The following is a 279,695-nucleotide window of genomic DNA, read 5'->3' as shown; positions in this document are numbered from 1 at the left end:
CAGAAGGAATGGATTTGGCAGCTCGCTTCTTCCACGTTCGGGTTTTTTTTTAGTATGGTTTCTTATGACCACTTTTAATAAAGCATTTTGATTTATTGTTAGCAACAGATATAACACATGATTGGAGGCCATCGTATTTAAATATATATATATATTATATAATACAGCGAATAATCAATATAATCAAGATTTTTCAAGAGTCAGGACATTCCACACAAACATTGTTATCTAATTACTTGGCAGACCCACAGTGATTGAAGCAATTTGATTTGTAAAAGGAATTTTGAAAGGAAGCAAGTTGCATGTTACTCTGATTTATTACTCTTCTCATACTAGAGACATTTGAATGTTTATCCTGCGCGCCTTATTCCCGCACAGCTCCAGACTTTATTGAATTAAGTAAGCAAAACTCAAATGTCAGATTTCTGCTCTGTAGGATTTCATCATGTCGTCTGTCCAGGTTTCCAGATGTCACCCCAGAACGATGCAGCGACGACTTCCCAACGGAAAACATCTGGAGAGACGTACACCATCCGTAACGTAGAAAGATAAAAATACTTTATTCCTCTCCATCTCGTCCTTTCTCCTCCTCTTCTGTGTACTAGAGCAAGCGCAGGGCTGACCACTTGCTATTTGGGTAGCACAGGAAGTGAAACTGTAACACAAAGTTCAGCCATAATTGGTTACGGTCACGCTAGCCAAACAGGAAGAAATCTGCAACTGATTAGAATTCTTCCTTCTGCAATAATAGTCCCCAAAATTAATTATGTTCGGGGTTCTATTCCCACTATTGGTTTTTCCTGTTCTGAAGCTGTTTTATGGAGGACAAATCCCCTAGACAACAAAGCCCACTTTTCAATTACAGGGGAGTCGCACAGGGCCGCTGAGCACACAGACGCACATCCATCACCTTCCCAGGCGAAGGGCGCATCAACGTCCAGGCAACGTTCAGGCAACTTCCACGGGATGCTGAATAGTGTGGCTGCGACTCACTCTCCCAGTACAGTATCCTCCCATTTTAATTCCTTTGTTGTGAGCGTATATCTACAGCATCTGTCTGAGGAAAACACACACACACCCCCACACACACACCCATGTGAACAGACCACAAAACACTTTAGTCTTAGGAGTATCAAAAGGTTTTTACACTGAGTCAATAATTGCATTTCGCCTTTTGAACATCAGAATGTCAGGATTTTTATCGGTTGAAGTGAAATCTTTTCTTTTATTTTAGCTTTGCTTTTTATCACTGTTTAGAAGGACCCTGCTACCCTGAGAAGGCAGCTAATGGCTTATGGTCCTGGTTAAAGGATTACTCAGCCCAGCGCAGCGTCGCGACATCCTGGACACATTCTCCACAGATTAAAGGTTAATCAACAGCAAATTCTGCAAACATTCTTTAAAAAAATGCCAGGCTTTGAAAAACACAAAACAGGAGACAGAAACACATCACAGCCATCGCGGTGAGATGCATTTTCAGACAGAGCACCACAGTTATGGATAATTAACATAACACGCCTAAAAACAAAGAAGAAAATTCTACATGCTCCAGATGAACCCATTTAGGCTACAGCAGCATTACACTACAGTACTAATGTGCTCCAGAATGAAAAATAGTTTAAAAACTATTTTCTCCACGCTGTGTTTATTAGCCAGAGGACATACGGTACATATAAAGGGAGCTCCAGAGCGCTGCTTGAGACTTAAATATTAAAATACATATTTGTAAAAAAAAAAATGTGTTCATAAGTGAAATAGTAATAAATATAATCTCTGGGGTGCATGTTATAAGTTCATCCTTGAATTTACAGAGCATCCTATGTGAAGCGGTGTAATGTAATTATCACATCTTATAAAGCTTTTTTTTTTAAATGCAACAGATTACACCACCTGCACAATACAGCATGTTTTTTTTTGTAAGTTTTGTTATTACATATTTGTAAAAAACTAAAAACCATAAAACCCCAAGGCATGCAAACATATACTTTATTACAACAATTATGGAATATTTTGTTTACACCTTGTAAGTAAACAGCAATTTGAAAGATATATGCTAATCTTGCAATAAAAACACAAAGTAAATATGTTTCAAATTCTTCTTGTTATTTGCAATGCTGCCACGTGTGCCTTTCAAAAATCTACAATTGCATGAAGTCATAAAGAGAATTTCAAACTTACCAAAGCTGTACTTTACCTAAACGGCCATTGCAGTGTGCGCTGTCTCTCATTGGAGTCGAAAATTGGGGAATGGCTTGAAAATTGGAAACATGTCGCATGCGGTCCAGGAGAAAGGAAATCAAAGATAAATGAGATCATGCATGCCAAGAAATGTTTCACCAAAGGGCAAAAAGGAAGCTGGAGATAACCAAGAGGAATAAAGCACTTAATGTTGTGTTACTTGAATCTGTTAAGAGGGTGTTTATGGTGAATGTGTGTGTGTGTGTGTGTGTGTTGTGTAACAGACACCTAAACAAGTCTAAAGACACATTAGCCGACGTTGCGAAAAACAATGACATGCTGAACTGTTTAAAAAGTCACCAGTTCAACCTTTTGTCATTTTCTTTTAACAAAGCTGGTCGCCCTTAACAGTGCGTGGACATTTCGTTTTTTTATGAAAACACATCCTTTTCGCGTGCATGTCTTCACCACAGTGACTATGGGTTTGGTTACGGGTCGAGCTTTAAAACCGTTTGGCAGGTAATCTGTGCTAAATGTGGTGCACCACAAACACTTCAGCACAGGGACTCTTAATTGTGTGAAATTCCGGTGACATGTACATGCAGATCCTCCAGAAGAAACAGGACCTTGTTTCAAACCTTTTTTATTTATATATTTATATATATGACGACGAAGCCAGGAAACTGTGGACAGGTTCGAACGGAAGGCGTCTGGCTTATGTTTATTCAGTTTAACCTCACATTTACCCTCGCAGGTATTCCTCCCCACGCACCGTGTGTCTATATGAAAGTCGGAGAGGAGAGTGATCAAGAGGCGCGTTGACATACCAAAGGATCCAGAACACAGGTGAGGTGAGGGTGCAGGTGAAGGAATCAGAGCGCCAGCACATGTCAAGGCAGCGGCATTCCCCCCGCAGGTCTGGGGAGAGAGAAGACAGGCGGCGGGCCAGCCGTCCCCCCGTCCCCCCCCCCCACACACACACACACACACACTCACTCACTCACTCACTCACAGGTCCTGCTCCCACATCCCAGCTGCACTCTAACACCGTTCACCAAACCAGCTTTCTGGGATGGGTGCTCTGGTTTCAATAACAGCAAGCAGCTATGAGCCTTTTGTGGTTCAAAGTGTATTTTAATTTCCATTAATTACCTGCAAAAAATGTGGGCACGTGCTGCATGAATGTTTCAGATTAGCCAATTTTCATACAAGCAATAGTCCCAGCATGGCCTTAAGACTGCATTATAAAGGTACCAATATTATATAATTTCTCCTCTGAAAAAAAGCATGTGTGATAATGAGCCCACTCCCCCACTGCAAAGTGACTCATCTTGCCGGTTGACACCCCCCCCCCCCCCACACACACACACACACACACACACACACACACACACACCAGGTCTGAAATTTGAACCTTATCCATGTGTGTGTGTATCCTTTTTTAACGCGGTCAATCTTGACCAGATGTGCGCGCTTAATAGACAGGCTTACAGGTAATAATTTAATAGTGTCAGATTAGGTGTGTCATCTTCAGCCTGTGTCTTTTACAATTTCACGCTGCCATAAAATACTGCAGATAAAGCCTTTCTCCCAGGAGGTAGATTTTCCACAAGCAGGAACTAGTTCAAAGACATAGTTTTGTACAAAAAGAAAAAATATATATATTTTTCACCCCATAATTAAACCTGCTGTACTGGCATGGGTTCAGTAACCTTTTTTTTTGTGGCGCTGACAATGTTAACATGTCCTAAGGCCAGCTGGGCATAATGATAATGTACAAAAACGATAAGCACATTGGTGTGAAAATGAGGTTTAATGTTTCCGCCCCTGTGCATGCATCAGATCCCGGTATCCCGTCCTCTGCATACACGTTGACATGGCCGACTACGTGCACAGGGTGCCAAGCCTATTTCTGGACGCGCAAAGACTCCCTGCTAATGTTGTTGGTTTTTATGTGAGTGTCTCTCTCTCTCTATCGCTCTCTGTGTCTGTTTCGCATATCTCCATATTCTAGATTCTTCATAACACGAACAGAGGCATTGGCAGAATGCGAAGAATTTGTCTGCGCAGAACGAGGGGCGCAGAAGAACAAATGTGTCAAGTGGGCCGATTGGCATTTTTTTCTTTATATGCCCCCCCCCACGGCTCATGTTTACTGTTCCAGTCAATTTGACACGAATTATGAGAAATGACTTTTGTCAGTATGACTAAAACATTTTATCCTTGCTCATGTGCGGGGTCGACACTTGGCTTCCTGAGTGAAGTCATTTGCAGCAACTTTTAGGAAACGCTGACATGAGCTACACCTTTCTATTAGAAGTAGCCCAAAGGGCTTATATGTGTCACCACCAATGCCAAAAGAAAGCGCGGAAAAGTTAACAGTGAACCAACAGTTTGTTTATATCGAGGGACCCCTGCTCCAGTCATGATGGGGGTGGGCTCAGACTTCATTTGCTGGACATGATGATGATATTTTGAATCTCATCCTTAATGTGCTCCGGTGTGACGGAGTGGAAGCGCCTCTCTCTGAAATTCCACCATGCTGTGGAGAGGCTTTAAAATACTGTCTGTGAGAAATGCAAAATTTATGAACCCCCCCCCCCCCCCCCCTCCAGCTTGATTTATGTGAAATAATAATACACTATTTAATGCTTAAACATGGCTGGGAGCGATCTTTGGCTATCAAGATGTACAATGGAGTAATGGGTGGGGAAGACGAATCGCCTCCCAGACTGGTGATGCTTGTTTAAAGGTGTTCCGCGGATATATTAAACTATATGTAATTGTACACTAACTCCACGCTGTAGGCACAGCGGGTGCGGACGGGAAATGGCCCTCGCCGATGCAGATGGAGTGGGGTAATCAATTTGGCTCAGCATCAGTGAGAAGGGGAGCGGCGGCCCACTGGATCACTCAGTCACCACGTCAGTTACACCTTCCTTCCTCCACTGGAGCTACTCTCAGCATTAAGTAGCTCGATTTATGTATTTATTTATTTTAAAGTAACTCCAAAAAAAAACTTTTTAAAAAGAAGTTGCAGCCAGGTCTGTTTTCACGATCTAATTATTAAGTTATAGGGTACAGTACCATTTATACTGCCGCTACAGTGTACTATATAGAGAAAACCAGAATCTGTGTGTATGGTGTGCGTTCATTGTATGGCATAAATTTCATAGCAAACCTCGACCCCTTGCAGTGCCCAACGTAACATGATATTATTTATTTGTTTAGTGGTGGTTTTCAAGCGATAGAAATCTTAAAGCAATCGTGTACTGCTATTATGATTTTATGCACATTGTTTTAAGTTACGCACTTTGTGTACACTGCATTCGCATCATATTTGATTGAGTTTGATTGATAGATGTATTGATGAAATAACTGCCAGTTGATACCAGTTCAGTTGGATTAATTACTAAAATGGCAGAATCAACCAAGACAAGGGGAAATAAACTAATTACACGGGACAATTGAAGGTAGGGGTTTCAGAGACCCTCAACCACCCCGTGGGTGGTTTACTGAGGTTCTGTCAGTGGGCGTTCCTGTCCCCCCTCCCTATCATTTTCTTTCTTTTTACCCTTCTTTCCCTCACTCTAAACCTGCCCGTGCCAAGAAAAACATCTCAGATAAATCTGGTGATTCACATGCAATTATAGGAACAGTCAGCCACAGGTGCTGAATTCTTTTGGCAAGCCATAAAACATGATATGCACCTTTTTCTTTTTTTGCAGTCAGTGAGCTCTGTAATTTCATTTTCTTCTTACATTTTCCTTCCTGACCACAATGATCCGTTTTTTTTTTTGTTTTGTTTTTTTTTCGTTTTTGACACCAAGGAAGGCTTTCATGACCACTGCTCTCACCCCTTCCTTAGGGAGGTCTGTAGTGTCATGTGAAGCCTATACACTCCGCCTCCACCCACATGCCACACCTCTTAAGAGCAGATGCCAATCACACAGAAAATTAACAAGCAATGACGTCAGGCGCATGAGAGTTCCCACTGTCACAGCACCGGACCAAATGAACTTTCCTCCTGCCACTAAGCCCTGTTCTTACATGTGCCATTATGACTGATAATCAATGGGACACAGTACCAGTCATGATTAAGTGTGCCAAGAGGCGGGGTTTAGATTCTGATGCTTGACAACATTGTAAGCATACCTTCACATTTCAGTCATTCAAACCTCAAAACTCTTAAATCAGAAAATAATGTAATGATAATGGTGATTTTATTATTACTATGTCTTATGCAATTATGATATCTGTTACTATTACATATTATACAGCATCATTTAGCTAACAGTGTTAACATAATAAAACATGATGAGATGGACTATATGATACATTGGTTTACACTGTGACATTTAATGTCTATGAAAATGCTTAAAATAATTAAAAGAAAAATCTAGAGCGCAAATAGCTTTTCAAATCCATTAGTTAGTTAAAGGTTATGTAAAAGAGAAACATATTATTGCTCAAAGCAAAAGTCTTAATTAAATGACACCACATCATTTGTTTTCCTATCCTTTCACCAGTGCAGAACTCATTTTAATTTAAAGCACACCAAACATGGAGGTCATTTCTTAAAGACAAATTTACATACTGACATTGTGACATATTTTTTCCTCTGGATATTTGACAGTTTTCATATCAGGAAAACACTTTCTTATTTCTCACAAAAGTGCATGCTTAATCACTTTTATCTTTGACTGTTCACGTTCGGCTTGCAAAGAGGTATGCTTCCCCCTCCTGGTTCCATGCACGAAAGTCTGTTCTGTGTCAGAGTCCGTGTGTGTGTATGTGTGTGTGCCAGTTAATTTGTTAAAATCACTCTGAATCATTTTTTTTAATCTGAAAGAAAATTGGTAACCAAAGTTAACCAGTAATGAAAAAAAAAAACAAGCATTTGATATTGTCTAAAATACACATTCAGCCCTTTGATCTGAAAAACATGAAGTATAAATAAGGCCAGTTCCGACCCTCTCTGAGCTAGCAGCATGAACATGGCCATGGCGTTCCTTTGGTGAGAAGCGTAGGCTCCAAACAGCGAAAGGAAAATGGGCAAGGAGGAAAAAAGTGAGAGAGGCTAGCCCAGCAGATCAAAGAAAATAACATGAGAGAGGATATGAGTGCTTTGAGAAGTAATATAGCCGAGATACCATCTGTTTTCCGTAGCATGCAGCAGGCTTCAGACAAGCGCAGGAAAAGAGACAACAGGCAGGCCACTTTAGCCATGGATAAGAGGGAGCACAAATGGGTTATTAAGGAACCGACAATTTAATATAAGATTGGGCGACATTAAAGTGTTCCTCCCTGAAAAGGTCCCTTCCCCCATTGTCGGAAAAGATAAGCATTATATGACAAATAAATCTGCAGGATTATTGTATAAGAAGGGCGCCTGTGTAATTTTCCTCTGGTATTTTCAATTTTGAAGGTGGCACTTTGGGTTTGAGAGTGGGCGACAATGTATGGGTTGATTTTCTTTTTTATAATTTGAAGGAAAATGGGTTAGCGAGGGGTCATCCAGGCAGAATGAAAAATGAGCGCTGACCATGTGCTTTAAAAAAATATATACTGTTTTCCAGAAGACTCTGTACTGGGGACATCTTACCAAATTTACAGCGAGATCCTACAGTGAAAATAAAGTTGCAAGTAGAATTGTGAGTTGTGCATATTTGCTGCTTTTCAAAACAATGCTTACTTCTTATAACTGAATGATGATAGTGAAGATATGTAATGGAATGGAAATTACTTTGCATTCATTTACATCTATTTCCTTGTAAAGCTGCATTTTAATCATGATCATTAGGTACCTTTGTAGCTAATGTAGGCTCATAAATGCACAAAATCAAAGTCATCAGTCTTAATGCAGCCCCAGACCCCTATAATGTTCTTTTCCTTTGTTCCAGTTTTGCAGGCACTAAATGGTACTGAATGCTAATGGAGAACATGCACGGGTCATTCAGTGGCTCGTCTCTCCTGAAAGATCTGCAATGCAACAGGCCAGAGCAGGTGATTCCACCGCTCTTCACTGTATTCTAGATGTTTTATGTTTTATTTATTATGCTTCTGTAAGAGGTTATTTCCAAGGTATGCACCTCTCTCAATAATCAGTAAATCAGTAATCATTGTCAAGGAATGAGCATATTTATTAAAAAAGCGGTTCCACCACATAGGCAGTTGAATACAATTGACAGGTTGTAAATAATCTCATTATATCCCATTTGGATCATTGTACCACAGCAAATGCTGTAAATTGACAGCAATATATATTAACGCATTATTAGTCTCTGGAGCTGAGGTGGCTGGAAATGCTCGTCCTGTGACCTGTAAACATGGCAGCAGCGGCCAGGCCACAGCGTCCCTGAAGAAGACTGAGAGCTCTCATCCTCAATGAGTTATTAAGAGTATTTTTTGAATAGATGGAAAAATTGTAGCCTGGCTATTTAGTGTCATAAAGTGCAGCCAGGCGGCTGGAGGCCTCCTAGGGACAAAAGGCAATACCATTACAATCAAATCTGAGATGGAAGAGGGATGGAACTGTCCACACGGAATTTTATATTGTCAAAGAGCTGTGAGGAAATAATGCCATCCTGGAGTGAATTAACCTCTTGTGCAGATGGAGAGGCCGATGTCATCCACTCAGAGAGGGGCAGAATTGGACAGGCTTAGGAGGAGGGGTTAGTGAAAATGGAGGCGGGGAGAAGCACACTTTGTGAGCTACAGAAAAAAAAGTCAGTATTAAGCCATAGGCCAAGATGTCTGGGCAGATAAAAGATTTGCAATAATGAATTGAATTTAGCAATATACATTTTTACAGTTAAAAGCATCAGTCTGGGCAGGACACTGCAGCCCAAAGACCACATGTGTCCAACTACTAATCATTCCTGGTTTCCATTAGATGTTAGAACTGTTGCCGCTTCAGTCAAGCAGCTCACTCCACTAACATGAATATTTGATTTTTGAAGATCTATGATGTATTTTTGATGTACTGTAATTTAATTTCAGATTTTGTAATAAAATGTAATATTATATGTGTGCGCAGAACACATTTTACCAAGTGAAGTAGAAAGTCTAAATTCAATTCCTTTGACCTGTCTAATTCACAAAGGTTTTATTTTAGTTCATGCACGGCATTTGCTCAAGTATAATACAAAATTATTAACTTAAGCATGAAGACACAGCTCTGGAACAAATAAGAGACCACTTCAAAAAAATACCATTTCAGTTTCCATGGCAGCCAATTCTTGTCCATATTTTGTGGAATTTTGACACCAAACACATCTTCTTCAACATGGTGATTGCCTGATTCAATTGCCACATCTCACCAAACAAGGAAATGTTTGAGAACCTGTGGACTTAACCCTTCTGTTTCATGTTGTTTTGGCTGTTAAAGCCTTCCTAAATGTTATTATAAGGGTACATTCATTAATAGTGTCTACGAGCTTGTTCTGTAAGAATTTTAACATTACAGTAACGTTACTGTATTATATTACAGATATAATAACGTTTTTAATTCAAATGTGACCTGTAGTTCTCTGAAGAAGATAAAGAATACGTTTAACTTTGCACAGAGACAAGACCATCAATTGAGTAACAATTAGAAAGAAAAAGTAGTGGTGGTAGTATCCTGGTGGGTAACACACTCGCCTATGAACCAGAAGACCCAGGTTCAAATCCTCTGGGGGGGGGGGGGGGGGGGGGGACTGTCCCTGTAACTACTGATTGTAAGTCGCTCTGGATAAGGACGTCTGATAAATGCTGTAAATGTAAAAAAAACTTGTAGGAATAAGCATGCACTAAACATACAAAATAAAAAATATCCTCAGTATGTCGTTAAAGGCTCTTCGCAGCCGGTAAAAATGACCAACAGTCACTTGCAACACCAACATCGTAAAGGTGATAAAAGCGGCGCTTTGTTCGTCGCCAGCTGGACGCCACGCAGCGGTAATCCGGCCGCGACTCCTCTGCCCGGGTCCGACCCGTGTCCGGGTCCCTGGCCCTGCGCGGCTCCGACGCCCCTCGGCCAATCACAGCCGCTGTTGCTGGCGGGTCGTAGGTCGCCCGAGCAGGAAGTTTGTCGGCTGCAGCCGGGAGACGGCGGGCAGGGACGGCGTCCGCGGCTTTTTATTCCTCCGGCGTTGAGCTTCTTCGACGTCGTTATGTAAATTTGCGCGTCGGGGGGAGACGCGGCGCCCTGTCGTGCGCGTTGTAAACACGGGGCGGAGAGTAGCGGCCCCCCCCCCTCACCATCCAGGAAGTGATGCTAGGCTAGCTAGCCTGGCCGGCTACTCCGTGTTAGTTTATCGTTGTCGTTCTTCATGGTCGGGTTCTTATCGAGGATCGGGACGTGAAATCCATGCCATCATCCCGGCTGATAAACGGGCCGCTGATAACCCGCGAGATGCTCGTCGGGGGTCTTTAATTAGCTGTAGTTGGGTTGAAGGGTTATGGTGGGTGAAACCAGGTGAACGTTGTGTTCCAGGTCTCTGATTTCGTTCAGCACTCCCTCCATCAGGTAGGGGGGGGGGGGAATAGGCACATTAATCTAGATAATCTAGATTAAAACAGACAGTTGATGGAAACTGGCAAAGTGTTATTTAAAATAAATAGAAATGTTGTAAATCTGATCATGAGCTTTGTACACATTCCCTCGTTTAAATACTTGTCACTGCTCTCCGCTACACGCATGATGCATCTAAAGAGCCGCTTTGTTCCGCAGCCTTCAGACACCATGAGCGCCAAATTCGGACTGAGCTACAACTCACGCAAGCACATCTCCATCTCGGTACCCTCGTCGGCGGAGGTGATGTCCCCACACATAAAGTCGGTGGAGGAACTCCGAGTGCTGGGCATCAACCTGCACAGCTTCAGCCCTCCAACCCAGTTCTTCATCTGTGTAGCAGGCGTCTTTGTGTTTTACCTGATCTACGGCTATTTGCAGGTAAAAATATCTTGCTGGCTGTGCTTGGCAGTGTGTTTTTCTACAGGATGGTAGTAGCCTAGTGGGTAACACGTGTCTATGAAGACCCAGGTTCATATCCCATTTACTACCATTGTGTCCCTGAGCAAGGCGCTTAATGCTTAAGTTGCTCCAGGACTGTCCCTGTAACTACTGATCTTTTTCACAGGAACTTATATTCTCTGTGGAGGGATTCAAGCCATTCGGATGGTACCTCACGTTAGTACAGTTTGGGTTTTACTCTGTGTTTGGCCTGGTGGAGCTGCAGCTGACGCAGGATAAACGTAGAAGGTATGTTTGTAGCTTTATTTTAGTACTTCTGTACCATTTTTAATGCTGTTATTCTTTGAAGGAACCAATTTTACAGTTCATGTGGACCACTGTGTTTTTGACCTGCTAGGAACGACGGCCTGTCAGTTTTTGAGAAAATATCACCACCCCCTTGAGTATGTTATGGGTGTGGCAGGATTTGAATGGTTAACTCCAACATGGGATTAAATGTGAAATGCGCAAAATCACATTTCACTGCATTTCTAAACTAGACCATTAACCTAAAAAACATCCCAATCACATTTGTAAAGAAAGAATGCTTTCCTGAAGAATTGACATTAGACATTGTTACTATTGTATTTCAAGTCTTAGGTGTTTCAGTATCAGAAAGTGGTAGTTCTTAGTCATGATTACCTACTTTTGGCATTTCCTTTAAGCTGTGAACTACCAGGAACGCCATTTGCATGCAGATCATATCTTATTATGAGATTCTGCAAATTCAGTTTGTTTCTCCTTACAGAATACCCTTCAAAACCTACATGATAATTGCATTTTTGACTGTTGGAACTATGGGCCTTTCAAACACCACATTGGGATACCTGAACTACCCGACACAGGTCATCTTCAAGTGCTGCAAGCTTATCCCTGTCATGATAGGGGGAGTTTTCATACAAGGTAAATTGCATTTTAAAAATCTGAAAAGCGCACATAAGTGACTCAGGCTGCCTGCTTTGTTCTGTGTTCAATTTTTTAGATTTTTCCTACTGTCATATACAGTACAGGCCAAAAGTTTGGACACACCTTCTCATTCAGTGTGTTTTCTTTATTTTCATGACCATTTACATTGGTAGATTCTCACTGAAGGCATCAAAACTATGAATGACCACATGTGGAGTTATGTACTTAACAAAAAAAGGTGAAATAACTGAAAACATGTTTTATATTCTAGTTTCTTCAAAATAGCCACCCTTTGCTCTGATTACTGCTTTACACACTCTTGGCATTCTCTCGATGAGCTTCAAGAGGTCGTCACCTGAAATGCTTTTCCAACAGTCTTGAAGGAGTTCCCAGAGGTTTTTAGCACTTGTTGGCCCCTTTGCCTTCACTCTGCGGTCCAGCTCACCCCAAACCATCTCGACTGGGTTCAGGTCTGGTGACTGTGGAGGCCAGGTCTCCACTTTTTGTTAAGTACATAACTCCACATGTGTTTATTCATAGTTTTGATGCCTTCAGTGAGAATCTACCAATGTAAATGGTCATGAAAATAAAGAAAACACATTGAATGAGAAGGTGTGTCAACTTTTGGCCTGTAGTGTAGGATCAAATGTATTTATTTTTTTTTTTACCAAAAATGATAATTTCAACATTAAAATAGCCAATGTTGATTCTTATATTGTGAAATGTGCAGTTTTTCACCAGTCCGATTCAGCCCCTTCCTTAAATGCGCCCTCACCGTGTCCTCCTCTTATGCTTCAGCTTAGTTTACAACATACAGCCTGATGCAAGCCTCGAGTTTCACACAGACTTTTGAGCGCTGAGTCTTTTATCTTTGCAACGTATTCTCAAGGTTCCTTCACCTAGCAATCAGAAATAGAAGAAACACCCCCTCCCCCCTCCATTTCCCCCCATCAGCGTGGACCACAGGTCCCCTGAGGGCCGAGTGGAAAGTACTGTGTTCGCTCAGGATGCACTGGGGATCTGATGCACACCCTTCAAAGGAGAACAGAATCAAAGCACAACCAGACCAACCTGCTGCGTCACCTTGTCATCCCCAAGGCACCAGCTTGTTTTTTTTTTTTTTTTTTGGCATTGTTACATGTGTCCAACCTCAGAACCTTTTGTTTGGATGTGATTGGGTTGAAGAGTCCAGTGAAAGTTATTTCTTTCTTTTATTCATTTCTTGTTCTTTCTTCATGCCTCAGTCTCCTGCCTGATAAAGGCATGTGCTTCAGCGGCAGAACTTTTTCAAAGAGCCGCATGTACAGCCCAACCTCCAGCCAGTGTCACAAGCACCCCTCTCAACTCAACTGATCTGAGGTGTAATGACCACCATTAGCCTCTTGTGATTGAGTTCAGCTTTTTCTACTCACCTGACCAGAAATGCTTCTTGCAGAATTTCATCTTCAATACAAAGGTTTTGGGAAGAGTTGGGTGCCAGAATGTAAAAGAATAAACTGATTAATTCCATTCATCTTGCTCAGTTTATATAGTTTTATATACTGTATTTTCCAGGAAAACGATACAACATGGCTGATGTGTCTGCTGCTTTCTGCATGAGTTTGGGCCTGATCTGGTTCACCCTGACGGACAGTAAAGTTGCCCCCAGTTTTAATGTGACAGGTAAAGCATGCAAACAACTTTCCCTTACGTTTTAGGTTGACTGTTTATCCAGGTTGCTGGTGACTAGGAAATCACTGTTAAGAACAATGCATGTTACTATTTTGCATTTATATAAAAATAGAAAAATGCTGTTTGTCACGTGTGAAGTTAGGCCTTGTGACTGAGACTGAATATCTTTATTGTAAAACACTGAGAAGACTATGGGGCAGATTTGCAGGCATAGATTAAACATTATCTAAGGAACATCAGCCTCTTAAAAGGAAAGTCTTGAGGATAAAAAAAAATTAGATCTGAGATCAACTGGTATTTAATAAAATTCTTTGTAACATCATCCTGAAACTACAAACAGCAGAACATGAAATAATTTCCACAACTCAATGTAGATTTTTGCATGTTGCCAGATCAATGCTTTAAGCCCCTACACTTGTTGTCCAAAACTGCCCTTATATCTAACATGCCAGTCCTATTCCATGTATTTATTCCATGAAGTTGTTGCATTAATGGAATGTAGGTGGTGAACAACTTAGGGGAGCTCTGTCTGTGGTGCTCATTTCAGGGGTGTACTGAGGTTCACTTCATTTACATTTATAGCATTTATCAGACTCCCTTCTCCAGAGTGACATTACTATCAGCAGTTACAGGGACAGTATCCTTGGAGACACTTAGGGTTAAGTGTCTTGCTCAGGGACACAGTGGTAGTAAGTGGGGTTTGAACTTTGCTACTCTACTCTGGTACTTTTCAGGTGTCATCCTTATCTCCATGGCCTTATGTGCTGATGCTGCTATTGGAAATGTTCAAGAAAAAGCTATGAAACTACACAGTGGCTCCAACTCAGAAATGGTGAGGAATTTTGTAGTAATATATTGTTCCCGGTTCAAATCAAAGGGTGATGGGTTAAATTGAGAGGACACATTTCGTTGTGTCACGGTGTACTGTGCTGCAGTGTTTCACAATGACAATCACTTCATTTTCACTTCGTTAACACATGAGACAGTCAATTTTTTTGTGTCTTGTAGGTTTTATACTCTTATTCCATTGGATTTGCGTACATACTTTTTGGTCTGATTGGTATGGGAGGACTTGGATCAGCAGTAGCCTTTTGCTCTCAGGTTTGCATTATTCTTTGTAAGCTTGTAAGCTTTTCAGACACATAATTAGAGGCATTGAAATCTAGATTGTTTTTTTTTTTTTTTTTGTATGTGCCATGACAAAGTATTTCTTATTTTATTCTCTATTTTTACATTGCTTATCACAGCACCCTGTGAAGACTTATGGTTATGCCTTCTTCTTTTCACTTACGGGATATTTTGGGATCTCTTTTGTTCTGGCTTTGATCAAGCTCTTTGGAGCACTTGTTGCAGTTACAGGTAAGTCATATGCAGGAAAATGACTAATTGCCATTACAGTCTTTAACATGCTGTGCATTTTATTTTACATGCAGTTCCAGTGAATTTTCAATTTTGTATTTTCTGTACCTCTCCCTCCTTGATTATTTATCATTCTAAAATAGTTTTTCTGATTCTGTCCATATTTTGCAACATATTGTTTGAAACAGCATTGATGCCTTTTTGTTTTCATATTTGTACTTCAAACTGTATTTTTGGGTTTTCTTTCAGTGACAACAGGACGAAAAGCCATGACGATTGTGTTGTCGTTTATATTCTTCTCGAAACCTTTCACTTTTCAGTATGGATACATTTAATTGTTTACATTTCATGGTATGAAATGTACAAAGTGACTATTAGATACTCACAATCATATCCTTGTTTCAGGTATGTCTGGGGAGGTCTTCTGGTTGTTTTTGGCATATTCCTGAATGTTTACAGCAAAAACAGTGACAAAATAAAGCTGCCCACTTGGTTAGACCTCAGGAGTCTACTGCGAAATGGGAGGAAGGTTAGGATGCTGTCTCAGGACGTGTAGCACGGTTTCCAGCCACCAAAATATCAGACCATGGATCTCTTCTCAACCACAGTCGTTTTCGTACTTGCAGCCTTTTTCCACAAGATCTTCTTTTCTTTTTTCTTTTCTTGTTGCTTTGCATCAAGCATGGATTTTCAGTGAAAACAATCTCACTGAAGAGGCCAGTCAGACACATTCCTGTCATGGGCATCATGGAGACCGAAGTGCTGCAGGACTCAAGGGAAACAGTTGATGGAGCCAAATATTGCAAATATTTGCACTGTAGAAGTGACCTAATGTGCAGGTTTGGAAAGAAAGCGAGACGAGTTGCTTGAAACTCCACAGACTTTATTAATGTTTACCAAAAGGAATCATTCTAATGATGTGTTTGCACCCGTATGTGCCAGAAGAAACTATATCATTGTAAAGAAAAGAAGGGCGGAAACAATGAATGTGTCGGAAACCTAGCTCTCCATAATCTATTTTTTAATTTATATTTGAAGGTGCGACCGGGAAATGTATCGACGCGTCAGCTGCCGCCCTCGCGCACCATTTGTTTGGTGGACGGGCGGGGGGGGGGTGGCTCTTTTTACATTAAAAACAAACTGGGAAGTTTATTCAAACGGTCTGATGTGTTTTCATAAATTACGGTGTAAGTAGCTGCCAGACGTCTCTTATCCATTGGCTGCAGAGGGGGGAGTTGAAATGCTGCCAAGGAGCTCCTCAGATGTTTACCCATCAGATAGCCCAGGGCTTGTTTGATTAGTAATCCTGGAATAAGATAGCACTAGAAAGAAAACAAACATTGTTCAGAGGGCTTGGCTTTGGACCTAATTTAGATGAGTAGAACGTCAAGTGTGTGTGTGTGTGTGTGTGTGTGTGTGTGTGTTTGGGTGGGGGATATTGTACCACTTGTTTAACAGGTCTGACATCCTAGAGGATGTCGTGCAGCAACACCCTACTTAATTGGCCGTCTTTTATTTCTCCGTGAGGAGACAACGGAGGAAGATACGCGACTATGCTGTTGGATGTTAAATCTTTAGTGGCTGAGGAGAGCATCTGGTCTTGATCTTCGGAAACGGGTGTGCCTGTGTTTCTCAAGAGAAGAGTCCCGGAAAAGAAGGAAGTTTAAGGAGAGCAGGACCTTCTGTGCACTCCCCCCCCCCCCAACAGATGTTTGAAAGATACATAAACATAAGTATTCTTTAAATATATTCTAAAAATGTTTTTTCCTATGTAGGGTTTCAAATGTTTCCTTTCCCCAGGCAGCCTAAGGTTCCCGATGTTGCAAAATCATTTAATATTCAAGTAAAAGCTCCTAAGTATTCCTAATAATCTCTGTAACCAGCATTGTCTGTGCATCATATGCCGTCTGTAGGTGGGCTGTATTTCAAAACTCTTTTGTCCTTCACGATGTTTCTTCCTGGCACCAAAAGCTCCAAAGGTTGGTATGAAATTACAATATTTGCCAGCGCAGTATGGGGCAGAGCAGTGCTCCATCAGTGGTCTAATGGAAGTGCTGATATTACAAGCTGACACCCAGGCAGGAAACTGAACACGGGGCAATTAGTAATTCAGTATTTCATAAAAGCTGGCACCTTCTCTGCAATGACACACTGGCAGCTCCTCCTCATGGGTCTCCTGGCTTGCAGCGAAAAAGCACATAAACGGTATCCAAATACCCATCACAAGTCTGGCAAGTCCCTTCCCTTTTGTGTGATGAATAAATCAGGCCGTGGACAGGGTCATTGTGTAATGGCTTTTGTCAATCCAGGAGTGCAATATTCTGGTTTTAAACAAAACAAACACTGCTTAAAAAAGTGGGCACATCTGAGACTCTTCTCATTGTTAAAAGCTGCCGGTTTAGTGCATTGGAACAGTGTGTATGCTGTTTTTTTTTTTTTTTTTTTTTTTTGGAGCATGTTTAGGTGCGAGCCAGCCCCCTAATTAGGAAGGTAATTAGGGATTTGCAGTGCAAAACTGCCAGCCCTTTCTGCACAAGATTGAACATTACCATCACTTGACTGTTGGAATGGAACTGGATAATGGAGTTTGAAAACTATGAAACGTTTCAGAACCAAATATGAAATAGAATATGTGAGATGTAGGTCATGAGGCTATTGCCTGCTTCTGTACATTATATTTCACCTTCATCTGAATTGCAGACTCTTCACTCTTAGTTGAGAACGCAGTAATAGCCACTAAAATGAAGCAGCGAGGCCAATAAATTAACACAAAAATGCTCCGTATTAGTCATATATAATGTTTATACCCTCATGCGGTTGTCACACAAGTCAACGTGATTTCCAGATTTTTCTCTGTCTCTCATTTTCTGCCTCACTGTCACACACACTCTCTTCTCTTATTAATGTGGCCTGTTTACCCAGGTTCAGTGACCTCTGTGCAGTTCCACTGGCCTTCTGTAATAAATAATGGGAGGTGTCTGGGGCTCATCACAACAGCAAATAGGGTGGTATATAACATGTCGTCCCCTTCAAATTGCCCCAGCAGGGAGGTCTGGCAGCCCATTCATTATGGCCGTTAGTTCAGGAGGAGGAAGGCTTTTTTCGTCCTTGGGCCAGACTAGGTATGACTCGTAGGATGGGCAGGAGTGCAGGTCCGAGACTGGGCAAAGTGGGTCAAGAAATGCTTTTAGGACCCTGAAGCACATTGTGCACCAGGACTGTATTTCATATGACTGCTCCTATTGAAAGTGTTGTTTCCTTGATATGACCATTCAAATTAGCATCCATGTGAATTTAGCATCATAATTGTCATTTATATAAATTTTCGATACCGTAATGAGATTGTATTCATGTTGTGCCAAGCAGGCATATGGGTAATTGGCATAGAAAAAGGATGGAGGACCAGTTACACTTTTTTTTTTCTGTGACACTTAACATGAATCTGTTGGACTTGATCACTGACCATGACCTGTGGCAAGTATATAATAATAAAATAATAAGATAGCTTTGATACTCATTTTAGATCTACACAGTATTCAGATGAACATATTTGCTTTTAAAACAATGTGTAAAATGAGAGCTGTGAGGGTGAAAATTGGAACTTGCACTCCTTGCGCCCCGTTATGTAAATATTGTTTTAGGAAATACAGACTACTGCAGAAAAAAAAATGGGTGTTCTTTTTCTGAGCAATGTCCAAGCTTGGATCATGGCTCACTTCATGTTTGACAATTGGAATATGGAACTCCTCTCAGTAGACCCTTCTTTACCACACAGACCTGTAAACACTGCTTACTGAAGCCGGAATAAGCAGCATGTGGGTCCTGCTGTGGGATTTTCCCTTTTTTCCTGGGCTTCTCTCTGTGCAATATGTCATGTATATGACACGTGGCCGAGAGGACCTCACCCCAAACCACGTCTGAACACCACTGAGACTTCTTTAACAAGGTTTTTTAAACTTCTGCCAAGTGCTCGACACAAAAAAAAATCAGTAGTTACAAGTGCTTGCCGGCCTCTCTTACTGTTGCTAAAAAACCTACAAGTGTTGAATTTCATGGCTTCATAGTTTCCCATTTATTATATGTCCCAGAGAGAATGAGAGTGTTTTCCTGGACATGAAATGCATGCAGCTCCTCTATCGGAAAACAATTCTCCTTCAGTGATGAGGAAAATGAATGTGTGAATCATGCATTTTTTCCCCCAAATAATATGATTCAAGCCACTGGTTGCCACGACAACCTGAGTAAATATTCATCTCATGATACATCGGAGTTATGTAAACTGCTTTCTCTTGCATGAAAATGTGCCCTTCTATCTCACTCGCTGTGTGTGTGTGTGTGTGTGTGTGTGTAATAATAATGTGTGTGATGAATCTTTCCATACAGATTTGCCTTGTCAGCAGCCGACAACAAGGAGAGAAATGAGGTCCGCACACTTCATTCCTGTCAGGACTTAACAGCTTGAGCAGACCGAATATTCCGCAGTCGCTCATGAAGAGAAATTCTTAATAAGAAATATCACACTAATAATGAATGGGCTGGCGGCTGCAGTTGTCTTCGGGGCATAATATCTAATTTCCTCCCAATGTTTCATATCCTTACACCGCCGTGCCGGCCACGGTTCATCATTAAACCCGAATGCAGGTTTCTATCACTTTTATTTATTTTTCAAATCAATGTATAAATCAGTGCCGCGGCTTGTTACAGATGAGTTCCAATAAATTACGACTGCTGGACAAACCCGGAATGTTAAGCGCCGCCTCCGATTGCTCGGTGGCGCGGGGCGGCAGCCCCTCTGGGTGCGTGTGCACACCAGCTTTGGCAGAAAATCCCCTCCTCAAAGCCACATATTATATAGCATTTAAATAATGCACGCCCGCATCCTTTAACACCCAATAAAAACAAGGCGCTTTAGAGTTGTGCAGTGTACCAGTGGCTTATTGGTGGGGGGATGCAGCCATTCATGGCGTGTGTGTGTGTTTAGGCCTAGTGAGGGTGCAGCCTATATAAATTAGGTCTATTTGAACTGAGGACATAAGACTCAGTTTTACAAAAACTGGCTATGATAAACCATCTCAATTGAAGGATGAAGTCTCACATTGAATCTTTTGTAAATCGGTCCACAAAATATCCAACCGGTTGGGTCTGCAGATGGACCAGATCCTTCATTTAGAGAATTGTACAAGTTTCTCCCACAATCTTTTGAATTTGAACAAAGCTTGGACCTTTACAATGATGTGCTCGCTAGTCTTGGTGGTATTAGCCTAGTGGGTAACACACTCGCCTATGAATCAGAAGACCCAGGTTCAAATCCCACTTACTACCATTGTGTCCCTGAGCAAGACACTTAACCTTAAGTTGCTCCAGGGGGGACTGTCCCTGTAAATACTGATTGTAAGTCACTCTGGATAAGGGCGTCTGAAAAATGCTGTAAATGTAAATGTAAATGTCTTGGAGAGGAGCACAGAGTCTGGTCTCTTCTGAAGGGCCCAAATTTGAAATGACCTAAGAAGTACACCTTTCTGAAAAGGAATGCAGCCTTGGAAGGATGTAGCTTCATATTGAGATACATGCTTTAATTTCTTCAAACTGACAATAATATCAGATGTTGCCAAAGTGTCTGATAACAAGTGCAAGAATAGATAAGACACATGAGGAACTTTGACATCTGCTTTATTGAATTTTGGGGATGTTTAAGATAAGCTGAGCAGGTGAATTTATAAAAATGCATGGAGAAAATGTGTAATAATAAACGTATTTCATCAAAATGAACAGGCAAATTGTTATGTATATTTATGTAATGTACTCTGTTTTAAAATGTGAATGCATTCCATTTACCTAGACTTAATAGCAACTGAAACTGGTATGTGTAAATATGGTAAAATGGCTGCACAAACCCCAACAGGCCTCCTGTTACCTAACTAAATTTTTTTTTTGCTTGGCTTAACTAAGGCAAGAGCACAGCAGCCAGGGAGAGATGCGGGGTGACTAAGGCGCGACCAGATAAACAACCTGCCATATTGCATTGTGACTCACCCAGCAACGATGAGGAGGCGCATGCCACTGACCTGGATAGAGTCCTCCTTGGTTTGATACCTGGGCCACTCCAATCGTCACCATCAGCAGGGAATATGCTGCTTTCAGGGCGGATAACGTCAGGGCCCACCTTGGCGCTGACACTGGACGACATGCATATGGCAAGGGGCAGCCGCAGCACCGCGCTGAGGCTGCCTTGAGGGAGATCGCCTCTGACAACGGTCAGACGGAGGGACTCTTCCACCGCAAGGTGAACCTGATGGAGGAAGTGGAGGAGAGTATAAAGGAAAGAGGTGGAGGTGGTGCTTCTTGAAGGGTGGTTTGGCTGCTGGAGGACGACGGGTTATGACGGTTGGTAAGCGGAATGTGAGAACGCAGCTGGTGAGCCTCGGCTCCTGCCTGCGTGTGGAGATTTGTCCTGACAATAAACATAAAAACAGAACAGGGTTGTGGTGGGTGACTGTGCTGTTTGGAAGCAGTGGCATAATTTTATGTGGCAAAGGGAAGTAGGCCTCAGACCAGTTTTCTCTATTTATTACTGTCTAAAAATGAATATAAATGCTCTTGTATTTTATATGCTCACAGTAATCAGTACAGCACTTCAAGGCAGAAGAGCAGCATTGGACTGTACTGCATACATCAAGCCCAATGTTTGCATGATATGAATCTTGCTTGTCGTGAATATTATCTGTATGTTATATGTTTGAAAATTGAATCCTACCCGTATTTCTATAGATTGTGCAGCATCAGATGGAACCAAATTCCTCATGTGTTATAATTATCATATAATCCTTGGCCATTAAACATGGTTGAAGTGGCTGATGTTGGTTTAGCTTAAGTCCTCCTATGCCTACCTCTCCGTGATTGGCTCTGATCTACAGCTTAACAAACTGAACATTCCTGCTTATCTTAACAAATGAAACTAAGGCATAATCCAGGGGATTTTTACTTTATCTACGTGCAGAAACATTTTTGTAGCCCTTCACAAGGTGAACGGAAAAACAATTGGCATTTTTTATGGAAAACTGCAATCTATGCAGTGTTGCCATCTTTCCTCAATTCTAATATCCATTACATGAAACCTGGAATAGGGACTACAAGTGTAAAAAGGCCTACAGGAGTGGTCAGAGACCTACTTCTCCAAACTAATGAAACCAGTTTGAAATTTTCTGCAAAACATACCCCTTTTCTTTAATAAAATGTACTTTCATTGTGTCATAACTCATATTAATGCTCATTATGTAGTTTGTAGCAGTATTGCAAAGGTTTTCTGCCTCTCAGACCTTCACAAACCAGTTTATTATAATTTAACAAACACACAGCTATCATATCACAGCTTTGCCAATCACAGAGCTGCGAGGAACCCATTTAAAAACAGAAGCGGGACAGAGGGCTTCTTGCTGAATAAAAAATAATAAATAATCCAGTTGTCGGCAGTGGCAAACGCAAAGCAATTTAACGCATCAGTGGTGGTTGCCTATTAATTTGCGTAGAAGGAGAGGGGAGCCTGGGAGCACAGATTTGAGGGACAACATGGCTGCATTATGTATCGCATCGGAAGCTAACAAGCAGCACACACACACACACACACATGCACGCTCACACTCACACTCATTTTTTTTTTAATTATAAAGCTAGTTTCCCTCAATATAAACGCTAGCATGGGAGAAGTATATTATGGTGAATTAATAAAAACGGCTCGGAGACGGAGGCCCATATGTGCCTGTCCTTGGGGTGTAGCATCAATAACGCTAGCCCTGAGGCATGCTTCAGTCCTGCTCTTATGCATGCATCTGAGATCCGTGTACGCTGTAATTGGGTACAAAACGTCTGACCCTCCTTCTAAAATGGATGCGTCAGGACACCGGAGCAGCGTGCTTTTCTCTGGAGCGGATCCAGGACTGCTACGTCCAGTGGCATTTGAACGGGAACCAGGCCGCGTCCCAGGTCACTGCAGTGATGATGTAGACACAGAAAATCATCAGCACTCCTTTATTTTAAAGATTTAGTCGAAATATGTTTTTCAATGTGTGTGACTAAGGTATGTGTCAATGGTTTTATATGTTAAAGATAGATAGATAGATAGATAGATAGATAGATAGATAGATAGATAGATAGATAGATAGATAGATAGATAGTTTAATCTGTACAAATACGGCCATTAAAAATCTCAGGCAGATGCCTTTGTTTCTTGGGGCTTCGAGGCTGCAGAAGGAGACACATGACATGCCAGGCCTTTCTCACTCCTCCTCCATCATGCGTGAATGTCACATGTAATTAGTGCGGTTACGTGATGCATTGTTTTCATTATCACTGGGCACTCATTTCTGTCTGCACACAAAGCCTTTGCTGGATTTCTTCCTCCTTTTCCCCTCACCCTCCCGCTCTCTCACTTTTCTTTCTTTCAGGGAAAAAAAAATCTGCCCTATAGACATAATATGTCTGTGTTTTCCCGCAATTAATTAATGGATCCCCAGCTAGTTAGCGTTAGCACTTGTTTCACAATTGCAACTGAGGAAGGGCAAAGGGTTGGAGCACGGCTCGCCTCCATGGCTGCAGGCTTTCAGTTGCGAGCCACTGCATTTGCACTATTTTTAAAACCCTTTTAAGGATAGATAAATCTGATTTTATGCAAGAAAAGTCTCAAGGGTTTCAATTAACTGGAGGTCAAGCTATAGATCTATCACAAAAGTGGAGGAGAGGAGTAGAACGAACTGGAAAATTAATACGGTCTAATTAAACGTTTAAAACTGTGTTCTTGTGAAAAGAACTTCTCTAATTGTTTATTGCTCAAAACTGAAGCTAATAATGACTCGGTTTGGGGTTTATTAATGGTTACAATTTTTAAATGAGCTAAGATAAACTTTACTGATGCCCACAGGGAAAGTTCAGGTTGTTGAGCAGCCCAAAATCATATAAAAATGAAAATGCATACATACATATATACTAATACAAAAAAAAAACATACACAGTATATATATCAGTATAAACAAAGGCATAATATTTTGTGATTGGTGGCATTGAACTAAGCGTATACAGCTAAATATATAGCCAGTGGAATATTTAATTATTGCACAGAGGCTAAGCATATGGTATGGTGAAAGATAAATTATAAAGAGGAAATGTCACAGATACAAAAACTAAAATATTGTAGGTGGTGGAATATGGAAGTGTAGAAGGTCAGACAGTCAAGAACAATGACCAAAAGCAGATGTTATTTGAGGACACTTCTGTTACATGCAAATGATTTCAGAACATTGGAGAAGTCCAGAAGAGAAAGTAACTGAGGCATTCGTAATAGCAAAAAAAATCACAATTTAATCATGGGCCACCGAGCATGACTGGCAATAGACCTGAGCCATATGTCAGTCAGAGCGTGGAGCTCTGGGAAATTTAAAAGCGATTAAGGAATGTTTGGTCAAAATGCACAGCATGATGTGTGGCTTTCTTTCATGTGCACTGCATATATTGCGCCAGGTCCCTCATTGTAATGCTGCCCACAGGGCAGCTCTAATGTGAAGTTGAACTCAGGTTAGAGTCGCTTTTACACGGCCTTACGAGAGAGAGAAAAGCCGACATTTTTCATGTTCAGTCCCTTGAGGTGCTCGGTTCCCAGATTTCCCCGTGGTTTGCTGGAGAATAAAGAGTAGCTGGTAATGGGCGGCAGGGAAATGACCAGTAAAGTAAAGTGAAGTGAACTAACACCCTTTCCAGCAGCCTCAGCCAGCCAAACATAGGAGCGTGGACGCCAGGCCATGAGAGCTCTGATTAATTGAACAGGTTGAGCAGTGTGAGCGATGGTTATTTCATTACCTTTCATTACCTTCCACCACCCGCCCCACCCCAACTGGATAGATGGCACAGGCAGGAAGATGTGTTTTGGTGGGAGGTGTGTGTGTGTGTGTGTGTGTGGAAGGGGGGGGGCGTACCCAGACAGGAGGAACGACCTTGGCTGCACCTCGCTTTCCGAACGGCGACAATGTGACCCCCCGCCTCCCAGCCTCCCCCCACCTGCTTATCGAGGCAGAGATCGCCGGTAATCTGTTACACTGCTTCTAATCTCTTTCGCTCTTGCACTCGTTTATTTTTTTTTTTCCCCTCCTCAGTCATTCCGTGCCCACCCGTTCACCCCAACCACCTCCACCCAAACCCCTCCATTGGGTGCCCTTCCCTCCTCCTCACGGAAAGGTTGTCATCTCCAGCTCCTAGGTGCTCTAAGCCGACCAAGGCAGCCGAGCGCCTCGCAACACACTAATTAGATCAGTCCTCTCTTCAATGGCATAATCATGTGCATCTGGGCCTCGCAATTACTTAATATGATATATTAACATATTCCTGGCAGGAGCGGCAGGAGGAGGGCGCTCGTAGGAGACAAATTATCCAAATTAATTTCTAATTTAAAATCCTATGCCTTTTATTATAAGCTGTGGGCGCCCCTCGGTATAAAAATGAAGGGAGCGAGGCAGAAGAAAAGAAAGAGGGGGAGAGAGAGAGTGGTTGGAAGTCAAGGATATTCAGGATCCTTTAATGATTCAGGCTGGTTTCTGCCCACAAACCAAATGAATAAACAGGAGGATAAAGACCCAGGAAGGAATTAACTGTACATGGCTGGCTGAACAGTGGGGTTTAATGCGGCCATGCCGAATGTTGGAGGGGAAGAAAATTACATATTCTAAGTCAATGAAGGGGATTTCACCCCAATTAGAGCTCACAGAATTGTTTAATATAATGTGCATGTTATCCTTTTTATTTTGGCACAAGTGAAAAGGCTAAGAGCCCAATCTATAGGTTAGACATTGAAGGAAGTTTCACTTATGATGAGCATGAAATGTCTGTCAAAGATTTTAGTGATGAAAGATTTGTACTTTGTGGGTATGTCCATACCCACAAAATCATGGAGATCTGGTGATAATTTACATCAACTATCCTGAGGCACTCACATCTTCATAAGCACAGAAGGCACAGAAGGCAATCCTCCAGGATGTTTCAATATATGATAAAAGTTATCCCTCACAATCACTCTGTATTGATCGGAAGTGACCCTTTTCTCTAACTGTACAGGCTGACCTAAAACATGCCATCTTAAGGTCTCCCACTCATTTATTCAGGTTTTTTGAGATATATGTAGTAAAGTGGGTATAAAAATGTGCCCACCCCTGTTCCCTGTTCACACCCATATACTATAATTAAATAAAAAATAAAACAAAGTATTTGTTTAAAAGTGTGCACACTTATGCAACCAACTTAGTGTTTGACTTTATTATTGGTACATTTCTCCAAATAGATTTGTTTGTTTTTCAACTGAATTGTACAGGTTATAGATCATATTCAAAGTTGGGGAATATATATATAATTTTATATCTAATTTTTATATCATCTGTCTATATTACACCTGTTCGTTTTTTGTTTCGGAGTGTTAAACAAATAGCAACTTTAGTTCTATTATCACTGCTGTATTAATATTCAGATATACAGGGATACTGGTAGAAACCGAAAATGCTACCATGTGATCTTGAATTCATTTACCAAATAATAGTATTTAGTGATTAATGCTTTGTGTATACCAAAAATTCTCTTATGTACACACACTGATGTGCATTGAGTGTTATGCCATAGCATTTACACTGGGATTTTTTAATTCAATTAAAACATGCAAGAGACACACGCAAGTCCCTGCTGTGTCTGAAGGTCTGGCATAAATAACTGCCTTAATGGGATCACTCCCCTCTCCCTGTACAGTCACCTCAATCTGCACTCCTTATCTCGCAAAGGGGCCCTATGAAACACAGTGGCAAATTATCGCTGCCAATTTCATTCTCTTTGAGCCTAATTACTACAAAATAACCATATACTGCAAAATAAATATATCATACTTGAAGTAATTTATGTGTAATTAACAAATACGTATGGGCTAATGGCTGGCTATAAAAAAATCCAATAAACCTGAAAATGCCATGGCGGTATTGCATTGAAACCAGTCATGTTGAAGTGTGCAATATGTAACTGCAAGGTATCGAAAATCTCCAAACAAGATCAAATGCATTTTTATTGGACTTGACTTTAGCTAATAGCTAAAGTGGCAAAGAGCTAAAATGAAAAAAAAAATTTAGATGTCAGGTAATCCTGCCTTAAAATGTGTTAATGTCCCCGGCAATGTCTTCATTTTTATAAATTAAGCTCAAGGTGTTGTCTGTGTGCCATGCGGCTGTCGCGGGGCTAGCTGGGTTTATTGTTTGTTTTGAGCGGTTAGACGCTCCTGGCCGACTTTTGGAGCTGTGCGGTGTGTTTTGCGAGCAGGCAGCTCAGTAATTAACAGCGGAGGATATTCTATAGATGTGCCGGCCTCATTAGAGGCTCTCTAGCCGGAGGTGCTGAGCACAGGCGCCTAATGAGATGCATATTGTAACGGGGAGGACTGTGACCGCCTTGGTTTTAGCTCAGACTGGGGCATGCGGCGAATTGTTGCATGAGCGAGTGCAAATGCTGTCGGAGGCAAAAAACTAAAAATCAAATGAAACTTCCAATGGATATTCATCTTATGTTTCAACCTAAAGCAATATGGATGGCAACTTTTCACTGTGGGTTCTGGATAGACATTGGCGAGTGAGGCCAACATTCAGAGATAATTAGTTCTTTTATCTTCCTCCTGTTTTCTTCTTAATAAAGAATAGAAAAACAAAGAAGTAATAAAAGAAAAAGGAAGAAAGGGCTTAATGCAATTCCAGAAGAAGGAAACAGACTAATGCTGAAACAATGTGGATTAAAGACAAAGCGCAGAGGGAAATGGGCAGATTGGAAGGATGAAACATAGGGAAAAGAGGCTATGGCCAGGGTGATGTATGTGGGCAGACGGAGGGAGAGATATGTAGAGAGTAGGAAGGAAAGAGAGGTAGAGGGGGCACGAGCTCGCCCAGTGACACAGGTAATATCATATTCATCACAGACAGGGCTCATATCTCACCATGGCTGGAAGAGTTTCCCCCGAGGGCAACAGGAGCGGCAGGGCCTGGCTGTCACGCAGAGTCACACAGGTATATTGTGAAATGATTTAATGCGATAATAACCTCCACTTTGCCAGATAGATGATGTTTCCTTGTGCTGGCTGATGCTTAATGAATGATACATTAGTAAACACCGCTACAAACGTTATTAGAGACCAAGTCGCTACCAACAGGAACATTCCGGAAAAAAGATGAGTACGCAAATATGTCTTTTGTGCCCCTTTACTCCCTCCTCCCTCGCTCAGTAGAACTCAATAAAAGATGAAAGAATAGAAAAAGGAATGGCGGGAGGAAAAAAGACGTGCGGTATTTCACACTCTGAAATGATATGTGGACAGTGCAGAGTGAGGCCATTTGCACATTACTTTCAGAGTGGTTTTAAACGGCCCCGGCGATATCTCCGCCCGAATCAGAAGCGAATGCCGATGATCTCCCGCTAAACAAATCGGCGTGGCCTGTCACCTCCCAAACAAAGTAGGTCTGTGCTCCGCTGATTTATCAGACTGATTTAACCAGAAGCACAGGGCGAGGGGAGCTCCAGTGCCATTATGCTAATCGATATATCATTTAATCTGTGTAAATGTAATTGTTGTCTTCACAAGAGATATATGAAACTAATATCAAGCAAACTTTGACACATCACAATGTTCTACTCATTGTTCCGTTAATATAATTGTCATTATGTAACATGTATTATGTAAACCGGCATTTCCACATAACCACTTGTTTTCTATATGTTCTTTTATTATACATTTTACATGCTACACAATTCTAATATATATGACATGAAAGCATTATGAACTATGTAAGAATTAATCACATGTTGTTGCATTGTTTGACATGATATGATAAATGCATAATTCAATTAACTTTTCCTTTAAAATGTGTTCTGTTCATCAATACTGGCTGCACATATAGTCCTTTCCGGGATGATACATAAGGGGTTTACATCCCTTGTTGAAACAGAAACGTGTTCTGACCACACCAAGAAGCCCCATTTTGTGCTGTGAAATGTAGATTTAATTAAACATATTGTCTTCTGGAGGTGTAATTCTGTAGTGGCTGCTTTTTAAAAGCAGGCTGCCTCGTCCATATATACATTTACCACAATACAGCAGTACAGCACAGCCTCGGTCAGGCATCCAAGGTCAGATAGCAGAATTACTTTGACCAAGGAAAAAAAACGACTCCTGACACTGCACACACACACACACACATAAACACACACTCGCCGGCGAACAGCATCATTAACAACCATCAAGTCAGCAAGAGAACGTGACAGTCAGCAGTGAGGTAATTCGCACCATGCAGGCAATCAGGCCAACTCGCAGCCAGCGCGGGCATGCGCTCACCTTTACCCACCTGCAACACTGACACTGACAAAGAGGCGGGACGAGACAAGGGCGTTTCTGGAAGGGCGGATTAGACCGGCCCGTCGCTGTCTAATTTAAGCACGGGCAGTGGGTGCAATGGAGAACGCCGCACACAGTTTGGCCCGTGCAAGGTCATCTTCTGTGCAAGGCAAATGCACATTGTAAAACCAGGGCTTCACTTGGCTTTCGTTTATTCATGCGTGATGTTTATGAATTTAATTAATTTTAAAAATAATAGGAGAAAGTGTCTAACTACTACCAGTGTGTGTGCAACATGAGGTGCCGTTTCACTCATGTTGCACGCAGCTCATCTGCAAGAGAACGACAGGAACAAGTAACACGTGTCGTCGCCGACACTTTGAAGTCAAATGAAGTTCACAGGCAAATTTGCATTTCTGCCGTGCAGGAGTCCATTCCTTCATTTCTATGGCTCGTTTTTATGGCTAATTCTGAGCCACTACGCTAATCAAACCATATTAGAGGGGTTTCTATGGCTTTGGATTTGATTGGGTTCAATTTACATAATGGCGCAATACACGACTGCGCGGCCTGCTAGTGGGTTTGTCTCTGTGAAATAAGACAGGTTTATGGATTCATCTCTATATTTGCCTGATTTATATATTTATTTCATTACTGAAATGCATGGGGCTTTGCAAACAATTACAAAATTTATGAACATGCGTAGGGACCAAATGATGCAACTGTCAAAATCCAATTTGTTAGGACATCAAGAAAAAAAATGATTTATTGCTCACTGCGATGTCTCAGAACACTTCCTGCCTTATTAAAAAGTGGCTTTTAACATGACTAATATATGAAAAGGGATCAGAAATTGCAGGATAAAAAGAACACCTTTGACTTTGCATGAATATTTATTGAATAATGAAAATGTGACGGACTGACACACGCAAGCTTATTATTTGGGGGTTTGTTGTTGTGTGGTTTTATACGTTCTGCTCACAGTCTGGGGCGTCAGTGTGAAACAGTATAAAATCCAAGCTCATTTTTTCTGTGTGGGGAAAGATAGCTTTTTTGCCCGGATCAGAGTGACATTATGTCCTTAATGGTGAGTGCCCTCTGTTTGGTATTTGGTCAGTATCGCCGTTCGGAGAGCCTGTCATTTGGTGGCAGAATGAGCTGGGCTAAAGAGATAATATTTCAATAACATACTGGCCTGATCATAAAGTAACTCAATGGAAATGTGTAAGTGCCTGAGGGCACCCAGCAGGACAGTCAGCAGTCAAATGATTTCACATTCCCTTTTCTCCTTGGCTGCCTCCACTGCCATTTCCAAAGAGCACCAACACACACACACACACACACACACACACACATTATATATCTACACACAGTCACATATTTATTGTGCCTGCATAATCTCCAACACTATGTGCACCCTTGCACATTATTTACATGCGTTTACTGTACACACACAAACGCTCAGACAATTCTTACACAGAGGAGCAAACCGTATGGAAATTCATGGGCAGCGATTTCAAATATTTTTATTAGATTCCCTGGAAGCCGCAGAAATGACGTTAAGGCCTGTTTAATAAATGCCAAGTTCTGGAGAAAAACTATTTCTGCATGCTGTAGGGGTGATGGGGCCTTTCCGTGACAGGGCCGAGAAGCGCGTGTTGGATGAGTAACGGGCCTGTAAAGGTGATGTTGTTCCACTAAAGGGGAAAAGCAGTAAGGCTTGGCAGCGTCCTCTTATCCCGGCTGCTGGGGGAAATCCTCTCCGCCGCTAACTAAGCAAATTGCTGATCTCGATAAGCAAAAAAACAGGGAGGCAGTAATCAGTCAATCTCAGCACCTAATGAGGTGCGGCTCTCAGACAGGGAGGGAACGAGGCCTTCTGTCTAAAACGTCACAGCCTCACATCTTCTTATGCAGTTTCTCTCCTTTGGTCTCCCCCCCCCCCCCCCAAAAAAAATTCTTCTGTCCCTTTTTTCTTTTTTTCACTCCTTTGGAGTTGCTTAAAGTCAAAGAGCAGGTGCCATTTTGAAGAGGCGAAGGAGATCAAATTGCGTGGCGCGGAGGAGCTGCGGGCTCTGAGCCTCGCCGTTCCTCGCGCCCCTGCCACGCTAAGCCACGCTGTGAGCCTTGCCCAGGTAGCTGCTCTGCTAATGGCAGAATTTGCCTAATGCCTACCCGCGCTTGTCAATCAGCCACTATCTGAGCGTTCTGCTCCAAAGCCCTCGCCCCGGAACACCGGCGCGCCTCCTGTTTGTGCCTCCCCTCTTTAATTGGTGCAAGGGAGAGATGACGGCAAAATGTAAACCAGGAAAACAAGAGGGTAGGAGGGAGAAACTCAAAGGGCATGATGGGCATGTCTTTTCATCCCCTTTTCCCTCTCCTTTAGCTCCTGTTTTGCTGATCTGGACAGTTAGAGGGGGGGGGGCGCAAATTGGGACGACGAGGAGAGACGCGTCTCTTTTTCTCTTTCTCTTTGTCTCTCTTTCTCACTCATTTAATTTTTACCTGACAAAACTTTTGATGTGGCAAGAAATGCTCTTAGCATACTTCTCAGGGAGATGGAGTTCGTCTGACTTCAATGAGCAGTGTGATGTAATCACAGCAAAAACAAACGAGGATGGATGTCACATGACTACAGGCCCACAAGCCTATAGGCCCATAGGTCTATGAATGTGAAATTGGATTTTGCCAGTGGTTACACAAGTACAGAGCAAGTATAAAGTAACATGACATTCTGAAGAGTTCACAGTTTCATGGTATACTGTTTTTTTTTTTTAGCACCAAATTTCCTGGTGCTATGACAGATGCATAGGGATCATTTTCTCCAGGATCTACAGAAATAAACTGACTATAACAAAAAATGACTGCTTGCTTTTTATCAGACTGAAACACCCTCCTTTCAACGTCATTCTCCTCGCGTCACCCTCCATTCACATGCTCCATCAGTGGACATCACAAACGTGATCTCTGGTGTAGAAAGACAGACATGCAGAGGAATTATCTGTGCTTCGATTCAAGCATTTTGACTGGTGAACTTGTACATCCAGCATCAGAAATCATTGGTTACAGTTATTAAGCAGAACGGGCCACATGGTTCTACGCACGGAACATTCTCCAGTTCTGGTGTGTTCACCCACAGTGTTACGACATGCCCAAAATGTGATTGCGATGCACCTCTGCATTGGTCCTCTGCTGTATGCGTTTTAAACGGAGGGCTGAGCCAATCCACAGATACACCCCAATGTGTGTGTTTTTATATATAATAAACATAATATATTATTATGTCCTCTGCTGCACACATTCCAGGGTGTTGGTCTGAAACCACCCCAAAATGCCGTCTAGCCTCCCTGTCCTCCCTCCCTGTCATGACATCAAACAAAAGTAGGACCCAGGCGCAGGTGCTTGAACAAAAAACAGTTTATTGAAGTATGGGAAAAAACATAGAGGTATCTACTTTCGGGAAGAGAAAGTGGAAACGTGAAAAGGAAAGGCTCACTAACACAGGGGACACTTCACAGATGCACAACACCTGAAAACACAACGCACACAACCTTCACTAAAAACATGTAACCACGACAAGGACCTGACCTGGTGACACGAACCGCTTGGGGTCTGCCCTGAGGCCAAGCTCGCACACATGCAGACTCATACTCACTCAAACCACATATACACAGTGATGGTGACAGCCCATTCCTCTTTGGAGCACCATCAGGTTGGATGGGAACCGAATGGGGAAAGGGTGGTAGTAGCCTAGTGGGTAACACACTCACCTATTAACCAGAAGACCCAGGTTCAAATCCCACTTACTACCATTGTGTCCCTGAGCAAGACACTTAACCCTGAATGTCTCCAGGGGGACTGTGCCTGTAACTACTGACTGTAAGTTGCGCTGGATAAGGGCGTCTGGTAAATGCTGTAAATGTAATGTAATGTAACCGTCAGTCCACAGCCATTTTAATATCTCTCCAGAGATGTTCAATTGGATTGAGGTCTGGGCTCTGGCTCATTCGATATCTTGTCTGTGTGCATCTGTGGGTGTTGTCCTGCTGAAAGATGACCCATCACCCCAGTTCAAGAGCACTCTGGAGCAGACTTTCATCCAGGATCCCTTCCACACTCACCACCAAGCTGGAGCACCTGGGACTCAGCTCATCTCTCTGTCAGTGGATCTCCAACTTCCTAACTGGGAGACCACAGGCAGTAAGGATGGGCGGACATGTCTCAGCCTCCATCACTCTCAGCACTGGAGCCCCCCAGGGCTGTGTTCTGAGCCCCCTGCTGTACTCTCTGTACACCCACGACTGTGCAGCCACCACAAACTCTCCCACCAACATCAAGTTCGCTGACGACTCCGTCGTGGTGGGCCTGATCTCTGACAACGATGAGACAGCCTACCTGGAAGAGATTGGAAATCGAGAGAACCTGCCAGAGGAACAAGTTAATAGGAGTTAATAGTGGACTTTTGTACCAAGCAGGAGAGGAACTATCAGACCCCTGTCATCAACAGAAGCCCAGTGGAGATTGTGGACAGCTTCCGATACCTCTGTGTTCACATCACGCAGGACCTGTCATGGTCCTGTCACATCAACACCGTGGCGAAAATGGCCCGGCAGCATCTCTACCACCTCAGACGCCTGAGAGACTTTAGACTGCCCTCCAAGGTGCTCAGGAACTTCTACTCCTGCACTATGTGTTCTCCATTCTGGGCAGTGGTGGCCTAGCGGTTAAGGAAGCGGACCCGTAATCAGAAGGTTGCTGGTTTGAATCCCAATCGTGCCAAGGTGCCACTGAGCAAAGCACCATCCCCACACACTGCTCCCCAGGTGCCTGTCATGGCTGCCCACTGCTCACTCAGGGTGATGGGTTAAATGCAGAGGACAAATTTCACTGTGTGCATCGTGTGCTGTGCTGCTGTGTATCACATCACTTCACTTTAACTTTAACTTTTAACTTTAGAGAGCATCCTGACAAGAAACATCACAACCTGGTTGGGGAACAGCACCATGCAGGACAGGCGAGCCCTACAGAGGGTGGTTCAATCAGCTGAACGCATCATCTGTACCAAGCTCCCTGACCTCCAATCAAGCTACAGCAAGCGGTGCTGGAACAGGACCAGGAAGATTGTGAAGGACCTCAGCCACCCTAACAATGGACTGTTCTCTCTGCAGCGATCAGGAAAGCGCTTCCGCTCCCTCAAGTCCAACACAGAGAGGATGAGGAGGAGCTTCTTCCTGCAGGCTATTCCAGCTCTCAACAATATTTAATTTACATTTAAGGCATTTGGCAGACACCCTTATCCAGAGCGACTTACAACGTGCTTTCATGTTACCATCAAAGAAGTGATCAATTCTAGTTCACTAGGACCCCCAACTATGAATATAATATTTTTATATTGTAGTTCTGACCTCAAGGGGAAGTTCATTCCACCATCGAAGGGCCAGGACTGAGAAGAGTCTAGATGAATGTCTTCCTTTTTCCTTCAGAGATGGAGGCGAACCAGGCGAGCAGTACTGGAGGTTCAGAGTATACGAGGTGGAGTGCGAGGTGTAATAAGGGCTGTGAGGTAGGATGGTGCTACTCCATGTTTGGCTTTGTAGGCCAGCATCAGTATTTAGAATCTGATGCGTGCAGCTACTGGGAGCCAGTGGAGGGAACGTAGCAGAGGGGTGGTGTGGGAGAATTTGGGAAGGTTGAAGATCAGTCGTGCTGCTGCATTTTGTATGAGTTGTAGAGGTCGGATGGTGTATAGAGGTAGACCAGCTAGAAGGGAATATCAACAATAACAACACTTCATAGAACTCCAATGCACTCCAGCACTTTCAATGACTTTGTACTCAATCCCCCCCAGAAGTTTTGCACAAACTCTTTGCTCAATTTTTTTTTACTTTATCACTTTATACTGTGACTTCACTCATTTGCACACCTTCACCCTACCTGTTACACATATTTTGGTTTTATGTTAAAGCCATAAAAATTTAATATTTTGTTATGTTTGCAATATTTACATATTGATTCATTGTTACTTGCAATATTTGCAATACTGTGTTCAGTAGCAGTCGCTAAAGCATTTCACTGCATATCATACCGTGTATTACTATGTATGTGACAAATAAAATTTGAATTTGATTTGAATTTGAGGATGTGTCTGTACATTGCTGCTGTATCTTTCCCTCTATCCTGACTAGTCTCCCAGTTCCTGCAGATGAAAAACATCCCCACAGCATGATGCTGCCTCCAACATGCTTCACTGTAGGGGTGCATTGTCCTGGTGATGAACAGTGCCTGGTTTCCTTCAAACATGATGCATGGCAGTTTAATCTTTGTTTCATCAGACCATGAGAAACAAAATGATCTGGTCTTCAGGGCCTTCGGGTGCCTTTTGGCCAACCTCAGGTGGGCTGCCATGTGCCTTTAACTAAGGAGTGGCTTCCGTCTGGCTACTCTATCATACAGGGCTGATTGGTGGATTGCTGCAGAGATGGTGGTCTTTCTAGAAGGTTCTCCTCTATCCACAGAGGACCACTGGGGTAACCACTGGGTTCTTGGTCACCTCCCTGACTAAGGCCCTTCTTTCCTCATTGCCCAGTGTAGGTGGCCAGCCAGCTCTAGGAAAAGTCCTGGTGGTCCACTTATGGATGATTGAGGTCACTGTGCTCATTGGGACCTTCAACGCAGCAGAATTCTTTTCTACATTCTTCCCCAGATTTTTTCCTTGAGACAATCCTCTCTCTGAGGTCTACATTTACATTTACATTTACAGCATTTATCAGACGCCCTTATCCAGAGCGACTTACAATCAGTAGTTACCGGGACAGTCCCCCTGGAGCAATTTAGGGTTAAGTGTCTTGCTCAGGGACACAATGGTAGTAAGTGGGATTCGAACCCGGGTCTTCTGGTTCATAGGCGAGTGTGTTACCCACTAGGCTACTACCACCCTGTTCTACAGACAGGACATGAACTGTCAACTCTGGGACCTTATGTAGAAGGTGTGTACCTTTCCAAATCACATCCAATCAACTGTCTTTTTGCACAGGGTGACTCCAGTTAAGCTGCAGAAACATTTCAAGGGTGAGGACAGGAGGCACCTGAGCTCAATTTTGAGGTTCATGGCAAAAGCTGTGAATACTTATATACATGTGATTTCTCAGTTTTGTATTTTTAATTTGCCAAAATCTCAAGTAAACATTTGTTTGTGAATTCTGAACATTTTTTATCCATTTTGGAATAAGGCTGTAACATAACAAAATGTGAAAAAAGTGGCCATGAATACTTTCCGGACGCACTATACATGCTGGAAAAAAACAGTTGAGATGCTGTGATAGAACAAAGAACTGCAACTTTGCACAAATCACATGCGTTAGACAACATGCAGAAATGAAACGTAAAGCACCTGTACCTGTAATGGCTGTGTGTGTAGGGGTGGTCCCTTGTGTATAGTCCCCCTGTGGACCTTTAACCCCACATTAAGAGTGGAGGATTGTTTTAGTTCCGACTCATTACTCTCTCGTAAACCAAATGACTCTCAGGTGGTGAAGATTAATACGCACCATAACAGAAATTTAGTGTATGTCTGCACACACAGTATAAGGGTTGAATAATAAACATGCTCTAAAATGATTTGGGGGTCAGCTCGGACTCCAATAAATGCGATCAACGCCAGATACCCTATTTATCTGTAGTAGCATGCAACTCGTTGGTGGTACATGCCAAAATAAGGACTATGATATGGAAACAAAATGGAGATTATGCGTCATCAGGCATTATGCTTGCAATTGTTAAGCCCAGAATGCATCTTTAAGTGTTTGTTGGATCAAATGTTGTACAATAACAGATACTGTAAACTGACAAAATGGTCATACTTTCAAACGCAGTGTGATGCAAATGAACTGAGTCCCAAAACTGTGGTTGAAGCAATTACACACTAAATGAGTCTCGTTAGGAGGGGGCAGAGCACAGTGTTTGTGGGCAATTAAGCCTGCTCTTCGAATGCAGGGAAATGCAGGTGTACAGCATATCGTCCCACATTTGTGATACAGCAGTGGGGCCCTGTCAATGTTTGCCTATTTATTAAGTGTTCAATGAGTTTCACTTCCCCGCCAGAAGTGCTATTAGGGAACTCCCCAAACAGTGGCAGCCACAGATAAACTTCACAGTAAATTAAGTACAATTAACACGGCAGACATTGGCTCCGCTGCCCCGATAATGCCATTATGGGCCCACCCAATCATAACTTACGGTCTACTGGATAATTTCTCAAATCAATGATCTTGGTAAGTACTTGTAAAATGGCCCGATTGCAAGATCAGCTGGATACGTCCAATTAAAAGCGAATGTCGGGGACAGCGTTGATTAGCGCTTCGCTCGGGGGCAAAAGCGTTATTATGCAGCAGCGATGTTGCTCTGCGGTAGTCAGGTTAAATGCTTTTAATTCACAAACCTCCCCCAGTTGGCTTTTAGAGATGGCATAGGGGGGATTCAGTTGAAGATTGATGTTTACGATCATTGAATTCCTCCCATGTCAAAAAAATTTGTTTTGTGTTGATTTATTTCTATGTCTGTACAGTGAGGGACGAATTCATTCAATATTCAATTTAATTGTCTGGTTGTACTCGTAATCACTACAGATTTTTCTAAAACAGACAATAGATTTTTGGTATTTTCTGGTGGTAATTTGTGACATTTTGAATTTGAACAGACAGTCTGATTGGTCAAGACTTAAAGGCTGAAATCTGGTAGGCGGTGAATAAAAAAAAAAGTGGTACACATCATTTTATGATGCATTTTCTATGACACTATTGAAACTAGTGTCAAAATATTAGGTATAGAAGGTCTATAAAGAAATACGTTTTCTGATTATCAGTTTGCAAAATTTGTATTGTTCTTTTTTCGTCCTGCACACAACCTGATTCAAATAATCAGTGAATGCAGATGATACTGAGGAATAAGGACACTCCATATGTCAGGGAACAGCTCCCTCTCCCCAGGCGCTCTTAGCCCATGGCTTGGTCGGCGCCGCGGCGTACGCTCCACCACCCAGCCTCAGCACCAGGTATCCGGTCCGCACCTCCATGAAATTAAGCAGAAAACATTGGTGGAGGCAGATTAGCTCTTAAAATCTACCTAATGTAGCATGAAATTTGATGGCCATGCTCTAGCGATCAGAGGCTGTGGGGTCTGACCTATTTTACACCGTTCCCTATGCCGTTCCTGCCGCTTTTATCCCCCACAGATCGCACTCGTCACCAACATCTGGCATCAAACAAGGAAGTTGATAATTAGCCGCTTTTATTATTCAGTGTCTATGGCATCTCTCGGAGAGAGAGGGTGAGCGAGGGAGGCAGATAGCGAAGGGGAGCGATAGAGAGAGCTTAAAGCCAGTCGGAAGTGCAGGATAAGACGAAGAGCCGACAAGGAGAAGCTGGAGATATACTGCGCTGGCTCCAAGTTGCCCTTAGGTGCAGATCCAGGATCAGGCTGCCTCTGCCCAATCCGAGCCTTAACTGTAGTGCTCAAGGCCAAAACAGACTCAAGATCTGCAGCACAGAGCCTGCGTCCAACAACTCCGGACTCTGGACGGAAGCAGTAGGCAGCAACCTAATGAGCCTCCATTTTCCCATACACGAGTAAGGCTGCATGTTGGAGCACCAGAACCCAGTTAAAGAGCAACAAAGAGCTGTAGTTATGACACCAAATGCCAGTGGGAGCTGACAGCAGAACTTCCATTGGGTTGTGTCAGGACCCTAGCCATTCAGGAAAGGACAGGGGAAAACTGAACTGAACAATGACAGAACTGAACGTTTGGACCGGAGCTTCTACAGACACTCCCGCTTACTCTCCCCCCTCCAGCCGACAGACAAGCACTGTCTCCGATCAGAGCTGAGCACGGCTCAGCCATGTTGTGAGGGCAAATGATAAGAGGCATATGTCATCTTCTTCTGGACTCAAAACAAAGCACTGTCACCACAGCAGGCGGCGGGGCTTGGCACGCTCCCTCAAGTTGAAGGGACGATAGCCATCCCTTCCGATTGGGCCCTGCAGACTGCAGGCCGAGTTCCCGTCTGAAAGGTGCAGCGTGTTTTTTGCCTGCGAGCAAGAGAAGGGCGCAGCGTCTCAGAGACTGAGTCCGTTCGCATTATCCAGTGGTGCAGACGCCGCGCAGACACTGCAGCAGACCGGCAAAGACCGAGACAGCAGGCGCTTCTCCACAGCGGCAAAGACACACATCACACACAGACATACACGCAACAACGGAGACACAAACGGCTGACAAATATATTACACTCACTGTGCACACATCCAAACATGGCCATACCAACATCTGTCACCCAGACAAGCAAGACAGTGGACATGCACACTGAGAAAAAAATTACAGAAAAAATAAATATTAACAGTCACTCACTCACAAAGAAGCGTAATATGTGCACACCACCAACACACAGACACAGTAAGCACAGATGCATGCATGATCAAGAAAATAACAATACTGTTCCATATTGTGCAACTATGTCAATATCTTTATGTGCATACAGCACCTTATAATAACTGATCTGATTCAGACCAAAGTATTAGATGAGATTTTTCCCTCCATTTGTTCCATTATAAATTCACAGCTCTACAACACTGTCCATGTCGGATCTGGAGCACCGGAGGTGGCATTCTCATTTTGGCCTGAGTAATTTTCAGTCATAATAAATTAATTACAACTAAATGGGAATAATAAGTCTTATTTTCATTCCAGTTGCATACATGAACAATTTGTTTCTCCAGCTAAATTATCTTGCAATAGATTATGGTTTTACCCTGTTATGTTTTGTGACTCTGTCCCCAATTCAATTACACATAAAAGTAGTGGTATAAAGAACTTCTTATTCAGAGTACAATGCCATGTCTAATAAATTTCCCCATTATTAAGAGTCAGATACATATCTGCTCTGTCTTTGTGACAAACAAAATAGCGAAATAAGCCTCCATTGCTCCAGGGCAGTGTTCAGCTGTGGGGTTTGCCATGTATGTAGTTGGCTAACCTCAATAATCATAATCCAATATTGCAAATACAAGGCATCAGCATTGTATGCAAGGGATATTAGCCTATATTATTTCCCATATGTATAAATAAATGTCTGAGAGTGCGTTTGTCTGATAAAGTGAATCCAGCAGATTATCCTTCTTCACTAAACTTCTTATAGGGGATCTTTCACAGGCAAAACTCATATGAATATGAATGTCCAGCATGCCTGTTTCTGAGAAAATTATATTATACTTTAAGGATAGTGAATGAACATTTCAGTAATGACAAATCATAATTTATTAAACTTGCAAGAAATGACCAAACTGGCACCACCAATGATCAAATACCTCCAATAGTATAAAGTCTGAGAAACTCATTTGGAGTGAATTTTGCTATCAAGTGTTGGATGCACTTCTTTGAGTCCCTGCAGATAGGTGCAAAGACATTGTGAGAGAGTTCATTTATCTTAATATGAATCATTTCACCCCTAATGGGAGTACAGTCTTGTAGGATGATGATGCCCCCATCCACAGGACATGAGCATCGCTGAATGAACATTGATGAGTATGAAAATTATTTAAATCACCGGATCTCAACTCAACCCGGCACGCCTGGAAGATTTTGGTGATCATCCTCAAAACATCAAAGGAAGGAATAACTCTCTAGACTGAACACCTTTATCGGCCCAACACCTTTCTAACACAATTAAAATTGATTCTAAATTTGTCACCATCTCTTTTTTAATACATGCGTCCCTCATGCCTTGTAAAGTCGTAGATTTACCACATCAAATAGCATTTCTCTCTCTCTAGCTTTAGATCCTCTCTCAAGTCACATCGAAACCAGGAGGTGACAAGAAATCAACACCCGCAAGCAAATCCATATTAATAGTGGCAATGAGGACTACGGCATACTGTATAGCAGCCTTTTTTTCCCTGCTCCCCAACAGAAAAATATGAAATTAATGACGTTCCTCTCCAGCAGGCAGTTTGTAAAATTCGAATGATGGATGGGCTGAGTTGGACGGAGTGGCTCCGCTGCGCAAACTCCACTGTGGGTCGGCGACAGAAAGGGCTGTCTGAGTTCGCCTCGGACGACCTAATGACTCTACGGCGAATAATGATGATAAACATTTTATTTTCCTCTACCAGAGACTGCGTATTACCTAATGATGTTCAATGGCAATAGTAAGTGGTAAAGACAACACATGCATTATGCCAATGCATCTTAAATGGGAATCCCTAAGGAAACCCATCTGAATTGTAAATTTTGTCTTGCCGCTCATTTTTCATGGGAAAAAGCCACGCAGAGCGGCAGATTCCAAACAACTGTGTACTTAATGTGCAGTGTTTTACATTCCGTATGTATTTCACTTAGGTATATGTGTATTTATTTATATAAAATGTTCAGCATTTACAACTCTCATCATGCGAAGAACAGGGTAAGATGGATAACGCAGAACCCAGCTGTGTGTCAAGTTGGGTTAAATATCTGTCTAGGAAGCGTCGGCACCACATAGTAATAAGTAGGTATGCTGATACCAATATATGCAGTTTCACTTGGATTTGAGGGTAAACTCGTCCATTTAGATGGCCACAAAGGTCCTTTCTTCTTGTAGAATGCTGGTGATTAAAAGTAAAGCACAAGTCTTTTTCTGATCCCGTCCTTATGAAAGAAAGGCTGGCAACGGCTCCCTTGTTATTTGGGATCATGGCTAGTCTTCAGAGACACACATGGCAGCCACTGCCACCAAGGAAAACTGGACAGCCATTGTGCGGGAGGGACCAGGGGAATGGTTCCTGGCAGCTGGAGGAGGTATTGGGCCAGGAGAGTCGGAGGGGGGCGACTTTAAAACAAGAGCGCTGAGAGTGGAACATGATCTGATAACCTGGAAATGACTGCGCTCATACATTGCGTCTCAGTGACATTTCAGCCAGCCACCTTTCAGCACCTTTGATTTAAGTGCTAGGATCCAGGACTCCCTTGGGACACAGGGCCGAGCAAGTGAGGACATATCACTGCTCTCAGAAGCGCAAGTGAAGGTAGACCAACAAGTGCTAATGCACACTGATGCACTGCAGATTCATTTTAGCTTTGTCAAGACATATCATACAAACCAAATTGTAAATGAATACATTTTTAATTCATTCATTTTTTTTATTAATTCAATAAAAGACCTGTGATTTTCCGCAGTATTGTAATACACACACACAGGCTACATTAATAAGTGAAGAGCATGTTTCACCTTCTGAAAATAGATATTTTGCACAATTTTTAGAGGTCTGAAATCTGAAATACATGACAAATGTATCTAAACTGGATTGGCCAAAGATTGTTGTAAAACTGAAGTGACATTTTGTCTGAGATGAAAATTTATACTATGGCAAACCCTGGCATCAAATCATATATTTTTGTTTCATTAAATATATGCATAATAATATGCATTATAATGGGATCTTTGGTTTAAAAAATACATGAATTAAAATCACAAAGTGCCACAGACTGGTCCTCTGTGGTTCAAGTTAATCTTGTGGTCTGTCATCATACAGCAGGAGTAGCCCACCTATTAGAAAGCTATTAGAAAATTGTGCATGCAGAGCATCGGTACCTAATACAAACCAGACTGAAGTGCCAGGAAAATCTGGCCACTATTTTTAAACTATTCGCAAGTGTATGATCAAATGTGTCCTTCACAGTGATGGGAATAATGGTCTTACAATAATGCCGTTACTGAAAAAGTGGTTTTTCATTAACAGGTAATCAAACCCATTAATGTTGCCATCGTTACAACGACGTTACCGCTACTGATATTAACATGCGGGCATTTACTGTAATTAAGATCTTTTCATCCGACCAGCCACATGAGCCAGGAAAGCTTTTTTATTTTCTTGAGTGAGAGGCCAGACAACTGCATAGGTGATGATGATGAATGGCTATGGTTGAGTTCAACTTCATGATAAACCAACCAGAGGAAACAAAAATACATGCACTGGAGAGACACAGCAATGGCGAGTTCTAAAGCGGCATTTATACAGTGGAGATGCAAACGTGATTCTTTAAGGTAAGACTATACAGGTTAAATTTACAACTTAATCTTTATCCACGTCTCTAATGAGTAATTCATATCTGATGAAGCTCCTCGCATTGTCTCATGCTCCATCAAAACTAGGACCAAACACTGGTCCTTAGATACACAGACAAATTGCTTTTTATTAATCAATCCTTTCATGGCTTTATAATATTTCTGTTATCCAAAACCATTGTCTTTAATAGTGTTTTTTATAACGTCCCCAATGATTGACAGCTTTCGCATATCCTACTACCTCACTGTGGCTGATTTAAACTCAAGGGGTCACATGCAAACATAATTAAAGAAAGCGTTTCTTGTTTTATCTAATTACAGTGCATCCAGAAAGTGTTCACTGTGCATCACATTTCCCACATCTTGTTACCGCCTTATTAATTGCTGCCAAAGGTGCATCGACAAGGTATTGAGCAGAGGTTGTCTCAGATTTTTTTTATTTTTAATACATTTTCTAAAATCTCCCATTAAACTTTTTTTCACATTGTCAGTGTGAGTGGTTGTGTGGAGAATGTGTGGGGGGAGTTTTAAATTTGAAGGGGGAGTTCTAGAAGCAAAATTTTACACTGGAAACTGAGCAGCCTTCGCTGTAGTCTAATGAACAACAATTGACCCCATACATCCGAACAATTCACAAGGCAAATTAGCCAAGGCTGATTACATACGTGTCTGTGGGGAGGGCCGCTTTATTTTAGTGGCAAATTCCTTCCAATGTGCATTCAAAATTAAAGATCTGATTAAGACATAGACACAAAGTAAAGGTCCTGAGAGAATGTCCCAATTATCCGAGCCAGCCACAAAATGGAGCATGCAGCGTGGTACAGGCCAGATCTTGCCAATGACCTTATGTAAGGAGCTGTGTCTGAGGAGCCAGTCTGCTTGCATTTCCTCTGGGTCTGCTTCAAAATACTCACACGAGAGAGCATTTGTTCCCCATGGTAAGACAAAACATATTAAATTCCATATTTTTGGTTGAATGCCCCTTGAATTGTCCTTGATACTGAAAGTGTGTCATAACGATACTGGGGGAATAGCCTTTTATATGTCACTGGGGAAGACCAATGAATCTAAAAACAGTCATCTGCAATCAACACAGCATTCAACCAAATGCCCGATCACAGGCATCCTCTCACATGTAGTCACGCGGTGACGTCGCGTCACGCTGAACTCAGTAATCCAGCAAGATCTCTGCACCTCGATAAATGTTGCACTTCTAAAGCACATTCTACAGCAGTACACCAGACTTCTCCATGGCCGAGCTAGTGGTTCCTGCTAATTTCTTGTCTTCATGTCAACACACACACATTTTCAATATTATATCTTATACTTATTCTTATTAATGTCTTATTCCAAATCGAAATGTAAAAACCAAGCTCAAAGCTATAAGGTGATATATTGCCTTCGTTCTTCTAAGAGTTGCCATAATTCTGACTTACCCAGTGGTAGTAGCCTACTCGGTAAGACACTCGCCTATGAACCAGAAGACCCAGGTTCAAACCCCACTTACTACCACTGTGTCCCTGAGCAAGACACTTATCCCTGAGTGTCTCCAGGGGGGGACTGTCCCTGTAACTACTGATTGTAAGTCGCTCTGGATAAGGGCGTCTGATAAATGCCGTAAATGTAAATGTTTAGAGAAAACAAAGCAATGTCAAACCACTGATGTAGCCCCATTGTTGGCACGGCTTTGACCCCATTCTTATGGACACGGTACCTCATTCCTGTCTGCCAGGTATGGTGCTCACTCATCACACATCACCAGGCCATCTGTCTCCCCCTCCATTGCTATGCTTCTCATTTCGTTGCCCAGTAGGACTATGTAGATTTCCCCAGAACCGCCGTACTTGAGTTCTAAGGCTCATGTGGAGGACCTAATTAATCCACGTGCTCCTGGCACTGCCTTGTGTGTCCCTGAGCATCTGACATGAGCTGTCTGCCTTTCTTTGGTGGAGCCGCAGAGAGAAGCTTCATCACGCTGCTGAGATTTGTCATTTAATGTGACAACAAAAACCCATTACAACTGCAAGTTTGTTTGTTCACAGTGTAATAATGGCCATGCTGTTTATGGTGCTGAATAAACTACTGGGCTGATTAATGGCTTCATATAAAGATACAATACAACCTTTGTTCATTTATTTAGATTAATTGTTTATGATTATGATTATTGATAGTTCATTTGTGTTCCCATGTCTCATCTTGAAGGTCATGTTGTGGTTCTAGTTTGTTAATAGCATTTTTTTTATATTAATGTGTTTATGAATTGTTTTAAAATTCATTGTCATGAAAATATTTTTTAATGAATTCAAATCATCATACTAATAACATAAAATGTTGATGTCTTTATGTCTAACCTCTTTATATTATTCATATTGCTTATTATTAATGCTTAGCGTCCATCAACCTCTTTTAATTGGCTGAATTTTTAATTGCATTTAAAGCAGAACTTGCATTCTTGCTGCAGATTGGCTATTAGTCGTTGCAGGGCTCTCACCGGCTTTCCTCTCTCATGGCCAATTAACTGTGGCTCAGGCCCAGTCTTGTGCTCCTGTGCATACAGGTATGCTAGTGTTATGACAGGTATGTCTGGTCAGGTGGACGAGTTGACTTGGCCTGAGGTGGGCTTCAGGAAACAAAGGTGAGTGTAATCAAGGGTTAGGACCACCCCCAGTGGGCCCAGACTGGCCCCTGCTTCCTCCCCAGTCGTAACCCGAGATCAGCTGTCCTCAGCGAGGTCAGCAATGTCATCCTAACAGGGCGAGGACAGGAGGCGAGACGCTCATCAAGGACCAACTAGGGAAAAGAGACCCCAAACAATTGGGTCACTTGGAGACTGATGCAGGGGACAAAACGAGGAGTGAGGAGGGGGTACGGGTTGGTTGACAGGGACCTGGCCTCTGCCTTGTGAATGACGAGGCGCTGGGGGAGGAGTGGGCAGGGTCTGTCGAGTGGAGAGGGTTAATTGCTGTGATGTTTTTGGAGGAAGGGAGCTGGTGAAGATGGGGAGAATGGGGGTAATGATGCATGGCCACAGGTCAAGGATGAAATCATGACGAGTCCTTCAATGGAGTTCTCTCCTGTGTGTCCAACCAAATGTTACTTGACAGACAGCTCTGCTTTTAAACAGCCATGCCAAAGGTCACACAGTTCACTCATCTGGTGCAAAATTTTTTATATTGCAAGACTCCTTTTTTATGGAATGGAAAAAATTCATATATTCAGATATTTTACTCCCCCAGAACCTTTCATTATATGCTGCTGTATGTTAACAATCATCAAGGCATTTTGCAAAACAGAGGCTCACCAGGTAGGATCTCATAAGTGGCACTCGCTGTTGTTTGTCTTGTAGGCCTCTAAGGCTAGTAATCAGTCAGCTAACTGCTGGGCAGGGTTACAGGCTGGTAAACAGCTTGGCCTGAGACAGTAACATTTTAGGATAAAAAAACATTCAATGCTGTGGTAAATGAAAGAGGTGAGCGTGGCTCCTCCTCACACCCACTCTAATTTGCTTTAGCTTCTGTGGGACCTGTGGGCAGGTCATTATCAGCAATGAAATTCAACAGGATGGGGCTGTCCTTCATCTGAGGACAGGACCATTGCACTTTTTGGTCTTATTTCAACATCTTTACTCTAATGTAGTGTTTCTCTCCATCATTCTCCCTCCACCTGTTACTCCATTGTAAAACTCACTAGTGGTGTGTATTTGCAACACCGCAAACTTCTTATGCCAGACCTGCAGGTGAGGGCAGGGTAGTGTTAAATATAAAGATTGAAAGACAAATATATGATCAACAATTACATGGCTGCGATAGCACTTCTATTGCTTCACAAAACGCATTTGAACTTTGAAACCTCACATATGAGGTAGCAGTGATAAAGTAATAAAGTAATAGAGTAAATTGTGCTTATGGTGCAAATTGCTAAACTAGGCAAGTGTATAATGTACATAAATATAGATGAAATATGTGTAATTTGAACATAAATGTAATAATTGCAGCACAGTGTGTTTTAAGGCACTGTCTTCAGTGGAAACAGTATTCAGCAGTAAACCTGTCCTTATTTCACATGGATATGAGATATGTTTTGATTTCAATGAAAGCGAGTCTTCTTATTTTATAGACACACACACACACAGTCACACATACAGAGATAGGAAGAGACATTGAGGCCACAGACTGGTGGCCCACCAAAAAGGAAAGTCAAAACCGTCACACAAATGAGGGCGAATGACCTCTGCCGTAGATATGACTGTTGGCTCTGACAGCCACTCGGATGGCAGCCACTTTGACTAATTGGGCTAATTTGCAGGAAAGTGAAGGAAGCGGTCTCAGAGGAGAGTGACTGAGTTTTCTCTTTTCATCTCCCCATACCTCCTCCACATCTCATTCATCCGTCCATCCATCACCCTTTCATCGACTCTCACTATTCCATCCTCTCTGTCCCTTGCTGAGATTCTAGTTCACCCATTCCAGTGTGGAACATACATCATCCGAGGCCTGCATTTAGCAGGTGTATGGGAAGATCATTTTTGTTGGATCGAAATGCGTTGAGTGAATTTTAGTGTAAACATAAAATATGAATCACGCATCTAATGGCTGATCTGATTAGCACAGCTATGTCAGTAAGTCTCGTTGCATATTGCTTTATGCTTTTTTCCTGCTCAGAGTGCGACATGCCCATATTTCCAGCCTTCTGTCTCCACAACTAGGCCAGAAGTTTCATGGCCTGTTTGCCTGGAGTCATGTAAGACATTAACATGGCGAGCCAGCTAGCACAAATTATATTGCTGGACATTTTTTTGCTTGTTCTGAAAAGCATCTCATCCCAGGGACTTTGCAGCAGGGAAGATAATCTGCTTTGAGAATGTTCTGGGGCGCTGCGGAATCAGTTTTACTCAAATATCAATAAAACTTATGTACAATGTAATTTAAGCAATGTTAGCAGTGCCTCGGATCTAAAATCTAATGTGCTTTTCGGTTCTCTTGATAGGTTTTCATTGGACTGATATGTATTTGCTCCTTTCAAAACAAATGAGCGTTTCTCTGACATGCATACAGTGCAATCCTCCAGGTCTGCAGCCCTTGGCACTGGCAAGTTCACTGGTCATCTGCACTTGTGGGATAAAGCGAAGGGATGTGTTTGAGACACAACATATGTTATTCGCTTTTCCAATAGTTGGAATGCCTCCCAGGGAAATTTTTGCTATCGCATTATGACACAGAAAATGAAAGAGCCTCCATTGTGCCCCAAGATGGACTACAGCCGGCCAAAAATAATATCGAGGATGCAGACATCTCCAGCTGGTGACAGCAAGGCTGGAGACATCACAAACAATATATCTGAGTTTAACTTCGGAAAATAATATGAAGACATATATTTATATATACCTATGAGAAATTGCTATTGTGTTCACAGAGTTCAGCTGCCGTTCTCTCCGCTGCTTTTATTCGTCTGTCATTTTGAATTTATAAATGAATAAAAAATATACATCAGTGCAACAAAGGGATCACACATGATGAGAGGGTTTTAGAAATTGCCCCAGGCAATGTACATGCCAGTTGGTCTTGCAAGCATATTGTCACAAATCACTATTTTTAGTGAACATATTCAAAAGAAATGTGGATTAGCTTACTTAACAAGCTTTTTAAGGCGAAGGATATATATATATATATGAAACGCATTCTGCCAAATGTAATTATATCAGCCCATTTACTTGCACAGATTGTGACATGCATCATATAACAGGTCACATAAAGCTTATTTTTCATTAAAAATTAGATTTGCTTTTCATTTGTAAAAAACATGGACGGCTCAGAGCATTTGCACAGATTTCCTGGATGCTGCATGAGCGATTCTAGTATCTGGAAATCCACTGGGGAAACCTTTCCAGCAAATAATCACAGGGTGCCAAAAACTATTATCTGGCTTCGTCACCATGCTCAGTACTATCACACAAGTGTGGGGAGGGCAAGAAAGCAAGAGGGGACAAAAACCTAGGAGATGGTAGTAACACCCCTGTCAGCAGAAAAAAAACTCACATTAGAGAAGATAACAACAAATGAGGTGCAGAGGTGATGGAGGGAAGACAGAGAGACATGAGTGGGATGAAATCATGGGGCAGCCACTTTGATGGATGCGTGTAAAGGGCGGGCACAAACAATGGCAGGAGGTCTTTCGTGTGCTAAGCCAACTGCGTAAGGACCCCCGTGAAGGGTGGGTCCCAGAGAGATCATTACTGGATAATGACTCCCGCCATGGAAAGGGATCTAGTGCATGGGCAGACCGGGTTCCACAGCAGCCCTGGCGGTGGTAGTGGCAGGGAAGTGACTGTAACTTCCTCTAATATCCCTGGCTGAGGCAGGTCTGGGTCACCCCTCGCCTGCCAACTGCTGCCTGAGACAGATTTGATTGGCCCTGACAGAGGCTTGACAAGTAATTGCTCTAATCACTGGCGAGTTCGGCTCCGCTCAGCTCCCAGGGTCCTGCCATGGTTGGCGTGGTAACATGGAGTAGGTAGGGCGGGGCCCTTCAATGATCCTACCTCCCCCTTGACGTGACAACTCAGGCGGAGGTGATCTGTGTCTAATAGATGAAACCCCCGCCCACCCACCACTTCATTCCTACTACTAGGGGGGCTTCCTACTCCCTCCCTCTCTATCATTGTCTCATACTTGACTCCCACCGACCCACAGAAGATATGATGCGTCTCCAGAGCAGCCCAACTCTGCCATCCAGATACAACATCCCTCCACCAACCATCTCTTAGGTAAAATTGAGGTAATATAATTAGAAATATGAGACAGGGGTTGGGAGGTGATACGGGGAGCGCAGGATGTGGGGACATGGTGTCATATAATGACCCCCCCCCCTTCTTCCAGCAAACTGGGCCCAATCAATTAAGAGACAGTGGGTCTTCGATTCCATCGCTCCACTGAGTCCTTGGGCCGGTGTGTGGATAACAGGGGTGGATAGGTATGGCCCTCTGTCAGCTCGACTCATAGGTAGCCTGGGACTCATGCCGTTTAATTATATGTGGGTTGTCAGTGCTGGTGCAGGCTGTGGTGTTCGGTGGAAGAAGGGCTGGGAGAGTAGTTAGCGAGATTGCAGCAGTGAAAAGACAACCCTGACAGGCCTGTGTCCTGCACGTCTCTCCGTGGATGGTATTGGCTTGTTGTCTGTGGAGGTGCACATTTTCTGCTGCATGGAGGGTTTCCTTTAGGTGAGCCTGAGAGCAGTGAGGAAACTAAATATTTTTTTTAAATGAATTAAATATTTTCAAAATTATAAGAAATTTTACATTTCCTGCAAAAGTGCAACACCTACAAAGCTACACTGACACAAATTAGCATAACTTATTTATTGAAAAATGTAATACTTTGAGACTGCGTTTTTGAACTGGAAGGTTCCATTCAAGTTTTATTTTGTATGCCCACAGCAGTGCAATACCACACTGCTATACGATATTAAAATATGAGTCCAGACCATTTCTCAGACAAAAAATATATACATATATTTAAAACTAAAAACCTTTATTTTTATGTATTGTTATTATATAAAAACATTTGCTGAAAATTTTAACTTCTCTTGAAAATTGATCTATTTTTTTCCCTTTATAAAGAGCAAGCAGACATCCATAAATTCTGTCAAAGCTCAGTTTTCCTTATGGTAGGGACCCCCAGCAAGGGCTTTAAAGTATGGTAATAACATGTTTTTATGTATTGTTGTGGGAAATGAAAAAAAGATCTCATCTCATTTTGTTTCCAACAGACTGTAAGTGCCAAGTCACCAATGGCATGTCAGAGTCTGTTCTTCAGACAATCAGCGGCACTTAATTTCTTTCAGTGACTGACAGGTCTAATGCTCCACCAGAGTACGTCTTTAGCAACTATTTTCCAGGAAGTGAGCATCCAAGAGATAGACATCGGTTGTGTTCCTGGGCCTAAGTGGATAATGCAGATCGGAAATTAATAGATGGAGACTACCTAAATGCACATGGGTTTGTTTTTAAGATCGCCTTCTTTCTTGCCCCGAGGCTAAGTGGGGATAGCCAGGGAGCTCCAGAGTTATTCAAAACCTATGTTCTATTTTCTCCACCCCCCTCGTCTTCGCTTGCTCATGCTCCGTTTACATGGGCTGAAATGTAATTTTTTTTTCTCATGGTATCAGTGGCCCTTGCTCCTCTATCAAAGGAAGCAGCATCTAATTGAGTTAACTAACTCCTGAGCCTGGCCTCCGTTCTGAAGCACTATGATTCACAGCTGCGGCCGGACACCGGGAACAGAATAACTTCCAGCCGGATGGGAGAAATCTGACTTTCATTCCACTGACACAGCTCCACACGCCCACATTCTTGGCATTTTTATCGGAGATCCACTCACCCTCCTCTGCAGAATTCAGCACTTGAAATTGAAATTGGAGCACCGTTCATAATGAGATTTTTTTACCCCCCCTCTCTTAAACCATCACCATACTTTTCTCAACCTTTTTCTTTTCCTGTTTCAAAAGGAATTCCCCGGAGGTCTGAGATCCAGCTTCTCCCTAACTCCCTTAGTATGCCTAAATCAGCATGCTAGTGAGCTATGTCCTTCAGGGGTCTGGGTTCACAGAGCACCTGAGCACCTGAGTCTGGCCTTGCTTCTGTCAGTGCCACCATGTGGAGCTAATAAGACCTGGACATCCTGCTGAAGGCTGCTTCACTTACACTAGGCCAAGAAAACCCCATTTTCCTGCATTCCTGCCAACGAACAACAGAAAAAGACATTGATCCCATGGTCTCCGTACATGACGTTGACTTTGATGGGTTCAAATGGACGTGGGGTAATTAGTGACGGGTCATTACCCTCTTAAACTGGGGTGTCACAGAGAGGGGTAGGGAGAGATGATGTGGGTGGCCTTCCCCCACTGAAGGAACTCTGGGGTTCCTTCAGTCATCCTTCTGACTGCTGACTGACTTTACACTGTGAGCTTGAGTTGAGGGATAATTGTCGGTGCTGTACGTCTGGATCCGAGCAATCTTCACGGAACTGAAATACAAACGAGTATTATTAATAACTATATCAGCACGTGATATGTCAGCGGAGTCTGTTACGGGTGTCTAGCCACTTGCCAGCTTGGACCCGTCCCCTCGGTCGGCTTTTATTGCTGCTGTTTGTCTCAGAGGTTCTGTCTCCCCTCCTTACAGAGCCCTCAGCGCGCTGGGCTTCAGAGGACGGCCAGAATAAATCAGGACCACTCAAGATTAACAGTGGCAAATTATTCATGAACGTCCTAGGTCTCTGGCCTGAAAAAGTGCAGCACCGGTCGGCGTGGGGCTCCACGAGCCCAAGTGTCACCGAGCGGCGCGGGCCGCTCTGGACCCTCTCTCCGGATTTAAATATTCATTTGTTTCCTCCACGGCCAGTTTGTGCCAAAGCACCCAACACAATTACAGCTGTATTTTACAAGCGTTACAGCTGGTCAGGGGAAAGCCGATCCCGGTTTATATAATCAATGGAACAAGGCTGTCGGTTGTGTGCGGGGGGGAAACGCGATTAAGGGCCGCCGTCTCCGGCGGCAGAAACAGGAGCCCCGGTTAATGTAGTCACGGCGACGCTCAGGGGGGGAGTATTGGCTGTCGGTGACCAGTGCAGCCGGAGTTTATTCCTTTTTAATAGGCTTTGGGCCTAGCTCCCATTGGAGAGTTTGGTTGACAATCTGACAAAGTTATCTGAGATAAATGGGTTATGGAGCAACCGGGAAAAAACGAGGAAAGGAAAGAAAGACCTGACTTCCCTGTCTCGCTTTTTTGACGGAGGATGTGCCTGCAGGCAAAACACTCGTCCAGTGGTCCCTGCAGCGAGATACACACACAGGATCTATTAAATGGGAGCCTCAAAAGACACTAGTACATTGGCTCCTGCTGGCTTCGCTTGCAGCTTCGGCACAAAATCCAAATTCTTGCTCCAGGACCGTGCCACCAGACCATCGAGAGCCTGTTATTGTGCCCATTTAGGAGACCACAGGAGACCACACCTAGCACACAGGGCCTGTTGTCCATTGAGTAATTCCTCAAATAAATACACTTTGGTGGGATCCTGTCAAATCGCCTTATCAGGGCTGCCGGTTCCGCCGCTCTCCACGGCGAATTAGGCCCTTATATGTCAAAATTGCTGCACTTTATTATCTTAATTAGGCCCTATATGACGAGATCACGAGAGGATGAGTGAGGCTGAACCATCACAAACAATGAGGAGTGCTGACAGGCGGTGGATCTGAACACACACACATACACACACATGTTCCCCACCCACACACAAAACTACACAGACCAGAGAAACAGACTGAGACACGGGGAAACACACTCTGCACACTTTACATAGACGTCCACACACACAAATTCGGATCATCTTTGCATCTTTGATTAAGACTCATGAAATGCATTTCAGTGCAGAATAAATGTATTTCAAGACACCAGATCACTTGGTTTTATAATATTGCACGAGAACCCCTTTTTTCTGCTTCTGTTTTTTTTTTTTTTAAATGGCAGAGCCGGGGAAAAGGCTGAAGTGCTAAGATAATTGAATTGTTGTCATGTTTGAGATTGGATATGCTAAGCACTGAGCGCATAACAGGGAACAAGAGCAACAACAACAGGAGGCTGTGCAACGTTGATGTGATCTGTAGAAATTGATTTAGTTACAAGAGACAGGGACTGGTCTAATAGTGGCCCAGCTTGACTGCAACTTATATGAAACCAATTATTCATTACAGGGCTATTTCATGCTATTCATCACCACGCAAGCCTCTGTCTTTCAAACTCGGGGTGTTGGAATTGCCCCGGGAAACGTTCTCAAAGTCTGCTGTTATGCCAATTCAGAGTGATTTCCCCTTCTCTCTCTCTCTCTCTCTCTCTGTGTGTGTGTGTGTGTGTGTGTGTGCAAAGACTTTGAAAAATGGAAAATATGTTTGGAAGCCTGTCCATGTGTGCTGGGAGATATAACGAATAACTGACCATCCATCCTTCGCTTGCCACAATTCTCCTCAATTAATAACATGTAAAAATAATATTGTGAACGAGGTATAAAGGTGTAATTTACGGCCTGTGCGAACAGCTGTATAAATATTTTCAAATGATTCATGATTCAGATTTATTTCTTTCTTATTTCTTTGGAATTGACATCTTCCTTTCTTTTTGCTTTGCAGTTATCATGCAAGGTTATTTAAATTTCATTTAGGCTCCCTAGACCAAAATGGATGAAAAATATACATTTGTGACCTTTCACAGTGCTTGGTCGGTAATGTGTTAAAGTTGAGTTTTTATTCCAAACCCCATGAGAAACTTGTGTGTGTGTGTGTGTGTGTGTGTGATGTGGGCCTGTAGCTCCACCAGATACTCCCCAGATACTGTAAACATGTTTCTGACAAATTTAGTCAAACACACATCACAATTTGACACGCTTTCCCAATCAGAGTATGGAAATATTTATTCTAGTGGCTTTGACCTCGACACTGGTCCTTGCGTGGCTGATTCTGCTTTATTTTCACTCGTCAGTTTGTTTTGAGAAGTTTTTTCTCCAAAAAAGCAGCGGCCATGTGCAATGATTTGCATAATATTCGTAACCTTCTGGTGATTTTGTTAGTACACGTGCACTGTAGTGCAGAGTAGCCTTTTGGTTCATACAAAAGTTTGGAAACAATTAGAATTTTGGTTTGAAAAAAAAATGTGTATATTTGATTTGAAATTCAAAATACTGGAGACATGCAGCATACACCTTGCAAAGTCGTCTGGCTGTATTCTCATTCGTTCTTGTGTGTGTGCGTGTGTGTGTGTGTGTGTGTCACAGGTGAGTGCTAGTGGATTTTATCATGGCTAGAGCCCCAGCTGTCCCTGAGCTGAAATTGCCAATAAAGAGGGGCTCATATAGACCTTTTGCAGTGGGGGCTGGGGGACACGTCGTCTGGCCTATTCCATTCTCTTATGCTGCAGACAGACAGCAAAGTAGCGGAAAGCAACAGAAACACTTTCGATCATAACGCTACTGACAGGGGTTTCAGTGGGAAAGGGCCGTCATGGAATTTTCTGCTTCCATGGTATCAGTGGATCTCAAGAATTTAAAGACAATTGACCGTTCATGCTCAGTCTTCTAACAGTTTTGTAAATGCATCATTAGTCTGACACACATTAGCGTGTAAGACCCAGCACATGTGTTTATGAAGATAAAGCCCCACATGACTCTTAACACACTTTCCTCTATGTCACTTATCATTTTTTGTTGTTTTTATTGTCCTAAAATAAAATCTTTAAAAATGTGTAATGATACCACAGGCAAGTCTTTGACAAGATATATTAATTGAACTTCATTTTTAGGTCATCTCCACACAAAATAAATGATGGTCATTTTTCACATTCTGTCTATTGGTGTTACGTTTCCGTTAAAAGGGCCATGCGAATCCTCACACACTCAGATGCACAGCGCTGTCTTTTACTAAAAGTTTTTTTTGCATGTGGAAAAGGTGCAGAGTATGTACTGATGGGGGTGACAACCCTGTGTCTGGGTGGAATTGAAAGAGCCACAGTGCTCCCTGCTGGTCATATTATGCACGGCGGAATTAAAACCAAAATACTTGCCACTCAGAAAATGGTACATTAAATGTTTTTTTTTTTTTTGTTTACCTCATTAACTAGTCTGTGTGTGTGGGTACACGTGTTTGAATTTACTGATTATGGGTCATGTGCCCGGGTTCATTAGGAGCAAAGCAGGAGCACAACTGTATCATTTCTTCTCTAAGAATCTCAAGACCCTGCGTGGCCAATGGGCATCTACAATAAAGACAACCTAAGTTTTCAGAAGCTATAATGATCAACCTTCCCCCCTCGGAGGGGACTTAGATATGGGAAAAGGAATTCAAAGCGGTAATTAAGATTCTTAAGTGACTGTTGTTGTGGGGGAAATGCACCATGGGATTGCTGAGCTGGTATTGTCCTCCAGCGCCTCCTTTGGCTTTTAGCTGGCATGCGGCAGGAAATGGAGGATCTAGCCCGTTTTACCGCAGTTCACGTCCGGGTTTGGGCTCTCTCGTATGTACGAATGTCATAGTACCTGCGGGAAACAATGTTCATACCATTACCTAAACCCCCTCGGTCCACCCACTCTACCAAATCGGCATGATTTGTCTGCTATTCACCACAGGCAGTTCTCATTGATCAGGAGAATAGGAGAGAGATTAGGCCTTGTTTTATTAATGGGAAGTTTATTAATGGAAAGTCATTCAGGCCAAAAGCTTATCCAGCATCTTAAATGTCCTGTGGGTCTAAGGCTTTTCCAAATTTTTCATGGTCATATCCTCACAGCATCAGTGGCAATTTTGAATAGGAACAATGTATAGGTCCTGCTCTCAAAATCGGCAACAGGAAGTGAAGGAAGCGCCTCAAAAATCTTGGTTATCAGCGTACGGTGCAATCTCAAAGACACGGTGCAGAGTCGAAGTGAACTAAGAAACGGGCTGAGACAAGCCGAGACTTCGCATGACGTCTGTCTCCCTGAGTGTCTCACAGCCGTACTGCGTCCCTCCATGTGAACCATCTGAGGCGCCGAGATGCAATTTTGCCGATCCGTGCTGACAGCATGCAGGCCTCCTCTCGCAGCCGACCCTCCTCTCTCGCTTGCGCCTGTAGATTTAAATATTCGGCCCATACGTTTACAGGTTATGAAAGTTAGCAGGGCGGACAGCTAGGCACAGACAAATCAGCATAACAGGGAGGGATATCACAAGTAGCGTTTGTGGACGCTCAAGGCCCCCCACGGCACTATCCGTGACCCCGTGGAATATTTTTTTACTAATGTGACCCCATATTATGTATGGCAATCAGGGCTGGAGTATTCCCACGGGCTATGGATGGTTCCTGGGAGTGGAGATCGTTGTCCTCAGCACATATTCATGCACACAGGACGTGGCAGCTCCAAGGCATTTGTTTGGAGAAGCTCACTTTAGCGCTGTAGGCTCATATTTATGCATTCGGTGCTGGGCTGAAAGTGTGTTATGTGCTGTGGCACACAAAAAAAAGATGAGACAACAAAAGGAGGGTAAAACAGAGCACAATCCTTACCTTGTTCTCTGGGATTTAATCCTTTGTGATAGCCGGTGTATTCATTCCTATAATTCATTTGCAGTCTGGGACAGGATTTGCAGTCTTTTGTCCTGTGAATTGTTTCTAAATAGAATATTTGTGATAGAGACAACCCAGCACAGTGTGTTCTTGATGGTGTGCAAAAACACTGTCCTTGAAAAATCGGAATGCAAAACTTCAGCCACACCTAAAGGAAAATAATGAGAACAACAGTCATAGCACAGCTTTCATAGTGTAGCTTTTGGCAAATCTCTGAGAGTCAGGGAGGTAAAGAGAATGATGAGTCCTGAGCAGCTTGACTCTCCAGCACTTCAGTCTCCTCTTGAGAAGAACAAGGACAGTGTGATGTGAATGACGCACCATGAATTGACTGTTGTGGGGGAAAGACATGCAGCACCACCATTCCACGTCACTTTCCATGATGTCATCCACACCTGCCCCTTATAGAGTTAATAAGCTCACACTGAGTGGCATCTGACATTTCATCATTACTCAGGAGACATGCGATGGTTCCATAAATCCAAGCAGACATGCAGGGAGGGACTGGCAGACAGACAGGCCAGGAGACACAATTGATGTCACGCTGATTTTATTTTCTATATTCCGATCAGAAATATTAGGAGACATATTTGAATACAGATTTACAATGGTTCAAAAATGCAAAACGGCCATTTGGTAAATTCATTTAAAGATAATAAAAATCAAGCTATATGTATACAGTATCCGGATTTTTAAAACAAACCAAAGATCCTAAAATTTCCTAGTTTATATACAGATGGGCGAATCAAGAAAGCCTGTCCGTAAATTCCATAAAGCTCCAATTATGCGCAGGTTTGAAATGTACTCGGAAACACGTTCTGTGATGCAATCCGGGGAAAGCGCAGAGAACGTTGCCCCTTTGTGATTGGTTGGTCGCGTCCCACTGGCTGTCAATTTACATCCAGGAGGCGGGACGTCTGAGCCGCGAACCAATCACAGCTCAGCATGCCCGTCACGCACGTCCGCAAACATGGCGCTGAGAGAGCTGTCCTCGCTGGAGAAATTTCTAGGATTAAAAAAGCCCCATAAGTACAGCACACAAGGAGTCAAAAAGGTGAACTTGGTATTGCGCTTATATACGCCGCTTGTGTTCGTGTATTCTTGGTTTATTTAATATTGAGGATATAAACGTTGCGGTTAAAACGCGGGGTCCTGCACATGGTGCCTAATGGTGGGTTTGGCATGTCCATTGATACAGAGCAAGCAATCCCTGTATGAATTATGGCAATACATAGACTTATTATAAACAGAAAGATATGTTGCAAATAAAGCTTTTGATACGTCTGGTTAAGCTATTAATAATTCGCACTTAATCAAATATATATTTTTTTGCTTTATTTGGGTTCATTCATTAAATAGGATATTGAATCATCAGATAATCTTAAACCAACCATTATGTTTTTAAATAGTGTTATAGTTGTGCAGTAGTATGTGATTGTATTTGCCATAACCAAATGAATATTCTTTGTATTGCAGGTCCCGCTTCTCCAAAGCAACAATGGACCAGCCCTGGTTGGACTGGCGACCATAGCGTCGCACCTGGCGAAGGAAGCCAAGAAGCCAGAGTTGCTCGGCACGACTCCGGAACAGAGAGCCGTGGTGCAGCAGTGGCTGGAGTTCAGAGTGACGAGGATAGACGAGTGCCCCAGGGAAGAAATTAGGACCGTACTGAAGGTGTGACCGTGTTGCATGAAATCACGATCTTGAGTTTATCTCCCGTGTATTTTGAACGCCAGGAGTTCAATTTGCGCTTTAATCCTTTTAATCTCATTGTACATGCATATAGCGAAAATACAAAAGGCATTCCATTCTATTCCACATTCTGAATTCATTGGAAAGCAGTTCATTTCTGGTCCGGGGCTTTGGAGAGGTCTAGCACAAGCCTGAAGATTTGCAACTTGTGGGAGCCACGAGACCCCAGTAATCATTTGTTGTTTATGCCATGCTATAAAAGACCTATTTTAAGCTGATTGACCTCATAATGGACGAGAATTAGAAGAGAGTAGCCACGAAACAGCAGGGCTGCTCCATGCATGGGCTAACAAGGAGATGGATGAGGCTGGACACTTATTTGACAGCTGGATGTGAGTTTGCGTACAGGCTCCTATAGGATCTAGTTATGATTCAAATCTTGAGCAGGGCATGTGTCTCCATGTCACTCGCAGGACATCGCACGGCCAGACGGGCGCCTCTTGGCCAGTGTGTGTCAGTGTGACTTGTTGGGAGCAGTGACATCCTCCGGAGGAAAGAAACCTCGCAGAGCCTGGTAATGGTGGCACTTAAAGAAGTAATGAGCGTCCAGCTCCGTGCCTACGGGGCTGCTGTCCAAACGGCTCACCAGAGCTTTGGGAAGCAGCTACAAAGCAGGGAAAGCAAGGGAAATAGACGGTTTGCCAGCAGGTTTTGACTTACAGAGCCATGGCGATGGCCGCCTATTAACAGATCTTTTGTATTTAGACAAATTCTTTTGTTCAGATGTAGGGGTTGAGAGATTTCGTTTCATAAGACTTAGTGCTTGGGTTGCCACTTAATGAATATCACAAAGTTCACAGGTCAGAATTCCTGAGTAAAAGCACTGATAATCTTTTGCGTGTCTGGTTTAGTAGTGAACATGGTCTCGAAATAACGCGAAAAGTGAAAGAAACGGAGGAATCTGCAGTCAGTGTTTCCAGATTGGGCACTTTTAAAATGTAAAAATCCTTGCCAAGAACAGGTATTGATGAACCCAGCTCTCATTTAAGTGTGTTAAGTAGGTTCAACACAGGACTGTAGTTTCAGCTTGAAACAGCTCATCCAAAATGACACAAAGTACAATGATTTTACCTTGTTTAATAGCACCAATCTTTTTCATTTTGAGAATGTCAGAAGTGGGTAGTTAGTTTCTCCATTCCAAGTTATGGATATCTATCAAGCAGTCCGTTTGTGATCGTTTCTGTTTATTCTCTCGAAGACTTGCTTGATGTGACATTACTGAACACTCTTGGCACTGGGAATCTGGCCCGTTCTGATACCTTTGATGGTTGGGGGAAGCGGGGGAGGTCAGGAGGAAAATCACTCTGTGCACCTTGTAGGAGGTGCTAAGCCACGCTTGCACACCGGGCTCGGGAATTTTCCCACTGGTCTCTGGCTTCGCTGTAGCGCCGGGTGAGCGCACCGAGGAGTGGAATTGGCAGCGTGGTGGACTGCAGCATTCCCGGGGAAGCGTGGCGGTAGGATGTGGAGACGAGGGGGCGAGCGAGTTTGAGGGAGTTGGAGGAGATGAGCCCGGGTTCGTCTCCGCTCTGGAGTGTTTTAAGTGGGTGGGTGGCTTGGTGAGAGCTGGAAGAGGCGGGGTGGGCGGGCTGGAGTTGGACTCCCGTCCGCCGGGGCCCAGTCCGCGGCTGTGCCATAGCTGTAGGGAAGGAAGGCAGGGAGCGGATTGCGAGGCGGAGGAGTCTGCTTCATGCCTTGCTTGGCAGCACTCGTCTTCCTGCCGCACAGTGACTCCATTAGCCCTCAAGATCCTGTACGGTGCAAGTGCTAAAGATGGTCCCGTCCCATGGGACCCGCACAACTGCACACATACACATGGAAAAAAGGCAAAATGCACGTACCGCCCCCTCACCACTGCGCATTTCAGACTTTCTGGAAGGTTCATTAGATAGGTGGATTCACCGGAGCCTGTTGGCAGCGAGGTGGGGGCCGCTCTGGAGAGACATCTGCGCTGAGCCGCAGTGGCCGGAATTCAGAGATTTTCCCCCTCGGGTCACGAATCGCTCGCATTCGGATCCGCCACTCACATGTCAAACGCGCACCGATATGTAGGTTACAAAGCTCAGGCCTGGATATATTTAATAATTTACTGAAAACCGCTAGATCAAATAGAGTTGGAAGTGTTTTGTTTTTAAATCCCATGAGAAATCGAAGCAGCAGAAAGCATTGTGATTTCTTTCAGAATGCATATGAATATTTGGTAATGTGTGGTGGTTTTAGTGTCTGTCTGTACTCTTCGCCAAATCATCACAGAGCCTCCACCGTGTTTTATATGTGGCTGTAGAAACTCACTTGCTCCCGACCACCTACCCACAAACTGATCACAGCCGGATCTCGCCGCTGATTTTGAGCCCGTTCCTTCTGGGACTTGATGGACGTCAAGTCTCGTCCCTGTTACCGTACAGCATGGAAGGATGCTTTTTGTTGTTTTTTCCTTTATTGCAGGACCTTAACCAGTACCTTGAAGACAAGGTCTACCTGGCCGGGAACAGCCTCTCCATCGCTGACCCCCTGCTGTACTACGCCATCCACCACATTGTTGTAAGTTGTTGTTAAACGGTTGCCGGGGCTTCTTGCGGAACAGACATGAATGGCAGTTTGTCAGCGCCGCGCTGGCGATTAAAGAGTCATATGGTTAAAGGGCTTTAGAGGAACTTGACACAAGATCAAAACGATGAAAGTGCTAAAGTGATGCCTTCCGCCTGAGGCGCTGGCCAGAAAAGTTTGTCAGCCCTGCGGGCTCATCATTAGACACGTGTGTGTGTGTGTGTGTGTGTGTGTGTGTGTGTGTGTGTGTGTGTGTGTGTGTGTGTGTCCTCATAAAGAGGGGATCACATGTTCATGAATGTCAGCTGGTGTGGCGGCCTGGAATGTTACCACCAGGCTGGAGGCACAAGACAGTCAGATAAAAAAAAAAAAAAATTATCACTGCCGTTAACCACAGAGTGGGCAAGCTCATCATCATCATCACCAGCCCTCTCTCATCCCCAGGTGGACCTGGCCGTCCAGGAGAAGGAGAGATACATGAACCTCACTCGGTGGTTCGACCACATCCAGCACTATCCCGGGGTCCGACACCACCTTGCCCCTGTGGTGGTCCTGAGGAACAGAGTCTACACCAGTTGTCACCACTGAAGATCCCCACGTCCACACTCAGTCTAGCCACAGGAGGCCTGGGAGATGAGAACCTGTCTGGGGCTGTGAAGTGTTGTCCTTCCCTAACCCAATTCTGTCCCAGCAGGTCAGGTGTCTTGGAGCGAAGAATCCGTACACAGGCTTGAACGTTTTCTTTGTTCAGTAACATTGTTTCTTCTGTGTTTTTATGAATCTTGTTTTTGGTGAAAGAAATGATTGATTTTATTTACGTTGCGTTTGTGAGACCTTCGTTGTCTGAGGTATTTAAGTGCTGCTAGCGCAAATCAGGGATGGACCACCTTACCTGCACAGGGCCAGTGTGTATGCGGGATTTTCCGATGGTCCATTAACGATTTGTTGAAAACGTGCACACACACCGGATGTTTGGGGATACGGTCGAATACATTTGGAAGGAAATTTAAATGCTCTGCATAATAAAGAAGAACCGCACATTATCGTTGTTGTGGTCTCCAGATCCTTCCAGCCCTCAACCACTCGCCGGTCCCACCAGCAGCCATGTGGGCAGCAGCAGGCTGTAGTTCGGAGCGCAGCGGTTTTGAGCGAGCGGGCTTGTTTACGCTGAGGGGCAGAGGGCAGCTCACCAGCTGCGACGGAGGAGTGGGTGCCACCGCGTCCATGGGACCCTGCAGGTGACAGCGAGGCATCGCGTGTCATTTCACCCGCGCCACTGCCATTGGCTGGGGAACCCGCCACAAACCACTCTGTTCAAACAGGGTCTCAGTCGCCTGCTTAGCCAGAGCATCAGGCACAAATAATGCAATTCATGTTGTTTTTTTTTTGTTTTTTTGGGCCACATTAACTTCAATTCATTATGAGTCATTTACAAAAATTACACTGAAGGAAAAAATGTTTGCCGATTGCTTATCTTCATAGGTCAGTCTCTGCCTTTTCGCAGCCTTGTGCTACAGACTGCACAGCCGCGCCGGTGTCACGTAGCTCGTGTTTCATCTCGTCCACTGCCAATAAGGTCTGGAGTCAGTCTGTCCCCTGACCGCAGCGTAAAATCCTTGTGTAATGAAAGCTCGGCGGAAGGATATGTCGTATTGTTCTTTCATCACTCTGCAATGCATTACTGTGATAAAGACGCTTTCCGGCCCCCTCTGATCTCTGTTCCTTTTCGCTTTATTACTGTATTTCCTCCTCCAGAGCACTTTTTATGAAATGCTTTAAAGCTGAGGTTTGTGTTACTTCGTGTCAACGGAGCTGTCGTCCTGTACAAATGAAAAAAGAAGAAAGAAACCAGTGGAAACAACAAGCCCTAAGTGTGGTCTCATGAGTCGGTCGGTCTGTCTGTCTGTCCTCCATGTGCTCGTTGTGTCAGTGACATGTCACCCCGAGCCGCTGAATGCAAAGAATCCTGCTTTTGACATTTAGTGCGTCCGTTGCGACGCTTTTGGTTGGACAAAGAGGGGTGTGTTTTGAGGAAGTGTAAACTTGGGCAGATAAACAAATCATCCAGTCATTGGGACCGGCCTTGTGACTAGATGAGGGGAAACCCATAGAAGATTCTCTATCCTGTTGTTTGTCCCTGGCCTCATTAGATGTAATTGCTGGGCTAATGTAAAAGAAGCTTCATGCTGACCTTTTTTTTTTTTAGGTGTGATTTAAGACTTTGGGTCAGAACGAAGTCATGAGTTTTATTGCCACTTTCTCATCATCTTAGTATGTTTAGTGCGAGTGGTAATTAGTATTATTGTAAGTATTATAGTCTTTGCTTATGCAAGCAGATAGGTGCATGAGTCGGTATAACAGGAAAAACTTGACTGAGACCCTGCAAGATCCATGGTCTGTTGTTAAGCATCCTCACCTTAACTTAGCGAAGCAAACATGGAGAAGCAACTCGATCAAATTCTTCTACCGTATCTGGCTAATAGTGGGCAATTAATACAGTACTTTGTTTTTTAATGCCCTCGCGATAATGCCCTGCTTGACATCCTGAACTTCAGTAAGTTTGAATATCTTGCGTTCGTAGATTTTAAAATAAATGCTGACTACTCCTGCAGAGTCTAGAGGTCTCTTAACCTTCGCCACTGCAGAACCGATCAAAACGTAGAGAAGATAGCGGAGATGTGGCGAAAGACCCAGCAGGTGTCTCGGAGAGCCCAATTAGTTGGTGATCTGGAGGTGCGGGCCAGCACCCAGCAGCGAGACCCGCATCACTTCCTCCCCTCTGGTCTCATTTGCCCCTCGCCCTCCTGCGAGTCGGGGGTCAGGTGGCTCCGGGGGGGGGGGGTCAGCAGGGCCCCACGCTGACCAGAGCTCTGTTCGCCCCAGCACGAGACGAGACCCAGCCAGCACCTACCTCTCCACAGCTGGGCCTGAGGGGGTCCGGGGTGAAGAGCAAAAAGCCCCACGCCCTCAGAACATCTGGAAGCTGACACCTTGACAGGGTTTCACCTTTCTAAAGCCGAGGGACTGCGACTCTGGGGACCGCTCCGCTGGTCCACACTGTGAGGACCTGGAGAGACACACTTGCTGGATGTGTTTACTCCGCCAACCGTTTGTCGCATCTCACTAATGAGATAAAGGCAAGCGTGCAAAAGTGAAGACGGCAGACGACGAGAGTCGTCCCGACTGACTCAACGATTCAAATAAACAATCGACACTGCGTGGGGCACTTTACCACGGCGTAAGCGGTTGTGACAGACCCCGTGTTATCGTCCCATGACAGATAGTGACAGTTGCACCATACACCCATAAAGATGGCATCTGATTGTCGACTGCAATTACGCGACTGCAAAAGACGTTGGGGGTTAACAGTACGAACAACGAGCGGCTTATGGTTGCTACGCTGTCTCGGGGACGCCGCTTGTTCCACTTCTTTTCTGTATTTGTCCAGAGGCGCAACATAAAGAACCGGTTTGGGGAGGGGGGGACAGGAGACCTCGGGCTGGATGGAACGATGTTGTGAAAGATGTCCGTCACACTTAGCGCGCTACGTGCTCGCAGAGGCCTGACAAAGGAACTCGGGCCTTTAATCTCCGGCTTCTCCTCCTTTTCCCACTTTCTCCTTCTGCGCTGAGCGAGTAGTCTCATGCCTGCATGAGGTGAGCACAGGTGTGTGTGTGTGTGTGGGGTTTTTTTTTTTTTCTTTAATCGTGATGCGCCGCGCTCGCTTCATCACAAGAGCGGACGATTTGGCAAAAGTGCTCAAGTACATGTGTGTTACCCGAGGCGCCGGGATCGCACCTTAAGCCAGCCATGGTTGACAGACTGTTCCAGAATTAGCCGCTCGCCTCGGTGGAACCTGCCTCAGCTGCACACAGCCATGGTCTCTGTCTGACATGCGTGCTTCTCTGTGTGTGTGTGTGTGTGTGTGTGTGTGTGTGTGTGTGTGTGTGTGTGTGTGTGTGCGCACGCATACAATGTGTGTGTTCAGGCACTTATTCAAGGAGTTGTAGGTTTGGCTGGAGGGCTCCAGGAGGGGTTAAAAGGAGCTCTCCTTATTTGTAAGTAATTACGTTGGCTCTTCACCTCCAACCTTGGCCGCTCGGACTAATCTTCTTCCAATAGCCACGGTAGGTGGATGAACTACATACGTAGCTTTATAACAACATTGTGGAGTTGTTATTCTAGACATTCGTGACCCTCATTCTCTTGGATGAGTTTGGACAACAACCCCAGTCGGCCAGGCCCCAAGCTGAAGTTATGCCATAAGAGCATAAATTACAAATTCCTTATCCAGATGAGCAGAAATCGACATAGACAACCGAGCTGGTTGCGCGGCAATCAGAGCAGCGTTGCCACAAGAAGGTATCCGTTAACATCTACCCGCTTCCTATAGTCAACCCTGTGCCCCACAGGTCTTGCCAGGGAACTTTAATGTGCCCTCCTGTGCTAATGTCTTCTGATAGGATGTCTTGGGGGGAGCTCAGGGCTCCCGTGTGAAGTGATACTAAAAGTAATTGCAACTGAAACCCCATGACAAAGAGGATACTTTTTAAAAAGGCGGCCTTCTGCGCTCTGGAGGCTGGAAGCTGGGAGAACATACCGTTGCGCCTGCAGTGATTCTGGGTTCGTGTTTTAAAGGGGGTGAGGGGCAGGACACGGTCAGTGCCCTTAGCTACCCCTCTAATGACCACCAGCAAGCGAGTAAAGAAGCACTCATTATCATTGTGATTAGGCTCATTTGCATATGCGTCACATGTGGCAGTGCGTTTTTTAATTCCTGCTGCATTCTGATGCAGGTCTGTTTTATACAGCTTGACTAATTAATTTAAACCTGGAGTGAAATTAGGGTTTCACTGGCAGCACCATTTCCCCCCTATCTCATCATGTTTTGCCTAACGAACAACATAAAATAACATGACATGCTTGGCAGAGAAATATGAAAATGGATTTATGTATTCAAAGTGGTGTGCAGTCTCTGAAATGACCTGTTTACATTAGATAAACAGTATTTTAGGGCAAATTAAAAGTTTTACATTAAATCTAAATAGAAACTATTATTATTACTGATAAACAATATGAAAGTGAAGTGATACACAGCAGCACAGCACACGGTGACACAATGAAATGTGTCCTCTGCTTTTAACCATCACCCTTGGTGAGCAGTGGGCAGCCACGACAGGTGTGTGGGGACGCTCCTTTACTCAGTGGCCCCTTGGTAGATCGGGATTCGAACCGGCAACCTTCTGATTATGCGGCCGCTTCCTTAACTGCTAGGCCACCACTACCACGTTCGAATAGATTCAACTAAATATATAAATTTATACCTAAGAGTGTGTGTGTGTGTTTATATATATTTATACAGACACAAAATATACATACATTTGGTGTTAGCTTAGTAAACATTTGCATTGTGTATCTTATGTAAATAAAAAAAAAATTAACAATCCAAATTTATCTTGCATTTACTTGAGGTTTTAATTTAATCATACCATCCAGAATATCAGAATAACAAGTATACCTTTACATTGATTTGGTCCTGAAGATCCCACAGTTGCTGTGGTGCAGATGTAGGTGTAACGTGATCCTGGCCAAACAGGGCATTAGTTGTGAGTGTGTACAGTACGTCGCAAACGGGGGCTGCCAGTCGGCAAGCTGTTAATGGATTAACCTTGACAGTGGTGGCGATGAACCAGAAAGTGCACCTTTTACTCGTGCCTCAGTGTCCCCCGGCCCGGCAGGCATCACCGCTCAGTGCGTTCACACTGGACTGGGGGCATGAAGCTGGCGCCACCACGGCCGTCGCTGCTGTTCACGCGACACCCCCCCACACACACACACACACACACACACACACCCATCCTGTCTGCCCTTGCGCACACATACACGCTCAATCGTTCATAACTACAAACTCACATGACGCACATATACAAACACAACCTACCTCAGCCTGATGGGCCCAAGCCCTGTGCGCATGTTGGCAGGAAGAAGTCAAAAAAGCGGGGGTGTCACGGGGAGACAGCTGGGGTCTACAGTCACCCACCCTGTCCCCCCGCCTTCACCCACTGCCCTGAGTCTTTTTCCTTCACTGAGCGACTGGAGCTTTTTCCAGGGATCTTGTGTCAGACAACATGCATAATAACCACAGGGCCACATCTCAACTTCTTGAAACGTACAGTTTACTGTAAGTAGACATTTCTTGATGCTTCTGTTCTTTTATCCTTACTGGCCAGAAGGAATCCTTGTCTTGACAATCGCTCACAACATTGTCATTTAAATGCGTCTCTTCAAGTATCACGTCCATGCCGTTACATTATTTATGGTCACCTGACACACGACGGATCAATAGCTAAACTTTCATAAAGTGTCGGCTGACACAGCAGCCATAATTAAACGTTAACCTGTAGTATCATTACAAGAACATCCTCAAGGTTATTTTGCCATGTTGACGCCCACCGCATCATTATAAACTTGGTGAGATGTTTCCTCACAGTCCCGGCATTGGTTTCTGTTTTTTTTGGCTTCAGTGTGTGTAACCATGGCTAAAGGAAAGATTAATGGCTGTCAGGGAAGTTTCGCGACGGATCTATGCAGATTAGTAGCTCTTTAGTTGACGAGCGAGCGTGGTGTGAAATCGATTACATATCACGCAGAAGAAGCGCAGGAAGGTGCGCATCGTTTGACCTGAGCCGGGCAGTGAGTGTGACCACGTGATACAGGAGCGTGCAGCTCGCTTTATGGCAGCCCATGGCGGCCGGCTGCCCCGCAGCCTTGTCTGTCAAGCCAAAACGAGAGTCAACAATGCTGGGTTGCGCTCTTGTTTAGCCGAACCCCAGAAGCCATTCTGTGTCGCGGGAGGGGAGCCATGGGGCTTGGGTGAGGCTGTGGCGGGGAGGGGGGGAATGAGATCGGAGAAGAAAGTTCCTCTTTCAGGCTAAATTTAACAACACATGACATACAGCTGATCGCCAAGCGCCTTTGAAAAACATACATGGCCGAGGCCGGCGTGAAATCGACATTTGCACCCGCGAGCGGAACGAGATGGATCGCTACAAAGCCGGGGCATTGTGCCCGACGCTCCGGAGGGGTGGGTGCGCTCTTATCTCATGTTGCCCCCACACTTCTCATTAACACCCCCCACCCCAGCCCAATTCCTCCCTCACACCCCCCGCCCCATCGCCACGCTTGTTATGCCGCCTGGAATGAGCGCTGAACTCCCCGGCTTTGAACTGCGAGGCCGCTGGTCGCATGACCGCGGGCGCCGGATTGGTGGCCCCTATCAAAGCCACGGTTGATGCGGCCGCTGATGAAGGAGGTTATCTTAGTGTGATTGCAGCGCACCAGGACAGTCCACCACAATAGTCCCTGTGTCTAATGCAGAACATCCCCCTTCCCCACCGGTCCTGCCCCCGTCCACCATCTTCAGCCCAACTCAACTCCACGTACACTCTCGGCTCGTCCCTATCACATCACACTATCGCTTCTTTTTTGGCTTAATGACTCCCCTTGTGACTGCTGGAATCTCATGCTGCTCTGCTGCTCTTTTAGGACTATTCATTGCTCTTTATTTATGTGTTTGCTCGTTGGTTTGTTTGTTTGCATATTTATCTATTACATGGGGACAGACAGGACAGACATGTGACGCCTACACCAGAAAAATGTGGAAAGATGAACTTGTCACCCCTGGGGGCTTAACTTAATGTGTTATTTGCTATAATGCCATTTCATGGGCTTTTGCTGCATGGCTAACAAGATGATATGGGTGCATTTGGCAGACAGGTGTATGAGGGCACACAGTCTGGCCTGGAGGGGACCTCAAAACTTGTCCCTCAAAACCGACAAATGAACAGCCACAGAGCAAGGATACATTTGGAATAAGATGACCCTCAGGTCATTGTGATACAGCACAGCACACAGTGACCCTTCATGAGCAGTGGGCAGCCATGACAGGCGCCCGGAGAGCAGTGTGTGGGGACGGTGATTTGCTCAGTGGCACCTTGGCGGCCCGGGATTCGAACCAGCAACCTTCTGATTACGGGGCCGCTTCCTTAACCGCGAGGTCACCACTGCCCCTGTAAGTACCAGTAAGAGTCATTTCCATTCCCCATTGCACAGCCACATATAGGAGCAGAGGAATTGAATAGGTATGGTTGAATATAAGTGTTGAGTAACACAGTTCTTTAAAGTCACAGAAATATTGTGTGTGTTTTGGGCGCAGTTTGAACAACTGTGGGCTGAAGTTCCTTTGCTTGAGTTACTTCGCATGTGAGACATGACAGCTGTCAGTCACTTTGAGCTTCTCACATTTACACTTTGATGTAAAATCTTCTGTGGAAACACAAATCACAACACTCAACAAAAAATGTGAATGGTGTGATATTTATTTGTGAATTTTGAAACTATACTATCTCCATAAATATGGCCCTAGTGCTACAGCTATTATTATAGCTATGACAGTAAGGCCCTGTTGGTATCGCATTAGTTGTTCTTGGACCATGATTAAGCTTGGAGAAGTGTGATGGTGCGTCGTGCCCCAAGCCCCTCAGCACGTTCATGATATCATTTCTGCCCTCCTTTCGTGAGGATTGTCAGGGCTGAGGCCGGGTGAAGTTTATCTAAAGACAGTGGGAGATCACCTCCAGGGACACGTGGCGAGGAGGGGAGGACGGAAGCCCCTTCGCTCAGTTAGAAGAATGAGTGACTGGGGCCTCCACAGCTCCCTGGAGAAAGCCTAGCCTGGGACTGTATTCACACACACACACACACACACACACACACACACGTGTTCGTGTACACAGACAGGCGTCTGCTCTCCCAGCGTTTCTTGCTGCTTTTCGCTTGTCTCTTGGCTGAAGGGCTGCCATGTGTACGACACAGCAGACCTGGCTGACCGTGGAGCTCACTTCCTGCCAGACCGGAGGGATGATGTGTGTTTGTGTGTGTTTGTGTGTATGTGTGGTGAGAGACAGAGAACTGAAGGGGATGCTGGACGAAAGAGCAACGTCTCTCTCTCTCTCTCTCTCTCCCTCTCTTTCAGCAGTGACGCGGGGAAACGGCTGATGGGCTCAACCCCCTGAAGGAGGCCGCCTCTCGCCGCGCTGGACACCAGCGCTAAACTCCCTGTCAGCTCCCATCTCCGGCAGCAGCAGTGGCGGCGCGTCCGGCGAGCCGGGGCTCCACAAGCGCTTGTGTCAGCCGAGGAGGTGGTGGACACGTCCCTTCTGAGGGCTCGGCACACTGACGCGTTCACAGGACCTGCTGAGGCCATACGGCAGTGCGATGGCGGTACAGCACCTGCGTGGCGCACACACATCTACAATCAGTGTCCATTTTCATATTAAAACATAATCAATGCTGCAGGTTTTTTCAGTGAGCATCAGCAATTTATATCAACACTGGCTTTTGTTTTGACACGTTTGACATTAAAATAATTTCTATAATATTGTGTAATTATCTCAATTTTAAGCTTTTATTGTATGTCAGATTATTTGTTTGTTATTATCTGTATTGTTACACAGATTTTGTTTTAACAATTAAATTTATGATGCAAACTACCGAGTGAATGTAAAAAAAAAAAAAAAGCAACTTGTTCCACAAACACAGCATCCATCCCAGGTGACTGCTTAACACTGGCAGTAATTGTAAACTAGCCTCTGGCTGTTCGGTGTGTGTGTGTGTGTGTGTGTGTGAGGGGAGGCTGTCTGTATTCGTGAGGGTGAAAAAGTTCTCTGTATTTACTTTGCGTGCACATGCGATTCAGTGTTAGATTGTGCGTGTGTGTTTTATATGTATATATAGTTTTTCAAGGTACAGCTGTGTTTACCAGATTCCTGGGTGGAGGGCTTTTGTTGTACCCTTCTCTTCACACACCCATGCACCCTTTTCTTTTTGAGTGTGTGTGTGTGTGTGTGTGTGTGCATGTTTTTTTTTAAGGACAGGAAGCAAAGACGAATTAATAACATTTTATAATACACCCTCCTCGCTATGAGAGGCCAAATCTTTTCAGCATTTCCAGTCCTGTGAGCTAATTTGACAGCTCATGGGGTGATGTGGATTCCACTTCAGAAAGACAGGTACCCTAGGGCTAGCCAGCTGGATTGTGGATGCTTACAGATTTGGCTCGCGCTTCCTGCTGGGTGTCATCTGTCTCCTTGGTCTTGCGGTGGATAATTTTTTTGTCCTCCTGACATCATGTGCCTGAGCAGTTTGTGCCTGGCAGGCCTTGTCTGTCCAGGTTGGCCATCAAACCCAACCGGCGAGCACCTAATCTGACGAGGCAGCGCTCCAAACATGGCCGCCCCCGGGCGCCCCCTCTGTCCCACGGTGAAAATCACGGCCCTAAAAAAAAAAAAAAACTTCCACAACCGTCAAGAAGGCTGCTCGCCATTCCTCTCCCAACGCGGTTGGCGAGGGAAGGATGGCGGGGGGGTGGAGGGGGAAGTAACTCTGCCAGGGGACTTATTTCACTCACGCAAGAGAATGTCCCCGCTTCCTCTCCTGTGACTGTCACTCTGATTGTCAACGGCGTGCGGGAGGTCTGCCTCAACAGGTTTTGGGGGGGCTTCTCTCCCTGTCCTGCTCTGCCACCGCCCTCCCCGCCTGTTGCCGGAAGTTGACTTAAGACACCATGGTTCGAGCGGGAAGCGGCCCCTTCGCTGGGATGCCATCCAGGTTGATGGAGCCGCTGGGACAAAACATTCCCACCCCCCCAAATCCGCAAATGCTAATCGTAAGCGACATGATGATTCCACCCAAGGAGGTTTGGAGTTTACCACCGCGAGACGCGTATGACATGGCTGCCTGGCATGAAAAAAAAAAAGAGAGGGGGTTTCCAAAAAAGCACATGATAACTGCATATGCTGATTCTCAGGCGGTGAGTGCTCTGTTTGGTGCGGTCCGTTCCAGGCGGAGACACGATGCCGACGGTGGCAGAAGAGCGGAGGTGCCGCCCCAGCTGTGCCCCCTCCCGCACTCTTACTTGGGGGAAGTAAAGTGTCACCGGGATGAGTGACCTGCTCTTCTCGGAGACCAGAGCCTGATAAAGAGAGAAACGGGGTGAGCTGGGGTTGGGGCGGGTGGTGGTTGGCAGGTTGCTGTGCCACAGGAAAAGCAGCCCCGCCCGGGGCCTGGGTTGTGAGTAATAAGCCCCCCACCCCCACCTGTTCAGAGGCACCATCAGTGGCACTCGGTCTGCTGTGAACAACCCACTCTGTCCCTTAGGGCTTCCTCCAAGGGCACAAGATCAAGACCAAGCCAGAGAGCAGGAGAGTGAAAGGAAGAGAGAAAGGGAGCAATGTAATGCAAAATAATTATACCCATTGGGTAATATGAGTACCGTCATTAGGGTCTGCAGAAAGAGGGGGGGGGGGGGGGGGGGGGGGGGGGGGGGGGGGGGGGGGGGGTGTTTTTGAAGCCGTCACCATGCACACAGGCCCGGTGGGTATGATTTGTAAACCATCCGAACAGACCTCCCACAGAACGGTTCTACCCAGGACTGAATGCTCCAGGATTCCAGCCAAACTCAGACTCATCCCAGCAAGGGCACATCTCTGCTGTAGCTCCTCATGCGCGCGCCGCAGATATGGAATGGCCTGAGTCTATAACAGCAGCGCAGACTGATATGAATCAGAAGGGAAAAAATCTCACAGATGCTGTGCCTCAATTAGAAATGTATTTTTAAAAATCAGGTGCTTCAATATTTTTGGTCAAATTTTATCTAAAGTGCAATGCAGTGCATTCCAGATTAGAAACATAAATAAAAAGAAAACAGTCTAGTCAAATTGTTCATAATGTGTGGCACATTAACACAAATAATTATCTTTATATTATATTTTATAATATATATACTATAGATGATTTTATTTATATATTCTTCATATATGCTTTTGTAAAATTCAAATATATGTACTTTATCCCTTTTTTTTAATGTCTCCAAACTTTTTCACTTAATGGACCTAAAATAAGATATAGACCTTTTGTCATCTTGTGTTGCATGAAGGAGTCAATTGCCTGCAAGAGTTCTGCAGCAAAACCTGGGAAAGTAGCCCAGCAAATGATTTACAGGGACAGTGGCCTCCTCATTACAGCGATGTTGGTTTTCTTTTAGAGCTCATTCTTGCAAGGGTGTCTGCAAATGTCACACTAAATCATGCTTATATAAATTATAATTGTCATTATAATAAATACAACCACATATTACATCACATAGTCCAAAAAAACTAATGTTTTCAATATTTATTTTGTAAAATGTAAGATAATGGTATAAAGTTGTTAAATAATTCAGTACAAAATTGTGTTTTAAAACAATTGTGAAAACCAGCATGTCAACAAAATACTATTTCACAAAATCATTAATTATATTAATTGCTGAAATTATTGATTATAAAAATATGGTTTTGCTCAATGATTTTTTTAATATAACAAAATACACAGAGCTAGTTCCTAAGTTAATTATTAAATGTACATAATGCTGAATAAACTGCATAAACACTAACAAAAAAGATCTTATGTCAATAATAACCATTCCTGAAGCAAAGTTCTAATTGTTCCTATATCACAGTTACAAGTCGCTGTATTTTGCAAACATGTGCTTTGTCTCCCCCTCGTGGTAGATTTTGAAACATTATCTCAGGTTGTTAGTGCACGTTGAGGATTTGCGTAACAAAGATCCAAACCTGAATAAGGTTTAAATATCTGAATGTGTTAAATGATTTAAATGTTATTTAATGATAAAGGTAGTTTAACTATCATCATGCTGATATTTTCTATTATTTCGCTAAAAACTAGAGAAAATACTTAATTTATTGCCCAATAATTCGGGTGTTGTTTTTTGCTTTAAATAAACTTTAATTATTAAAAAAAGGAATTTCTAATCTTAAATGCAATCTCAGTTGCGCCCATTGTAGAGAAAGACTGACATCTACCGTCTCCTTGCAGAAGGGCTTTCACAGATGTGACGAGACCTGTTTAAAGTAATTTATTACTAGTAATAGTGATTTCCCGATTATTTTAACCTACTTCTGTCACGTTTCTCCGATGGCGTGTTGGGACCTCGCTGAACGAAGCCTGGGTCTACCGACCAACATGTCTGGCGTGTTGGTCGGAAGACCCAGGTTCAAACCCCACTTACTACCATTGTGTCCCTGAGCAAGACACTTAACCCTGAGTGTCTCCAGGGGGGGACTGTCCCTGTAACTACTGATTGTAAGTCGCTCTAGATAAGGACGTCTGATAAATGCTGTAAATGTAAATGTATCGAACACGTGGTGTTTACGAGCCTGACCCCCCAACCGGAAGTGCTTGTCACGAGTCGACGGTCTTTTCTCCCCGCAAACGGCCGAACGAAATCTCGTACTTGCCGCGTTGAGTTTCCGCGCACGTACGTCGTGTCGATGGAGAAGATTTTAAAAGGTGAGTTCGGCGTCGCGTCAGGGGAGAGTTCGTATTTGGGAGGATGGTGACGTGTTTACTACTTGCCGCAGACGTAGGCGACGTGCAGTCCCGCCTCGTCGACCACCGGCCCGTGATCCAGGGAGAGATGCGGTACTTCGTCAGGGAATTCGAGGTAAACGCTGGGCGTGTGAGGGGAACGACTCTGTCCAAAGGACGTGGCGGTTTACACGCTGTCGTGTCCCCCCTTGCTGACTCGAGGAAAAGCGGGGCTTTCGTGAATGCCGTCTGCTAGAAAACCTGAACAAGATGGTGTTGGAGGCCAGTGAGCACGTCGTGCCGAGGTGTTCGGTGAACATGCAAGATTGCCTGTTTGAGGCGCTCACTCGACGTAAGCGTGATTCATTTCTTTATTACAGTGACCTCCGATGTCCAGTTTGGACATGCGGTGAGATGTAAGCTGACTACATCTGTGTTTTTGTGCCTTCGTGCAGTGGAAGCTGCTAATCACATGGCACAGAGGGTCCAGCAGAGGGAGCTCGAAGCACAGCAAGTAAGTTCTCTTCGGGCAGTAATGCTCTGGCACAAATTACATTTTAATTACAGTACACACACCTCCTCATTCAATGTGTTTTCTTTATTTTCATGACCATTTACATTGGTAGATTCTCACTGAAGGCATCAAAACTATGAATGAACACATGTGGAGTTATGTACTTAACAAAAAAAGGTGAAATAACTGAAAACATTTTATATATTCTCGTTTCTTCAAAATAGCCACCCTTTGCTCTGATTACTGCTTTACACACTCTTGGCATTCTCTCGATGAGCTTCAAGAGGTCGTCACTTGAAATGGTTTTCCAACAGTCTTGAAGGAGTTCCCTGAGGTGTTTAGCACTTGTTGGTCCCTTTACCTTCACTCTGCGGTCCAGCTCACCCCAAACCATCTTGACTGGGTTCAGGTCCGGTGACTGGAGGTCACGTCTCCACTTTTTGTTAAGGACATAACTCCACATGTGTTCATTCATAGTTTTGATGCCTTCAGTGAGAATCTACCAATGTAAATGGTCATGAAAATAAAGAAAACACATTGAATGAGGAGGTGTGTCCAAACTTACATTTACGGCATATACCAGACGACCTTATCCAGAGCGACTTACAATCAGTATTTACAGGGACAGTCCCCCCTGGAGCAACTTAGGGTTAAGTGTCTTGCTCAGGGACACAATGGTAGTAAGTGGGATTTGAACCTGGGTCCTCTGGTTCCTAGGCGAGTGTATCAAACGGTAGGCTATTTGCAAACCTTTGGCCTGTACTGTATATGATCATCATTATACTGCATTCCCCCTCCGAACTGTAGCAGTCAGTCCGGGAGATGTGGTATGGAAAGGCAGAGCTGTGTCAATAGACTGGACAGCTCAGACTTTTGTTATTTCCAAAATCATTGGCAGGAGCAGGACGGCGGTTTTAATCAAACGGCATTGCTCTCACATTTATCTGATTGTCAGATATGCAATTAGGATGTAATTATGAAGTGCTTACATGTTTATGCACGCCGGGAAAAGTATTGTGCGGTTCTTTTGCGTTCTCTTACTGGTGCGTGTTTGTGTCAGAGCGCACACATCCAGGCCATGGTGGACAAGCGAAAGGCCGACTGGGAGGAGTTCGCGAAAGAGCAGGCCGGCATGAAGGAGGCAGTGGATGAGGAGCACGCTAAAGCCGTGGGCAGACTGAGCAGCCACTACAGCGAGATGGAGAAGGATCTGGCCAGGCTGACCGACATCTGAGGCGCTGCTGCTACATCCTCTGGCTGACACTCGGGATTAATTACTGCATGCCAGAGCGGGGGTAAAGGGCCAAAAAAATCATTTAAAGCGCGTTAGTCAGTGTCAGTAAGTGTGCATATATTTTCATACAAGACAACACTTTTTAGGACCTTGCAATATTTCTCAATTCTTACAAGCACTGCTAAATTATCAGATGCACATGAAACATTAAGGCAAGGAACAATATGACTGGATCTTGGCTCTCAGATATTTACACTTCACCCTTAGCTCAATCAGGCAAGAAAATTTAAATATAACGTGCCAAGGACCAAAAAAAAAAAAAAAAAGCAGATTTCTTAAGGCCTCTGGACAATGACAGAGAACACAGCAGGTCTCAACTGTCAGTGGCTCTCACGTCATTTCTTACTAATGAGCCATTTTAATATGGGCCCGCAGCAAACACCGCGTCCGGACGTTTGAGCTTGTGCTGGCCAGTGTTGGCAGGAGGATTGACTGATGGACCCTCTGGCACATTCTTGGCATGCTTCAGGTGTTATTCGTGCCGACGGTGGCGACAGTATTTTAAATGAATTTTGACTACATGGAGATGTGAACTGCATTTTGGTCCTCAAGAAAAATAAACACCTCTTTTCTGTCATTTTATTTTTGTTGTAATCAATTCATGTATTAATCCCGTCTGTCTTTTTTTTTTTTTTTTTTTTTCTTTTCTCTCTCCCCCCTCTCTCCTCTTCTTCTTCCCTACAAAGTCGTAATGCTCCTGCTGACAGCACTCTGCTTTTTGTCGCGCTCAGCCGTGTCACTCTCGGTGACGGACGCGCGCCAGGCCGCGCTGGTCAGAATGTCGGCATGTCTGGAGCGGGCGCAGGGACGCTGCCAGGAGATGGAACGTGCCGCCTTGGCCGTGGCACAGCGGGAGACAGGCCCCGCCTTTTTCTTTTTTTGCGTTTGAGTTCGTAGAAGTGAAAGTAGACATACGACGTACAGAAAGATCAACAATAAATCCGGCGCATTAAAAAAAAAAAGCCACTTTACCTCTTATTCGGTATAATGCGCAAGAGCTGCCAAGGCTTTGTTTATGTTATGTCACACAATAGACATAACACACCGAGTAGACGTAGACGTAATATAAACAGCGATCGGATGTATGAGAAGGTCGGCTGGTTGACGCGAGCTACACCTAGTCTGTGTAGGCTGTGGGTATGTTTCATGAATTCGGTTTTTCAGTTGCCGTCTCTTTACCTTCACGACTGCTCGGCACCACGTTCTCGTCACGAGGGGCTGCTTAACGAATGAAAAGCACCATAGGACCTCTTTCCCTGTTGCCTGGGAGGCTGAGAGAAGACAATGCTGAGAAAATGCCGCCATCACAGCGGAAGCTCGGTGCTTTGAAGAGCCCACCTCGTTGCTACTCTACCTCACTTGTGTTGTTTCACAGTTTTGAGCTCTACAATCTAAAAAACTTCAACTTTTCCCCTGATTGTGCTAGTTCCTAACAAACCTTTGTTGTAGATTCGTCTTAGTGCCCTTGACCTGACGCAACTAAGCCCGTCCTGACTAGATAAATGTCATTGAATTCTGAGGATGATTCTGACGCATTGTCCATGGATTGACCTCAAAGGGAAGACCCCTTATCTCTCAGAGGCTGGTGCAGGAAGCGGCCATGAAGTGCTCACTTCCCTGCCCCCTCAAGATAGGCCCTCCATCCGGGCAGATGAGTGCGTGTCGGGTCAGGCGGTGGCCTAGCGGCTTTATCATAACTCACTCCATCGCTGCCGAACGTCAGGAACCAGAGCTTGTTTTTTGTCTCCACTCTATCAGAGCTTCTGTGTTCTTCCTGTTATGGAAAGGGAATAGTGATCCCAGTCAAGGAGCTCGGGTTCCCTGCCAACATAAATCGTCAGGGAAAAAAAAGTAGTCTGGCCAGACAGGGGCAACCAGGGAGACTCCGATTAGGAAATGTCCGATCATGGCTTGTACTTTTTTTAAAAAAGAAAAGAAAAACAATAAAGGAGGTGCCATGTCTCTCCTTGGCGCTTAGCTTTTCTTAGTTGGGTCTCGCGATCGCAGTTGCTGCAGCTGGTGTGTTTAGGCCTCCACTTGCTTATCACCGTTTTATTTATCCCCGAAGCGAGGAACGGGGAGATCTTTGAGTTGCTCAAGCTTCTAGGCCCCAGGCCCACCGGTGCTTCCAGCTTTCTCATCGTTTCAGGGGCAATAAACGAAGAATAGACGGCCTCTGATAACCTGACAGGGGCTTTGGCAGTACCCGGTGTGCACTTTTCAACTCGCTAAATGAAAGAAAGTGGAGTTGCGGGAGGACAAAAGGGTATTTTAAAACTTGGTTACTGCGAGCTGTAAAGGGGAAAGTATTCATTTTCAGTGGCCCCTGCGATTTCCCCACTGCATGCACACTTCACGCCATTGTGCCCGCTTTTCTTTCCCTTTACAGCCATCGCTCTCAATTAGAGCCATTTCAAAATGAAAAACAGCAATAGACAATTGGGAGTGCTTTCCAGTTAATAATCAAGTATTAGAGCACCACAGGGACCGAGCGTACGGGTCCAGGGTGTACGGTAATGCGATAGGCAACGGGAATTCTTTGGCATTTGCCAGCGTTCACCCGGAGAGCCTCATGGAGGAAAAAAAAAGGAACGAGACCTTACAGCTCGGCCCTGAAAGGAATAAACCTGCAGTGAGGGGTAAGGTAAGCCTTCTCCACCTGCGACTCTCCAAAAAAAAATAATGCACAAAGAAGTTAACAAAGGACTTCGTTTGATTCCATCCCTCTGAAATGAGCATAGAAGCAGGACCATTTTAAGCTCTTTACCCACGGCCTGACCTTCACTGACCCTGCACAAGACTCACGCCGTACAGCCTGATCCTTGCAGTGCCGAGGCCTGCGTGTCGGTGTTTTTAATTGTCTCGGCCAAGGCACCCCCCCCCCCCCCCCCCCCAACCCCCCTGCTTTGCCAAGTCCAAAAAAACACAGATAAGGTCCAGCAACAACAAATGCCTTCCTCAGTCAATCACGTGTAGAACAATGGCTACGGAGGATGGAGAGAATGGCTTGTCATCGCGCGCTCGCCGCCACTGCAGCTCGCCGTTGCCGTCGTCTGGGGGGCGAGGAATGTCTGGATCCTTTGCCAGCTGCATACCTCGACACATTTTTCCCCCCATTCTGTGCAGGTACTATTTTTACGTCGTTTCTGTTTTAACAGCCTTTCGCGACCTCCTGAGCATCTGACCACCGCCAGTGCAAAAAGCCAAGATTTTATTACCGCGCAGTATTTCTTTTCCAAGAGGCCATCGGGTCGTCGGCCATATCCGGAAATCTCTCAGCAAGTTCTTCTTCAATCAGTATCATTAAAGGAATGACAGTGGATGCAGAAGAAATAATCACGTATGGCTGCATTTTCATTATTTATTAACCAATAGAGTGCCCTTTAACTGCAATAAATTTACTGTGACTCAGTCTTGAGTGGTGTATTGTTCATATGCATGAATAAATACACTAAATTATCTAATTGTTTTAATGACTATCATAATGTCAGTCAATTAAACTGATTAATTGTGATTAATTAAAAGTCTAAAGCTTCCAATAATAATTAAAACTATTATAGAGACAAGTGTGGTTCTCATCCTTGGCCATTTAGTCGGGTACATTGCTGGTTGAAACATCATTGTCATAAAATGTCTGCCAAATGCTAAAAAAAAAAAAAAAAAGACCACAAAATTGAAAGTTCTAATCTCACAATTTAGCAAGACACCTAACCCTCAGCTGAAAAGTGAAAGTGAAGTGTCACATGTGACACACAGCAGCACAGCACATGGTGCACACAGTGAAATTTGTCCTCTGCATTTAACCCATCACCCTGAGGGAGCAGTGGGCAGCCATGACAGGCGCCCGTGTGTGGGGACTATGCTTTTGCTCAGTGGCACCTCAGTGGCACCTGGGCAGATCGGGATTCGAAACAGCAACCTTCTGATTACGGGGCCGCATTCTTAACCGCTAGGCCACCACTGCCCCAAAAAGCTGCTCTAGGGGGACAGTAAGTTGCTCTGGAGAAGAGTTCCATATAAATGTAATCTTGTGTAAAACGCAGACGTTTCTCTCTGAAGCAAAGTTTACGGGAGCTCATTGATTCTGGCAGTAAGTCACTGAGGTCAGCAGCAGTGGGAATGCACTCAGGTTCATGTGAGTGGAAACAAACTGATATCATTCCACAGGCAAATCATCTCTTGTTTTCCAGGTGTAGCAGGCCACAAGTGGAAATTTCATTTGTTTCAACCTGAAAGCCTTGATCTGCAGAAATGTTAAGAATGTTACCATACATTGACCACTGAGTAAAATGGCAACTTGTACCACAAGTGTCAAATAGAAATGCTAAATGTATCAGTAAGAAATCATCTAAGATCTTCTATCAGTTATTTACTGCTCTTCATAGGGACGTTGATTTAGGGGACCTGCGCAGTAATAAGACACATTATAAAAGATGATTCAGGGCTCGTCTGTGTTTCTTGTCTGGTGAGCGAAGTAGCAGGGACCGTGCACGAACCCTACGGTAATCCAAACCACGCCTTCAGACAGAGGTCAGATCCGATCGTTCAGATAATCTGAACACCAGGGAGCGACCTATAATGTTAATCCCTCAATGCACACACTGACCAAGTAGCCTGGGTGGCCCCTATTTTCCGAACTTTCAACTGGTCACATGCACTATTAGTGTTTGAGTCAAAATGAAGCAATGGATGGAATAAAGGTGGGCATCTGAGAAAAGGTTTTGGGAACCTCTGCATTGTACATCATGATGGGAATCCCTCAGTTCTCTGCTTCCTGCTTGCATCTGACAAGTGAGCGGTTTCAGTGTGGTTTGACCGTAGTGGTTTTTAACTTCAGTCCAATTTTAGGCAGGATTTCCAGTGTGAAATTAATATCCGGTCAAATTCAGACCCTGAAACCAGTAAATCAATCGCCCTTGCTTTGTGAGGCCGGGCGGTACTTATTCAGGAAACGGGTTGTCCCTGATTCCTTTTCCTTAGTTCTATCTAGAATGTTAGAAAAGGTTGTTCATGTATAATTTGTGTGTGTCTGTTTTTTTTTTCTCCTAGTAGTTCCAGTCCTGAGCCATGAACAAATCCCTGTCTCATCCCCTGTTTTGCTCTGGGGAGGCCGTGTCTCTTGGCACTAGAATGCCCCCGGAATGGGCTTTTCCAATAAATGCAACTGTCTCTGTGCTTTTCCCCTATATTTCTCCCTCTTTCAATCCTGCTCTTTAGTTTTCATCATATCCCGCCCTGAACCCAAGTGGGCTGCATAGCTCCGGCCTTAATGGCTTTACCTTGAGGCAGAGGAGCTGGAGCGCCGAGCCGAGCATTAGTCATGTCCTGCCTGCACCATGTTCAGAGACGCGGAGTTTTATCATGTCATCTCCCCGGGACCTGGCGGCGTGGCACAGGCACTCTGTATTCTGCTGCGTCGCGTCTTAACACGTCGTGCTGATGTTGCTGATGTAACGTCTGCGGAGTCTCTCATGAATCACCTGCCACTGAGGCCACCGCAGGGCCGCTTCATTAGAGACTAGGGGACATATTGCAATTAGCACGAAACTCCGACTCCATTCCGCATGCAGGTTCCCTCGCTGTCCCTCTTACAGTTAAGTAAAGTGACGCACCCTGCTTTATTATAGCAGTGCGGCTTACCTTTCGGCGCTCTAGCAGCGCCGGATTCTATAGCGGGGGACAGCCGGGGCGAAGCTGGAAGTGAAATCAAAGTAGGCCCGGCGCTGAGCCTCGCAGCACCTGCTCCGGCCCGCCCGCCAATTTAAACACGTTATTCCACCAGCCGCGCTGCTTCATGGCTTCTGCGGGGACCCCAGGAGAAGGGAGTCCGACGAGGCTGCCGAGACTCCCGCTTAGCAGAAAAAAAAAAATCCTCTCATCCCTCCGTCCAGATGCATAAAGTCACTCACCCACCCACACACACATAAAAGTCGCACACAAATACACACCTGGCCTCCGCCTCTTCATCACCCCATTTTGTTACGTGGCTCAGGGGAAAGCGGTTTTGGTTGGATGTGGATCAATATGGCGCTGTGGGCGAATGGCGCTGCGGAAAACAGTAAACATCTGTTATGCGACTTGGCCACCACTTTTTTTTTTCTGCGGGGCCAGGGTGACTTCAGCGAGGGAGGGTCTTTTTCCATGAGCGTAGTAAGTGACAACATCTGCAGTTTCATCCTGAACAGGAAAATAAAAGCGACCTCTGATGCGGCACAAGCCCCTCTCGAGAGCCCAAGCGAGGGACCTTTCACTGGCCGCTGTGGCCGCTGTGACCGCTGTGGCACTTGTCAGTGCTGAAAACACGTGCTGAATCATTAGCAAGAAGCAGAACCGGTAAAACTCGCCCTCGCGAGATGTTTCATGGCCGCCAACATTAAACGTGTTCCCCAAATGACGTTGTACAGTCGGGATGAGGGACGGTATGGCAGCCTTATTTAGAGTGCCGAGTAGGTTGTGGTGGGGTGGTAGTAGCCTAGTGGGTAACACACTCGCCTATGAACCAGAAGACCCAGGTTCGAATCCCACTTACTGCCATTGTGTCCCTGAGCAAGACACTTAACCCTAAGTTGCTCCAGGGGGGGACTGTCCCTGTAACTACTGATTGTAAGTCGCTCTGGATAAGGGCGTCTGATAAATGCTGTAAATGTAGGTTGTGGATGCTGTAGCCATGTAACCGGCTCTGGGGTGTGGAGCCCCAGCTGTGCCGCCTATGGGCTACAGCGTGGTAATAGACTTTGCAGGTTAGCCCCTCTACTCTCCTCATCCGCGGGTCACGCCGCGGGGAGCCTGGAATCTCGCTTCCAAAGAGAGCTGCCGCGGGCCGACACGCTCTCTCACCGGCCCGGTCTCTGGCTGATGACTTTTCCAGGCAGGAAGACAGGGGCCGAGGCACCAGGGATCGGTGGCCAGAGCCTGCAGCAGAAAAACAACGGCCCTGTCACCACGCGTCAGATCGCACCTCCGATACAGCCTGCCGAACAAGGTGCCGTATCCAGATCCCCGACCTTCACGTGGCGTGGACAGCATCTCGGGGACAATATTCACCTCCAATCGTCTCCACCTGTTCCAATCCATCGTGCTTCAGGAGCCTAGGGGCGCAACGACTTTTGATTCCATCCAAATATTTATGTCCATAACCTGCTGTTAATGTTTCTCAGACACAGAAGTAAAATGCCCCAGAAATGTGTGGCCTGACATGAAAAAGACCCTGTCCATTCGGGCGGATATCTTTGGAGGTCTGGCTTTGGCTCACCCGCTTGCATCAGACTTTCACTCTGTTCACTGCAGACCATATTTTTCTCCGTTTTTTTTTTTTTTTTTTTCCGCTGCATTACATTTAGTGGGCGTCCGTCCACTACCGTTTCCCATGGACGGAGCCTTGAGTAGCGGCCTGTTGGCGGATGACATCCGTTCTTCGTAACTGATCACTTCCTGTATCCCTGAACACCCACCACAACAAACAGACAGAATCGCTTCCCTCCTCCTAAATGAGAATATTGTTCAATACAATGTGTGTCTGTTTAAGGCATCTCTGTGCTATTTCTGACAGTAGTTTATGGAGAGCTCAAGTCAGCATTAAAGCCAGTTAAAATTTGGTAGGAAATGTATTTAACACCAGGAAGAACACATTTGAAATCCCATTCCTCTTCCCCAAAGACTTCCCAAAAGGTGAGCACATAAAGTGGCAACAGCAACAACAAGGGCTTCGCATTGACCAGAGGCTGAGAGCGAAAGTGTGAGAAACCTACAGCCGTGTGCTTCTCAGTTTCAGTCCCGTGACGTGAAAGCGGCTCACTGTTTTCACTTGCTTTGGAAAGAAAGCTCGAACGCTACTGTCTGCTGACGGCCCCCGTGCCGGCCCCCGTGCACCCACCACCTGCAGGCTCCTTCGCTCTCCAGCACTAACTTCAGGCAATTAAGAAAATAAACAGCACGTCTTTGAATCCCAGCAGGCCATTAATCTAGTTTTCCTATTACAGCAGCATAGAGCCTAAATGGCAACTTGCCCACCCCCAACAAAGGGTTACCAGTAGACACTGGAACTATTTGGCTGCCTCGGAGAGAGGGATACATAAATGTGTCAGTTGCAATTTAGTCATATTTACCACCATTCTGACATGTTAAGATTAAGCCGTTAAGATTAATTGCGAAATGTGAATACTAGCCGACCGCAGTAATAACTGCATACCCCCCGGACATTTTTCTGAAGAAGTTATTTATCATATGCGGTAGTCAGAGGGGGTAATTTCATATATATTTGTCACTTTCTATCAGTGGAAAAGGCATATATTGTATTAAGCCGTAAGAAGCTGGAACCTGAGAGGCGAGCAAGGATCCTCCCATGTTCTAATAAAAAAATGAAATGAGCATTTCTGAGCACGAGGGCGTAGGCCGATATGATGGGTTAATGGTGGGTTAATGCAGCCAGGCAGGTTATGGACAATGTTTTTTTTCCCCCCCTCGAATTGTATTTGTGTGCCACATCCACACCCATCTGTTGAATGCTGAAGCTGCTCAAACCTACGGAGTCTATTCTCCCGGGCAAAGGTTGAAGTTCAGCGTTAGTCACCCATAAGGCCATTCAAATTCCTTTATCTCTGTGAGAGAACTCAGCAGCATTCTGCCCCATAAACACGGCCAGTCCCAGTGGAAACCATGGAATTTTAATGGTCATTCAGGGAACAGCAGGGCACGACCATTATCTTGTAATAGCTCACCTCAGAGCTAAACCGATCAGCACTGCACACTTCATTAACACACAATACCACGGCGTTACCAAAGTAATACACTATTTACTGTAACGTGTCTATTTCATTTATTCATTTCATTTACAGCATTTATCAGACGCCCTTATCCAGAGGGACTTACAATCAGTAGTTACAGGGACAGTCCCCCCCCCGGAGCAACTTAGGGTTAAGTGTCTTGCTCAGGGACACAATGGTAGTAAGTGGGGTTTGAACCTGGGTCTTTTGGTTCATAGGCGAGTGTGTTACCCACTAGGCTACTACCACCCTATTTCTGTCCATGTAGACTATAATACTGTCTCGTTTTCACCGTATGGTCTCCACACAAGCATTAGCCCCCATGCAAAGGGTTTCTATACATCTTATGCGCATCTAATAAAGTGTCACACGAGCTTACAGGGCTGAAAAAAATAAGTTCTTGCCAAACAGTTGTCACTCCTCAGAGACAGGCACTGATACCTTGGGAAAGAGCCGCACATTTATTGTTGGCTGCCACTGCACTGAAATAAAGGCCCCCTGGGAGGGGCTCCACTGGCCACTGTAGTAAATTGTAGCGATTAATTAATAGCCTTAAAGCTTCTCATTCTCAGGCCTCAAAGGCAATTAGAAAAATACCATAGGCACCTTTTACCCATATTTAACTGACAGCTTGGACAGGGAATTAATTAATAAGAATTCTGTGCTTACACAAGTGCGAAAAAGAATTTACAACCCCTGGACTTGGTTAGGGAGATTAAATCACTGTTCTTGTTTCATGATGCCAAACTGCAGTCATATTTTCAGCAATATTTTCATTTTAAGTGGCTTACCTCTAGTCCTATGTTCTTATTATTTAAGGTAACCCAAACTTGGTTTGTATTTCACTCTACAGCTCACAATACAGCTCAGTTACTCCCGAAATTCCCAAGTGAACAGGAAATCAAATGTCCAATAAAGTCTTCCCGAGGAAGCATTGTGTTATGTTGCCTTTATTAACCAAATAATGTGAGTAGTATTCTCATATCCTGTTCAGACTCGTTTTACAGAATCATTTGCCTCCCATCATTGTTTTAGATTCAGTCCCAGACAAAATAATTTTTGTCATTATAAGAACAGAGAGAAAGCATTTCTCTATATTCTACAACCACCTAAAACTGCAGAATAACGTGAAAAAGGAAAAAAAAAGCCTTTAAATATGCAAGAACACTTAATAATTAACTCACTCCCTTTCCATAAGTGCTCAGTCCAACACAGGGTCACAGCTGCAGGAGCACACACACACACACACACACACACACTCACACTCACATAATTCCGATTCAACCATTCAACAAGCATTCATGGAGGAAACCACTGTGCAGACCTAGATAATTTAATATACTAAAAATGTACATTATATATACTGTTCCTTGTGTCTATTTGTCTGTACTGATTAATGTTCAGATATTGCATTTTCAATTCTGATGTTTTTCATCACCATTCATCATTGACCAATCACGTCATGTTTCTTTTTCCCACATCCATATTTTTTATTCTGCCCTCTGAGGTTTGTTGGGCGTGTGATGGGCCGTTTTTTGATTGTACTGTGCTCATTGTACGAAGTGTAGCTTTATTTGACACCATGGACCGTTGTCTATATGTGTTCTGTATGCTACTACTATTCCAAATGTTTGAAGATGCATCTACCAGCCCCCGCCCGCAGCGTCCGGCGTTTTGCAGCAGCGGGAATCTCCTGCTTTACGGCTGCAGTTCACCAATCGGACGATCTCACGAAAACTTGCCCGGGCTCGTTGGCGTGGTGGTGGGTGTGCGGCGCGCCGCGAATTTCCCGCGGATCTCCAACGCATGCGGCGCGGCCGGCACGCGTCAAGCCGGAAGCTGCAGGCGCATCCGCACGGCTCGCAGATCTGCACTCGCGCCTGCGCGGCGAGGCCCTCCGGCTAAAGCCGCCGCCGGATCCCGTCATTCCCCGAGACCGGCGGTTCCAGCCAGACGGAGACATGGCGTCCTCTGCACTCGGCGCCCCCCTAGTTTGCTTTGTGCTGTCGGCGGTGGTTTTTGCGGCCGGGGTCTCCGGTGACTCGGAGGAGGAGGAAGACGAACACGCGAAGCACACGTACACGGTAGAGATGTTCAACGACGCGATCCACACCGCGCCCCACTTCGTCATGTTCTTCGCACCCTGGTAAAAGCCGCCGACCGAAACGCGATGCGTGTGTCCGCGCCGATGCGTCCCGAGTAACGCGCGACGCGTGGTTACAGCGTTCCGCTCGCCGGTCCGAGGCTCGCGCATACGTGGCACCGTGCGGCGCGTCGCAGAAGCTACGGTGCGATGCTCGTTTACGCAGCGCGACACAACATTTCTATTCATCACGATGAACGCACATCCTTGCAATTTTAGCAGCCTAGTAACTAATGTAAAATTGGTCAAAATTGATGTATTGTTTTGTTAAAAATAAAAAATGAACTAAATACTAAAATCGGTAATCAAATTTATAATCTGAGGTTTCATTATTGAGAAAATGGGAGAAAATGTTTGACCTAGTGGGTTAGACCCAAAGACCCAGGTTCAAACCCCCCGACCCTCCTGTAACTACAGATTTAACATGAGCAGAGTAATACAAGGTAAAATAGGGAAGGCAGGTTTTATTTGAACTTGTAGTCCACATGGAACATTAATCATCTCACGTTTTTATTGGTGACTGTAGTGTAAGTGTACATGATTCTTACAGAAACCCCGAGTGCCTTTGCCATGGGATACTCTTGTTGGGACGTTGTCTGTCTTCCTTCTACAGGTGTGGTCACTGCCAGAGAATGCAGAGCACATGGAACGAGTTGGCAGACAAATACAACAATATGGCCTCGCCACCGGCGTACGTGGTGAAAGTGGACTGCACCAAGGACACCAAGTTCTGTTCCAGCGAACATGGAATCAGGGGCTATCCTACGTACGTGCTTACAGCGCCACCCTTATATATATATCGCCGTTCTGTTCCTAAACATGTGTTAAGGAGATGAAGATGCCTCTGAGGAAATTGTTAGACATAACAATCTGCTCACATACAAGAGTGGACGTTGTTAATGTTCCTGCAGAGTTGAAATATATGGCAGATTTGCTCTGTAATACGACACTCGAAGCACAGATGTTGTTTCAGATTATAATTATGCACGCACGACTTCCTGTTGTGAACCGAAACAAATAATGCATTTGCATATCTTCAGTTGAGTTTCATCTTTTCACTTCCTAGTTTTATCATCAATCCCAAACAGTAACGCTAAAAAATGGGGCAGTGGTGGCTTGGCGGTTAAGGAAGCGACCCCTCAATCCGAATGTTGCCGGTTCGAATCCTGATCCACCAAGGTGCCACTGAGGTGCTGAAGCGCCATCCCCACACACTGCTCCCCGGGCGGCTCTCGTGGCTGCCCACTGCTCACCAAGGGCGATGGTTAATAGCAGAGGACACATTTCATTGTGTCGCTGTGCTGCTGTGTATCACAATGACAATCACTTCACTTTCACTAGTTCTGACCACTTGAGAAGCTCTTAGACCAGTTGCATTCTCCTTTGGTTCTACCCATTTCTCAAGTTCTTATTTTAGTAATTATTGTGATTGTTAACATCCTCAAATGAATAGCGTGTAAATTGGTGTGTAAGCCAGTTAAGGAATTACAGCATGCTGTAAATTTTCATAAGCATAAGTAAATATTAAATCCTGCTCATTTTATTGCATTTATAGACTCAAGCTTTTCAAGCTTGATCAGGAGCCTGTGAAATACCAGGGTTCTAGAGATCTGGAGTCATTGGAGACCTGGATGCTGAAAACTCTGGAGGAGAAACCTGCTGTAAGGCTTTACTTAATTATCTCATCGTCACACCCACAATGTTATTGAAGCGCCTCAAAAATCTTTCCTGATGTGCATTCAGCTCTCTTCATTGCTAAACCTCTGTTTTTCAGGAGCCGGAGAGTGAGCCTGAACCCCCAAAAGTTCCTGAACCCAAACAGGGCATGCATGAACTCACAGCCTCCAACTTCAAGTCACACATATCCAAAGGTACAGAGAGGGTCTTTTGTGAATTTTTAAGCTTGTAAGCTTGTAGAGACAACATTAATATTTGATTAATCTAAGTCAAACAACAAATGAAGTAGTGACAATCCCTTAGAGGAAAACACAGGGGTATTCACAGGGCATCACGTGTTCCACATTTAGTTATTTTATAGCCTCATTCAAAATGTTCTTTTTCAAAGTTCTGCACACAACACCCCAAAATGACAACATGAAACATTTTTACTTGAGGTTTTGGCAAATTTCTTAAAAATAAAAAACCAGAGAAAGCGCGTGTACATAAGCATTCACAGCCTTTGCCATGAAGCTCAAAATTGAGTTCAGGTGCCTCCTGTTTCCCCGCGATCATCCTTGAGATGTTTTTGCAGCTTATTTGGAGTCTAGCTGTGGACAAAAACAGTTGATTAGACCTGATTTGGAAATTAACGTGCCTACCCACACAATGTCAGGGCACAAACCAAGCATGAAGTTAAAGGAATTGTCTGTAGACCTCAGAGACAGGATGGTCTCCAGGCGCAAATTTGGGGAAGCTTACAGAAAAAATTCTGCTGAAATTCAAAGCAAACTATTATCATAACCCAGATATTCAAAAGTCAGTTTAGATATGTTTTATTGAAGAGTGGATATTTGGTGCAATAGATGTGTCTGAATGCTTATACGGTCCCTGACAAAAGTCCTGTCGCTTATCTATTTTGTAGAAACACCCGCTATTAACCTGACTTTTAATTAATCAATTTGTGTTAGAAATAGCTCGTTTGAAAAGCTAAAACCCGACCAAATGATGATTAATGCATTGGAATGGGTTTGTTTCAAGGAAAAAAGATTTATCATTTAATCTAGACAGAAAGGTCAAATTTAAGCAAGACAAAATGTTGTCGCCTATACAGAAATTGGACAAATTTACTGCAAATGCAAACATGTCAGCAAGTAGTGGTGCAGTGAGCTCCAAATGTAATATCTTGTATGACTTCCATGAGCTTGAAGGACTGCATCCATGCGGTTTGGCAAGGATTCATACAATTTATTGATTAACTCATCAGGAATTGCATGCCTCCCAGAGCTCATTAATATTCTTTGGTTTAGTCTTCCATGCTTCCAACAACAATGTTGTTCATGTCTGTTGACTGGGTTGGCCAATCCTGGAGCATCTTTATTTTCTTTGCCTTGAGGAACTTTGATGTGGAGATGGAAGTATGTGATGGAGCACCATCCTGCTGCAGAATAAAAAAAAAAAAAAAAATTTGAGGTCAATTTGTACACAAGCAACAAGACTTTTGTCAGGGACTGTAGAGTTTACAGAATGTAAATGTGAAAGTTGGTTTTAACAAGTGAGACTAGTTTTCTGTGTCCCGTGCATCACATGGCAAGTTTTCAAACTGCTTGAATGCTTTTGTTAACTTTATATTGCACTGCCCAGTAGTAAGGCATGACAAGTGCTACATACATGTCACACATGTTCATAGTTCTGCCCACTAGTTATGGGGATATAGTAACTTTATCAAATGTTATCAAAATGTCCCGTGCATCACATAGAGAATCATTCACAGTGGCCTCAATCATTCATAAGTGGATGAAGTTTAAAACTTCATCCAGCCCTGGCCGGCCACATAAACTGAGCAATTGGAGGAGAAGGGCCTTAGTCAGCCCATGTGCTGTTGACATGCTCTTATCATCAGGCCGATACATCCCTACAGTGAAGCAAGTCGGTGGCAGCATCATGCTGTGGGAGCTGAGAGACTAGTCAGGATAGAGGGAAAGATGACTGCAGCAATGTACAGAGACATCCTGGATGAAAACTTGCTCCGGAGCGCTCTTGAACTTAGGGCCTACAGTTCATTTTTCAGCAGAAAAATGACCCTAAGCACGCAGCCAAAGCCCAGGTTTGAATCCAATTGAACCATTCTGAATAGATCTTAAAATGTCTGTGCACCGACGCTTCCCATCCAACCTGATGAAGCTGGAGAGGTGCTGTAAAGAGGAATGGGCCAAGCTGGCCTAGAATAGGTGTGGCGTCATATTCCAAAAGGCTATAATTGCAGTGAAAGTGCGACAACAAAGTATTGAACATAGGCTTTTTTTTTTTTTTTTTTTTTGCCAAAAAGTAAAGTTTTTTTCACGTTGTCATTGAGTGTTGTGTAGAATTCTGAGGGGAAAAAAGAATTTAATCAATTTTGGAATAAGACTGTAACATAACATGTGGAAAAAGGGAAATGTTTGGTTTCTGGAATGTTAATGAAAATACAGATGGAAACGTCTACTGTTTTGAATCATTTTTTTAACGTTTTCTCTGAAGGTTTAAGTCCAGATGCTTTATAGTTGGCTGTCTCTGGCTGCAGGGTCTCACTTTGTGAAGTTCTTTGCTCCGTGGTGCGGACACTGTAAAGCCATGGCGCCCACCTGGGAGCAGTTGGCGACAACATTCGAGCACTCGGACGACCTGAAGATTGGCAAGGTGGGTGAGGTGAAAGCTGTCTTCTGTGTACAGACGAGAGACGAACATGTCATTTTGGTGGCTTGTACAGGCAGCAGGATTCATGAATTGATGAGAAGCCGCAAGGCATCGCCTGCAAGTCACGTGGCATCATGTTTAAGATAAAAGCAGCTGGTAATTATGATGGGGCGTACCCTCCACAAACAGACCCTGAAGTTTCCTAGAGAGTTTCAGGTCATCTGTCCATGCTGAGTCATGGAACAAGAGAATGCTCCAAAGTGCACAAACCTGTCTGCTTGAGCATGACTACAGAGGGGCCACATAAAGTTTTGGAATAACCTCATCAAAGCAGCTACATGAGGAAAAAAAAAAACCAAAACAGCTCAATTTAAATGTCACAGCAGGACATAAAACGGGCAACTAGCCATAACTGTGGAAATGCACCGCAGCTGTGGATCAAGCAGCCTTGTATTCAACTTCTACTTTATCAAATCAATGATCAGACATTTATTGTTGCAAGACATTTATTTAGTTATTTATTTATATGTTACATTTTTAGAGAACAATTTAAACAGACATTAATAACAAAAGCAGAAAATTAACAATAGAATAAATAAATGAAGTAAGATGCTAGGGGCACGCAGCAGAAAAAAAATATATATACAGAGGCTATATACAATTATTTGGAGAAAAAAACTCAAAATGTGTGTGGTTTTTATAGCCTTCTGGTTGGACGAACCAGTAATAGTACCAAGGTAACATTTGAAATCTGCCAAAAAAGGAATTTAAAGAGGGTCTTTTTGTTACTATATTTACATCTATGAATACAAAAACTTGCCAAAAAATATATAGGTTTGGCACGAAAGACGAGTCATTTTGTATAAAAACGTGTGTGTGTGTGTGTGTGTATGTATACAAATGTGTATATATATTTTCTAAACACAAAGTAAAAGCTAATTATTGTTGCAAGAAAGTAAATCTGGTATAACGATCCAACATGACTGATATAATAAGACTGGATCTTATTAAGCTTTCTAAATGTGCAGCATTAATGTCCTGACAGGGATGTTTTTTATTAAATTGTGTATTTATACGTGGCGAACCGTATTTTTATTTATTTATCCCTAATTTCTATTCAAATAAAACCTGGTATGTATGAATTTAGTTTTTTTAATGACTGTTTTTCAGTTTTTGCAGCGCTATTTAGGTCTTCCTGCCCAGAATACGAGTGTGTAACCAGCATGCATCATCACGACTGTTTGTTTGTTTGTGGCGCAGGTGGACTGCACTCAGCACTATGAGGTTTGCTCTGAGAACCAGGTGCGGGGATACCCCACCCTCCTGTTCTTCAAGGATGGAGAGAAGGTGAAAAAGAAGGCGGTGGGGGGGGGGGGGGGGGGGACAGCTCTCCTCAGTGCCTTTTAATGCGCTCCTGTGTTGACATTAGCTCTGAATGGCTGTCTTGTGTGAGGATAAGTCAGCCGCACTGTTACACAACCAGAGATGTTACCGACCCGTCCGCTGTTTGCAGGTTGACCATTACAGAGGCAAGCGTGACCTGGACTCCCTGAAGGACTTTGTGGACGGGCAGCTGAAGGCGGCGTCGGAGGCTGCGGCTCCCGCGGACGACGCGAAGACTGACGAGGTGCCGCCGAGTGCTGAGCCTGCCAAGGAGGAGGTACAGTGGGCTTTTCCATTTGGAAAACCTTTACGCCACACAACAAAATGCATTGTACAAATTCAGTACATATATTACATATAGGTGTATACACTGCTCAAAAAAATAAAGGGAACACTTAAACAACACACTTAAACTCCAAGTCAATCACAGAAACAGAAGGAGCACAGGTGGGGGTTGTGCTTGCGCCCCCACACCGTGCAGCACGTTTGGCGTTTGCCTGAGAACACCAGGATTGGCAAATTCTCCACTGGCTCCCAGTGCTCTATACAGATGAAAGCAGGTTCACACTGAGCACATGTGACAGACGTGACGGAGTGTGGAAACACCGTGTAGAACGTTCTGCTGCCTGCAACGTCCTCCAGCTTGACCGGTTTGGCAGTGGGTCAGTAATGGTGTGGGGTGGCATTTCTTTGGGGGAAGCAAAGGCTTCCATGTGTAACAGAGGTAGCCAGACTGCCATTAGATACTGAGATGAGATCCTCAGACCCCTTGTGAGACCATATGTTGGTGCTGTTGGCCATGGGTTCCTCCTAATGAAAGACAATGCTAAACCTCATGTTGCTGGACTGTGTCAGCAGTTCCTGGCCCGCCCGTTCCCCAGACCTGAATCCAATAGAGGACATCTGGGATATCATGTCTCGCTTGCACCACAGACTGTCAAGGAGTCGCCACCTCATCAGGAGCATGTCCAGAGGTTTTAGGGAGGTCACACAGGCACGTGGAGGCCACACACACTACTGAGCATCATTTTGACTTGTTTTAAGGATATTACATCAAAGTTGGATCAGCCTGTAGTGTGTTTTTTGACAAATTTTGTGTGTGACACGAAATTCAGACCTCCATGGGTTGTCAATTTGGATTTTATGTGATTTTGTTGTCCGCACATTCAACTATGTAAAGAACAAAATATTTTTTAAGAATATTTTATTCATTCAGATCTAGGATGTCTTATTTTTATGTTCCCTTTATTTTTGAGCAGTGTTTTTTTATTTTTATATATATATATAATTTTTTTTTTTTTTTTTTTTTTTTTTTAATAAAAAAAATCTGGCACATTTGTGATTCATTTATGTTGCATTTGTGTCATACCATATATGAAAAACCAGTCAGCCATTTCTTTTCAAGCCGGAAGGCAGCATGAAGTTGTGTTGCGGTTAAAGTCTACTTTTGAGACCTAATTTTGGGGTGGGCGGCCATCATACTTGGTATGACTCTGCGCTCATTTAAGGAAGAGAATGAGCGTTTGGGCAGATGTTTTAGCCATGAGATTAGCCCACGATCAGCCTCTTGTAAAGTCAGGTCTCCACAGCACATAACATCAAGTAGCAATTATGGGCAGCCAGATATTTCCTCCTGCTGATGTGAATGTGCTTAAGATGCAGCCGTCTGTACACAGGGGTGACGTCAGGCATCCAGCTTTAACCGTTCCCCGAGATATGAAGTGCGCCGTGGTTCGGAGATTTACATACCGCTGTACAATGGACAATGGCTTAGCTTCACACATCAATCAGTATTTTGAGACTCAAACATAATAAACACTTCAATAGTGAATGGCTGCATTTATATACAAAATATAGTTTTGGATAAAACCTATTAGAATTGTAATTCTTTCCCCCCCAAATACTTAAAATGTATGTTCCACCTCCAGTGTCTGGTTCTTCTGGTTGAGTAAAAATTAGGCTGGGAGTGAGGCCAGGGTGCTGGATTGGGACGCAGTGGTGTAGATAATATAATTGCAGGTTATTGATGGCTGAATTCTCTCTTCCATTTAGGCCTCAGTAGTCATTCTGACAGAGGACAACTTTGACCAGACTGTTGCCAACGGCATTACTTTTGTGAAGTTCTACGCACCATGGTAAGACCCCTGAATTCTTATCCACTGTTGTGTTAAGCATACAAACTTAAGCTTAAATGGTCATGTGTGTGTGTCTAATATCTGGCCCTAGTGGTTAAGGAAGCGGCCCCGTAATCAGAAGGTTGCCGAATCCTTATCCGCCAAGGTGCCACTGATCAAAGCACCGTCCCCACACACTGCTCCCCGGGCGCCTGTCATGGCTGCCCACTGCTCACCAAGGGTGATGGTTAAATGCAGAGAAGCAATTTTCATAATAAAGTATGAAAAAAAATATTATATTTCATGGGAATTTCCTGGAATATATTTAGTTTAATTGAACCCACTCTACTATGACTGGCTGGGCCCTGAGCTCAGATACACAGGAAGCATCCGATCCTCTAGCAGTCCCTGGGATCGGATCTTTGTTTTCCTCGACTGTCCAACCTCGCACTGTTCCTCCAGCACCAGCTGTGTGTCCGTGTCTGTGTCTGTGTGTCCGTGTCTGTGTCTGTGTGTCCGTGTCTGTGTCTGTGTCTGTGTGTCCGTGTCCGTGTCTGTGTCTGTGTGTCCGTGTCTGTGTCTGTGTGTCCGTGTCTGTGTCTGTGTGTCCGTGTCTGTGTCTGTGTCTGTGTGTGTGTGTGTGTCCGTGTCTGTGTGTGTGTGTGTGTGTGTGTGTGTGTGTGTGAGTGAACCCCTGCTGTATTTGTACACCTATAGGTGTGGCCACTGTAAGAATCTGGCACCTACATGGGAGGACCTTTCCAAGAAGGAGTTTCCTGGTCTGATGGAAGTGAAGATTGCGAAGGTGGACTGCACCGTGGAGCGGACACTCTGCAACCGCTTTTCTGTAAGTCTCACCTGTCCTAAATTTTGTAATGCCGGCCAGTAAGTAGTTTTCTAGCAGGTCATCTGCAGACATGTCTAATTGTCTTTGAGTGCCCATTGTCCATTTAATCAGGTGGAGGATCTGAAAGTCCAAAAGAATGTGAATAGACCCATGTATTGACGATTCGGTATATCATTCTGTATTGTGTTACTCTATGTTAAAGCTGGTAGATTATTAATCAAGTCTTTAAATTGATAATTATTCCATTATTCTCTCACTCATCAGTACAACAAAAATAAAATAATCAGGAAACAGTTTAGGAAAACCAGGGAAATGAGAGGGGTATGTCTTTATTGCACAGCAATATGACCCTGACCTTCTCTCCAGTGCTCTGTAACACAGGTTAGAACAGGTCAGTGGTGTTTCTTCCATGCGAGGTGAAGGTTTACACTGTGCTGTTCCTTTCCATTAAATCTGGATTTTTGCAGCCTGGTCAGCAGGAAGCTGTAGCAGCTACCACTTTTTTTTTTTTTTTTTTTTTTGTTTCCCTGTCAGGGGTCGTAAAGCCATAAAGGCGTCGTTTAAGCATGGCCCATATATAAGCTCTGTTATGAAATGCAATGAATGTCACTCAACTGTGGCCTTTGAGTTGGCAAACCGTATGACTGTGACCATAAAAAAAAAAAAAAAAAAAATGTATCAGCTTGCTCGCTCTCTCTGTCTCTCTCTGTCTCCACCCATTTGACCCAGTGATTCTTGACCTCTGCAGGTGCGCGGATATCCTACTCTGCTCATTTTCCAGGCGGGGCAGCAGGGCGAAGAGCATCATGGAGGGCGGGACTTGGAGAGCCTGCACAGCTTTGTGATGAAGCAGGCCAGGGACGAACTGTAGGTTCTCAGACAGGTCTAGGTTCTCCCTTCAGAACCACCACCCCTCAAGCCCCACCCTCAGAAGAGAGGATCGGTACTAATGAACTGATTCTCTCCTTCTGTTAAAAGCCTTGTAAGTGAAGGCAATCAGTCGCCTTTTATTTTTTTGTTTGTTTCCACTCTTTATGAATGAAATGTGAATGTACGGATTTTTTGTTTTTTCCACATTGGCTCAAGTGTTTGAGTTGAACATGCAATGCAGCTACAATCACACTGCCAGCATAACATGTTCTAACAATTGAAAACTGATTACTCAAGGATGGCCAACACAGTGCCTACCTACTTTACATGTTCTTCATGTTTCCATCATGTTGAGAGTTACATTAGATAAAATGAATATAAAAAAAAAAACTGATTACTGAGGTCAAGTGTTTAGGTAACGGTACGCTGATCTATGCCAATCATGGCCTGACTAAACTTAACTCTCAGGGACACTGTATTTGAATGGAGTCTGTGCTCGTCTGTCTTTCCACATCTTTCTCTCCCCTCCTGTTCTCACACTGGCATTCTCGGTTTGTTACTTTTCATTTCTATATGAAATGGTTTTTAAAATTTTCATTTTGTGGAATGTTCAAACGTTAAAGTCTGAGAGTACATTGGGTTTCCGCCGACAACACACATATCCTAATATCAGTCAGAGTGGACCCCTGATCTTTATTCATTTCGATTCCATTTTGCATCTTCATGTTTCTTGTTTAGGTAAATCTTCAATGCAGTCGCTGCTCTACAGTGTTTTTGTAGCTGTGGGTGTGGTATTGCCTCAGACCAATTTGTGAAAAAGGCACAATAATGCAGCATTTATGGATGTAAGCTACCTTTTGATCGCATTTCCTTCAGGATTAATAGTGTTAGATGTGATGCTGCTTTACACTCATTTGTGGGTCTGTAGATTTTAGAGCAGTTCTCTTTTTCTACCCAGCCTAGCTACTATTCTGTGTCCACCTATTCTTTTTTTTTTACTTCATCTGCTTGTGGGTCCACTGAAACAGATCCCTGCATTATTGCATTATGATGTCAAGATGGGAGCATAAGGTGGTGGGGGCTGAGTCCCTGAATATCATCTACTCTACGCTTTTACTGAGACTTTTAAAAGTCAGAACTCAAAACAACAAAAGCGTCAAAAGACAAAACCACTTATTGTCAGTAATTTTTTTATGGATAACACATGTTGTAAGGCAGACTCCAGTGAAAGAAAGCAGTATTTTCTTGCAAGTGGGTTGTACATGATCTGCCCATGAATTTTGTATAAAGAAAATTGTAACAAGAAAAGAAAAATGTAACATGAGTTTTGTAATAAAAAGTGTCCTTTTCCAAAAATAGATGTATTTCTTTTGTCCATTTCTTTTTCTGCATTATGGCATATGCTTTTCTAAAAGAGGTGCAATAAATAAGCTGAAAAATGTACAAAAAAAGTATTTACACACAAATGGGGTTGAGAGACATGTAAACAGCACCCTGCAGGAGGTATTTTTCAGAATTGTTGTTGTGAAGTCATAAAGGAGATCATCATTTGTTTAAACCTTAATCTTAGTACTTTGAGATTTGAGTTTGCTGAAGACAAATGTACCGGCAAACGACACTCAATATATTGCATGTAGTTTTGTAGTTTAAAGCTGACTACCAAACTAAAGGACAAAAACCAGTGCTTTGTGATTGTGGGTGATTTTGATTGGAGTGTTAGTTAACCCATGTGTATTATGGGTATTGTCGTGTGCTTTGTGGTGAAGTCGGGAACAGGACCGCTTTCTTCCCTGAACCTTCAGAGTCAGTCAGTCCATTTAGTTCCATTGAAGCTTGAAACCACTTGAGCCAGCACAAGGTCTGAAACCGCAGGTAGGGTAAGGCAAATATTGATGGACTGAAAATAAGTTGATTTTTTTTTTTTTAGTTGTTATTTAGAGATAAAATGGCATATGGAAGTTTTCAGTTCAGGTTGAGTTCAGCAGTGATATTTTAAGGGCAAAAATACATGAGCGACAGAAGAAAGGAAAAGGTCCAAATTGCCATACCCTTCTGTAGTGAATGACGTTTCATTAGCTCTCAGCCAGATTTCATACTTTAAAATCAAGCTTTGGTTAGTCTGACAGTAAATATCTGTATTAAATATAGGATGTATTTGACTAATATGTAATAATTGCTTTTTGAAGTTTAACTACCTCAAGATAAGGCACTGTTGGGTTCTCGTAATTGTACGCAACCATTCTTCTCCCCCAGACACAGAATCATGACGTCCAAAGGGTCTTTTGCGGGAACCGAACACCGCTGGGGTGGAGGAGAGGTGTTGAAGCAGCACGTTTCTCTGGTCCACTGGAAGTCCTTCACTCACCACAGTGGTGAGGCGACCGTGGCGTGGAGGGTGAGGTTTGTGGATACACAGTCTCAGCTGCAGCCGTTGGGCAGGAATTCTTTTTTTTAATATTTGGGAGGAGGGACGGGTGTCAGTGACAGCCACAGGCCCGGACCACCATATTCTTGTACTTCTTTAGGATGACGTTGGAGTTATCATCGAAGTAGAGGACTGAGATGGCGTGGAGCTTTGTGGGTGCACAGCAGGGCTTGGGGACGTTCTCTGGGTTCATGAGGTGGACCTGAAAGAAGAGAAGCAATTTGAAACCAAATCCAGTATTTTTGTTCTATTACTTCAAGGTGTTCCAGGTGTTGCTAGTTAAGCTACGGTGCAAAATGGACCAATAAGAAACTCTTGATGATAAATGATCGATAGTTATGCTTTAATCCAATGGTAATAGTAATTTTGGTACATGGTAGCGTGTGCAGCATCAGAATTTTAACAACAATTTTTTTTTCCCATTCAAGCACTTTGCATCTAACCCTAGCCCAATGCACATTAATACATTGATATATACTGGAGATATATATATAGTTGTGCATTGTAAAATGTAAATTGACTGGTTCATATCCCATAGAGGATTAGATGGATGAAGACCAGGAAGGTTGCAGAAAGAAGTTGTAGGGTCGCTGACAGATAAAAAGCTGTCAGGTTCTTTATCATGGCATCCAGTTAAATATTAGCCCTAACCTGTTGCAGATGCAGTCTTACCAGTGTTTGCACTATGGCGTGATTGGTGGCGTTCATGTGGGCGTTCAGGGGAAAGGAGCATTCTCCGTCACAGTAGTTGGCTGCGTAGCCCTCTGGAGCAATGATCCAGTCCTGGCAGACAGAGCGGGCAAACTGTAACGAATTCACACAGAGAGCTGCGCTGTCGCCCCTCGAAGTGTTTATGAATGTGATCGCTGTGCTGTGTTTGTGTGCGTTACCTCTAGATGTCAGTGCCGTTTAATTAGCCCGACTGTCTGAGAAAGCACAATCACAGTGTGCCAGACCCCTTTTTGAAGGCTGAACAGCCCATCCACTTGCAAGTCAGCCGAGGAGAAAATGTTTTGGCCGATCTTGCTTGACTTTTACAGGATTAACTTTTCTTTCTTTTTTTTTAAATGGCAGTCATTGTAAGCAATCAATCCCCAGAACATTTTCCTCCCATCCAGTGAAAAGTGGAGTTCTTTGTTTCACAGCTTTGCATGAAGTGGCGGTTTTAGACAAAGTCTCCAGAGAACACCGTTTTACCACAAACGCGTGCTTGTGGATGCCATTATTAGCCAAGTTAGAGTTGTCACTGGGTGGGGCCTGCATTTAATTGGATTTTCTCTTTTTAGTATTGGCCCACTGCAGTAATGTCAGTGTCAGTGTAATGGTGGCCTTTTTATATATATAAATAAAACTAATGAATATAATTTGCATGCCTGTGGGCCTGTGTTGTTTCAAACCCTGGTTCTTACCTGCCAGCCCAACTCTCTGAAGCTCACGTACAGTTCATGCTTCCTGCAGGCCGTCTTCTGGTCACTGCTGTTGTACTCTAAAGAGCCAAAGGAGAAAATTTGTTATAATTGCCCTGCAAGTGATTTCGCAGACGTCAGCATTTTCCTTGCAAGTGTATTACGTTTCCGAATTGTTGCACAGCTCAAGCATGTTCATGTTAAACATATCATCATACCAGATGTAGATTACACTTTCTGGAATTCATTACGTTCAGAGTGTTGGACGTGTCATTGCTAACATTCATTTTCCCCTTGTCTCCACCAGTTTGTTTTAATTACCTCCATCCCGCCCCGCCCACTTGCCCTACTCCTCGTGTCAGCGGCAGGTATGGGTTTCAGTGGGAAAGGTCATCATTGGCACGGAGTGGAGCTCTGAAGTCAAAATGTGACTCGTTCTTTCCACCGGCTCGCCAGACACACTGGTTTTGTGCATGTGTGTGTGCAATTGCACGTTTTCTATGAGACCAGCGTAGCGCAAGCTATGATATCAGTGTGGGACCAGTGCAATCACTTCCTGTTATTCTGCATGTTCGCCCTCCCCCCGCCCAAGGAAAAACTGTTTGGGCTCACGATGGCCGGGCCAAGGCGTGCCAGGTAGTCTGGGAGTTGGACGAGACAGGAGATACTGGCTCGGGGCCTGAGAGTAGGGCAGGGACAGGGACAAGTCACCCGCTGTCACTTTCCTGAGGTTGATTTATTTGGGCAGCTGGCTATTGGGAGGTAATCACTCACTGTCTGCTGTATAACCAGTCAGTACTTCAATGCCAGTGCACACACACACACACACAGTTTACAGTTTTTTTATTGCAGTGTAACTTAAGTTCTGCACTAATGAGAACCATAATTCATGACCATAATGACATTAAGGCTTGAGTCAGATAATTTTACTGCTGCGCTCGTCAGAACAGAGAGAACACGCCCTTCCCAATCAACAATGGGATTTCAAGAATTTCTGCTCGGGTCACCTGACCTGAGCTTCTCACAGTCACAGGGGCAAGAACAAAATAGTTTGCCAAGTGACAAGGAGCCCCCGAGCGGTGTGGTAAGAGGAGGTCATCCCGTTCATGGAGCAAACACTTGGGCTTTCAGGTGTTTCCCGTTCTCGCCCCGCACACACCCGCACTTTCCTGTTAAAACTCTGCAATGTTAGCATTTCGTGCTGCAAACCACTGGTCCAGGACCAGTGCTCTTTGCTCGCAATGGCTAAAGTTAGAGCTGTGGTTGGCAAGAGTCAATCCCGAAACAGGAGAGGCCCTGTCTTTGTGCTCATCCCCTGCTGTTGCCGTGAGTGCGGTGGACGTCCTGACACGTAGTCCTGCCTCTGGCCCCCAGGCCGCAGCCAGCCGCTCAGCCTGAACCCAAGCTTGTATTTCCCGCCACTCTGGTGAGCCTCCAAAAGGATAAATATTTAGAAAGATAAATCCGCTGGTAACTGGGGCCCCAGAGGTCCATTTAAACCCTCCCGCTGGGGCACGTCTCCCCTCCGAAGCCGAGGTGTGACCCCCTGCCTATCTGTCACAGACGGTAGGTTTACAATCCATGATATTCGGCTCCAAGGAAAACCATTGGTCTTCCCACCCCTAAACTGGCCAGCAGCTCAGATAGGCCGAATCTCACACTTGTACACTCTTACACGCACTTAGACCTTCACTTAATCTCACAACCACAGGCACACAGGGAACGAGCCAGGTCTCTCCCCATCACTATTTACATTTGGGGGTCTCCTTAAGAGAGATAAAATCCATATTTACTGTGTAAAAAAAACAAACAGACAAAAAAATAAGATTTGTCGTGGCATAAAGCACCTTTCCTCCCCTTCCTGCCAGTAAAATTTACTGCCACACAGCCACTACTGAGGACTGGACCCCGCTGGCCTTCCGTACTCCTCTAACCCAAAAAACCTGGGCGCTGTATCACAATAAGCCAAGACTTCATAGGCCCATAATGCATATAGGTTTACACTGGCGAAAATGCATTAGTTATTCAAGCAGAATTTGGTACTTAATACGTCTGCACCAACTACCGAGTTCTTTCTAAATGACATGGATTTAAATGGAATGCACTTCAATTCTACTATTCACAAGGTCATTAGTTTGAGACTAAGCCACCCCCCTAAAGACTGAAAATCTGAATGCTATGGCTATTAGCAAGATTAACTTGTTGCTCAGAGAAAGGTATATTAACACGTAAAATTTGTTAATCAAATACCGACTGTGTGTGTTCAAACCTTTTGGTAGAGAAGATTCACTGATTTCTGCTTTATTGGTCCCATAGATAAATGGTTATAATAGATAAAAATGGGTCATATACACTGATCCCAATAGTAATGTGCATCAATTCCAGCATACATTCTTTCCGTTTAGTTGCTATTACCAAAAAACAAACCAGTGTTAATGCAGAAACTCCAAGTGTGCTTAGTGGCCACCACAACAAGTTTAGAGTTGACAGCTTAGCTGGTTGCTACCTCGGCTGTGGTTCAACACAGCTAGTGTTAGCAAGTTAGCAAATTCATTTCTTCTAGAAGTTTCCAAAACACCAATCAATGTTTTACTATGGCAGTTCCAAAGCGGTTTCTCTTGCTGAGGAAGGCGGGACACCGAGCTAATGTTCCTCCTGAGGAGAGCAGGAACTACGCACAGAGAAGCCCCACAGGCCTCTCCCAAACTACCATGAAGACTTGAAAGAAAACTGCGACTGCTGTCCACGACCATGTGAAGTTTATCTTTCTTCCTGTCTTTCATCACTGCAGTTATTAACCCCCCTCCCGTGGCCCTCTCCGGGGTCCGCCGATGTCTAATTACACCAACAGTAAACAAAAGGGGGACCAGGAAGGAGGGACCGGGCGAAAAGGCGCAGGCGTGTTATTATAATTCTTTAAGCGATACTGTTAACTCGGCCGGCCGATTTAACGCGTGGCTAATGACTGGCTTGGATAATTACAGGCTTCTGGCAGCACCGTGTACAGGTGGATGGTCATTAAATCCCGGCACAGAAAGGACATAACCCAGCTCCTATTATAGCTGCAGCCCCAAATTACAGTGCGAGGTGTCGCATTGTGTTTTCTATTATTTTAAGGCTTATGAAAGAGCTGTACGCACTCTACTCAGTCTGAATTGTAGATTTGAATGCAAGATCTATGCAAGAGACTAGCGGTTGCCAGCATGTGCTGGACCCTCCGAAGGGAGAACAATAGGCCACTTGTGTTGTCCTGGAGAGATACAGTGGGATGCGCCCCTTTCAAGCCATCCTTGGGGTGACAGATGAGTGATGCTGTATTGAAACCATATGCCTCCACTGACAAAGCCACAGAAGGATGGCTGTCGCAAGGGCCTTGCAATGTCCTCTGTGGAATCTAAATATTTATGCTCCACACATCCCAAGTGGTACAGGAGAGCATGATTGATGAAAATCCAGTCCTTCGGGGCAAATTAACCAGATTTTCCTCATTAGCCGGAGCATGTAGCGTGCACGTTTTAAGTGCTTCGAATTCTGCAGCCACTACTGTGCTGCGGAAGAGAACCTCAAGGTGTCCAGCTCACACGTGGTGAAGGAGGAAGGGCTCCTGGTGCCTGCTGGTTAATTGTACTGTCATAAATTTGAGGGATTACTGGAAATCAGCAGAGTGACATAATAAAAAGGTGGTCAAACTCTCACATCACAGCGAGTGACCAAAAACAGAAAGTTCCTTCTTATATTTTAATCATTAACAATGAATTATAGGTCAAATATAATAAATCATAAAAAATAGAAGTTTGTTGATCTTTCAATGCTTTTCCCTCTGGGATTTTTCTTGCAACCATCCGTGCACAGCACCTTTGATGAATAGCAACTGGGAACCTGCTGAAATCTTCTGAGTGATGTCATAAAGTCAACATTTCCAAGGCTGACCTCCAGGTTTCACATGCAACATTTGCATTGGATTAAGTAGGTATTAAAATAAATCTGTGTGACCTGTCAATCATTCCACTCACAAAGACCACCTCAAAGAGGCAGCGTAATAAGGAGCAGAAGCTACACATGGTGGTAGAAATGTCTTGCATTCTTCAGTGGTAGACAATTACACTTAAGCCTAAGACACTAGGACTAAAATGGCAAAATGAAAAAATATATTTAAAGACTGGTCTTCACTAATCATTTTTTTCTAAAGGTGTTATGTAAATGATTTTGAAGATCAAACCTAGAAGCAATGCAAGGATGCAATCAATGCTAAAAACCAGTAAGAGGTGTATGCTAAGCAGTTATGCCATAACATAACATAATTGCATAACATGTATAATCAACGTTATTTTTAGCATTATATCAATGTACAAATGTCGGTGTCCCCCTTTACAAAAAACAGTAATTTTATTGGTAAACAACCTTATTTTAATTGTTATTATTTAATTTGTAATTGTAAGACTAACCTGATTGTCCCTTGGGTGCCTCCTGTGGCTGGGTGGAGCGATTGCGGCTCTGCTGGCGCCGCCTGCCATTAGAGCCAGTGGATCGAGTAGAGCGGATATGCACTTCACTCACTTTGAAGAAAGCCACCATGAAAGGTTGCCTCTCTATAGGACCATTGCGCCCTACCAGTCCTGCTTCCCTAGGGCTGATGCTCCGCCCTGTGTTGCATAGACAGAAGCAAAATATTTCAGATTTCTTTCGGATTATTTAGCGATGACTTGTGAGAGAGTCAAGTGTCCAGAACATACCACTGGCAGTCTCTATCCTGATCTGGAGGCCAAGGTTGTGGTTGGGGCTCATCACCCACAAGTTGCTGGTGGCCGTGATGTCAAACTCCAACCAGCCCTCATCCGAAGCCCACAGCCGGCGAGATTCCAACAGGAAGAGGTCGGCATCCCTGAGGAAAGAAGTTTTAACAAATAACTACAGGCTCCAACCAAGCTATACATGATTAACTCCACAAATCGTTATGTCATCAGTGTTATCACAATGTACCTTCCAACTAAAGGAATTGTGACTTTTCTGCCCATGCATCCAAATGAACTAGAATTATAAACACGACTGCAGACAAACCCTCCCCGCAAAAATGCTCATAAAACAATCCATCATTTGCAAAGAATATGAAGAGCTCCAACTGGCCAAGCCCTTCCCATTGAAATCATTCTCACACTCTACCACACATTCTTCCAATGGGACAACTACAATTAACTTCTCCCATACATGCAGGTCACTGTCCATGTGCTGTAATCATCCTCTCGAGGGAAAGAAATTACAGTTGCATTTTGGATGCTACACGACCATAAAAAAGTATAAAACTAAAAATGGACGTCTCTCGCCAATTGCAACCAAAAAGCCAGTGACTCGTCCAAACTGGAAACATAGGGCACTGGGTTCAGAAGCAGATGACACCAGCATCACAAAGAAATCCATCCCCATTACAGTAATAACACTGTGCAAAGCACTTCAAAGAGCACAATCATCCAGGTGTTCGGGGAATGCCCCTGGAGTCACGCATCGGTGGACCATCCTTATTGGTCATTAATTAGGACCGTTCTGAGGGCCTCACTGTGAAGTGGCCCTCTCCTGTTTGTACCTCCACCCAGCTCTGCGTGAGACTGCTGACTCATAATGTAGCACCACAGAACAGCCATGGCTCTTAGCCAGAGGCCACAGGTAACTTATAAAACCTGGACTCCCCGGTGTTTTGTGACTATATTCTCTAACGGCCCACTTTAGCCTAGGGACATTCTAGATGCTTCCGTCAACTTTATGTGGTGGCCTGTTAAGCCAAACCACTCTACAAAGTGGTAATGGACATAGTGCAGGTCATTCCTTGTGGTACAGGCCAAAAGTTTGGACACACCTTCTCATTCAATGTGTTTTCTCACTGAAGGCATGTAGAACTTCTACTGAAGTTGGTACACCAATTCTACATTTTATTACTTATTTTAACACAGAACTAAATATCAAATTAATACATTTGGTCATTCATTATCTAACACCACAGCTGTGCCTATATGTTAAATATATTAATGAAATATTGTGAGGTGTAATTAAGACTTGAAAAACAAATGAATCTGTTCAGTAACATACACAACTCAGAGGATTTGTAAGAACAAAATAGCTAGCTCTACAGATCAAACTAAAATTTGCTTTAAAGAGAGCATTGTTCTACAATAATGTAGTAATTGAGATATATTCCCAGATCAAACAACATCAAACAAAGACTTTCTGTAAAATTCAAGGAATGTAGAAAACGAGAACCCCGTGATATAGACTACGGACAAATGAACAAACTGAGGAAAATAAGGCTGGATGAACCCCATCTTTTTATAAGGCAGAAATATCCAGGCAGCTTTCAGTGCCCTTTTCTTATTTTTACAAAGGTATAATCGTAACACTCTCTGTCAATCAGGGAGGCTCTCTACCAATAGTTCATACTACATCCAAGCATTGCCTCAGTTTGATCCTAGGAGCTGTCCCTTCCCCTGCCCGCAATGCAAATGTCTGACGTTTGTTGGCCTGGCTCTCTTCTTTATGGTAAAGTCAAGCTATTTCTGTCAGACACTGTGGTCTTTCCTGCATCTACATAAAGAGCACAGCAGTTTGGAAGTCTGGCTCCCACAGAGCAAAGAAGCAAAGTGAACTCAACACACCCAAACAACCTCCTACCATAAAGATGTCCGTTAGGTCTGGTTCTGAAATCTGATTGGGTAAATCACATTCATTTGTGGTTAAATAGTGGATAATCTCACACCTGGGATCATTTATCATTTGGATTCTGTAGTAAAGGGCCAAGAGATGCTTTTATGTGGTTCGTGCTGAAACAAAATGATCTTCAAATCAGGTCACAACAATTTGTACAAATTGAATATTCCCTATATCTCAACATGTGTGGTCCAAACACACAACTTTGTTGTCATGGTATTTGAAAGAAACAACTCTTTGGAAGCCGTATGAGATAAGACAGCATAAACAAATATCAGACGGGCCATCCCCCAAGAGTAACAAAGTGATGAAGAAAAAAACTGTTGGCATTTCCACATGTCCCAGATTCACATATATCACGTGACGGACCCACATAGCTGCAAGATAGTACTGCCTCAGAGAAAATAGTTCTTATGTGCACAGAGATGCTATTTTTTTTGCTTAAGGTGAGCAAGATGTTTCTAATTTCGGTACCTGTCTGGATGCTCCCCAACCACCTGGTAGACGCTGAGGAGGAAAGTCTCATTGCGGAACGCCCGGCTGACACACTCCTTGTAGATCCGAAATTCGGCGGCTGTCACAGCTTCCCCCTCTGGGATCTGGGATAAGTTGAACTTAACCTCTTTGTGGTGGTGTCTCTCTGGGGACAACTCACGGTCATACTCCACTGTGCAAAAGAGAGACACGAGGTTCATTAAATCACAACTAGAATGTTCTTTTAATTACCTAATTTCATTTTGAAGTGTTATATTACACTTCAAAAGTATTACGGGCTATATCCAGAGTAGAATAATCATGGCACATTTAGTACATTTCTGAATCATTTTAAATCAGTTTTAAATGATCTCACGTTTGCATTTCATTTAATTTATTTTCAATAAATACCTGCTTTTACATGATACATTTGTATATAAACACTGCTCAAAAATTAAACATCCAAGATCTGAATAAATGAAATATTCTTATTAAATACTTTGTTCTTTACATAGTTGAATGTGCTGACAATAAAATCACACAAAAATTATTGATGGAAATCCAATTTATCAACCCATGGAGATCTGGATTTGGAGTCACACTAAAAATGAAGTGGAAAAACACACTACAGGCTGATCCAACTTTCAAAATGAGGCTCAGTAGTGTGTGTGGCCTCCACGTGCCTGTATGACCTCCCTACAACGCCTGGACATGCTCCTGATGAGGTGGCAGATGGTCTCCTGAGGGATCTCCTCCCAGACCTGGACTAAAACATCTGCCGACTCCTGTACAGTCTGTGGTGCAAAGTGCCGTTGGTGGATGGAGAGAGACATGATGTCCCAGATGTGCGCAATTTGATTCAGGTCTGGGAAACGGGCAGGCCAGTCCATAGCACCAATGCCTTTGTCTTGCAGGAACTGCTGACACTCCAGCAACATGAGGTCTAGCATTGTTTTGCATTAGGAGGAACCCAGGGCCAACAGCACAAACATATGGTCTCACAGAGGGTCTGAGGATCTCATCTTGGTACCTAATGTCAGTCTGGCTACCTCTGGCAAGCACATGGAGGGCTGTGCAGCCACCCAAAGAAATGCCACTCCACACCATAACTGACTCACTGACAAACCGGTCATGTTGGAGGATGTTTAATGCAGCAGAACGTTCTCCATGGTGTCTCCAGACTCTGTGACGACTGTCAAATGTGCTCAGTGTGAATCTGAACACAGAGCACCAGTGGCAAATTTGCCAATCCTGGTGTTCCCTGGTAAATGCCAAACGTGCTGCATGGTGTTGGGCTGTAAGCCCATTCCCCACCTGTTGATGTCGGGCTCGCATACCACCCTCATGGAGGTCATTTTGCAGGGCTCTGGCAGTGTTCCTCCTTGCACAAAGGTGGAGGTAGCAGTCCTGCTGTTGGGTTGTTGCCCTCCTGAGGCCTCCTCCTAGTCTCCTGATGTACTGGCCCATCTCCGTATGTTCTGGACACTACGCTGACAGACACAGCAAACCTTCTTGCCACAGATTGCATTGATGTGCCCTCTTGTGGGTTGCAGACTCCGTCTCATACTACCACTAGAGTGAAAGCACCGCCAGCATTCAAAAGTAACCAAAACATCAGCCAGAAAGCACAGGAACTGAGAAGTGGTCTGTAGTCACCACCTGCAGAACCACGCCTTTATTGGGGATGTCTCTAATTGCCTATAATTTCCACCCGTTGTCTATTGCATTTGCACAACAGCATGTGAAATTGATAGTAAATCAGTGTTGCTTCCTAAGTGAACAGTTTGATTTCACAGAAGTGAGACTGACTTGGAGTTTCACTGTGGTGTTTAAGTGTTCCCTTTATTTTTTGAGCAGTGTATATATAACCACTTCAGAAAATGAGCAGATGTGGGGAAGTTTTTTTCTACAAGAAAGTACTTCTCAGTTTGTTGATAGATCTTCCCACAGTAAAGACCTGTCTTGACAGGCCAGCTTCCCCACAGTGCTTCATAGCCCCTTAGAGAAAGAGGGAGGATAGCAGGGGATGAGAGCCATAGCAGCAGCCCCACCCCCAAGTTATGTCACCACCACCCTTCCCTCTGTTTCCCAGGACTGGTTCATGGGTCGTATTTCTCGCCACATAAGTACAAGTCCAGCCGGATGCCCCACAAGTCAGAGCTGGGATGAAGTGTTCGATTCTGATTGGATTCCCATGCCTTCTGTGTGAGGTGGGGAGCCCACACTCTCATCCCATTTCCTGCATCCCCAGAAGAGAACAAAAAAATCCCTGAGAAGTTAATTAAATTGTGGTGCTGAGGGGTAGAACAGGAGCACAGAAGCGAGCGGGGCTCTGCCCGGTTTGATGAATTGCAGAAGCTGCTTGAAGGGCTTATAGTGGGGACAGTGGGGACTTCCCCAGATCTCTGCCCTCAAACAAGCAATGAGGAACCCCATCTTCCCAGCATGTGTTCCTAATTACTGACCAAGGTGGAATTTGCAGGGGCCTTAGCAGTGGGCCCTGAGGGACTTCGTCCTTGTCCTGTCTTCTTAAGTCTAACTGACCAACCATGGCTGACACCTATGAGAGGTGCCCAAAGGGACATCTAGTATACAGACTCAAAATACACACTGAATACACACTCAAAAGGTGCCCAGGATTTCCTTTCTCATCCTCAAGTGTCCTCAAGGTTCAGGTTCAGTGATACACAGGCCTTAGGAATGACAGACACATTAACAGGAGCTGAACTCTCTCCAAGAGCCATAAACGTGCAAATGACTTCCTTATTCTCAGTGGAAGAAATTAAGAAAGATCACAACTTTCTAATGAGAGAGAGAAAAGTTCAAGCAAATCCAGATTGGAGAGAGGAACTTACTGTATTGGCCACCAAGAACAAAATAAAAGATTAATTTCCACATCATCAGAGGAAAAGTTCACATATGAGTTAGACAGAAAATTGGGGAAGGATGCAATCGACTTAAGACGGAATGTCTTCACTTGGTTTCCAGCTTTGTGTGGGCGTTAGTCTTCCTCACAAATACCTTTCCTTGTGGGAAAGAGGGGGAAATAGAAGACACGGGAAGAGAGGGGAAGACAGGAAGGTAAAGAAGAGGAACACTTGAATCTGGTATTGAGGAGGGAAAAAACGAGGAGGGGGGTGTAAAAATTAGGGTTATAATTGGGGTTGATCTTTTGATTTCACCTGCATAACATCTGCCTCCAGTGTCTCTGTGCTATTGTCATTAGCCCACACAGCACGACACAGGAGGAGCTCTGACCCACAGACCAGCTGTGGAAAACAACTCAGAAAATGGACAGAACTCCAGCAGAGAGAGAGAGAAAGAGGGACAGATGGGGGAGAAAACAGGAACTCAGAAAAAAGGAGAACCTCAGAAAGAGAGAGGGAGCTCGGAGAAAACAGAGAATTGACTGACACATGGACAAACTGAAGGAGGGACCGAGGGAGCAAAATGAAAGAAGCAAGTGGCTTCAAGGAATGGCAGAAGATGCCGATGACTCTGGGTGGTAGGCGGAGCGCGCTGCTCTGTGGTCGGCGGTCAGCTGAGTCGCGCACGTTAAATGTTTTCCAGAGCGTCCCCAACACGGAAGGACCGAGTGGTCATCTGCATCCAATGCCTGACCACAATGTACCGCCTACCCGCCCACCACACTCCGCACGCTGCCTTTCTTGAAGAAGGCTTTTGATGGTCTGCCATGCACGGGGCGCTGCAGCTGCCATGCCACATTGTTCCTTTGACCCATATTCCACGGCTGGGGATCCAGGCGCGAGGGGGATCGGTTCGGCGGGCCGGTTTCTGCTGACTAATGGCGCGGCGGCCCGAAGGCTGAGAGGAGAACACCCAGTAGCACTCGAGTCAGCGGGGAGAAGCCTGATTATTTATGTTTGCAATTCAGTGCTGTGAAAAGGTTTACTGCCTCACAGCCCTGATGGAGAATAAAGCTGCCTGCTCCATTAAGACGTTTCACATCTTACTTAGCTTCACTACAGTTTCCAAACTAATAACTTCTCTTTTTCAAGCAACCGTCCTCTGAAGGTTTATTTTGTATATTTGATTTTGGACTAATCACCTTTCCCACAATGATTATTTGGGCAAAGAATTCTTAAAATCTTAACGAGGAAGCAGACTTCATCACTCTTTTGGACTCTTTAATTATTCCTCCATCTTGCAAATCTGTTGCCACAAATTTGGGCGAGAAGCCGTGAGACTTAACGCAAGGCCTACAATTATACTCCATACTTTTTGCACCTCATGAAAGTCAGATGTGAAAAGTCTCAAAAGACATCTCCAATGGTTTAACCAATAAAAATGCACAGTGGCCTGAGGCACGAGTGGAATTCATATGTGTTTATGTAATTATAGTCCGATCCTCGCCAGCTTTGCTCTTGGATTTTACTGCCCTGGAGGGGACCCTCTCGAACTACAGGCTAATTGCTCCACAGTCATAATTAAAGGCTTTATCAGCGTGGTATTTCTTGGGAAATTCTGGGGGTACGCTTGTTGTGCACCAATGTCAGAACCAGATCTGCTTCAACCTCTGACTTGGTAGCACAAAAATGTTCTTCTAAAGGTGGTGGTTTCAGGTGATTTTTGTCTTGTTGCCACAGTTCAAAAGTCAAACAAGTCTTGGTGAAAAGCAACACCACAAGTGAAAACTGATTTCCAGTCCTCCGATTTTTCAGAGTTTGTCATGCTGGAGACCCCCAGGGGTCCTGTTTCCACATCCTGCTGGTCATGCAGCTTTGTAGTGTGGCAGCTGGGAGGTAGCTGGGTTTCAGGAGAGGGAAGGGGATCCCAGGACATTTTCGCCGCTTCCTCTGATCTGCTTCTCTGAACCGGGGCTGGCTTCAAAGTTTGCCTGCGTGTCATCACTCAGCTGGGCATGGGTCACGGAGCGGAACGCCAGTTTACAACCTCCCTGGACACCCCCATGGCCCAAGACACACTCGTGGGTGCAACAGCGATATGTCATGTTTACAGAGGGAACAGTGTGAAACGGGTGGAAGAATTCCAAAAACTCTCAGCAGGTCCATGAACCCATGACCATTTCCACCATTACCAGCCGTATCTTCACCTAACTCCCAGAGAGTGAACTTATTTGAGAAGAAATAAAAGCCAATGACTGCAAGGGCACATTTTTCTCCTCCGTCTCGTCCATCAGCACCAGATTCCATGCCCGGAGAAATGAAATATGGACGTACTTCTCAGATTTTGCAATCCCGGGGTATCCAGAAAGCATGGATAATTGGTGATAATTGCAGCCCAGCGAGGACTGTGCTAAAAGACGTGCCTGTGTGGTTGACGCGATCTGGATGTAACCCACAGCGACTATCTGGAGCGCCATCATCTCGGTGCTGAAAAGCAGCAGTCACCCCCCTCATACCTCCATGTCACTGGGAGATTTCACATCCCGGGCCTCGCATTGTTGGGCCGTAAACAAACAAAGTGTGTCCTCAGCCGTTCTAAACAAGACAGGGTCACTGACAGCTAGAGTTTGTTGGCTGATCCTGTAAAGTCACCCTTTCCCAATTGATGCGAGCCAGTGGCCTGTCAACAAATATAATAACAGCTTTTATGGATCTCAGGGAAATTCCATAAAATTAAGGAAATGGCCTCAAAAAATAAACGTTACCGTTCTTTTCCAGTTCCTGAACATATAGGGCCATTGATGAAAGAAAACTCCAAGGGAGCAGCTGACATAACATATTCAGGACAGACGAATGGTACTTTAGATTTGGCAGTCACACAAAAGAGGATGTCCACATAACACTATGGAGCGCGGGCCTAAAATCTGACAGCCATGAAATGAGGTTTTCAGGCACTTAATCTCGACAAAGCAGTGATCAAGTAACATCAAGCCTTTAGCAACATGAACCCTGAACTCGTAGATGAACATCTTTGCACGCACTTAAGCTCGGACAAGATGGAGAGTCAGCGCTTATGCAATGGGCCTGTACAGTAGAGAGGAGCTCATCTTGTTTACAAGACCTTTAGACTGGTTCAAGGTTCACTGTCCATCTGCCATATGCTTACACAGACATGGCTTTTACTTTGTCATGTGATCAGGGTTATGAGATCAGTTGAAACACAAAAAGTGTCCCAGATGGTTTTGGTCAAATGCTAGAAATACCAATACATGCATGCTGGCCATATGGCCAAATCACTACTCTAAAAAAAAAGCATTTAATTTAACGTGAAACATGAAATTAAACATTAAATAAAATAAAACGTTAATTAAACAAAAAATATTTAAACATGTAAGTAAGTGGTTTTGGGGCTATGGCTGACAGCTGGCAAGTTATTAATATAGTACTTACAAACAATCAGTCTGTACAGGTTACCCCCAAAATTTCACCAAGACAGGCCACCTGTGAATCACCCCTGATTTAATTAGTGATCTGTAATGTCCCTTATCACACACACCTTTTCAATATTAAATTTGAAACTTGCTATGCAACGCAAACATCATTATAAATCTAGATTTGCTATTCATCGTGTTTTTTTTTTTTTATTCCTTCATGCTTCTGTTTATTGACTTAATAATTTATACAGCAGAAGACTACAGGTTCCTGATGGCCTGGAAGAACTGATCCCTATTTAAAAATGCCTCCCCCGCTGCTCGCTACTTTTGCTTCCATAAAAAAACAAGGTACGTTCAAACAAAGACATGCTCTGCGGTTTCTGACGCTCTCTCTCTCTCTCTCTCTCTCTCTCTCTCTCTCTCTCTCTCTCTCTCTCTCTCTCTGCGCCGCCCCAAATTGCATAGTCTAATTTTCGCGGCCCTCTCCTGTTTTAAAGGCCTGCCAAGGCTGTGTCATCTGAGGGCAGGTCCCTGGAGCGGGTGTGTTTGTGTGTAAGCGAGGGGCACGGGCCGAGAGACAGGAGGACGGAGGGAGGGAGGGAGCGCAGGAGCGGAGGAGGAGTGTGCTTGTGTGCCGTACAGCCAGACCTGCTAGAGCGATCTGGTGCCGGCTGCAGCAGGTGTGTGTCTGAACAGCAGGCAGGCCTGAGCGCTCTCAGATTTAGTGGAGGAAGCCCGTGTCAGACAGCCGAGATGGATTTCTCCTCGGGGATCCGATAAATAAGGAAAAAATATCTTTGAAAAAGGAAACGCAGCTGTTTCCAAAGAAGAAGTCAAAATATTGGTGGCTTGCATTCCAGAGCCGCGAGTCGGAGGGCCAGAGTGTCTCTCTCACCGCCTCCCCCACCACCATCCCTTTCTAATGTACGGTTTCTGAGCCTCCTTTCTATACTCAACGGAAACTCTGAGCAGACCAGTATGCTGTTAGAAGGCCTGGAACAGCAAAGCTGCTCTAAAGATCCATCAAAGCAACTTGGCTGAAACTTTTTACCTCTAGCCTGGAAAACGAGATGTCAACTCACATCCGACCGGTGATGCACATGCAGTCCTTAGACCTGGATTTGTCTTCTGCCTGTGAGTCAGGTGTGAGGCCCTTGTGGCCAGTCAGAATCAGTAACTACCTGGGAGAACTGAAAACCAGGCCTGGATTTGGGTTTGCGGCCCAGAGTTCGAGTGAAGTGATTGTCATTGTGATACACAGCATGTATATGTCCTCTGCTTTTAAACCCATCACCCTTAGTGCGCAGTGGGCAGCCATGACAGGCGCCCGGGGAGCAGTGTTTGGGGACAGTGCTTTGCTCAGTGGCACCTTGGTGAATCAGGAATCGAACCGGCAACCTTCTGATTACCACTGCCCCTGAGTTGAAGACCCACAATTTGGACTGATGAGATCTCAAGGGATTTGAGCAAAGTGATACGTTGCTGTATGAAATGGGAGATATACTTGGTCTCCACTGAACCTCTGATACCTGTGGTATCTGACCGGTCTGCAGTCCCACACGTTCTATGTGAACCATTGTGAACATTTTTCTGCAATTTGAACTACAGTAGATCTATTGGATCAGGTAACATGGGCCGCCCTGCACTCCCCATGTTCATCAATGAGCCTTGGCCGCCACAACCCTGTCAGGGGTTCACCGGTTTTCCTTCACTGTTAGTATATCCAGATAACTACAGCTTTACTGAACACATCTGGTGTTCGCTGCAGCTCCTCTTCTGTGCCCGTACATGCTGTGAATTCTGTTTAGAGTATAGTTGCGGGAGAATTGCAGGAATTAGTGACCGCTCCATTGGAATGCAGCACATGGAGCGGGATCCCGGCACCATCTCTGGCCGTCATCTCCACTTTTGTTTTTTCGTTCCCTATCTTGTTTGGAGAGGCTGTCCCTCCACTATCTCGGGCCTCGTAAATTAGTCAGACCAGTCTTAGGGAGGAGGAGTAACGAGCGAGGAAGAGTGAAAGAGAAAGAGAGGGGAGCAGGGAGCATTGCACTCTGGTCCGAGGGTGGGTGGGGTTGTTGTTTCAGGCATGTCCTCCTCGTGCACTCCTCCACGACAGCGAGGAGGAGAGGGATTCAGGCCCCTCCCTCTACCCTGCCTTCCCTGTCAACGTCTTCATCCCTAACAAGGGGAACTACACATACGGACACCCACACCTCCCTCTCTTCCGTCTCTGCCCTCCCAGCATTTAAATCACCTCTCTGTCCACCGCCACCTTTATTTCTTCATGCCACATGTCCACGGGCTGTTCACAGCCAGTTTAATTGAGTGGCTATAAATCACGGCACTGGGCATGACTCAACTCTGGGGCTGGTTACATGACACTAAGTCACCTCACACTTTTCTCATGGCTGCCGGGGTCCAAGAGACAGTCAACAAAACGCTGAACAGGGTCCGACATGTAAAGCACATGGCTGCAAAAAAAAAAAAAAAAAAAACACGAGACCTGCTCTTTGTCAAAATTAAGCAAGACATACTGATCCGTCAACCGGCGTGAGCTTTCCAGAACTCAGAGCTTATATGTGACAGTTTTACAAAATTCATGTTCTGGCCTTCATTCGCCCCATAATTATAGGTCTGGCTCAGAAAAGCTATACGTCTGTACGTCCTTGGCCATTGCTGGAATCATTCATCACTCAGATCTTCAGAACTAATTAAAGGAGCATCACCCTTAGTTTGATGAAGTTTTCATTCGGGTCACGTTGAAATCTCAACTCGCTAATGACCCTGTTTACCGCTCACACACACAATCTTTGATTGCAATTTGTAGGAAGAATTTCAGAAAGGGGAGAGCCGTAAAGGGAACAACACCGGGAATTCTGCAACTAACAGTTGGTTCATTCAAAAAAAAAAAAAAAATGTCTAATGAGACTGCGTGTGACACTTTCACATTTCCTCTTAAGGGAAAGAAAAAACGTCCTCAGTTTATGTCAGAAATGTGGGGAGAAAAGGTTGAAAGAACGAAAGTTCATTGTGGGATGAATGTAACAAAACAAAAACTCTGTAAGAAGTGGTTAAGATGGGTTATATATAAATTAGCTGTCCTTATAAATTACTGTTGGGCTCAGGCTACACTGAACATGATGTTTTTAGCTGTCGGGTCTGAATAGGAGACCCTAACGAAAGTGGTTTGCTTTGTGAATCCATAGAACAAGTGAAACATTTATTATTTGAAAATTGAATTTATTATTCAGATTGTCCTCATTTGTCCAAAAGGTTCCCAACAAGCTGTGAATGTTTCAAAGAATTCTTTCAAAGCAATATTTAAAGCACGCATTTAGGTCAGTGCCCTAAAGATGATATGATTCTGCATTTTGACTTCTGTCTCTTTATTCTCAGATGTAAAAAAACATGTAATAAATATTTAACTCCCACTCTAGGTTCTACAGAATCCACACCTGGTCTTTCTCCAGTGCCCTCCTTCTATTTTGGTGTCCTGGAAGGTTTGGTGGAAATTCATTTCTCAATCATATCCTGCTGAGCCGGTGATTAATTACTCCTCAAAGCACACACTGGAATTGTACTTTACCGCCACATGCACCGTGACGGATTTCCAATGGAATTAAGCCAGGAGAGAAGAGCAGAGCAGACATGAAAGGCAGAGTGGGCACTCAGGGCCGAGCCCAGTCAGCGGCGGCGACCATGGCGACATGCAGAAAGCACGCTTAATCTCGGGGATTCTGGTGTGTCGGCGCAGCCAGGGAAGCACAAGCCTGCACATGGCGTGATCTACGGGGAGGAGGCGGGAGCTGCGATCAGATGTTCTGCCGGGGTTATCTGTACCGTTACCGTCTGAAACCCTTATCGGCCCCACTGGCTGTCGTCACCCGAAGCCAGCACCCAGGTTTCTCGGGAGCTTTCAGCGAGGACCGGCAGCAGCGGACGTGTGAAGTTGGGCAGGTATGGCGTGACAGTGAGCGATTTCATCAAGGAATTCACTGCCGCCACTGACTTAAAAAAAAAAAAAAAACGGTTATCTCCTGACCTCGCCGACATCAATTCCAGCCCCGTGTGCGCACAAACGAGCAACTATATATCTCCACCAGCAGATTAAAAGTCACATTCCTTGGAAGATAATCACTGTTTGAAAATGTTTATGTCTTAAAGGGACCTTTGGTGTCTCCTGAACAAACTGCGGTAGACGCCAAGGGATATTTTACGAGTGCTGAAGTTTAATTGAAAGCAAACAGCACGACGCGCAGCTGCTAGGTTTGTCGGAGCGCTGCATGTTAAAAGGATTAGGAACACGATACACACACAAGGCCTGGCAAAAACTGGAGATACAATGAGTTTCTGCCTCCCCAAGGCACACAAGGAAAAATAATCCTGGATGCCGAGTTACAGCATTAAAGAATGTCCTATTGGCCATTGTAGCCCTGAATGAAGTGAATGGATGTGTGGGACATACACCTTGGTCTGTCGGTGTAATAAAAAATGTAGGTGTTTATGCTTTTGAGTCACGCCGGGGGACAAGAGCCTTTATTCGGGCAAGCATATCTGGAATTCTTTTCCTAATTTCCACGTTAACACCATGTTCGAAACACACAGACGTGATTTTACCCCTGCTTTTGTCCAAAGGGCCACAGGAAGTCTTTCCAGGAGGATTGTGCAAAAAAGCCCCTGCATCAAACAATTAACTCTTTGATCGAGGCCAGCTAATTATTTGACAGAGCCGGGGCTTAAGGACAAGTTCTGGTGCAAAATAAATGGCTTACCTGAGATTTGGAGAGAGGAGGGCAAACTACATTTCAGAATAAGCCTGGATTGTCTAGACCTTCCACCTAAGCTCATGAAGCCCCCCCCCTGCCTTGAAGTTCTGTCTGCGGGTCTGCCTTTGAGTCCTGAAGCTTGGGACAGCGGTATGGTAATCCCGAATGGGGGCGGTTGTTGACTTTGCTAAGTGGGCCGGTGACAAGCCACCCATTGTAGTGCTTTGGGGTGTGGAGATGGAATGAGGGTTCCGCTGGTGGACTGAAGCGGTACAAGACGAGCATCTACGGATCACAGCTGCGTGGCTTCAAACCAGGTGGAAAAAGACCTGCTCACTGAAAACAGCGACGCGCCCCCAACCTCAAACCCCTAATAAAGCAGACATACATGTGGTGTTTCAAACAAAAATGGTCTCAAAAGAACCATAAAATGGATATTAATTTAATACATTTTCCCAGTTATGTTGATAGATGGCACCAAATACAATATTTTGTCTTGAAAAGGGGGTAGTTGTCTTATTTTTGGGGTGAAGACAATAAAAAAGAAAACCAGTGAGAAGCGAGGTGACTGATTGGTTGATGTAGTATAGTATATAGTGCAATGAGTGATCAAATGCTTAAGACTTTGTGATGAGCATTTTATCCACTCTTAACCACAAGCCGTGGAGAGTTCTGGAGCTGAGTTATGAATAATAATATTTAATAAGAAATAGTAGATTTTTTTAGGGTGGGGCAAAACACTAGTAGAATGGTGGGAATATTATAGGATATAGGAACAGAATGTAACCAAAATGTGCACTTGCTCATTTAAGAGTCCAAAACAGTCACAGTCCCTTTTGTCCAAGAGTATATCAATCTTCTATATTTTTTAAATGACAACATTGACTTCACCCTGAACTTTGTCCTACAGCCTGCTGTGCCGCAGCTGTTCTCTTGTGCTGGGCTTTTGGACTGAGTCACCTGGATCACTTCTGAATCACCAGTAGCCGTCCCACCAGTCCCACCGCACCAGAGCGCGCGCCTCTGTGATTTGTGAGCAGTGTGCGCCTCATACTTCTATCTGCACAGAATGCGCCTGTTGTTCGGCAGTCGCATGGATCTCCCAGCACTTCCAACAGATGCTTCGTCAGATTGCGCTCGCCCCACGTCCCATTGCCCATATCCTGCGGGTGAACAGTGCGCACCCACCCACTGTCCACAGCACCTACCAGCAGACCTGCTCAACCAGAGCCGGTGACGTTCTTCCATTCATCCACGGCTGACAGTGGACGAGGGCCGGCACGGCCACTCTACAGTAGCACCTCGGCTTGTTCTTCTTCTGAACAAAATGCCGCACGCTGGTCACACCGAACAAGACCTGCACGGACAAATCTACTTTAAAGAAATCACCGGGCCAACACAAACAGAATTGCGTTTGGATAATTGCTAAATGTGTTGGACTAGCTTGATATACAAGTGCTGTGAGGCTGTGGGTGGGTTTATGTACATTCAGGCATGCATATTTATTTTTAAAGTACCCAAAAATGCCTCTAAGCCCATCTCATTTATCTATATTTAGTGCTGCCAAGTTGTGAGTTGCGACGTGACTCATTCTATGCAGGGGTGGGACCATCGAGCAGGCAGACAGTAGAAAACTAGCTATTTTTGAGCGAGGAAGGAGGCGGGACGAGCCCGTTGACCAGATCCCGATGTTCTGCCCCCTTTTTTGGAATATGTCAGCGGCGCATGTGACTAAACAAGTGCTCGGAATGATTCATGAGTCAGTCATACAGCGGGGCTCACGGAGACTGCAGATTACACAGAGTTCCACAAGCCCCTGTCGCCCCATAAGGCTTGAATTATGGAATTAGAGAAAACGAGAGACCCCGCTTTGAGAGCCTGCATTGTTTCAGGATGCTGAAGTGCTTTCTGCTCCGCTGAATGCAGCTCTGAATACCACTGAGCGAGAAGCAGATTGAGAAAGCAACACACATTGAGCAACAGATTGAGAAAGCAAATTTGGGGATTTAACCCTAATTTAGTCCCCTTTCTTCCAAGGACTGCCAAATCCGCATGCAGCGTAGCAAAGCATCTTGCACCTCCCCTTCCCATGGTGCCATGGCCTTCAACCGTTTTTTTTTGGGTTGCATCATGGTGTTCCGCTTTAACAGTGTCCAACTACAGAAGCATCCATCAAGCTTAGTTTCGTTGACCAGCGTGTCTGGCAGCAGCTCTGTTTATCTGAACTCAGTCTGAAAAGATTGCCTTTGTAAACACCACCACTGCTAATGGAGGGAGATACCTTCAGCTTTCTGTTTGTGTGTGTGTGTGTGTGTGTGTGTGTGTGTGGTTACCGGTTTATGATCCCAGTCCCTCTTTATCATTCGGGCCACTAATTAAAGAAACGTTGCAAAACGACTCAAAGACTGCATCTGTTTGCCCTCTGCACCGCAGCGGGCACGAGCGCCGACATAATGGCTCTTGATTCAATCATGCGCCCTGATGATGTTTTCCCCCATTTTTTTAAACTGCTAAAGTGTACATCGTGGCCGGCGATTGCGAAAGGCCTTGGGCTCGGCTGACATATGCGTAAAAATGTGGGTGCAAACAAACCGTGGCGAAAAAAAACTGAGACAGGCAAATAAAACTAATAATAATAAGAGTAACAATACCGAAAGGTTTGTGTAGTCACATGTCCCCGTCGTCCATAGCTACGTAAAATCCAGAAGCACGAGCCCTGAAATGCAGCCTGATGTCATTGGATAATTTACACAGAATAGCCCCATTTGACGTCAATTATTTACTTGAACAGACGTTCTCCAAAAACGCGTTTAACCGTTATTCGTATCCGCGACATTTAATTTCTTCATTAATTTTCTCTCAGAATATCCTGGAAAACTGTTGCTCTGGTTAATGTTTTTAATTTACTTTAGCCATAAAATGCCATCCCACCTCTAAATATGTGATGTCATTTGGATAAATTGCACAGAATGTTCGACATCACTTGTGTATTTTTTCTGAATTACTTAAAGGTCCCCTATTGTAAGAATTTCACTCTGTGAGATTATTTAACATTAATACGAGTCACCTAGCCTGTCAATGGATAGGAGTAACGAATGTTTTTGTCATTCCGCTTTGCCAGATGGACAGATCTGGAATTTTTCCCCTTATGTCGTCATAAGGGGAAATGTTTCCGCTCTCCTCCCTTAAAACATTGTCATGGCTTCCAAACAGTTGATGGATGTATAAATGAGCACAAATGTATTTTTTAGTACCGTCACGTTAGACTGTGGGTCTGTTTAAATTCTTGCTGGAAAAGCACAACTTCCTATCTGCGCCAAACTTGATGCTTGGTGAATGGTGTTGATGATGACGTCATTTCAGCTTCTATAAACCGCTCTCGTCCGCCTCTCTCCTCCTCATTATTTCAGACACCGACACAGCGCGTCCTGGGAAATTCTCATTGTGAGACTGGTAAAAACTGGCAGTAATTCTGCACCAATAAGTCCGATATAAAAGCCAGAAAAAATAAATAAAATCATAATTATGGAACCTCTAAGAAATCTACTCAAATGTTACTCATTTGGCACACATTTTTGGACGTACATATTTCTTCGGACAGGTCTAATCTAACAGTGTACATTTTATTCAGAGCGCGACTGCACTGCCCTTTCCGTGAGGGTCGTCTGTCGCTTGGCACCGTGGCGATGCCCGAGGTCACCGTGGCGCGCGCCTTTTCGCGCGGGTGGCGCGACCCCGCCCGAGTCCGCTGGATGTAGACGAATCTCGGCCGGAGGCGGTCAACGTTTCGAGCGCGAACACGACGCGCGAACACCCCACGACGGCGCCACGGCAGCTGGGTGCCCGTGGCGCCGTCGTGGGGTGTTCGCGCGGGGAACGGTTGTCGCCTCCCTGGCACCTGCCACCGGCCAGCCTGCGGGGATCCACGTCCACTCGTGTCCACGCGTGTAACAAAACGCAGCGTGCGCCGGCGAGAAATATTCTCCTCTGATGATTACGCATCATACCTACAGCTGTACGCCGTCATTTTACGCAGGTTCAGTCAAGCACACTGGCCACTAACAACACGCGAAACGCTGGTTTGAGCATCTTATTTGATCATTATTCATGATGCACATAATGCACGCACTTACCCAGGTTTACAAAACTCATCACCATGTCTGCATCGTTCAAGAAGGCGCTGTCTTGAAACGTGGACAGGTGCGGTCCCGGCGTGGTGAACGCGGACTTGTACTGGTCCAGGATCCCGTCCACCTCGTTCCTGCCCTCGCTGGACATGGTGTTGTACAGATCCAGCATGAAGAGGGGCGCCGAGTTGTACTTGCCGTGGGAGTGGTGGGGTCGGGGCCGGTGCGGCAGCCCCAGGATGGACAGGATCTCCTTCTGCATCTCGCGCTTCTCGTGCGTCCGCAGGCGCCGGTGGACGAAGCTGGGGTGGATGTCGTTGCCGCCGTCGAACAAGTAGCTGCTGCCCGCCACGAGGGTCCAGCACAAGCCCGCCAAGGCGAAGCCGCAGCTCCTCATCGTGGGGCGCTCTCGGGCGACTTCTCAGATGCGTAAAAAGTTCTCGGGGGCTCGCTGGTGCGCGTCTTCACTTCGCCAACTTCTTCACGCCATTCAGGAAAAACGTCTTGAAAAGGCGATCATCGGCGGTTTTATTCTTGGGGTTCCCCATTAAATCCAAAAGTCTTGATCCAACAGCGTTCCGATGAAAGGTTGAGGCTGAGACATTCCACTCGATCTACTCTTCTCGTACTTCCATCGCTTCCGACGTCGTAAAAGAACGGCTCAGCGCGGCAGCCACTTGTTGCGTCCCATGGCCGCGGAACCCGGAGTCGCGCTGCGCGGCGTGATTCCTAAATAACGGGAATGGAGCAGGTAGCAGCGCGCGTGGAGTGGCGCAGGACGCGCAGGACACGCAGGACACGCCCCGCCAGAGCGCGGGTGGGCGGGGCCGGGACAGTTAAAACGCTTCACAAAATAAAAGAAAAATCCACTTCATATAGAGTCATCGCGACTCGACACGAGTCTATATCGCTCGAGCCATTAACGCAATTAATTAATTAATTATTCATAGTCATAATAATAAATCATTAGAATTGCAGTTTTCATTGCAGCTGTAAATGTTGCTTTCATGATTAAAGGAGATTTGACGCGCCCGTCAATCGTCACGTGGGTTGTTAACAGTAAACGCATCTCGCTTGTAAGTACATTTTATACGCGGTCATTTCCCGGCCTAAGCACGACCCCTAACGACGGCACCGAAAACCGCAGCGCGTCAGGTCGTGTAACGGGACGGAACGAGAAGAGGAAAGGGGAGTCTGCAGGACAGACTGTACAAACACACACACACACACACACACACACACACACACACGTAATATTTTGTTCAGGCATATCCAGAAACACCATATAGGCATAGAAGGTTAAGTGCAAGGGGTCCTGGGACAATAAAGAACGCTGATTGTTTCCTTCTCTCAATGCTAACCCCAAAACAAGACAACAGACACACTTCTGTGTGTATTATAAGGGTGCATATGCTGATTCTGGATGAGGTGTAGGGCCTTGTGAATGTTCTCTCTCTCTCTCACACACACACACACACACAGCCTGTGTTGTGTCTGCCAGCCCAGATTGCTCTGATAGACAGAAAACTGTTATCTCGGCAGGGATAATCTTATCTCAGAGGAGCGAACACCGCAGCATCAAAGCCACAGATGCAAAATCCCACAGCACCCCAAAGCACACCCCCACCCAGATGTCTACAGATCAGATCCGGAGGCTCGTGGAAATGCCAAAACCCGGCGGCATGAAGATGGATGTAAATACAAAACGAGTTCATGCTAGTGGGGACAATAAACACTGTACATGTGTGCAGTCACTGTAAGGATGTTTGGCAGGGAGAGTCGGCCTAAATGAGCACTGCCTTGCCGAGAACAATCAGGGGCCCATGAATCACTGCGTCCAAGCAAAGGCGGCGACACCCACGATTATGGCAGCGGTCGAAACGAAAGGAGGAGAAAACAAATCAATAAACAGACAGCAGGGACCCACAGCCAGGCACACATGGATAAAGAATGCAGTCTTAATAATCATGTTTTAATGGATCGTCTTGTGACGGTATAACAGGTGTTCCATTTTTGCCTTTTTAAACTCGGCATGATTGCAATGAAAGACATGAGCGCGATTGTGAAGAAACAGAGGACGCGGGACAGTGTGTCTTGTTTGTGTGTGTGTGTACGAGTGGCCGCGAGTGAGGAAGCAGGAGGGCTCGGTAAACAAGTGACCGGGAATCCTGTCATCATGTCGTCTAGACAGACTCTCCTCACCCTAATTAACAGGCGCATGGTGGGTCACAGCAAACACACACGCACACAATTGACACTGCAACCTCAGCAACCTGCAGTCCCCCCCTTCTGATTTACCACACACAGAAATGGATTCATTCTCCCACCAACACACTCAGACGCGGACTCTAGAACAAACATGCATAATGCTGAGTTCATGCATTCTGCAGCGGCACGCTCACTCCCAACACACTTCACTGCTGAAATCTCCCACACTAATTATGTGGTTGTAACACACACACACACACACACACACACACACAGTGCATGTTCAGGTATTTCTTTTTCGTTTGGCAAATGCGAGCACACACGCACACACCAGACTCTTTCTGCAGCCACGTCCCACACCTGGCGCGCCCACAGTCCCCAAACTCCTTTGTTGGCACTCGCACGCTTAGATCCGGCTTAATGCCGGGGCTTTTGATGCCATTGTTTCCCAGCTTTTGTTTGCTGGTCCCCACCGAACACCTCCACTTCTCCTCCCCTTCGTGTTTCTTTGACTTGGGAGGATCATAATGAAACGTCCCTAACAAATCAGCTGCAGGTGAGTGTTTTATCCTTGCACCGACTGGGGTGGGATTATTTCTTAACACTTGCTTATTGTGTACCTGCCTACTTTGATGAGAACACAAGCGGGTTAGGATTTCTCAACTGTTTTATTTATTCGAATTTTTTCCGGGTGAAGTTCTCTCACAATCCCCTTTTTAGGAGAATTTCCCTCCTCTCCCACTCCCTGAGCTGAATCTGGTTGCCCCAGCGATGGCTTCGGCCTCTATGATGGGCGCGCCTTGGTCGAACTCGTACTGCATGGCATGGGTGAAGGAGGCGGAGTCGAACACAGCGTGGAGGGCGGAGGCTCGGTCGGCCCGGAGACACTGATGAGGAAAGTTGCTGATCTGTTCTGCCAACTCCAGGGCGACCTGCAGCGCTGGGATATGAGCAGAGATCAGTCTTTCACGCATAACCACAACTACACACACACACACACACACACAAACTGGGGATATTTTGAAAGCACTGCATAAGATCTGGAACGTATGTCGTATTCACTTGTTCACCAATCGGGACGCTTGAACTGTAGGGATATTAACCCATCTGCATGTCTGGATTGGAAGCGGACCTGTTCTGGAGATACTATAGAGAGGAGCAAAATCCTCCAAAATGAATGAGGGCTGTCAATCATAATTATGAGCTGCTCCTGTTTCAAACGTTCTTTATATGAGGTGGTAATAGCCTAGTGGGTAAGACACTCGCCTGTGAACCAGAAGACCCGGGTTCAAATCCCACTTACTACCATTGTGTCCCTGAGCAAGACACTTAACCTTAAGTTGCTCCAGGGAGACTGTCCCTGTAAAATACTGATTGTAAGTCGCTCTGGATAAGGGCGTCTGATAAATACTGTAAATGTAAATGTAATTATAAAAGCTGACATTTAAGTCTTGTGGGTGACACAAATAAATACACACCAAATATATAAGTATCCATTACATGCTCTACGCTCTTTCGCTATTAAGGCAAACATTTCGAAAGAGCTGCACATGATAGATCAGGACAAAGTCCAGACCTGCTAAGGAAGCTGCACAGACGTAGAACTAAGAATACCCCGAGTGTTTCGCCGCCGTCAGCTACCTCTAAGCAGAGCGCTTAGCCCCGCAGTGGGAATCTCAAACCGACTTGGCTGTGGCTGTGGGAACCGCTTCAACAATGGCCAGGCTTAATCTCCTAATGTGTGGTGAAGAATGGCGGCGGAGCATGCATGGAGGGTCCGATGCGCTCACACCGCGGTTCACTGACAAGCAGGTTAATGAAGAGTTTAATTGACCTGCACTGGCTACTCCACTTCAAAACCTGACCGTTCAGGAATAAGAAGAGCACGGGGTGACTGACAAACGAACAGATCCAGCGGCTGTAAATACCAAGTAGGTCTTTCTAATAAATTGGTATACGTTTCCATTTTGGAAAATATTTTATTATTAAATCAGGTTCCCTGCCTTGGCCATCTGGAACCACTCTGTTGGCCAGTCCAAACGCTAAGGCCTCCTGGGCCCCTACAGGCCGGCCGGTCAGTATGAGGTCCAGGGCGCGGGAGAGGCCGATGAGATTGGGCAACCTCACCGTGCCCCCGTCAATCAAAGGCACACCTGTGAGGAGGACACAACGGCAGTTCATTTTACCACTTAAAACACAATAGAACAATTAACAAACACTATAAATAAAACTAATATATATACTAAAAATGTAAATAACATAAAGTCATATATTGATAGTTAATAGCATTTAACATAGTGTTTAAAACGGTTTTATGCCTTTAACACTGCAGTGAAAATATTGCTGGAATGACATAATGGCATGAAAACCGAATAAAATATTAGTTAGTTATAAATAGTTTTAATAACACACACAACTAACTACATGTCAGCATTTTCCAATGTCTAACACAAATATTGCGTGTTCGCAACTATATGAAATATGGTGCCTTTATACATATGTGGGGTAATAATTGTTCTCACACTCACTCACTCACTCTCACACACACTAACTTCACAAACGGGGTGCTTAAACCCCTATCTCAAATCCCTTCTTAAGTGGAGACAGTCCACCCCCCAAATTCCTTTGCACCCCGAGCTTGTGCCTGACCACCCATCATATGCAGCCTTCTGCGCAGAACATATTTTCGTAACCTGGAACCATCTTGCCGCACTTCTAATGGGTCCTGTTTCCATAACGCCGTTATGGAAATAATGTAATCCTATTCGCTACATTCTTCAAAAACCCTTCAAAATAAATCAGGTTTAGATACGGCGAACGCCTGCACTGATACATCTGCAACCAATCGAGGGGGCACTCAGCACATGTGGCGGATTTGACACAAGTCAGGTCTCAAGGTGGGAGTCTGCTGACAGTGCCGGCAGCTCGGCCTGTCTCTGGCCGTCACCTCACATCAGTCAAACCCTCGGGGTTGAAAAGCCAGCGATCAAGCCTCTAACCAGGTCCATTAGACAGTGACTGTTGCAAAAATGCTTTCTGGCTTATCTTAAATCACGTATCATCTCCAAATAACGCAAAGTATTAAAACAAAAACTTAAGCAAGCATAAGTTAACCACTTAAAAAGAAAAGCATATGTGAAGTAATTATTTCAAATATATACATGCATAAATACAATTTGTTTATGAATCCAACTTTATATGTACATATATTTCAATTAAATTAATTAGTTTAGTGTATGAAATCTAATTCATGTTAAAGTTATTTAGCTATTTCTACAGATTAGCAGCATCCTGAACTTTGTATTCTGAGCCTATTCTTGCTCTTTTATTCTTTCTTTCTCTTTTGGCCCAGCCTGCTTCACCAAGCCACAGAGCAGAGAGCATCCTGAGGGCTGAGCTTCCCCAGCAGGCCGGAGGCCAGATTAGATTAGAGACTGAGGACACTCTTTAGCCCATGTCCAGCACTATCACACCCGATTAGGGCTTCAGAGGACCAGCTGGTAAAAAAATCCTCCCCTTATCCAGCGGCCGTCTAGGAGTCCTCGCTGATAGGTCCTCGTCCCGTCTAGATCGCGTCCTGTTTGCACCTGAACGTGCTGAAAAGGCTCATCGAAGTGAAATGTGCTGACTGAGGAGGACAATGAGGAAGGCTTCGGCTCAGGCTCATTCCAGGAAGCTGTGGTTGGGGAGAAAACTAAATATTATGAATGGGGATGAATTCCTGCAGTACTTAAATATGGTCCTCAAAAATTTTTTTCTAGATAATGGCTCTTCACGCTAAAGTGGCTGTAAATCTTCTCACCTTTTCCTCATTTAAATTTTAAACAGATCCCTTTTTGCCAAAGCCAACATTGTATGAACCGGTTAGGAGACAAAATGCTTGGAGAAAGCTTTAAGGAACATATCAACATGTCTGAGGTGTTGAATGAGCATCGGTACTGCCACTGAGAGTTTGGTGCATGCCTTCAGAGGTCATTAAAACAGGAGATATACTGAAAATAATGTCTGATTGGGCCTCCATAATAGTATTAGTTTTTTCCCCCTTCAACCATCTCAAAGGATGAACCTGAAGCTGGTGTGTGGATCCTACAATCCTCTCCACTTCAAAGTCCTCATATCCACAATGGGCTCCAAAGAGTGTAATGCGATTACAACAATGTGGATTAGGGATTCTGAGCATCAATCCAAATGAGTGTGTAGGGAGATGAAAGTTCGGGCCAAGCAATGATTTCAGGAATGCTGCTGACATATCATCTGAGAGCAGATGTCTGTTTGCACTCTTGTGCTTGGTGGCACTTATTTCAGACCAGGCTGCACCTGACTCATACATCATTTTTAATGTCTGAATATTTCAACATCAGAGATTAATTTGACTAACTGCTGGACAGATTGGAAATTATAACTCCAGGATCTGCGCCAGGCTTCAGCCTTAACTGATGGACTTTTGATGTTGTCAGGACCCCGGGGTCCATCTTTGGGTTTGGAATTAAATGAGAGACCTGGAAGGGGACCATCATTCTCTACCGGCCAAAACACTAAGACTAAGTCTGAACAGCAAGACCCGGTGTGAAAAAGCTTTTCATGTGATCTGACATGTAATCTCCCTGAGAGGTAAAAGTGATCAAATGATCACAAAGAGGTTTAGCAGCAATAAAACCAGTCAGACTGAATTACTCATAGTTGTGCAGAGTTACAGCAATGCGACTATAAATCAAGGGAAATGTTGGGTTGCTGATTTGGCAGCTGGACCATTGACTGCGTAAACACTACCCAACTGTAATCCACACGGTCCACGCCGATTGGACCACCCTGCGCTGATGGATCACATGCTGGACACGCTTCTTGGCCTGGACGCTGGGTGTGGTTCCCCCCACCCCCCATCATCCCTGCAGGGACATCTGGGGCGCGTCCAGCCTGCATCGGCCGTAACCTTTCTGGCGCGCCCTGTTGCGCCACGCACCCAATCCATCTCGCAAATTGGGCCATAGAGCACGGGCGGCAGCAGCGCCGGCTTCCTCCCCATCCGGCCCTGGGAGTCCGCACTGCGGCCGACCACCCGGCCACAGCCCTGCTAAATCCAACCCGCCAGAAAAGCGGCCCGGTGTTAACGGCCCAAACCACATCCGTGTCTTTAATTGCTCATTGCTCTGATGCGCTGTTCCCAAAATAACGGAATGAAATTGTATAACGGAACTATGAACGGCATCCCTATTTGTCTGACTAATATTGTGATTTCATCTTTGTTTTTTTGTGTTTTTTTTTGGTTTCTTGCCACATCCCAAACTCGCAGCCTGCGGCTCCATTTTCGGCCCGCGTCCTCTTTGACTGGAGCCATGGCTCCACGTCCGGAGGTTCCAGAGCCGCTCGACAGGAAGCGAGTCTTTCAGCTGAGGCTAATGTCTGGCCACATCACACAGACCTGGAGAGTTTGAAGAACTCTCTCTCTCTCTTTTTCTGCTCTCGAACCACAAAGGATTGCCTCGGGCAGTTCCCATCTGAGTCTCACCAAAAAGCACACACGGCATTTATCTGTCAAAACAGGATTAAGGAAACCTACGATGGGGGATCTGAAAATATATGCCGCCAACAAGTGATACAGAGCAGGGTGTAGCTTCTGATGGATTGAGTTTAAGCTGGTGCTTAACGCAGTAGGATAACGCTGAGCTTGCTGCGTTGCAAGGCACAAAGAACCCTTCATAAAGAAGAAAAAAAAAACAACAGATATATCTTTGAAAATGCAAACCACACACACAGAAAGATTTAAGGCTATATGTATTAAGGTGCCAATTAGAATTTGGGATACTTTTAACTTCACTACGGGGTCATATAGTGGCACAGTGGAACCATTACCTACAGTTACAGCATTGTCCCCCAGGATACACTCAGCGTTAAGCATCTTGCTCAGGGACACAATGGTATTAAGTGGGCTACCCACTAGGCTACTACCAGCCTGGTGAGCACAATTGTTCTGAGTATAGATTCATTGATTCAAGTGACAGGTATGTATAATGGTAAATTACAGCATTAATGCTGTCAGTTTTGGTAAAGTAATGAATGCGCCTGCATTGGCCTTCCCTGACATGTCACCCAACGTTGAGTTTAGTGGTCATTAAATGATCATCTCCAAATAACGCATGATGTCAGGGTGGTAGTAGCCTGGTGAACACTCGCCTATGAACCAGAAGACCCAGGTTCAAATCCCACTTACTACCACTGTGTCCCTGAGCAAGACACTTAACCCTGAGTTGCTCCAGGGGGACTGTCCCTGTAACTACTGATTGTAAGTCGCACTGGATAAGGGCGTCTGATAAATGCTGTAAATGTAAATGCTGTAAGTTGATGCTAAACATTGAGTGCAACCAAACCAATAGACAAACTTATGCAGCTAATTTTATTTTTCACATACTTCTCAAATAATGAACTTGTGTCTGTGTAAAAACATGGTTGTGCAGAATATGTTTTGTTTTCTTCTATGAACTACTGATCATATTTTAACCCAAATGTTATGAATACCTAGTCAACCAACAATAATAATAATAATAGTGCTTGAACTTAGGAAAGTGCAGCACCTTTGCTTGTTTGGTGAGATTTGATCAATCTGATAATCTAATCAGCAAATCAACATATTGACCAAATCTTAACAAATGATAAATGTGGAAATAAAATCCAGTCTATTTTTGTTGAAAGTGGCATCTTTTTTTCCCCTCCCAGAGCAGTATATGTTGCAACTGGAAGTAATTAATATGAAACATACTAGTACATCCTTTCATCTCTTCATAATGTCAAAAGAATGTCCCAAGCCACAATCTAATTCTGTCCCATCACCTCAAATGAGTAACAGTTTGATTCTAATACATTCTTTTAGACCGAGGAGACGCTGGTTCAGACAGACCATCTTGCGGACAGGGCCGTTGCTACCAAATCGGGTTCTGCCAGCACGCTCTGCTTAATTACAGACACAATGATAAGACCGGCTGACAGGACCAGAAAGGGGCATCTGCCACTGCCAGCAAATTACAGCACTAACATTGTATTTATAATCTCGCCGCGTGTATTTTTAGGCCGACAGGAAGGAATGTCACACGCGGCTCCTCCGCTTCCTCCGCTGATAATCGGGATTTCTGCGTGGATTTGGCTACATCAGTGCACTGTGGGAGGGAAGGTCAACTGCAAGTGACTCCAGGGCCTTGGTTTCATGGAGAACTGGGGCAGCGCTTGGCTGGCCGAAATGCTCCGGTTGTCCCGGGTCTCAGCTGCGCGGCACAGCGGGTGTGCGCCTTCTATTTTCTCTGCTGGTGACAGGTGTCGAGGCAACTTTCACAAATGTACAGGCATGCCCAGGTACGTCTAATAGAGTAGGCCGTCTAATAAATGTGCTTAAAATTATTTGTAAAAATTATGCACTGGACATTTGACAAATATTTTCTCCAGTGCACAATCAGTCAAAAGAATGAGGAGAGCTGCTGAAAGGCAAAGCTTAACTGTACCAAATCTGCGGCAGAAGACGCCCATCACAGCGCTCTCCTCCACCACCCTCAAGTCAGCCAGTAGCGCCAACTCCAGCCCACCGGCTACAGCATATCCGCTGACTGCTGCAATCAGGGGCTTGGACAGCATCATCCTGGAGGGACCCTAGAACAGACGAAGTCTTACTAAAAAAAATCTAGAGTAAAGGGAAAGTATTCTACACTATTGAGGACTTGCGGGCTCGCGATGAGGCTCCTACCATAGGACCAGGACCTTTGGTGACATCTTGCTCCAATTTGAGGGAGGCAGTGTGATGGGCCAGCTCTTTAAGATCGTAACCAGCGCAGAAATTCCCTCCTGGAAGAGACCGCAAAATTACAAAGTATGGCAGCTGGAAACCAAATAGGAAGGGAAAAAGGGAGGTTGAAGAAAGAAAAAAAAACACAACAACTGGTGAGAGCAGGACTGCAATTTAGAAATTGGTATGAGGAGCTCGGGCTGGCACACAAAGGATTTCTCCCTCCTATAAGAGCTGAGCTGCACTGTGCCACGCTTTCATTAACGGAAGAACGGTGGACCCAGCCCAGCCGCCAAGTACCATGGTGCATAGCAAACTGGTCAGTTTAAGAGAAATGTGCGCTGGACCTCAATGTCTTAAAGTCAAAGTAAGACATCGATCTGAGAAAGGTTTGGTGGTTTTATTTTTCATTGGTTGGATATGGATATAGCCCCACCGGGACAGCACTTTATTATGAGCAAGGTGTCTGACCTGGACGTGTGTAGGGAGGGGGTTGGGTTTGTCAGTGTTCTTACTTTTATGTCACTGATTCGGTTAGTACCACTTAAATTCTTCTTTTATCTGTTTGCACTTGTTTTATAAACGGAAAATACTCCAGAATCTTCAACCGCTAAGTATAAGAAACATATATTTATGGAAATATAAAAGGAGCCCAAATTTATCTATAGTTTATTTCAGTGACATCATATCACACGATAACATTTTCCTTACTGGAGTAGCAAAACACGTGCTTACATTTTTACGTTCCCTTGAGTTGCTTCACAGCCGGTTGCCGTAAATTTGTAAGTTTTCCCCACTTTTTTTATATTTTACACAGTGCGTCACTGAAATGCAGCGTACAACCATAATAAAAATGGTCTCTGTACCGTTTGCATGCAGGGAACTAGTTTTTTAATAAAGTTTTGTGAATTGCCATTGTGATATACTTCAGCACAGCACACGGTGATACAACGAAAGGTGTCCTCTGCTTTTAACATGACCCTTGGTGAGCAGTGGGCAGCCATGACAGGCACCCAGGGATCAGTGTGGGGGGACGGTGCTTTGCTCAGTGACACCTTGGAGGATCGAGATTCGACCTTCTGATTACGGGGGCCGCTCCATAACCGCTAGGCCACCACTGCCCCATACAATGAGTATGAAATCAGTGATAATGCTGAACTAGAACACTTTAATGATGTAACCAGTGCCAGAGGTCACCCCCAGCAGTGATTATCTCAGGCGTTGGCGCTGCAAAAGTAAAAGTTTAATCTACATGTCATTTAGCAATGCATCTCTGTGTCTTTTATCAGTCATGGGATTTAGTGTAAAAGGTTAACAGCGTGCGAATGAATCAAGCGCTGCATGTAAAGTGACCCACTCAGCAGAATCACAAATGTGTGAGTTTGGACTCCCAATATGTTTATGGGCTGTAATTATTCATAATATTCATAATGTAAAGTCCTGAAACTCTGCTCCCAACATGGAATTGAAATTACAGCATTACATGCAGCCCAGAAACGTCAACTGGTGTGTTAACAGAAAATAATGGGAAATCCAGGAATCCATGCATTTGTTGCCATTGGCTGGTTTTAACACCATTTAACACAAAGCAATTACGGTTTGGTTTTGTAGAGCCATCATCATACAGAAACATTTATATGGCATTTCCAAAAAGTGTCAGAATGAAGCGCCCCGGGACGGTAAAAGCGTCTGAATTGGAGGTCGAGTCGCTCCAGTTATTCCATTGAGGGCTTCAGTTTGACAGCATGCACAGATTATTTTGGGATGCGGAAAGTCATTATTATTCATGCCGGGGTCTGATGTGGTGTGGGACCCCGGCAGCTGCGTGAGTTACAGCCTGCCACTAAGACCAAGTGGAGGAGGAGACCCACCTCGGCGAGCCTGTTCCCCGGATGCCGTTAAATAACAGCTAATTAGACGACGGGAGGGAGACCGGAGCCCCCTCACGGAGCCTGAGCGAGGGCCCGGAGCTGCAGCCAGGGCTTCAAAGGGCGTTTGATCTCACACCACAGCTGATTGGGCCGCTGTGGTTGAAAATGCCTAATTAAAGAAATAATTGGACTGGCATTGTGTGTCATGTCGCCCAACCGTGTAATTAATTTTTTTTTATGAAAAGAAGTATCTAGTTCATGACATAATTATCAGCATCTTTGTCTGAGCAAAGTGGTTCACAGACAGAATCAGAACCACTTTGGATAGTTCTGAAGCCTTCTTGCGCCCAAGTAGTACTTACAATTAGAATATTTAATCAAAACCAAGTTCAAGTTCAATGTAGGTTTATTTTCATTCCAGCCATACACATACAGTATACAGTGAAATGAAATATCGTTCCTCCAGGACCATGGTGCAACACAGAGCAGAACAGAGAGCCATCACAATTGCAGGACATAAGTGTATATGAGATGCATTTTCCAAATATTCACAGTTTCAATATAGAGTGAGTGCAATTTGAAGTCTGAGTTATTGTGTACAGTTTCGGGTGAGGAGTCTTATGGCCTGAGGGAATTATAATATACAGCTGAATACTTATACCAACAGTAGCAGGGCCACAATAGTGTTACTCTGATTATAACACAATAATAGTAGTTATGGCTGCTGCAACAATACAAACTTGATACCAATCATTTCAATATATGTTTTTAGAAGAAAATCTACAATATCATGGCAACTTCATTGACTTCACAAGCAGGTAACACCACAGAGTCCAAGACCTAAAGGTAGTCTGACTGTGTACTAGAGGATCTCAAAAATTTGTCATAGAAGAAAAAACATAATTTTTTCGTTTCAGAATTTACAATCCTTCAGTACCAACAGTATAAAGAAGTTGAATATTTCTCAATTGTGATGAATATCTGTGACGAATATCACATATATGAAATTACTAAAGCAATAAATGTATTATTTTACAGATAAGTGTACATGCACATAAATGCAAATGTCTATACCTAATATATAAACTGAAGAAAGGTTGAGTGCAGTCTCATACGTTCACAGACCTTCAGACAAGGTCACCTGGTACATGTGGAATATAAAAACGTCTGCAAGATGACTCACCAACGCCGTGGAGCACGGCCGCGTTGAGGGTGTGGTCACTCTCGAAGGCAGAGAGCTCCTCCAGGAGCCGCCGGGCCGTCTCTTGGTTGACCGCATTGCGCACCTCCGGCCGGTTGATCCCCACAACAACCACCGGCCCCCTCCTTTCCACGACCACGGTCCGCCCCGTGGCTACTGGACAATGGGACAGACACCACAGCACTTAGACAGCACCAGCTCTCAGCAGGCCATTCAAACGCGCTCCTCTCCCCTAGAGAGGAATGTAAATTGGTTTCACCACAGAGGACCACTGAGATTGGCCTTGGTCCACAATCGGCATTTTACACCGATCAGTCTTCAAACGTGAATGGTATGGAGCATCTGGATTAGAGATCAGGAGGCGGTTATTGAAGCTGCTGTTTTGACAATGTCCACAGAGCATTTCCAAAACTTCACGGGTTGCAGTGGTCAGTATCTTCCAAAAGTTGTTCAACCAGTAAACCAGGCACGGCAAGCATCAAGGACAGTTCAGAACACCCAAATGCTCACCTATGTCCACCATAAAAAGCATCTACTAGGGGCACATGAGCATCAGACCTGGTTACACGGACATCCTGGTCTATGAAATTTGCTAATATTTCATGTTGCACGACTTGCACAAAGCTAGGCAGGCGGTTTGAATGTTGTGGCTGGATTTTACTGTTCAGCAGGGGAAGCGAGAAGAACAGCTGCAGGGAGGGGGCCAGAAGCAACATCTGAAGGGAGGAGGCCATTTATTCAGAGAAACGTCCCATTAATCAACATATTAGGCCGGCTTTCACCAAACAATCTCTTGTAAGCCTGTCCAATCAATAAAAGCAACGAGTGTTGACATGGCTTTTCAAAATCTGCATGATCTGATGCATATTTTCTGCCGCCGTCAAAGGAGGGAGGGGCCAAGATGGCAATGTGCTGTAAACAATCCACTCATGGCTTATTTTTCATGATTAACTAAATCAACATGGGGACGGGGCCAGTGAAGCAGGGTGTTTGCGGAACTGCACATGAACCCAAACTCAACGCCGGCCTATATTCATCCAAAATCAGGCCGGCGTGTGCCGAATGGAAAGCAGCTGCCGTCCTTCTGAGTCGATGCCCGAGGATGCGTGGAACGCTACGGTCAGAGCTGAGGTCAATCGAGGAATCCTCTTCCTGTTTAGCAGACAGTGATGGACAGACTCAAGACAGACAGACATACAGTAAACGCCACGGTGGATGCAGCCGTGCTGCCGCCCCCTGGCGGTGGTATTTACCCGACTCTGCCGGTTCCCCGCTGGAAGTGCACAAGCCCGACTTCCACGCCGATTTCCACGGCCAATGGGGACGCGAGGCTCCGTTCTTCATCACAGCCTGCAGCGTCTTCCTCACCGGCGTGGAGTACATGATGGTCGACCACTGTGGTTTACGCCGAACGTATATCTACCGCGTATGTGTTGTGTTCAGTGAGATAGAAGTAGTCAAGTACGTACGTGCACCTTTCAGACGGTCTCGGTGTCATACACTAAACTCGTTTAATAAGCACATGTGTCAAAATACGTAAATATGACCATATGGAGCTCCCTTCACGTAGGGTCCTTGACCATGGCGCCTTGTAAACCTTCACCCACTGCCCCGAGGTTGCCAGATCCCGCGAAAGAAATCCGCAAAGAGACTCGTTTAAAGAAGGCGAAAGAGGAAGGTTTACCAATTTCAGAACCAATTTTTTTAACAGGCAGGCATGAAGCTCCCACTACACATTTAACATTTAATATAGTGCAAAGAACTCGAAATCTGAAGAAAAAGGATTCGTAAAAATCAAGTTGGATTGTAACAAGCGGATTTGGCAAGCGTTGTCGAAAACAAGGATGACGGTAGAATGTTATGGGCTGCAATGCAGCCGATCCTGCGCATGAGGGCAAAGTTGAGCCAAATTTTCATGTTCTTGTGGAAACATGAGAAATGCTTGCAACAGACTAAATGGCCAACAAACTGAAATGCCCCTAATAAAGATATCTAGCCGCCATTTTGCACAAGGTGGATTAATTAATGAATTAAAGTGTGGTCACTGCAACAAAGCACAAGGTGACACAATGAAATGTGTCCACTACTTTTAACCCTTACGATTACGGGGCCGCTTCCTTAACCGCTAGGCCACCACTGTCCCAACAGTGTAAATAGTAATAGTAATATTGTAAACACAAAAGGTTGCCGGTTCAAATCCCAAACTGCCAAGTTGCGACAGATCAAGGTACCGTCCCCACACACTGGTCCCCGAGCACCTTTCATGGCTGCCCACTGCTCACTAAGGTGATGGTTAAAAGCAGAGGACACATTTCATTCTGTCACCGTGTGCTGTGCTGCAGTGTTTCACAAAGACAATCACTTCACTTTCATATTTTATACTAAAGGACACTTGTTGAGATGGATGTTTGAAATTAATAAAGAATGCATGTAAAATGTGTAGGGTTTTGTGTAAGAGTTTACTACTAAGATTTAACATACAATTTGTGGTAAATAAATGAGGACCTCACAATATATTAAATGGTTCACTTTTTTAATAAAAAAAAATTGTTTGCATTTTTACAGTTTTAAGCGTCGTGCACCAAAAAAAGCCAAAGAAATGATATACCATACCAGACTTCTGCAGGTTAAAAATAGAGGTCTATACAAACATGGCCTAGCTGACATGTCAGTCACTCTAAAAGCAGGATTTCATGGCTTGGCACACCCTGCTTTCACAGTATTCCTTTGTAAACATGGCTTCAGCAAAACATACCTCAGAAAAATATTAGTTCATGCTCTGAAGCTGAAGATCCATAAGCATGCAACAGATCCTGAACATGATATTTATAATGTCATTTTTACCTTTACACTAGTACAGATATGTCATAGTGTTTATTTATATTAATTATGTGACCACTGACATACAGACAGAAAAAACTTGATCCCACCCCATGGCCCAGATCAGAGATGTGGTTTGTCATCTTAACATGGAAGACATAAGGGCAGGGTGTTGATGTGATTTGGGGGTTTTGTTGTCTTTTTTTGGCACAGTTGTGTCCAGTTGTGCTTTGTTGTGCTATACGATATTGAAGACCATGGAAAGATACTGTTCGTAGGACACTTGGATCCAGCCGTCTTGGTCTGTGTCGTACCGCCTGAACACGTCGGTCAACCTCTGTGGGAAGGAAAAAACAAACAGCAGTGTTATATCCAGTCCACAGAACAATAAAAAGCACAATGTCAGAATTAATGCATAAGCTCATAGCAAGAATACAGAAACCTCATGGGTCAGATGTTATTATAATAATGCATACCTGCAAAACTATACAACACTGAATGAAGTCATCGAAGGCCACCTGTCCCTTCCTCTGGCGGTCAAACTTCTCTATGAGAGTGTTGTAGAACTGATCTGATAGGCGGTAGCCTGCAGGAAGAAAGGGAGGCAAGAAGTTTTAGTTCCCCATGGTACGCAAATTCAAATGAGTCGCTGCTACTTTCATACGTATCTTCATCCATTAAAAATCAAGACAGCAAGCTGCAAATTTAATGCATGCCACTGAACATTTCTTTCAACCCATGCGCCCACACAGGATTTTCTTCGAGCCTTCCGCAACCTTCTTTGTACTTCATTGAATATTGCTTAACGTTAAGCAAATGATAGATGTAAAACTATGGTTGGTTGGTTGTTTTTATCAAGACCGGATTTACAACACATTTAAAACTTGCGTTTGTCATGTACGAACATTTTGATTGGCTAAGAGGAATTCTGAGCATAACAGCACCTCATTGAAGCACCTTGTCTCTTTAAATTTCATTCCATCTGTGTCCATAGTTTGTGTTTGCAATGTCAGACAAGGTGCTGCCTGAACAGTGACTTTCTAGTAATGTTGTCAAAAAAAATCGATTCTCAGATACTAATCAGTACTAAATTTTTTGCGATGGTATCTATACTTAAAAACCAGTTTTACATCTGCCGGTTACGGAAATCGCCGTCAGGCATTGCAGCGCGCAGCTCCTCCCCTGGCTACCTGGAGGACCCAGTGTTTACATTAGAAACACCTTAAACATAATTCTGCAGACCAAGTAAACGTAAGAAAGTGTAAAAAGCAAGAGCACCATCTGGAAGTATTCCCATAATTTGAATATTTTAATTGCCACTTTCAAGCAATACTGTTAAGTAAGTTAACTATAAGAATGGCTATGTCTTTGATTTCTCTGCATTTCATAACTAACTATGATAGCACAAGATGCATATGTTTTTCGCTTCTGCGGCATGAGAAGTGCATTTTTTTAGTTTGGTAAAAAACATTAAAATACATTCATTACATTTTTTTTATATATGTGTATGAACATAATGTACTGTTTATGGACAATTCTCTCTATATATGGACGGGACACAGAAAACTAGTCTCACTTCTTAAAATGAACTTCCACATTAAAATTCTGTGAACTCTATAAGCATTCAGTCAAAAGTATTGAACCAAATATTTCAGTGTATAATGGGTGTCAAAACTGTGGAACACTTTGAACGGGACGGCACAGGACAACAATGACACAAGTGCTGTTAAGTTTAACATATCTTAGCCAGCACTACAAGTTAAAATGAGGTCCTTTATATTAATATTTTAATTAAACCTGATTCTACATTCAATATAACATACAGTATATAAACTGAACTTTGAATGTCTGAGTCATGATAATCGTCTGCTTTCAATTTCATTAGTAAAGCTTTTACATTGTGAGAGGTAACAGTGTTTCAAATGTTTGTGTGTGTGAGAGTGTGCTGACTTTATTGAAATATCCTGTATTTTTTTAGAAGAAAATTAAGATCCTCAGTATCAGTATAGAGTTTGAAATTTCAGTATCATGACAAACCTAGTTCCTAGACACAACTACTTCATCACAATGTAAGTAAGCCTTGATATTGCCAGTGCTGTAAAGGTCATAAAATAAGGATGACTTGTATGACAAGAATAAATCTACTGGCTAGTCTAGGCTGACCAGATTCGAACTGGTATAGGATGCCCATGGCAGCTCAAAAACCCGGCCAGATGCAATTTCCAGGTCTCAAAAAAGGACATCTGGTCACCCTAGTCTAGACTGTGTGTGTGTGTATGTTTGTGTGTGTGTGTGTGTGTGTGTGTGTGTGTGTGTGTGTGTGTGTGTGTGTGTGTGTGTGTGTGTGTGTGTAATATATATATATATATCACAGTTGGTGACACAGTCACCCTTCTGATTTAGTCTAAGTGAACAAGAAATCAGATCAATCAGACTGGCTCCGTAAGGTAAAAAAAAAAAAAAAAAGCAACCTTCGTGCTTTACTCACTCAGATAAATTCTCATCCAAATAAAAACACAAAATAATTATGATTCATGTAGCCATTTTTGGATTTATTGATTAATCAATTAGCCAGCTTGTAGCACACAGCACAGCTTAATAAGTGTGGGCCTGAGCAGTTACTCCACTCACCAAATCCAGTAAGTGCTTGCTTGAGCTCGTTCTTGTCGATAAAGCCAGAGTTGTCTCTGTCGTAGGTGCGGAAAATGTTCTGCCAGTCCGTGATGTACTTCCACACCCCCGCAAACTCGTTGAAGTTTACCCCACCCTTATTATCCCGATCAAACATGGCTGTGGAAAAAAAAAAAAAACAACAACGACAAGGCAACAGGCTTATTCATCATTTACTGTAGCCTAATTAAGCCGCACAATGTGACACAATTTGGCAGAATAATGGCTGCACAAAGATGACCCCTGACGTGAATAATCTGTGGGTGTCTGACTGACCAGCTGTTAAGCGCTGAAGCCATCTGCGTGATGTACAAAAATAATTGTTACACAGGCACAGACCAAAAAAAGTTCTGATGTGGGATGTGGGATGTGTGGTGGTGGGATGAAGTATCCAATTCTGGTATTATCTGACCCACACTGAGGGTGTTTATGTAAGATACCAAGTTGGTTCAGTGAATAACTTCTTGTACGTACGTTCCGTGTTCAGTCTCTCAATCGGAGCAGTGTAACTGGAAGAGTACAATTTGTTAAAAAAGAGGTTTGGTTCTGCCAAAAGATTCGCTACATTTTGGGCGCTTGTAGCCTAGTGGGTGACACACAAAGTCACAGGTTCAATCCCCACTTACTCCCATTGTGTCCCTGAGCAAGGCACTTAACCCTAAGTCTCCAGGGGGGGGACTGTCCCTGTAATTACCGACTGCAATTCGCTCTGGATAAAGAACTACAGTCCATGCTGGAAGTCATAAATGTAAATGTGAGTGTATGTGAGTGTGTGTGTGTGTGTGTGGCATTCGACTCCACAAATAATCCAGCAGCCAATGATCATTGAAATTTCTGCATTCTCTTGTTTCCAAGATGCCACACACTGACAGCTGTATATCCCTCGGCAGGCACACCTCTAGCTGAATGGTTGCTATGGAGACTCATACAAACAGGATGAACAGAATACAGAACAAGTCTGTGAGGGACTAGAGGAAGCAGGAGAAGCAGCTCACCTATGATTGATCGCACAGTCACCGGGTTGAAAGGGGTCCATGTGCCTATGGTGGGGGGGGGGATAAAACATTAGTATATTTGCATAAAATTGACCTTTATTCATAACGTGTCCAGTCCAGTATTTTGGCTATAATTTATAATTTTCATTGTGTCTATGTAGTGGACTTTTTGGATTTCATAGAAAGTTGGATTTTTACATATCCAACAGCTGCCAGAATTCAGACTGGAAAAAGATTAAAATGACAACAGCACAGCTGTAGCTCTACAGTATACCTCTGGGGACTGAATGTCTAATAATGTAGCCAGAACGCCACATCCGTAGGTCAACGGTTATTGTCTTCGTTGAAAGCAACATAACTAAAAGAGCAGAGGTGCAGTCCAGGCAGATTTCTGCTGACTTGGACCGTGCTCCGGGGGTGTGCAGCAGAGGTGAACTACTTTTCCCCGGCCCTTCCTGCAGTAGTTTCACCGCTGCACCCTGCCCAGTCGGGTTTAACGGCTGGGTGGAGCTGAGGTTGTCGCAGGAAAAAAAAAAAAAATTAGTCGAGGTCAGACACCAAAAGTTGGACCTCGCTGCTGGTGCTAAAGAGGCCAGAAAGTGTTTGTGGAAGAGGGGTGTAAACTCCTGAAGGCCTACTGGAAAAATGTGCGTGCGCCCACCAGTCTGGTGAGGACAGGGGCGCTTGGCACCACCTCCACGCGAGTCTGACCCGTAGCACAAAAACGCCTCTATGCAGCTGTACACTGGCCTCTCTCTACACCCTCGGCCCACTCAGGAAGGGGGGGGGGGGTGGAAAAACAGGGGCGGCCATAAACACACATCCACAGCAGGGATGGAGGGAAAAAACCTGCAGTCCGGTAAAAGGCGTGGGGCCCGAACCGAGCTCATCTCTCGCAAACACGCACAACTAATCAGGGTTTTTTTTCCAGTTGGAAAAGCAAATGTTTTCTCTCATAGTCTTTTAAAAATAAAATTCCCCCCAAAATAATACTCTTTCTTATCTTTGTCCCCACAAGCGCAAAAACACACACACACGCGCGCACACACGCACAAGCCATACTGCCTAATGCAGCGCGAAGCTTTAATATCTAAAGTCGCGGTGCACGCAGCGGTACAAGGTGCGCCGCACCACTGCCAGAGGCCCCCGGAGGACGTTTCCATCGAAACGCCGTTGAATACGCGCTGAATACACAGACGAATACGCCGCTGTGCACCTTTGGGAGCAGACAGAAGGCAGCTGCTGTTAAAACCTGGGGGGGTGGAACTGTGGTGCACACACTGGTCCCCCCCTCTCACAGACCTACTACGAAAATGGAAAACTGAGAGCCATGCGCGACACCCTAAACTGCAGTACCCACCCCCACCCCCCACCCCCCAGCCGCTCCTTTGAGCAGCGCTGTTAAAAAAAAAAAAAAAACAATAAATTGCCTCTCGATGTAAATCTGCAAAGCGGAGCGATCTCGACAAACGCTGAGTACAGCAGCGGTGAAATAAGGCGAGCATAAATACTGTCAGGTGACAGCGATGAGGGGGGATCTTTTTCAATTGCAGGCGGTGAAATATGGCCACGGCGAGAACGAAACACAGAGGTGGGCGCAGAGGACAGATGAGGGTCAAATGGGCATTTTTTTTTTTTTTTATTCTTTTGCCTTTAACGCAATTCAAATGCGATTAGCAAAAGTATACCTCCACATCATCTATTCGAGCTGAGGCAAAGCACGGCGTGCAGAACTGACATGAGCTGGGCCACTAGATAACACGCACACACACACACACACACCAAACAAATTACTACCCTTTTAATGGCCTTAATTCAATTCAGCCGGCAACAAGGCCTCACAAAGGCCTGGCGAAGCAAGGCTACCAGCACGTTTCTACAAGACCACACCAGCGGAATCACAGTGTGATACCATCATGATACCCACCATTACAATACTACAGTTTCAAATTGTAAAAAGTACCGCACAGCATCAGTATTATTACTGTGGTTTACATTTAGATTTAACATTACTGTTATACCCTCATGACAATATGTTATCACAATATGATGTTGTATTGTGTCTTTTATATTAAAATGTCGTTTTTGTCATTTGATATCTAGGATTAAACAACATATGGAAATTACATTCGACTTGGCCAATGCCTTGAGGCAAGCCCGCGTCGAGCGACCTATCAGTTAAGACATTTATTCAGACTGGTACAGGAAGCTAAAACCTTCCTGAGTTGCACTGCCGTAGGCCTGCGGTAGACCACACAGCAGCTTTCGCAGAAGCTTATTTGGATGAGCCGTTTGGTAGGAGAACGCCAGTTTCAATGGTTTCAAAGGCATCAGCGGTGGTGGGGATAAAAATAATGAGTAAACATTACCATTTGATAAGGCTTGCTGGAGCTCTGTGTCCGATATTGAACCACTTCGGTCCTTATCCACCCTATGAATAAGACGTGGAATGAAAGGTAAATGTTAGAACTTCGCTGGTTATGCCATATTTTGACATCATACAGTTTACACAAAACATTTTCCCGACAGTCCACCCAACACAAACAGAAATTGTTGTAGATATTTGTCTTAGATGTTTGTCAGAAATATATTTAGGCCTCAGAAACAGGATCCAAGGAAATGTATCAGGTGCTTTGAAACTAGGTGCATCAAAATACTTTCACTTTCAAGTTCTCACACGTCTGAGGCTGAAGAGGTTGCCGAGTCTGGGTCATGTGCAACTGTAGAGACTTCAGAATGATCCCAAAATAGGCTTTTGGGTTATAGAGTAACAGCGTTAGTGCGCGCCATGCCCGCAATTCGTGACTCGCATGTTCCCTAGCAACCTGACCAGCTCGGAATTCAGAAAACAAACCCAGTCCTTCCAAACTCAGTCCATTTCTCAACCCTCTTCTTCTTTGGAGGGTAGGTGGAAAGTTGCAATAGAGGCATATGCCATGAATGAGGAACCTAAAAGAACCTCAAACTGCAAATGGTAGAGGCCCACAAGCCATCAGCTGATCAGAGGGAGCATACGCTAGTCATGCTCCCTCTGATCAGGGGATCTTAGGGGATCATGCCATGGCGAAAAGGAACACTAAAGTTGCTAGTTGACAAGTTACAGCCGTGATGCGGAGGGCAGAATCTAACAACAACCCGGCCCCGGGCTCATTTTACCGTGCAGTATTAATTCTACATCAACTAAAGTTGCTTTTCGCCCGAAGCGAGACAGCTGCTCGCATTCTCCGCTGCTGCAGACTACCTGGAGTTTTGTGCCATTACTATTGTGCCAGACCGAACTCCTTTCACACATACGTGGAAGGGATAATACACGTTTCAAGATATATTTCCAGGTTAATTATGCACAAGTACAAAAAACAACAACACCTTCTTCAAACTATTTAGAAACAGGCCTTGTATTATGCTAGTATTCGGCTAGATTTTTTTTCCTCCAAGAAACTGGTTTATTAGTCCCTCATCTATGGACAATCGTGACTCAAGCCAACAGTGAAATCATGCTCGGTCCATTAGTCTACAAGGAGCATTTCAGTGCCAACTACACATTTATATGTAGAAGCAACTTGACAACAGTAAAGTTTTGTCGACGGAGCCACGCCCACGACCAGGTTACCTAGCAACAAAGCAAACAGCAAAGCCACTGGCAACAAACTATTACAGGCTTTTTTTTTTATTAAGTGCAATTAATAATGGGGGTTGCATTAATGAAGTGTAGGGTGGTAGTAGCCTAGTGGTCAACACACTCGCCTATGAACCAGAAGACAAAGTCACGGGTTCAAACCCCACTTACTAGCATTGTGTCCCTGAGCAAGTCAATTAACCCTGAGTGTCTCCAGGGGGGACTGTCCCTGTAACTACTGATTGTAAGTCGCTCTGGATAAAGGCGTCTGATAAATGCTGTAAACGTGTCGCATACACTGTCGGCCATCGGTGACATTCCCAAATACCGTTACCTCGATCGCGCCCATTCTATCCCTCTGTTTCTACAGCCACAGAGAGCCGTTCGGATTTTGTCGGAGGGAGTCGTGAAAAGGATCGCTGTGACGAAACGCGCAGCACATAAAACACACACACACACACACACACACACTCCTCTTGTGACTCATTATTGTAGCCTTTAGACCACACTTGTGTCATAAGACCAGCGGAAAAATGTCTGACGTCGGAGTCGGAAAAAGTTCTCCTCAAACAAACGTATTTCTGCGCCGTATTTTCCTCCTTTTTCAGAACGCCGGAGGCACCTGGCCGTCGCAAGAAAGCGGTCATTGGAATCCTCTGCAGTATTACATAACTCGTGATTACCACAAGGGGGGTAACTAGTTAACCCGTCCCCCCCGTCTGCTGCTGTCAGGGACGGGGTGCTGAAGTAGGAACGTCCCAGGACATTACGGCTACGCTGCCGGGGACGTTCCGCACACACGTCCGAGCCGAATTCTACTTACGGAGGCAACTTCTCGCCCGTCACGACGGCTGCTGCCAGAAGAGGAACCGGCATCTGGCAAGTTGTCGGAGGGCCGCGGCGACGCGGAAACCGAGGCGCCGCTCCCGTTCCACTCACCTCTGAAAAATGTTCCACAAGAAGCCCTGGTCCGGCGGCATGCTGTTATACTGCGGCGGCCTGTACTGGGTGTGATATGCCATTCCGCCGTTGTTGTTTTTTTTTTTTTTTTTTTTGGTTTGTTCTCCCCCCGTTCGCCCCTCAAGGAATTCGGATTCGTCCGGAAAGCTGCGCTCCTGGAACTTGCTTCAGCCTGACATTCCTCACGCAGAGGCGTGGCTCCCAACTCTCCCACTTTCGTCGGCGCTTCGGTGACGTCACGGCGCCGCCCACTCGGGAGTCCGCAGGGGACCCGGCGGCAATCGGATTGGTTCGGATTTCTTCGCATGTGCCGAAGAGACAGCCAGTCGGGGGTAAATAGTAATTCCGTCGATTTTCCGCGCTCTCTGCAGGTGCTGAAAGAAAAAATCTTATTTAAAAATGATATTAATGACAATTCAGGCGAAGCGAGTCTAGCATATTTGTTTTACCGCCATTCACGTTCAACCTCCAGCTTTATTCCAGATAGTGGTTGATGATTTAGTGCTTTAGCAGTCGTCGGATTTCTAATTTTTCCAACACCATCTCGTTTTTTAAAATCTATTTATAGCGCCATAACCTTGATATGTTTCTGTTTTTACCTGTTTCCTGCACTGGGACTAATTTGATTAAGTGGCACAAATGACAGAACGTCGGTCGTCGACACGTTTATTAAAAGTTACTCCAATATTCTTCAGATGTACGTGGTGTACGTGATGAATATGCTTTATGTTTTGTACAATTGACGGCTTATCTGAATTCTTGTGAATAAAGGCCCCAGCAACGAGACGGACACGTGTTGTAAAAAGCAACATCTGATTGGTTAAATTACAACCACTTGGGAAATCTCTGCATTGTGATTGGTCAAAAGTATCGAAGCATGCGTTGATTGGCCCACAGTGACGGGCCAACGCATGCGATTCCCAGTCCATCATTGAGCGCACATCGTCAATTTGCTGGTTTTATTCCCTGGGTTATTTGAGTAAGAACGCGCTTATATCCATACTGTATTACGCCTTAGTTTTTTCCTACAGAACTGAAGGAAGATGTTCTATTACCCGTACGTTCTGCGGCGGCACTCAGGATGCTTCTCTACAATCTGGTGAGATGTCTTGTCTACCCTTAAAGTCAATAAATTTCATGTATTGACTTTCTAACGTGGGTTATTGATTTTACATTTCACATAATGTTTTAATTCTATATGGCCCTACTACTGATATAGGTTGGCTGCCACAAAAGGGGTGAAGGTCACTCGAAGGGAGGTCTTAAAGGTCAACATTGGAAGAACATGGTAAATCCTGCTGTATTCTAATGGAAATGTGTTATTGATCCTGTAATGGTGTGTGTGTGTGTGTGTGTGTGTGCTTCAGTGAGGACATCATGGATTATGTGACAGTGAAGGTTTCTCCACTGCACCCCAGCCTGCCTCGTCCGCGCTTCTCGCTCTACCTCTCCTCCCAGCTGCAGTACGGCGTGGTCCTTGTCTACCACCGCCAGTGTGTCTTCTTACTGGGTGAGGCAACGGAACGTCTGGTTTACAGCCAAGCCTCCCTGTGTCTGCCTGCTTGGGTTTTAGGGTTTGTGTTGGACCCGTTATATATTAGTAACCACAGTTGTGACTGGTGACATTTACATTCGTGGCATTAAGCAGACAACAATACACAGAACGACAGGGACCATCCTCCTGGAGACACTCAGAGTTAAGTGTCTTGCTCAGGCACACAATGGTAGTAAGTGGGGTTTGAACCTGTGACGTTGTGATCTTCTGGTTCACAGGTGACTGTGTAATCCCACCATACCTCCTACTTTTATCCATTATCTGTCAACTGTAACACCACAGTCATGAATACAGTTTCGATGCAAATTAAATTATGTACACGTTTAGTGCTGTGCGAAAGATGCTGTTTAATCACCATGGTGTACATCAACAATGATGGCAGCAGCAGCGTGTCACCAAATGAACTGTGAATAATAGATGCTCTGCATTGGCGCACACTGATTAAATCCCACTCCATTCGTCAACCACATCATTAGATATCGACACAGAGCAGATAAGATGACCTTGTACCTGTAGTAATTGTAATTAAATGAAAAGAGATATCACACAATATCAGGGAGAACATCATTATCTGCAAGATAACACCATTAAACCATATAAGAACTAGAAAAGCTTCTTAAAACTGACTTATGGTGCGCACAACACAGAGATACATAATTTGGCAAATATCAATATATTTATTTATATTTATACACCATACCAAGAGTTGATTGCCCCTTGTGGAACTGGAGCACAATTTTTTTTTTTGTGTATTTAAAGATAACATTTTGTTTGACCATCACTTTCACAGAGGAGACCCAGCAGACCATCGAGAAGCTGCTTCGCACAGAGAGACATTTTCACATTGACATGCAGGAGCCGGACAGGTCCGATTCTCACGTTCCTCACTCAAGGTGGCACCATTACTGATAGCGGCGTGCTATTAATGGCGTGCCGGCTGTGGCCCTCTCCCGCAGGCTGGCCCTTAATTACCCGAATGCTCTGACCCTTCTGGAGGAGGCTGAAGGGGCCCTGGAGCCCTTTTTTGGTGTGATGGGGGTCGAGTTGCCAAGACCTTGCGAACTAACCTGGGTAAGGTTCTCCATTTGAACTCAGAGAAACTACGTTAGTTTACACCTAAAACGTAGTTACAAAAACGTCATGACAGTTGGTTAGAAGCCTTCCATTTTTATTATAAGCCATGGCAGTTCCTGGAGGCTCCTACACCACAGTGCCCCCCAGTGACCACCCCAAAAATGTCACAGCCAGAAGGTGAGATCTCAGATGACCTTCTGCATGTGAGACCTGTCCTTGGTGCTAAAACTAGCTTTTCCCCTAAATTCCCTCAACTTTTCCCCTGTCGTCCCCTGTCTGGCTGGCAGCGGTGGGTCTCGCTGCATCTCCAGAATGCATCACCCTGAAGGAGGAAGAACTGGTGGCCATTCCTGTTGCTGACGTGAGCTCAACGTGACCCACAGCCCGTTCTGCTGAAACATTTGTTACTTATTGACATTCATAATATATGCGTTTTCTTTTTTATTGTTATTTATTTTTCATATTTCACGCACAGTTTGGTGGGGCTGAGCTTCCAGAGGCCACAGCTCAGGAGATTGACATGCTGCTGGAACAGCGGGATCCGTTTGTAGAAGATGAGAAAAGAACGGGTAAAACACACATTTTATTATGACAGCGGCTATTCAAGTGAGTCCAAGTCAGTGATGGTTAGGAGGAAGTCTCAGCTGATAATTGATGATCGCCATGCATATCAGAAATGGAGGAAAAGAGGAGGAGGAGGGGAAGTGACACAGACAAGGCACAGGAGCAGGCAGCAGCCATGGTGTCTGGAGAGGAGTGAGTAGTGGGAGTGCAGCTAAGGCATTTTTAACTGAAATCATGGATTGGTTGGTTGATCGATTGACGTACATGACGTGTCATTAGTGAACTTTAGGGACGTATCCCAACAACACATCACAATCAACAAATGTAGTAAAACTACTGGTATATATTTACAATGAACCACATACACACAAAGTAAGGACAGTACAAGCATGGTTGTTTATTGGCATCTTGAATGTGCCATTACTCTCAAAACTCCCTCCGCCCCCAAAAGTCGAGTGGAGTCCGTGGTGAAGGACGGTGGGTGGCGTTCAGACGAGGAAACGGGACGTCCCGTGGAGGTCGCCATGGAGACAACCCCTCCCCCCATGACCTTGCCTACCACTACAGAGACCAGTGAGGTAGACAGGGTGATTGAGAGAGTGGCGGAGCAAGACCTTGAGCAACCTTTTACCCAGGTGTGTGTGTGTGTGTGTGTGTTTACTGTCTTTTGTTGCCACTTTATGCATAAAAATAGCCCGCAAATCTGACTCTCAATTTTATTTCCTCCCTCTGACTAAACAGCCCAAGGCTCCCGTTCACAGGCGCAGCCGCCGGCGCTTGATTTTTGCAGACCAGCACATCCAGATTTCCCAGGATGAAATGCAAGAGCGCGTTCAAAACACAACAGTTAACACTCAGTCTCTGGTGTGTTTTTTTCCCCCCCTCAGATTCACGAAATATTCTCAATCCATTGCAGGACGACCACATGTCCACTTCTGCACTCTTCATTGCCCTCTTTTTTTTTTATGTTGTAGGCCAACGCTCATTGTGGTGTCCCGCCAACCAGGGGATTCTCTGCAGCAGGGATGTTTAGCGCCCCCTGTTGCTGTAAGTGTGCCACAGTTCCTGTTTCTGCCCCGCCGCAGCACATTGGGTTAAAGGCTCTTCTGGCCCAGTGTAATCAGTAGAATTGACCCCCCCCCCCCCACTTCTCCGGTGCTCAATTTAAGCGCTGTACTAATGCGAAGTAGTCAGTATCCTGGCTCTGGGTCAGGTGCTTTCTGCGCCACTGCAGTGATGAAGATGTTCCCTGTCGACTGTGTGGGCTGAGGAGCGCCACGGGGTCTCAGGGGCCGTAACTGATGGACCTCTCTTCTGTCTTTATTATGTAGTGCTTATCCACCCCAGACTCCAGTCGCTATGGCAACAGGGTGCAGTGGTTTTACCCATCCTTCACGCCGATGCAAGCAACGGGGAGGAGGAGGAAGAGGTGGGGAGCGAGCCGAGGGTGGAGAGAAGCGTGGAGGAGAAGGAGATCGCGAGGAGAGCGAGGGAGTCCAGTCTGAAGGAGGTGAACGGGTGCACCACCCTCTCTGGCCACTTACATCTGTTTTCATCATGGTCATCAATTGACTAATTAGCTTCAGCACATTAGGCGAGATAATGATCGATTGCTTCCCCTGGTCACTTCGGTTTTTCTTGATTATGAGTTGGGGCGGATGGGTGTAAACAGATGTGAAATCCTTTAAGAAGCCCAGGGAAAGCCATTCAAGGACACTGCGTCAGTACAAGACAGGATTATTATCTGAACTCCCCTGAAAAGAGTTATTAGAGCAGATTTAACACCTCATTTCTTTTCATTAGTAGGGATGAAAGTGCGAGTTCAACAGTTGTTCCTCACTTCTGGGTGGTTTTATATTTCTCTGTTCTACTCTTCTCCGGCCAGATACCCAGAGAGTCATCTGAGTCTGGATTCACCCTGTCAGAAGCCTCAGGTCTGCCAACAAAAGTGCATCTAGCTTACAGCTATAACAGGATCAAAATAGTTATTTATGCTGATTGTGCGCTATTACAGCTGCTTCTGAGGTCCTGCTGGATGTGTCTAAAGAAGACAAACCTCAAGATCTGATCCTTCCAACTAGATGGCAAGTGTAGATATAAGTTGAGATAAAATATTCAAATTATAATCTTATATGCAGCTATAATTCCGTGCAATTCGGTAGGTCTCCCTCTGAGGACACACGTTTCCACATGGAGGCAATCTTAGAGGAGCCTGGGGTTGACCTGCCTGAGCGAGAGCCAGAGTCAGACATGAAGGACCTTACCTCAGAAAGCCTGCTCAGGTACGTGTTTGATGTAGGTTGTGTGTGTGTTTTTACACACACAAACATATATATGTAATATTATTGCTTTTGAATGGTGTACAGGTACCACATGCTTTATGGAAAGGTCACTTTTGAATCAGTACTGCCCCCAGAGGCTGATCGGAGAACTGCAGCGCACATGTTTTACAACCTGCTGGGTATGTTGAAATTACATGAAATATCCTGAAAGTATGTTCTTAAAAATATGAACAGATTGTCAAAATGAATTCTGAATCAATTTGCCCATCTAGAGGTGATCTGTCTGAGGGAGATCACCGTGTATCAGGCAGAACCATATGAGCCCATCATTATCAGACCAGGGCCTCTGCATGCAGACACCTAGGAAACAAGACCTGGACACGACCACACAAACGCTCTAGCAACAGACACATACTCACACACAGACATGCATCCATGGCACCATTCTCTCTCTCTCTCTCTCCCTCACACACACTTGTCCTGTTTTGCCGGAATAGTTAAAAAACACATGGTGATGCAAATAGATTTTTAAACTAAAAAATGTGCCATTGCACAATGAATTGATGTATCAATTGGAGATGACATTTCTAAAGATGTTTTAAAGATTTCTTGAGTCCGTGGTTACAAGAATTTTCTTTTGCTTTTTATTAAAAATAGTTAATGTTTAACAAACACATCCAGAAATACACTTTATTACTACTTAAAAGATAGTGTTTTTGTTACAATATTTTAGTTTGATGTTAAGATGTATTTTAGTGTTTAGTAATAAAAGAATGTTTTATGAACAGTATACCTTTAACAGTATTTAATATAGACACATTTTAAGTAGTTATGTGTTCATTATTCATGCTTTGTTTATCTGTAGTGACTGAGACATCAAGTGTTTTTATGACTGTTAGAAACAGTCGACAAATAAAGTCACGAATGCTTAGTAATTTGTAGTGACATCATTATTATTCTGGGCTGTAATGGTTCACAGGTTTGTTGTGGTGTTTTCAGGAGTGGGCCATAGGGGGCAGTACAGGTTTGATACGTAGGAAAGGAAGAGCCAGGATCAGTTTGTTGTGACCTCAGTCAGTGGTGACAGAAACAGCGTCTGATCTCACGCCTGGGTTACCTCACTCTATTAAACTCAATTACAGTAGAACGCACGAATGTAGCACTGCCCTGCCATGAGCGAAGCCGGGGCTGCTCTCTGGCCACACACTCCATTCCTTGGCGTACAGAGCGCTGGCCCCCGTCCCTCTGCTGCGCGTCATCCATCAGGAACAGAGGGCTGACATCACAGAAACCTCATCAGTAACGGGGCTGGCCAAAGGTCTCTCTGAGGAGGGATCAGATTTGTAGACATTTTCTATTCTCTCAATATTTTCACACTGTAAATCAAACTCAACGTTATAACATGAAAAAAAACGTGAAATGCCTCATATTCCATCTTCTGAAAAGCAATGAATTTCTGTTTTACACTCTTCCGCCTTTCACAATGGAGATGAACGAGTTCCTGTGCTGAACATGTCCTTATCTCATCATTATGATCATATAGGATTAATAAAACTATAAATACAGTGTATATTAGTGCACAGATAGGTGCAACTTCATTAATACTCTAGTATGCAACACACAAGTAGTCACAACAGAAAGCAGCACTGCCTGCCACACTGCTCAATGGTGCCGTCAATTTCATGCATTTTCTATGCTATTGAAATTTGAGGTATCGTTGTTCCTGTAATTTAGTAACATCTATATGAGACTTGCAATCTAGTCAATACTGTTTTGTTAGGGCCTGCTGGTATGTGGCACAGGCTAATTATCCAGCCTCAGTGGAAAGGACTGGCCTGTCAGAGCAGGGGGATGAATGTGGTATGCCAACCATAATGCGGTATGTGCCACGCATGTGGGCTCCCTGCAGGAGTTATGAGGCAAACAGGCTTTTGGCGCATTAAAAATGTGACGCCTTGCTGCGAGATCACAGTAAATCAGTCAGCGAGCACACGGCTGTCTTGAGGGAGGTTCAGAGAAACAGGGAGGGGATCTCTGTTGAACAATCAGTTGGGGTCGAAATATTTACGCAGGTGGTTAATAACCGATTGGCTTGGGGTGCGAGTAGTGGGTTGTGTACAAACATCACATGGGTCATCCCTTGACCTTTTACACCTATGCAATAATAAATCGCTTCAATCGCATCAAACTAATTTTTTTTTAGGTATGTAAAGGACAATGTGCAATTTTACACCAATAGACATGATTTGCATCACCTTGAATTTTTTTTCTTCAGTTTTCTTGGCTTGGTGAGTAATCTTTATGATCAAACACCCTGCTCTTGCATGAAAAACCTCAATGTCGACCTTTTGCATACATCGTGCACTCAAACCCGTTATTTTTCGCTCCACGTGGAGGACTCCCCAACAATAAAAACAACAGGCCCATCCGTCATTCTCCCTGACAGTCTAATAAAGCTTGCAACTGGGCGCCACATTACACAGGTCTCAGTATTTAAATGAGGAAACGAGAACGTCTCTGGGCACACGGCAGCGAAGGGAGAGCCAACCCATCCCCAAAGGGAGAGAGAGCTGGGTGTCCGGACGTGAATTCAGGCTGAAAGGGTGGAAAAAGGTTGAGTAGAAAAAAAGGGGACTCATAAAAGGAAGAGTGGGGTTTGGGACGAGAAGAAACAAAGCTGTAAGTCAAGCTGGCAGGCCAGGAGACAGAGAAGGAGCCCCAGGAGCGGGGCCAGCAGCAGCAGCAGACGAATGGAGGGCCGGAGAGCTCTACAACCTCCGCCACATCGGCCCCCAAACGCTCAAAACTGCTCTGGGACGTGCCCATGTGCTTCACCCTGCCCATCGAGATCCTGAGCCCAGACCAGGCATTTCCCTTTCTGGACACCACCCTTTCAGACCTGGGCATTGATGAGTGAGTTCTGTTCAGACACACACAGACACTTCCTCTGTACTTGTACTTATGTCGGTCTTAAAGGGACTACTTTAGACACCAAATTTTATCTAATCAAAAAAATTGATATTGTGCATGTTAGACTGTAATGACTAGATTAGAAAACAAAGAGCTTGTTTAATTGTAATGTGGCTTTTGGCTAACTGGCGTTGTGTGATGCAAGTTCCCACAAAAAGTGTTTGTGTGTAGGTCAGCAGTGAAGGAGCGTGTGGTGTGGGTGGACACCAAACGCACCCAGGTGAGAAACAAAACTGGGAAACTCAAGGAGAAAGAGGTGACAGTCCTGGAGGTCCGGGTAAAAGCAAAGCGTCCCGGACACCCTAAGAGCCAGGAGGTTCTTTACAGCACCGAGTCTCACACGGACCGGTCATACACCCGAAGCGGTGTGGACATCCTGCCCTGGATACACACAGAGCCAGGTCTGCCGCACACAAAACACACTCGCAACTTGACAACTGTGCGCTCAGTACTAAGCGTAGCTGATCACACCTATCACTACATACATCTAGGATTACATGTTAATAAATGCAGCAATTACATTGCTTAGCAAAAGCACGATCAAGATCTACTTGGCTGAAGAATAGCTTTTTTTTTAATCATTTTATACACTGAGCTAGCAACCATCACTGCATCACAGCAGGCCTGCATGAGAGAAAACAGTCCACTCAGCAACGTTTAGCAGTGCGTATCTTATGTGTCTTTGACTTATATTGGCCTCCCACTCTATACAGCAGACCGGTTATTGTGAGGGGTGTATAAATGCTTTATCTACTTCAGTTGCAGGGGAGAATGGCCTGCAGCCCCTTGAGATGACTCTGTCTCTGGACCCAGAATCAGAGTCCAAATGGCTGAATGCAGAAGAGAAACTTCATGTTCCACGTGAGAAATAAGCTAATTTGGGGGGCTCACCTAATTAACACCGCTTGGTCACACTTGTACTCTTTCTGAGCTGAAATGTCAATTTTGCATACTGCTCGCTATTCTAATAATTTTACAGAAATAACTTTTACTGTCATGTTAAATATGTGGTCCATTCTGAATGGGCATGAGACATAACCCCCAAAGAAAAGCATAGTGTGACACTGATGTTAATTCGCTTTCAGATGGCTGTAAGAATGCATTAGTCTGTGCACTAACCGTGACCAAATAAAAAGGAGACACTTTTCATTTTAGATTGTCTTATTGAAAACTGGCAAACAGAGCCGTATGTCCACCACAATGTGGAGAGTTCAACAGGGCTAATTTTACACAGCAGAACAGCTAACACTGATGCTGAATGATTCAAATCATGAAGTCATTCCCAAAGAGTAAGAGTTTTCCATTCCCAATCACAAGTGCAGGGATTCAATTAACCACAAAAAAAAAAAACACCACTTCAAGCAAATAAGAACAAATAAAATGGAAACACTGAATGCTTGGCTTGACTAGGTAACTGTAAATTAAATGTGAATTTTGCAAAGTTGTGCAAGTTTTTAAGTCAAGTGCTTAAATGTGCAAATATTGATGAATAAACTCTATGAAACACATCCTGAATAACTTTATATTTGTGAGGCTGTTCAATAAAAAGAGGGAAAGGTGCAGCTATGACTGTGAGAAAGCTGAAGTGATCCTAGTCCTTTCCTCGACAGGAAGTGACATCATGGCAGCTTCAAACTCCTGAGGGTGGTGCTGGGACATACTTTGGAGTAGCACAAGCATTGCGTTCTGGGTTTCTGAAAAAGAAAGAAATCCCATTGGCACAGACAAGGTCATAAAATTACAGAATTTGGCACATTAATAGAATCAGAAACAAAAATAAGACAAAGAAATGTAAAATTAGACGTTATTCATTTTCGCCTGCTACTTTATCAGTTTCACTGCTGGCTTTTCAGTCAGGGCGCCCCAAGTTTATGCTGCCTGAGTATGTGTTTTCACTTCTGGCACAGTTCTCACATGTGGGCGGGGCATTCGCCAGAAGGTATTTGAGTGACACCCACGTTTCCCTTATTTTTGTTTGATATTAGGAAAGTTTTGTTTCTAAATATTTGCCATAAATCTGATTCAATAAACATGGGCAATGGATAGAGTTCTCTATTATAAAGAATACGCACCTCCATCTATGTCTTTAGTTCCAAGAACATGGCTGGAGGCAAACACTATAGTCTTCAAGTGACTCACAACCTTGAAAATGCAAGAAAATTACCTGTTTATTTAGTAAAACATTATATATATATATATATATATATATATATATATATATATATATATATATATAAAAATAAATACTTCATGCATATGAAAAGGGTCCCTAAATGTTAATCAATAACCATTTTGAATATATTATCAAAAATGTGGTTCTTAATTGATAATTTTGGGAGATAATTTCAGAGATATATAGAAAAAAACAGATCATACCAGTACAGGACTGTGGGAATACAGGAAAACCAGACACCTGTATACTGTCTTATTCTCCTCAAGGTCCTCTTTTAAAGGAAGTTGTGCTACAAGAACAGGGAACACCTACAAAACAAAAAAAACTCCCAGTTGGGTAACAATGTAACTTGACAAGTGGGAAGTATTGAAAATACAACAATACCTGTTCTAGTGGAACACCGGCCACATTGCTCAATATCATTCGGCAGAGGGCAGCACAGAGGTTGTCAATCACCCTTCTATCTGACTCTTTGGACAACAGGTTGGAAAAGAGGGACAGCATTGTTGGGTAATCACTGAAATCAGGGGTTAAAGGATACACAGAAATAGGATATGGACAGTCACCACTCTCTCTCCATTGATATCTCCAAAAACAAAAGAGGATACGATGCCACAATCGGCCCAGCAGCTTCTGCCAGGGTTCCAAGGGCATACACGCTGTTGTTGCGGACTTCTGCATCACTGTCCTTCACCCCGGCAACAAGCACGGGAAGCAAGCGATTGGACAAGCGCCCAGCCACACCTCTGCCACCAGCTACACCCACTAATGAGTGCAACGTCTCCCCAATGGTACCCACGGAAAAGGAGCGGTCTGCCACTGTGCAAGAGGATTTCTAACAAGGAAAAAAACAATCATATGGATATTGTATATACTAGTAATGAGTCTTATGCACCATTTGGATTAATTTATCACAAAAACAAATTTCTTCTTTGTAAGGTTGAGACTCACAGCTTTGTTCATTATAAGGGGGAGCAGATCATTGAGGTATGGCAGGAAAGTTTCAGCAGGGACAGCTGAGGCCAGGAGAGGAATTCCCTCCCCAGCAAATTCCTGCAGCATGGCATCATACTCTGCCTGCAGAGGACACAAAGGGGTGGTTAACTATAATGTAAACTGGAGCACCTCATCATAGTTCTGTCGCCCCCAAAATGTAACAAACTATGCTTCGCACCAAATTAGAAATTTACCAACCTCCTGTTCATCATCTTCATCATCAGCGTCACCATCCTGGCACACAGTCTGCAGGAGAGTGAATAGATAATGGCACTATGAACACAAACCAACTACAGGCCAACTAATCAACATCAAATGGTGTACCATCAAGCCAGCAAAGGGTGTTGGTAGGCAAAGGCATAGCCTCCCAAGGCTCTAATGATTTAAAAAAAAAAAAACATCGGCCATACCTTCTTCTTCAGCACGTCTCTGATGGCATGGCAGATCTCAGTAAGTCTCCCAGGGGTCTGCAGCGCCTCCCCCTGGCAGGACTTGATCACTCCATTCATGGCTTCCAATACGGCCATCACCACCTGGCGCTCGCGTTCCTGCCGAACCGCCTCCAGGAAGCAGGGAAGCACCACGCCCAGCAGCTTATGCAGGCCTGCAGACAGAGAGACTGTGTGAGTCACATCATGGCTTCAAATAACTCACAACTGTATACTGACTTGAGGATGCATATTGTGTACTTCTGTTAGCAACAGTACAAAGTTGCAGCTGCAGTGATTTATTCCACTTGCACTGTGTCAATTGATTTAAATAAAAATCAAATTTTCTTTTGCAGTTTCCAAGCCAAGCACACAGCCTTTTATCAAATTTCTCCAAGTGCTGACAGGTTACTCCTATCTTGTATTAAATTACTTAGTGCAGCAAGTGTGTGGCTTGTCAGGAAAAAAAATTTCTGAGATTTCCAAGGTCGGTGTTGACTGAAAATGTTGTATAGACAGAAAATGAGAGGGGAAGCCCAGGGGAAAAGCGGGGGGATAAAGAGGATGGCTACGCTACCCTGGTGGTTGGCCTCACACGGGTTTTCCTGCCAGACTTTGTGCTGAGCTCGACAGAACTGGCCCATGGCTGCAAAGGCTGACTTGCGCACATCCTCGTGGGGGAACTGAGGGACACAGAGGAAAATTACACCTAACAAATCCATGACCACACAAGACATTAACACTTTATAGAGTACACGTTTATGGTCCAAAAGACAAACAGCTTTAAAACAGACTTACATCATGCAGTGCATAGACCTGCTCAAAGCTGGACTCCAGGAAGGGCTGGAAGGCAACACTGACAGACACATGAAGGAGGCAGTCAGTAATTAGGCTGATTAGAAATTAAACAGCAGGCCATGTGCTGTGCATGTAGCTCATTACCCAATGTTGAAGGCAAGCTCTCCCAGGGCATCACATGCATCCTCTTTTTCATCAATGTAAGCATTTTCTACACTGAATCTGCAGATAAAGAAGAGTTTTCAGATGTAATCTCAAAGCACAGTATCAAAATTAAAACAGTCGAAGCAACTGAAATTCAGATTAAATAAAGTACATTTTGAATACCATTTGGGATATTTGCAAGCATGCAAATATCCCAAGTATAGTCAAGTATAGTGAAGTATGCATATCTGACAATTTTGTGCTCATTAGTACAATTAAAATGAAAGCATTGGTTGCTTGAGTAGTTATTCAATCATCATCAGTAACACTTAAGAACAAACTGTGACTAATGGAAATGGGGGTATGGGGGGGTTGGTTCACCAACCCTGCAACATCTGGACCATCTTCTTCACTCTCTCCTTCCAAAACAATATCACCTGTGCCTTCTTCCTCATCTTCGTCATCATCCAGAAGGACAAACTGCTTATCCTCATTCAGGTGAGCCTGTGGAACAGGAAAACGTTGCTACAAAGCCAGGAACTCTCATGCTGATGAGCTCCACAGAACTGATGAGTAGTACTCACCATGACTCCCTCAGTGGATTTCAGAGACATCAGCATAGTTGTGGTGATGGCAGTGAGATGAGGGGTCAGACACTCTGGACTGACCGTAGAAACGGCAGAGAACAGACTGAACCTGTTCAAAGTTATAGGAGAAACATTTTATCCAAGGAACCTGTATTCAACCAATCCAGTCCTGGCAACCAAACTACCAACACATTTTCAGAATTGATTATTGCTGTTAATCTGTACACCAGTATTGGTTTCGCTGAATGAATGGTGCCTCAAAAATTAGTTTTAAAAAACACCAAATACTAAGCACAGCACATTTTTTTCTCAAATATTTTATTGGATTAGAATCAGAAAAACAACACTTACATACATATTACACTTAAGAAAGTGTGTGAGGGGATTTTGTTTTTTTTAAACTTACGTGCACCGACGCAAGTCAGGGTCATCCACCACATCAGAGAGGTTCAGCCCCAACTGAACACATTCAGCTGCCAGGGGCCTAAAAATGTCCTTCCCCACAGTACGGGCCAATACTGAAAGGGTATCTGAGAGAAAGAGAAACTTGCACTAAATAAAACCAGAATACTACCAAAGAAACTGAAAGCTAAAAATTGCTGGAAATTTTATGAATGAGTGTACATACCCAGCGCCTGTATCTGTAAAGCTCTCATCTCATCCTTTGTGTCTGTAAGAAAGCCCTTAAGACTCTCAATCACCGGGGGGAAGTAAGGCACCAACATCTCTTTGGCTGCATTGGCTGATTGAGAGATAATTATACACAACTATATATGTAAATCTGAATGTTTATCTAAATGAGGTCTTAAATAATGGTTATCCGATAGTAGGTTGTTAGACTTAATTAATGGTTATCAGATAATTACCTATAGCACCTATTGCACTGACTGTAAGCTCTTTTAGTCTGAGATTATCTGAATTGCTCAGGGCAGACAGCATAGTCTCCATTAGAGTGGGCAGGTAGGGCTGGATATTCTCATCTGAAAAAGAAAAGCAGCACTTTATTTTATAATTATGTAATAGTAACTGTAAAAGTTAAAAGTGGGGGGATGTAACTTGAGGCTGCAGACACCCACCCAAATTCTCTAGGAAGTTTTCCAGGGCATAGAAGGCCTTAGTGACATGGAGCATCTTGGCTTGATATAGACTGGACATATACCCCAGCAAAAGTGGCATCAGCTCTGCGTGATACTTGCTGACCTCCGGCTAATGATTATACAAGAAAATGCACAGGAGACTAAATGTCAATGCTCTGTAAACATAATTTACACAAGAGCACTTAAATCAACAGACACAATGGGAAAGCAACGTATTAATTAGAAATGACTAGCAATACAATAATTACTCTCAAACATAACATAGTGTGAAGGTTCTTGAACACCATTTTCGACTGCATTACCGCACTGGTTTACCTGCACTCACCTGTAAATGTTCTGAGAACTGTCCAAGGGCAAAAAGGCCAGCGCTGCGCACCACCTGGTTACTGTCAGAAAGGCTCTGGCACACAGTCTGGAGCATAGAGGACAGCATCCTGGTTGAGAAACAGTGAATGGTCAAAGGAGGTCCAGATTATAGGAGCAGTGACATTTCATGAGACTTAATTGTATGTGGTAATGTCAACAATTCTCAATTATTATATAGCAGTCATTTTGATAACTTCCTATCCAGAGCACTGACCATAAAGGTAAGACCCCTAGTTAGAGAAAAGCTCACTTTGTCCTTATGTGGTCAGCACAGCCCTCAGCCAGCACCGCCATACACATGAGTCCTCCTTTCCGCTCATAAGGGTTTTCACTGGCCAAACATGCCTGAATTAGCGGCATCTAATACAGAACATACATCAACACACCAGTGTAAGGATATGCATACAAACAAGAGTCTAAATAAACAACCTTAAAAGTTCTGGTATTATGCACTGACTAACCAAGTGACCGAACAGCTTCTCAGGTGGCATGTGAAGAGCCATAGTATCAATCACCTAAAAAAAAAAAAAAAAAAAAAAAAAAAACAGCTGAATTGTATAGACAAATGAGATGGGGGGGGGGGGGGGGGAAGGGGACAGATCCTGCCCTCAAAAGCACCAACCTGACCAGCAACATGCTTCGGACTCTCACTGTCCTCATCTGAATCATCTTCATCATCCTCAGGATCCTCATGCCCTGGTGGCGGCGCTGCACTAAGAATAGGGAAAACAGCCTGGAGGATGGGATTCAGCAATTTCTGTTTCAAAACAACCTGAAAGTGACAAAAAATTCAGAGACTTTACTAGTTTTAAACATTGTAGTTTAGTCTTACTATACATGTGTGCCAGATTTTAATGACTTTATAAGTTTATTTTATTTCGGATTCTAAAACTTTCCAAATTCAAATTCCATGACTTTTTTGCAGGTTTTTAATGAATGTAGGAGCCCCGTAGATGTACATGAGTATACAAGTTACCTTGCTCTTCAATCTGATGAGGGAGGCAATACAGGAGAGAGCCTTCACACGCAAGGAGCTGCTAAGAGCAGCATCGCCACTGACCTTGACACACACACACACACACACACACACACACACAGTCAATCAAACTGTTCAATATACCATAAACATGAAAAAACTGTTTCCAGGGACTAACCTCCAGACAGAAATGGACAATCTCAGCAATGTAGGGAACAATGATGGTCACCTCAGTCTCCATCAGTTCATCAAATACCTCCATGCACTCACTGGCCTGGTCCTACAAATACAAATATTGAGATTATTCTTGAAAGTTTTTGGGGAGGGGATTGTGTACATGTCAATTATACAATGACAATCATCCGGAGAACACCAATGCTTTTGTATGCATTCCTTCTTAAATAAGTCCCCTCTGCTATCAGGGTAGCAGGTGTGCTGGTGTGGTTTATATAGTGGAGTTGTAAGAGACTTGTGCCTTTATCAAAGACACACCAGAATAAAGGTAGTAGCCTAACGGGCAATACACTCACCTATGAACAAGAAGAGCCAGGTATAAACCCTAAATAATACCATTGTGTCCCTGAGCAAGACTCTTAACCCTGAGTGTCTCCAGGGGCAGACTGTCCCTGTAACTACTGATTGTAAGTCATTTTGGATAAGGGTGTCTTAAGTAAATGTAAATTGAATAAATGCTGTAAATGTAATGGAATAAACATGAGACCTGATCTCATAAAAACGTATGGACATTATTTCACATAAAAAAGTTTGGGAATGTGTTAAAGCACAATAAGATTACACCTCACCTCATCAGCTTTAATAAGATGTTTGAGAGCGACAATAATCCTTGGGATCAAAGAACGCATCAGGTTCTGTAAAAGTAATTAAAAAGATGCACAAGATAGGGTTTTTTTTCTATGACTAAGGCACATTTTCATGTGTTCTGAAATCTGTACAAATGTATATTAATTTCCTAATTTTGTTGTACTTTTTACAATGACAAAAATATTCTGATAAAAACAGTCAAATTTAACAGAAAAATGTTAAACTTATGACAACCCTGAAAATCTTAACTTAAACGACAGTTTTTCTTCCAAGTTTGCTCCACCCAAGTATAACAGACCCATCAGGTTTTGGGATAGATCAGCTGAAATTTACATGACTTATAAAAGGAGACACGGGGCTGCAGAGGCGCTGGGATACGGAAGCAATGCACGCAGTAGAATGTGACGTGGTTCATCATGTAAAGCAAGATACTAATCCAGTTACTTGTTTTAAACGTAGTTGTAAACGTAGAAAAAAAATGCTTGTACAGTCTTACAGGAACTATGCACTTCATTGTACATTTGTGTGTCAATAAGATTTCAATGACCTTTCCACAACTTTATGTGTTTATTTCATATTCAAAAATTCTTCACGGCCAGGAAAATTCTCTTTTCAAATTCCATGACCATAAGAACCCTGACGAGAATAGCATGAAACAATTCCAGATTAATGTGGACAAATAAATAAATAAAAGCACAAAGTTGGACCCAAACTCACCAGCTCCCCCGAGCCAGTGAAGGCAATAATAGCAGTGAGGGTGTGCATGCAGTAATACAGAGCGGTGGGGTTCTCCAGGTCCTGCAGTACGGTTCCAAACAGCTGCAGCAACTGCTGGTAGTGTGGCTCAAAGGGCTCGGGGTTCGACTCCACCACTTTGCTGAGCAGAAGCAAACCGACCTACAAGAGGATACAGGTTCGTCAGAGTCAGTTTATCTTCAACTCATGTTTAAGTGTGACTTGTCATATTTAAAGTTCTTTTTCTCTTCTTAAAGCACTGCCCACCTGCCGGTCCTGAGGGTCATTGCTCTTCGTGGACTGGTTAAGTAACGACAGCAGAGCGGGCCACTGGTCCGGTGTTTCGTGCTTGACCATCACTGCGCTGAGCTGAGCAAGCGAGTGCCGTACAGCGTGTCTGCAAAGATGAGCGTTTATGTTAGATGCCAGACATGTATCTACTACTACATGTATCTGCATCACAGGTGGCATGTCTACTTAGTGTCAGGGTTCTTACACATTTCTAGAAAAGAATTTCCATGAATTTTCATGCCAGTAGGTTCTCTCTGCACTTGATTATTCGTGTCAATCCAATTTCAATGACTTTTCCATGAATTTATTTGTTTATGTTGTATTCCAAAACTTTTCAAGACCTGGAAAATTCTCTTTTCGAATTCCATGAGTTTTTTTTTAGACCATAGGGACCATGCTATTGTAGTGAATAAACGGAATTACTCTGTCTCTTGCTGGAAGGCCTGCAGGACCATGGCTTTCAGGCTGGAGTGAGGAAACAGAACACAGGTGAGTCAAAAAGCAGGGGGAGCGACTGCAAACGTGAGTGCCTGCTCGAACGGACAACCTCTCTCTGTGGTCGGGGCTGATTTTCTTCCAGTGCTTCTTCACCCTCATCCTCAACACCACCGCAGCCGACTGGCGGACCTGTGGACACAGCGTTACTCGAGCAAGGCCGCGGCCCAACGCCACACGCGGTTCACTTGCTGCTGCAAACACTCACCTGCGGGCTCTGGGAGCCCGTCATGACCGCACACAGAGCCGGGACCACAGCCGGGTCTTTGAACGCCTGCTTCAGCTGTGCCGTGACCTGAGACACAAAAGTGGCGGAAGACGACGTCTGGTGAGCCGAAGGGTAAAAAAAACCCCACATCGGACCGTCTATTCCGTGTGAGGAAACAGTACTGAAATGGCGTAAACTAACGAGTTAGCGATTAGCAAACGTAAATTGCACTTGAGGGACAGGGAGCACCTGCTGAATGACCGCGTTGTCGGGCTGCGTGAGCTGCGAGAGAAGCTGCTCCAGTTCCTCCGACATCTTCGCCTCGGTCTCGGTTCGAGTCCACGCCGGGTCTCGGTGGTCCAGTGGCTGCTTCGCCGGGTTCGCGGCCAGAGAGGAGCGCGTCGTCTCCACGCGGCTGGTGGGAACCGCCTCTTACGCGGTGACGTCAGAGGGGCCGCGCGCGCAGCGAGTCGGGACGCCGCGCACAGCGCCGACCCACGGAACGGAGCAGCGTGGACGCCGATGGAATTATTCTTATTATTATTATTACTACTACTTTTTTCAACGATCTTCGTCGTTGGACTTCACGGTGACTTTGTTTTTAATATAGTGGCGTTTTTTTATTTACAATGTTATTGAAAGGTTAAAAACATCAGAATCGTATGCATCAAGTGACACAAACATTGAAATATTTCTTACCACGAACTTAATCATTTTGCCTAACTTTTACAAAAAAACACAATTCTCTCCATTACAAATATTTCATAAATTATACTTGAAGGCCATAAAATTCTATTAAACATAATACATTTTTTTCTAATCCTATACTAATATTTGTTTAAAAAAAAAAAAAGCACATAAAACAAAGTAATAAAAATAAGAAAAGTAAAAAAAACAGCACTACACTGCACACTGAAATTTATTAATGATAAAACGAAATTTCTAATCAGACATACAGAATAAAGCAACTATTTTGTGCAACAATATACTCTATAGCTGATTGGTTTATTTGTCCTTAAACTTCTCATTATAACACAAAACTGAATATAGTTTACCATGACTAAGATGTTTGTGATAATGAGCTATTTGCATGTTAAAAGGAGGGACCAGGTAACCCCCCGCTGTGAGACAAAAGCTGTGAACTAATGCTAACAGCAATAAGACTGATCCTGATCCACAGGAGAGAGGGGCAGTGGTGGCCTAGCAGGTTAGGAAGTGGACCCATAATCTGAAGGTTGCTGATTTGAATCCTGAGCCACCAAGGTGCCACTGAGTAAAGCACCGTCCCCACACACTGCTCCCCAGGCGTCTGTCATGGCTACCCACTGCTCACCAAGGGTGATGGGTTAAATGCAGAGGTCACTTTTTCAGGGGCAGTGGTGGCCTATAGTGGGTAAGGAAGTGAACCACTGAGGTGCCACTGAGCAAAGCACCATCCCCACACACTGTCATGCCTGCCCACTTCTCACTAAGGATGATGGGTTAAAAGCAGAGGAGTACAAGCAGTTTTGTGCACTGTGTGCTGTGTATCATAATGACAATCACTTCACTTTCATATATGCTGGAAACAACACACCCCAACCTGTGTACAATATGTTATATACAGTTTCTGAAATACTTATCGTGTGATCATTTATACAGGCTGGAGAATGTTCAGTTGCATCAACAAAGTTTGTTTTTTTCAGATCAAACTAAGTGGATTGAAAAAAAGGTCAGATTAGATTTGGAAATGCTTGATAATGTTTTAAAAGCTCCTAAAAGCTTATTTTCTAAATAGATATTTAGACATTGCAGTTGTTTTAAGGTTGTGTTTTTGTCTTGACAGGTTTCCATTCCATGTTTTCCTCCTCCCCCTTCATCTGTTGGGAAAGCACTTTTCACATCACCTTATCTCTGGCATTCAGACCTTTTTGTTGTCACAAAAGCTTACCATTATCACATGTTCCTACCCTAACTGAACAATTACCATACTAATACAGCTGAGGTGGGGGGTACAAAAACATCTTTTAATATGGTAATATTTGCTCATTCATCTTTGCTTGTTTTCAGGTGATGTAAAAAAAAAAAAATAGCAACACGCTCAACAGATGGCACACTATTCCATCATGCACCAACAACGCCCTCTCAATATATTTCTGACTGTATGACTGCAGACTAGGACCAGCCGACACAGGAACTTTATGTACACTTGTAGTATTACTTCTGTAATCTTTGTATTTTCTGGATTAGGGATTTAGAATATGTTGCATATTGCCATTTTGCTTGAGAGAGACAACTGACCTGAATCAAATTCCTTATGTGTTCGCTCACATACTTGGCCAATAAACACAATTCTAATTCTGAACAGTAAATCACGTATCTTAGAACCACAAACACACTAATTCAATATATTTGAGACTCAAATATTACACCACATCTACATTTTCCTAGCATTTGTCTTTATTTGTATTTAGGACAATAAAATATGTTTGTTAACAAAAAGTTTTTTAATGTTATCATATTATCTAGATGTCGAAGGAAATATAATCATCTTCTTTTCCTACAATTTCCAGACATTTTTTGGACAAAAGAGCAAACCTGGATAAGTGGGAGTGGCCCCTGATTATAGGCCACGCCCACGTACTTGACCTTATAAACCTACCTGAGCGCCGGGATGGACGGTCTGTTGGCTGTGCGCTTGGTGTTCGCGGTAGTGTGTGTAGGGTTTTAAAATCATGTTTTAGGCAATATCAGTCGTAGTAATTTTAGGGAACACGTTGCACTTATAAGGTCAGGCTGAGGTCATTTTAGTTAGGCTTAGCAGTGATGGCGGACTGGAAGCTGCCGGTGAGCTACAATTACAACCCGTCTTACCACGCGTATGCTTACGGGTTAATGTACCCGCCCGGGTCGGAGCAGAACCGGCCGGGCCTGAACTGGGCGGAAGCGGCCTACAGCCATCAGGTCGTCGCGGGCGGCTTCTACTCGACGCAGGCGGCGCACCAGTCCCCGCCACAGAGTCCCGAGGCGGCCGCGCCGAGCGGCGGCGCGCACTACCCCGCCCCCGTTCTCTACTTCCCCGACTCCGCGGCGCAGGACGCCCGGAGCCTCCTCTCCCAAACCCGGAGCCCGTACCGCCAGCTGGCCAAGGAGAGCGAGCGGGCGTCCAGCGACAACCCGAGCGACTCCGAGGCCCACACGCCAGGTACTGGTAGCGCCAAGGCCTTTACTCTGGAGCCATGAAGTAGTTTTTGGGACCAGCGCCCTCTGGCCATGTGATTCGCTGCACCGTCATTCCCCTTTGTAATATCTTTCATAATAATGGTGTCACATGTTGCTGTACAGACTCCTGGAGTTCAGGGAGCAGCAGCGAGGGCTCGGTCCGTCAGGCCGACCCCACCAACTGGGCCAAGGAAGGCCCTGGCGGCAAAGTCTCTGGTGGCGACTGTCCGACGGAACACGACCTGTCCCGCTCCCTCGCGCCTTTGGAAGAGGAGCCCTCTGGTCTGGATGCCGGGGATGAGAACGTGGCTGCAGCTTCCGCGACCTCGTCACCACCGGGGCAGGCCGGGCTGCCCCGCAAGGCCAAAACGCGGACCGCGTTCTCCGAGGGCCAGATGACCGCGCTTACCCACCGGTTCAGCGTGCAGAGGTACCTCACCCCTGCTGAGATGAAGACTCTGGCTGGGATTACAGGCCTCACCTACAAACAGGTGAGACCGGGCCCACAATCTACAACATTGTCTTTGCAGCGTTCTGGTTGGGTGGGGTTTTGTTGCGCTCTCCCTCATGCCTTTTTATTTTAAGGTGAAAACATGGTTCCAGAACCGCAGAATGAAACTCAAGCGACACCAGAAAGACAATACCTGGGTATCGGAGCGGTTCCCCAACTCTGGTTATTCTACCGTTCCAACGCCACATTCTCAGGTAAGTGTCTCCGATCGGAACGCCTTCTGCTAATTCAGTCCCTGTCTGCACACACTGTCGAGCTAGTGGCAGATGGGTAGGTAACAGGGACAAAGAACAAATTAGTCCACAAAGGAGGCACTTCACTAGTTTAGGAAAGTGTCTTAAAGGCAGGACTATACAGTTGTGTGTGGGTTTTTTTTTTTTTTTATTATTTTTTTCTTAATGTTATTCTCCCCCCAGTTTCAGCTCCAGGAGCCATGTGTTAATCCGCAGTTCAGAGACGCCGTCTTCAAGAAGGGTCCCCCATCACAGACGCCGCCGTTCTACCCTGCCTACGGCCGTCCGCCATCCCCCTCTGGCAGACTCCAAGGGAATTGGCCCCTCCCTCCAGCCATAACTCAGTATGAATACCCCCACCAAGGTGTATATGTGCCACCTAACGGGAACTCGAGCGTCAACAGCGACGATGAGAGCCTGGCAGAGGGTGCCGGCACGCCGGCTCGCATGTCTGCAGTGCATGCTGCCACAGAGTGGCCATTATAAGTTACTGTTCTTTGTGAATTTTGATACGTTGGTGTACATAGTTTTTAAAAGAGCTTTTTACTTTGGTGCTTTGCTAACTTTTTTTGGGGGGTGGTTGGGTGGATTTTTATAGCAATACCAATACTCTCTTTCTCAAGCAGTTTTTTTTTTTTTTTTTTTTTTTTTTTTTTTTTAAAACTTTCTGTATATTTAAAAGCAGTATCCTTGTGATCATGTGACTTTCCTTACAAGGAAACATGCTGACTATTTAATGAACTTGAATGCAAGGCACCGCTCCCCTATGCTGCACTCGTGTGTTTGTTGCAGACTGTGTTGATTTTGTCCATGTTCCGCTTTGTACCGTATCCTGCATGTGCAGCTTAGTTTTTCCCCAACTTATCTTGCAGATCATTTGTGGCCTTTAATTCTGATGTCGAGGCCTTTTAGTATTTAAAGTTTCACACGATCATGGAATAAACTCCCAATGTGCTTGCACTATTCGTTTCACTTGTTTTGAAATATGAATTTTTTTTTTTTTCCCCTCCCTTCCCCCAGGAGTTCACTGGTATCTTGATCAATTTTAGGCTATCTAGTCAAACCAGCTTAATTTTACATTTACAGAATTTGACACCCTTATCCAGAAGGACTTCAGTAGTGACTCAAAATTGAGCATTTCATAACCTAGTCAAAGTGGGGCGGTGGTAGTAGCCTTGTGGATAAAACACTCAACTGTGCACTGGGAGACCAAATGCACTTATTACTACTGTATCCCAGATCAAGACACTTAATCCCTGAATGTCTACTGGGGGACTGTGCCTTATTCAGAGCGACTCTGTAATTACAGGGAATCTGATCAATGCCGTAAATGTAAATTGACAAGACCTGTTCTTAAAAGACAGGATATTGGAGTCTTGTCCATAGAAAAAAAATTTAAAGTTAAGAAAATCACATTTGACAGTACAGGATGACATGAGAGTGAACTGTTAAAAACTTTCTTTTATGGAAAAGACCATATATATTTACATCAATCAGAACTGAAATCACAGTCAATGGTTACTATAGTACAGGATATTGCTCCCTTCACCAATGTGATGTATGCACTGACTTCCCAGCACGCAGAAATGAATGCCAATCCATACACAGAGATATTGCACAAACACTTCAACATGTTGCCCGTATTCCTTTCTGCACCCTGCCATTTTGATTTCAGATAAATACACTTCCCTTTTTCTTGTTTTAAAAGTCTTTATTTGCCAAATTACGGTCTCTCCCTTATTGTTCCCTATAAGATGCAAGGGGTCGGGTGTGAGCCCTTAAAGACACCTGTGGCTTTTTTTTTTTTTTCTTTTTGGCCAAGCTCACTTCACTACACCATGAGCCTCTTATAGAGCAAAGCTGCTTTTCTAGGCAAAATGTTTCAATCCACCCAAACCAATGTTGGTTCTTGTAACAATTCAGCCAAGTTAAACCTTCACAAAAGTACTCTGTTGGTAGTATTATAACATCTTTTTAAAATCTCATAAATTGGCAACCCTTCATTCGTAAGTTGTACCTTTGGGGACGCATGGTCCACCACCAAAACACCCTTCCCCAGTTTGCCACAGGAGACCTATGAGGGCGGTGGTTTGCAATGGCTTCCGGGTGGAGGAGAAGGGCGTGGAGCAACAATCAGTCCATCTTGAGGCTGCGATAGATGTAGCGAATGAAAGTCAGCGAGGCCCAGAAGGACACACTGCCCAGCATGAGCGAGAAGACCAGCGCCGTCAGCAGCGAATAGCCGAAGAACTCCACGCTCTGCACCGGGCCGCTCATGCTGGAGCGGTTGCGGTAGTAGAAGACGGAGTAGACGAAGATGAAGATGCCGGTGGAGCCCGTGCTGAGAACGCTACGCCACCACCAGCGGTAGTCCTCGCCCGACAGAAGGAAGTAGGAGAGCGCCACAGAAATGCAGGCGCCTACCGACAGCAGGATGGCGAAAACACACAACAGGATGCCGTACAGTGTGTAGTGCTCACGTCCCCAAACCGTGGCAAAGATGTAGTAGAGTTCCACAGAGATGGCACTGCCAGACAGAAAGCAACAGAAAGTCATGGAATTGCTAATAATATCAAATTAAGCAGTGTACCGTAGTTAAACATATGATCATGGTTGAGAATTTTTAAATTATTATTCTTTTGTTAAACAACGTGTTTTTTTAAATTCCTACGGCACCAGTGGAAATACTACATTTTCCTATAGATGGTATCCCCCACAATGAGCGACTTGGGAGGAGAAAAATGCAAAGATGATTTTCTAAACCTGACTGATGAGCGATGGGGCCTATGAGCCGCTCCAAACCTGTATTACAGGTCTTGCTCTTAAACAGGAAAGGGATGAATCTAGAAAAGATTTGCACTGAAGGAGTTGAACAGAGGCAAATCACCACCAACGCACAGCACCATTAGTTCATCAGTTCACACCACTGGGGACTGGTTCACCAGGATCTGGCCTAAGAACACAAGTCTGTCTAAAACGCTGCTGGCAGGAAACACAATAAGAAATCTTAAGAGAATTTTTATATATACAGAAGGCCAAAAGTTTGGACACACCTCCTCATTCGATGTGTTTTCTTTATGTTCATGTCCATTTACATTGGTAGATTCTCACTGAAGGCATCAAAACTATGAATGAACACATGTGGAGTTATGTACTTAACAAAAAAAGGTGAAATAACTGAAAACGTTTTATATTATAGTTTCTTCAAAATAGCCGCCCTTTGCTCTGATTACTGCTTGAACACTCTTGCCATTCTCTCGATGAGCTTCAAGAGGTCGTCACCTGAAATGCTTTTCCAACAGTCTTGAAGGACTTCCCAGAGGTGTTCAGCACTTGTTGGCCCCTTTGCCTTCACTCTGCGGTCCAGCTCACCCCAAACCATCTCGACTGGGTTCAGGTCCGGTGACTGTGGAGGTCAGGTCTCCACTTTTTGTTAAGTACATAACTCCACATGTTCATTCACAGTTTTGATGCCTTCAGTGAGAATCTACCAACGTAAATGGTCTTGAAAATAAAGAGGACACATTGAATGAGAAGGTGTGTCCAAACTTTTGGCTGTATACTGTATATAAACACACATGCACACACACACACACACACACACACACACACACACAAACATATATCATAGAAATTACACATAATGTGTGTAATTGTAGACTTACACATAATATACAAACAATGTAGATTATTTTTCTATTTATTCTTTGTTTGAAGACACACGGTAACTCAGGGATGTTTCAGGTGCCAAAACTGAAGAGTCTCAATGCATGTCTTCCTTGCACCTTCATAGATGGTGAGACCAGTCAAGTACTGAAGCATGGGAGGGTGCGAGGCATAGCACGGACTGAAGTGCTTTGAGGCAGAATGGTACCCGGCCATTTGTGTTGCGTGCGGCTACAGAGTCATGCAGCTGCATTCTGGACCAGTTGCACACTGATCACTTCTATCTATGTATGTATGTATGTTAGTCTCCGCTTTCAACTATATGCACGCTGTACGTCAGCAAAGTGTTGACTGCTTGGAAGCTCCACCCTACTAACACCAACCTGAAAGGCAGGAAGCCCCCAATGGCCATGTGCACAGCCGTGTGTTTGTACCACGGTTGCTGGGGAATCTGGCGGGGAATGTTGCGGGTGCGGCAGGGTGCCTGGAAGCTGCCGGCCCGATTTTTGCCAACAATGCCCCCAATGACGGTCAGTGGAAAGCCCACAAGCACCCAGGCGCCAAGCAACAACAGCACGGTGGAGGCGGGTAGGGCCTGGGTGGAGCCGCTCCACCAGTGAACAGAGTTCACGACACTCCAGGTGAGGAAAAGTGGGGCTGGGAGACAGAAACCGAGACTGATAAGAACCTTCAACATCTACAGCTCTATGCAGATATATATATAAATATATATATATATATATATTAAGATAAATATACGGAGATGTTACCTGAGAACAGTGAGGAGGTGAGGATAATGTTCCACACCCAGCGTTCACCATGGATCTGGGTGTAGAAACTGCAGGAGCAGTAGCCTGACACACAGCTTGTTAGCGCATAGAGAACGATGGCAGCGGAGTTGATGGCACCGTGGCGGTGTACATTGAACATGCCCAGAAGCGCCATGATGATGATTCCTATGGCAACTTGAAGTTGGCTTAAGTTTGAATTTACTGACCATTACAATGAGTTATTGAAAAAACAAAAAAAATTCTTGATTCTTACTAAATGTAAGTACTGTTAAAAATGGGCATTGTCCCAGTGGCACACGGTATAATTTGGATTAACTCTACACAGTTTGTCTGTAAATAAAGAGCCACACAATCCATATTCTTTTAGCAAATAAAATCACTAAATAATTTAAAGGAAAGATTATCTCTGGCATTCGGACATTCAGATGTAATTGAATTACCCTCTAAAAGGGACAATCTACCGAAATAATATCTTTATGTAACTGTCTAAGGAGTATGCATAACAGGACATTTCAAAATATGTAAAATTGTGACCAAACATCCAAATTAAAAATGCTCTGCCTTGAGAAATAATAAGTCAGAAGCTGTAAAATGGAACAAGCAGAAATCTTAACTTTTCTCAAATTGACCCCTTGAAGTGAGCTTGACCAAACAGAAATTCTAACAGGTCACTTCAGCAAATGACAAGCTAATTATACTTAGTCAACATATCATGGCTGCCAAACTGGGTACCTGTAGCCAGGGTAAGAAACTGTGCTCCTACACCCAGAACCGCACACAACAGGCTCTTGAAAGGTGGAAAGCGAAAGACGTCAGTGTGGATAATCTTCCAACCGTTGTCTCCTTGGTCCAGATCATCACACATTCCGTCCTCCTCCACGTTATATCTGTCAGATCAGAGAGGGGATTGCCGTTTTATCCTTTCCGGAGAACATTTTCGCCACATCTACACGATCAACCAGGGATAAGCCTCCATGAGAAAAAAAGTGGAGCCACAGCTGTACAAGGGATGTTCAGCGTGCACTAATTTACCATTCAAATACAATGCAAATATCATAATGCATATGGGACAAAACAAGCACATATTTAACTATTTCAATTAAAGGCTGTCATGTTAATCCAGCACATTAAAAGGGAAATCGGTTATAAAAATCATTCTACATATTGTATACTTACACTAGCAAAATAATATCAGCATTGTGAGCAATAAATATTACTCACCTAGCAAAGTCATTCTTTAGCACCCGCATGAGAATGATGATGACGAAGCCCAGGAGCAGCACGACCAGAACCAGAGAGTTGATGATGGAGAGCCAGTGGATCTCCAGCGTCTTGGGGAAGAAAGAGTAGTCCCGCAATCGCTCGGCGCGCCGTGAGTGGGGCAGGGGGCTCTCGAACCACCGCACGCTGTACGAGTGCGTTATGATCAGAACCCCGCCCGTTCCCGCCGCCCCTGGGCCGATATCCAGGGGGACGGGCTTTACGTCCTTCACGGAAACGTTGGCAAAAATAACGCTGTCTCCGTTGTACTCAATGTTAAAGTCCAGGTGTGTCCACAGACCCACCTATAAATAAAAATGAGTTAGACAATATGCGCATGATATTTAATTAAGGTTGTCAAAGATAACTTTCTAACAACATGACATTAAACGTGAGCTGTAATTCCAGTGGATTATATTAGTAGGGCGTGGAATAAGGAGGTGAAAATGGCACATGCAGGGGAAGATGAGACACACCTTATGGCTGTGTGGGAGGAAGCCGCTCTCTTCCATGTAACCGACAAAGCCCCAGATGGGAACGTCATCCAGGACAAACTCGAAATAATACAGCTCTTCTATGGCCTCCCTCAGCTGTTCTACCTGTGCGCAAACAGCAGCGGTGAGTGGCAGCATTCCAACAGTCGTCTGGAAAGCTAGACGTGGACGGCGCCCACATACCTCTTTTTCTGAAAGGGTCATCTGGCACAGTGTTTGTCTTTCGGCATGCTCCTTGAATCTTATTTTGTACAGCGACTCCGCCATCCTGTCCCCATCCAGGACTTCGCCGAGGCTTAAAGCCTTATGGCGTACCTAAAAGAAGCAGCGTGCCAGGTGGTTTATGCCCTCTGTATTTGGATCAGCTGATCGGGGCTCGAAACCCCATCAATCTCGGGGCAGCGGTGGCCTAGCGGTTAAGGCACCGTCCCCACACACTGCTCCCCGGGCGCCTGTCATGGCTGCCCACTGCTCACCAAGGGTGATTAAAGTGAAGTGATTGTCACATGTGATACACAGCAGCACAGCACACGGTGCACACAGTGAAATGTGTCCTCTCAATTTAACCCATCACCCTGAGTGAGCAGTGGCCATGACAGGCGCCCGGGGAGCAGTGTGTGGGGACGGTGCTTTGCTCAGTGGCACCTCAGTGTTACCTTGACGGATCGGGATTCGAACCGGCAACCTTCAGTTTACGGGGCCGCTTCCTTAACCGCTAGGCCACCACTGCCCCTTGAGAAAGTGCACCGCTCCCAGAGGCACTGCAATACTGGGTCGATGCGTGGAGCGGATGGAGCAAGCCCCTTTGCCGACTCCCTGTTCTAAAAATCCGCTTAATATGTAGTCCCCCGCTGGGGGACGTATCAGATATTAAACAGACAAGGACAGATACTACACTTGATCTTAGCCAAAAGGCCGAGCAGCGAATGGTTCTCGAATGATGGTTAAAAGCAGGGGACACGTTTCGCTGTGTCAATTGTGCGCTGTGCTTCACAGCGGCAATCGCTTCACTTTCACAGCTCCGTGTCACGAAGTCACATTCCTCACCTGTTCCGGCCGACACACCGGAAGTGTGTAGTAGTGGTACGTTTCCTGGGGGTTGTGGTATGGCCCGACCTTGTTGACGTACAGGGTGACCGGGTCCCCCTGCTTGAAGCCGGACGCCCATCCTAGCTGTGACAGAAGGCAGAGGAGCAAGGCGCAACGCGGCGTCATGACCGGCCCTGTCAAGCAAGAGAGGAGGGACCGTGAATAAACGCGGTCGCCTTTCACACTTCGGCCAGACGCAGCGCAGCGCAGCGTTCGCCGCAAACTTCGCAAACTTTCGCCAATCGGGTCATTTTAGCCGCGCCGGCTTGATGGCGCGGTGCCGCCAAAACAGCAAGTGCGACTTATATTTGCACGATGGCCTCGTTCAACTGGGCAGAGAGGCAACCAACCTGTTCGTGTCGCCCGCAGGTCTCTCCGGATTCCAGGCCTCCTCCTTCTCCTCCTCCTCCTGTCCCCGAGTCGCACACGATCGCCCGAAATTCCTCCAAACGTTTCACAGCATGTTTCGTGCGGCACATTCGCCACCGACTTGCACGAGCAGAAACGTCATTTGATTACGTGTGTCGAAGGACGGCCAGCTGGCTGACTTCTCCACGTCACCTTAAAATAAAAAAAAAATAAAAAATATAATGTCGACTTTTCCGGGGTGGGCGGGGCAAGGCGGCCACACACCTCCGCCGGCAATCTCAACAGCGGCGTTAGGTTGAAAGCTAAACGTGGTGATTAAAAAAAAAAAAAACTCCGCACTGGACGAGTCGAATCGGCAATCGAATGTAGTAACTTGGCGTTCCGAACACGACGCGAAAAGGTCCTGCTCGGCGGCGGCGGACGTCAGAAAAGTCGTGCCTCCTACTTCCCTTTTGGTTCCCGGGGAAAGTAATCGAAACCAAATCATCGATCGTCTACGTTCCGTCCGTCCGCCTTCGGTTCGGAATTTGCCATCGTTTAGTAATGCCTAGTTGTAGACTGGCGCGAAATGCACGCGTTTGCTTCGCGCCAGCAGCCGGGGAGGAAGGACGGAGCTGAGCTGTTTGTCGATCTTGGCCGTGTGTGTTTTTCTCAGCGATATTTGAAAGGCCTTCAGCGTCTGCAGAACTTACACGTGGTTTCGTCTTTATCTGCGTGTGAGTTGCCCACAGAGCACAGTGTGCATTGTTTTGTTCAGCTTTTGTGAAAACGCGGTCCTGCGTGGAGTTGGCGCACGTCCCGCCTCCCGCGGCGGCCTCTCACCGTGTTGTCGACATTTATCCGCGTGTCTGTTTCCGAACACCCAGGCAAGTCGTGCGACGCGCATAATGGGAATTCACGGCCTCGCAAAGCTGATCGCGGACCACGCGCCCACGGCTATCAAGGAGCAAGACATCAAGAATTTTTTCGGTGTGCATTTTTCCTCCTGTCAATTGCATTTAGTAGGAGAAGTCCGACCTTGGTCGGTCCGTATTGCAGTGCCTGCAATATATACCTGTATATATTACCATGACCATCGGTTTATAGCTGGGCTTCTGTTTTCTTGAACACTGCATTCAGGACGGAAGATTGCAATTGATGCATCCATGTGCATCTATCAGTTCCTCATTGCTGTGCGGCAAGATGGTAATGTGTTGCAGAATGAAGATGGGGAAACCACCAGGTGAGTTTTTGTTTTTCCACCACTGTGTGTTCATGACACCAGTTATATATAAGTGTTTATATATATGTGTGTGTGTGTGTGTGTGTGATTCATATATTATTAGGTTGTAAGTGGCATGTTGTTAATAATAGTGCAACTTCATCCCCATGTCCAAAACCAGCCACCTTATGGGCATGTTCTATCGCACCATCCGCATGCTGGAGAGCGGCATCAAACCTGTCTATGTTTTTGACGGGAAGCCCCCCCAGCTCAAGTCAGGAGAGGTAATGATAATTCAATTATGTGAAATTCCTCCGCTTTATATTGTACCTTTTCTATTCTAGATTCAAAGTCTGCATTCAGATTTCACTGTCTACTTATGTCTTTATTTATTCCAAGTTGTCATTATGGCACTCATTTACTTTGCTTTGTCTGGTTTGGGGGAAAAAAAAAAGGTCTCCACGCTTTACAAATATTAAATTTAGTTTCTTTTTATTAGTTAGAGAAGAGAGGTGAAAGAAGAGCTGAAGCGGAGAAGTTATTAGCCCAAGCCCAGGAAGCAGGTAAATATCACAGGACTAACGAAATCACTGTTTTCTGTAGGTCTGCCTCATGCATACAGTACAGGCCAAAAGTTTGGACACACCATCTCATTCCATGTGCTTTCTTTATTTTCATGACAATTTACATTGGTAGATTCTCACTGAAGGCATCAAAACTATGAATGAACTCCCTCTTCCCTCCATGTCCAGGTGAGCAAGAGAACATTGACAAGTTCAGCAAACGGCTGGTGAAAGTCACCAAGCAGCACAATGAAGAGTGCAAAAAACTGCTCTCCTTAATGGGAGTCCCCTACATTGATGTGAGTGCTGACATCAGGACCTAATCCTTGTGTGTGTTGCTGAATCGTTCACATTCATTTGAATGCTGTACGGTTTATTTGTGCATCAGCGCATCCTCATTTACTTTCCAGGCGCCCTGTGAGGCCGAGGCCAGCTGTGCTGCCCTGGTGAAAGCAGGCAAAGTCTTTGCCACGGCGACAGAGGATATGGACGGGCTGACGTTTGGGACCACAGTCCTTCTAAGGCACCTAACAGCCAGCGAAGCAAAGTACTGTTGAAATATAATGCATCACTTCATTTTAGGCGTTTTTGGACCTATGCTTACATCTTTGTTGCTGTTATTTTCCCTTCCAGGAAACTGCCTATTCAGGAGTTCCACTTTAATCGAATCCTGCAGGAAATTGGCCTGACCCATGAACAGGTATCAATCGCATATAGTTTTAAATTTAAATGAAATGGACTGGGTTGTGGGTAGTGTTGCTTGATGACTGGACTAGGATTGGGTAACCTGGCTCTGCACCATCTACATATTTTTCTCTTCCCCTGTCCTTCAGTTCATAGATCTGTGCATACTGCTGGGTTGTGACTACTGTGGTACCATTAAAGGAATTGGACCTAAGAGAGCTATTGACCTAATCAGACTACATGGCAGTATTGAGGAGATTCTGGACAACTTAGACCAAAGTGTGAGTGCCGTGTCTCTGGCAAAAAAACAAATACAAATTGGTTCTAACAGATGTTGATTTTGTGGTTTTAAAAATTGTTCTGTGTTGCCTGTAGAAACACCCGGCCCCAGAGGATTGGCTCTTTAAGGAAGCTCGGGGCCTCTTCCTGAAACCAGAGGTGGTTGACTGCACCACCGTGGATCTCAAGTGGAATGAACCAGATGAGGACGGTCTCATCCAGTTCATGTGTTCTGAGAAACAGTTCAGGTGTGCTGTGCAGTTCACTGGATGTTTGCCTGGACTATAGATCGTTTCTCATCACATGTATAATTAGTCCGCTAATGTGGATTTGTCATCAGTGAGGACCGCATCCGAAATGGCTGCAAGAAGATCCTGAAGAGCAGACAGGGCAGCACCCAAGGCAGGCTGGACACGTTCTTCACTGTAACTGGGTCCCTGTCGTCCAAACGTAAGGTTTGTACATCCCACAAAAGAGACCGTATGGTTTGACCATAGCAATATTCGCTATCTCTGCATGTTCCCTTCATATTCACATCACATGTGGGGAAAATAACTATAACAATGGGTAGCGCTTGGGGAGTGAAAGTGAAGTGATTGTGATATACAGCACACGGTGACACAGCGAAATTTGTCCTCTGCTTTTAACCCATCACCCTTGGTGAGCAGTGGGCAGCCATGCCAGGAGCCTGGGGATCAGTATGTGGGGACAGTGCTTTGCTCAGTGGCACCTTGGCGGACCGGAATTCGGACCAGCAACCTTCTGATTACGGGCCACTGAAAAATAATGACAAGACAGCACTGGTGGTTTATTGCATAGGCTTTTCATATAGGTGTGATTATCTACAACGAGCAACACAATAAACATAAGATACTTACTTACAAATAAATGTTACATGTCTGTTTAGTAACAAGCACTGGAAGCATCAGTGCGTCCCTCACACATAATGAATAAAGCAGGGAATACGGGTACCATCATGTATATTTGTAGTGCCAGCACATTTCAAGGTCATGCATAAGAGGAACTTTCAGGTCATAGATGTACTTTGAATACTAATGTGGGTATTAAGGTTTTCAGTTGCTTTGGTGGAATTCCATCAACTTAGGACACAAAAGTCCTTCACAGAAGGAATGTGTCCAGCATGACATTGCGCTTTGAAACTCATTGTTTTCGATGGGTGAACGTTTTGCACACATTACACATGTAAAGTTAATCATCCTGCATTAATATTCCACTGTACAGGATTTTTTATATTGTTGCAGTCCATAGCAGAGAATCGTAGCGGGCTCCGCTAAAATTCCATTCCAGTCCAGTCAAATCGCTCCAGTTTCCCCACATTATTCTTCTTGCTCTAAAGCATAGTTATCAATTCATTTGATCTGAATTGCACCCTTGGTGCAAGCCTTTGTGGATTTGGGCATGCTTTCCACTTGTGGTGTGACCTTATGTGCTCTGATCCCCGGTGTTACACAGTGGCTTTTTACACACACTTGCTTAATCGCCATATTGCATAACATTACTAAGAATAGGGGTTTTGGGCAGGAACACACTCAACTGACACGGTGCTCTTTACTTTACATATATTGAGTCATTATGAGTGTTCATATGAGTCCATGTCTTTGACTTTGTAGACACTGTAAATGAAATGTATTACAGTAGCTCAGATGTCTAGTTTTTATAAGAATGTCTTGTTTTTTGATGGCAGCTTTTAAATCTCACACTACTTTTTCAGGAACCGGAAGTGAAGGGATCTGCAAAGAAGAAACAGAAGACAAGTGCAACCCCAGGCAAATTTAAAAAGGCAAAATAAGTCATTCGGAAGAGAAAGAGCTGATTAGCCAGCATAAAGATGCTTATACTTGTTCTGTTTTTATTTCATGTCAAAAATTTAAATAAAAGAATGGAATTATTTAATTGGCTTAAGGTGAATGAATTCCCAAAGTGTGTGTCTCTTTGTGAGTGGCAAATGTTTGTGTGTAAGTTTACCATTGATGGAATAAAGCTGTTTTTATTACCAATGCTACTTTGCTTTTTGTGTGTGTGTGTGTGTGTGTGAATTATTTTCTTCCTTTGTTTTCACTGGAATCCAAAGCTCACAATGCATGATTATTCATATACAGTCATGTGATAATTTCTCACCCTGTGAAAGCCCGTATATTTTAAATATATATTTGGACGTGGATATTTTAATGATACTGAGAGATCCAAATAAGGCAATAGCATGATAAATTATTGTAAAAATATCCACCTCCTACTTGCAAATTAATTACAGTGAAATATAGTTAACACTTGTATAACCCATAATGCCTTGCAAATTACAGCAATAAATTGTAAAATTGCAAAACAGTAATTTTTTATAGCAATTTGTTAGTGAGTAAATGAATGACGTATGTGTTCATGTGGTAAAGAGGAAGAGGCAGTACTGTTTAAGAGGGGAGTTTTTGTCTTCTACAAACAGAAGTTTGTTCATCTGTGACCACGAAAATAGACTGATAGGGTAGAAAGTGGTGAATATGTTCATTGTTTAGACTTTTTTTTTTAGTACTTATTAGGGTTATTTCCCTTATTGGCTGTTTATTAACTTACAGTAAATCTATCATTTGACAAGTTCTTTTTGTCACTTTACTCAGCCTAAACTACAAAAAGAGAAAATTATCTATGGAAAATCTATCAGAATTGGTTCATCCACTGCAAAAGCCTATTGGTGAGTCTTACTATAACTCAATACTTATCAATACTTATTATTCAATTCATTGTTTTATTCCATGAACAATATAAAGTTTGACGTTTATGTACAAATGAATGTGGATTGAAATATATGCTATTATTTTTTTTAATTTGATGAATGTTTAGTATTCCAGTGTACATTGATACTGAGTGTGCTAATAATGCAAAATAATTTGAGGACAATCTCATCCATTTAATATTAATCAGTTAAAAGTGTATAATTTTTTTGTGTTTCATAACTACAGAATTTCCCTTTAATAGTTCCTGATGTGTTTTACAGTATTATGCAACCTGGACAAACGTCCTTAGTATATATCCACCATTATTTTACTTTGAGACAAGATTTAGAGTAGACATGGCTTCTGAATTGTCCTGTTAGCGTGGGTCAGAATAAGAACAGCATGTTTATGTTAGACCAAAAATATGCAAATTCTTCAGTTTAAACGTTCATGCCTTCAATGGTTCATGCTGGTCATAAAATTAATAAAGTTGGAGAATTGGTTGTGCAGACCTGTTGCCATTTCAATCAATTGTAAATCAATCTTGTGAAGTCCTCTTTGCTCAGAGATGTACATTGGTTGGTTTGCCTGTTATTGTGCAGAAATTATGGCCAGCTATGGATCCGTTCTTTTCTGGGCCCTTCTTGTGTCACAGTTAGTATCAGGTAAGCTCTGCAGAAGCATTGCTTCACACAATAATGATCCTTATCCATATTTAATTAAATAACCCCAACTCAAGTTGGTTTATATCTTTTTGGTTGCAGGAGAGCAAACATATTCATTATCAGTCCCGACCAAGATCCAAGCTTTAAAAGGGTCTTGTCTTCAAATACCCTGTACATTTAATGTCTCAGATTTTGAAAACAAAGTAAAAGATAGCAGCTACATCAGTGTCGTGTGGATTAGAAACAAATCGCAATTTAAAGATAACCCCCCAGTTTTTAATAGTTCCCAAAACACTGTCCGCGGGTTTGAAAAAATCGAGCTACTTGGAGATCCCCGCAAGAAAAACGGAACCACGGTCTTCTACAACCTCCAAACAAATCACTCAGACAATTACTACTTCAGAATTGAAATAGGTGATGAATTCAGAGCAACCTTTCCTAATAATCCTGTTGAAGTTGAAGTCAAAGGTAAGATAAAGATAAAAACATTGTATTTTCAACAGGTTGAAATGATGTTCACATTATGGGCAGTAAATGACAAAACATATAAAATGTGTAAAGCACTTGTAATAGTATAAATGGCGATACATAGTGGGTTAAAGAAGTGGCCCCGTAATCAGTAGGTTGTGGGTTTCAAATCCCAATCTGCCAAGGTGCCACTGCGCAAAGTACCATCCCCACACACTGCTGCCTGGGTGCCTGCTATGGCTGCTCACCAAGGGTGATGGTTGTGTGCACCATGTGCTGTGCAGTGTTTCACAATGACAATCATTTAACTTCACTAAATACACTAATATATATTATTATACGAATGTATAATATCATAATGTATAATTGTTTAATATTTGCATGCAATTGTTGTCTTCAGATGCTAAATCACTAACTGTCTTGGCAGATTCACCTTCCCCTCCGCAGATATCTGGGAATTATCAGGTAAGAGAGCGGAGCCCAGTGACTCTGACCTGCACTGCTGCAGCCCCCTGTCCCAGTCAGCCCCCCACTATAACCTGGACACCCAGCCAGAAGAATCCCAGGACGGAGCTGATAGAGAACCTGGACAAAACAACCTCAGTTCTCTCCAAACTGTCCTTCACTGCTTCATACACAGATCATCTGAAGAAATTCATCTGCAAAGGATCGTACCCCATAGGAGATAAAAAATACCAAATGTCTCAAAACAGCTCACTGTACACACTCAGAGTTCTCTGTAAGTTTGATACTTTTTACCCGATTTGTGTTAAATGGTCATTACCCAGTGTATGTATTCCAAAAATTAAGTCTTTTACAGTCTCCCCCAAGGAAATAAAAGCTACAATCCAGCCTCTTATTGACCCAATCCCAGAGGGCACCCTGGTGACTCTGACCTGCAGCTGCAAAGCCAACCCCGATGTGCGGAACTACACCTGGTACAGAAACTACCAAAAAATATCGGAGTCTCACATACTCACTTTCAACATGACAGCACGTGATGAAGGACGTTATCAATGTAGAGCAGAAAACCATGTTGGAGAAAGCAAGTCTACCACACTGCAGCTGAAAATAGAGGGTGAGGTTTATTTGAGAACCCAGAAAAGCAAAAAATTAAATGTTTCTGTAGTTTGATGTATACTTTAGTGCGTTTAATTTAGTGTTGAATTCCTAATACATTTTAACACGAATGTACTTTAATTTTCCAAACTTTATTGCTACACTACTTTCAAATATAATTTGAGTGATTTAATCTGTTATTTAGGGCTTTGTGTGCCTATTTTGCATCAATGCATGTCATCCAGATATCAAGATCTATGTTAGCCTGTTTGGATGGGGTTCAGAAAACATATAAACACACAGGACAAAAATTGGGGGCAGTGGTGGCCTAGCGGTTAAGGAAGCGGCAAGGAAGTGTATTTGGTATGAGATGTGTTAAATGATCTCATGTGTGTTTTTTAAAGGATCAGGCTCACCCACCAAAGTCGTGGCTATTGTTATAGGATGCCTATTATCACTGCTTCTTTGTGTGCTGACAATTAGCATTGTGGGGTAAGCATACACTTTCCCTCTCACCAATAAAAACAATGTCGATTTTGAAATAAAATATTATGTTCCTCTTCTTGTAGGTGGAATAAACGTAAAGTCTCCGCTAGAAGTCAGGAGACATCTCAGTGTCAGGTATGCAATACACTGATATACGGCAGTATTATTTAACTAGAGGTGGAATTTTGCAAAAATTCTAATCAAGTAAAACTACAAATTACTTGATTTAGTAAACGTTACTTAGTTACTTTCAATTAAAAAGAAACAGAAAACAAGTATCCAAAACTGTGAAAATGTTCAACATTCCTTATTTCAAAAAATAACTAAATAAAAAAAAGGTCCAGTGGTGGCCTAGTGGTTAAGCTAAGGTTGTGCTCGAATCCCGAACCGCCAAGGTGCCACTGAGCAAAGCACCGCCGCCACACACTGCTCCCCGGGCGCCTGTCATGGCTGCCCATTGTTTAAAAGCAGAGGACACATTTCGTTGTGCTGTTCTGCAGTGTTTCACAATGACTTTCACTTATTAACAAAACAGCTTTTTGTTCTTTCTATAACAAACATAAATATAAAGTTGTCAGCCTTATTCCAAAATGGATTAAATTAATTTTTCCATCAGAATTCTACACACAACAACCTTTAATGACAATGTAAAAACAAAGGTTTACTTGAGGTTTTGGCAAATATATTGAAAATTAAAAACCTGAGAAAGCACATAAATATATGTATTCACAGCCTTTGCCATGAAGCTCAAAATTGAGCTCATGTGCCTCCTGTTTCCCTTGTTCATCCTTGAGATGTTTCTGCAGCTTAATTAAAGTCCAGCTGTGGAGAAAACAGTCGGCTACCACCTCGGCTACTCGGACCACATAACCTTGTTCATGGTCCCTGTGTACAAGTCCCTGCTGAAACTCACTAAGCCAGTCCACAAAAACGTGTGGCCAGCTGGTGCGGCCTCGGCGCTCCAAGACAGCTTCAGCTCAACAGACTGGGACATCTTTAGGGAAGCTGCTACATATGGGGCAGTGGTGGCCTAGCGGTTAAGAAAGTGGCCCCGTAATCAGAAGGTTGCTGGTTCGAATCCCGATCTGCCAAGGTGCCACTGAGCAAAGCATCGTCCCCACACGCTGCTCCCTGGGCGCCTGTCATGGCTGCCCACTGCTCACCAAGGGTAAGCAGAGGACACGTTTCACCGTGTGCTGTGTATCACAATCACCTCACTTTTTTTTACGTATGGGGACGCAATCAATCTTGAGGAGTACACAGAATATGTCACTGGATACATCTCCTAGTGCATTGAGGATGTTACTGTCTCCAAGAACATCATCACGAGAGTCAACCAAAACCCCTGAAGGACCATACACATAGGATCAATGAACATTTCAACAGCTCCAGAGACACTCGCTGCATTTGGCAGGGCATTCAAGTAGGGCTGCAACTAACGATTATTGTAATAATCGATTAATCTGTCAAATTTTTTTTATTAATCGTAGAATCGGATAAACAAAAAACAAGAAAAGCATTCATTTCCAACCCTTTATTAAAAAACAGAACCAAAATGTTTAGAAAGTGCTCCTTGAGCTGTTATAATAATAATAAAATAAAAATTGACTAACACAAAAAACCTACACATGTATGCTTTACATCTGCCAAATATAGACTTTTTTTTTTAATAAAGTGCCACCTGAGCTGCCAGAACGATAAATAATTTATAAAAAAATAAAGAACAATACAAATCAGAAAATTTAACAGGATTTGTTTGAATGTCAGAACTTGTTCTCTACACTACACTGCAGATGCACACACTCACAAACTCTCACACTGACACACACACAGCAAAGAATGCTTTTCTAACTTAGTAGTTTTGTCCTGATTTCAGTCCAAATCTCTAAAAAACCTTAAATCAAGATACATTTACTAGACACATGAAACAGCATAAGAAAATTAAGTGATTGTTTGTTTAAAACAAGCAAAATGATCTGCCAATGGGGTAAGAAAACTAATCTTAATGAGATATAATCTCAAACAGAACTTTTAAGCATCACTTAATTTTCTCATGCCATTTTTCTTGTCTAGTAATCTTGATTTAAGATTTTTTAGAAATTTGGACTGGAAACGAGACAAAATTACTAGGTAAGAAAAGCTTTTTTTGCAGTGTAGCTATACATGACAAAAGATTGAAAAATGAATGGTCCAAAAAAGGCTAGTGAATAAAAACATGTCTTTAGTCTTTTAATGCAAAGTAAGTATAGCACCCCTGCTTTACTACTGTTATTAACGAGCTAACGCTAACTTGTCATGCTTGTCAAGCTGGATGACGGGTAAACATTTACATTTACAGCATTTATCAGACGCCCTTATCCAGAGCGACAATCAGTAGTTACAGGGACAGTCCCCCTGGAGCAACTTAGGGTTAAGTGTCTTGCTCAGGGACACAATAGGCGAGTCGTCTACGCGGAGACGTAGAGAACAGTCCGAACGCTGTTTCATCCCCCCTCCACACCTGTAGGTTGCGCTGTAAGTCCCCGTCTAGTTCTCCTGCGCAGAGAGTTAAACACCAGCACCAGGGACATTACATTCCTCACTTCAAAACGGAACAAAAGTAGGATTCTGTAGCGACTTACCCTGCTGCTGAACTCCCTTCTTCCTCCTCAAACACTCCAACATGTTTGCGTTTCAGGTGCTGGATCATTGCTGTGGTGCTCCCGTGCCGTGCCATGTTGCTTTTGCATATTTTCGCGCAGATTTCTCTGCCTCCGCCATGTATCTGTCCTCTACCTCCGCTTGTTTTTTTGTTTTTTTTTGCTCCGCGCTGTCTATGAGGCGCCAAACTCTGCTAGCATCTGTGCGCGAGAGAGACAGAGTGTGTTCACTCCGCTCCGCGCTCAAATAAAGTTTTTTTAAATAATCAAACGTCTCCGCGTCGCGCAACATAACGAATCGATTAGGAAATTCGTTGCCAACTCTTTTAGTAATCGATTTTTATCGATTCAATCGATTCGTTGTTGCAGCCCTACAGTCAAGCAATTACAAACTACAAGCCCAATCCACACATCACGATTAGCGATGTCTCACTCCCAGACGAACTGAATGAATTCTTCGCACATTTTGATGCACACAACAAAGAGCAATCAAGGAAAGCAACACCTCCCCCAATGACCAAGTACTATGTCTCGCCACAGCTGATGTGAGGAGGACTCCACTCAGAGTTAACCCCCTTAAGGCTGCAGGACCTGACAACATACCTGGCCAGGTGCTCAAAGATCATCTGGCTGGCGTCCTGGCGGACATCTTCAACATGTCTCTGAGCCAGTCACTGGTCCCGGCATGTTTCAAGGCCGCCACCATCATACCAGTGCGGAAAAAGTCCGCAGTGAAGTGCCACAATGATTACGTACCGTACCAACAAGTCAACTGAGGATGCCAAACAGGCCCCAGGCAGTTTGGATTGGTGGCCACACCTCCTCAATCATCAAACTGAGCATTTAAATTTACAGCATTTATCAGACGGCCAGAGCGACTTACAATCAGTAGTTACAGGGACAGTCCCCCCTGGAGACACCACCAGGATGCCAGCCAGATGATCTTGCTCAGGGACACAGTGTTAGTAAGCAGGATTTGAACCTGGGTCTTCTGGTTCATAGGCGAGTGTGTTACCCACTAGGCTACTACCACCCCCTGCACAGGAGCACCACAGTGATGCATGCTTAGTCACCTGCTCTTCACCCTGCTGACTCACAACTGGACAGCCACACACACCACCAACCACATCAGCAAATTTGCAGATGATACGACTGTGCTGGGACTGATAAGCAGGGGTGATGAGTTGGTGTACAGAGAGGAGGAGGAACGGCTATCTGCATGGTGCCACAATATCAATCTGTCTCTGAATGTCAATAAGATCATTGAGGATTGCTCACAGCCCACTTATCATAAATGGTTCAGCGGTGGAGATTGTAAAGAGCACCAAGTTCACTGAGGAACATATGAGGAACATATACGTCATTGATCAAAAAAGCTATATTTCCTGTTGAGGCTAAAATGGGCGAGCCTCCCCCACCCATCCTCACAACATTCTATAGAGGTTTTTCATTAGGCTACCCCACTCCTGGTACCCCACTTTAAGGCATTGGTGGCCTAGCGGACTAAGGCACTGCATTCAGGTCGCAGTCTCTCTTGGAGGTGTGGGTTTGAATCCCACTTCTGACAGATAATCCTGTTTGGGGCAGTGGTGGCTTAGCGGTTAAGGAAGCGGCACTGTAATCAGAAGGTTGCCGGTTTGAATCCCGATCTGCCGCAAAGCACCTTTGAAAAGGAACCATTGAGATCATCCTGACCAGCTGCATCACTGACTGGTATGGCAACTGCAACGCACTTAATCTCTTACTACCTCACACAGTGCTGCTATGTTATGGTCATCATATCATGTCATATCACTACCACTGCCATTATTATTATTATTGTAGGGCTGCAACTATTGAATATGATGGGATTTGAGTATTCTGTCGATTTTTTTTCATTGATTAATCAAGTAATCGGATAAATCATACTTTCGCGTTTTTAAACAACTCTATTGTGTGTTATTCAACATGAAAATCCTCTTAAAATGAGCAAGCAATTGGCTGTTATTCCTCAAAAAAAGTTTTTATTCAAACTGAACAGTTTTATTAGATCAAAGCTTAAAACCTTTGGGTTACTGGCTCCAGAACTAAGCCCATTTAATCAATCTTTCTGTGAAACATTCATGATGTACATGAAAAAAACTAGGAAATTCACAAACATGGGTTAGCCTATTTGTCCTTAGTTTTATTTTAATAAAAAATGGAAAAATATATAGTATATCTGAGAATAATGAAAAAATAAAAAGTGTAAAAGGTACAAAATAGTAAAAAGAAAATATAGATAAACAATTCAAGTATTACTTATAATCCACTTTAAACAATACAGTTCAGTTTCCAGTTGTATCCAGATGAGGTAGGTAGGTAGAATGTTTGTCTTTGTGCAATGTTACGTGCAAAATAGAGAGAGAATTTATCTTAGTGCATGTGTGTGCAATGCATGTGCAAGCCTGTGCCGTTGTGGTGTACTGTGGGGAAGAAAAAATATCGATGTGCAACAAATGCTATGAACTCGTCCAAAAGTAAATATTTTCTGCTAAGGAATGTAATTTTGTCCATCTGTTGCATTTATTATTACTACCTTATCTATGGAGAAAGCGTGTTTTGAGATGTAACCTATCAGTGTGTGTGTGTATTTGTGTGGCACGCGGGAGGATTTACTTGAATTACTGAATTACTTGAGTGCGATATTGGTGTATTTGCTCACTTGCTACTTATCATACCTCATCACTATCGACTCATAACACAAATAATTACAAGTAATGTACGTTCCAAGAAGTGCTAATGTTAGTTAGCAATATTAAAAATAAGATACCTCAGAGAAGCGCGGTTTACGTGAGGATTTGTTCGATTAAGGTGCTGTAGTATTGACGAAGTACTACTATGGTAAGCCAGGTCCATTTTACAGTGTATACACTGCACTATGTTGTCCACACAGCACAAAATGTTCCCACACTTTAGACAATTTATGCCTTATATGCACACCGGTATCTTCATTATCCGCCATTGCCAAAATAAATTGCGGCTCCTTAAATCTTGTGCTTGCGCTTCCTTAAAAATGCGCTACCGTTAAAACAGTCCATGTAAAACAATGATTCCTGTGCTGCGCAGCTCCGCACTGTGTAGCTCCACGGGAGCGATACGATAATAGATGGACTTTGTGACTAATTAAACGATGCCTCGAGGCAAAGAATTTTCCTAAAACATTTTTTGTAATCGAATCATTTGAGTTATTTGAATAATCGTTTCAGCCCTATATTATAGCATATCATATACCACATACACTTTATACTAAATACATCCATACGTCGATATACTGTCATTGGTGCTACTTGTCTGCCTGGTTTGTCTAGTCAAATTCAAATTTTATTTGTCACATACACAGTCATCCACGGTATGATGTGCAGTGAAATGGTTTTTGCGACTGCTACAGACCACAGTATTGCAAATGTTGCAAGTAAACAATGAACCAATATGCAAATATTGCAGACATAACCAAATATTACACTTTTACGTCTTTAACATAAAATATGTGTAACTGGTAGGGTGAAGGTGTGCTAATGAGTTACAGACAATGTTTAAAGAAAGGAGAAAAAAAAAAAAAAGAGCAGTAAGGTAAAAAGCGCAGAGTGATTTTGTGCAAAGTGATTTTGTGCAAAGTGATTTTGTGCAAAAGAGTCCAGAGTGATTGGAGGTGAAAGTGCTCGACCTGCACTATTTGATGGGTCAGCGCACAATGTCCACAATCTCCTTTGTCATGTTTTTGTGTTGTGTTATCCCATTTGCATGTCTTTTTGCACTCTGTGAATTTCCAAAGCTTCGCAATCTTGTCTTTCTGTGTACTTGTATATAGTGAGATGACAAAGTGGACTTTGACTTGACTTTGAAAAGGAGTGGCTTCAGGACAACTCTGTGAATGTCCTCAGAGCCCAGACTTAAATCCAATTGAACATCTCTGGTGAGATCTTAAAATGTCCGTGCGTCAACATTTCCCATGCGTCAACATTTTCACGTTGTCATTATTGGGTGTTGTGTTTATAATTCTGAAGAAAAAATGCATTTAATCCCTTTTGGAATAAGGCTGTAACTGAATACTTTCCAAATATAGGCTATTCTACTTACTCCAAATGCTTTCATGCTGCCGGCTGTAAAAGTTTAGGTTAGAGACACTCAGCATTGAAAAACTGATGCTAATTATCTGGGCAAAATTCTCTAACAGCAGTTAAATTGACGTTCGTGTCAAACAAATTAAGAATTTGCTATAGCCTTAAAACTAAAGATAACTTACTCTGTGCTTCAAGTGATGCTCGGAGCATCATTGTTTTCACCACAAGTAACAGAATAACTTGAAGAATTCCCGGATACCTTTTCATTGGTTGTTGTGTTGCTGATACATTACGGCTCTAGGGCCCAGTGGAGATGCCTTGTTGGTGCTGCAGACCAGGGTCTTAGAAATCTGCCACATTTGAACATGCGCAATTTCCTTTTAGTTCATACTTATTTTTATCTCTGCATTTTTTACTCAGCAACGTTTTTCCTAATGTAGTAACCACGTTACTTTCCCCCTCTGTATTTAACCATTTTCTTTTTTTTGCCCCCCCCCAAACCATTTTTTACTGATCTGGTAGGACAGTATTTCATTATAGCAGTATGTTGTGATTCTGTGTTTTTCATGCAATATTGAACTGTTACAAACAATGCATAATAAGTATGAACGTGCAACATTTCATCCTTCAGTAATGCAGATATTAGAATTGTGTTACAGAAAACTGCCTTGACAACTACTGAGCCTGTACTGTGATACCATTGTTATCATGTGAAATATGTATTATACTACAGGCACTTTGTGATGGCCACCTTATATCTGATACAAAAGATATCAAATATCAAATATTTATTTGATTTCATGTTATGGTGATTGATTAGTGTGTCGATCAGTGAAATGAAAACTAACATCATGGTTTTAATTAGAAGGGGAATGTAATTATTTTATATTATTTATTATTTAATTAATGTTGCATGCTTAATCTTAGGACATAGGAAGGCACTACTACGTTTGTACCTGGCACCAATATTTGTCAAACACATGCTATCATCAGAACTGAATGAACATGAAAGCTTTTCTGTTTGAAAAATCACACAGACTGCAGCCGTTGACGCAGAGTATGGGTCAGTAAAGACCAAAGAGGAGCAGCCTGCGGAGATCCACTATGGTGAAATAGACTTCTCCAAGTGGCAGCCCAACAAGAGCAGCATGGAGGACAATGGTTCAGACCCAGGTCAAGTTCAGACCCAGGAGACTGTGTATGCAGAGGTCCGAAAGCTGCATACTGGACATTAAAGCTGGTTTCCCTTAAATGAAGCATGTTTTCTGCTTTTTCTGCTTTCCACTGTAGCAGAAATCCGTTCTTGTAATTGTTCAGTTTTAGATATAAAATATACTGATTTTGATTGTGATTATACTTTTCAGTTGTTAATGAGAAATACTGTGACTGTGATGCAGTTTCTATTATCATCAGATAAATCTCTTTAAAATGGTCAATACTGTGTAAAGCATTTTTCATAGAACACCATCATTTTCTTTGCAGTACAGGAATTTTAACACCACCGCCCAGATACAGCAGAGAAAATTATTCATTTTCTTTCATTTCTGCTTTGAACCTAATCTTCTCATGTGTATAAACATTTTACTGTTTTCTTAGTTCTGTACATTAAAAGTAGGTTTTAATGTACAGAAACCCACATTCCAGATGGGTTTACTGTAGAGATCATCCTGTTCAAAACATAATTTACCATTCTTCTGTATCTTTTTTAAAATCTATTCAAAGGAATGACATGCTCTGACTAATTATATATTCTAATAATAGAATCTATTCTTAGAATAGATTCTATGAAGGTACAAATGAGGGCATATTTAAGAAGTTATGTGTTGGGTGTTTATAGGAATGGCGAATACACGGGCGGCAAAGTACAAAGGCGGCTTTTAAGAGAATAGTTGAAGTTCAGGCGTAAATATGGCAACATCAAGTTCCATAGGCGAGGGCAATCCAAAAATGGGTAGTCATGCTGAAAAAGGTTAGTCAGTCAGAAGAACCACAAATGATAAGCAGGCGAGGAATTAAGATGGTGACCGGATGTTTATAGGCCACGCTGTCCACGTAAGCTTCTGAGTGTCCACCTGCGTGGTCACCAATTTTTCTGAATATTCTTTCAGTGTTTAGAGACTGCAAGATGTTCCAATACAGCTACAGGCAATTACACCCACTATGACCATAAGAAAGAATGCAACACACTTTTGTATGTATGCAACACACTTCCAACACATAGCTTGTTGGCCCCTGGGCCCGGATATATAAAAAGCTTGTGTATAACCCTGACCATCATTATTGATGATCATGGTTGGATCATGGGTGAAATATTAGTTATAATATATTTTATGTAATATATTATTAATTTGATATATTAATTTCCTTTCCAATTTTCATTTGTTAATGTAACCAGACTAAAATTAGTTCAATGTTGCGATATGCGATTGCAATATGATAAATGGCACTTGCTTACCTATCAATAAAAACTCACATAAAATGACTAATTATGAAATCTTTCTGTCACTGCAAATCTTTTTTCCCAACTGGGCCTGCAGGTGTGACATCACACACATACGACTTGTCAAATGTGCAGGGTGCTTTAAGAAAGCAGCGCTGTTGGACAGGATGGGTGTGGCAAACAAAAACGGAGTAAGCACTGAGGTGTGGTATTCAGATAAAACCCTTTGAAAAGTAATAAGCCCCCTGCAATAATAATTCTCTCAATAATAATTTGGCTCACCACCTGCCATGGAACAACAGTTTTATATGTTTAATATGCGGTATAAGGTGGCCGATATTTGCAAATACATTTATTTACGACATGCAAAACCCTTTAACACTCACTGAAACAATATTACAAGCAGCAAATGTACCAGTGGGTGGTATTAGCCTAGTGGGTAACACACTGACCTATGTACCAGAAGACCCAGGTTCAAATCCCACTTACTACCATTGTGTCCCTGAGCAAGACACTTAAGTTGCTCCAGGGGGAGACTGTCCCTGTAACTACTGATTGTAAGTCGCTCTGGATAAGGGCGTCTGGTAAATGCTGTAAATGTACCAGTGTTTGCTGACTGACAATTTACTGTGTGAGCGTGACCCGAACAAAATGCAGCCTCTTCCAGTCCGGAACACTGAAGTGAGACTGAGCAGCTGTGTTTGTGTGTAAGTTTACAGACATAGATGGCTTTGTGAAAGTGGACATTTCTAGGTTTTTGTTTAATGAGTAAGAAAAAATCCAGCAAAGATCTGTGAGTGTCAATAACAGGACCCACTGATAACTTTACTCTGGTTGTACTGACGTGTTACAGTGGGACAGTGGTAAAAAAAAAAAAGGAAAAAAATGTGAAGTGATTGTCACATGTGAGTATTTTCAAATGGTAGCTTTAGACCTGTCTCTTTAAAGAGCACTTAGACTAACTTGTAACTTTCTTATCGCCTGATTTAGGTAAAGAAAACTACAGTCAGGTGAAATAAAATTATTTGTATTCATAGTTAGGGACCTAGTGAACCAGAACAGTGAAACAGAACTATTCCCAAAACTGGTTCTGATACATTTATGCTAAACACCAGCTAAATACTCATTCAGACTGATGTCTGGGATCATTTTCACTTTTAATTCTGAAACTGTTTCTTCACCATACTTGAATATCATACAACGAATATCCTTCTGCTGGGAATAATTCCAGAATTATGTGTTTGGTGGGGAAACAATTGAAGAATAATTACAATTTCTGCTTCATTCCAAGGTCTCAATATGGATCCCTGTCTGTCTCTGATTCCTACTGATCTATGGCGTGCCGATCAGAACAGCACACATGTTAAACCAGAAATATCATTAGATACCATTATGCCTCTAAACTGTGTTAAAACACTGGGACCAACAGGAATTGATGGATGATGAAGACTATTCAGGTGAGTGGAATTAAATAGATTGGAGGGCATTATAGTGATTTGAAAATTAGTCATTTTCTCAATTTGCTAAGAGTCACATTGCGCTGTTTAAAAGATTAAGAAAACATAAAATAGCTTGACTATTAATCAAGGGAATGGGGTGGTAGTAGCCTAGTGGTTAACACACTCGCCTATGAACCAGAAGACCCAGGTTCAAATCCCACTTACTACCATTGTGTCACTGAGCAAGACACTTAACCCTAAGTTGCTCCAGGGGGGGGACTGTCCCTGTAACTACTGATTGTAAGTCGCTCTGGATAAGGGCGTCTGATTAATGCTGTAAATGTAAATGTTAATGGAATGGGGAATGAACCTTTGCCTCTGAGGCTTTGTAAGATCATTGTGTTTTCCAGGTCCATGACTTTTCATGTGTTAATGAAGACCCCCACATTATCTCCAAGGTGTTGCTTCCCCTTTACAATTCACCAGGTGGCAAAGGGCAACAAATGGCCTGAAGTGTCTTGTTGGGGGTGTTCCTGTATCAAAGGCTCTGTTCAGACAAGACAAGAACTTGTCAAAGGACAATGTGATTGGTCTCTGGCAAACTTTTTAATAGTCAAATGTCCATTTAAAGGAGGTTCTCTTCACAGCTGCTCTTTCTCTCCCCAACCCCCCCATTTCTCAAGGGTCCAGGATGCCTCCGAAGTTTGGCTCCCTGCTCTTTCTCTGTCTTTCCCGCTGCATCTCTTTTTTCTTTTCACTAATATGGGTTTATCTCTAACATTGTAACCATTTTATGTACAATATTTAAATATTCAAGTTCAAATACATTGCTAATTGTCACGACTACGGACTGACGGGGGAAGGAAGCGCAGAGGCAGGACATGCTGGGAAGGGGTTTTATTACAAATAAACAATAAATAAATACAAATAAACAATGGCGCCGGGGCCAAAAAGAAAATAAAGTGGGATCAACTAAAACAAACCCGCAGGCGTGTGGCGATTGCCAGAACTCAAAATACAAACACATACACGGTTGCCAAGTCAAGTTCACGAAAATGCCGGAGCTTCTGAAGGGGCGGAAATCTCCGGCTTTTATGCGCCGTCAGGATTGGCCACAGGTAATGAGCCCAGCTGCAGTCAATCCTGAGAGAGCCCCCCCTCCAAGGGCTACGTCCTCGGAGCCTCAGCAATACCATCAATGGAGGCGGCGGGGCGGGTGGCGGCAACCACAGGGCTCCTTCCCTGCTGTATCCTCTCCTTGGAGGACCCGGACCCTCGGGCTGGCTCCCCGGCTTGGTCAGGGGAGTATCCCTACCAGTGTGTGGAATGTGGAAAGAGTTTTACACAAGCAGAAAACCTCAAAACACACCAGAGGATACATACGGGAGAGAAGCCCTGCCAGTGTGTGTTGTGTGGGAAGAGTTTCGCAGGAGCATCGCAACTTAAAATTAACACCAGAGGATACATACTTGAGAAAAGCATTTTTTAACTAAATTTGCACACCAAAAGTTACATATTGGAGAGAAGGGGTACTAGCATAAATTTTAAACATTTTACAGCTTTAGATGAACTCAAATGTCATCAATGCGAATATTGTAATGAAAAGCCCAACAAGTGTATAAACAGCTGAATTGATATCAGATTTGATGAAACCTGAAAATTATCCTAAAAGTCTGGAACAATCATTGAACACTATACATGAATGAACACTGGTGGAAGTGAAAGGTCAGGTGTACAGTGACAGAAATTGATGAAAGAAGCCATAACATAATATATAATTGCATTTGCCATTAAAACACTTGTCTTTTGGAAGGATCTGTGAATGTCTTAAATGTTATGTTAGTTTTCATTCGGAGAAACGGAAAAAATAAGTTGACACAAAATATGTGTGCCAATGCATTGGATCCAAAAACAAAGATGTAAAAGTATGTGATTTAATAATTTGTACTTATGTGAAGGAAAAATGTATAAGCCTGGACTTTTCACATGTTGTTTAACATTCAGCTTTAGTCATGGGACATTTAAACTACTGCGGAGCCAGCAGCAAAACAGCTGTATCTCACTTTAGACCTTGGTGAAGCACAAGGCTGGAATGTTTTCCAAACATAAGGTGTTGTGCTGGGCACAAGCTGATACAAGAAAGATTCTGATGACCCACGACCCTGATTGGCGCCTTTGTCCAAACGGATATGCGTCTGTTTTCCGACCTTGCCTGCCAAGAGCGTGTATAAATGCTTCAACTGTATTCAGGGCTTTGGAGTGTCTCATAGTGAGTCCCCCCATGCATGTTAATAAACCTGAGTGAACCCAGTTGACCTTCTCCTCCTTGCAGTCCTCAGATGTTTCGCTGCTGGAAAGATTTCCACAGCAATCTAATTCTCTGTCCTGGAATGATAATTAAAAAGTTCCCTGACATAAAAATGTAACTTTGTGAGATGATTTAACATTAATACAAGTTCCCCAAGCCTGTCTATGGTCCTTCAGTGGCTAGAAATGGTGATCAGAGTAAAGAGTGGCAGGTGGGGCCAGCCAGGACTGGAGGAGGGCCTGCTCGTCCCAATGGAGGCAGACTGGGCTGAGACAGGAGGAGGGGTCACGTGAAACCCCGTACCTCCAATAGAGACATGCAGTAGGGCCATGAGTAGGGCCCTGTTATAAGGAACAAGATGGCAGGCGCTGCTGCATTGATGAGGACCTTGACTTACCTGTGTTTCTTTCTGTTCCTGACCTTTCTGACACACGCCTTCAGGTTTATTTATGTTAATACCTTTTTGTTTTTGGCCATTGTGCTGATGTCATTAAAATCCCGTTTGAACCACAATGCCACACTCCTGTACTTCCTTCACCCCAAGAGGTGACTGGAACCTATGTCAAAAGGATGGTTAAAACATCCTTCTTGTGTGCCTATGTAATTATTTCATAATCACAGTGAGACAAGGAGATTGGAATGTTCATAATGTTTTATTCAATCAATTCAAGAAACCATAAAACACTCAAAAGCTAGCTAGAGGCTACACCGCCAAAAGTTATTCTTTGGGTTAATGACTCGCAGTTTTCCTAAACTAGAGAGAGAGAGATGATCCTTTATTAGTTCCATAAGCAGGAAATTTAGTTAGTCACGGCAGGAAGTGAATAGTACAAGATAAGAGCAGCAAAAGACAATAGCACAGACATTATGTCGACTGGTTTTACATATGTACAGAGTGGGTAGATATACACATATTGCACTTGAGACAAATGGAGATGGTGTACTGGATGTGTGTGTTTGTGTGGTCAGCTGTTGTAGAGCTTGACAGCAGTTGGCAGGAAAGACCTCCTGAATCTTTCAGTCCCACATCATGGGCGTCGCAGTCTACCACTGAAGGAGCTTCTCAGTCCTGTCAGGGTCTCCTGCATGGGGTGGGAGATGTTGTCCCGCACTGATAATAGCTTAGCCACCATTCTCCTGTCACCACCTCACCACCTCCACTGGGTCTAGAGGGCATCCTAGAACAGAGTTGGCCCTCCAGATCAGCCTGTACAGTATCTTCCTGTCCCCAGCAGAAATGTACCTCCCTAGCAGACCACACCATAAAAGATGGCTGAGGCCACCACAGAGTGTTAAAATGTCTTCAAGAATGGACCCTTCACCCCAAACGACCTGCTCTGCTCTGCCTGCTCTGTCCTTTCCTGCAGAGGGCATCAGAGTTTTTTGTCCAGTCCAGTTTATTTTTCAGATGAACTGACAAACCTGTAGCTCTCCACAGCCTCAGTGTTCATACCCTGCATGTTTAGTGGTTCTAAAAAAGTGAAGTGATTGTCACATGTGATACACAGCAGCACAGCATACAGTGCATACAGTGAAATTTGTCCTCTGCAGTTAACCCATCACCCTGAGTGAGCAGTGGGCAGCCATGACAAGCGCCCGGGGAGCAGTGTGTGGGGACGGTGCTTTGCTCAGTGACACCTCAGTGGCACCTCGGCGGCTCGGGATTTGAACTGGCAACCTTCTGATTCCGGGGCCGCTTCCTTAACCGTTAGGCCACCACTGCCACTGGTTGTAGTGGAGGATGTTTGTGCCTACGGAAGTGTACCACCAGCTCCTTGGTCTTTTCAGTGTTTATCTGACTGTAGTTCTGTTGGCACCAGTCCACAAAGTACCTGGTCAGTTCTCTGTACTCCTTCCCAGCCCAATTTGTGATGAGGCCAACTATTGCAGAGTCATCAGAGAACTCCTGTAGGAAGCAGTTGGTGGATTTGTAGGTAAAGTCTGAAGTGTAGATGGTGAAAAGGAACGGTGCCAGAACCGTTCCCTGTGGGGCCCCCGTACTGCACACCACCCTGTCTGACACACAGCCCTGATTTCTCACATACTGTGGCCAGTTGGTGAGGTATCACAAGTTGTGAGGTGATGATTCAGTCCGTTGTGCTCCAGCTTGTTCCTCAGGATTGTGGGAAGGATTGTGTTGAAGGCACTAGAGAAATCAAAGAACATGATTCTCACAGTGCTCCCAGTGGTCTCCAGGTGAAAGAAGGAATGATGTAGGAGGTGAATGGTGATCATCCACTCCAATGCCAGGCTGGTAGGCAAACTGAAGTGGGTCCAGTGATGATGTAACCCAGGAAAAATAGTCCCTCATTTCATTTAGGGATGGTGTAATTCATGTAAAGTAATTTTCTTTATCTTATCACTCATGGTAAACCAAACTATGACTATTTAAAGTTATTTGGGTGCCTGTCAAGTTTTGTTTAATTGCAATTGGTCAGGCCACGCAGTACTGTGTCACCATTGCGGGAGAAGAGAAAGTCCCGTCCTCATTTTTGTTAGCCGGTTAGTCAGTACAAAGCAGCACCACGAGGAGCGCGCGAACGAGAGAGAGAGATTAAGAGACAAATTTCGGTGATTGTGGGAAAAAAGTGGTTTTAACCCCAAAACCACTGTTACTAGAAATACCCGAAGCACCTGAAATTACCCAGAACCTGTGAATGTCTGTGTATGGACCATCTTGGTGAGTCACGCTAAGCTGAGCTAAAGTAGCTAACTGCGGTTGCTTGCATTGCACCTTGTGTGTGTGCGTGTGTGCTTGCTGCTAGCGCAATTTAATGTGAACTGATACTGTATGGTTATTTTTACAGTAAAATTTCTGAGTACAGTTCACATCATTAATGTTCTGTGACTTGAGTTTGTTAAGATAATCATTTCTTGAGGAAAAGAGAAGTGATTTGAGATGGAATATTTCATTTTGAATGATAATTTAATTCATAAAGCAAATTTTTAATTGTATGGTAACACATGAAATCATAATTAATGGTTAATAACCTAAACACATAGTAATTCATTTAGCATTGAATAAAACACTTCGTAGAAGGATATAGATGAAAAACTGGAATTCCATGCTATGTAAATTGGAAGATTATTTCATTTTGAGAAACCAAGAATTTTACAGAGATATGGCCATAATGATTTAAAGGTTATACCTGAAACAATAAGGTTGTATGTTGTTGTTATGCAGGCTAGGTTTTTTTCCCTATTTAGCCTTCCTTGGAGGTCGGAATTAAAAGCTGGATTTCTCTCCCTGACGAGGGGGATGGCAAGCCACTGGGAAAGCGGATGTTCTTCACCAATCTGAGAGGGAACTTCTCAATTCCTTCTCCATCATACAAGTCACTGGTGTGGTAGGACTTGACCTGACATCATTGACATTGACTGTTACCTGGGTGCACCCACTGACTAAAACCCACTGACAGGGAGTACATAGAACTGACACAGGACTTTGTGGACTGGTTCCAGCAGAACTACCTCCAGATCAACACTGGAAAACCAAGGAGCTGGTGGTAGACTTCCGCAGGCACAAACATCCTCCACTGCAACCACAGAACATCCAGGGTATGGCCATTGAGGCAGTGGAGAGCTACAAGTATCTTGGGGTTCATCTGAACAATACACTGGACTGGACTCATAACACAATTGCTCTCTACAAAAAAGGGCAGAGCAGGCTATACCTGCTGAAGAGGCTCAGGTCTTTTGGAGTACAGGGGACACTCCTAAAGACACTTCTTTTTATGATTCTGTAGTGGCATCAGCCATCTTTTACGGTGTGGTCTGCTGGGGCAGCAGCATCTCTGCTGGGTACAGACAGGCTGAACAGGCTGATAGGGAGGGACAGCTCTGTTCTAGGATGCCCTCTGGACCCAGTGGAGGTGGTGAGTAACAGGAGAATGGTGGCTAAGCTAACACTGCCAGTCCCCCTTTCCTCTTACCACTGTTCCTCGTCCTATCGGCCCGCAGCAGCTGGAATCCAGGCAACGCCACGCTTGCGTTCAGAGTTAGCGATGTTAGCCAGGTTACCGTTAACATCATCATGCTACACTTTATGATGACTTCATGATGATACACCTTTTTGTTGTCATGATCCGGTCCGGCAGGGGTTACTCCGGATCTGGAGTTTCCGATGTCCATCCTGTGTAATGTTCCCTGATTGTTATCACCTGTGTATCATTGTATAAAACTATCCTGTTCGTGTCGGTTTGCCGTCAGGTAAATGTCTGGTGATGTTCCTTTGTCGTGTGTATTATGTATTAAACCCCTGTCCTATGACGTCGTGCGTATGCGTCCTCCTTCCTTGCCATGTCCATCCAACGTGACAATTTATATTTATTTGCTATAAGGGGAAGGCTATAAAACATAAGATGGACTTTGGTTTTGTACCTTATACTTGGAGAATATTTAATAACTGGACCACAGTGACTTTTACTAGCCCTGGTGTAGGCCCCTTCTTTTTGTAAAAAACCCTACTGTCACGTGATTCCATTCGCAACCTCCCCCAATCACATTTAAATAAGAAAACTCTGTGAAAGACTGCAACAGCTCACATGTGCTACAAGTCTTTATATGTGAGTAGAGAGTTTGTTGTGCTCACTGTAAACTTAGCAGCAACTAAGGAATCTCCTGGGAATCATTTGTAAAGGTGTGTGTGTCTTTATGTATTGTCACATTTTCTATGTGTCTCTGTCAAAGAATATCCTTCTGCCAGGAGCAATTCCAGAATTATGTGTATGGTGGGGAGATAATTGTAGAATAATTACAACTTCTGCTTAATTCCATGGTCTCAAGATGAGTCTGTCTCTGATTCCTACTGATCTATGGAGTGCAGACCAGAACAGCACACATGTTAAACCAAAAATATCATCAGGTACCATCATGCCTCTAAACTGTGGTAAAATTCACAGATCAAACATGTAAAACAGAAACTGAAGAAAAAGTGCATCAATTCAACAAGTGTGTTTACAGACATGAGAGGAACCTTGAAACACAACAGAGATTCCTCACTGAAAAGAAGACTCACAAGTGTGTGCAGTGTGGGAAGAGTTTTACACAAGTATCAAACCTCAAAATACATCAGAGAATTCACACGGGAGAAAATCCTTATGAATGTGGGAAGAGTTTTGTAGGAGCATTGCACCTTAAAACACACCAGAAGATACATACTGGAGGGAAACCCTACTTGTGTTTGGAGTGTGGAAAGAGTTTTGCACAAGTATCAAACCTCAATATACATCAGATGATTCACATTGGACAAAAATGCTATGAATGTGTGGAGTGCGGGAAGAGTTTTATAGAAGCATCGCACATTAAAAGACACCAGAGGATACATACTGGAGAAAAACCCTACCAGTGTGTGGAGTGTGGGAAGAGTTTTGTAGGAACCATCATTGAACACTATATGTGAATGTACACTAGTTGAAGTGAAAGGTCAGGTGTACAGTGACAGAAATTGATGAAAGATGCCGTAATGTAATAGATATTGTTGCATTTTCCATTAAAATGCTTTTTCCTTAAATGCCTTTCAGAAAGATCTGTGAATGCAGTAAATATTATTGACACTGTGCGAGTTCAGGGACACATTTGCAGGCATGCTTGGAGCATTTACATTTTACATTTACGTCATTTATCCAGAGCGACTTACAACGTGCTTAAGTTACAAGAGGACAGAGGACAAGTCTTCGTACGGGCAGAGGTGTATGGAGGTGTATTGGTCATGACAATTATCTTAGCTTTCTTTAGGAGTACTGAAAAAAACAAATAGATGCAAAATATGTGTGCCAATGTGTTGGATCCAAAACAAAGATGGCGGCAACATGAGTTTGAACACTCAAGAAAAAAAAACAATGTGGGAATGTTTCAATGCAAAAGGAAGTGATTCCATAAATTTGTACTTGACGTTGGAGTAGGCTACCATAGATACAAATTCTAGATGTCGCATTCAGCCTCTCAGGATGCATCAGTACAGCCACAATATTGGGACAGGGTTCCAAGCTCTTTCAACAACGCTTATGTGACCATACCAGCGAAGATGTAGGTGTTGTGCACTGCTTACGGCTGTGATAACGAGTGAAAGAAGAAGATGAAGGATCAACAGAGCATCTGTCTACCCACCCCCATGTAGGATAGACACAGATTTTGTACTTACAGCAAATGTCATGCTCTGTGGAAACAGGGGGAACAGACAGAACCAGCTATCGGGACTTCTTTGAGTTGTTCAGAGCAGGGTTCGACCGGCCTGAACCCACCTGTCAAACACTGCCTCAAAACCACACACAGCACCAGCCACACTCCCAGTGATGTGTGCAGCACCACACCCTGCTCCCTGCAGGGTTTGGTGAGTGCCAGAACACCATAAATCCCACGGCACCAGTGCAGAAAGACCATCCCACTGTGTCGCTAAGGACGTGGGACACAGTGCTGACTGGTTGCCCGAGGCTCACGACTCCCACACTCCTGGCCATGCCCCTCAAGAAGGAAACAGCGAGACCTGGGCCAGAGGTGTTTTGTTTGTCTTTGTGTGTGTATTTTGTGTCACTGGGTGGCAGGTGGGGCCAGCCAGGACTGAAAGAGGGCCTGCTTGTCCCAACGGAGGCAGACTGGGCTGAGCCTGTACCTCCAGCAGAGACATGCAGGGAGAGGGACTGCATGTCTCTTGCACTGCTGCCCAGAAGGTACCTCCTTGCGATATTGTACATGGGCTCAGGTCACTGCTGGGTGCTGCTGGTCTCCCAGACAACAATTAAGAGTAATCATGGACAAGAACCAGAAGACCCGGGTTCACCCACTTACTACCATTGTGTCCGTGAGCAAGACACTTAACCCTAAATTGCTCCAGGGAGACTGTTCCTGTAAATGTTGATTGTAAGTCGCTCTGGATAAGGGCGTCTGATAAATGCTGTAAATGTAAATGTCGCTGATTAGGCATCCATGAGCAGGGCCCTGTTAAAAGGAACAAGATGGTAGCAGACAGATGCTGCTGCATTGATGTGGACCTTGACTTACCTGTGTTCCTGGCCTTTCTGACACACGCCTTCAGGATTATGTTTGTTAATCCCTTTTAGTTTCCTTTTTGACCATTGTGCTGTTGTCCTTAAAATTTCTTTTAAACCACAAGGCCATGCCCAAGAGGTGCCAGGAACCAGTGTCAAAAGAATGGTTAATGCATCCTTCTTGTGTGCCTATGTAATTATTTCATAAATCACAGTGAGCAAGGAGGCTGGAATGTTTTCGTATTCTTTTATTCAATCAATTCAAGAAATCATAAAACAGTTCATAGCTAACTACACAGCTTTGGTCCATTTGTTTTTGTGTAAACTTGTGTCACTTGTGTACTCAATTTCCCCAAACCTGAGCCTTTCAGACATAATCTTAAATGATCAGTCTCTCTTTGATAAAACTTGATAATGCACTAGGGTGGATGCAGTACGCAAATGTTCATAATCAAATTCACAATGTTCATAATGGAAACCACTTAAAAGATTGCTAAAAGACTGTAAGAGTCTGTCTAGCCTGTAAACATCTGATGCCCATCACTCTACGGCACTCTGTCAGTGAGGCACTGTTACATTGCATTGGTTCTACGCTTGCACAGACATTAATGAGAAGAGGAGCATGTATTTCACTTCCCCAGCATAACAGTGTAGTCACATTATTTGAAATGATTAATTGCTTCCACTAACTCTAGCTTCAGCTGGAGAATCAGCGTCACTGTCCATGCACCCTCACCCACCCACACAATTTGCTGTGGTTTTTGGATCAATAGGTCTGTTATTGTAGTAGTGTCCATTTGTTTCTTTTTTCCCCCACCATTCAGTCCCTCACCCTTTCCTCCAGTGATCTCAGCTCGGCATCCACCTGCTGGGGAAGGTCTGACCCCACCTGCTGGGAGAAGTAAGCCCGTAGTTCCTGGGCCTCCTTCTGCCAGAAGGGTTTGGGCAGATTGAACAGTGCACCCATATCCACCTTTTCACTCAGGCCTTTCAGGCTGATTGCATCGTTTTGTGGCACCCATCCCACAATGGTCTTCCTGGCAGCCTCATCTTCCCTTTCCCGCCCACAGCGGTGGAAGATCCACTCCAAAACACGGGCATTCTCGCCAAAGCCTGGCCAGAGGAAGGCTCCAGTTTTGGGGTCTTTGCGAAACCAGTTGACGTGGAAGATTTTGGGTAGCTGGGTGGGACCCTTGCGTGTCTCCATGCTTAGCCAGTGGGTCAGGTAGTCACCAAAGTTGTAGCCAAAGAAGGGGCGCATGGCGAAGGGGTCATGCATGATGACCTTACCTGCAGAATAAATATTTAAGCTTCAATCCTTCGACATTCACTATGTTTCCATGAAATGAATAAGTATGGTTCCAAGAGTCAGGTACCTTTGTGCTCTGCAGCAGCCGTGGACTCAGACCTCATAGCAGCTCCCACAAATACTCCATGACGCCAGTTAAACGTCTCGTAAACCAATGGTACACCTTGGGGAGAAAAAAAAAAAAAAAAGCTATAATTAATATTTCACAAATACGCTCTCACACATCTACTAACATTAAAATCCGCACACATGGTAGAAACAGACACTGTCTGTGGTACCCACCTTCTGGCCTTCTGCCTCCAAAAATTATTGCATCAATGGGCACTCCTTCATCACTCTCCCACAGTGGGTCTATGATGGGGCACTGGGCCGCTGGGGCGCAGAATCGTGAGTTGGGGTGAGCACACAGGGTGGAGCTACCTGTCAACAGGGCAGACAAAAAGACTTGTTTAGCTACTTCAGTCTCTGTAAACAGCACAGCTTGGCAACACAATGCTCAAACTGACAAATATAAGATGCAGATACTATAAAAACTACTTATTAGTTTCACCTCATAACAACGCAGTCACTTTTAGCTGCTTTGGTGCTTTATACTTTCCACCAGACAGTCTACCTCCTGTCTTTGCAGGGTTTAATCTGCACATTCTGACATTTATATATTGTTATATATTGTTGCACCATTGGCTTGTGAGAATTGTACTTTAATTCTAATTATGCAGGACAACCATAAAAATGTAGCCACCTGACTGCATATAAAACACCATGAAAAGGGTTTAGATTCATACCTGGCTTCCATGTCTTGCCATGCCAGTCTGTCAGACTGATGCCTGGTGCAGGTGGATCCAGGCCTTCCCACCACACCCCACCATCACTCGTCTCCCCAACATTGGTAAAGACTGTGTTCTTGGCAACTGTCGCCATAGCATGGGGGTTGGTCTTCATGGACGTTCCAGGGGCTACACCAAAAAAGCCATTCTCTGGGTTAATGGCTCGCAGTTTTCCTAAACAAAAGAATGAGGGAGAAGGTGGTTAAAAACCGACAACACAATGCGGTGTTATAAAGATGGTATCAATTCATTTCTGTAGAAAGTGCCCTACCCTGACTATCAAACTTCATCCAAGCAATGTCATCTCCCACACACTCCACCTTCCAGCCTGGGAGTGCTGGCTTCATCATGGCCAGATTGGTTTTCCCACATGCACTGGGGAACGCGGCTGCAATGTAGCGTTTGACTCCCTGAGGACTTGTGATTCCCAGGATCTTAGAGGTGCAAAAAAAAAAGAGAGAGAGAAAATTACATGTGAGGCCACACATTTCTATTTACTTACTTTGTGTTAATTTGAATACTTAGATGGGATTACAGAATTAAATGGCCTTCATAGCAAATATACAAATATACTTCTAATAGCACCTATTATTTCTTGGAAAAATGCATGTACAGATGTACATTTTGAAGAGACTACAACTCAATAGAATTGCACCAAAGGCATCCGTGGAAATAGATTTTATGGGAAAGTTGTGAGAGGAAGTTTTACTCTCTAAATTGAATTTCACATAGGAGTATCTAATTCTCTGTCCTGGAATGATAATTAAAAAGTTCCCTGACATGAATATTTAACATTAATATGAATTCCCCTAACTGATCTATGGTCCTGCAGTGGCTAGAAATTGTGATCAGAGTAAAGAGTGCTTTGGCCATTCAGCGTCATAATGCGGCAACTCAGATGTCGGATCTGGAATTTGTCCCCTTATGCCATCATAAGGGGAAACTTTACCTCCCATTTCTCATGCTTTTTCCACTCAGAAAATTTCCCACCCCTCCCCTAAAAAGGAACTCCACAGACCATCATGGTCTGCAGCGTTGCAATCTGGTAATTGAATGTAAAAATTAATACCAATGTATTTTTTTTTTTAGTTCGGTCACGTGAGACTCTGAAGAACCAGTGGGTTAATTTGCGCGAATGTCCCTTCAACTTCTATAGGCCGCTCTCCTCCTCGTCCCGTTTCTCTCCTCCTCATTATCTTCATTTAATACTACACACCAAAATCTCATTGTGGGACTGGCTAAAAGTGGCTGAAATTCTGCACCAAGGCTGATTTTTGAAGACTTCAGATACGATGACCACTAAGACGGGTATAAAAGCAATAAAAAATTCAGGTCAGGGGACATTTAAAACAAGGTTGTGCAGTAGGGCAAGAGGTCTACTGGATTTGCATTCTCTGACAATGAGGTGATGTCTCCCCCTACTGGGGAATAAGTGAATTTGTTCTCTTCCCCCTCTCTCACCAGCATGTGTTCTGCCAGCCAGCCCTCATCCTTTGCGATCCGTGAAGCGATCCGCAGGGCGAAGCACTTCTTCCCGAGCAGTGAGTTTCCCCCGTAGCCACTGCCAAAGGACAGGATTTGCCGACTGTCCGGCAGGTGTGAGATCAGTACCTTTTCTGCATTACAGGGCCAGGAGTTGACCAGGGGAGCTGAGAGAGAGAGAGAAAGATCCATAATTATGCAGTGTCATACTGATAAATTTAAACAAATGTATGGTATACATCAAAAATAGTATTGAAAAAAATACTGTACATTTCATTAATCAAAATTTAAAGCACAGTGGGAGGCAGATTAAACCCAAGATAAATACCTTTCAATGGGAATGGTCGGCCCAGCGAGTGCTGGCAGCGTACAAACTCTGCCCCCTCAGCCAGCTTTTCCAAGACAGGGGTGCCCATGCGAGTCATGATGCCCATGCTGGCCACCACGTACGGAGAATCTGTGACCTGGACACCAAACTTGGCCAGAGAAGAGTTGACAGGGCCCATGCTGAAAGGGATCACATACATGGTACGACCTATACACATACACAGAGAGAGAGATGTTAGATCATCAATAAATTAAACACCTTTCATTAGGAATATGGTTTGTGTGTGTGGAAAAAAACACACCTGCCATGCAGCCAGGAAATCGTTCTTCTCTGGCCTTCTGGAAGTCACTCTCACTCAACCAGCTTCCCAGTTGACTTCTAGCACCAGGACTTGGGATGGGAATAGTGTCTCTCTGGTGCTTGGTGACAATGACTGTCTTGCTCTCCACCCGGGCTACATCTTTTGGGTCTGTCCTGGCCAGCCAGCTGTAAAGAAAATGTATATATATTTTTTTTCCTCTGCTACCAGGTACAACTAAATATCAAGTTATATTATATATAATGATTTTAGGTGATTGGCTGTGGAAGGTGGTGTGTACTATCATTGTTTCAAGAACCTTATCATCTTCAACACTCACCAGTTTTCATACTTGGTCAGCTTCTTCACCATACCCTCCTTCTCCAGGCCAGCCATAATATCTTTTGACTCTTCCACGGTACCAGTCACTATATGCACTTTGGAGGGCTTGCACTCTTCCACTGCCCCCTTCACAAACTCTGCCACAGCCGGAGGGAGGGAAGACAGGGACGCGAGTGAGCGGATGCCCACCACAGTGGTCCCAACACCGCCCCGTCTGCCAACAGAATAAAGCATCAGATAGTGCCGGCTCAGGGAGATGGGCACGAATTTAGAACAGCAGCAGATGTCAGTAGCCCAGTACTGATGGGAATTAGAGTGCAAATACCATAAACTGGTTTAAAGTTTACATCCGCTATGTCAATAGCAAGCATGAAGTTACGACTTGTTTTCCAGCTAAGATGGTCAAACAAGACTGGCTGTAATAAAAAAAAAAAAAAAGAATAAAAATAAATTATTAAAAATAATAAAAACAAACATCAGACAGAGGGAATATGCCTTTTAAGATCAAATATGGGTTTGATTTATAATGTTTGCACAGCATTTCATAATTTAGTTGCAATGTTGCAACTATTAGACAGTGATCCTGTTTGACAGTGTGTTGTTCATCAAATTAAAATTTGGGCTAACAGTGACCTTTCACCTAGTTATACAAGAGAAAACAGAAGGCAGAGCCTCCTGATTTATATGCAGGCATATAGAACTAAATGTAAAGTAAGCCTTGAGGCTTCATATGAAAACTAGTTTTTTGCATGATGAGGATATTAACTGTGTTTTGGCTTTGAATCAACTTGATATTGCCATTTTTTTGGTGGGGCCTGAAAATAAGCAGAAACTTTGACATAAAAAACTTCCATTAGCTTAAAAAAAAAAAAAAGGACCACAGTGTCACCACCAAGTGGCCTGGAATACATACTACAGCGACTAGGCAGATGCAGATATTTGTTTAAAAAAAAATAAAAAATGGTCACAGGTCCATCTATTTTAATTTACATTTCTTCCCTAAATTACTTACATTCGTAACCAATGAAAGGATGCACCACAAGCAGCGACATAAGCTCTCTCATTTGGCTGGGGGAACATCCATATAAAACAAGCTGAGAGAGACGTCAGGAGTAGCAAACATATTGCTCAAGTCCTGTTCCACAGTGTTACAGGGTTGAAACTTGAATTTAAAAAACAAACTTTGCTCTCTGAACCCAGCGAACATTCGACACGAGAGCGTTAACGGGGAGACCAGACAAAAACAGAGCAAAGGTCAAAGCAAAAGGAGTGGTCAGCTCCAGCCCCCACCCATTAGGGGTTCAATAATCAGAGTTGCTGCGTTAAAACCAGTCACTGATTGGTCAAATCTTTACTTATTTAACTAAAAAAAAAGTCAAATTAGAAAATGTGATTGAAGCTTGTGTCTTTAGAGCTTCTCTCACTGAGCTGTTAATTGAATCCTTTCAGATTTTCACGTGCTACTTCAAGATATATTTACATTTTACACTTACAGCCTTTATCAGACGCCCTTATCCAGAGAGACTTAGAATCAGAGTTAAAGTGTCTTGCTCAGTTGTGCCCATTTTCTGACGTTATGGTCTTCTGGCTCATATGTGAGTGTGTTACCCACTAAGCTACTACCAGGCTGTGTGTAAATCATTGAACAATAAAAGTTATCCTGCATAAGTAGCTAAAACGGCTGTACAAACCAGCCACGATTCATGGACAATTAGAAGCTCTGGTATGTTAATGTGAACATGTGAGCAGGACACGTTTGGAGTGTCTTTTATGGGTGCATAGTACAAAACACGGGAGGGGAGAAGAGTACTGAGAAACAGCCTAGATAAGCCTGTCAATACATCAACCCTTCCCCCGCACAATCTCCCTCTTTCTTTCTGTCCCGACTTTCCCTCCGTCCTCCCCCTCTCCCTCAGAATCCCAAACACACCTCCATCACGACCGGCCAATCGCGCCTCCCGCCCGCGGCCCACACCCACTCCCTTTGAAATTGTGAGGGTCGCATGTAGGGTCCAGGCCACGTAAACCCATGCATTCACGCAGGTCTTAACAAGTTCCCGAGAAGTCGGGCAGGACTCCACGCCTCGAGGTGCAAATGTATTTTAATGAGGTGTGGCTGTCCAACACGGCATGCGTTAAAGGCCTTGCATTAAAATACACCGACTGGCCGGACCCACGGATTCGGTTTACGGCTGAAACTCATCGGGTCCAACGTTTGAGGTCATACACACGCCTCATGGTCGCAGAATATCTGTATATAAAATAATACTTTGTCACCATGAGGCGTGGGTCATATTGTAACATTTTCTGCAACACTGACCTTTACAACGTAAAAGTAATTTGATTAAATTTGACCTTTTCTTCTCTGTATTAAATCCAGACGCTATGATTAATCAATAGCAGAGCGGGGACATGGTTTTTGTGCATTTACTGTCATCCATACACACATTTCATACTCTTCCATGGACATGCGCTCTACAATCGGGCTTTTCCTCTCTGAAGATCAGCCCGTAAAGGAAGAAAAACAGCCATAAACGCGTAAACAGCTTGCGTTCTGGAGTGAATACCGAGAAGGATGTTTGCCTGGGATTCCGGCCAAGTGCAATATCTTGACCGCGATAATTCCCACGTAAGGCTCATACCTTCACACTCATCACAGCTGTTTACCCAGCAAGACACGGATACACAAACTGGACAAACTGGACGGCTTTGCTCACTGGCAGTCCCATTCACGGTAAATACGGGTAAATGAGGCAAAAACACTGTGAGAGAGTCCGGCCTGGTCCTGTAGAACAAAAGACAGCGTTGGGCAACCAGAGCCTCTTATTATGACCATGCAGCACCATCAATATCATTAAAAGCACATAATAAGTTATGTCGGGATAAAAGCTTGGAAGTGGAGCCGGATTCCGCCCAATTCAGAGAGGAAAACAACAACACGTATACTTACACATGCAGTGTCGACGAGAGCAGAATAAGGACAGAAAGACGGACGTTGCAAAAACGACAAAACTCACCTCCTCAAAACTCCCATCAGGAGATTCGACATCTTCGACAATCCGATCAGGTAGTAAAAAAAAAAAAAAACGAGAAGAGATTTGGTGTTTTGTAGAGGTATCGAGCCGCTCCTCCTTCAGTGGCGACGAGAACTCATTTGCACAGGCTGGGTTCCGACAGGAGAACCTTGGACCTTCGCAGGTTCGAACACGTGCAACTCGCGACCGCCGCAAACTACCGACAACTAAGAATAACTAGAGCTACTGATAATACCCGGCAATAAATATACATTTACAATTATATATATATTTTTTTTTAAAAAGTACAGTCCGGCGTGAGGCTGTCGCCGGATCGGCTTCTCCGACCCCGGCTGATGCAAGCCGCGCTGTTCCTGTATCCACGGACGGACGGAGGAGGAGGAGGAGGAGGAGGAAGAGTGACGACGACGTGCCCCGGCCGGGAGCCCCGGCTTTTTGTTGGTCCGGGCTGTTGACGTGTGTGTGAGGAGGCCGTGCCAAGTCAGCAGATCTCGGCGCGACACAAAACGGGTTGAGCCGCTGAACGTTTCGCCTCTGCCGCTTTTTTTTTTTTTTTTTTTTTTGGACACTCGACCACCGAATTGGAGAGTTTCACTTCAAGCGCACCCACCGAAAACCAGCTTTTCACTGACACGCGTGTAGTTTCATTTACAACCAGTATGTACAGGGACGCTCGGGGTTACGTGTCTCATTCGGGGTTTGAACCTGCGACTTTGTGGGCGAATGGGTTAGCTACTAGGCTACTACCAGCCATTTCAAAACGCATCCACCAAAAATTCAGCTTTCCATTAACATGCATTTTTTTTTATATTGTAAAAGCAGCTTGTGGAGGATGTGCACAAATAGCTGAATGACACCGATAAAAAACGATAATGCTGTCAAAGTTAGTCCTGTGTGAAAGTAAGACATTTGCTTCTTCACCACGAATACATTGCAAGACAACATTTCTGTTCCATTACTATTGCATTGATATGATGCAATAGTGACTCTATGTTTATTTATATGTTCCCTCTTCACGGGGTCTCCGATCCAAATCAACTCTATTCTCCTTTGTTGTCCCTGGCTGGTGGAACATTTTTTTCTTCGTCTAGCACTTAACAACTTCCTAGCATGTTCTTTTTCTGACAAGTTAGGCCTCATCAGGGCCCTTAGTTTTGTAAACTCAAAATCTATAGAAACCGAACGAGAATTGCTGGTGTCTTCCTCCTGTAAGTCGCTTTGGATAAAAGCGTCTGCTAAGTAAAGTAAAGTTTATTTTTCAGAGTCTGTTTCACTTTGGTACACTTCCTGAGTGAAGAACGCGTGCACCCTTGCCACCCCTGCTCACATAAAAATGACAGATTATTGTAAACAAACTTCGATGCAATGGGCCGACAGGAGAATGTTGAACATAACAGCAATACACAGATTTCATAGTCTTGGTGAGTGTTTATATTAGTTAGAATTGCACAAATGGCCAAATGTTGTGCAAGGGTGCCAGTCATGAGAGGCCGGCCTTGCCGGAAGAACACAAAAAAAGCTCACTGGTGCGTACAGGCCTACATCTCCTGAAACGTAGCTGCAGTTTGCTCATTCCCAGTTCCTTGGTTCAAGTTGCAGCTGCAGTGGGGCGCACTGAAAGAAAGAGACAGGGAGAGATAAGACCACTGGTTAAACTTCACCCTGTTAATGAAGATAAACCCAGTGACTTCTTTTTGCACAGACACGTCTGACACACTCCCACCGAAACTGCATGCAAATGCCCACCGTTTTGGAATCAAAATTTTGGAATTTTTTTGTCCTTTTAAGAACAACGGATATCCCAGACATCAGCTCGCTAATACATTTTAAACACGGCAACGAACCTGAGTCCCCATATGTGACCTTAAAAGCTTGCTTTGGTTAGAATTGCAATTTGATGTAATCAGAACAGGACCATCAAGACACAAGTCCATCAATCGTTGATGTTAAGGGAGGAAAATCAAGAGGTTTTAGATTAGATTAGATGACAGTTTTAAAGTGTTTTTCTTGCCCCAACCACTCGGAACACACAACTTTGTTCTGCGGACTTTGGCATCTGAGGGAAAAAAAAGCTTTAATCACTAACAATGCAATAAAACCCCAATCAATAATTTATAGCCTACCAAGAAAACTTCGGTGACATTTGACCTTTCACTGAAAAACCAGTAAACAGTTCTAGATGTTAGACTTGTAAAGGAGCTAAATATAAAGCATTTGTGGGTGAAAATAACAATCCAGTTGAGCAACATGCAGACACAAGCATACTGTCTTCACTAATGAAAGGAAAATCCAATTACACAATTACAGCTCACACACAAAAAGATTGGCCTTAAAGATTTTTATGTTAGAGGGTATTAGAATTTACGTTAGAACGGAGGGCCTCTGGGTTTAAAAAAGTTTGCAGTGATAAAGCCAGCCTCGTTTTATGAGGTTTTATGTGGATGTGGAAGTGAAAAGTGAATTAATTTGCACAATAATGGGATGTGGTGACCTGGACGAGCTGAGCATCAGAACAGGTTGTGCTGCTGCGGTGTGAGACTAGTAGAGGGACATTCCTGGTGTGAGCCGACGTGCGTTCTGTTGCACAACCTTGTGCCGGCTGTTCTACACGTAGCAGAGCTTATCACAGCTGCCTGTAAATAAAGCTGTTTCTGTGGCCCATAATTGAACAGTGTACACTGGGCACTTGGCTGATCATCAGTGCTTGCTTGCTGAAGCTCTATGTGCATTTTAGGGGGTGCTTGCATTTAACTTGTAGGTCAAACAAAACACATTGCATAACTGAGTTGCAAGTACATGTCGGACTCACTGCTGTGATTTCGAATTAGCATACAGAACGACCATCTATTAGCCAAAGCCATATCAGGAATGCTAATGTCAAGGCATCTGAAGTCAAGATACCTTCACACACACTTTATATTGTAAAGTCAACGTCCAGGAACCCAGAGTTTGTGAAAGAAGGATCTCAGCATAATATTACTTGCCCGAGACAACATCCACCTACAAAACACACATAGCTCGGTAGTAAGGCTAAGATCACCCAAGTCACAAATTCTTTAGGTTATTGGGATAAGACACAACACAATAGAGATATGTGGTTGATGAGATCCCTAGCAAAATCCTGCCTTGGTGTTTTCAATCAAGCACAAGTCCTATGTCCTATGTTGTAATTGATTCAGAGTGAAACTACAACTCCCATCATGCCACGCGGGGGCGGATTTTTTTATTAAAAAAAGCGATCGGGAAGTCCCGACAAAATCAAACACACTTTCATTTTCACTTTTTATGCTGAGTAACTGTCTGGATCTCCTCGTCAAACAAAACTACAGCAAAAGCCATCGTCCCTTGTATTTTGCACGGGTTTTCTGGTTGATTAACAGCAGAGCTTTGGAAGTTTGCTTATTTTGTGAAGCTGCTTCGCACTTAAGGCGAATTAATTTAACACGTCGTCGCGATGACTTCCATGGACATGAGCCCCGAATCTAAAAAGCAGGTAATGCTAAACGTGTATAAAAAGCGAGATCTGGTGTGAGTGCATCTGTCATTTTTACTACGACGATTTATGTCCATTTGCCAGGTGGATGGATTCTGCAAGAAGCTCACCAAGGAGGTAAACGGTCAACAAAACGAACAGCATTAACATCATTGCAAACGTTTCTAACGCACACGGCGCCTTCCTGCTGTTCTTTTTTTAAAGGCGGAGCACCTGCTCTCAACGTTCTTCCCGCAAAAGATCGCAGAAATGGACGCGCTGCTGCAGGTGCGAGCGAACGGACAGCCGTACACGTTTATAAAAGCGGCAACGAGTCTAATGTGTCTTTGCTGTGGGCTTCCAGTCTTCGCTCAGTCTGCAGGACCCGGCTGCTCTCAGGTCCCCCCTGGACATCCCCGTTCCAGACCCCGCGAAGGAGGAGCTGAAGAGGAAGAAGAAAGAAGAGGTAGTAAAGCGGCCAGTGTATTTATCATTCTCCATTCGTGAGGTCCCATCGAGTTTTGGGACATTTGGGTCAGCGGAATACCCTGAGATGTCAATTTCACAAGCGCGCATGCAACCCATACATTTACATTTACAACATTTATCAGACGCCCTTATCCAGAGCGACTTACAATCAGTAGTTACAGGGACTTGGAGCAACATAGGGTTAAGTGTCTTGCTCAGGGACACAATGGTAAGCAGGATTTGAACCTGGGTCTTCTGGTTCATAGGCGAGTGTGTTACCCACTAGGCTACTACCACCCTAACCAACATCGCATTTATGTCATTTCAACAGAAAGATGCCAAAGCGGGGAAGAAGGACAAGGACAGTGATAAGGAAGATGAGGACGGTAGGCCACATATGCACACACGTACTATTTAATCCAGCAAGTATTACAGAGTGTGGTGCATGTCAACCTTCGTTTATGACCTTTGACTCTCGACCCCTTACAATGCACCTATTTTTTTGCATCCTGATCCACCCTGTGGCATTTGGCACCAGCCCTTATCAAAAACACAGTTTTGGCTTGCGATTCTTTACCAGCGACAACAGTGTGGCAGTGGTTCACTCTTGCCTGGCCTACACATACCATTCATCTAAAAACTCTGTAGGCACAAGTTTCCTCCTTTCAATATAAGTGTAGAATACAACCTGTCAGTGTTTATCCAAATGTTTCTGAAAGAGGTAGGAGTCTACAAAGAGTCTGCATGATTTCTGTGTACTTTGAGGGATGGTGGGATCTGTGTGTCTGTGAATCATTGTATCTTAAATAAACCAAACATTAAGTAAAGGTGATAAATATGTTTGAACATAATTTTCCAGCTCCTCCTCCCTGTGGTCCCATAAGCTGCAATGAGAAATTAGAGACTCTGCTGAAGGAGATCAAGCCCCACATTCAGACCCTCAAGGAGAAACTGAACACGGTAAAGTAGCAGCACCGTTCTGTGCTTTGTCCTGATTCATGCTTTTAAGTGGGTCGAATTTATCCGTTTAGGGGTAATAGGTGAAATGTGCCTATTCTTGTTTTGGAGGACACTGTGTAACAAAGTTATTTGCTCCTTTTGTATCGTTGCTATTCTTTAGGTGTCCATGTGGGTGCAGCTACAGATTCCCAGGATTGAGGATGGGAATAACTTTGGTGTGGCCGTGCAGGTGTATAACCCATAAATAAATAATTCTGAGCCATGGTGTGGTTGTTTAACTGTGCTCTGTATACATGTTGACCCTTTATATTTTGCATATATTTATGCAGGAGAAGGTATTTGAGTTGCTGACTAACACTCGCACCAAAATCGAGGCGTTTCAGACACAGATCTCAAAGTAAGACCAACCATGAGCTACAATTATACAGATTTGTTCTAGAGTGGGATTTATTATAATTTTTTTTTATTATTTAAAGGTACTACAGCGAGAGGGGAGATGCTGTGGCCAAGGCCTCCAAACAGCCACATGTGGTAATGTGACTTAATATGTCACCTTAATGTATTATCTCAGTCCTTCTTAGACATGAAAGGCTTAGAGGAATTCACTTAGGGGTGATACCTCATCTCTTTGAACATCATTCATTGTTACTGACCATGTTTTATTGGTCAAAGCAGATTTAATGATGCTTTTTTTGAGATTTTTTTTTTTTTTAGAACAGCCACTCATAAATTGTAACATTTACATTGATGCTACAAATTTTATTGCAGGGAGATTACCGACAGCTTGTTCACGAGCTGGACCAGTACCAGTATTTTGAACTACGCATTGTGGTGTTGGAGATCCGCAACACATACGTAAGTTCACACACCTTCTGCACTTCACATTCGGCAGTGTTTTCCTGCATAAGACGCTTTCAACTGACTTTCAACTGACTCGCTGATGCCAGGCTGTGTTGTACGACATAATCAGCAAGAACTACGACAAAATCAAGAAACCCAGAGGAGACTGCAAGGCACTCATCTACTGAGCGACTGGTGCTGAACACTCCACACTCCACACACAGACAGGAATTGAAACATATCTTACTGGGTATCATCCGTAGAAGCTATTTGATCTTGTTATGTGGTCTGAACATGTTTCATTAAATGACAAATTATCTCTGCTGTTTCATTCAGTTTTAGAAAATAAAGTCGTAGTTGGTAAGGTGTGTGTTTTGCTGTTTTTTTTATTATTATTATTATTATTATTATTTGCAGTACCTGTTACGACAACAGAATAAATAATTTTTTGAGTCGGTCTTAGAATAGTACACACATTTCCTAAAACCCTTGCTTCTCATGAATTTCAGGTCTTAATAATAAATCTTATGTATGTTTTGCTGTCTCATTAGGGTTTTTAATAAGCTTGGAAAGTGCCACTTTGACAGAACGATAACTTCCTCTTCCCCCACATTTGCAAGAGAGACACTTTTTTTGTTTTTGGCTGTCACATGAGCACCTGCCCTTTTTCTGTAGCCTGTGACCGTGAACCCCGCCCAAGATAAGACAATGTGTGGAGTACATGCACATTGTTCTGGACCAACAATGGCCCTGTACCGTGCTGTATCCTGATTTCCCCGGGACAGAAAGACACACAGACATGCATATATAATGTGGAGAGTTGGTGCCCTCTGGCACCCACAACCCAAATATATGTAAGATGAGATAAGATAAACCTTTATTAGTCCCACAAGTGTGAAAGGGCATTTGTCATGGCAAAAAGTGGATAGAACAAAGTTAAGAGCAGCAACAAATAAATATGTATATGTATTTATCTACACAATGTACAATCGGTATCTACACCTGTACAATTGGTAACTTCCATGGTGTACCTGATGTGTGTTTGCGTGCCAGTGTGTGTTTGTTTGTCTGTGTGTGTGTGTGTGTGTGTGTGTGTGTGGCCAACTGTGAGGTCTTTGTTGTAGAGTCTGACAGTAGTTGGAAGAAATAATGAGTGAAAATATGATCAACAGTATCACACAAAAGTGAGTACACCCCTCACGTTTTTCATCTTCATTTTCACATCTTTCCCTGGGACAACACTGAAACTATGACACTTTCACACACTTTAGTCAGTGTGCACCTTGTATAACAGTGTATATTTGCTGTCCCCTAACAATACCTAAACACACTTTAATGTCTAACACACTACTAATGTCTAAACAGTCTAACACACTACTAAGGTCTAGAAGAGAAAAAAAAGCCCCTAAGTCAAAATGTCCAAATTGTGCCCAAATAGCCATTTTTCCTCCCCCGTGTCATGTGACCCATTAGTGTTAGAAGGTCTTGGATGTGAATGGGGGATTAAACTTGGTGCTGTCTCTCTCACACTCTCATACTGGTCACTGTTGTTCAACATGGTACCTCACAGCAAAGAATAGTTGCTCTTCATAAAGACCAAGGTTATAGCTGCAGGCTGACGTCCAAGGCAACATGGTGGTTTAACAGTACGGGTTAGTACTGAACAGTTAGGTCAGAACAGAACGGGACGATCTTGTGGCACCTTGGCGTTTCGGGATTTGAACCTTCTGATTACAGTTCCGCTTCCTTACCTGCTAGGCCACCACTGCCACAATGAGTGCTGAACATGAATGGCAACACGTACTGTGACATACTGAAGCAGAGCATGACCCCCTCCCTCCAGATGCTGGGGCACAGGGCAGCATTCCAACACGATAACAACAACATTTATTTCACACCTCCAATACGACCATTGCCAAACTGAGGGTAAAGGTTCTGGACTGGTCCAACATCTCTCCAGACCTGAACCTTATTGAGAACCTGTGGATGACATCATGGAGAAGTGGCGAATAGTGAAGCTTCGGTGAACTCCACGCCCAAGAGAGATAACGCATCACTGGAAAATAATGGTTGCCACAATATTTACGCTTCTGCAATATGGACAATTTCACTTAAATGTGTTCACTGTTATACAAGCTGTACAGTTACTACATTGAATCAAAGTGTCATGTTGTCAGTGTTTTCCCATGGAAAGACAAAATAAAATATTAACAGAAATGTATGTAGTATACTCAATTTTGTAAGATATTGTATTTCAGGTGAAATGTTATATGCACAGTGTGTATAATACAGCGTTCAAGTATATGAATATGTATTTGATAACTGAACCTCATGAGTCTTAAAACCACATTTTCTTGTTGAAATATGCTTCCATATTCCTGAAATTTTCAGTTTCCCTATTTTTATCGTGTTGCTCTCATTCTCTCTCTGTTCTGCCATCTGTAGCTCCATTTGCGAGCATGTGTAATGCATATTCCTTTCAACAACGATCTGGCTGTTGTATTTATGCATGATATCAAAAATATAAACTACTGTAACAGCAGTCGTAAAGCCAGAAAATGCAGGGAACATGATCTGTCGAGATTCAAATGAGTTTTAATCAATATTGTAAATCAACTTGAGTGAAGCGGAAACATGGCTAAACACACAAAGCCGCATACACTAAATTAATGTGTATGTACATCCATCCACACACACACACACACACACACACACACACACATTTAAACCCACCACCAAGTACTCTCACCTATGCTTATTACAACAGTCCACATTCAAACACTGGATTACAAAATCCATTTATGAACATTAAACATAGTATCAATAAAATATTTTACATTATTTTGCATTACCTTCATATTTCTTCCAATGAATGTCTACAATATTTCCCCCCAGTTATGTAGGCTACATTGTTTTTTTCTTTTTTTCTTAAAAAGCACCTGTTTTATTAACATCCTGTTGTCACAATACGTGGAACTACCTTAGGGGTCCTCAGACCAAGTGCTTGCTTTGAGTTTTATTATTAGTTTTATTAAATACAGATTCAATTTACATTTCCTTTTCCTGTTCTTTAGCCGTAACATACGGCCACTGAATTAACCAGCACCCAGCTGCTTCAACTGAGATGCTGCAACTACAAAAGAATAACCTTCCAACAAAACTATGCTGGAATTAGCCACAAAAAGAAAAAAAAGCATAAAAAGAGGTGACATCAAAGGTATAAGATTTCTTATGCACATTTGAAAACCAGCAATGACTCATATTTCCTTTAATTTTTTTCACTGTGAGCTTTGTCTTGTTAAATCGATTCATCGACAGTGATGGCACCTCCATCTTGCACGCTCAGCTTTTTAGTCCAGGCCTCATGTCCTCCTCGTTCACACTGCCCCTCTCTCTCCTCTCATCCAGTGGGTGGGTCTGTCTGTGCTCCCACAGCCGCACTGCTCCGTCCCACTAAGGGAGAAAGGGAGAAATAAAATCAGAATCCACTGATGAATTGGATGAATTTGACAATAGAGGAATATAATAGACTGATACAAGGGCTATAGTCTTATGTTTCTATGTGAAACCTGAGTCACTGTATGTTATATAATACTAGCAAGTAAGCCCCAAAACTGCCAGAGAATGTTATAGGTTAACATCTTTAACCAGTTGTGCTAATTTGATAGGAAATGGGGCAGTTTGTAAGATAATAAAATTTTTTATTATATCTGGAACAGAACAGACAGAAGGCCTTGTAACAATAAAAGTAAAACAACCATTTTCTAGGCTGTTTAGTGGGCAACACAAAGTTAGATGTGTTGTTTTTTTAAGAGTTATATATGGTTCAAATGGACAGATGAACAGATACTCACAGAGCAACTGACAATGTTGTCCTGGTATGGATGCCAGCTGACATCCCTCACACACGCATCATGGCCTGTGAGTCTGGACACTACACAACCAGTCAGCACGTCATAGACTGAAGAAAGAGAGCAATATATTCATTAATAGTTTTGGCGCCTTCAGTGAGAATGTTCATGAAAATAAAGAAAACACATTGAATGAGAAGCTGTGTCCAAACTTTTGGCCTGCACTGTATTTTATCAAGTATGAGAATTGACTCTCCAATCTCCAAATATCCAAAACACATAGGTGGCTAATGTTTTCATGAAAGAATGACTAATTGAGGAGGAAATGATGCAGATAAAGCGTCTCATGTAATTAAGATATTAGCTCTAAACTTGTGATTATGATTTTTCCGAAAGCACATACAGGCAACGATAGTGGCACATTTCTTCCCTTTAAAGGAACAAGCCAGTAATGTTCCTTGAGTGGCCCAGGCAAAGATGAGAGAAGAGCAGCTGGAATGCCTTACTTCATACACAACTACTCAGATCAAGCAGTCCTAACACACACTTACTGACAACTTTGCCAGTGGAACAGCCAGTGTAGATGAACTTCTGGCCGGTGCTGAACTCTGGGGAGAACCTGCAGCGGATGAGTGTGTGCAGGACACCATGGCCACGATATGTCATCACTGAGGTGTCGCCAGTAAGCTTGTGTCGCTTTAAAGCTGCAGGAGGGGTGAGTGCAGACATAAGTACAGACATTGTACATTTCCCACTTGTTGGACTAATAAAAGGTCATCTTATCTTATCTCTTTGTCACAGAAAATGGATATCCATAAATTCATACCAAAAAAGCTCTGTTGTTATACCCCCCCTCCGCACCACACACACACAAAAACATTTCCTTGGTTCCCACCTCTCTGGGGGACCTGCTGCCAGCGGTAGTCCCAGTTCTGCTGAGTCACTGCCAGGCGCGAGGCAGCCAGGCCCTCCTTAGGGGAGAACTTCCGCACATCCCACAGCTTTATGGACTGGTCTTTAGAATTGCTAATGAGATACCGAGCATCTCCCTATAAGAAAGATAGGTAAGGTGCATCTCAAAAGTAAGAATATTTAGAATTTTTCCTTTGTTTTATTTAATTAAAATGCGTTTAACCTAAAAATGTTTAAGTCTTCTTAGCTTCTGTCGTTAAATAATTTCTAGGTATTTTTCTTAATATTCTCAACGTAATGCAGGTAATATAACACACTGACCTATGAAGCAGATGACCACAAAGCAAGTCCCTGAGCAAGACACTTAACCCCGAGTGTGTCCAGGGGGACTGTGCCTGTAACTACTGATTGTAAATCGCTGTGGATTAGGGTGTGTGATAAATGCTCTAAATGTAAATGCTGTGTGTTTGACAGCAGTGATGACTGTCAACAATCACCAATATTCATATTAACAATAAAACTGCCACCTGTGTAAAATAGTTATATGTTAATAGGCTATGCTACAGAGTTGATGCTGGCCATAATTATGGAGAGAAAAAATATTTTCTGAGCTGGTACTGTAGTAAATCACTACAGAAGTACAATTGTTCAATTGTTCTGTACAGTGATGTACTGTATGTGCTCATAAAAACAGCTTCAGCAATCACAAAATCATACCCCAATTCTAATGCATAATTAAACAAATCTTGCCCCAAATTCATATATGTGTGCCTTACGTTCTTCTAATGTTGCAGCTAATATCCTGATTCCAATTTCATAAGTAAATACTGTTGCAGTATGCATTACTTTGCTGTGAATAAAAGTGATGCCGTCTCTGTGTCCAGCCAGCTGTCCGACGGGCTGAGGTCTGTCCTCTCTCAGAGTCCGTCTGTCCCACACTTTACACAGAGCATCGTCACTCCCCGAGAACAGCAGCTGGGATGAGCTGTCTGCAAATGCCACAGTGTTCACGTCATCCTCGTGAGCGTCAATCTAAGGAAGAGAGAACACCGGACAGTGAGTTTTGAGCAAAGACAATCGATGTACAGGGTTGTTTATAATATGGAAATGCCCATGTGCCATGTCAGAGCATGACCCTTTCAATTATAAAGCTGGGCAAGATCTGCAACAACACTAATTATCTGGAAAACAGGAAGAAGAAGTAGGACAAACTGGTCTAACGCTGGCAACACAATGGACTGGGCGTTCTTTGGTAAATAACCTTCATGCAATTACCAACAAAACACCAAAAACCCAATATAGAGCTGACCTTAAGTGTCCTTTTGTTCTGTTCACGGTCAAAGACATACAGGCAGCCATCGTTTGCTCTGATGGGGGGAAAAAACACAGAGGAAAAAAAAAAAAAAAAAAAAGTCATTGTAACAACTTCAGTCATCCTCAAACATTTGCTCCTATTGAAATAGAATCCTGTCTGGGAGCAAAAGGAATGCTGCCTTGCCTGGTTTTTCATCTACTCTTGTTTATACTGTAATTAATTTAGGCGCAGAAAGGACTGAAATAACTACTGGTTCCAATCATTCCAATTAATTAGTATACTCACCCTCCTAAAATTTCTTTTCCATCTGTGGAGGCTGCAAGAGAAAAGACACAGAACCTCCTTTCATCTGGACTGGAAGGAGAGAAAAAGAGAAGAAAATAAGAGGCCTTTCTTAATACAACATACATCACAAGGCAGAAATCAAGGCATCCAAGAAATGTCTTCTTTTAATATACAAAGTGTAATGAAACCAAGAAATACAAAATGTTATTTACGAGTTCCCCTAGCCGGGGAACCGTGTCACACGGGTCAGGTGGTCGGATCTGGAATTTGTCCCCTTAGATTACTTCCCCTTTCTCATGCTTTTTCCACCCAAAGAATTTCACACTCATGCCATAAAACATTATCTCCACCAACCATCATGGCTTCCAAACATAAAAAGCATTGCAGTTGCTTGGTGATTGGATGTAAAAACAAGCACAAATGTATTTTTGTGCTTTGTGCTTTTGGAAAGTAAAATGTACTTTGGAAAAGTAAAAAAAAAAAAAAATAATTTCTGGAAAAACACAGGCATGACTCCCTGACTGTGTCAAACATTGGTGAATGGTATTGATGACATCATTTCCACGAATGGCAATTCAACTTCTATAGGCCTCTCTCCTCCTCATTAGCACTTAAAGCTACACACACCAAAATGGCGGGTCTTATTGTGGGACTGGATAAAAGTGTCTGTAATTCTGTACCAAGGCTGAATTTTGGAAAGAGACTTCAGATACAGTATTAGGGGACCAATAAGACCGATATAAAGGCAAAAAAATATTAATTACATTAAATCTCTGTATCGCTTTTTGTAGCAGCGTACGTAATGGATGCTCGTGGTGATCTGCAGGTGAAGCTGTGCAATGTGAGTCTTTACCTGATTTCTTACTGCTAGTATGTACTATGAGGGTAACACTAACTTTAGGTCCAGAGCTGTGTGGGTTTCGCTGTCACCTTCAACACTGCACACATGGACTGTAAGTACAGAGTAAAAACAGGTGGACATTAGCAATCAATTCAGTTGGAACAAACTGTTGACGCAAATCACTTAAGTCATAATTGTATTGATAAAAATAGCTAATTACCATTGTCTAATGCCAACAACAAATTAATTACTTCAGCTTACACAAATGAAAAAGCAACCATCTGCAGAAGAATGTGAATCTACAGTTTAAACAAAGACTATTCAGAAAACAACTATTCAGAGACTATTCAAAATGTCTTCTCCAATATTAAATGTGAATGATCTAAAGGTTGTGAAAGCTTTGCGTGTGAAGGTGGCCCTGTCTTACTGTAGTCAGACCAGCTGGAGTAGAGGACACAGCGGGAGTCTGGAGTAAAGCACACATCGAGCACACTCCATCCGACATCCCGCGCCTTTACAGTCCGCTTCAGGGCAAAGCGGCCCCTGCTGGTGTCGTACAGACGAATGTTTTGATCTGAGGTGGCAGGTAGGAGTCAGACAAGAGCTTTGATTTATTACATTGCAAACGTTCATGTCTGCAAAGGAAGACTGTGCCACTGGAATGGTACAAGCAACTGTGTTGTTCTGGAAGACAATTATAGGCGCAAACCTTGGCATGCAGAAAGAAACATGTTTCCATCATCACTGTACACGCCACAGAAGGCTTTCTGCTGGTATGTCTCCTTGTGTGCAACATGGTTAGGCAGGAAACTATGAAAACAATGATACATTTTTGTTAAATGTACTAATAATGACTGTGTGTGTGTGTGTGTGTGTATATATATATATATTAGTACAGCAACACACAGTTGATAATTGTGTTAATGCACAGTCATAGGCTCAAAAACTCTTAAAAATACAGAGTAGCAGAGGGTGAACTCACTGTGAGCGAATGCGACTGCACTCTCCATGGGAAAAGCTGGAGCCTCTGCATCGACCCTGCTCCCTCTGCAATCAGAGACAGGACATCATAGGCCTGAGAGCCTGGCCTAAAACAGTGACGGTCTGCGTGTGTGCATTTGCTCTTCATGTTGGTGCACATTTCATCCATGTTCTCCAGTTTTCTCCCTTCATCCAGTGGAATGCACACTAGGTTCTAGCACCAGCGGCCCAGGTGAGCTAGTGTGTGCATCATTTAAAAACTCTCAAAACTCTCTAAATGGAGCACTATAAGGTTGATTTACACACAGATATTATCTCATTATTTAAACAGTGATATCATAGCTCACCTCCGTCAGCATGTGGGTGAAGCTGTGTTGGCTTTTCAAGCCAGATGAGGCAGTGGCCAGTAGGATCTGTGTCCGGATCTCACTCTTGTCCACATCCTGAGTGTCTGGCTGAGGGTCCACTGAGTGGCAATGTGTCATTGCAGGCAAAACCAGACAGAAAATGCAATTTAATTGGCAAAAGTGCAGGTTCCTACATAAAAAGGAGCAAGCGACAGCACACCCGTTTTACCAGGTGGGTTATATCGGTCCCCTAGTCGACCTTCCCAAGCACCATCACTGTCTTCATCAGAATCTGAATATGTCTGGACAAGCTGTAGACCTGTCGCTCCACTCCCATGGACCAGCCTCACCTGGCCCCTGTGCAATGACAATATGAAGACTATTAAAGCAAATCTGGTTATTAGTGTTGAGCATGTAGCAGTCCATATATGGCATTTAGCAGATGTCCTGATCTAACTCAGGGTTAAGTGTCTTGCTCAGGGAACCTGTGACCACTGTACCTTCTCAGTAGGTAAGCCAGCACTTGAGCTAAATCAACGTCTTCCTCAGCTGCTGACTGCCTCTCTGCTGTCCTGCGGCCTCTCTGGCTGGAGTTCTGGTTGGATTCTGATTCGGACTGGTCTGGGTTGCCGCTGGATCCCCGACCGGACATCCCAGAACTGGACTGTGAGCCCATAGACTATGAAGCTGAGGGAATAATAATTTTTAAATTAGTCAAATTCATACTGATGAGAGCATCTCAATTAGCTGAGCACTACAAGAGAAGAAATCATTAAAAAAAACATTTACTACATAATTTGAGACGTATTAGTATTAAAGCACGCAGACACCGACATTTTTATTTTGAACTGGAGTCTGTGCTGAACACAAAATATCATTAAACTTTTGTTTACAAAACGAAAATTTAAGATATAGGCGATCGTAAGTAATGACAACGCCCCAGAACTCACACTGCCCGTTGAGCTTCACGGCGCACATCTCGATCAAACCACCGCACATCTGCTTAAACGCATAACGTTGTAAACAAGTATATTACGCAAGGTATGATGCGTATTAAGATTAACGTAAACGATCCCGAAAAAAAATTGCGGTTTGGTAAATTACTACTGCTCCGATACATCCGACACACTTTGTTTGACGACGAAATATAAGGTAATTATCGTCACAGGTAACATGCTAGCTTGTTTGCTAAGGGACGACACAGATACAGTGGTAGCACCGCCTATGTTGCCAGATCCCGCGGTAGAGCCAGACAATCAACTCGGTGAAATCAAGTTTGTGATTTATGACCAGCGTTTTTGTGTGCCAGAATCGACTACCAAATACTGACATTTTGTCTTTTTTGTCACCCAGTGGCGAAAGAAAACAAATCTTAAACCAGTGTATAATATTCGCGTATAAAAAGCAAACCTGGCAACAACGAACACCGCCCGACGAACCAGGCAGTTCTCTGGCCACCTACCCCGTGCGAGTTGTTATGGGTTTTGACAGCTCTCTTATTGCCGCGTTTCTTCAGCCCTCCAAACCAAATGAGATGTTAATAACGTCTCCAGAGCGTCTGAAGTAACATCGTATGTGACCCTTTCGCGGCAACAGACTGTCAGTGATGTGTTATCCCAATATTCCTAACCCGTTCTTGTTCCGTGACGCGCCATGTTGTTTACTATTCGGAGCTCCTGTGCGTTTGACGTCAAATGACCAACTCTCGCGATAGTACGTTGGTCGGCGAAAAGTGGGCCACAGTAGTTAATTGGGCCGTCCCGAGAACATTTCGAAAAAGTTGAAAGGTTCGGTTAATGCAAAGTGAGTAATGTGAAACATGGCCAATATACCAGTTTTTAAGGTTTGTGGTCTTAAATACAAAACTGTTTTCTTGGCCGTTTTTATTACGTAGGTTAGGCGTTGCTCACAGTAGGTCATGTTGCGTTATCATCCTTTATTTCTGATTTCTATTGTGCAAAATCTAGTGTAGGTTAGCAGTAGAGCACGTTTATTGCAAAATAATATTGACAAGTCAACATTCTTTACAGGTTTATGCTGTTAATTTGGTGAAGTTTCCTCCCCGGTTCAGGAATGGAACAGTGACTACTCAAATATTATATACCCAAATATATATGCTAAATATATTATAAACAGCACAAGTATTACCAAATTTGCCAGTTAGCATAGTGCACTGGTAAATATAGTGCATGATATAAACAAGCCGTATGTCATTATAAATTATTGCTATTTTAAAATCAAGTCAATAATTCAGATGAACACCCTAATACATTTACATTTACCAGACACCCTTATCCAGAGCGACTTACAATCAGTAGTTACAGGGACAGTCCCCCCCTGGAGCAACTTAGGGTTAAGTGTCTTGCTCAAGGACACAATAGTAGTAAGTGGGGTTTGAACCTGGGTCAGCTGGTTCATAGGCAAGTGTGTTACCGACTAGGCTACTACCACTCATGTAATACGTCTAATTGTCTATTTGTAATTTGTCTAATATTTGACAAAAATGCATATTTTTTTTAAAACCACAATAGACCACCACGATAAACAATATAAAAGATGCATAGTACAAATTATAGGTCTAAATGACATCCTTGGTTATATCCTATCCTTTCATAATATATGAGCATTGAGCAGTTTTGCATAGTGATCTGGGCAGTATCTTTGGAGATAGACGTCCATTTTCCCTTGAACCCTCTGCTCACCAGTAAGTCCTGTAAAACCAGAGAATTAGACAAACAGTATAACTCATTGTCAGTTCCAGTAAGTTCCAAAAAGAGATACAAGTTACACAAAAACAAATTAATGTAAATCAGTTGATAGTTCCAAATGTCTGAACTGTCTTACCAAGTTTATTGGCAGTATCCTCTATTTTCCTGAGCGCAGCCTGGACATCATATCCTTCTGAAACAATAATTTCTATTTCACCCACACAATATCCAAAGTCGGCTTGGTCAAGATCGATGCGCACTTTGCCCTCATTTTCCTCATCCTGTAACAAAAACGAGCACCGCTGTGTGGTGAACTTAGCAAAGCAGCTGAGGTTCATCTCAATCAGCCATTTGTCTGAAATATCTGAGGCGGCGAGTTCACCATGGTCTCCTGCGGCCTTCCCAAATCCGCCCTTCACAAGTGCAGTCACCTCAGCTTTTATTCGGGGTACACTTGTGATTTCTCTGTATCTGGAGCACATTCCTTCGGCCCCATTCCCCTTGTGGATTCCCGAGCCCGTGGAGCATTTCAGCTCCCAGCAGCCATCCCTGCGTCGCAGCCAGAAATCTCTCAGGGTCAGGCTGAAGTCTGCAGTGTCAAAATACTGATCCTCAAACTGCCGCTGGCCTGCACAAACGGCTGCAGGGAGACACAGTACATTTACAGCATTTATCAGACGCCCTTATCCAGAGCGACTTACAATCAGCAGTTACAGGGACAGTCCCCCCTGGAGACACTCAGGGTTAAGTGTCTTGCTCAGGGACACAATGGTAGTAAGTGGGATTTGAACATGGGTCTTGTGGTTCAAAGGCGAATGTGTTACCCGCTAGGCTACTACCAACCGTACAACCTTTATGCACCAAACATATACAGTAAAGCTGTGTGTCTTACACACCTCCAACATCCTTTAACGTCTTCTGAATCTCTGGATCGCAGACAAATTTTCGTTCCACTTCCACACTCATTGCTCCTTTTGAGAAAGGGTCATCGATAAAAAAAAAACAGCCTAGATCTCTCAAAATGGGTGTGCAATCTCGTAATTAAGTGTCATTATTGACACATCAACTACATTTCAGTTTCTAACACTGATAATATAACCTACCAAGAAAGGCACCGGCCGTGGTTTATATCTACAACCAGGAGCCGATCTTCTAATGTGCAAAGCCACGTTAATGCGGTCCGAAAATTACTTATTTAAGTCATACATTAAAACGCATTACTACGCGACAAACGAGGATAAATCAAAACATAAGCTTGTCGCGCAGAAGAATCTCGGCACGGGGTCGAACCCTCCGCTCACGCCGCTCTGCTGCGTTGGACGCTGGGAGCTGTTTTAAAACAGGCACAGCCGCGGACAGCCCGACGCGCTCCTGCTCGTCGCGTTCGCACACCATTATGCGCAGGACGGCGCGCTTTCATGTGCATGTGTAGATTTGGAATTATTTACCCGCAACAAAACATATTTATTTTTATATATATGTTGCAATATCTTTGCACTCCGCTTTCCTTCGCTATTAAGCGTGCAGAACTAACCAACTGAATTTTGCACATCTACTCGATTGTTTTCGGCAGTGCACGAACCATCTGTAGCTTCCTTCATACAACACAACGCTTTGGCGTCATAAAATCGTGACGTAAGTAATTAGGTTCCTTTAAGCCTTTAGATTTAAAATCCATCAAAATAATAATAATAATAATAAATGCATCGGTTTCAACCAAATGCGATGCTACTAATGTACGACAGGTTAATGGAAGCCCGTCCATCGTCGTGTGACGTTTGATTGCGATGAGATTATTTTAATGGCCTGTTAGGATTCGCCTATAATCCCTGGTGTGGCAAACGACGGACCATCGGGCCGGATGGTGCTATTATAGCCCCCAAATGCAATATCACATGCAGTATATATAGATATATATATTTATATACGTATGGGTATTTTTTTTACGACGTTATTATTATATATGTACATATTTGCTTTTCATGTCGTCTTAATTGGCCGCTGGTAGCGAGTGCATTCGTGCGGGGTGTCAGCAGTCAGCTTGTGGGGGAGCTGTCGTGTGTTTACTAAGGAGAAGAGAGGCAAGAGGGACCGAGCGAGCGAGGGAGGGAGAGAGCGAGGGAGGGAGAGAGAGAGAGAGAGAGAGAGAGAGAAAACTTTTCAGTTTTAAAGAGCGAGAGGAAGCGGGCACCGGAGTGGCGACCATGCAGGTAACGGCGTGAGCTAATTGCCGCGTTCTTAATTAAACGGCGTCGCGATCGTCGCGCCGAAGCCGCGTGGAAGCGCGACGCGCGGTCAGCGTTGGGAGGGGAGCGTTTGATTGTGTGTCGCTTCTTCTTCTTCTTTTCTTCCCCCCCCCTCCTTTTTTTGCGCGCTGCGGAATCGGATCTTAAAATTCCAAACTTTTTCCTGCCCCCGTCTCCCATTTTTTTCCCCTCTCAGCCCCGGCGCCCCCTTCTCCCCGCTTCCCCTCGGCACGTAGCGCGCCGCAAGTAGCCTAGCGCGTCGAGACTCGTTAATTGCTGTCGAAAATGGAGTTTAAATGGCAGGAGTGACAAACGGTGGCTCTTCTGCGGCCAAGTTTGGCGTTTAATCGACAATGACGAGGCGTGTTTGGTAGCGCCGGAGGGGGGTGGACGTGTGTGTGTGGTTGTATGTGTGTGTGTTTTTTTACACATCTGTAAAAGGCATCCAAATTCATTAATTAAATAGCTTAGTCGAGGTAGGCCTCAATTTCCGCCGCGATGCGGGGAGCGACCAGCGCACCGCCGGATTCCCCGACGGCGCTCCACGGGCTTCGGGATCGGAGAACTACTCGAGGCCGAGGTTTTATTTTTCTTTTTTTTTTTTCCTCCAGGGGAGGGGGTGGTGTTATTAAAACCCGTTTTAAGGGGGCTCGTTTAGATTAAAAACGCTGCGTCGCGTCGGCGAGCCGCTAAGCCGACGCGTCACGGTGCCGTTCCGACAGTCGCCTGGATGACCATTAAAAAAAGCCACGATGCGCGGACCACTCAACGCCAGCGGGGCCAATTTAATCAGCGCCAAGTGCCGCGAAATTGCTGCGTTCGCTCTGCGTTGGGCGGCGCGCCGCTGGTGGCTAGCGGGGCAGCCTCGCTCCGGCGCGCCGGTGGGAGTTGCGGTCGAGCTCGAACTGCCTGATAAAGTACTTTTTTTGGCCGCCCCCTGGTCCCTCTTCCCCCCGCCACGCCACCCTCCACGGCGCAGCCCAGCGCCACAACTGTTAGCGGCGTCGCCAGCGAGCGCTAGCCGGCTAGCAGGCTAATTGAGTTCCACCGCAGGCGAGCCTTTGACAATTAAGACTCCGCGCTAATTAGCCGAATAATCCAAAGTAGCGCGGCGGCCACGTTACTTCGGGGACGACGCTTGACTTTGGTCGATCTGCCGGATGGCGGTATATATACGTCTTTTCCGCTGCGTTTCGCGTGTTTTCCCCCGGCGTCTCTCCGGGAATTTAGATGTTATTTTTGCCTAGCCGCTAGCAGTCGGGCTAATTGGCTAATCAGCGCGGCTAGCGGACAGAAGTGGCCAGTGTCGGTATGTGGCGCGGAAGGAACGCTTCGCCCGGCGAGGCGGCCGGAGTGCTAACATTTCCCCCCCCCCCTCTACCTCCGCGTCTCCCGGCGGGGACAGCCCTGCAGCCGACTCTCCGTGTAGTTAACACGGACCGCGGTTACAACCACGGGTCGCGTTTCTCGGGCTCGGGGCTCCGTGGGCATTTTCCGCAACCGGCCTGCGCCCGTTTCTGCTATTTGTTTGGCACGGAAACCTCTTAAATATGCCACGCGGGGTACTTCAAGGTCAACATTGTGTTTTTTGCAGCCCCCTCCGGCCGTTTGAAAACTTTGTTGCGTTTTGAGCCGCTGCGGTACATCTTGAGAGCGTGACTGTCGTCGTTGTCGTCATCTGTTGTTTATTTCCTCAGTGTTCCCCTTTTTCTGGTTCTAAACACACAGTTAGAATCTAATCCTAGTGCAGTTATTGCAGCGGATGGCTTATGGTTTCAGCCTTTCCCTTTTCAGCTGTGTGAGCCGCATTTAGCCTTTTGTTGTGGAATCCACGTCTCCTATAAATAGTCAAATGATCGTGCCAACCTATTCGACCGGTCCAATCGCCTATACTATTGTGTAAAACATATACTTAATTACATATTGATTTTAATTATAAGGCATGTCTGTTATGCATGCATCAGTTTTAAGGGAGACCTATTTCTGCCACTTTTGTTGTTGGGGCCATGTGAAGTGAAGGGATTGTCCCTTGTGATACGCAGCAGCACACTGTGCACACAGTGAAATTTGTCCTCTGCTTTTAACCCATCACCCTGAGTGAGCAGTGGGCTGCCATGACAGGCACCCGGGGACAGTGCTTTGCTCTGTGGCACCTTGGCGGATCGGGACTCGAACCTGCAACCTTCTGATTACGGGGCCGCTTCCTTAACCGCCAGGCCACCACTGTACTGTACAAGTTTGTTTTACTATGCCCGCTAATGTTGTTTGTGTGCTTTTTGCTTTTTAAGGAGGAGTCAGGAGAGACGGTGAACAGTGACAGCAGCAGTGGTTCGATGTGGTTGTGTCCGCTGTGCCAACATGGGCTGCCAGAAAAGGATGCACTTGCTTTACACCTGACCGACAAACACAGCGTCCTTCCCGCCTGTCTGGAAAAATTACTGGACATTGTGAGTAGTTTAGTCCTGAAGGTTCTGCCTGCAGTTTACTTCATGCGCTTTACGGTTAAAAGGAAAATTCATGAGTCGTTGCTTGTTACAGTTTAATAACATTTAGACTTTACTGACGTTTTATTACTCTGGTGATTGCCGATATGAGGCATATATTATTTAAATGTTTCTTTTAATAAGGCTGTCCATGTGCATTCGAGAGGAGATGGTACTGAAGCCAGTGCTCAGGTTGATACAGGTCAGTGCTATGTGATGTCAGTGACTACCATTTCACACCGGAAATAGGAAACTTTAACTATTTCAAGCAGTTTCACTTTCTTGTGTTAAGGATTTTTGTGGTAAGGATGTTAACGATTGCAGATTTGGGGGAAAATAACTCTTTTACTAACTCTCACTGTAACTTTGTACTTCTTGCAACAGATGCCACATCTCCACAGCATGAGGAGTTAGAAAAGTCCACGACGGTTTCAGAACAACATGAAATGGATACTGAAAAGTCAAAACAGATTGCTGACTGTGGTGACACACAAATGGCACCGGGAGAGAGAGATGCCGCAGACGAGCAGGTGGATGGTGTGAGAGATTCGGAGGCCGGTGCGGGATGTATGGAGTCGGATCAGGACAGTGTTGCACATCCTTCTAAAACATCTGGAGGTTATTTGAACAGTGAAAAATCCTCTGGCAAAAACTGTGTGGCGGCAGAAGGGGACGGCAGCCGTCCGTTCAAGTGTCACGCATGCCTGGAATCGTTTGCCACCAAAACTGCATTAAGTGTACATTACAACTCAACCACGCATATACAGAGGATGCGGAGGGGATCCGGAGACAACGACTCTGCTTTTCCTGCGCGTCCCTACATCTCCACCAAGCCCTACCAGTGTGCGGTGTGCCGTGTCTCCTACAGCCATGCCATCTCCCTCGAGAGTCATTTGAAATCCGTGTTGCACCAAAGCCGAAGCAGAAGCGCAGGTAATTTGGCCAACAGCACAACCAGCAACATGAATACGGTTGCCCCCGCCGGGAGTGCTACGTGCAGCACCGTCGGCCAGCCCAGCCCAACTGCAGCTGTGGTCGCGTCCAAAGATGGCGAGCAGATTCCGCAAGCTCCTTCACTGCTCTCCTCTCCAGTGTCCTCTGCTCAGGCGGTGTCTGCCTTTCTCACGCTCCTCACGTCGTCGCCCAACTCAGTCCCGCACTCCATCGTTCCCCCTCTTTTTACCGCTGGTGCAGGTGCCCCGCCGGCGGCTGCCACCCCTCAGCTCCTGCCCCAGCCTCAGATGCTCATGCCCCTCATCTTGAATGGGCTCCAAGCCCAGAACCAGAGTCCAAACGCAGAGTCCCCAAGCCAGCTCTTAGCACAGTCGCTGCCTGTGCTGGGTCTTAGCCCTGCACAGCAGGCCCTTGTTGCTCAAAGGCTGGGTGGTTTGCAGAGTCAGTGGACTGCGCTTGGACTTCAAAGCAAGACTCATAACCCTGAAGAATCAGAAGGTGTGGCAGAAAAAGGAAGCGGGCTAGAAAAACTGGATGAATTCAAAGAGGAGCCAAATGAAGAACATGCGCCTCTGAAGCTTGACATAAAAGCTGAGGAGAATTCAGACTGGATGGTAGAAGGTACCCAAAAGAAAGACTCTGGTCATAAACACAACAGCTCCATAAAAAGCATTAAGGTGGATAAAGAATCTGACGAAGGTGGCACGGTGGAGGGGGACGGTGTAAAGAGACATTGTCACTCTCCTTTGGTTACAGACCAATCCCTCCATTGTGACAAGCAGTCATCTGAGCCTAACCACAAGACTATTGTAAAAAGTGCTGAGCACATGCCCAGTGCTGGAAAATCAAGCCCATTAAAAACTACGCTTTCCTTAAGCTCTTTAGGCCAAGATTGTGCTAAATCGCGCCCACATGTTTCTCCTGGTCCTGCGATGCTAACGGAATTCCAGTGCCAGGTCCTTTGGGCCTTTTTAGAGTCTCGGAGTGAGGCTGATGCTGCCGGTGCCCCACAAGAAGATTGTGAAGCACTCGGTAGGGAGGTTGGTCTTACTGAAGAGGAGGTTCGGAAGTGGTTGGAGGACGCCCGCAACGCCAAAGAGAGGCAGAAAAAACATGACTGTGAGAAAATGGATGGGATCGACAGAGACATGGATGAGGAGGAATGTGCTCTCACAATTGATGAGGGCCCAGGGGCCGTGGACAGTGGTGCTATGAATCTGTCTGCCAGAGGGGAAAGACGGAAAGATAGAACTCTGGGACGGGAGAGTCAGGGGGAATCTTGCTTGACTTCTGACTCTGAAAACGAGGAGTTCTACACTTCCGTCATAGTGAGTGATGAGGAAAGCCGAAGTAGCTCAATGCGGGAGGAGACGGGCAGTCCCACGAAAGACGCAACGCAGGGAGACCAAACAGGGGAGAGGTGCAGGGGGGGAGGGAAAGTGCTGCGGTCCACCACAGTTTTTCTCTCGGACGCAGAGGAAGAAGATGAGGAGGAGGACGGTGCTGGCCTGAAGACAAAACCGAAGAAAAGGAAACGAGAGAGCGATCACGATGACACTAATGCCAAGAAGGAGAGGCAAGATCCTGACCTCGATTTAGAATTAGAAGCCCAGGCTGACCCGCCCACCCCTCTTCCAGCTTCCGTCGACACGCGAGGCCTCCCTACTGGCGTCCTTCATTCGTTACCTCTCTCTCTTTCGCTGGCCCCGTTCTCCACCCAGTTCATCAGTCCCTATGTTCTTTCCCTTCCCTCGTCAGTGGTAGGCGTTGGAGTCGCAGAGGCGGACGGAGGCAAAATCTCCGCCTTCCCCAACGCCCCAACCATCACTCGCTGCCCGGCCACCTTCTCCGATCCTATTAATGTCTCTCCGATTTCTTCACATACGCAGCCCTCCCGGTACGTCTCCAACGGCGGCGACTGTGAATCCGCTTTGGATCTCAGCATTGGGAAGGGCCACAGTGCCACGGCAGCGTCCACGTCCGTAAGTGCAAGCGATAAAAACTCTACGCAGAAAACCCACCTGCTTGACGGCTTGGGACTTCGACCGACAGCCATGGGGGTTCCCGGTGAAGGTGGCCTGATTGTTGTTCAAGTGAAGCCAGACTCGGCCATTGCAATTCCAGCTTCTAACAGCAACTTTATCAACCACAATAACTTGGCAAAGACTAACACTGTGTACTTGAGGGCAGCGGAGAAAGTAAACACGTCCATCATTGAGCGGGAGAAAGAGAAGCGAAGAGAAATGGAGAAAGAGCGGGAGCAGAAGAGGCCTAAAGCACGGAGGTTCCGGGACATGAGACGCTCCAGAACCATCATCCAGGCCGAGCAGCTAGACGTCCTCTATGGATGTTACTTCAAAGACCCAAACCCTGGAAAACACGAGTTCGAGCAAATATCAGAATGGGTGCATCTCCCAAAGAAAGTGGTACAGATCTGGTTCCAGAACATGCGCGCTCGGGAGCGGAAGGGGGAGGTCCGATTCATCAGCGACGGCACGCTGGCAGCGGTGGGCAAGCCTCTCATCAAATTCACCTGGCCTTTAACGCAGCCCATCTTCTCCAGCGGCAAGAGTAACACCAACTCTGCAAGTGTGGCCCCACCTGCTGCCAACGCTGTTCCAATTCAGCCAAAACCGGAACAGGCCAAGGACGAAAAGGAATCCCCGAAACCAGTAAGCCTGGGGCCAAGCAGGCAAAAGGAGGCCACATCCTCATCACTAATCACCACAGTTACACCCATACTGATGCCCAAGACCAAACCAGAGACACAGACCACTGTTACAATGGTAAAAATAGCTCCGAAAGCCATACCTTCAGTTATTCCAGTTCCTGTGATGGACACCAGCGCTCCCGTATCTCATCCTCCCCAGAAACACAAGCTTGGTGATGCTGGCAATACAGAAGAGGACGAGGAGCCCAGCCATGGCAAGACTGGACCAGGAACTGCCAACCGCATGGTACCGAAGCTCTCCACTACCCCGGTTAACAAATGCTCCGCCACATTGTCTCAGAAACAAAATGGGCTGAGTTACTGGTCCTCTAAAAGTCAATTCAAGATCAACACGCTTTCCAGGGAGCAGCTGGGACTCTCGACTGCTCGAATCGCAACCCCTTCCACAAAAACGGTCACTACTACACCCACGCCCCCCGCCACCACCCCGGCAAAGTCCAGCCCGAGGGACGTTGGCTTCCTGACCCACTCCACGCCGAGGCGGCCGCGCACGCACCTCACGTGTCTCCAGCTGTCCATCTTGCAGTCGTGCTATGAGACGTGCGCCCATCCCAATGCGCTTGAGTGCGAGGCGGTTGGAACGGAACTGGGACTGCCTCTCAAGGTGGTGCAGATCTGGTTCCAAAATACGCGTGCCAAGGAGAAGCGCTGGAGGCTGCAGCAGGAAAAGATGGTGAGGATTGGTGTAATAAAAGCGTTGATCAATTTTCAGTATAGAAACACGTTGCCATTATAACTACTTTTAAAAATCGATTTTGTTTTTTTGTTTCCTTTTAGTCTCCCAGTTCGGACCCCTCCAAGAAGGCAGAAATCAATGTAGGCACCTACCTGCAGTACCACGCTCTCCGAGCCAACCGCCCCATCCTCCCCAAACCCGTTCAGCTCACAGTGGAACCTTCGGCAGCACCAACCGTGGGCCAGCCGGGCGGCCGCGAGACGCTGAGGGGCAGGTGCGATGTTTGCAACATAGCGTTCGAGTCCCGAGCAGCGGCACGTGACCATGTCTTCTCTCCTCGCCATCTGGCCACGCTGAGAACCACTAACTTTGGACAGCCCGCATCACTTATTAACAAGGGATCAGGTACTGGGTCCAACTCTGGCCCTGGTGTTGCTGGCCTTTCGTCAAGCCCATCTCCAGCTAGCAGCTCTAGCTGAAGACTTTGTCTTCATTCAAAGACAGTGGACCCTTGAAGCTCTTTTGATACGCTTGAGATGGGTGCTGGTCTTTCAAGCAAACCTTCTTTTATGCCTCCAATGAACTGGGCCCACCGCACACCTTTCTTGTTCTCTCACGCTTAGGATTTCAGCTGGACAAAATCTGGAGGTTCCGTATTTCCAACAGGGCTCGTTTTAATGACTATTTCAACTTAACAAGTAAGAGGACAGTGTCATCTTGGACATTTGTTCATGAGTTTGAGCTTATGTTCTTTTATTCCCAGTCCCACAATGCTTAGGGAGAACGTTGGGATACATTTTCTGGTTTGGATACATTACGAACACACAAGATTCAATGATGCTTACCATCTGTTTTTATAATAGACATGGTACTACAGTTGTTTGAGACAGGGTGGTCTTTATATATTTACAATCACATTTACTTTATCAAAAGTATTTTTCCAAAGCCCTCTGTATATTTTCCCTGCGTATGTCTAGAAAGTATGCAACTTGAAAGGCTTTGGCTGTAAGTAGGTTGGTGTGTCCTGCAGAATGAATGGGTTTTGTTTCCCTGTGAATTGGACACAAACTCATGATGAGTTTTTCATTGCACAGATGGATGAAGCAAATTAGTGTTTTTTTTTTTTTTTTTTTAGATGAAGGGTAACAAGAGTTGGGAATCTGGAGGTGCTAAAATGAATTTGTTCCAGAAAGGAAAAGGCAGTGTTTTTAGTGGGGAAAATGGAATTTAACGACAATCTGAGAGAGGGTGCAGAGTGGGAAAAAGTTTATGCCATACAGCACTTTGGTAATTTTTAAAGCATACATGATTTTAAGCTTATAATGCAGAACGTCTATAGACAAGTTGAGAAATGGATATCTTACTGTAAGTTCAGCTATAACTGAAGTATTATCTGTATTATCCTTTTTGTAGTCAAAGGACCCACGTCACATAATAAAACACATGTGGATTATAACTGTTAATTTGTGATGCAAATATAGAGCGTTCTTCCCTTTTTATGAAATTTCTTTTTAAATAATTTCTAACAGATTTTATATATCAATTTCCTTTTAAAAAAAAAAAAAAAAAAAAAAAAAAACAGATGGTGGTGATCAACAACTGGATTATTTCTATTGGACTCCCCAAATCCAATGAAAACCTCTCTCTGGAGATTGTGTTCCTATAAGGTATCCGTAGGCACTGGTTTGTTGAAAATGTGGGAATTGGGTGAATGGAGCTCAAAGGAAGTGCTGTTTGAAGGACATGAAATACTAAAGATTTTTTTTTTTTTTTTGAAGTTGTATATTATTATTATTATTATTATTAATAATGTTACTATTAATAGTTTAACAAAATGCAAAAATAAAACTTAAAAAAAAAAAAGAATTATATTAAGGAAAATGATATTCCAAAGTAATTCTTCCCTTGCTTTCTGTCATTCGAAAAAACCAAAAAGCAATCTTGAGGTTGACAGAGGGGAAGAAATATTCTTAAATGCAAACTGTACAGGAACTCCCAAACCTTGACACTTTGAGTTAGTCCAAGATTTTAATGCATGAGCTACAGGTGAATGCATTACAGCCAACACAACATGGGGCACTTGATTGTGTATTCAAAGATTAGTTGCTATTAATGTGTTTTTGTTCTATTTGCTAATACTTTGTACCACATCGTGTCAAACTGTAGCTCATGTACACAAAACATGGACTGGGTTGCAGTGCTGTGCTACAGGAATGGGATCACACGGTGTTGCACTGTTCAAGGTAGATGGGTAGAGATCTGCTTTTTTTTTTTTCTTCTTCTAATCATTTTTATTGACACTTGATTATCACTTGTTATAACTGTAATATTTCTGCTATTGTTACCATTACTCATCACTGTTTTTATTATTGATTAATAATGGTTTTAATGGCATCTCTTAACTTCAATGAGATGGTATTGATATGACTATTGAAAAATTATGGTGGCAGTGTTTAAACATTTAGCATTTTGATTAAGCTTTTTTCTTCACTTGTACTTTTGATTTTTTTTTTTTTTTGTGTTTTGATCTCCATTCTGTTTTCTTATACAGAAAAAAAATAAACAATTACGCATCTTTTGTTGACTTTTTTTTTAAAAAAAATTTATTCATTTCTGAATGAGGAAATAATGCTGGTGTCATTAACATAATGGACACCTTTTCAATGTATTCCATAATGACCGGGCAGTGGTGAACCCTGAAATCAGAAGGTTGCAAAGCACCGTCCCCACACTCTGCTCCCCAGGCGCCTGTCATGTTTACCCACTGCTCACCAAGTGTGATGGTTAAAAGCAGAAGACATATTTCATTGTGTGTGCTGTGCTGCAGCGTTTTACAATGACAATCACTTTTCACTTTCACTCATCCTTTCAGCGCGACAATGTGCTGAGACACTGGAAAACAATACATATTTCAAGGAAATGATCTGGTCCTTAGATCCCAGTTTGATCAATCGGTATAATATTAGTCAGGTATTCATGTTTTGGAAACTTATTAAGAGGCAGACTACCAATGTATACGTTACTAGTATGTGTATATGTTGAGAAGTATTATATAAAATTGGATAATGCATGTCTATATTGTTTTCTTATTTAGCTCAAAGTCACATACAGTATACCTCAATGGGCTTTGCCAGGATACAAGAGCAGGGCAGGTATGGATGTGGTCAAGAGAAAAGTTCAGTAGGTGTAATGACAAGGTTGGTATTAAAATATAATCCATAATTGGAAAAAGGATTTGTTCATGTTTGAAGGTATGTTATAAATTCAAATGATATGTTAAATCCAGTCATATTTCAATGATAACTTTTTTCCTTTCGGAACAAATTTACAATGCTTTCAATGCTTTCTTTTGAGAAAAAACACATAGAGCTCATTTTAATGCTGCTTTTGTAATATTTGCCTGATTTAGCAGTGCATGAATTATTATAATCTATGAAATATACCAGAGAGACTTATATGGGCAGGGATGTAGCATAAATTTCATAAAGCACTGTTAAGACTCCATTGCCAAGAGGCAGGGACCCTAAAGGAGATTTGGCTTAGCATCGCTGTGTTATGTTTGATTCACATTTCGGTGTGATCCAAACCGATCCATGCATCAAGGAATCCACTCATCCAATAACTGGCTTAAGAAAGGTAAGATAAGAGGTGTGGTGCTCAGTCCTGCTGAGAACATGTGGTTTGAGGCAGTTGTGCACATGGAGCCACTATGAGAATCCAGTTTTTTTATTTTTCATGACCATTTACATTCTGGGTAGAGAGAAAAATATAACAGCGCAACATATTTGCATTCCATTTTCCATTTTTGGTGGTCCAATCCAGGCATGTGAGCCCTGGAGCCTCTCCCTGAACAGAGTGCCAAACCATTTCCAGGGGAGGGGAGGGGTGGTATACCACAAATCCATTATTTAATACTTGACAAGACCTAAATAAAATCATATTTGGTGCAGGTATGTGCTTTACCATTGATTATGTACCACATATTAAATTTTTACACCAAAAAGCAGTAACATTTAAGTAATGCATGTTCGATTGCCCTGCTTTAGTGCACTAAATAAAGAACCTTAGTTGCCATAGTTTCCAGTTGCTTATGATCCAAATCATAAGGACGGGAACCGTGCCTGATATGCTGATTTTGGCCGCACATTTACAACGCACAGCCCAACTCTGAATGAATGGAAATTAGCTGCGTGTCGTAACCGTGACAGGCACATGCGTTGTCGAATCACAGTTGCGGCTGGTGAAGCCAACTAGACAAAGCGCTAGAAATGCACTCGCGCTCAGCCAATGAGGTGTCCCAAAACCGGGCGGGGCGTGTCCAGCGGCCCAATGCGACGAATCGGCGGCCGAGTTCGCGCCCGCAGTGATCCGAGGCCCCTCCCCCCGGCGTCCATTTCTGTTCTGGAAGACACGGCGCTCGCCGAGGAAATCGTGTCTTTTCGGAGTCGTTTTCGCGCAAATGTGGGCCACAGCGAGTCGCGCTCCGCCGTCCGAGGCCCGCTAGTGCGAAAGCCCGCCGAAGTCGTCGTGAGTTTTGGTTTTGGGGAGCGCGCGCTGGCCCTTGAATTCGAGGCGGGCCTTTAATTCCCATTTTAACTTTCCCGAGCGGCGTTTTCCGCCGTCCGTCCGCCCCCCCCCCCCCAGCTCACCCCCGCCCTGTGCGAGTAGGGGCCTGTAGTGTAGCGGAGCCACGAGGCGCGTCGGACCAGCGGGAATCGGGCGATGGCGGAGTTCGGTAACGGGCTGGCGGAAGAGTCTCTGCTGGACTCGGACCCAGGGCATCCAGAACTCGAAGACCCGGGGGTAGGCGACGAAGAAGCGGGGCTAGAGGGAGAGGCCGCCATCGAGGACCCGGTGAGTGAAGGGCGAAAAATTCCGCCGGTTTCTTTGTCTCCCGCGAAGCGCTCCGTGATGCGTCCCGGGCAGCACGGCGCCACATGCTAATTTGCTTCGTCAACGGACGTTTTCCGCGCATTCGCTCAGCCACAATACACGCCGAGAAACTATAACGCGCCCGTCGGAGTGTTTCCGCCATTGTGGCTCGCCTGGCGCAGTAGAATGCAACGGTGACATGGCGCGGTTTCGGCGGCCATTTTGGCGCAGCATCGTTTTGGGTTTCTCTGCGCCAGAACGGTCGACCTAGTGGGGAGGAGAAAAAAAAGAAAAAAAAAAACCCGTCGCAAAAATGCGAGACGGGGATGTAAGAGACGGGGGCGAGGGCAGGACGGGCCGCCATTAGCCGCAGTAAGTGTGACCGTATCCGCCGCTGAGAAGGGACGAGGTAAACACGCCTCCTTTCTTATCCGAATTTACCCACGCTAAAGCGAACACGTGTGAGCGACGTGCGAGTAAAGACGCCATTTGAGACGAGATTTTTTTTTTCTCGCAAGGTCTAGATAGCGTTGTGTTAGCTAGCAGGATGGCTAGCCGACTGTATGTTAGGGCTTGTCGGGAGCGTTATGCGGCACACTGTGTCTGTCCGGGTTTTATTCTTTCACGCGCGGTGGTGTCGTCTTGTTAGCCGTTGAAAGGGGCGATTCGGTAAAATAGCAAACTTGTGTTGAAATGCGAAAAAAAATTACATTTCTGAGGAAATAGACAGTTGATTTTAATGTTAATATTTTTATATACATTGTGCATCCATGAAGAGTGCACATATCGGCTAATTCTTTGTATGAACGTCGGGGGCGTGATTAAGACAAGGGGTGCGGTACTTTGCCTGATGCATCATTTTCTTATTTTATCAAATGGCATATAACACAATGCTCCTGCTGAATATGAATCCGCGTATTAATTTTACTTGCCGGAGATGTAATTTTGATTCGTCGTTGGAATGTGGCATGCGGCGTGTGTGTGTGTATATATATTATTTCACCGCGTTGCATGGCAGCGCATCTGGAGCGGCTCCCGCTGCCCTGCATTGCAGCACCGCCATGGGTGTAGACCTGAATCGTGAGGAGAGTGTCTTGTCTGTGGAGATGCCATCGTGCATGTAGTGGTGCAGCGGACGTGTCTTGCTGAGTGGACTGTTTGGAGAGCATGGTAATGACGAATGGGTCTGGTGTACCTTCTCCCAGCCTTTGGCCAGAGGATGCTTGGGATGTGATGCTCTGGCATGACAAATTCTCTTAATTCTTAGGGAAACATAAAATTTCATAGAAGGTGTGTTTTTGCTCTGTCTTTGCCTGGATGGGAACCACGTTATATATTGGATGAGTCGCTTATGTGCTTGTTAATGTTTTTTTTTTTTTTTTTTTTTTTTTTCTTCTTCTCTCCCCTATTTACTTGACAGGAGCTGGAGGCAATCAAAGCCCGGGTGAGAGAGATGGAGGAGGAAGCGGAGAAGTTGAAGGAGCTACAGAACGAAGTGGAAAAACAGATGAACTTGAGCCCTCCACCTGGTCAGTGTGTGGCATGTATGGGATTGCTGTAGGGGCAAAAGTGACTCGGGGAAAATGGTGGTGGTGCGCATCACGTGCTGAATGGTCGTGGTAATTCGCGATTTTGCGTTGAAATGCAGCGGCGTGTGTGCTAAGTGTAATTGTTTTAAAAGTGTACTTTTTTGTGTTCTTAGCTGGTCCTGTCATTATGTCCATTGAAGAAAAAATGGAGGCCGATGGAAGGTCTATTTACGTCGGAAATGTAAGCTCGATCCAGTCGCCTTTCTTTGTGGTACGGCATTGTATAAATTCCGGATTTTTAATCGCACCCCTTTCCTTCAGGTTGATTATGGTGCCACTGCAGAGGAACTAGAGGCTCACTTTCATGGCTGTGGTTCGGTCAACAGAGTCACTATTCTGTGTGACAAGTTCACTGGGCACCCCAAAGGGTAATTAGCAGCCATGTTCTTCTGTATATTTTTAGAACACAGTAGCAGACAAGTGGGACATTTTAGGGTGTAGTGGTAATTATGTATATTATAATGCAGGAAAAAACACTTATTGATCTTAAAATTACAGACTTTCTATATTGAATCTGCATATGTTTGTTAATTGTGCTTAACAAATATTCTTCGGTAAAATTGTTCTATGCTGATTAGACATAAAGCATGTCATTTAGAATTGATGCAGAAGTTCTGACTGCTTTCATAAAAGCAGCACCTTTTTATATAGAAGTGAACATTTCTGGTGACTAGATTAGATCTTGACCCCTTGAGAGCCATCATAGATTGTGTACCAACAACACCCCCCACCCCCATTCTAGAGTAGTTGGTAGCGATTTATAAAATAGATTCTAGAATAAAGGCCATGATGTTAGTTTCTATTCATTAAAGACTCGAATATACTATCAACATCAAATAAAAGTATGAATCGTTGTTAATATGCATGTCATAGTGTTTGATTTTAATCATTCAGATTAGCAATTTACCCTTTTATTAGAGCTAGTGCCTGACGTCACTGATTACACAATGAAGGCTGGATTATGACTACAGACTCAGACCTTGTCCTCGTCTGGCCTTTTCTTTTTTGGTAAACTCTTTTTATGAGGTTTGCTGATGAGACTTCTTGGGATGAGTAATTTGGATTCTGGTTCTGTTTTCAGGTTTGCATACATTGAATTTGCAGACAAGGAGTCTGTGCGGACAGCAATGGCGTTGGACGAGTCCCTGTTCAGAGGAAGGCAGATTAAGGTGAGTCCTTGCATGGGGTGCCATTGGTGAAATGAAGACACTTTAGCTATATTTAACTTCACGGAGCTGCTGTTATCGGCATCTAATTTAAATCTGCTTTTATCTAAACCTTTAAATCTGTAAATATTGTCCTTTTTTACTCTACTTTCAAAAAATCTGACTAGGTTGGAGCCAAAAGAACAAACCGGCCGGGTATCAGCACCACAGACCGTGGGTTCCCCAGGGCCCGCTTCCGCTCACGAGGTGGAAGCTTCTCATCTCGAGCACGGTACTACAGTGGCTACACGCCACCCAGAGGAAGAGGACGGGCCTTCAGGTGAGCTCTTCAGCATCGCCACAAGCCCTGAAGCGTACATTTTATTTTTTTCAACTGATCGTGGCAGTGAGGAGGAAGGGTCTAAGGCAGTGAGTGGGAGATGTGTATTGGGCATAGAAAGATAAGGAGGCGAGTACTGAGGGGTAGGAGAAGAACTAGGTAATAAGTTCATATTTTTTATAATTTTTTTTTATTTTTATGGCCATGTCTACACTCAACATTTTAAACTACTGGAGTTGTCGCTTCACATTTTAGAACTGCATTGGCGTGTTCTTAGATTGTGTGAAATAAGCACAGAATGCTCTTTGGTCACACGTTGCTTAGAATCTTTGGTAGTTTAGAGGTTTTGTTTAGACTTTATAGCAATGTTGTTTCAGGAAGTTCCTGCATTTAAAAACGGGAAAATTAATATATTTTCAGTGTTGGTAGCATCTTTTCTGGCTGGTTATCTTGTTTAGGACATGTGGACCGATAGGCCAGTAGGTCTGCTTATGTTGCCTGTAGCCATGGGTGTGTTTCAAACGTTCAGCCTTTTCCATGGATGCAGTGTGTGTTCATATCGCATCATTTCCACTGGCTTCTGTCTAGTTCATCACCTCTGCTTCTGTGTACGTACATGGACAAGGCTGACCTTGTTTGTTGGACTTTTGAGGGCAGTTTAGGCTGATCACGAGACTCTCATCTCCCTTCTAATTAGAGCATTGTTTGTGAGCAGCAGTCCAGCGGGTTAGTTTGATGAGAAGCAGGCCGGGGGAGGTGGAGTTTTACCTGTGTTATGTGTGGGTGTGGTAGGCGTAATTATTATTTTTTTGTCAAAGTCTGTCTGTCTCTCATTTAAGTGGGCTCTGTGGAGGGTAATGGTGGCTTTTTTTTTTTTTTAGCATGATTGAGATGGTGGTTTGCTTAAGTGTTTAACTCTTTGTGTATTTTGTTTGTTTCAAGGGTAGGCTTTGCAAAATAGTTTTGTATTCTGTACTTTGTTTATGGGCATTAGATATGTATGTATGAATGTTTAATTGGTGTCCCCACACACACACACCTATAGTTTCAGTGTATATGTTTGGTTATAATGTTGTAATGCACATACTGTGTTAAATGATCCTGTCATCCCACCCAGCATCACCGGCTTAACTGTGATTGGCTGCTTTCCCCTCCTCTCCTCTGTGTTGCCTGTCACCTTTTTAAAGCATGCCTCTTTTAGTCTGTATTCGTCTCAGTCTTTACAAAAGCCTGCCCCCTATGTACAAAAAAGGTGCAGTGGACCAGTGTGCTGTGCACAGGGATCCTGACCGTCCTCCTTCAGATCTCCCTGGGGCGGTCTCTCCCTTTCTGTCCCTCACTGTGAGCTGAGGGGGGTGTCCCTGTCACTGTGGTTTTTGTGGAGCTGCCTTGTGTGTGAGTTACGGGATCTGCAGAGAAACACACACACAAACCGAGCTTTCAAAACCGCAAGGATTTTGGAACATGGCATGAACATTTCAGATTTTTTTTTTTTTTCCTCCAAAGAGATTAAACCTTTTGTAATATGCTATATGGCTCATGAGACTCAGAAATCCAGTAACTCATGTTTGCTATGGACAATCAAAATTGATAAGGTGTGTAAGGTTTACCTCCTTGAATTATATTGTAAAAAAACAAAAATTGAAGATGTGCTAGCATAGTCGTCTACAATATTTTTGCTGGTGGAGAATATTAATCAGGACACTCCTCAATCGTTGACCTTAATTTTTTCCACTTATTTTTATTAAGTGCATTGTGTCTGACTTACAATGCACTGCAGAACCTGAATGGTGTGCTGCTGTGGGCAAGCTGGGCTCTGTAAGCATTGGAGCTCCACTTGGGTACATGAAGCAGCGTCCACTCCCAGAATGGACTGTTCATTCCTGCAGCCTGACTTTGACCTCAGTACCCAAGCACGGATTTTCTCCTCCAGTCAGAGCACCTCGCTGTGAGGCACTGGAGCTTAGTCACGGGCGGGGAGGGGGTGTTGTGAGCGCAAGGCAGTGTATGTGCTTTCATGGCTGTCGGAATGGATGTCCATGCATTATTTGTGTGTGTGTGTGTGTGTGTGTGTGGAGTGAGAGAGAGAGAGAGGAGTTTTGTGTGGGCTGCCTGATCTGTGTGTGGGGCAGGAACGTCTGTCCCCAGGATCTCTCCCACGGCGACCTCAGGAGCTGCCCTCACTCAGAGAGAGAGAGAGATAAAGAGGGAGAGAGAGTGCCTTCACTGCCCCCCCACACAGCCACACACTAATTCTGTAATAGCTGCACACCACTCTACTGTCAGAGGACCTCCTCCTGGCGTCCTTCTGTCTACACACGTATACTGTGATTTAAAAAAAAAAAAAGAAACAAAACAAAAATATATATATATATCCTCTTACATTTAAAGCCATTCACAGCCGACGATGGTATACATTATCAGGAATTGGTGTATACCTCTGAATGATGGACAAAGCACCTTTGACCTTAATGCCCCTGGCACCAACACATATGTACACACATGCACACACACCAATTGGTGTCACTTAATCCTTAAATAAGCCAAACACATTCAAAATATTAAGGAAAGAAAACTCACCCTCTTTTTCTCTCTCTTTTCCAGGGGCCGAGGGCGATCTACATCGTGGTATTCCCCTTACTAATGTCCCCCCCCCAACCTCTTTACTATCATCCCCCTGTCCCCATTCAAAAAAAAAAAAAAGAGAGAAAAAAATGTCTCCAAAAAAAAAAAGAAAAGAAGAAAAAAAGAAGAGAAAAAAAAAAAAAGACGGAAAAAAAAAAGTTTCTCCTGGACAGACTGACTGGCCGCAGTGTGCGATTGTGTGTGCGCGTGCGTGTGCGGAGGTGGTGCGGTCATTCCTGGTAAGGTATAAAATGGCCATGGGGGAGATTCGGTGGCGTTTCTTTGTCCTGTTTATCTTTTGAGAAGATGATGTTATCTCAGGCTGCAGATGTCTCTTTTGTCTGGCTGTGACCCTCACACCAAATACAGCCCCCCTTATGTTGCGTTCAAACAACAACAAAAAAGCAAGGAAAAAATGTTTTAATTATTGTAATGTGCATATGTGAACCTCCAATAGCAAGAATGTTATTTTTTCTTTTTTAAGTTGTGGTATTGGAGTATTGTTTCTTTTCCTTTTTCTGTTCTTGTGTTTCCTTCCCTCCCCCCACTTTGCTCTTTGAAGTTACCACTCACCCCTTCTTTTTGGTTTTGCCTTTTTCTCTCCATCCCTCGTTCACCAGTGCTCCTCCACCTCCACCATCGGCCGGCCTCCGGTGTCGAGTGGGTCCCCTCTTGCCTGTCATCCAGGCCCACCTTCACCTTACAACAGCATGGCCTGATCTGCAACTTTTTTTTTTTTTGTTTGTTTAATTCTTCCTCCTCCTCTTCGTTCATCTCACACACACCCTTCCCTACCCCCAGTCTCCCCCTTTCTCTCTCTCTATATATTAGACCACTTCTTGTCGTTTCAGGTTTCAGGACCAGTGGAGGCTGACTACCCCTCCTCCGGTGGCGCCGGCGCCCCCCACTGTCTCGGCAGCGTCTCTCTCTCTCTCTGCTCCTGCTATGCACACTCACCCCATCCTATCTGTGTGGGGGGGTGGGGGAGGGGGTCAGGGCGACCACCGGCCCACCGCGGGTGGCATTTACTATAACAGCAAGCGCTGAGGCTTGTAGGCACACACACAAACACACCCAGCAGGCACACGCAACACTCATCCACAACACGTTTATATATATAAATATATATATAGAAAGAGAGAGAGGACCGAACCCCAGTAATGGCGGTTTATTGTGAGTGAGGCACAGAGGTGTGGATAGGGGTGGGGAGGGTTCCAGGGCCCTGGCCCCTGTCTCTCTCTCTCTTTTTTTTTATTATTATTTTTTTTTTTTTTTTGTCTCTCTCTCTCCCTTCCCGTCAGTGCGCAATGCAGACATGGCACACTGGAGGAGTTAGGAAAGGGGTGATAGGTATTGGTATATTTAAATATTGGAGAGCAGGGGCAGAGCTTTTATTTTGGGGGTTGGGGTGGGTATGTGTGGACAGGTTTTTTTTTTTTTTTTTTTTTTTGAGACTGGGGGGCTGGGTTTGAACAAATAAAAGAGAAAAGATGTTTTGCTTTTTTAATTTTATTTTTAACCCATGAGTCTGTAATTAGAAAAAAAATAAATAAAAAGAAAATTGTGTAAAAACAACATGAGTTGGTGTTTCTTTTTTCCCCTTTGAGGAAATGTCTCTAGTCCAATTGGGCCCAGGCCAGTGGCAAATAAAGTTGGAAAATATTTTTGTCTTATCATTCTAGGCCATTACAAAAAATACATTTGTTCATTGTGTCCCAGTTCTAGGTACCATTTCTTTAATGCTCTGGCTTTTGTTTTACAATTTTTAAAAAATATTTGTAATATTAATGATTTGGTTCATGGGCTTGAAATGTGTTAAAAGAAAAAAATCTATATAAAAGCTTTATTAATCCTGAAGGAAATTGCTTCTCTGCTTTTAACCATTACTCTTGGTGAGCAGTGGGCAGCCGTGACAGACGCATGGGGAGCAGTGTGTGGGGACACTCAGTGGCACCCTGGTAGATCTGGATTCGAACCAGCAACATTCTGATTATGGGGCTGCTTCCTTAACTGCTAGGCCCCAGTGAATAGATTTCACTGACTAGCATCTGATAGTGTCTGTTGTCTTTGACATATTAGCCATACAACTGATCTCCCTTGCTCAGTTCTCTCAATAGATGCAGATAAAGCGTTTGATAATTTTAGGCCATTTTAGATTACTTTAAACTAGGCACACATATTGTCAATATTATCAAACCCATCCCCAATGGTTTATACAAGTGGCACAAAAAAAATCGGGTAACATCCTTCTGTTCTCCCTATTTCTTTTAGTAATAGAGGACACCATATATCATTATACACTGATTATATTCTGCTCTATGTTTGGGGATGCAGGAAGCAGCCCCGTAATCAGAAGGTTGCCAGTTCGAATCCCGATCTGCCAAGGTGCCACTGAGCAAAGCACTGTCTGTCCCCACACACTGCTCCCCGGGCGCCTGTCATGGCTGCCCACTGCTCACTCAGGGTGATGGGTTAAATGCAGAGGACAAATTTCACTGTGTGCACCGTGTGCTGTGTTTCACATGTGACAATCACTTTTATCTACAGTTGATTTATTTAGCTCACTCTCTGGATATAAAATCAATTAGACTATATCACTAATATATTGAATTTCAGCCAGATCCCCTACACCCCGGCACTCAAATATCCCAATAGTAATACAATTTAGATTCCTTGACGTCAACATCGTTCTTTCCATTTGTGACATATATTCCTTGAACGTTCCGCAGAGATGACAGAACTGAGAAGGTTCTAGATCACTGCCTTAAGCTGCCAAACTCTCTCCAAGCCTGAGCACCAACAATTAAAATTGACTTGTTTCCTCGTGTTAATTTTTTACTCCTCTATGATTCCCATGGCACCTCCAGCAGGCTACTGGAAAAACGTTCCATGCAGATAGTATCCAAATGATTATGGTCTGGGAAGAGGACTATTGAAATTAAAGACCCTTCACTGAGAAAGAACTTTGGGAGGTTTGGCTCTACCAAACTCAAACCTCTACATGGTTTAACATTGATCACTCCACTTGGAGACTAATTGAAGAAAATCTTGCACAACCAAGTTATATCACAGGTGGCTCCTATCATTTCCTATTTGATTAGAACTTGCCATAATATAATGAAACACAAATAAAGAGCTCAAATGCCACCAGTAATTTTCCTCTCCTGATCGGTTCTGTACCTACTGTACTGTAGGTTCTGTACACAGGGTGACACAACAAAATGTGTCCTCTGCTTTTAACCATCACCCTTTGTGAGCAGTGGGCAGCCATGACAGGCGCGCGGGGAGCGGTGTGTAGGTACGGCAACCTTCCATTAACGGGTCTGCTTCATTACCCACTAGACACCACTGCCCACTGGAATAGGGGGTTTGTGTTTTGAAAGACCTATATGATAACAATAGCCTATGTGCTTTCAGTGATCTGCAAGCTAAATATGTATTTTCGGGTTCTGCGTTTGTCTTTTACTTGCAGTTCAGATCAACCATGAAGGAATGTCCCATGGGGTTCAGCACTTCCAACACACCCTTTGCATACTTTATTCACCTCACAGAGACAAACACGAAGGATAGTGTCAAAACCTTATGCATTTTTTTTTCTAATCCATGTGTGCGTTTAGGTGCATAGGGTGTATGGACAAAGAACAAGTTGGGATACAGTATGGGAGGATTTGCATGTTACACCCAAAAAATACTCAAGATATATGCATAGGATGTATTTAGCTCCCAGGAAATGGCATTCAATGATATTGATCTCATCCCCAAATTGTGACTCAATGTTCCTCGGATCTTTTATGAACGCCACAGTCTGTCTGCTTTTTGGAGACATGCTTAAAGTCAAAATCCCACTGTCATAAGCTTTACTTTTGCTTAGTGATGACTCCCCTTTTGATTTTTCCGTACAGCATACTCTGGTCTGGTCTGCCCTGGCAGCAGTGGGCCAACTCCTCAGATATAATTATGATGGAAAGACCCATGAACTGATTACATTGTTTGTGCATTGGATGCAGCTTACTTTTTATTTAAAGAAAATGTGCAGTTTTTGGTTTCTTAAATAATCAAGTTTTGTTCTTCAAACAGGTTTGACCATAAAACTGAATTTATTTGTTGCTCTGTAAGAAACATCACTGGTCTTCCTTGCTGAGCCTCGGGTTCTACTTGCGCTTTTTGAAAGCTGTGGGGGAACAGATAACCATGAATAAACTATTTAGGTCACAAATCAAGAACTAAACACAGAGCTACATGCAATTAATTTGAAATCAGATGCTGATAAATATGCAAATTCTGACTTGCTTATTCAAACTACACAATTTATGCACGATACATTTTTTTAGACAATGCATCTGATTAGAAAGGCATCTTATATTTGTACTACTTTCTTAATACAAAGTAATGTATGAGGAATATTTTTGTGTTAGGATTTTAAAACCAGTGAATGGAAAAACTCTCTGAACACCATGTGTACATTATGAATTTAGTCTCACTTTTCCGTTTTGTATTCTTCTTCATCAGCTTCTTCTTTTTGGACCGGGAATGGTCCACATCCTGTAGTAAGAGTGGGACATTTTAATGTCTAATTACTACTAAGCAAAGCTAACCTTTAGTTAAGCTTACCTGTCCCTCACCACCTGTCAGTGCCGTGATGTCACTGAATCGTGTGATGCTGTTCAGCTGGGATGTCATTCCCACAATGCCTCTCTTCCGTACTCTCTCCTCCCGTGTCATGTTCAGACGCACCATCATGGCCTCCTCGTAATTTTTCCTGTGGATCAGGATAGTCTTAAGTTCAATTTTATCCATTGGTTAATAGGGTTAGGGTTTATGACAGATGCACTACTGACCTGTGGAGCTCCTCACGACTCTGGCGATCTGTCTGAAAGTCGCTCCGATCACGGATTTCCTCAGGAGCATCGCTGTACTGCTGCCGAAGTTCCTGGATAACGGAGCTGCGCAGGGCAGCGCGGCGCTGTTTATCCGCCGCCTCCTTTTGCCTATCTGCCTCAGTCAGGTCTCCGTCTGCCAGGGAGAAGGGGGTTAAAGAGGTGGCAGACCAAACACTAACCACAAACTGTTGCCGAAGAGCTCCAATCAATGGATAAAGTCCATACCATAATGCATTGGGGCAATTCGTGGTGGAACATATCTTCTGCTGGTGGGGTCCCTCTTGCTAGAGTCGTTTGGTTTGGATTCAGGGTCGTCATCATCTTCCTCATCTGATGCTTCAGGCTCACTGAGCTACAGACAAGGTGGAAAACCACAGTTGCTTCTAAACAGCATAACACTACAATAGCACGCTGGTGCTCCACTTACCTTGCTAATTAGGTTCTCGGGATTTGGGCGAAAGTGTAGGGGGTCGTCTTTGGCTAAGATGTGAAATAGAATAAACATTAAAGCCATTTTAGAATACAGAACATGCATGAACCTTTGGGATGAAATGGGTAAAAAGTCTCATTACCCAGGCTTCCTGTCACAGCCGTTCGGACCAATTTGTCAATCTGGTACTTCAACTTATGATCCAGCGGACGCATCTTCTCCAGCACCTTCTCAAACAAATGGCTTATTGTTTACAAATAACCTTCAGTTTATACCTGTTGAGACTATAAAATACAATTACATGTACAGCCCTCAAATTCTTAAAACAAATATCTGTCAGATGCAAAGAAGTATAACGTCTCATCACTTTGGAGTAGATCTTATGTGATTCTGCCAATTACTTGAGATACAGCATGATGGGTCTTCAGAGTGTTGAAAAAAATTATAAAGCTTCTAAGGGATCCTTAAAGGACCCCCTATCATGACGATTTCACATTGTGAGATTATTGAACATTAATACATTAATAATACGTTCCCCTAGCCTGTCTACGGTCATGCAGTGGCTAGAAATGGCAATAGGGGTAAAGAGTGCTTTGGTCATTCTGCTTCACTGTTCAGAGAGCGGCAGCTCGGAAGGTCTGATTTGAAACCTGTCATCTTATGTTGTGATAATGTGAAAGGTTACCTCCTGTTTCTCATGCTGATTCCACCCAGAGAATTTCCTACCCACCCCTCCCCTAAAAAGAACTCCACCGACTGTCATGACTTCCAAACATGTGAAACACTGCAGTTACTCTGTGATTATATGTAAAAAGGAGCACAAATATATTTTTTGTCATGTGAAGAACAAGTGTGTTAATCAAATTGTCTCTGGAAAAACACTGACATGAATTTCTGTCTGCACCAAACATTGTGGTTGTGGTGGTGGTAGTAGCCTAGTGGGTAACACACTCGCCTATGAACCAGAAGACCCGGGTTCGAATCCCACTTACTACCATTGTGTCCCTGAGCAAGACACTTAACCCTAAGTTGCTCCAGGGAGACTGTCCCTGTAACTACTGATTGTAAGTCGCTCTGGATAAGGGCGTCTGATAAATGCTGTAAATGTAAATAAAAATGAATGGTGGTGTTGACATCATTTACGTGAATGCCCGCTCACTTCTGTAGGCCGCTTTGCTCCTCATCCCACCGCTCTTCTCCTCAATAGCCTCATTTAAAGCTACACACACACCAAAAAGGCACATCCTGGGGAAATGTCATTGCGGGACTGGCTAAAAGTGGCTGTAATTTCAGAACGAGACTTCAGATACAGTATTAGGGGAACCTACACAAAAGCAAAAAATATACATCATGTCAGGGGACCTTTAAACGTATTTCATGTTTGACCTTTTGTCTCTCCAGGTGGACTGTTTCTGTGACTGATATAGTTGTTTGCTACATGTTGTAAATGTGAAAGTGAAATGTGTCTCTGCTTTTAACCATCACCCTTGGTGAGCAGTGGGCAGCCATGACAGGCACCCGAGGAGCAGTGTGTGTGTGCTTTACTCAGTGGCACTTTGGCGGTTTGGGACTCGAACCGGCAACCTTCTGATTACGGGGCTGCTTCCTTAACTGCTAGGCCACCACTGCGTACGCGTTGTCTAAAATTCTTCTAACACCAGGATAGCAGCGAGTCAGAAGTACAGCGTTCACACACACTGGGCACAGCAGTCAAAACGCTGGCCATCAGATGCCCAATCTAATAGCATCCTGCAACACACTAAACAAGTCAGGATCTGCATGAAGACTCACCGTTCTGACAGTGACAAGCCTGTGGATGGCGCTGTTGGCCTTCAAACTCCCTCCCTCTGCTTTAACACTTATCAGATGGGATAAGTCTTGCAAATAAAACAGAAGCATCTGGTACCGAAGGTCCAGAAACGACAAACCCTACAATAAATAAAAAACTTTTTAGTTTTAAAACAGGCCAAAATTTTGGAAACACCTTCTCATTCTTTATTTTCATGACCATTTACATTGGTAGATTCTCACTGAAGGCATCAAAATTATGAATGAACACATGTGGAGTTATGTACTTAACAAAAATGAAATAACTAAAAACATAATTCTTCAAAATAGCCGGCCTTTGCTCTGATTTACTGCTTTACACACTCTTGCCATTCTCTCGATGAGCTTCAAGAGGTCGTCACCTGAAATGGTTTTCCAACAGTCTTGAAGGAGTTCCCAGAGGTGTTTAACACTTGTTGGTTCCTTTGCCTTCACTCTGCGGTCCAGCTCTGGTGACTGTGGAGGTCAGGTCTCCACTTTTTGTTAAGTACATAACTCCACACGTGTTCATTCATAGTTTTGATGCATTCAGTGAGAATCTACCAATGTAAATGGTCGTGAAAATAAAGAAAACACATTGAATGAGAAGGTGTGTCCAAACATTTGTCCTGTACATCAAACAGAACAATTAGCCAATCATCACTGGGTTACAGTTACCTTGGAGGTTTGAAAGGCCTTATCCTGCACACGTTTGAGAAGATCTCGAACATGGCTTGTTACAGAGGCAACCTATATTCAGTCAGAGGGGTAATGGAGTTACTGTTAGCTGCCGATATCAGAAAAACAAACAAACAAAAAAAACGCTTCATAGGCCAACAACTGGAAACGCTAACCACTAGGACGTCTTAAGAAGCTTACTTGTTCCGTGAGCTCATTTAACAGACGCACAGCTTCAGGCAAGTCGCTACTGACCAAATCCTAAAGAACAGAGGTAACAAAGGTAACAAAGTTGCCGAATTACATAGAACAATATAAAGCACCTGCGTATTAGCCTGCTAGCCAGATACGCATAATAACTAATCTTGCGTTATTATCGAATTACATCAACCAATTTCAATTTTCAATTATTCAATAGAAAGTCAACATTTGAGGTGTTTTGTTAATAAAAAATACAAAAACAATAAACGGTTTTCAAATCGTGCGAACAACTCACGTTGTCCACTTCGTGCGCCGCCATTTTGTTCACTACGGCGAGAGAAAGGGAAAAATTGAAGCGCGGGGCCCGATAAAAGCGTTTCGTTTCTCCCCGAACAAGTTAGACCATGTCTAATGAACCCCCTGATTTTCTGTCGTCTTGAGAAATTCAAAGACAACATTTCAGTAAGAAACAGTGATCATTTAGGTGCAATTTAACAACCTATTCGACCTTAATCATGCTTCTTTACACTTGTGATTTTTGAAAGATACAAAAGTCTTCTATTAAAAAAAATCAGTGTTTAGTTGGGTGTTTGAGTGTTGAAGCATCATTAAACTATTTTGATTCATTTTACCAAATGTAATGCAATAAATTATGGTGGAAAACGTGTTAAGTGATTTCCATAATTAGAAAGTGAAACTTCAATTTCACTTAAGAATCTATTGTTCTTGTTAGGATATGTGCTCACAGTTGTATATGGTTAGAATTAATTGTATTGCAGACAATGAGAAGGCGCGACTTAACAATAAAACAACGAGGAAGTCACCACGGGCTGTGGGCGTTCCCGGGAAACAAAGTGAAGTGAAGTGAAGTGATTGTCACATGTGATGCACAGCACACAATGCACACAGTGAAATTTGTCCTCTGCATTTAACCCATCACCCTTGGTGAGCAGTGGGCAGCCATGACAGTCGCCCGGGGAGCAGTGTGTGTGTGTGTGTATGTATGTGTATATCCGTCCCTACGTGGTCCTTGCACAGCGAAAGCTGAAACGTCAACTTCTGCTGCTGCGGTAGCGACTCTCGCCAACAGTTCTATCTTCATCCAAAACTGTTTCCAAGTAAAGTAAATGACAAAACCAATTGAACTGACAATAGTGGCAAGAGCCATTACTTTAGCAGGACAATACAGCCATTTCCTTATTCAGCATATTTAAACCAGAGCAGCGAGGAACAGAGTGTTAGTGTTAGTGCAAATTTTGAATGGTGCTTATACTAGTTTTAAGGTTTAGTGACTTGGCATCAACACCAAGGTTGGGAGTTCAAATCCCTTGCGTGTGCAGAGTTTGCATGCTCTCACTGTGTTGGCGTGACATGCATCAAAAGGCATGCACAAGGTAAGTTGATGACTTGAAATTGTATGTGAGTGTGAGTGCCCTGTGGTTGGTTGACTCCCTGCCCTCCTCCACACACACACACACACACACACACACACAAATCACTGTTGGTGTACCCCTGGTGGACACACAACTTCATAACACAACTGGCAAAAATACAAGAATGTCATGCATTGGCCTACAATGGGAAAACAGTTTAATCTGGTGAAACGAAGTAAAAATGTCAAATACAATTAGTTTTATTCAAGACAAAACGCTGACATTACAGACTGCATGATATACTGCAATGGCAGAGATAAAAAAATGGATTCAATGGAAGTGAATGGGGCATTTTGGCCACAAAGGTGTTGAGAGGGCATTTAAAGGGTTAACCCCCTTTTTAAAATTGACAATCATTCTGGCTGTTAGAGCTTGTGGCATGAATTTTTCAAGGAAATCTTATTTTTAGACACAGCGCATCTTAGCTGTCATCCATACTCTGGGTATGAATGTTAGCACCTCTGGCACTCTTTGTGTACAAAAATGTACACATATAAAATCTGCCAGAAAATCAATATGGTTTTTTCATAAATCACTTAATCAACTTGAGCCCTTTACAAACATTCAATAATTTTCAGGATTTTAAAGTGAGTAAGTTTGTTTGTGAGGTTTAATAAGGACACATTTGATTTTCAGAACTGCTTGAATATCATTGTAAAGGGCTTCTGAGAAGGCCAATAAGGCCAACGGAGGTCCAAAAAAAAAAAAAAAAAAAAAAAAAAAAAAAAAAAAAAAAAAAAAAAGACAGTTTCCAGTGTTCTAACACTTACGGTCTGTTTAAATGAAGGTCACAAACACCTCGATGAAGAAACAAGACAAGTGAACATTTAAGAAAAAGCTGAACTTTTATTTGTAGGGACAAACTACTATCAAATGACTTGATGAAATTGACAGCTTTTAAACTGTTAAAAGTGAAAATATAAAAAGCAGCATTGGTTGCTCTGTAGTACCATTTAAGCAGAAATGTACAACATATAAGGCAAAAGTTCAGTAAGCAATGAAGGTCAAAACATACAATAATCATGACTAATAAATACCCATCATTTGAACTTCTTCATGAAAAGTGATACAATTTTTACAAGGAAAAAAAACAAAGAGTGCCCGCTTGGCCATGAACAGAAAAATTAGCCTCAAGGACAGCAAATAGAAACAAAAGGCAGAAACATTTTCAGAAGTGTACATGTTGCTGGTTGAAATGGCATCACACTCAGACTAACATATGTACGGGTCCCGCATGCATTATTATTATTATTATTATTAACTCCAAACTGGCAGCTTTGAACAGCCTGAACAGAGATTATGTACAGTCGAAGAGGATATGTATTTAAACTGAAAACAATAACTGAAATGCATCCTTGTAAATGATTTTTCTTCAAAATTCCACCTCAAAACAGAGGTCTGCAGGATGGTGGATAATACTTGTAAAGATCTGACAGGGTAAAAGGAATCATGGGCAAAACACAGGACCTTTGCATAATATGGTACAGGTTGCATAATATATGCAAGCTTTATTCACAAAAAGAGCTAAATCATTTACAGCCATAGTTAACATTATCAATTCTTTATGCCTCAACATGATGAGTACAATCAAATTTGGCTTAGCAAATTAACATAATTTTAGTTTAAGTTTGTATCTATGCCTGTAGTGTGGCCATTCAAAAGGCTATGACCGTCATAAGTATACTTTTTCTATATTAATATATTACAAATGTTTCAATCTTTGCAGAAAACTGGAATTCTTTTCTTAATAAAATAATTTGTCAGTGATACAGATTAGAGTTCTCTTTAAATTTACACAAATTAGTTACAAAATCTTAGTGTAAGACCCCTAGCTACATAATAGGCATTAACCGAGAGCCAAAGTTTGGATTCAGATGACCGTTAGGTTATTACAGTCCAGTCCAACAAACTGGGAAACATGGCTCACCGGATTAAACAGGCACATTATAGTAAACGTTCTTCCACATCCCTCTTTTTTTTATTGCCTACACTTGAATAAATTAAAAACCACTGAAGAATAATTTAGACAAATTTCCCCCATTCCATGTTTCCTGAAGGGTAAACAAAATGGTGTGAAAATTGAGGACACATCAGAAATGGTGCCGCCTGCTGGTCAAACGATGCTCCTCCAAAATTTATGAGAAATAAATAAAATAAAATAATAATAATAATAATAAAAAAAAATCATAGAACTTAAGGAATAAATAAAATAGTGATAATAGATATGAGAGTTATATTACCATTTCTCTGAATGTTTTACAGCTGGTCATCCTACTGGTGTGTAAAATAAATTAGTATATTTTTTTAAATAAAACAGTTCAGTTTTTCCCGCAACCTCCTGTGCTGTGTGCCATTTGCAACAATCTCTACTTCAAAACATCAAACCCCTCCACCTTATTGATTCATTTCACAGATAAAGTGCTGACTGAGGAGCAATTGGGGAAATGGAGTACCAATCAGACTCTAAGAGAAATCACTCTGGGGTAATTTGGAGCCCTCCAATAGCTTTATGGTCAAAACACCACACAGATCACACTTTAACAAGAATGGAAAAAGTGGCTCGAGAACCAGGCCTTGACGTGAGGCCGAGGAGAAAATGCTGGGATGACTTCGGAGGGGAAAGGGGGACTTCCTTGAATGCCAAATCAGAGTCCCATCCTAACAATGGACACAATACACCTTCCAAAGCTAGAAAAAGTCCCTGAGGTTCACTTTCAGCCAGGGTCAGAAGACACCCCCCCCCCGTGCCATTCCTCATGTCCTAAATACGATCGGCAAATCAATCTCAGAAGGAAACCAAACTGGGTACAACGAACTCTAGTCTAGGGGTACAGATAATACAAAAAAAAAGATTAACCTGACTCCTCCCTTCACACTAAATCTTAGTTACCATTCACGTGACTTTAAGAACTTTAGTACTGCTCAGCAACCCAATGCAAATTAGAAAAAAATCTCAAGTCACAAATTGTTCACATCCAAAAAAACAGTCCAGGGCCAAAGTTGGTGGTTCTGGTCAGACCTTCACAGACTCCATCACGGACAGCTTAATGGCTTCTTCCAGCAGCTGATTGTCTGAGAAGGTGGCGGGAGGCTCCGGCACGGATTCGGACAGGCCGATCAGAGACTCCAGGAGGCAGGTGCCCGGGTCGCTGGCCGGGGGAAGGCTGGGATGACTAGGCATCTGGAAATGAAAGAAGTTGTCCACGTGCTCATACTCCTTCAGGGAGTTGTACAGCGAGCTGGGTCCCAGGCAGGGGAAGCCATCGAAGAACTCTAGGTCGGACTCCGAAGACAGGCTGAGGTCCATGTAAGACGAGTGGTCGATGCTCGGGGAGGGCGTGTTGGGGACCGAGCCGCAGTGGAACAGGGCGTTGCCTTGGTTGGCGTTTTCGTCCAACACTTCCGACACCAGCGAGGACCGGTTGTCTGGCGTGTCCGTGTTTGTACCCTTCTCCTCAGAGGAGTCCCTCGTGCTAAAGATGCCGAACCCGGTCACATGTGTCAGCGATGATGACCCTGTCCTGGTTTGGCAGTTGTTAGGGTCAGTGTTAGTGGCATCGCTAGCCCCGCTGGTGATGCAGTCGTCACTGTCCGTGTCGCTGAAGCTGAGGATGCGCGTCAGACCGTGCTCGTCCACATCCAGGGGCGAGTTCTCGCCGGCCTCCACGTCCTCGCTGTGTCCGGACGAGCTGGACGAGTCGGTCATGTCGCTGCTGCAGCTGTTCTCCCCGGCCGCCGCCAGCTCCGAGTTGAAGTGGAAGGAGGGCGAGGCGGGCGGGGCGGGCGCGGCCGGGCCCCGCGCTCGCTCCTCCCGGTCCCGGGGGTCAGAGTGCTCCTCCAGCCGCTTCTCCAGCTCCAGCTTCATGACGGTGTGGATGTAGTGCGTGTGCACCCGGCTGGAGTTGAACTCGATGCGGCCCTCCGTGTTCCCGCAGCCGTCCTTTGTGCAGCCGCACGGGAAAGAGGCGTGGTCCATCTGCGCGCACACACACACACACACACACACAAAATGTCACATGAAACATTTTTTTTTTGCCTCTTAGGAAACAAAGCAATTGTTTGAAATCCCGGGTGTTGGGTGCGGCAGTTGTTTCGCGGCCCTCACCTGACACTTGATGCCGGCCAGGCTGCAGCCGCAGGTCTCGGGTTCGCAGAAGCCCTGGCAGTCGCAGCCGCAGTCCTCCCGCGAAAGACGCAGCTCGTGCAGCTGCCGCTTCTCCTCCTTGTCGATCTTCTTTATGCCGGCTGCCTTGAGCAACGAGTGGCGCCTTTTGGACGCGTACGGGTGCAGAAAGGAGCCGTCGTCCAGGTTGACGCTACTGATATCGATATCATCCTCGGGGATGTCGTCCAGCGTCAGCCTGTCAGCTTCTTCCGATATTAGGGTCCCGTTCTTTGTTAGCTGCAAAGAGACAGAATTTTTAGTAATTGAGTAAACTTTATTTAATGCAGTTGATGTATAGAACCATTCTCCTGAACTCACTTTCTGCTTGAGGGCATCCAGTTTCTCTTCTCTCATTCTGGTCATCAGTTTTTCCCGCCTCAAGTGGCGCTGCTCAACGGCAAACTCTGCCAGCGTGTACCTGCGCTGGGCCGTGTGCCTCTGCACCATGCCCAGGGTACAGCCCCCCCGGCTGGGGACGCTGGTGAAGCCCTGACACCGGGGGAAGAAGAAGACAGTGACCTTGTCGAACTGCACGTTGCCCCGCCGTGGACGCTTGGCTTTCTTCAGGATGGACATTGCTGTGGAGGAGACAGAAGTAAAGCAGATGTGGTCATTTTACATGAAGGCCTGAGGCTGCGATTCCACATGACACCACTAGAGGCCACTAGATACAAAACCAAAACATAAATAATATAAAAAAATAAATAAAATTTATTCAACGGTGGTTTGTTCCATCCTCTGACGCAGAAAGAGTACCTCTCAAGGTCATCTTGACTTGATATCGCAAATCATACACATTCCTTTTGATTCTCAATGAAGAATGAGGCATAAGCATCTGTATTAGACATTGTAATTATCTATACGGTCCAAAAACAGGGGTGGGGCGCCAGTGAATTCCACTGAGCTGCTGTCTCTTGTCTGACAGAGCGAGCCCCAGGAATTTCCCCTTGGCGGCAGCAGTGGTGGGAGCATCTAAAGAGAGGGTCCACCAGAATTCCAAACCAGTAAATTGAAGTTTTGTAAGTTTGATGCTTTTGACAAAAGGAACGGCAGCCAGAAATCCCTAGTTCTCAAGGAATATGAATTATATATATAATGGATGGCTCAACACCTTCATTAACACACTCACACACCTTGCCAAACAAAAGACCATTGCTGATAGTCTGCAACTAAAAGTTCCTCTCCTGGGAGAAGCACCTACCGGAGATTAAGGAAGGTCATTTTTCAGAGCAGTCACAGCATACAAGCAAACCATATGGGGATCTAAGTGCTCCCACATGTGGGAACAAGCTGAACAGTTTATCCAGGTTTTATTATAAATTCCACTTCCTCCTAGCAGGAATATGTTGTATGACTTTTTACCCTTTTCCAACGCAGCCCACCACCCCCTCAAAACCCTCAACATAAAACCACAGACTCACTGATTCTTATCATCTGTGTCCAGAGAGATGGATTAAGCATCCCTGGCCAGCTGGTTCACATTATGCGCCAAATATGATACAAAATTGGTACATACTCTCAGAAAATACTTTTTTTTTTAAATTAAACAAATGTCTAGTCTTAAATAAAAAATGACAAGAAAAATCCAAATCTACCGCATGGTACATCAGACATGCCTGAAGATGTAATGATTTACACAAGATTTCTGAGTCATTTTCCACTGAAAATAAAAACAAAACAATAACGCCATTTATTGAGCCATACGGTGATGCATTATTGCTTGTGCTCAGTATTGATGATAACTGCGATTATATTGTAATCATAATTATACTGTAGTGAATGGTCTTGTAATGCATAAAATCTATGTGGAAAAACAGTAGCATGAAATATTCATATATGACTGTTACACGATATTTTTGTGATTTTCACTCATGGTGTAAGTACAGGCACAGTCAGGTTCCAACTCGTTAGCAATCAGGCTTTATTGGCTGAAAAGGAAATTAATGTGTCACTGGGGAGAAAAAAAAAAAAAAAAAAAAAAAAACACTTGGAAACGGAGATGCTCCTTGGAAGCTCACCCCTCGCTCAACTTTTTGTCACGAAAAGCGTACAATCACAGCGTCAACCTCCCCCGCCATCTCCCTGGACACCTGTGCTGGGTTCGCGCCTGCCGCTCAGACAGGCCTGTGTGTGTGTTCTGGTGCAGCTGGCGCCCGCCCATGCTGGCCCCGCGCCCCGTCATCCTGGGAGCCTCACAACTGTTTGCCCTTCTTCCCTCACTGCTCGCACAACCCCAACCCCTCTCAAAAAAAAAAAAAAAAAAAAAAAAAACGAGTGGAGGGAGACAACAAACATATGTAGGACAGATCGCACAACCCCCCCACCCACCGCCTCCATTTTTTTCTTGCTGAGGTATCATTTTCAGAAACTGTCCCACTGCTGTTTCATTACAGTACAAGGCAACAATCTGTATTTGCATCAAAATGACAAGGTCGGTTTGACGACAGAACTACTTCTAAAGCAATTGAGAGCGTATCTACGCAGTTCCTTATCAGCTGGGACGCTTAGTGCCTCTCCACTGAGATATCTCAGCCAGCTGGCCGACCGACTGGGGATGACGACAGGGTGACAGCAAATCATAAAAAGGTGGGGCTGGGGAAAAAAAACCCACTGTGATACTCACTACTGTTACAAGGCATGGCCGGGGAACTTGGGTTGCTGGGGGTGGAGTCCAGCGTGTCGGAGTAGCAGCTCTCCCCGTCTGAGTCCCATCCCGAGTAGGCCGAGGATGAGAGGGATGAGGGCGAGGAGGAGTAGCATGGGTCCTCATCCACCTCCTGAAACTTCCTCTTGAGAACCCCGCTCATGGCGCTAGCGTTGGTGATCTGCAGCACAGAGAAGCACAACGGCAATATCGTTAATATCTTATGCGGGGCAGGCGGCGTTAGCACAGTCATTAACGCATCGGTCACGGCAGCAACTGTGTTATTAACACAGTCTGCAGGAAGAGAAGCCAGTGAGGTGAATTGTTAAGACAATGATATGTTTACTACCGCTGAATCAGTTTTAGCATCCTATTAAAATTGCCAGAAGGTTCAAATTTACAAAAAAAAAAAAAAAAAAAAAACATTACTACAAAATAAGATGCCCCCTCCAAAAAACAATTTTTTAAAATTAAATATCATATTTGGCGCCATCTACTGGTACAGCACTTTTAAAAAGAAGGCAATTATAAGATCACCACTTCCTCCAGACGCATTAAAAAAATAAATAAATACAAATAATTATATATATATATATAAATTCTTTACACATTACTCAATGCAAAACAAATAAGACATCTAAGACATCCTTACAGCCCTGAAAACCATAAGTAGAACAGGAAGCCATCAATCAAGACCAAGCCGACAATTACCAGACCCTTCAGTCCCTCGCAAATCCAATCAGCTGAACAAATACATTGATCCGCAACAAAGAGACAGGCTGGAGGCAATCAACTCTACCGCAAAACGAAGGAGACCCATCAGGAGTGCAGCCATCCCACTAAAACACATTCTCGTAGCAAATATGTTCAGGGTGCACGGGACGCATTTGTTATGCAAATCATCCTGCTCTGTTGCTTGGGAGAAGCAGCTTGTTCAGCGATAAAAATCCAAATCAATCCGGGAGGGGCAGGCTACCTCCCACCGGCGGCCCTGGTTGGAGGAGGCTGCAAAAAGGCTGCAGCCTCTACGACTGAATTATCTGTTTTTATTCCAGTGGAGGTCATTACTCTCCCCTCTCCCCCTCGCTCCCTGTCTGCTAGTACCCTCTGCAGCCGGCGCTGCCGCCTCCTCTGCTTCTGCCTCCAGACAGCCCCCATCAGCTAATTCACCAGAGGCACTGGAGTGAGTGATCTGTGATGGAGCAGCACTTCTATGCTGATGTGAATGGAGCTGAAGGAAATAAGCTAGGGATACACACACACAAATACAAAAAAAAAACCCCACACACACACATTTTCTCAAATTCTTTTCTCACAAGTGAACTAAATCCTCACTAAACCAAATTCAGACTAATATTTGGCCTTGCAGCTTTTTGATCTGGCAACGACACAGGCTTTATAAAGAACTGCAATACACAGCAGCTCCTGACCTTCGACCAAGACACCCACCCACACACCCACCAACACTTCCTCTTTCCGCATCCCTTCCATCACAGAGGCTGCCAGAAGAAGGAAAAAAATAAAACGCAAACAGACCCGGAGGCTAAGAGCACAGGTCCCGCTTTCAGCCGTTACAAAACGAGTGAGGAGCAGACGCCACTTGTTGGCAGATGATTAATAAGAAAGTTTCTAGAAAGCGAGAGAAGCATCAGCAGAAGGGCAGCAACAGCATTTGCGCCAACCAGGCCCCCCGCAGAGGTCCATGAGGAGGTTCGCTTTCTCACACACACACACACACACACACACACACACACACACACACACCACCGCCGCCACTTCTCGTGCTAATGAGTGTGATATTTTTAAACTTCAGGCACGGCGAGTAGGAGAGAGGGGTAGCGGCTGCACGCCCTAAATCCAGTTCATGTCCTCGCAGGAACCGCTCTCTCTCCAGAGGCCACACGAGGATGTCAGGCGGCGGGCAGAGTTCCTTCAAGGAACTCGAGACACAGTGTGGCTGACTGCTCTTATCGGGACGGGTTACACAAGCCTCGCCTTGGCAAACACAACAAATGGGCCATTTATTAAAAAAAAAAAAAAAAAAGAAAGAAAGAAAGAAAAGGAAATGGTCCTCCACGCGGCTGAACCTGCCTGGAAAACCACAGGCTTCAGTGCGGCAATGCGACTGATTATGCAAGAGGGAGGTCTAAGTGACGAGGGTTTAAGACAAGCCTCGGGGAACTAATTTCCTCCTCACATGGAAAAATTTATTTTTGCCGCCGATCACAGACCCAGGATCAGTCCCCACCCCCCCACTCGCTGTGAGATCTGCAGTAGAAACAGCGCTGCACTTAAGGAATGTACCGAATCCTGCAGGAGCTCCACATGGGGCCTTGCTAGAGAGCTCCGCCTCACTCCACTTTAACGCACGAGACACACTGTGGCTTCATTCGGATAAAAAGGCTGATCGCGTTCCATCTGCGCGATTTGCCTGAGAAATACGGCCTCATTGTTTCCCAGCCAGCGCTTCCACACACGAACTGGTTTGCATGCAGCTCCATTTGCGCACCTGGACCGTGCAACCTGGACAGCACCCTTTGGGGTCACCGAACATTTTAACCGTTAACCCCCGAGTAGAACCATAAGTAAAGGAAGAGAGCTGAGGGGAAGAAGGATGCACAATAACAGCTACAGTGAATCCCCGGGGAAGAAGAGAGGTGAGACAGGAGGTCGGGGGGGTGGGGGGTTAATTAAAAGCCGTGGTGACGGGGGAGAGAGCAGCGGTGTCACAAGCGAGTCATTGTCCTCTGACTGCAGCCTACCTGACACACTGACATGGTAATCTTGTTCAATGGCCAGAAACAATGAAGGAGTTAATTCTGAGGATAGGGAGTGAGTGAGTGTGTGTGTGTGAGTGTGTACGTACCCCCACGTGCACACACTGACAGACCACTTCTCCTTACTGCTTATTTACTGCTCCACTTAATCAGTGAACGGGAGGCAAGGAAGCTGGGGGTGGGTCTGGGAAAAGCCACAGGGCCCGCAGGGGACAGAGGTGAAACCGGAACGTTGACCCCCACGCTTGCCCTGTTAAGACGTCCTTTACTTTGAAGGAGACGGGATCGGACAGGAAAGCAGCAGGAACGCGATTAATTATGCATCAGTGTCGTTCCGCCAACACCATTCCAAGCACAACACAGAACAGGGGCGGAGGGCGGGGGTTCATGAGGCAAAGAATTCCCAGGTCTGTCACTGGCAGTAAAACTTCAGAGCAGCAGATATGAAGAGAGAACCCTCCCCAGCGTGCTCAGAACCGAAGGGTCCAAATCACCACAACCACAAGAGGGCATCATGAAACGCAGGCCGCAGGAGTTCATTAAAAATCCTCTACATATAAAAATAATGGCTCAGAAGGAAGTCCCGCCAGCGGCGCGGCCGCGAGCCGGAGAGTCGACTTTGCCCCCTTGGCTGCACGTCCGCAGCTGATAAGGGCGTCACAGCGAGCGTGTGCAGCACGAGGCGACCCGATACGGTGGGGAATATTTACACTCCACTCGCACGGCCATACCGGGCCATTAAAAACGCTGTGAAGTGTGTGCGCTGCAAACGAGTGTGTGTGTTTGTGTGTGTGTGTGCATGCTTTATTATCCCTGGGGTAGACGTGTCTGAGCACGCCATTCCGTTTGGCACTCGCCATGTTGTGTCACCGTGCGCGTCATGAATGGGCTTGTGTTGCGACGGGCCTGACAGATCCGAGATTGGAGAGAAGAGGCAGAATTCCTCCGGCAGAAATCCACGTGTGATGTGCGAACCCTCCACATGGTGGCGTCCCGACAGGAGAGGTCACACTCGGCCAATCCGGACCCGCCCCTCCGTTCCCGCGTCTGACGGCTCTGGAGCACACGCCTGGGCCGGATACTAGCGGGGCGATGGTGAGAGAGGGGGGGACGGGGACGGACTTCTTAAACAAATTATCGGCATGCCTTCCGAGCCGCAGGAATTCCACCCTGGCAGGACGAGCCTCTCCAGCCCGAACCCAGATGAGTCTGTCCCCATGGGGACAGGCACAGCTTGAGAATTCCTCCTGGTCCCACGCCTGACTGGGACCAGCGCGTGTGAACCTAACTCAGGCATTTGCCTGGGATGAGACCACACACCGTGGGCAGGCATGGGCAACTCGCACCGGCGATATTTATAACCACTCTCCACTGTGGGACGAGCGGCTGGACACAAAAATCAAGTCCAAACAAAAACCTGGTGACCCGGCTTCTGGGGTCTCCGTCACTCAATCATTTTTCTTAGGCCCATAAAACAAATCACAAAATGATAACGTTTCAGCTGGGTTACATGACACAAGTTTCTCATTTCCAGATTCCCTTATATCGGGGCGTTGCCAGGTTACAGGGATATCTGGGATCCAGACACAGCACACCACACATTTTACAATGACTCTGTCCTAAGTCGTTTGACCTGTGCAATTGATGATTTTTTTTTTTTTTTTTTATCTAACTGCAGTTTCAATTAGAAGGCCTGACAATTGTCTACGTAAGATTTTCATTTACGTAAAAACACCACCATGTTTGGAGTGCAGTACATATATGTTATAAAAAATGCCGGATCTCCTAGTGCCATGTAGAGATGGCGTTTAACTAGCATAATTATTAAAAAACAGACAATAGATGGTTGTAGACTCCCCAGGGACAGAGGTCAGAGTGTGTGTGTGTGTGTGTGTGTGTGTGTGGGGGTGGGGGAGCTGCTTTGGGGTTAGCACTCGTCTGGGGCACTCACTTGTACCTCACAAGCTGTCAGGAATGCAGGAGAATGACAAAACAGATGGGACCCCTACGCTGTCCTGCCCCCACCTCCCCGCAGCAGTAGCCCCCCCCCCAGACACAAAAGCCCGAGAGTGAACAAAATGGAGAGAAACGCAGGAGGACCCGCTAACCAACACCGCCGGCCTTGTTAAAGACCTCAGCACCACTTCCTGCTCTAGTGCAACCGCCACACTGCAGACGGGAAGAGTCCCCCCACCCCATCCTTCCAATGCAGAGGACAGGACGCGGTCCCTCGGAGACGAATCTGCCACACCTGTCTCAGTTACAGAGGAGGTCCTGTTCTCACGCGTGCATTCGTTACGTCACAGCACGAGCACAGCGGTTTATCCCAAACGCACGCACAAGGACATCAGTCAATTCAACAATCGTCTCGTTCAGACTCCCACAAAATGAGATCAATAGGGGGAAAAAAAAAAAAGAATTGTGTGTCATACACATTATAGTTAGTTATGCAAGAAAAATGTTTTAAAGGAACAGCAAATCACAAGCATATATATCAATTTTGGTCGAGAGCAGCCAGTGTCTAAACAAAGACTCATTCAAGCGCCCATAATCCGAGAGAACAGATTCCCACCACCAGTACTCCCGAGTGAGGTCGCGCTAGAGACAGAGTGCAGCCTGAATTTACCCCCTCTCTCTCTCACACACACACACACACACACACACACACACACACACACACACGACGGCCAGACGCGCTCCCAGGAGCAAGGAATTAATAATAATAAAAAATAATCATACTAAATAAATAGATCCCACCATCCATTTCACCGATGCGTCAGCAGCCCAGTCTTACATTTAATGTCATTATGCAATTAATGTCATTTCAACACACACACATATATACACACACACACACAACTTTAAAAATCGGTAAACAAAAAAACTATGCAAAATTACATATACATGTTTTGCATGCAATTAATAACCTACAGAGTAATGTACTAATAAGGCATGCAGCAACCAATGGGCACAAGCGATTACGTCCTGAAAACACGAGGGGGGGGGCATCGACCAGGAATTATTCAATCACACCGACGGCAACGTGCCTGCGTGCGTCCTGCTCGACAAAAGCACGCACTCACACACCTACACACTCACCGTCGCCGGTGACCCCCCCCCCGCCATGATTAATGGTGATGACGCTCCGGCGGAAAGTGGCGTAGCGCCTTCAGGAGTCGCTCTAGTTACAGGAGACGCCGCGCCGCGGAGGCGAACAAGGAGTCGATGCAACTCATCACGCAGCGCCAACAAAAGCAACCGGCAAATAAATAAACCGACACTCGTGTAAAGAAAAAAATATTTGAGGAAATTGCGAATCGTATCTATTATATTATAGGAGCACGCGCTGCCACGAAACACACACACAAAGCAAGCGATCACTTAAACCGATTCCAGCAGCTTCGTTCATTAAACCGGCACCGACTCTGAGAAACGTTCCAGGAAAAAAAAAAAAAGCAATAAACTAACCCGACTCGTCACGTTACGTTGCAACTGGAGTTCCTGTCGGACGCAAAGTTGCCGGGTTCCGGTGGGACACCCCAACTATCCGGCCCCCCGTCCCGAGGCTCAGTTGCAAGTGCGGCGCCGGAGCAGGAGGAGCCGCGGGCACGGCAACTCACCGCGAATCCCCGCACGGGAATCGGCGTCCGCGGTGGAGAAATCACGGGGGAGGCGTGGGCGCATGGAAGGTACGCGCGTGGAGTGGAGTGGAGTGGAGTCCGTGCGGCGGCGGCGCTCGTCCCGGCGCTTCGCGGCTCTCTGCGTGACGGAGCTCCGCACCGGCCGCAGCGCTGCTCGCGTCTGAAGCCGTGCGCTCGGCGGCGCTGCCTTTTCCGTCAGCGGAAAACTCCCTCCCGGCGTCTGACGCAGGCGGTGACACACGGAGGGAGAGACTGGCTGCCCACGCCGCTTCCTGCCTTCCGAGCGCGCCGCCCGGGTTGCCAGGTGCGGCCGAAACCGACGCTCCGCTGCCACTCGCTGTTTAGTTCCTGACCCTTGTTAGTGCGACAAAATATATGTGTACCATTGCATGTGTACCATATATGTGTACCATTGCATTATTTTCCATATTCACTCGTGTAGACGATTATTTGTTCAGATTGCCTTTTGAACGTGCACAACATTGCCCGTCCCCATCTAACTGCGCGCACTAAAATAATCACTTGAAATTCAAATGGGCATTTAAAAGTCCGAAGCGTTGTTTAAAAAAAATAAAATAAAATTGAGAGACAGACCGCAAAGCCTGGATTTTTTTTCCACCCAGCGAGATCTGGCAACCCAGTGTACAGTCTAATTCGTATACATTCTGTCCAAGAACACACGAGCACTGTCGGTGACAAGATGTTCAAATGAAAGAGTAAAAGTGGTACAAAAAATGACATAACTAATTGCCAACAAACACAGTTCACATTCTAATAAATTACACATTTAACGCATAATCAATCTATACAGCAACAATCAAATTTTATTCATCTGGTGAAGCGGGATACATTTTTCACTTATAACACCAGACTAGGTATTTTAGTACGAATGATTAAATGGATTTTTCTCCTTCCTGGCAGTACAGGAGGCCTTGAGTCAGCTTCATTTGAAATGATGAGTCACGTCATTGTAATGTACTATTCATACTGCACACAGATACACAAGACCATGTTTTATTTCACAGCTTAAGTGTAGCAGTCTAAATTTGAACCTCCTGTTTAATACGGTTACATGTTTGGTGATCTTGGTCGTGTCCTTGTGCAGTTATTGACTAAGTCTCACTGGTGAGAGCATCAGCTAAATTGGGATTTCAGAGTTTCAGTATAATTATCAAAACAAAAAAAAATAAAGGCACATTAAGATATATGAGTTCAGCCAATCAGCTGCCTTCATTGTAAGCCTGCATCCATTGCCCTGATACCAGTGTTGTTATTTAAATTGAGCAGAACCCACACCTGTGTGACGTCACGCCACCACAGAGCGGCTCAGTGTCTCCACTGTGCTGCTTCTGACCTGGGTGCTTTCGTTTCTGCTGATCCGAAAGCACACACGCTGTCCTATCTGTGTCTGTCAACACAGCATACCTTCAGCTGGGACATGGGGTGGAGCCAAAACGTGACGATCACACGTTCTCATGGCGAGCTGACAAAGAAAAAAAAGGCGAATTCCAGGTGAAATTTGAACAACACTACTGCAAGGACGAAAGCACCCAGTAGTTAGGACATTTGCGTGGGGGAGTAGCGCCGTGGTCCACAGATATATCATTATAGGATTTGGTCATCTGCCACCACAAGCTCCCAAACAAGTTTCACATGCTGGTAGAAGTGACCGTGCAAGGCAGCAGAGAAATGCAGGCATGTTGGTGGAAGCTGAGGCCAAGTCTACCGCTCCAGCGTTAACAGGAATGCGAATGACTGTGGCAAGGGGATAGAGAGAGAGATAGAGAGAGAGAGAGAGAGCAAAGCCTGCTGTACATTTCCATTTTAATCACAGAGCTCTACGGCTAAAAAAAGAGGCGAACTTCCAGCGAACACTGACACTCACAAATGTTTGTCTTCTTTTCCAAGGAACGAGCTCCCCGTGGGGGGAGGGGCGCCCTGTGCCAGAGCCCCTGAATCGGGCCTGAATACATTATGAGGCTCTCGCTCTTTAAAAGTGTGCCAGAGCCTTGGAAGACGCCCCACGACGAGCACAATAATGGCACTCGGTGCGTTCCATCTGCGGGTGGGGTGGGGGAGGCACGGCTGCATGTGCTGCCAGCGTAAAGCCCGTCTCGTGCCACGCACCACCTCTGCACGCCCCGGCGCAGCGGAGCGACGGGCCGAGACCCTGCCCGCGCGGCGTTGCTGCGGCCTCCCCTCATGTCAGGCGGGGGCAGAGTGCAGGGCGCGGGGGGGGCGAAGTGGGAACAGATTGATGGCTCCAGCTGCCCCGTAGCAGAAGAAGAGCGCCGGACAGCTGGTCACCTGTAGCTGCTGGTAGTCGTCCTGCTACAGTCGGCCCATTGTTGTTCAGTAGGGGGCAAATCAGAGCGCGGAGTCGCCAAGCGGCTAAATGCGCCGATGGTCAAGCAACGACACAACAAATTGCTCATAATAGTTTTATTGTGGGGCTACTAAGATCCCTTGTGTATAATTATTCTTTCACTGATATTAAACATCACATTACACATGTCGTACTTCAAACCGACTCTCCATGTTTTATCTCTTTTATTTATTTAAGGTCATTGTAAGCTGCTAAACTAAACCGGAATTTGTGGTATGCTCACGTGTAACATTAAAGGATCCATCTAAGGGATTTAAATAAATATAGTACTTCATCAAAGTGCTTATGTATAGACACATACGTGTTAAAATATGATCTGATTCATCAAAGCTGTGGCGGCCACACCACGGCAAGCGTAGGCGTCTCTGTGTAGTGGAGTATTTGGCGAACAATAACTGGTTCATCCTCTTGTTCTGAAAGAAGCCCTTTTAGGAGACAAGCGTCTGCTGAAACTGGACCCAAGCTCAGTGGAGCACAGGGGTTAATGAGCAGGCAGAGAAAGAGACGCCCTGCCCCCTCCGGCCCCGAGCGCCAGCCAATCACGGGCCGGAGAAATCACTTTGCTTGGGGACAGAAGAATCCATCCAGTGATGTGACATCATCAGTTGCCCATTAAAGGCAAGGTTACTTCTCCACTTTTTTTGTCCTCCCCCTTTTGAAGAACATTTGGAGAAACAGAAAGTTTTGTATTTTTTTTAATTGTTCTACTGAGATCTCTGTCATTTGGATTTGTTTGATTTCATGCTCTCATATTTTTAAGTTTTCATTTAAATGTTTATTTCAATTGTTGCCAAATTGATGGAAAATGACAATTAGCACTGCTTTATAATGAAATATGGGAAGTCATACCAATCCAATGTAGATTAATGTTTAATCACAAAGTCTGAACTCGGTTTGATTTGACTATTGACATCCTGCCTGGGAAAAACCCATTAAACAAAACTGGGATTTTTAACATTTTTCTTCTTTGCTTCCACTTGCACCGAGGCTAGACACTCACAGTTTCAAAAGTTTCCTTTCAGGTCCCCAACAAACACTCATTATGTGCAGCCTGCCCTCGCTGTGTATGTGTGCTTTCCCCTTCGTGGAGTCTCTGTGCACATCTCTGGCAGGAGGGAGGGGGAGAGAGAGAGAGAGCGAGAGAGAGAGAGAGGGAGAGAGAGAGCGAGATCCTCGACTTGTTTTGTTTACTTGGCAACGTTGCAAGGCTGTCTGACTAATGCATTCATGAGTCTATCTCCGAGGGATTTTATTCAATATCCTCCACATTGATTTACAGTTTGTTATAGACTGCTCCTGACATAATGTTATTGATTGGTCAATTAAAGCTTAAAGAAGGGCCCTCGCATGTCAGAAGCGAGTTAAGTCGCAAAAGAGGTCGCGGCTTCAATCGGGCTAATAGCACATGGAAGCTGGATGATGTGGATGCATGGAGACAGGTTAAATCGCAACCCTCTAGTCAGCTCGCGGTTCGACAAGATGGAAAGTAAGCCAGTGTCATGAATCTGGAGCTGAAAAGGTTAATGATGAGCGACAGGGGGATTAAAATGGCCGCCCGGCTCAGACGGCACCCACTCCTCACACCCATTCCCACCACCAGTTCCTCAGTCTGCTCCGTCACACCGATCATCCATCAATGCGCCGCCACTTTTTTGCGTAGATCGCTGGACAAGAGCCAGGCCCCTGTCACCGTCCCCAGAGCCACGGAACCAATTATTAGAAACCCATCACATTGCGGTAACCATGGTGTGCGGCAGCACTCTGATCGTTATGTACATCAGGTCATTTCCTTGAAACCACACCGACATCCTCTTTTTTCATGTTCTTTCACCGCTCGACTTCCTGCACAGAAACAGACCTGACTGTTCACGTCAAACGTGTTAAAACATCAGTTCTCACGGCGAACCGTGACTCTGCGCCTCACCTGTTGAGAAAAATGTACCACACATGTAAGCTTCCATCGATGCTGCGCATGTACAACCCGCATCGCCGCATGGCAATAAAGGTGGGTTCTCCGTTTTCAGAACTTTTTGAATGCTGAGGCAGGTTTCTCCAGGATGAAGGCATTCCCAGGCGCCCCTAAAGGAAAACCTAAAAACCGCTGTCGTACTGTTGAGCGAAAAGTTGGCTACTACTATGGTGGTAGTAGCCTAGTGGGTAACACACTCGCCTATGAACCAGAAGACCCGGGTTCGAATCCCACTTACTACCATCGTGTCCCTGAGCAAGACACTTAACCCTAAATTGCTCCAGGGAGACTGTCCCTGTAACTACTGATTGTAAGTCGCTCTGGATAAGGGCGTCTGATAAATGCTCTAAATGGAAATGGAAATGGAAATGTAATCGCTGATTTTTTTTGCCTTGTGTTTCTGGACGTAAGTCTCATTGCAAAAACAGTTTCAGTTGTGCAACAAAGAGATCAGCTGTCAGTAACAGTGGGTTTGGATGATAAAAGGGCGTCTGATAAATGCTGTAAATGTAAAATGTAAAATGTAAATGGTTGTCTGTGACTCCCGTATTCGATTCCCTTCTTGTAAAATACAGAGCAACTTCCCTCTAAGAGCGTGAGCATCAGGTTTTCCCCTGAAGCGGAAGCTCCGTCCCCCATCCTGCCAGCTTTCCGGTAAACGCCTGTCGGAGCACAAGGCCACGGGAATCCCGCGGAACGTCACGTCCTGACTACGAACGCGCCGAAAGGAAACCAAAAGCCCGCTGCCAGGTTTTCTGTTCGGGCCGAGCACTTCACCCTTTCTTTGCTTGACACGTTTAGAAAGCGTATTCATCACACTACACAGACGCTGGAGCAACAGGCCGCGTTTTACAGAGTCCAAGAACGGGAGAGCTGTTTTCCAACAGGACTAACAGTAAAGGAATACGAGAGCTATTATTTTATTTCCTTGTTTTATTTTCCCATCGGAATGCTTGCAGGACGTTCGGCTATTGTGAATGTTTGGTTTTGGATTTTGATTTTAGCTAAACCTTTTAAATTGTAAGAATATAAGCAAATAGAACCTTTGCTGATTTGTCCTAAAATGCCATTTTTTGCAAGTTTAATCATTTCAAATGCAGAGGTTGGCATTTTCTGCTGCAGCATTATAGCATTATCCGGCATTATAGCTTGGTGGCTCATGACAGAAAAAAATATTGGCAAAATCCTTACAGAATAAAACAAAACGATTTGATGTATTGCACCTCTGTAGAAGAGCCAAAGAGCCTCATATTTTATACACCAAGATGCTGAGTGGTAAAGAGTGGGCATTACCCCCACTGGGCAAGTGCAGAATACTGCATTGTTTAGATCATATTGGACGGTCAGGGAAATGATTTTGGTATGTGTTACGATGCCAATCTAAATTGTGATTCCACTGGTCACAACAAACAAATGATTTGGCCAGATAGATCAGAATGCAACCCGTTATTTCCTCATCAATATCGGGTCTTAATTCAACCTCGCAGGTTTAAATTTTTATGTCTTGTAACGGAACTGTGGTTGTAAATCTTTTTACAACTTGTACCTGTGACTGGTTATAAAATAGTAATTTCACTGCTGGGCAACTTGGAAACCAATAACAAGTAAACATCATTTAAAAAGCTCCTACCTGTGATATGGACTATATCAGGATTTGACTACCAACTCATTATAAACAACATAAAATGTAAAAAGCGTCATCTCAGCCATGTTCTATTTTCAGCCCTGACAGTGTTTGAATGCTGCTTTGAGCAGGGGTGTTGTCAGAGCACAGCAATATGTCATTTTAATCTTCATATGCAATGAATTGCAAAATCTGTAATCGCAAAAGGCATACCTGCTCAGAGTATCTACACACTTCACACAATGTGTGTGAAATAAGGGGTGTTATCTAGGAGAACATGGTGGAAAAAAGTGTTACATTATAGTGATGTAATTAGATTACAGTAACAGTACTGCTATGTTTATCATTGTAAAAGGGTTACTGGGGGCGGGGCTTATTAAGTATCCTGAATTAGAAGCCAAATGGAATGGTGTAGGTCCACCACACAACTAAAAATAATCAACACTTACTGGAATAGCCATCCCACTCGGCCCATAACCTGACGCTATGAGCTCTATTTATTTTAGCTCTGTTTTCCAAAGTTTACCCCCGACTGGCACAGAACACTACACAAGCGTGGGGGGCTGTTCACGGAGAAAGGAGGC

General features: G+C 44.2%; 21 protein-coding genes, 2 long non-coding RNA genes and 1 other non-coding gene across 42 annotated transcripts in view; 12 read left to right on the top strand and 12 right to left on the bottom strand.

Annotated features, from left to right (window-relative positions):
* LOC114784455 (uncharacterized) overlaps positions 1-3,143 on the bottom strand; it is a 3,574-nt gene extending 431 nt beyond the window's left edge. The window contains exons 1-4 of one of the 2 annotated variants that reach the window (XR_003748866.1): positions 3,006-3,143; positions 2,179-2,251; positions 902-1,057; positions 1-655 (exon numbers count right to left, since the gene is read on the bottom strand). The exon at positions 1-655 is cut by the window's left edge and continues 431 nt beyond it. This is a non-coding gene — a long non-coding RNA (uncharacterized LOC114784455). The remainder of the gene's footprint in view (positions 656-901; positions 1,058-2,178; positions 2,252-3,005) is intronic. The other variant, XR_003748865.1, reaches the window with a different exon arrangement.
* A 7,082-nt stretch (positions 3,144-10,225) lies between these two features.
* On the top strand, positions 10,226-16,270 carry slc35b3 (solute carrier family 35 member B3). Its single transcript, XM_028968549.1, has 10 exons — positions 10,226-10,690; positions 10,895-11,116; positions 11,304-11,425; positions 11,925-12,079; positions 13,637-13,744; positions 14,488-14,585; positions 14,762-14,854; positions 15,001-15,112; positions 15,362-15,431; positions 15,518-16,270. Exons 2-10 carry the CDS (start codon positions 10,907-10,909, stop codon positions 15,666-15,668), a joined length of 1,119 nt encoding a protein of 372 aa, XP_028824382.1. The 5' UTR covers positions 10,226-10,690; positions 10,895-10,906; the 3' UTR covers positions 15,669-16,270.
* A 609-nt stretch (positions 16,271-16,879) lies between these two features.
* On the top strand, positions 16,880-22,322 carry LOC114784496 (uncharacterized). The gene is made up of 3 exons (XR_003748868.1): positions 16,880-17,091; positions 19,496-19,753; positions 21,062-22,322. It is a non-coding gene; the product is annotated as an uncharacterized LOC114784496 (long non-coding RNA).
* A 36,359-nt stretch (positions 22,323-58,681) lies between these two features.
* On the top strand, positions 58,682-65,592 carry eef1e1 (eukaryotic translation elongation factor 1 epsilon 1). The gene is made up of 4 exons (XM_028970406.1): positions 58,682-58,785; positions 59,208-59,405; positions 61,929-62,024; positions 62,475-65,592. The coding sequence occupies exons 1-4, from the start codon at positions 58,702-58,704 to the stop codon at positions 62,616-62,618; spliced, it is 522 nt and encodes a 173-aa protein (XP_028826239.1). The 5' UTR covers positions 58,682-58,701; the 3' UTR covers positions 62,619-65,592.
* Positions 65,593-75,312: 9,720 nt separating this feature from the next.
* On the top strand, positions 75,313-77,845 carry bloc1s5 (biogenesis of lysosomal organelles complex-1, subunit 5, muted). The gene is made up of 5 exons (XM_028964960.1): positions 75,313-75,437; positions 75,509-75,591; positions 75,678-75,807; positions 75,911-75,969; positions 77,030-77,845. The coding sequence occupies exons 1-5, from the start codon at positions 75,419-75,421 to the stop codon at positions 77,201-77,203; spliced, it is 465 nt and encodes a 154-aa protein (XP_028820793.1). The 5' UTR covers positions 75,313-75,418; the 3' UTR covers positions 77,204-77,845.
* Positions 77,846-87,895: 10,050 nt separating this feature from the next.
* On the top strand, positions 87,896-99,074 carry txndc5 (thioredoxin domain containing 5). The gene is made up of 10 exons (XM_028964958.1): positions 87,896-88,171; positions 88,782-88,934; positions 89,724-89,829; positions 89,943-90,039; positions 92,388-92,503; positions 93,761-93,847; positions 94,014-94,160; positions 95,936-96,018; positions 96,715-96,844; positions 97,593-99,074. Exons 1-10 carry the CDS (start codon positions 87,987-87,989, stop codon positions 97,713-97,715), a joined length of 1,227 nt encoding a protein of 408 aa, XP_028820791.1. The 5' UTR covers positions 87,896-87,986; the 3' UTR covers positions 97,716-99,074.
* Positions 98,697-124,741, bottom strand: bmp6 (bone morphogenetic protein 6). The gene is made up of 7 exons (XM_028964957.1): positions 123,916-124,741; positions 108,713-108,905; positions 106,279-106,427; positions 105,991-106,188; positions 101,549-101,625; positions 100,812-100,922; positions 98,697-100,341 (listed from the first exon to the last, which is right to left on the bottom strand). The coding sequence occupies exons 1-7, from the start codon at positions 124,304-124,306 to the stop codon at positions 100,192-100,194; spliced, it is 1,269 nt and encodes a 422-aa protein (XP_028820790.1). The 5' UTR covers positions 124,307-124,741; the 3' UTR covers positions 98,697-100,191.
* Positions 124,742-126,766: 2,025 nt separating this feature from the next.
* On the bottom strand, positions 126,767-138,586 carry LOC114784816 (probable enoyl-CoA hydratase). Of its 2 annotated transcripts, none has more exons than XM_028970528.1 (6): positions 138,208-138,586; positions 136,937-137,110; positions 133,844-133,941; positions 133,605-133,749; positions 128,121-128,270; positions 126,767-127,057 (listed from the first exon to the last, which is right to left on the bottom strand). In XM_028970528.1, the coding sequence occupies exons 1-6, from the start codon at positions 138,335-138,337 to the stop codon at positions 126,834-126,836; spliced, it is 921 nt and encodes a 306-aa protein (XP_028826361.1). In that variant the 5' UTR covers positions 138,338-138,586; the 3' UTR covers positions 126,767-126,833. The 2 variants fall into 2 exon arrangements, with proteins under 2 accessions (XP_028826361.1, XP_028826362.1); XM_028970529.1 differs by having other exon boundaries at positions 136,937-137,107.
* Positions 138,587-139,470: 884 nt separating this feature from the next.
* Positions 139,471-148,239, bottom strand: pdcd6 (programmed cell death 6). 2 transcript variants are annotated; one of them, XM_028968120.1, is made up of 6 exons: positions 147,995-148,239; positions 145,809-145,870; positions 143,440-143,484; positions 142,406-142,564; positions 140,251-140,360; positions 139,471-140,111 (listed from the first exon to the last, which is right to left on the bottom strand). In XM_028968120.1, exons 1-6 carry the CDS (start codon positions 148,075-148,077, stop codon positions 140,013-140,015), a joined length of 558 nt encoding a protein of 185 aa, XP_028823953.1. In that variant the 5' UTR covers positions 148,078-148,239; the 3' UTR covers positions 139,471-140,012. The 2 variants fall into 2 exon arrangements, with proteins under 2 accessions (XP_028823953.1, XP_028823954.1); XM_028968121.1 differs by lacking the exon at positions 147,995-148,239 and adding an exon at positions 147,879-147,900.
* Positions 147,530-153,901, top strand: rec8b (REC8 meiotic recombination protein b). Its single transcript, XM_028966302.1, has 18 exons — positions 147,530-148,347; positions 149,047-149,114; positions 149,235-149,303; positions 149,383-149,525; positions 150,361-150,436; positions 150,527-150,641; positions 150,749-150,821; positions 150,932-151,005; positions 151,120-151,232; positions 151,582-151,843; positions 151,950-152,072; positions 152,183-152,255; positions 152,540-152,718; positions 153,094-153,142; positions 153,223-153,292; positions 153,371-153,490; positions 153,575-153,669; positions 153,763-153,901. The coding sequence occupies exons 2-18, from the start codon at positions 149,059-149,061 to the stop codon at positions 153,852-153,854; spliced, it is 1,782 nt and encodes a 593-aa protein (XP_028822135.1). The 5' UTR covers positions 147,530-148,347; positions 149,047-149,058; the 3' UTR covers positions 153,855-153,901.
* A 3,702-nt stretch (positions 153,902-157,603) lies between these two features.
* Positions 157,604-167,002, bottom strand: ipo4 (importin 4). The gene is made up of 30 exons (XM_028967158.1): positions 166,826-167,002; positions 166,577-166,663; positions 166,421-166,500; positions 166,297-166,338; positions 165,850-165,979; positions 165,565-165,744; positions 164,829-164,894; positions 164,204-164,305; positions 164,026-164,109; positions 163,672-163,821; positions 163,511-163,564; positions 163,300-163,409; positions 163,009-163,117; positions 162,663-162,792; positions 162,453-162,566; positions 162,215-162,328; positions 161,993-162,116; positions 161,584-161,695; positions 161,385-161,503; positions 161,000-161,077; positions 160,856-160,913; positions 160,635-160,740; positions 160,040-160,233; positions 159,828-159,875; positions 159,585-159,710; positions 159,242-159,468; positions 159,018-159,150; positions 158,837-158,941; positions 158,533-158,602; positions 157,604-158,154 (listed from the first exon to the last, which is right to left on the bottom strand). The coding sequence occupies exons 1-30, from the start codon at positions 166,889-166,891 to the stop codon at positions 158,024-158,026; spliced, it is 3,249 nt and encodes a 1,082-aa protein (XP_028822991.1). The 5' UTR covers positions 166,892-167,002; the 3' UTR covers positions 157,604-158,023.
* A 2,379-nt stretch (positions 167,003-169,381) lies between these two features.
* Positions 169,382-171,007, top strand: nanog (nanog homeobox). The gene is made up of 4 exons (XM_028966295.1): positions 169,382-169,760; positions 169,901-170,268; positions 170,363-170,482; positions 170,705-171,007. Exons 1-4 carry the CDS (start codon positions 169,382-169,384, stop codon positions 171,005-171,007), a joined length of 1,170 nt encoding a protein of 389 aa, XP_028822128.1.
* A 960-nt stretch (positions 171,008-171,967) lies between these two features.
* tm9sf1 (transmembrane 9 superfamily member 1) lies at positions 171,968-179,263 on the bottom strand. Of its 3 annotated transcripts, none has more exons than XM_028970354.1 (10): positions 179,245-179,263; positions 178,172-178,382; positions 177,780-177,955; positions 176,916-177,047; positions 176,715-176,837; positions 176,200-176,543; positions 175,711-175,865; positions 174,958-175,143; positions 174,571-174,844; positions 171,968-173,048 (listed from the first exon to the last, which is right to left on the bottom strand). In XM_028970354.1, exons 3-10 carry the CDS (start codon positions 177,945-177,947, stop codon positions 172,655-172,657), a joined length of 1,776 nt encoding a protein of 591 aa, XP_028826187.1. In that variant the 5' UTR covers positions 177,948-177,955; positions 178,172-178,382; positions 179,245-179,263; the 3' UTR covers positions 171,968-172,654. The 3 variants fall into 3 exon arrangements, with proteins under 3 accessions (XP_028826187.1, XP_028826186.1, XP_028826185.1); XM_028970353.1 differs by lacking the exon at positions 179,245-179,263 and adding an exon at positions 178,455-178,638; XM_028970352.1 differs by lacking the exon at positions 179,245-179,263 and having other exon boundaries at positions 178,172-178,429.
* Positions 177,469-177,659, bottom strand: LOC114784990 (U2 spliceosomal RNA). The gene has a single exon (XR_003748981.1). It is a non-coding gene; the product is annotated as a U2 spliceosomal RNA (small nuclear RNA).
* fen1 (flap structure-specific endonuclease 1) lies at positions 178,671-182,925 on the top strand. 2 transcript variants are annotated; one of them, XM_028970356.1, is made up of 12 exons: positions 178,671-178,906; positions 179,057-179,159; positions 179,310-179,412; positions 179,573-179,675; positions 179,891-179,954; positions 180,144-180,253; positions 180,365-180,501; positions 180,588-180,654; positions 180,788-180,919; positions 181,014-181,165; positions 181,258-181,367; positions 182,650-182,925. In XM_028970356.1, the coding sequence occupies exons 2-12, from the start codon at positions 179,078-179,080 to the stop codon at positions 182,712-182,714; spliced, it is 1,125 nt and encodes a 374-aa protein (XP_028826189.1). In that variant the 5' UTR covers positions 178,671-178,906; positions 179,057-179,077; the 3' UTR covers positions 182,715-182,925. The 2 variants fall into 2 exon arrangements, with proteins under 2 accessions (XP_028826189.1, XP_028826188.1); XM_028970355.1 differs by having other exon boundaries at positions 178,674-178,906; positions 181,258-181,372; positions 182,650-182,922.
* A 437-nt stretch (positions 182,926-183,362) lies between these two features.
* On the top strand, positions 183,363-194,478 carry LOC114784054 (sialic acid-binding Ig-like lectin 13). 2 transcript variants are annotated; one of them, XM_028969339.1, is made up of 9 exons: positions 183,363-183,424; positions 183,548-183,621; positions 184,246-184,308; positions 184,408-184,776; positions 185,204-185,515; positions 185,597-185,854; positions 186,240-186,327; positions 186,405-186,456; positions 194,080-194,478. In XM_028969339.1, the coding sequence occupies exons 2-9, from the start codon at positions 183,576-183,578 to the stop codon at positions 194,275-194,277; spliced, it is 1,386 nt and encodes a 461-aa protein (XP_028825172.1). In that variant the 5' UTR covers positions 183,363-183,424; positions 183,548-183,575; the 3' UTR covers positions 194,278-194,478. The 2 variants fall into 2 exon arrangements, with proteins under 2 accessions (XP_028825172.1, XP_028825161.1); XM_028969328.1 differs by having other exon boundaries at positions 183,394-183,621.
* An 11,970-nt stretch (positions 194,479-206,448) lies between these two features.
* On the bottom strand, positions 206,449-214,239 carry pck2 (phosphoenolpyruvate carboxykinase 2 (mitochondrial)). Its single transcript, XM_028965798.1, has 10 exons — positions 213,819-214,239; positions 210,800-211,015; positions 210,463-210,647; positions 210,162-210,368; positions 209,813-210,000; positions 208,623-208,785; positions 208,310-208,525; positions 207,807-207,944; positions 207,592-207,687; positions 206,449-207,505 (listed from the first exon to the last, which is right to left on the bottom strand). The coding sequence occupies exons 1-10, from the start codon at positions 213,848-213,850 to the stop codon at positions 207,036-207,038; spliced, it is 1,911 nt and encodes a 636-aa protein (XP_028821631.1). The 5' UTR covers positions 213,851-214,239; the 3' UTR covers positions 206,449-207,035.
* A 2,845-nt stretch (positions 214,240-217,084) lies between these two features.
* Positions 217,085-219,944, top strand: psme1 (proteasome activator subunit 1). Its single transcript, XM_028965829.1, has 11 exons — positions 217,085-217,329; positions 217,414-217,446; positions 217,534-217,596; positions 217,673-217,774; positions 218,108-218,162; positions 218,636-218,736; positions 218,897-218,965; positions 219,066-219,133; positions 219,213-219,267; positions 219,505-219,591; positions 219,684-219,944. The coding sequence occupies exons 1-11, from the start codon at positions 217,291-217,293 to the stop codon at positions 219,762-219,764; spliced, it is 753 nt and encodes a 250-aa protein (XP_028821662.1). The 5' UTR covers positions 217,085-217,290; the 3' UTR covers positions 219,765-219,944.
* A 2,207-nt stretch (positions 219,945-222,151) lies between these two features.
* Positions 222,152-229,807, bottom strand: dcaf11 (ddb1 and cul4 associated factor 11). 2 transcript variants are annotated; one of them, XM_028965818.1, is made up of 15 exons: positions 229,571-229,807; positions 228,609-228,795; positions 228,338-228,465; positions 228,109-228,227; positions 227,763-227,827; positions 227,490-227,590; positions 227,208-227,354; positions 226,836-226,890; positions 225,940-226,008; positions 225,649-225,706; positions 225,186-225,371; positions 224,323-224,476; positions 223,979-224,131; positions 223,431-223,537; positions 222,152-223,029 (listed from the first exon to the last, which is right to left on the bottom strand). In XM_028965818.1, exons 2-15 carry the CDS (start codon positions 228,782-228,784, stop codon positions 222,919-222,921), a joined length of 1,629 nt encoding a protein of 542 aa, XP_028821651.1. In that variant the 5' UTR covers positions 228,785-228,795; positions 229,571-229,807; the 3' UTR covers positions 222,152-222,918. The 2 variants fall into 2 exon arrangements, with proteins under 2 accessions (XP_028821651.1, XP_028821652.1); XM_028965819.1 differs by lacking the exon at positions 229,571-229,807 and adding an exon at positions 229,059-229,326.
* Positions 229,808-230,024: 217 nt separating this feature from the next.
* Positions 230,025-232,174, bottom strand: thtpa (thiamine triphosphatase). 2 transcript variants are annotated; one of them, XM_028965832.1, is made up of 4 exons: positions 231,920-232,174; positions 231,713-231,784; positions 230,953-231,456; positions 230,025-230,819 (listed from the first exon to the last, which is right to left on the bottom strand). In XM_028965832.1, exons 2-4 carry the CDS (start codon positions 231,780-231,782, stop codon positions 230,719-230,721), a joined length of 675 nt encoding a protein of 224 aa, XP_028821665.1. In that variant the 5' UTR covers positions 231,783-231,784; positions 231,920-232,174; the 3' UTR covers positions 230,025-230,718. The 2 variants fall into 2 exon arrangements, with proteins under 2 accessions (XP_028821665.1, XP_028821664.1); XM_028965831.1 differs by having other exon boundaries at positions 231,713-231,787; positions 231,920-232,173.
* A 204-nt stretch (positions 232,175-232,378) lies between these two features.
* Positions 232,379-241,499, top strand: zfhx2 (zinc finger homeobox 2). Of its 6 annotated transcripts, none has more exons than XM_028965778.1 (5): positions 232,379-232,451; positions 235,351-235,509; positions 235,690-235,747; positions 235,930-239,903; positions 240,008-241,499. In XM_028965778.1, the coding sequence occupies exons 2-5, from the start codon at positions 235,396-235,398 to the stop codon at positions 240,383-240,385; spliced, it is 4,524 nt and encodes a 1,507-aa protein (XP_028821611.1). In that variant the 5' UTR covers positions 232,379-232,451; positions 235,351-235,395; the 3' UTR covers positions 240,386-241,499. The 6 variants fall into 6 exon arrangements, with proteins under 6 accessions (XP_028821611.1, XP_028821587.1, XP_028821604.1 ...); XM_028965754.1 differs by lacking the exon at positions 232,379-232,451 and adding an exon at positions 232,893-233,026; XM_028965771.1 differs by lacking the exon at positions 232,379-232,451 and adding an exon at positions 233,142-233,642.
* A 2,788-nt stretch (positions 241,500-244,287) lies between these two features.
* Positions 244,288-251,702, top strand: pabpn1 (poly(A) binding protein, nuclear 1). Of its 4 annotated transcripts, none has more exons than XM_028965821.1 (7): positions 244,288-244,760; positions 246,199-246,307; positions 246,481-246,548; positions 246,629-246,735; positions 247,449-247,536; positions 247,701-247,852; positions 251,329-251,697. In XM_028965821.1, exons 1-7 carry the CDS (start codon positions 244,629-244,631, stop codon positions 251,522-251,524), a joined length of 852 nt encoding a protein of 283 aa, XP_028821654.1. In that variant the 5' UTR covers positions 244,288-244,628; the 3' UTR covers positions 251,525-251,697. The 4 variants fall into 4 exon arrangements, with proteins under 4 accessions (XP_028821654.1, XP_028821655.1, XP_028821656.1 ...); XM_028965822.1 differs by lacking the exon at positions 251,329-251,697 and adding an exon at positions 250,457-250,620 and having other exon boundaries at positions 244,289-244,760; XM_028965823.1 differs by lacking the exon at positions 244,288-244,760 and adding an exon at positions 245,026-245,150 and having other exon boundaries at positions 251,329-251,701.
* A 2,764-nt stretch (positions 251,703-254,466) lies between these two features.
* Positions 254,467-258,809, bottom strand: ngdn (neuroguidin, EIF4E binding protein). The gene is made up of 11 exons (XM_028965820.1): positions 258,768-258,809; positions 258,473-258,532; positions 258,272-258,343; positions 257,579-257,716; positions 255,930-256,014; positions 255,785-255,837; positions 255,583-255,709; positions 255,316-255,490; positions 255,089-255,236; positions 254,959-255,019; positions 254,467-254,648 (listed from the first exon to the last, which is right to left on the bottom strand). Exons 1-11 carry the CDS (start codon positions 258,789-258,791, stop codon positions 254,629-254,631), a joined length of 963 nt encoding a protein of 320 aa, XP_028821653.1. The 5' UTR covers positions 258,792-258,809; the 3' UTR covers positions 254,467-254,628.
* A 1,922-nt stretch (positions 258,810-260,731) lies between these two features.
* Positions 260,732-273,395, bottom strand: csrnp1b (cysteine-serine-rich nuclear protein 1b). Of its 2 annotated transcripts, none has more exons than XM_028965806.1 (5): positions 273,112-273,395; positions 266,694-266,895; positions 264,389-264,648; positions 264,011-264,307; positions 260,732-263,881 (listed from the first exon to the last, which is right to left on the bottom strand). In XM_028965806.1, the coding sequence occupies exons 2-5, from the start codon at positions 266,875-266,877 to the stop codon at positions 262,919-262,921; spliced, it is 1,704 nt and encodes a 567-aa protein (XP_028821639.1). In that variant the 5' UTR covers positions 266,878-266,895; positions 273,112-273,395; the 3' UTR covers positions 260,732-262,918. The 2 variants fall into 2 exon arrangements, with proteins under 2 accessions (XP_028821639.1, XP_028821646.1); XM_028965813.1 differs by lacking the exon at positions 273,112-273,395 and adding an exon at positions 272,960-273,101.
* Between the last annotated feature and the right edge of the window lie 6,300 nt (positions 273,396-279,695).

The sequence above is a fragment of the Denticeps clupeoides genome, chromosome 2, assembly GCF_900700375.1.
Source record: "Denticeps clupeoides chromosome 2, fDenClu1.1, whole genome shotgun sequence".
Classification (NCBI taxonomy): Eukaryota; Metazoa; Chordata; class Actinopteri; order Clupeiformes; family Denticipitidae; genus Denticeps; species Denticeps clupeoides.
The sequence above is the reverse complement of the archived record's forward strand: the minus strand, read 5'-3'. Positions and strand labels throughout refer to the sequence as shown.

Bases quoted from the DNA above. Each gene is read 5' to 3' on its own strand.
- slc35b3 (XM_028968549.1), top strand. From the start codon at position 10,907: ATGAGCGCCAAATTCGGACTGAGCTACAACTCACGCAAGCACATCTCC. The intron at 12,080-13,636 runs GTAAATTGCATT...TGTATTTTCCAG, and splicing joins AGGGGGAGTTTTCATACAAG to GAAAACGATACAACATGGCT. The intron at 14,586-14,761 runs GTGAGGAATTTT...TGTGTCTTGTAG, and splicing joins GTGGCTCCAACTCAGAAATG to GTTTTATACTCTTATTCCAT.
- eef1e1 (XM_028970406.1), top strand. From the start codon at position 58,702: ATGGCGCTGAGAGAGCTGTCCTCGCTGGAGAAATTTCTAGGATTAAAA. The intron at 58,786-59,207 runs GTGAACTTGGTA...TTTGTATTGCAG, and splicing joins GCACACAAGGAGTCAAAAAG to GTCCCGCTTCTCCAAAGCAA. The intron at 59,406-61,928 runs GTGTGACCGTGT...CCTTTATTGCAG, and splicing joins AAATTAGGACCGTACTGAAG to GACCTTAACCAGTACCTTGA.
- bloc1s5 (XM_028964960.1), top strand. The intron at 75,592-75,677 runs GTAAACGCTGGG...TGCTGACTCGAG, and splicing joins ACTTCGTCAGGGAATTCGAG to GAAAAGCGGGGCTTTCGTGA. The intron at 75,970-77,029 runs GTAAGTTCTCTT...TGTTTGTGTCAG, and splicing joins GGGAGCTCGAAGCACAGCAA to AGCGCACACATCCAGGCCAT.
- txndc5 (XM_028964958.1), top strand. From the start codon at position 87,987: ATGGCGTCCTCTGCACTCGGCGCCCCCCTAGTTTGCTTTGTGCTGTCG. The intron at 89,830-89,942 runs GTAAGGCTTTAC...TCTGTTTTTCAG, and splicing joins CTCTGGAGGAGAAACCTGCT to GAGCCGGAGAGTGAGCCTGA. The intron at 93,848-94,013 runs GTGAAAAAGAAG...CGCTGTTTGCAG, and splicing joins TCTTCAAGGATGGAGAGAAG to GTTGACCATTACAGAGGCAA.
- bmp6 (XM_028964957.1), bottom strand. From the start codon at position 124,306: ATGAGGAGCTGCGGCTTCGCCTTGGCGGGCTTGTGCTGGACCCTCGTG. The intron at 101,626-105,990 runs GTTAGTCTTACA...TTGGCTCTTTAG, and splicing joins GGCACCCAAGGGACAATCAG to AGTACAACAGCAGTGACCAG. The intron at 100,342-100,811 runs GTAAGACTGCAT...CTCTTCTTTCAG, and splicing joins ACGCCATAGTGCAAACACTG to GTCCACCTCATGAACCCAGA.
- LOC114784816 (XM_028970528.1), bottom strand. From the start codon at position 138,337: ATGTACTCCACGCCGGTGAGGAAGACGCTGCAGGCTGTGATGAAGAAC. The intron at 137,111-138,207 runs GTAAATACCACC...CCCATTGTCCAG, and splicing joins CGGGGAACCGGCAGAGTCGG to TAGCCACGGGGCGGACCGTG. The intron at 128,271-133,604 runs GTACAGTTAAGC...TCCTCCTCACAG, and splicing joins CGTCTTCTGCCGCAGATTTG to GTGTGCCTTTGATTGACGGG.
- pdcd6 (XM_028968120.1), bottom strand. From the start codon at position 148,077: ATGGCATATCACACCCAGTACAGGCCGCCGCAGTATAACAGCATGCCG. The intron at 142,565-143,439 runs GTGAGCTGCTTC...TTTTTTCCACAG, and splicing joins GACTGTGCGATCAATCATAG to CCATGTTTGATCGGGATAAT. The intron at 140,112-140,250 runs GTATGCATTATT...TCCTTCCCACAG, and splicing joins AGTGTTGTATAGTTTTGCAG to AGGTTGACCGACGTGTTCAG.
- rec8b (XM_028966302.1), top strand. From the start codon at position 149,059: ATGTTCTATTACCCGTACGTTCTGCGGCGGCACTCAGGATGCTTCTCT. The intron at 149,115-149,234 runs GTGAGATGTCTT...CTACTGATATAG, and splicing joins GGATGCTTCTCTACAATCTG to GTTGGCTGCCACAAAAGGGG. The intron at 150,437-150,526 runs GTCCGATTCTCA...CCTCTCCCGCAG, and splicing joins GACATGCAGGAGCCGGACAG to GCTGGCCCTTAATTACCCGA.
- ipo4 (XM_028967158.1), bottom strand. From the start codon at position 166,891: ATGTCGGAGGAACTGGAGCAGCTTCTCTCGCAGCTCACGCAGCCCGAC. The intron at 162,329-162,452 runs GTAATTATCTGA...TCTCTCAATCAG, and splicing joins CAGTGCAATAGGTGCTATAG to CCAATGCAGCCAAAGAGATG. The intron at 158,603-158,836 runs GTATGATCTGTT...TGCATTTTCAAG, and splicing joins ATTCCCACAGTCCTGTACTG to GTTGTGAGTCACTTGAAGAC.
- nanog (XM_028966295.1), top strand. From the start codon at position 169,382: ATGGCGGACTGGAAGCTGCCGGTGAGCTACAATTACAACCCGTCTTAC. The intron at 170,269-170,362 runs GTGAGACCGGGC...TTTTATTTTAAG, and splicing joins CAGGCCTCACCTACAAACAG to GTGAAAACATGGTTCCAGAA. The intron at 170,483-170,704 runs GTAAGTGTCTCC...TTCTCCCCCCAG, and splicing joins TTCCAACGCCACATTCTCAG to TTTCAGCTCCAGGAGCCATG.
- tm9sf1 (XM_028970354.1), bottom strand. From the start codon at position 177,947: ATGACGCCGCGTTGCGCCTTGCTCCTCTGCCTTCTGTCACAGCTAGGA. The intron at 176,544-176,714 runs GTGTGTCTCATC...TTTTATTTATAG, and splicing joins TCCTCCCACACAGCCATAAG to GTGGGTCTGTGGACACACCT. The intron at 174,845-174,957 runs GTAACATCTCCG...TCTGTCTCCCAG, and splicing joins CACCTCCTCACTGTTCTCAG to CCCCACTTTTCCTCACCTGG.
- fen1 (XM_028970355.1), top strand. From the start codon at position 179,078: ATGGGAATTCACGGCCTCGCAAAGCTGATCGCGGACCACGCGCCCACG. The intron at 180,254-180,364 runs GTGAGTGCTGAC...TTTACTTTCCAG, and splicing joins TGGGAGTCCCCTACATTGAT to GCGCCCTGTGAGGCCGAGGC. The intron at 180,502-180,587 runs GTACTGTTGAAA...TTTCCCTTCCAG, and splicing joins CTAACAGCCAGCGAAGCAAA to GAAACTGCCTATTCAGGAGT.
- LOC114784054 (XM_028969339.1), top strand. From the start codon at position 183,576: ATGGAAAATCTATCAGAATTGGTTCATCCACTGCAAAAGCCTATTG. The intron at 184,309-184,407 runs GTAAGCTCTGCA...TTTTGGTTGCAG, and splicing joins TGTGTCACAGTTAGTATCAG to GAGAGCAAACATATTCATTA. The intron at 186,328-186,404 runs GTAAGCATACAC...CTCTTCTTGTAG, and splicing joins CTGACAATTAGCATTGTGGG to GTGGAATAAACGTAAAGTCT.
- pck2 (XM_028965798.1), bottom strand. From the start codon at position 213,850: ATGTCGAATCTCCTGATGGGAGTTTTGAGGAG. The intron at 210,001-210,161 runs GTATTTATCTTG...TCTCTCTCTCAG, and splicing joins CCGACCATTCCCATTGAAAG to CTCCCCTGGTCAACTCCTGG. The intron at 208,526-208,622 runs GTAGGGCACTTT...TCTTTTGTTTAG, and splicing joins GATGAAGTTTGATAGTCAGG to GAAAACTGCGAGCCATTAAC.
- psme1 (XM_028965829.1), top strand. From the start codon at position 217,291: ATGACTTCCATGGACATGAGCCCCGAATCTAAAAAGCAG. The intron at 217,330-217,413 runs GTAATGCTAAAC...TCCATTTGCCAG, and splicing joins GCCCCGAATCTAAAAAGCAG to GTGGATGGATTCTGCAAGAA. The intron at 217,447-217,533 runs GTAAACGGTCAA...CTTTTTTTAAAG, and splicing joins GCAAGAAGCTCACCAAGGAG to GCGGAGCACCTGCTCTCAAC.
- dcaf11 (XM_028965818.1), bottom strand. From the start codon at position 228,784: ATGGGCTCACAGTCCAGTTCTGGGATGTCCGGTCGGGGATCCAGCGGC. The intron at 225,707-225,939 runs GTGAGTATACTA...TCCCCCCATCAG, and splicing joins GGAAAAGAAATTTTAGGAGG to AGCAAACGATGGCTGCCTGT. The intron at 223,030-223,430 runs GTGAGTATCTGT...TTTCTCCCTTAG, and splicing joins ACAACATTGTCAGTTGCTCT to TGGGACGGAGCAGTGCGGCT.
- thtpa (XM_028965832.1), bottom strand. From the start codon at position 231,782: ATGAGTGTGGAAGTGGAACGAAAATTTGTCTGCGATCCAGAGATTCAG. The intron at 231,457-231,712 runs GTGTGTAAGACA...GTCTCCCTGCAG, and splicing joins GACGTTAAAGGATGTTGGAG to CCGTTTGTGCAGGCCAGCGG. The intron at 230,820-230,952 runs GTAAGACAGTTC...CTGGTTTTACAG, and splicing joins GGATACTGCCAATAAACTTG to GACTTACTGGTGAGCAGAGG.
- zfhx2 (XM_028965746.1), top strand. From the start codon at position 233,815: ATGCGCGGACCACTCAACGCCAGCGGGGCCAATTTAATCAGCGCCAAG. The intron at 235,748-235,929 runs GTCAGTGCTATG...TTCTTGCAACAG, and splicing joins CAGTGCTCAGGTTGATACAG to ATGCCACATCTCCACAGCAT. The intron at 239,904-240,007 runs GTGAGGATTGGT...GTTTCCTTTTAG, and splicing joins GGCTGCAGCAGGAAAAGATG to TCTCCCAGTTCGGACCCCTC.
- pabpn1 (XM_028965821.1), top strand. From the start codon at position 244,629: ATGGCGGAGTTCGGTAACGGGCTGGCGGAAGAGTCTCTGCTGGACTCG. The intron at 246,549-246,628 runs GTAAGCTCGATC...CCTTTCCTTCAG, and splicing joins GGTCTATTTACGTCGGAAAT to GTTGATTATGGTGCCACTGC. The intron at 247,853-251,328 runs GTGAGCTCTTCA...TTGTCGTTTCAG, and splicing joins GGAAGAGGACGGGCCTTCAG to GTTTCAGGACCAGTGGAGGC.
- ngdn (XM_028965820.1), bottom strand. From the start codon at position 258,791: ATGGCGGCGCACGAAGTGGACAAC. The intron at 258,344-258,472 runs GTAAGCTTCTTA...GACTGAATATAG, and splicing joins TAAATGAGCTCACGGAACAA to GTTGCCTCTGTAACAAGCCA. The intron at 255,710-255,784 runs GTAAGTGGAGCA...CCTTGTCTGTAG, and splicing joins CCGAGAACCTAATTAGCAAG to CTCAGTGAGCCTGAAGCATC.
- csrnp1b (XM_028965806.1), bottom strand. From the start codon at position 266,877: ATGAGCGGGGTTCTCAAGAGGAAGTTTCAGGAGGTGGATGAGGACCCA. The intron at 264,649-266,693 runs GTGAGTATCACA...TCTCCTCCACAG, and splicing joins GGCCATGCCTTGTAACAGTA to CAATGTCCATCCTGAAGAAA. The intron at 263,882-264,010 runs GTGAGGGCCGCG...GTGTGCGCGCAG, and splicing joins TGGCCGGCATCAAGTGTCAG to ATGGACCACGCCTCTTTCCC.